Source organism: Heloderma suspectum, chromosome 2, assembly GCF_057233095.1.
Source record: "Heloderma suspectum isolate Gila_16-S chromosome 2, 16-S_ref, whole genome shotgun sequence".
In the NCBI taxonomy this organism is placed as follows: Eukaryota; Metazoa; Chordata; class Lepidosauria; order Squamata; family Helodermatidae; genus Heloderma; species Heloderma suspectum.
The window spans coordinates 213,536,602-213,822,793 of NC_139459.1; the positions used below are offsets into that span (position 1 = coordinate 213,536,602).

The 286,192-nt window shown below is 45.4% G+C and overlaps 7 protein-coding genes and 2 long non-coding RNA genes across 20 annotated transcripts; 4 read left to right on the forward strand and 5 right to left on the reverse strand.

The window, feature by feature from the left end:
• Positions 1-2,242: 2,242 nt before the first annotated feature.
• Positions 2,243-40,725, reverse strand: SLC26A11 (solute carrier family 26 member 11). Of its 4 annotated transcripts, XM_084837730.1 has the most exons (18): positions 40,085-40,725; positions 33,884-34,249; positions 31,379-31,571; positions 29,281-29,366; positions 26,673-26,752; positions 25,202-25,344; positions 24,273-24,448; positions 23,720-23,792; positions 22,970-23,020; positions 22,055-22,115; positions 20,985-21,040; positions 20,502-20,642; positions 17,383-17,510; positions 16,786-16,885; positions 15,895-16,028; positions 14,992-15,064; positions 13,990-14,118; positions 2,243-5,095 (listed from the first exon to the last, which is right to left on the reverse strand). In XM_084837730.1, the coding sequence occupies exons 2-17, from the start codon at positions 34,073-34,075 to the stop codon at positions 14,027-14,029; spliced, it is 1,779 nt and encodes a 592-aa protein (XP_084693856.1). In that variant the 5' UTR covers positions 34,076-34,249; positions 40,085-40,725; the 3' UTR covers positions 2,243-5,095; positions 13,990-14,026. The 4 variants fall into 4 exon arrangements, with proteins under 4 accessions (XP_084693856.1, XP_084693859.1, XP_084693860.1 ...); XM_084837732.1 differs by lacking the exons at positions 2,243-5,095; positions 20,985-21,040 and adding an exon at positions 12,478-12,508 and having other exon boundaries at positions 20,509-20,642; XM_084837733.1 differs by lacking the exons at positions 2,243-5,095; positions 20,985-21,040; positions 22,970-23,020 and adding an exon at positions 11,035-12,508 and having other exon boundaries at positions 14,031-14,118; positions 20,509-20,642.
• SGSH (N-sulfoglucosamine sulfohydrolase) lies at positions 40,371-48,029 on the forward strand. Of its 2 annotated transcripts, XM_084837736.1 has the most exons (9): positions 40,371-40,572; positions 41,726-41,886; positions 42,030-42,135; positions 43,505-43,655; positions 44,050-44,206; positions 44,474-44,555; positions 45,714-45,917; positions 46,441-46,598; positions 46,719-48,029. In XM_084837736.1, exons 1-9 carry the CDS (start codon positions 40,455-40,457, stop codon positions 46,998-47,000), a joined length of 1,419 nt encoding a protein of 472 aa, XP_084693862.1. In that variant the 5' UTR covers positions 40,371-40,454; the 3' UTR covers positions 47,001-48,029. The 2 variants fall into 2 exon arrangements, with proteins under 2 accessions (XP_084693862.1, XP_084693861.1); XM_084837735.1 differs by having other exon boundaries at positions 46,441-48,029.
• CARD14 (caspase recruitment domain family member 14) lies at positions 47,822-77,960 on the reverse strand. Its single transcript, XM_084837726.1, has 22 exons — positions 77,775-77,960; positions 72,703-72,937; positions 72,067-72,204; positions 71,082-71,407; positions 68,363-68,533; positions 67,683-67,802; positions 66,094-66,219; positions 65,231-65,374; positions 62,569-62,700; positions 62,148-62,275; positions 60,872-60,969; positions 58,888-58,933; positions 56,899-57,088; positions 55,552-55,678; positions 54,807-55,044; positions 54,232-54,295; positions 53,556-53,667; positions 51,306-51,479; positions 50,793-50,896; positions 50,524-50,639; positions 48,628-50,030; positions 47,822-48,514 (listed from the first exon to the last, which is right to left on the reverse strand). The coding sequence occupies exons 1-21, from the start codon at positions 77,814-77,816 to the stop codon at positions 49,823-49,825; spliced, it is 3,039 nt and encodes a 1,012-aa protein (XP_084693852.1). The 5' UTR covers positions 77,817-77,960; the 3' UTR covers positions 47,822-48,514; positions 48,628-49,822.
• A 103-nt stretch (positions 77,961-78,063) lies between these two features.
• On the reverse strand, positions 78,064-108,690 carry GAA (alpha glucosidase). Of its 4 annotated transcripts, XM_084837729.1 has the most exons (20): positions 108,597-108,690; positions 107,170-107,788; positions 105,838-105,983; positions 104,842-105,007; positions 103,515-103,611; positions 101,693-101,812; positions 99,553-99,671; positions 99,233-99,364; positions 96,598-96,708; positions 95,338-95,451; positions 95,091-95,175; positions 94,133-94,250; positions 93,053-93,186; positions 92,646-92,797; positions 90,468-90,616; positions 88,948-89,089; positions 88,022-88,120; positions 87,650-87,814; positions 85,474-85,626; positions 83,583-84,596 (listed from the first exon to the last, which is right to left on the reverse strand). In XM_084837729.1, exons 2-20 carry the CDS (start codon positions 107,725-107,727, stop codon positions 84,537-84,539), a joined length of 2,820 nt encoding a protein of 939 aa, XP_084693855.1. In that variant the 5' UTR covers positions 107,728-107,788; positions 108,597-108,690; the 3' UTR covers positions 83,583-84,536. The 4 variants fall into 4 exon arrangements, 3 of the variants coding, with proteins under 3 accessions (XP_084693853.1, XP_084693855.1, XP_084693854.1); XM_084837727.1 differs by lacking the exons at positions 83,583-84,596; positions 108,597-108,690 and adding an exon at positions 78,064-78,180 and having other exon boundaries at positions 107,170-107,946; XM_084837728.1 differs by lacking the exon at positions 108,597-108,690 and having other exon boundaries at positions 107,170-108,153.
• A 2,825-nt stretch (positions 108,691-111,515) lies between these two features.
• On the reverse strand, positions 111,516-155,325 carry CCDC40 (coiled-coil domain 40 molecular ruler complex subunit). Its single transcript, XM_084837725.1, has 21 exons — positions 155,213-155,325; positions 153,553-153,619; positions 148,952-149,011; positions 147,742-148,242; positions 145,364-145,508; positions 143,792-143,982; positions 141,368-141,451; positions 141,061-141,280; positions 140,252-140,409; positions 137,841-137,963; positions 136,442-136,563; positions 134,073-134,316; positions 133,775-133,957; positions 132,740-132,985; positions 130,069-130,282; positions 128,250-128,419; positions 127,321-127,412; positions 126,531-126,651; positions 125,533-125,721; positions 116,095-116,253; positions 111,516-112,775 (listed from the first exon to the last, which is right to left on the reverse strand). Exons 1-21 carry the CDS (start codon positions 155,227-155,229, stop codon positions 112,527-112,529), a joined length of 3,555 nt encoding a protein of 1,184 aa, XP_084693851.1. The 5' UTR covers positions 155,230-155,325; the 3' UTR covers positions 111,516-112,526.
• LOC146353929 (uncharacterized) lies at positions 118,603-144,871 on the forward strand. Of its 2 annotated transcripts, none has more exons than XR_014788237.1 (5): positions 118,603-118,988; positions 124,832-125,197; positions 136,397-136,536; positions 140,323-140,597; positions 141,082-143,046. It is a non-coding gene; the product is annotated as an uncharacterized LOC146353929 (long non-coding RNA). The 2 variants fall into 2 exon arrangements; XR_014788236.1 differs by lacking the exons at positions 118,603-118,988; positions 141,082-143,046 and adding exons at positions 119,768-120,655; positions 143,816-144,871.
• A 432-nt stretch (positions 155,326-155,757) lies between the features above and the next one.
• On the forward strand, positions 155,758-231,172 carry TBC1D16 (TBC1 domain family member 16). 4 transcript variants are annotated; one of them, XM_084837685.1, is made up of 13 exons: positions 158,497-158,623; positions 168,114-168,357; positions 172,646-173,273; positions 187,184-187,282; positions 211,350-211,547; positions 214,745-214,892; positions 216,557-216,724; positions 217,581-217,729; positions 219,006-219,140; positions 222,147-222,333; positions 222,851-223,030; positions 227,126-227,272; positions 227,713-231,166. In XM_084837685.1, the coding sequence occupies exons 2-13, from the start codon at positions 168,177-168,179 to the stop codon at positions 227,956-227,958; spliced, it is 2,466 nt and encodes an 821-aa protein (XP_084693811.1). In that variant the 5' UTR covers positions 158,497-158,623; positions 168,114-168,176; the 3' UTR covers positions 227,959-231,166. The 4 variants fall into 4 exon arrangements, with proteins under 4 accessions (XP_084693813.1, XP_084693811.1, XP_084693812.1 ...); XM_084837687.1 differs by lacking the exons at positions 158,497-158,623; positions 187,184-187,282 and adding an exon at positions 155,758-156,708; XM_084837686.1 differs by lacking the exon at positions 187,184-187,282 and having other exon boundaries at positions 227,713-231,172.
• Positions 155,788-156,210, forward strand: RMI2 (RecQ mediated genome instability 2). The gene has a single exon (XM_084837689.1). The coding sequence runs from the start codon at positions 155,788-155,790 to the stop codon at positions 156,208-156,210; it is 423 nt and encodes a 140-aa protein (XP_084693815.1).
• Positions 211,240-225,001, reverse strand: LOC146353932 (uncharacterized). The gene is made up of 4 exons (XR_014788234.1): positions 224,917-225,001; positions 216,565-216,689; positions 212,544-212,666; positions 211,240-211,807 (listed from the first exon to the last, which is right to left on the reverse strand). It is a non-coding gene; the product is annotated as an uncharacterized LOC146353932 (long non-coding RNA).
• Positions 231,173-286,192: the final 55,020 nt, after the last annotated feature.

A 286,192-nucleotide genomic window follows, 5' to 3' on the forward strand; every position in this document is an offset into this window, starting at 1 on the left:
CAAAAAGAATGCAAAATATAGCAGGGTATTTAATATGATGCCAGAAGATGAGCCCCTCAGGTCGGAAGGTGTCCAATATACTACTGGGGAAGAGCAGACGGTATTTCCAAGTAGCTCCAGAAAGAGTGAAACGGCTGGGCCAAAGCCGAAAGGACACTCAGCTGTGGATGTGTCTGGTGGTGAAAAGAAAATCCGATGCTGTAATGAACAATATTGTTTAGGAACCTGGAATGTCAGATCAATGAATCAAGGTAAGCTGGAGGTGGTCAAACATGAGATGGCAAGATTGAACATCGACATCTTGGGAATCAGTGAACTAAAATGGACAGGCATGGGCGAATTTAATTCAGGTGACCATCATATCTACTACTGTGGGCAAGAATCCCTTAGAAGAAATGGAGTAGCACTCATAGTCAACAAAACGGTGGGAAAAGCAGTACTGGGGTACAATCTTTCTCCCTTGCTTTTCGCTTCCCTTCTTTCCTCAGCTACTTGTAAAGCCTCATCAGACAGCCACTTGGCTTTCTTGCATTTCTTTTTCTTTGGGATGGATTTCGTTGCTGCCTCCTGAACAATGTTACGGACCTCCGTCCATAGTTCCTCAGGCACTCTGTCTATCAGGTCTAATCCCTGAAATCTATTCCTCACCTCCACTGTATATTTATAAGGGATATGATTTAGGTCATACCTGAATGGTTTAGTGGTTTTCCCTACATCCTTCAGTTTAAGCCAAAATTATCAGTCAGCTCCAGGTCTTGTTTTTACTGACAGTATAGAGCTTCTCCATCTTTGGCTGCAAAGTACATAATCAATCTGGTTTCGATATTGACCATCTGGTGATGTCCATGTGTAGAGTCGCCTCTTGTGTTGTTGGAAAAGGGTGTTTGATATGATCAGCATGTTCTCTTGGCAAAACTCGATTAGCCTTTGTCCTGCTTTGTTTTATACACCAAGGCCATGCTTGCCTGTTATCCCAGTGATTTCTTGACTTCCCGCTTTAGCATTCCAATCCCCTATGATGAAAAGGACATCTTTTTTTGGTGTTAGTTTTAGAAGGTGTTGTAGGTCTTCATAGAACCAATCAACCTCAGCTTCTTCGGCATCAGTGGTTGGGGCATAGACTTGAATTACTGTGATGTAGAATGGTTTGCCTTGGATTCGTACTGAGATCATTCTATCATTTTTGAGATTGTACCCCAGTACTGCTTTTCCCACCCTTTTATTGACTATGAGCGCTACTCCATTTCTTCTAAGGGATTCTTGCCCACAGTAGTAGATATAATGGTCACCTGAATTAAATTCGCCCATGCTTGTCCATTTTAGTTCGCTGATTCCCAAGATGTCGATGTTCAATCTTGCCATCTCATGTTTGACCACCTCCAGCTTACCTTGATTCATTGATCTTATACTCCAGGTTCCTAAACAACATTGTTGTTTACAGCATTGGACTTTCTTTTCACCACCAGACACATCCACAGCTGAGTGTCCTTTTGGCTTTGTCCCAACCGCTTCACTCTTTCTGGCGCTACCTGGAAATTCCCTCTGCTCTTCCCCAGTAGTATATTGGACATCTTCCGACCTGAGGGGTTCATCTTCCGGCGTCATCTCTTTTAGCCTTGTGATACGTTCCATGGGGTTTTCTTGGCAAGAATACTGGAGTGGGTTGCCATTTCCTTCTCCAGTGGACCACATTTTGTCAGAACTCTCTGCCATGACCTGTCTTGGGTGGCCCTGCATGGCATAGCTTATGGCTTCACTGAGTTACGCAAGCCCCTTCGCCACAACAAGGCAGTGATCCATGAAGGGGGAAGTATATATACCACTGTTCATAATAATGATAATGCCAATGACTGTTCAACAGATGCAGTACTCAGAGGTCTCATCAAGAAGACCCAAACGCCTGGGTGGAGAAGTAACCAACAACAAAGAGCTGCTGAAGATGCCTGATGCATCTTGGTGGGCAGGGAGTTCCATAGCAAAGGCGTCACACCCAAGAAGGCCCTTGCTGGGGTCACTGCTCCATGGGCATTGCCTGGCTGGTCCACACTGGGTTACCCAGAAAATCATAGGCTTGTTCCCAGGCCCAAGGGGCGCAGTTCCTTGCAGGGAGCTGCCATAAAAGCTGCCGTAAAAAACTGGCTTTTTTTGCTCTTATTAGAGAAGCACCAAGATGTACAGGGCATGCTGCCTGTTGTTTTTCCACCTACAGCAGGCAAAAGGAAAACAAGAAAGAGTGGTTCTACAGGAATGGCTTTTTTATTATTAAAACGAACATATTTTCATTGAACTATTTTTTCAAACTAAGATGACCGAGCACTCATAAGCCAACTTCCAAGCCCAACATGCTGTAAAGGTTGTCCCAAGTGATAAAGATATCTTGCCCAAGAACCATCTCTACTGATCACTGCCCAACCCATAACGGTAAAAATTTAACCCAACAGCTGTCACATCATGGACTCTGTTCCCAACATATACAGCTAAGGTAATGAGGAAATAAAGAGAGAGTGCAAAGGACACACATAAACTGATTTTCCCTGAATAATATATTCTGTTGTCGTCAGCCCTTGTGCTCACAACAATCTCTGGAGTATCCAATACATCCTGGTTCATTCACTTCCTAATTTAGGCTGCTTCTAGACCAGGGTGCAGGAGTAAAACCCATAATCAGAGGGAACAGTGGGGATTCCTCCCACGCCTCCTCTCCAACCCCCAGTAGGGGTGGGGCTTATAGAGGGGGTGGGGTTTACAGTGCAGGGACAGGGCCCTTGGAAGTGACGCAAGCCTCCATGGGCCGGGTGCAGCGCTCTCAGGGCTGGATTAGGCCTGCAAGCCAGAGGTTCTGCACCCCTGCTTTAGATTGAGGACTCCTAGAACTACCAAGCAAAAGACATTGTGGCCCTATTCTGTCTTTCCCTCCTTAATGTCTGTATTTTTGGTAAGAAAGAAGATAGAAGAAGTGGTGGGAGAACACAGGAAGATTACAAAGAGGGTATTTCAACATCTGGGCCCCCTGTAAAATTCTGTGACTAAGGCATCCCTGGCCTGCGCATAGTTCTGAGAAATTATGCAATATACCCTCCAGATTTGTTTTTTAGTACTTCTCCTTTTTGCCAGTGGCCCATATGGAGGAATGTCTAATACAGGAGCAGGCAGATTGGGCCCGAGGACACATGTGACCATTTTTTGCAGGGACGTTTGGGGACCCACCAGCCATTTTTTGATGCTCCCCCCTTCCAGGATCCCCCCTTTCCTTGTCCTTACTCCTCTCCTCCTCCTGCTCAGGGTTTCCTTCCCCTGCCACCTCTCCTTTCCCCCGCTACTTCTTTGTCCTTGTTCCCACCCCCACTGCCTCTGACCCCCACTGCTTTCTCACCCCCACTGCCACCACTTCTGCCTCCCACCACACTTACCTCAGCAACAAGAAAACAGGAATTCAGCAGACTGGGAAATCAGTCTCCCTGTCTGCTGACTTCTTGCCTCCTAGCTGCAGAGAATGGCAGGTGGCAAAAAGAGGCGGAGAGAATGAGTTGGGGGGACAGCAGTGGTCTGGTGGGCACACTTGGGGGTCCTGGTGGGCACCAGGTTGCCAACCCCTGGTCTAATAGATGCTAAGGCTTGATTCCATTGAACGGATTGGACTTGTCCACTGAAGAAGAGCTGCAGTTTGGTGGTAGAGCGCATGCTTTGTATGCACAAGGTCCCAGGTTCAATTCAATCCCTAGCATTTCCAGGGAGGTCTGGTACCGATGCCTGACTAAAACCCTGGAAAGCCAACTGTGGCTCTCCAGATGTTGTTGGACTCAAATTCCTATCAGTCCCAGACAGCCTGTCTTCCAGCTGTTGATACCAGACAGTGAGCTTGTCCTTGATAGTGAAACTATACTTTTGTGGCCTGAGGCAGCAGTTCTCATGAAAACTACTGGAGAATGCAAGGAAGGAAATGCACCTTCAACAAATAATGGAGAACGGTATTAAAATCCACCTTGGAGAGAATACACAGATTATCACTATTTTAAAAGCAATCTATAAGCATCAGTAGCATGGAATCTGGGGTGGGTGGGAAGGTCTCCAAGAGCAGAGCCATTTCATGTTTTAGAACAGCCTTCCCCAACCTGGTGCTCTCCAGATGTTTTGGACTTCAGAAAGGCTGAGAGTTGACCATTGCCCTTACTTGCTAGGGCTGATGGGAGCTGAAGTCCAGAACATCTGAAGGGCACCAGGGAAGGCTGTTTTAGGGAAAGGAGCACATGAGAACCCACTTCTAAAAGAGGGAGATACGGAAGGTTACATAGGGAAGCAAGCATCAGCACAAAAGCTAGCTATTTCCCTCCCTGCCTCACAGTTGGGGAAAGGAAGCACATGTAAAGGGAGTCTGTTGTGAACCTGCACTTAAAACTGAAGCAAAAAGCCCCGTTTTAAATGCAGGGTTTTAGGCTGGTGTAGAGATGAAAACTTCACAGCTTACTCTGAGCGGTCACCTCTTTATTCAAAGAAAACAAAAAGGAAGCATACTTGTGAGGAGATTCCTACAGAAATCTTGCAAGGAGGTTCTCCTCATTTACATTTCAAAGGAGGCTTTTGCACAATGAAAAAAAACTAGGCACAGTCATGGCTTATACTGATTGGATACAGAACACAACAGAAGCAGGATGAGTTGTATGATACTTCTGGTTGGTTAGTAACTTTTTAGTTTTTTAGAAACTAGAAAACTTTAGTTTTTTTAGTAACTAAAAAAAGCCACACAGCAAAACAATGAGTTTTAATTGAAAGTGCGATGAGCAGCTCTTACTGTCCTGGTTTTATCTGACTTTTCAGGTGGCATTGGAGCCTGGGGCATGGATTTTCCCCCTTTACCCCGACATTGCTTTTTACCCAGAATTTCATTCTGCATGCTTTGTTTACTCTCAGTTTGCTAAATGCAAGGTTAGTGAAATGCAGGGTCAGTGCATCAGTCTGATTAATGGCTCTTGGTATTTCCTTCCATAACACCTTCCTTCTCTCCCAAAGAAATCCACTCCAGATTTTTCTTCCTTCCCAGCAGCAGCTCTTCTTCAGAAGCCAGTCTTGTTAGTGTTGCTGTGTTTCCGATCTTAACCTGCAGAGGACAAAACAAAGGAGCTGGTCTTTTTTCCTCTCTTGCTGCTTCTGATGTGGAAAGAAGGGCTGAGAAGCCCTTTGAAAGTGGGGCAGAAAGGTGGAGGGAAGTAAAAGGGAGTTTTGAAATTGCCTCTGGCTTCTCTCATCCAGTCAGCTGATGAGTTTGCAGAGGAAACCTTCCTTTTCCTTTTTTAAAAATCTACCTGCATGTAGAATCAAGGGGCACAGGAGCTGCTTGAGTGGGAGACATTTAGATGGAATGTATTATCAGGGTTAGGGATGGAGGTTGGAGTTAGCTGCTGCTGAATTCCAGGAGATACTTGTACCAGGGAAGGGGAGCAAAAACCTGTCTTCTCTCTCCCAACAGAGAGAAACATCTCCCTGTCAGGAGCACCCTAGCGGCCTCTTTCAGTACACTCCAATAGCCAACTCAAGACATAGATGAAAGGATTCTTTTAAAGGCTTTAATCCTTTTACAACTTAATGACTCTTTCAGATGCTAATCACCAGCGACTAAGCAATGAACAGCAGAGTAGCCTATGCTCCGGGTAGGCAGTTGGTCCCTGTTTGAAGGAGAATCACTTGAAGACCCTGAACTTATGGGCTAGGGAGAGATCCTCCCTCTTTCCCTTGGGTCCACGGGATGTGGCCGTTGCTTGCGCGCCAAACGGGCGTGACGCCTCCTTTCCACGCCCTCCATCGCTCGTCGCTCCCTGTGTCTGCGTTGAGCATCTAGCAAGCCCCCCTCCCACATTCTCTCACTACCAGGGTCACTATCTATCTCAGGAATGCCGGCAGGTGCTGCTGTGCCTGTGAGGGATGAGCTGGCTCCTGTTCCACGGATTGCTGATCCTCCTCAGAATCAGAACTACTCTGGGGTTCTATCGGCTGTTTCCACCCTGACATTATCCCCGCTCCCATGAGGCCCCCCCTCATGCTCCTCCTCTGGGGCCGGGGGTTTGTGGGGATACAGCTGGTGGAAGCGCCTCAGCAGCAACGGAGCATGCACATTTTCTGCGGGTTCCCAGGTTCGCTCATCTGGCCTGTAGCCCTTCCAGTCCACTAGATATTGCAGGCGGCCGCGAGAAAGGCGGGAGTCCAGAATCTCCACGACCTCAAACTCCTCCTCCCCCTCCACCAGCACGGGCAGCGGGGGGGAACCGTCCAAGCAATGAGGGTCACCAGAAACCAGTGGGGACAGCAAGGACCGATGAAAAACAGGATGGATCTTCATGGAGGGAGGGAGAGCCAGGTGAAAAGCAACAGGGTTAATCTGGGCCGTAATCTGGAAAGGCCCCATGCGGCGAGGTGTAAGCTTCCTTGCGGGTGAGTGAGAGGTAGGGATGTCAGAGAATTCCGCCACGGATCTCGGGGAGGCCGAATGCCAGCGCATTCGGCCCCCCGAAATCTGTGGCGGAACGGCCTGCCCCCCCTGCGGATCCCCCCGGGACGAGACTTACCTGGGGAGGATCTTCCGGGTGGCGGCCGCCCCGGCGGTGGTTTGGTGGCTGCGGTGGCTGGTCTTCCGACCGGCCACCGCCGCCATTTGCATACACGCATGTGTGTTTTTTTAAAGTCAGACGTGATAGGCTATGTAAATCTTTAAGTAGCCTATCACGGCTGACTACAGGGACGCAAATGGCAGCGGCTACAGCCGCCGCCATTTGCGTCCCTGCTAGCCAGTGGCCGGATGTCTGGCTGCTGGCGGAGCCGGCCGGCGGCTCTGCAGAATCCCTGCGGAGCACAGCCGGCCGGCGAGGATTCCCCCCAGCGGAACCTGGCGGAGCCAGGAAAGGCCAATTTCGTACATCCCTAGGAGAGAGGAGGTATTGGGTGGACAACCAAACCCAGTCCTCCAGTTGCAGAGACGGTCCCAGCTGGCGCCGCTGGTCTGCAGAGGCCTCGTAGGCTGTCTTGGCTTGCTCGAGGGAGTCCCGTAAGAGGTGGTGTACCGCTCGCAACTCTTCTAAAAAGTCATGGGCCGCTGGCACAGAAGAGGGAGCTAAGGTAGACAGGAAAGCCTTGGGGTGGTAACCAGAATTGGCAAAAAAATGGAGTTTGGCGGGTGGAAGCATGGCAGGCATTGTTATAAGCAAATTCTGTGAGAGGAAGCAAGGAAAACCAGTCATCTTGCTGGTAATTGACATAACAGCGCAAATATTGCTCCAGAGTCGCATTGGTGCGCTCGGTCTGACCGTCCATCTGTGGATGGTGGGCGGAGGAAAGACAGAGCGTCACATGGAGAAGCCCAAGTAGCTCCCTCCAGAAATGGGCAGTGAATTGGGCCCCCCTATCCGAAATGAGACCCTTGGGCCATCCGTGGAGCCAGAAAACATGCGCCAAAAACAGCTCCGCTGTCTCCCTGGCTGTGGGCAACCCAGAGCAGGGGATGAAATGGGCCATCTTAGAAAACAAATCCACCACCACCACAATGGTGGTCTTACCCTGTGAGGGAGGCAAGTCAGTGATGAAGTCAAGGGAGAGCAGTTTCCAAGGTCCTGAGGGGGTAGGCAGGGGGTGAAGCAAGCCTGTGGGCTTGCCGGAGGGGGCCTTCGCCCGCTGGCAGGTTGGGCAGGAGGCGACATAGGTCTTGACGTCCCAACACACACGAGGCCACCAAAAATCCCGTGTCACTCCGTGCAGGGTCTTGATGAAGCCAAAATGCCCAGCTGTGGGGGAGTCATGGCACTGATGGAGGACCTTCTCACGGAGGGGTCTAAAAGGCACGTAGACCCGACCGGAATGGTAAAGCAGGCCACCTCACAAAGAGAAGGGGGTAGAGTGGTGGGGGGCAGAGGCTAGCCTAATTCCTCCACTTTTGTGCGAACAAAAGCATCCTGAGCCTGTGCAGAGTGAAGGAGCTCCTCCTAAGAGGAAAGTACCGCAGCTGCCGCCAGGCTCGGGGGGGGGGGGGAAGAATCAGAGGGGGGGATTTCCCTCACCCCCTGGCTGGAGGTCCGGCTTACGAGAAAGAGCATCTGCTTGTAGGTTGTCAGAGGCCTTCACATGGCAAATCTTAAGGCGGAACCGGGAAAAAAAACAACGACCACCTAATCTGCCTCTGGTTTAAGGCACGGGCTGTCTGAAGATGTTCCAGGTTGCGATGGTCGGTTCTAACTTCGACTGGGTGCTGTGCCCCCTCCAGCAGATGACGCCAGGTCTCCAAAGCGGACTTGATGGCCAACAGTTCCTTCTCCCAGATGGTATAATTCCTCTCTGTCATGTTCAGCTTCCTGGAGTGGTAGGTGCAGGGTTGCAACCCGCTGCCCACCCAATCTGGCTGAAAAAGCACCGCCCTCACCGCAAAGTCAGAGGCATCAGTTTGCACCACAAAAGGCTTCCTCGGGTCGGGATGTAACAGGATCGGCTCAGAACTAAAAAGCCTCTTAAGTTCCTTGAAAGCCTGTCGGGCAGATGCTGTCCAATGAAAAGGAGATTTCCTGCCCTTAAGGAGGTCTGTGAGAGGAGATGTCAGCCGAGCAAAGCTGGGCAGGAACTTTCTGTAGAAATTAGCAAAGCCCAGAAAACGTTGCAAGTCCTTCTTGGTGGATGGAGCCTGCCAGGAGAGGACAGCCTGGACCTTCTTTGCAGGATCCATCCTGATACCGTCAGCTGAGATAATGTAGCCAAGATAGTCCAAAGAGGTTAGGTCAAACGCACATTTCTCCAGTTTGGCATACAGATGGTTCTTGCGGAGGCGCTGGAGGACGGCGGAGACATGGTGCTGATGGGCGTGGGGGTCCTCAGAAAATATAAGTAAATCATCGAGATACACAATGAGGAAAGAGTCCAAATAGTCCTGGAAGATGGCATTCATAAAATGCAAAAACGTGGGGGGGGGCCACAGGCGAGCCCAAACGGCATCACTAGGTATTCATACACTCCGTACCGGGTGCCGAAACAGGTCTTCCACTCATCCCCCTCCTGGATGCGAATCAGATTGTAGGCGCCACGCAGGTCCAACTTTGTGAAAATCTTGGCTTGCCCCAGGTGCTCCAGCATCTCAGGAATCGGGGGAGGGGGTACTTGTCAGGGATCGAGACCGAATTGAGGGCTCTGTAGTTGTGCACCAGGCGGAATTCTCCAGATTTCTTGGCCACAAAGATGGTAGGGGCGCAGGCGTGGGAGGAGGAGGGGTGAATGCAGCCACGTCTGAGGTTTGTGTCCAAAAACTCCCGCAGAGCTCAAAGTTCTGGCTCCGACATTGAATACAGCTGGCCAGCGGGGATAGTCGCCCCCGGAATGAGGTTAATGGCACAGTCAAAAGGGTGGTGGAGGGGGAGCTGGTCGGCCTCCTTCTTGTCGAAAACGTCCCGAAAAGCCGCATACTTCTCCGGGAGGATCACGGTAGCTGAAGAACTGCCAGAAGCAGACGAGGAGGGGGAGGAAAGGGTTAAGGCCTGGACTGGGACTGGCGCCTCATTCGGGAGGCAATGCTCCTGGCAGTAGGGAGACGCAAACTCCACTTGCTGAAGCTCCCAAGAAATCTGAGGATTATGCTTAGGAAGCCAGGAAACACCCAGCACGATTGGGTATTGGGGAACCTTGGCCAAGTGAAACTGAATCTGCTCTACGTGGGACTGGGCGCGCAGAGTGAGTGGAGCTGTAATCCGGGTCACCGCGCCCGAAGAAAGAGGGCACCAATCGATGGTCTCCACTGGCAAGGGGGCAGGAAGAGGCAGGGTAGGAATCTTATGGAAGGGGGTGAAGGTTTAATCCATGAAACTGGTCATAGCCCCCGAGTCCACTACAGCAAGGGCCTCCACCCCACTGGGAGGAGTGGAGGTGAACATGCAATAGCAGACGGGAGGGGGGGGGTTGCGGAAGGCACCCATCTGGTGTGGAACCGACCCCCACACTGGAGACCCCCAACAGGCTTGGGGGGCAGCCTAGTCAGGCCTGGGGGCGAGGAGGACGAGGAAAGAGAGGAGAGGGAGGCAGAGGAGCTGCGGGTCTAGCGCAGCAGGTTTTGGCGAAATGTCCCAGCTTTCCACACCGAAAGCATCAGCACTCAGCGCGCCACCACTCTAGTTTCTCCGGGGGCAGTGGGGCTCGGATAGCTCCCAGCTGCATCAGGGTCTCCTCTGCCCCCACAGCAGGGGTGGGGGAGGGAGCAGGAAACGGGAGGGAATGGGAGGAGGGAAATCTTGGCCCCCAGAGCCCCGCTGGGTCTGCCGGTGCCCCTCCAGCTGAATATCTATCTGGAGGCAGGTCTGGATGAGGTCTTCCAAAGTAGGCGGGCTAGGCATGCGCGCCAACTTGTCCAAGATCTTGTCGTTCAAACCGTCCAAAAACTGAGCCACCAGCGTGGCATCATTCCACTGTAAATCCTGCATCAGCAAGAGAAAAGTTGTCGCATAGCTGGAAACTGAGTCCTTGCCCTGCCTGAGGCGGCAAATCTCCCGAGAAGCCGTCTGCGTGCGCAGGGGGTCACCGAAAAATCTGGCCATCGCTGTCATGAAACTGATAGTCCCCGAGCAGGGAGTCATTAGTGAGAAGAAGTCCCGAAGCCCATTTAGCTGCCACGCCTGAAAGTAGGTTAATGATGAAGCCCACATGAACCTGTTCCATCAGGAAATCCTCAGGTCGTAGGCACATGTACAGCTCCAATTGGGCCCAGAAAATCTGAAAAAGTCCTTTCTCACCAGAAAACTTCTCTGGCACAGCCACCGGGCACTTGCAGCAGGGGGGAATCGGAGGTGGTGGGGGCTGAACCACAGTTTGTAGATTCTGTACGGCAGTCGTCAATTGAGCCATTTGATCACGGAGAATCTGGTTCTCTTGCGCCAGAGCTTGCACCACCCTCCATTCAGCAGTAGGAGAAGAGAAAGAAGAAAAAAAAAAGAGGAACGGGGACCAAGCTGTCAAGAGCGCCCTAGCGGCCTCTTTCAGTACACTCCAATAGCCAACTCAAGACACAGATGAAAGGATTCTTTTCAAGGTTTTAATCCTTTTACAACTTAATGACTCTTTCAGATGCTAATCACCTGCGACTAAGCAATGAACAGCAGAGTAGCCTATGCTCCGGGTAGGCAGTTGGTCCCCGTTTGAAGGAGAATCACTTGAAGTCCCTGAACATATGGGCTAGAGAGAGATCCTCCCTCTTTCCCTTGGGTCCACGGGACACGGCCGTTGCTTGCGGGCCAAACGGGTGCTACGCCTCCTTTCCGCGCCCTCCATCGCTCATCGCTCCCTGCGTCTGCGTCGAGCGTCTAGCAAGCCCCCCTCCCACACTCTCTCACTACCAGGGTCACTATCTATCTCAGGAAAGCCGGCAGGAGGAATCTCTGCCAGCTGCTGTGCCTGTGAGGGATGAGCTGGCTCCTCTCCCACAGATTGCTGATCCTCCTCAGAATCAGAACTGCTCTGGGGTTCTATCGGCTCAGTTTCCACCCTGACACTCCCCCCACCTCCAATCCCTACCTTTTCCCAATAAAGTATTCCCAACCCATTTTTAAAGAAAATTTCGTCTCTAGTAATTTGCGTAAATCTGATCTCTTCCCCCACCCAGTCTAAATTTGCACAAATCGGAACATCACTGGGGGGGTCTTGCGCAAGTGTGCATGACTGCCCGTCTGCTGTTTAGCCTAGCAGAGCCATATCCCCATATCATCAATATCCTGCTTTATTTCATCCTCCACATTTGGCTCCCCCCATCCAAGCCCCGAATTGGTGCTTCCCTCCACTGCTAGCTGCTGCTGCTGACATTCTCCCTCATCCCATCAGTGCCCTCAGCCACCCTCTCCCAGCCTGTACATTTGCACAAATCTCTTCTCTGTTCACTGTGCAGGCTTTAAATGTCCATGTTCACCAATCCCCAACGCTGCTGTCTAACCCACATGTATTCGTGACAGCCAGCAATGGAAGGAAGCGACACGTACCAAGGCAGGGCCCCCCGAAAGCGGCTGGCGGAGGGGGGAAAAATAAAAAGGTGTCCAGTAGCAAGGGATGCGCCGAGTTATTGAGTTGATGGGTGGGAGATTCAGGACATATAAAAGGAAGCACTTCTTCACCCAGCACATAGTTAAACTGTGGAATTCGCTACCAGAGTATGCGGTGATGGCCACCAATTTGTATGGCTTTAAAAGGGGGTTGGACAAATTCCTGGAGGAAAAGGCTATCAGTGGCTACTAGTCCTGATGGCTATGTGCTCCCTCCAGTACCACAGGCAGTGAGCCCATGTACACCAGTTGCTGGGGAACATGAGCAGAAGGGTGCTGCTGCATTGATGTCCTGCTTGTGAGTTGCTGGTTGGCAGCTGGTAGGACACCGTGTGAACAGAATGCTGGACAAGATGGACCCTTGGTCTGATCCAGCAGGGCTCTTCTTATGTTCTTATTGATGCTGGGGCGGGGGGTGAGAGAAGGCGCTTTGGGGTGGTTATGCTTGCTTCAGCGTAACGTCAAGCAACCTTTAAAAATAAAAAGGTGTTCATTAGTGAGGAAAGCACTGAAGTGGAGGATAGAGGGATACGGTTACATTTGGCTAAATAGGAGACAGGCGCTCTAGCAAGGGCACAAGACACTGAGCAAAAAACAAACAAGAAGGCTTGTGACCGCATTCCCACCTTCGTAGGAGTACAGAAAGATATTTCGTTTTTGCCATCTGATGCGGGGGGCAGGGTTCCCTCATCAGCCAGCAACCACAGCGGACCAGTTGCTGAAACGGCACTTCGCTTGCCAGTGAATACCTTTTTTTAAAAAAAAAAAGGGGGGGGTCCTTCACGTTACACTGAAATAAGCTTTGTGCCTGAAACTAAACAGCTTCGTTGCTAGCTGTCAGATATACATGAGGGTTACAGAACAGTGAACAGGATTGCAAAAATGATGCAAAATTCATGGCAGAGGAGTAGAATGGAGGGGAAATTTGTGCAAAATTCCTAGTAGTGGTCATTCACTCCTGCACACTTGTGCAGGAGCGAAAATAAAAAATAATACTTTTGAATGTGTATGGGACACTGTCTGGTGTCTCTTCTTTAGGACTCCTACCAAAAAAAATCCATCCTAAGGCTGAAAAGGGATGAGGAAGAATAGCAGCAGGGTCTTCTTGCTGCTCTTGCCAGCCAGCTCTCTAGCTGTTCCAACAAGCCATGAAAATATTGCCCTTCCGGGTTCGGAGGACATGAAAACAAGCCACCCTAAGCAATCCTGCTTTAAGTCATGGCTTCTCATGGTGGCTTGTTGCGCAAAAATACCCATGATGGGGAAATCGTTCCAGGTTCAGACGTCATGCTAAGCCACTCCGCAACCACCCATGGTGACAACCCACTGTGGCTTAGCATGATATGCGAACCCAGTCAATGCGTCAAAGACATTGGATGTGTGAACTGCTATAGAAGTGGAAAAGTAATTTGGTTTTGGCCGAGATTGACAACCAAGTATGCTGTAAAATAAATGGTCTCAAACATTTCACTCCTTGAAAACTTACAGATTGTACAGTTGGAAACCATGTCTCAGCCAAGGCCCTGGATATATACCACTCAGACACATCTTGCTCATCCTGCCTTACTTGCATCATTTACTTTGAAAAGAGAGGTTTATTCTCTTAATTCCCTTTGAAGACTAGTCTTCCATTAGCAATGAATTTTAGAAATAACTTGGATAACCCTTCAAATAAGAACTGTTATCGCACAGCAATTCCACTCCTGCTTCCCCAAAGTCCTGAAACACTGGATGATTTTGTGCTAGGTGCAGCTTCAGATTTTTATGTCTGGAGGACATAAAGATTCTCATCTTTCCACTGAAGAGTCCCAGACTGTGCATGACTTCTGAATCCCAGTTGTAATGTTTAACAGTGCACACAAAACAGTACAGAGCATCTGCACCCTGTGTCCAAGCTCCATTATTTTGTTAAAGGGCCTAAAGCTTCAAGGTCAAGCCTAGGGTAGGACACCTATTGTTCTGGCACAGGCATTAACAGCTCTGCATCCTCACTGGATGATCCCAGACGTTGGCAGTATGCTGTCGCTGCCATCAAACAGGGCTTCACTGGCACAGCACAGTTCCTCTTCAAGACTCTTCTCTGCAGGAGAGACAACAGGAAAAAGAAAGGATAGCTCATGTTAAGACTGTGATACATTTTAAGTTTTTCGTGAGTCAAATCTCTGCTGTGCAAAAAAGGCAAATAAGGCACAGGCCTCTGTCAAGGCAAAGATGTCCCCCAAAGGCTGAATCCTCTTCTGGAACCATCAAATTCATCCTTCCCCAGCACCTTATGGGAAAATACAGAAGCAAGGCAGGGGGCGCTTTGGCCTCTGCCACTGGCCATAAAACCACTAGGAGGTGCCCCTCCCCCTTCCTCCCCGGAAGAATACCGTTCCAAGGGGAAGACGAGCTTAGCCTCATCCATCAGCCAAACATCAAGGAGCTGCAGGGAACCCAACTCCCTGCTAAGAAGAACTCTGCTCTAACGGCACACTGCCCTGTGACTGCAGAAGCAAGCCGAAGGTCATTCTGGCCTCTGCCAATGGCCACAAGACTGCAGGCCACCATGCAGTTCTACCATCTCTATTCCAGCAAGAACACCAACAACAAGGGAAGACCACTCTGGACCCCGCTAAACATCAATGCCTGCTGACAACTCTTCAGCTTGTGCTGGCATTGCACCTTTCCCCTCATGGGTCTGATCTTTTTAGTTTTTAAGCCTGTGGGTCAGCCACACATCTCATTTTCCTTTGTGTACACTGCCTGTCTCCGACACCATGCTGAATGTTTCACTAATGCGATCTACTTTCGGAAACCAGTTTTGTCTGAAAAGGGGGATGAAAATGTAGTAAACGAAACACGGAAGCTTAATGCAGCCACATTTTGCAGCATACGCGGTCTGCCCTGAACACACAGTAATGTCTCTCCAAAAATTAGGGGCCTGCTTTAGAGCCTTTCCACCATTACCCACCTGCATCCTTCAGGCTGGGAAAGTTACAGAAACCTTCCAGGTCAGCGGCCAGCAAGACTTGGAGAATATGAGCCTATGAGCAGGAAGGACAAGGGAGAATAGGTCAGTTACAGTCTAGCTTTTTCCACGTCCTTCAGGGGAGCCCTTAAAGACCTACAAGGCCTTACCAGAAGCCAAAGGACCCTGGGTGGATGGAGAGGGTCCACTGCTCAATGGCAGAGCATATCCTTTGCATGTTTAAGCTCTCAGGTGCAATCCCTTGGACTCCAACTCCCATCAGCCCTTGCCAGCATGGCCAATGGCAACAATGATGGGAGGTGTAGTCCAGCAACATCCCAAGGGCCACAGGTTCCCCATCCCGGGTTAAAAGGTGATCAGGCAGCAGTGCTAGGAAAGACCTCCACTTAGGTGTTGCGGAGTCCACTGCAGACAGAGTCGGCAGTACTGGGCTAGATGGACCAACCCAGGATAAGGCAACCCCTTATATCTTGAATGGGCTGGCTACATTCTAGAGGAAGGTTCTGAGTATTTCCTGTTCTTAGAAACTTTGCATTGTCGTGCTGTGCTTAATTTGGGAACATATAAAGCTGCCTTATGCAGAGCCAGACCACTGGTCCATCCAGCCAAGTATTGCCTACTCTGACCAGGAGCTGCTCTCTAAGGTCTCAGGCAGGGTATTTTCCGGACTCTCCTACTCAGATTCCTTTATTTTTATTCAAACTGGAGACGCCAGGGATTGAACCGAGGAACTTCTACCTGTACAGCATGTGGTCTACCAATGAGCGACAGCCCCCCTTTCCTAAACGAAAGTTGCTGGGTCTCAAGCCTCCCTGATTTGGTGCTTTTTTGAAACGTATCATGATCTGGCCACTGTGTGCGTCTGCTCCTCCCATTCTGACCCACCTGCAAGCCAATGAAGATCAGGGAGAGCCTCCTGTGCTGGAATTCCCAGAGCAGCTCAGACAGGCCCAAAACCACAGTGTAGTCAATGCTGCTGACATGGGTGCAGTCCAGGATGACGCTGCGCAGCCTAGACTCTGAAAGCAGACAACAAGTGGGGGTGCGCAAGGACAGACAAACACAGAGCAGGTATTCCTGCTAATGTAACTCTGGCTGATTAAAGCCTGACTGCTTAGTTTCAAGCCCTGGTCCATGAGGGAAAATGTGCACTAGTCTGTTCCACAGCCCACTGGTGAGTTCAAATGGACAATTTGGAAGTCACTGTGCTAGGAAGAAACAGGGCAGTTCTAAGACTCGCACTATTCCTCTTTCCCCAGCTGAGGACTGGAACTAGGGCTTTCTAGCACCACCAGCAGTAAAGCACCATTAACCGCCTCCTGCAGTAATATCTTGGCAGGTTGGTGTCCCCATGAACTCCTCTGAGGAGCTGGATTCCCACTGCGTACTAGTCTGCATGACTACTCTGATGTTCTGTTAGTTTGGCTCGAGGAGGTCCCAGCCAGAGCTCCCCCTCATTTGGTACATCGCATCCCCCCTTATGCACCATGGGCCTTTAATCAAGGTGCATGCTGGAGTGCACAGTGCTCGATTCCTGCTTGGAATTCATGGCAAGCCAAGCACAGGTGGGGCATTTGTTTCACAGGCACCTGAGAACAGGAAACAGATTATCATCTTCCCCAGTCAACACTGGGGGCCCCAAGGCATTGTTCTATGCGAATACTAGTGCCCCAGGTTAAAGGGGGGGGGGGGAGAGGTTCGTTTGTTTTCTTCTGGATCCAGTTCAATTCTTCACAGCTAGCACCATACCCCAGGGTGTCTAGTTACGCACTTTACCTGACAGAGCCTGTTTGTGTATAACATCCCGGAGGAACTCAATTGCTGGGAAATACAGACCACTGGCAGGCTGTATGAACAATGCTTCACGCTCCAAGACCTGCAGAAAAGGTTGGAAGAAAGTGTTGTGACGGAACACAAGATAAGATTTCTTACCACCTGGCTATTTCCATCCTCCCCTTCTTTGAAGGCAAAAGAAACATACCCAAAGACTGCTAACTGTCAGGGTGAAGGGTTGTGCGATATCTGTTCTCTATTTGAGACATCTCAGTCATGGTGAAAATTGAATTGGAGAGGAATGAAGGGATGTTAATGTATATGAAAAAATGTGTCCCTCCTCACTTTGCATTGCCTAGAAACCATTATCTCTTTCATGCCCAAGAGGGTCACAAACAGAGAGTAGCACGTGGAGACAAGACAGAATTGCAAGGGATAGGTTCTATAACCTGTGGTCCCTTGTGGTTGCCATCCATATGAGTTGTGAGACATGGGTTTCTCTTCTAAACAGTGACAAACCCAGTGAGACATGGGTTTCTCTTCTAAACAGTTTCTCTTCATCAACAATGTGCCTCCTAACTCAGCGAACTCAAAACAAACCTTTATCTGTGGCCTGGCAAGAGGGTAGAGCAGGAGAATACCAGAGACCAGCACCCCAGCCATGATGCCATACTGCATCTCCCAGAAGCACAGCAAGAATGTCACACACAGTGGCACCAGGTCCAGCCCTGAGAGGAGAATATATACAACAAAGTCACTGACTCATTCTTTCCTTCAACAAGATGGCTGCCACACAGCACAGGAAGAGGAACAAGAACAACAACAAAGAGAAGAGAAGCAGCACCTTCTTACCTACAGCGTTTTCATTAAGAGCTTGTAAGTCAGAAACGGTGGACTAAAGTGACTAGAACTGAAGGTCATAAAAGGCAATACTCACATAACAGGCATTCTCCCACCCCTACCCGCCAATTTCTCTAGGGGTTTCCTAAATCTTCCCTTCTGCTTGGATGCTGTACGAATTGAAAAATCAGCACCCACCCCATATCATAAGCCAATAATCTAGGGACGAGTAGGGAGAGTTGAATAGATGACCGCTGGTACGTGGAAGTGCCCCTTGACAAAGCTATGAAATTATCTCTGTATATAATCAGTGGCTGATTCCAATACAACTCCACTCAAAAACAACAACAGAGAGGCTAATGAAATAAAGGGAAGCCAGTAGTTGCAGGAGGACCCCAGGTTTGTCATGGGAAACAGAAGTGTGTAGCACTCACACACATCACAAATCAAGCATAAGCCAATGAAGTTATCTGAGGTAGGCAAACCTTTACACAAGATTAAAAGGGCAAAGTGGCATTTTTCATATTTAGTCATGACTGCCTAAAATTTCAAGTTTAGTAGTTTCCACAAAAAACAAAATTGCGTTTTCCCAACAACTTTGGAAGTGTTTGCAAATGGCCATGATGATGGATATGTTATGAAAGATCAAAATCAAGCTTTAATCAATTCTGCCTCGCTGACCGAGCTAGCTCAAGAGAAAGGAGGACTATAGGCTGTCAGAGTGGGAAATTGGGGTAGAAAATTGCATAAATTGCTTGAAGATGCTGCTGGACCAATGGAAACCCTATCACAGGTCATTCTCTGATGATGAAAAGCTGAACATGTTTCCTAAGTAAGCCATTTATGCTTGTTCTTGGAAACAGGCTTAGCTTTTTACCAACAGAAAGCTAACTCTGGTAATTTTTCATTTGTCCAGCAGGTGCCAGTATTCTTTCAGCTGCTTGTCTCCGATAACCATGGAGAACAGAGGGTATTTTTTAAAGCAAGAAAGGGCTATCAGAGAGATTTTTAAAACACATGAGCACCCCCATGTGAGGGGAGGGGGGAGTACAAGATTTCCCACATGTATCAAACAGGGCTCTCGGCTCCTGTTCACAGATATAGCTCCAGAAAAGTTGCAGAGATGGGTATCATTTATTTGGATTCCTGCATTGAGCAGGGGGTTGGACTCCATGGCCTTGTAGGCCCCTTCCAACCCTACTATTCTATGATTCTATGATTTATTTAATACTATTTTTAAACTGCCCTTCACTGTAATGGATACCAAAGCGGTATACAAAAGGCATGAACATGCTAAAACATACCACAAATACAATAAAATATTATAGTAACAATTAAAACAGGCATAAAAACAGCAGAGCAAGCTATATGTAAACCAAGACAACATGTTTCCTTTTTACTACTGTAAAGAAACTATCCATGAACTCTGAGCAGTACATTGGAAATGGCTCTAAGGGGCTCATCACATGGGGGCAGAAATCCATATCAATACCAGGGCTTTCTCCGTCCAGTTTCATCATGGGATTAGATCGGGCTGCTTTCACAGTTGTTTCTTTCTCATTATATTCTATTCCTTACCTTTTCAGGGGGTGGGTACTTTTCCACAAAAAGCCATTACATGCATTGGGGCATGGCAAAATTTCCTCCCTGGTTCTTGCCCCTTTCCCTCCCGTCGCAGATTACTGGTCGTTTGATTGTGACTGACAAGCAATGCAGGTGGACAGCAACCTCTACTGAACTGCCCGAATCCTGCCCCCACAGGCACAGGCTTTCCGGCGAATTGCTGGAATGCTGGCATGCTGGCAATTCTGAGTTGTAGAGTAAGCAGCCAAAGTCGGGAGCAAAAGTTGGTGCATTGCATTTACGCACAGCATGGTGGCAAGCTGGCAGGTCAGTATACCGACACACCCACCACCCTGACGTCACCACCGTTGTCATCAGGATCACACCCCCAACATACCAAAACAAGTGCCCACAGCCACATACACACAGCAGTTTCTTCACGCTATGGGAGAAAAACATGCGGAGGTCATGGCGCTCCTCTTGCAGTAACTTTTCAGCCCACACATTTTTCCTATTTGGGGATACTATGGGATAGGCAGGGGGAAATGATGGGAAGATCACTGGAGGATTACGACGTCATGTAATAGACCCGCAAACTTCCATGAACTTTGAAACTTGCCAATCATGAATGTGCAATAAACTGCAGGTGTAGAGATGCTCTTTGCCTTTGAAAAGTCTGAATAACAACTCAAAACTCCTTAGTTTTATGGAGTTCCAAATCTGCTGCCAGTCTCTTTCCATAAGAAAGAGTTTGGGTTTTTTTTTTTAGCAGACTTCCTGCATTCTGTTTACCTAGAATTTGCAGATGGGGGTTAAGAAATAAGAGAGCGGAGCAATCTAATTCCAGAAAGTTACACAGAAACCAAGCCAGCGCTGGGGGAAACTGCAGGGAAAGAGGATCACTCACATTCTGCCCTTTCCCCCACCCTCAACAACCACCTCTCCTGTTGTCCCCAGACCTGTAAAAATACAGACTTTCAGACCATGTTTTAAAGAACAATGACTGGGATCCAAAACAGACGTTACTTTAAATCCATACTAGCAACTACATTTCCCTTCCACCATTTTTCCTCTAGAGTAGGTGCAGGGCCCCAATATGGACTGGGACCCTAGCGTGGAGCGGGCGGCAGGGGGGCTTTTAAGATCTGAATTGGGCCCCCTGCACCTATGCTAGAATAAAAATGAAAAAGGCATAGCTGCTAGATAGCGCCTTAAAGGAATGTCTGCTTTGGCCCTAGATTTGGTATTCTCAGGGAAGCATTACAAGACCCCCTCACTTTTCAGCTTTGGAAGGCACAGGATATTCATGCTCATACTTTTAACCTGCCATAACGTGCGGAAGATCCTGGCATCGAACATAGGAGCAACAGCACAGATGATGACAGCTGCCAGCGCCGCCTTGGGAATGTAGTAGAAGAGGGAGGTGAGGTAGGCAAGAGACAGTAGCACCAGGGCCCCTGGCGGGAGGGGAAGAGAGAGGCAAAGTGAGTAAACACTGCACATGCTGTCTGGCAGGGCAGGATATTGCTGGGCCAAATGGTCGGAATGCATCATCATGCCAGGGAGTTGGGCTACAGAACATTGGACTACTGAACTCACATGGTAGTTAGACCAAGGACTAAAGAATGGCTGCATTTTGAGCACTGGACGGTTGTTCCATGGTCTCTTCCCAAGTTTTCATCCCCAAGGGGGTGACACGAACAGAGTTAATAATCTGTCAGCTCTACCTCCCAGCTCAGGAATCAGCCCCTAACAATGCCTCCAACGTGACCAGCACAAGGCACCCTTCGAGCCCCTACCTGTGATCAGTCCCCCTGCAGGCGTGCACACACCTGTCTGCGCATTGACTGCTGTCCTGCAACATGAACAAACTGTCAGCTACAGGATCAGGAAGCAGTTCCTTCATCTCCCTTGAACGGGCAGGCAGATTGAGGAGGCCTAGGGGCCATTTCATCCCCTGGACTGTCTCACTGGCCACACCCCTGCTGTTGCTACCCCACAAAATTTAATGGGGCGTTGGCAGCGAAAGAAACCAGAATGTGGTGGCAAACCACACAGGGCGGTATGTAGGTCAAATTTTGCTCATTCTCAAGCTAAATTTGACCTATGCAGTGCTCCATGGCGGTAAACAGTTGCTTTTTTGCCACCATGAATTTTGGCAGTGTGGCGATGGGTGGCACTGTGTCCCCCCCCCCCCCCCAGCCCTAGACGCATTTAAGGGAAGTGATCATCCTAAAGAGAACAAGATCCTAATCTTACTTACCAGGACTCACACAGTTATCAGGGGTTATGGGAATAGATTATCTGCTCAGGGAGCTGCTCTTTTCAGATGAGGGCCTCTTTCAGGAGGCGACCTATTATTTCCTGCTGCCACCAAGAGACCTGAAGGCCTGGGAGCAAAGCTTAGAACTGTCTCAAGTGCCACCTACTTCATGCACTCTACATTAATTAACCCAGGAGACTCATTTATGTACATTTTTATGCCCTGATTAAATCTGCCCCACTGGACTGCTGAAGTGGCTTGTAACACACATCCATAATAAAAATATAACGATACAGTAAAACCTAAAGAAAGCCCCCAAAAGTGACCCAGCCCAAGTTCTATATTCACTATCGCTAAAGTAGGTATGAATTCTCTCCTCTCCCATAAACGAGCACTAAAAAGTTTAAGAAAAAGCAAAGCTTTTCTCATCCCTGATTATGTGGATGACAAGATGATTATAAACAGTTTTAAGGAGTAATTAATCCATAGCACAGGAAGTTATTTTCACATATACGATTGCCGGACGCTTATATTTTCAAGCCACCTCATCCCCCTGTTAAGCCATATGAATGTAAGTATCAATCTTCCACAAAAGTATTTACTCACCGGCCAAAGCTACCTGTGACAGGATAGGATGAGATGAAGGAGCCTAGGAGGTTGGTGAAACCTAGAAGCACAAAGGAAGAGAGGTTAAGAAACTGAGACAGAATGCGTTGTGGACTCCTGCTGGTCTCAGCAAGGAACCAGAACCACTTTTTAAATGGGAGAGATTTGTTTTCTGCTGCCCCAGGGGACAGGACAAGATCTCATGGGTTTAAGTTACAGGAGGGTAGATTTTGGGTGAACATTAGGATCAATACTTAGTAAAAACAGTTTGGCAATGGAACCCAAATATCTTGGGTTGATGAGTGGGCTCTCCCTCACTGGCAATCTTCAAGCAGAGTCTGGACAGCCATTTGTTTTATTTATTTATTTTTATGTATTTATTATTACATTTATATCCCACCTTTTTCCTCTTGCAAGGAACCCAAGTGGCTTCCATGATCTTCCTCCTCTCCATTTTATTCTCACAACAGCCCTGTGAGGTAGGTTAGGCTGAGAGTCAGTGACTGGCCCAAAGTCACCCAGTGAGCTTCATGGCTGAGTGAGGACTAGAACCCGGATTTCCAGTCCAACACCCTAACCAATACACCACACTGGCTCTCTGCTGCCAATGCTCTAGGATCTGGATTTTTTGCACCAAGCAGGGGGTGGATCTAGATGGCCTAAATAGCCCCTTCCAATTCTATGATTCTGATGAAGTGCTAGAACTGGGGGTGATGGTCTGGGTGTAGTTTCACAAATTTATGCCTGTCCCCAAGGCCTCCTAATTTGGTCAACTGCCCTTGGCAGTCATTTTAGAAGTCCTTTCCATCGAGAGCAGCACTCTTCCCTCTCAGACTCATCCTCACTCCATCGGGGTGTCCTTCAAACAGAAGGCCCAGTCCTATCCAGTCAACCGCATCCATGCAAAATTCTTACCCATGGCTAGCAGCTCCTGGTTGGGGTCAATTTGGTAGTTATTTTGAGAGGCTAGAAGAAAAGGGAAATTTAGACACTGGTGAAACCAAGACCCACATATTTTTGCACTTTCCAGTAGGTAAGAGCTCCACAAGGCACTGCAGGCAGGCAGATGGGAAACAAGGAATATGGGGCTGAAACTGACTGTAGATCCATCTAGCAGAGCCGTCCCTAAGATGGCGCCCTCTAGATGTTTTGGAATTCAACTTCCAGCGAGCACAACTATTGGCCACGCTAGCTGGGGCTGGTGGGAACTGAAGTTCAAAACATCTGGAAGGCCCCAGCGTGGGGAAGGCTGCTTTAACTCGTGATTACAAAAGAAACTGTGCTCTCCTCCACACACATGCTGGTGCCACTTCCACATAGTGCAATCCCACAGTGCCTATGGGATACACCTAATGCAGTCAGTCCCACCAATTATTAACATGTGCACCTCTCTCTATGGGATTATGTCAGATGGAAACAGGCAGCTCCCATGCTGCTAGGTGGAAAGAAAACCATTATTGCCCAGGGAACAGGCAGGAAATGCAAAGCATCTGAAAGGGAAAGTTAGTTAAATTTAATAATTTAATCATCGTTCCCCCGTCCCCACAAATGCACTGTCCTCGGACAGCAGAAAATCCTACTTTCCCAAATGTAATTAGCTGTCAGGTGCATATGTCAGGACAGCTTCACCCCTCTCCCAGTGCTCAGGGAAGGTGAAGATCCTACCAAATGCTTTGGCGATAGCAACCGTCTCCAGCAGTCCCATGAGAGGCACCACAGCCAAGCCAGTTCCCATTGCCTGTAAAGGGGAAGAGGAGGGCTGTATTTCACTGCAGTGTGATTTATAAACAGAACTTCATGCACCAATGTAAGAAGATAATAGCGACTTGGCGTAAATCAGGGGTGGGGAACCTGTGACCTTCCAGATCATGTTGAATTACAAGTCCCAACATCCCTAATGGTTAGCCATGCTGGCTGGGCCTGATGGGAGGTGGAGTCCAGCGACATCAGGAGGGCCACAGGCTGCCCACCCCGGCGTAAATACTTCTTACCTCAATATCTTATCCATAAACACTACATCCATGCATCTTTTCATACCCTACTCAAAGGAATGTGTTTCAATTTTGCTGCTTATTTTTTAAAACAAGTTATAATGCTAACAACTAACTTGGCAGTCATTTTAATTGTAATTATTTCGACTGCTGTGAACAGACTTCTTGTTGTTATTTTTAAAAAGAAAGGTAATGCATAAGCCTTCAAAAGCAAATGAAATACCCACCTGCACCATCTCTCCAAAGGATACAGTCCCATTGGGTGTGATTTTGGAGAATGGTGGTGGTTGGAATGGCGGGAGTCCCTGGGGTGTGGTCCCTGTGAGGCTGAATGGCTGGGAGCCAGTCACTTGGAAGGAGTAGGCCACAAGACCAGCAAACAGGACCACAAGAGCATTACGGGCTGCGAAGAACAGAGGGGTTTTTTTTAGTAAAGCCCTACACTGCCACATGACGGTGCTGACGGACGTAGACGGCAGACACAAGGGAAGTTCAGACCATAAGCAAGGAGGACTCCCAAGCTAGGACTCCTGGCACAATATCTGCTGTAGCACCTAATCACAGACAGAGGATTTTGCATTAGATAGATACAAAGACCGCTGAGTCTGCATGGGCTATGGAGAAAGACTAAAGGAAACCGGCACTCCTGGCTGCTGCTCCCACTTCCACATTTTTAAATTATGGTGAGAATATTTTGTTATATAAATGTAAGAATGTTTGTTATATAAAAGGAAACTAGGGAAAGCTCAGTCTGCTCCAGGGAAAGCTCAGCCCGCTCTTGCCTCAATTCCCTTTCTGTCTTCTTTCCCCCTCTCTAAGCCTCCTTCTCCACCCAGTCTTCCTTAAGATTGCTCTCAGTGCACTGCCTATCCTTCCTTCAGCCTCCTTCTCTTTGATCTGTCACTGAGCCTATCTCCAGGACTAATTCCCAGTCCAGAGCCATTCCACAGGTGAGGTTTTAATCCCAGCCAAACATTCCCTTCCCTCACGGGACTTCAACCCACTTTGTTTCCTGAGCAACTGAGCTGACGCTGGCTTAGCTGAGAGGCTTCACCACCAAAAGAACAGTAGAATATAGGTAATTCAGCATAAATAACAGCACACAGCTGGGAAAGGAGAGCACTAAAAACTTGCCTATAGGACAGGACAGACAAACCTGTAGCTGCTGTCCAGACAATAACTCGGCTGATCCTGACAGTCCAACTTTCCATCCTGCAGGCCTTGGGGAAGCCCTTTTTCAGTCGTTGCAGGCCCAGAAGCGCTACCAGGCAGAACACCCCAAGGATGGCATCCTCAGCCCTGCATATCAATCATAACATTAGTAACTTGGTTGCAAGGGACTCTTACCCAAAAAGCATGGGATACCACCCCGCTCCCATTTTCCTTCTGAGCATGGTGGCTTTCTACTGAGCCACTCGATATATGCATGGGGGACTTAACAGCCACCTTAACACCCACACAAATGGGTTGTCAAGCCCAAAATGCTTTCCTCCTAGTTAATTGTGTTCTTAGTTAGCAAAGGGAAGGACATAAAGTTCAAGGGCCTGAAAAATTAAATCGAGCAGTTTCATCCATTCCGCCAAAAGGCATGTGCACACTGAGCATCATTGCTCATACACGTCTATATAGTCGATTCAGCTTTTGTAAGAACTGCAGGCTGAACTCTGCACACCCCGAAGGCAGCTCAGACAACCAGCGTAACAAGGGCCAAATTAGACGCAGAGGACCGGAGGGCAACATGCCAGGGGATCCTTCAACTGCTACAATTCAGGAGCACTAATCTCATCCTTCATTTTAAAAAATGCCTCTAGCCCTCAAGGATGACCCGCATTGCCCCTAACTCTGCTCTTTCTCCTTGGCATCCCAGCTCCCAGCTCCATCACAGGTTCCCACAACACACACATTGCCCAACAAAGCAGAATCAAAGGAGTATGGAAGTTCAGGGATCAGGGATGCTAGAAAATAAAATGTCTTAACTCCCTTTCTCTATATGACAATGGCTGCAAAGTTATTGTATGCACAAAAGTGGAAGAATGAAACAATACCAACTGTGAGCGAGTGGACCATGAAAATGATAGAGCTGGCAGAGATGGCAAAACTTACTATTATAATTAAAGAAGGATCAACAACTAAATTTATGTTAGATTGGAAACCTTTTATAGAATTTGTACAAGAAATAGAGAAAAATGATATCTATGTATGTGGATTTTGAACTTTGAGATGGCTAATTCTCTTTTGTTGTTGTTAAAATTAGGAGAGAAATGAGATAATGTTTGTGAACTTAGTGTATGATATACAACTAAGATAAGAACTAGAGAATAATAATGAGCATTTGTTGTGTAAGGGGAGCCAAAGGTAGATATCTTAAAATCTTAAGAGATATTTTAGTGTATGTGTATTGTGTGTTTATGCTGTTGTTGTGTTTTGTTTTTCTTTTCTTTTTTAAAAAATAAAAATTATTGTATCAAAAAAAGAAAAGAAAATGTCTTGGGCCTGGGAGAGTCCAGAAGGTGTTTCTTATTCCCAGCTATATCCCACATGCTGCTTCTACATTATCTTTGCCATGTTTGCAGGTAGAAGATCTTTTAAAGAATGAAAGAAGGGGACAAACAGAGACACCTACTCACCTTGTCTCGCCAATTCTGTGGAAGGTATAATAGACCTGCAGGATAAACTCTCGTGGGATGTTCTGCAGGCCCAGGAGTGTCTATGCAAACAAATAAACCCCCCCAACACAAATCGGGTTGGTGAAACAATTAGAACACACATCTGAAACAAGAGGAGCGTGTTAAACTTACGGGGAATCATAATGGAAGGCTCATCAATTTCCCCAGAATCTCCTGTTCATGGATGTCTGGGGCTTTCCAAGGGGCCCATGTTAAGGGAAAGTATAGGGTGTCCCTACTCACAAGCAGATGTATTTAGGCTGCAATCCTATGCATGCTGAGACATAAAAAAAAAAGTCCTAGAACTCCCAGCATTCCCCAGCCAGCCATGCCCTTGGTCTCATACTGAGATGAAATGTGGCCTAGATTTTCCCATTCACTTCCTTCCATCCTAATCCTATACACCAATTGTTATTAAAGTATAGGTTATCCTATACTTCCATCCTAATCCTATACACCATCCTATACACCTAATCCTATACACCAATTTAAATGTAACACCCAAACATGCTTAGAATGACAGCCTTCATCAGTATTTTATTACAAATGAATTGCTTCCAAAATGGTTACATATTTCACATACTGCCCATAAAATTTCATATACTTTAGGAAAAAAATCAGCTTTAAGTGATGGGCAGAGCTATCCTATGGTGGTAAAGGAGAGAGAACCCATGGCAGTCACCACCAGATGCAAAGCCCTGCTGAGCTTGCACCAGCCAGGACAGACAGTGGGGTCAGTGGCTTTTATTGTTGATACCTATTCCCTGTCACTTTTAAAACTACTTCATCAGCCATGGCCAACCTGTTTTTATTTCCTCTCATTGCTCCCAATGAGGGGGAAAATTACTACACTAGCTTCAAGGCTGGTATAGTTTTCCCCCCTCTTGTCAGGGGCATGTTGGGAAAACAGGAGGGCTTTGGACCAAGGCCTCCCCTGATCTTGCCCCCTTTTTATCAGAACTGCAAAGAAGGTAGAGCACGGGCGGCAGGGTTTTTTGCCGCCTGAACAAGGAGTTTTCCGACAGCAGACCTGCTCTTCCACCCAGAGAGAGGGACACTTGCAATATCCTACAGCCCAGGTATGATAGGATCGCACCCTAAAATAAGTAATTTTTAAAAAATACATCTTTACTTAAATCTCATTTTAAGTTTTAGTTCATACGTTTCCATTCTTAACACCTGCAAAGATATACCATGTACTTCATCTTGGGGCTTTTTTTTCATAAATGCATATCCATATATTCATCTAACATCCAGTTCGTGCAATTTCAAACATCACACTTAGATTTCCATTTTTTCCCTGTCAAAGTAGAATTGTATTTTTAATGCCCAGTAACACAAACCTCCAAGAGGGATATCTTGCCCTTCTCCTCTGCACCTTCTGCAAAAAGCTGAAGAGGTGCCTAGACAGCCTCTACTAGAATATTTCCTCCAGCAACAAGACCGAAGTCCTTCACCTGAGGAAGTTTCTTGCTCTTGCCTGTCTGAACTGTTTCAAAGCCTCACAAGTTACTGGAAGCTGAGGGATTCTTCTCGAAGGTACTTCTAGCAAATGACACTCATTTTAGGCTCAGGGAGTTATACCAGCGATTGCTATCAGATGCACACTGTGAATAGCTGATTGTGGTCAACCACAAAGGAAACATTAATGTTACAGCAGAATGAACAGCTTTTAAAAGATGACAGAAAGAAGGCCGAGGGCTCAATCACCCACTCATCCAAGGACAACACCGATGTCAGAAGGTGGAGTCCAGGGAATTATCCAGTGCTACAGATAATAATGGGAATTTCAGCATTATGGGAAGCCTCTTTGCTTCTCAGATCACCACAATGATTAGCCATGATCACAGCAAAGGTCGGTTAGGCCCCAATTAGTGTTTCAGACAACTCTGGGCTTTTTATTTTGGAGGTGGTTTGTGCAGCTGTACACTTGCCATACAGCTGAGAAGGCATGTCAGCAGGGCTGTTAGTGGGGGAAACACTATGGGGACCCAGGCTGGCTAAGACTGACAGATCTCTCTGCTGTTATACAGAATTCTTGGATTCCATACATCTGGTATCAAACTGGGAAAGAGGGAGCCTTGCAACCCTTGCTCCAGAAAGAAGGAGGGGGCCTTCACCCCATCAACACCTATGTAGACACTGCAAAACAGATGGAAAAGCACAGGCAAAACTGCCTCGCATGTACAATACAATGCCAGCTTCTCGCATGAATAGACAAATGAGAGTGTCCCAGCATGAAGACAGCGCCAAATTAAGGAGAATTTTCACAAATCTTATATAAACAAACAGCTGCAGAATTTTTGACGTTTGGCTCCATCCAGTCTATTTCCCACATAGCCAGCCCATTATAAGCCCCACAAAACCCTCCTTGAACTGCTCACCGGAGACCAGCCAAGTTTACTTAATAGGTAGGTCAGGCCTCTACCTCACTCTTACAGATTGGACAGGTGATTTTTTTTTTTTTACAGGTGAACATCATGGATAGCTTAATAAAACTGTGTTTGGTCACCAAACTACTTAATCTAGATTGCTAGATAAAGGCCAAATGAGGTAAAGAACTGCTTACCTTGACCTGGTTGAAGCCAATGGTGACTGCAGCAGCTGAAGTGAAGCCGTTAATGACAGGATAGGAGATAAAGTCCAAGAGGAAGCCTGCCAGGAATGAAGAATCCCTATTTAACCTTATGAAAACTAAGCCCAACATAGTTAATAGCACCTTACAGTTGCTAAACACAGCTGAAAGTTACCCTCTTGGCAATTCCACCATGCTTCAAGGTTGCCAAAGAGGCAGCCTCGGGCATCTTGGTGGCCTAAGTAAATACTAAAATAGTATTTCTCCCAGGGTTGCCACCTCCCACAGTATCTCTTTGCTTGGCTTGGGCTTCCAGGTTTCAATGGGTTGCTTGCTGCTCTTTGCCCCACCTGTGCTCCACACCAGATTTGGGCCTGCTAGATTTCTTTGTCCATTCCCCTGGCAGCCACTGGAATCTTTTGCCTGTCACATGATCTTTTCTTGGCTTCCTAAAGTCTCAGGTCCATTACTTCCTGCTATTCTTTGGCAATAAAAAAACTGAGGCAGCTGCAATGTTGCAAAGAGAAGGCCTGTCCCCATCTACTGCTGCATTAAAAATCCTGCCTCATGCATGAAGTACTATTCTAGGCAGAAACCTGTTTAATCAGTGTACCTACACATATGGAACTAAGCAAGAAAAAGAGAGATGATTTGAATATATAGTATTTTATAACATGTCAAGTATTTTATTCTGTGGGTTTAATCTATTTTAAGTATTACCAATCCCAATTCCTAGAAAAGGAGTAAGTTAAAAACTTAAATATACAAAATGAGCAGGTAAATCGCTCTTGTTGGGGCTGTTTGAATGTAATGACAGCTTTCAGTGGCAATTACTGTTGAGACACTTCCTGTTTTCAGTAACAACCCTCAAATGTGGCATTCAAGGCTTGTTACCCTGACCTCCGTACCCAGGAACTTGGGGTTGTTTGTAGGTTGAACAACCTCAAGTTAACCCATGGCTTGTTCTTGGGTTAATTTGGGGTTGTTTAACTCATGAACAACCCCAAGTTCCTGGCTTTAAATGTCACAGCGACAACCCTCAAATGCAGCATTCAAGGATGGTTACTGGACACGGGAAGTGGCTCATACGCAGTGCCCATCCCCACAATTCATAGGGTTAACTTCACCCACAAACTGCTGCCAAAAGCTGCCGTTACAAAAACATAGTCAGACAGTAACAGAGCTGGCCCAAAAGAATTTACAGAAGATAAGGTAGGGTTGCTGTCAGGAGCGCCCTGGCGGCCTCTTTCAGTAGACTCTAATAGCCAACTCAAGACACAGATGAAAGGATTCTTTTCAAGGCTTTAATCCTTTTACAACTTAATGACTCTTTCAGATGCTAATCACCAGCGACTAAGCAATGAACAGCAAAGTAGCCTATGCTCCGGGTAGGCAGTTGGTCCCCGTTTGAAGGAGAATCACTTGAAGTCCCTGAACTTATGGGCTAGGGAGAGATCCTCCCTCTTTCCCTTGGGTCCATGGGACGCGGCCGTTGCTTGTGCGCCAAACGGGCGCTACGCCTCCTTTCCGCGCCCTCCATTGCTCGTCGCTCCCTGCGTCTGCGTCGAGCGTCTAGCAAGCCCCGTTCCCACACCTTCTCACTGATAGGATCACTATCTACCTCAAAAATGCTGGCAGGAGGAATCTCTGCCAGCTGCTGTGCCTGTGAGGGATGAGCTCTCTCCTCTCTTGCTGATCCTCCTCAGAATCAGAACTGCTCTGGGGTTCTATCGGCTCAGTTTCCACCCTGACAGTTACAAATCACCATAGTTAAAAGAATGAGAGACTTAGGCTGCAATCTTATACTCTTAGTTGGGAGTAAACCCCTCTGAACTCAATGGGACTTACTTCTGAGTAGACACAAATAGGATTACATTGTAATTCATGGAGGACTACGGATGCAGCTTCATGTTTAGTGTTTTGCTCCAACTACCAGAATCTTGAAGTCAACACAACAGGTGGTGATTCACCTCTGTCCTGCCATCTCTCGAGTTCCATCTTCTATCTAAAGCATCCTACTTGGCTGTAAGCAACAGGACAGTTAGCTTGATGGACCGTTGACTTGGTCCAATATAGCATCAGCCAGACTTACCAAGATGCAATAGTCCCATAGCTAATTGGATGCAGCCTGAGAGAAAGGCAAGCAGGATGGCATAGGCAGGGTCATGGAATGCATAAGACGAGACCAACAGCGACATGATAGCTGTGGGGCCCAGTGTTACATCTTTTGAAGTCCCCAAAAGGCAGTAGATGAAAGAGCCCATGAAGGAGGAATAGAGGCCATACTATAAGGAAGAGGGAAAGAAGACAATCAGAGACTGATGGTAGTGGTCTAAGAATTTTAGAACACAATAAGGACACAAAGTCTGGGAATGGCCAAGAAAACCCAATACTTGAAGGTGTCCCATGGAGAACTTGATAAAACACTTTTAAAGGGAGTATGCCTAGGAATTTATCATCTTGTAATAGCACAAAGTAAAACTAGAACCAAAAGAATGTAAAGTATTTCAGGGACAGAGGTAATTCCTGCTCATCAACCTTGAATTAACCCTCAGTCACAGGGTGTTTCTACATTAAGCAAGGAACTCGCATCCTTCCTGGGGCTTCCTGCTTTTTTGCGGGATTAAGATGGGCTCCTTTACACAGCAGACACGTGGTTTGAATTGAGAGAGTGCCTCCCTCCCTGGCATGTGTGCAAAGGAGCAGGCGGGAGGGGGGAGTCTTGTTTTCCTCGCTTAACTTGTGCTGTACTGTTTCCTTGCAGCCCCATTTCTGAGTAGACATAAGATTGTGCTGTAAGTCTGCAACCCTCGGCACACTTACTTGGGAGTAAGCCCCCTTGAACTTAATGGGGTGCTCTGAATCAACAAAGGACGTTGATTCTGGGCTTGGTGGTGTGGGGGATCAGATGTGTCTACCTTCGTTGCAGGGAAGCATTTTACCCTCTTCTCCCTCTGATCGGCCTGCAATCGAGAAATGTGCTCAAGCATTTACATGGCAGACACATGGTTTGAACTGAGGAGAGTCCTTCCTCAGCAAGTTCATAGTGCTATGCCGGCATTACACACTGCCGATATGGTGCCATTAACTTTTATTACCAGCTTATCTCTGATCTTTTTGAAAACAGGAGAAAGGGGGAAATGTGCGGGAGACGTCCTGGAGGTTGATGATGTTGGGTAAAGGACCCGCAAACTTCTGTGAGTGACCAATCATGAGCGTGCAATAAATTGCTTGTGTGGAGACACCCACAGTCTGCTAGAGACACTCAAAGCTTATTAACTCTAAAAACCCCTGCTATTGGGCCTATATTTCATGCACAAAAAGGAAATGGATTTTTAAGCTACTACACTAGGGAGGGCAACGCAGGCAGATCAGAGGGCCATTTTTACTTCCCACTCCTCACAGGCCATCCTGAAAAAAAATATTTAGCAAGAAAATGGCATCCATAGCACTATGGACCGCCCAAAGTGTTAAAATTTAGCTTACTTGCAAGAAGCTCCCAGGGGCTGCATTCCAGCAGTGGGCAGTGCCAAAGGCAAAGGGAGCAGGGCCAAAATCCCCCAAAGCCCAGCACGTTTTAGCTTAAAGCTCTTCCTGCCAGTAACGAAGCCTTAGGAGAGGCGCTTCCACCTTTCAGAATGTGGGTAAAGCTGCACAAAAGCTGGGAAACCACTGAACAACGGGTGGAGCCAGGGGAATGGGGCATGGGCATCTAGGGGGCCCTGGAGACCCCAGAGTGGGACCCCAGGCAAGCTGGATTTGCCCCCCTGAGGTTCTTCACCCCTGCTCTACAGGAGTAGCAAGAGGGACAGAGCCCAGTGGCAGAGCACATGCTTTGCATGCAAAAGGTCTCAGGCCCCATCTCTGGTGCCTCCCAGTGTGGCTGGGAGGACTCCTGCCTGCAGCTCTGGAGAACCACGGCCAGTCAGCGAGTAAACAATACTGAACTTGGTGCAGCAGAAGTCTGACTTGGTCGAAGGCAGCTTCTTAATGTCCTAAGGGAGCAACCGTGTACATGTTAGACACAAAAGAGTCCTACAACACCCAGCATTCCCTAGCCAGTATGCTGGGAGTTGTAGGACTTTTTTTCTGTCTAACCATGCATAGGATTGCACCCTAAGAAGCTTCACATACATGCACCACGCTTCTCATTGCTCCAGGCTACTGTTCTAGCCCATGCCCACTCTGACTTGACTGGGCAGCTGGAAAAACAGAGTCCTGTGTATATGGCACACTGGGAGAAACATGAACGATATGCACACAGACACACTCTCGACAATGTCAAGTGAGAACAAGGGAGCAGTGAGTTTGTGTGAGTAGATGGGTGTACCATAGGTGCCCTCAGGGGTTTCCAGTCCATCAGTCTCCCTGACTAAAAACAGAATTGAATTAGACACATTTTGGACCACCTGAAAGCACGCGCCTTTTACTCTTCAACTAGATCCGAGGAAGAACTCCAGAACGAGGCAGAAGTAACTCTATAGGCAGCCAAACTCAACACCACACATACTGAGAGCCTGTATTTCCAAACAGCACAAATGCAGCAGTATGTTTATCAAAAGCCTATTAACAGAAGCTTCTGGATCAGCAACCTCACCTGCACTGGGAGACCAGCCACCGCAGCATAGGCAAGGGCTTGTGGCACGACAGTCAAGCCCACAGTCAGTCCGGCCACGAAATCAAACTGCAGCCACTGCAGAGAATACTTGGGAAGCCACTGGAGGACCGGCAGTCTCTTCTCAGCTATTCTGTAGCATCGCTGCTGGCACTCGCAGCTTCTCTCTGCCATGGCTGGAATTACAGTAGTTCAAGCCGGGAAACTGCCAGCCCAGCCTTGATCAAAACCTCTTGTGGCCACATTAACGTCATGGAGGAAGCCAAAGGGAGATGTCATCTCAGGTGGCTATGGCCAAGATGAATCAAAAAGGCTCCCAGACCGGCAATAAAACACATGCAGAGACCCCTGGAAAAAAGGAAACTCTTCCAGTCATGAGAAGTGGTTAAGATATTCCAGCAGTTCTCTGTATCAAATATTAAATGCACTTCCAAAACCTGGAGTGGCTGCGTTTGCCCAAAGGAAAGTAGTGCTATGGCACCTTCTAATTCATAGGTGTGATGTGGACCAAAATGTTTGTGTGCGCGCGCGCATGTGTATGCATGCACTCATCTACTGACGTGCTGCCATTACTGTTTTCCACTCTTGCTTTAGTGCCTTAGGGTACAATCCTAGGCATGTTTAGACAGAAATAAGATCTACAACTCCCAGCATTCCCCAGCCAACATTACTGGTATCCTGGGAGTTGTAGGACTTATTTCTGTCTAAACATGCCTAGGATTATGCCTTTAATGCTTTTGTAACTGATGCTTTTAAATTGCCAATCCATGGTTTTACTCTTAGTGTTAGCCATTTTAAGATTACTGTTTTTGAGGAACAGCAGAATATACATGTTTTTAATAAATAAGATGAGAACAAACAAAACACAGGAACACAAAACAAAAACACATCCTAATATAATAACTGGAGTGCCAATTATTAGTACAATACATATCCAAACAGGAAAGTATTATAAATGGGGAACAAAACATGACAGCTCTATGCCCCTAGGCCTGGCAAAACAGATTCAGAAACATCCCCCAAGATGCAGGCAAAACCTGCTTCTCTCATACCTCCTAAGGACGTTTTCACTTTGCCTCAATAAACAAAGCAGTAGAGCCGTCCCTAAATGTTTTACTGACCCACATAACGTGAGAGGTGCATCCCCAGATAACAGACAGGATGTCTGGGTCAAAGAGAAATATTCTTGCCCCAGCTTCAATGCCACCAGAATAACCAGATAGAACCAGAACAGCAGGAACTGTCTATCACACTGGCAACTAACACATATTGTTTTTCTATGTGGCAGTTACAAACCAATCAGAAGCGCCATGCAATTTGTTCCGCCCGTGTAGTGTTCTGTATCCAATCAGTGTTAGCCATAGCTGTGCCTTGTCATTCAAAGTATAAAAGCTTTGTTTTAACCATGTTCAGAGAGAACCTCCTTACAAGATGCTTGTAGGAATCTCCACATACCTATGCTTTCTTTCTTCTTTTGTTTTCTATCAATAAAGAAGTGAACGTTCATCATGCTGTTTAAGGTTTGTTGACAAACCTGGAGGTTCCACCAAGATAGCCTGGTAAGTGGAGCGGCTCATCCCAAACGGGGAGCTGCCTTCACGACACCGGATATGGCGCCTATTGAGGCGCCCTGAATCAGCACCTCTCCCTCATGTTTGCTCCGCTCAAGTAGCTGAGCTCATTGCTCTCTTACATGTGCCTGCTACATAGCTGAAGCCAAGATTGTCAGTATCTACACTGATTCCTGTTATGCTTTCAATGTTGTTCATGATTTTGGTCAACTGTAGAAACAACGTGAGGTTTGGTTGCTGTTTTTACTTTTTCTGGTTCAGTTAAAAAAATAAGTCCTTATGTTGCAGCTCTCTTGTATTTTGTTTTGTTTTGTTGCCTGCTTGCCTAGCCGTAATAAAATGTGAAGGCTAAAGCCTCCACCCTTGAAGCTAAAGGTAACTCACTTGCTACGCTTTCTGTTCCACAGCCCGAAGCATTTTTACATGCTCTAGTGGCTGACTTGCCTTTTGTTTTTTCTCAGTTAACCGTCCTTCAAGATTTGGCACCAAAACTTGAAAAGAACAAAAATGAGTCTCTGCAGGTTGCATTTGGCACTCTGACTCCCTCTGGCATTCCCAAGATGGCTGCTTAGTAGCCCTCAGAGCGTTATATTCATTAACAATTCGGAAACATTGATATGCCCCAAATTTTCTTGCCACAGCGGCCCACGTCTATACACTTTGCTCAACCTGCCAGACTTACAACATAAGGAAAGTTGTAAAGGTTGAACAAGGTTACAGAGGCCTCCCAGAAGGACCCTTCCTGCATTCGTCTTTGTTCAGATGCCAGAGCAGGCTGGCTATGAATACATATTGGTAATTGTTTGTTTTCTAGTTAGAGAAAAGCTCAGGAAATGTTGAAAGAGCAAACAGTGTTAAAAAAATAAAATTGCAAAGCTAAGTTCAGATACAGGACTTGGATAGATAAAAGTTCTTCCAATAGCCTTAATAGCGATGAGAGCCACCCCAAGCAAAAGACACGAACTGAGCCCTTATAAAGTCATTACAAGAAAACCAATGAGGATATTCACTGCACTGCCCATGGTACCAGATTTAAAATTAGCCCAAAGTGAAATGGTCAAATATTGTCAGGCATTGAAGCGTGCTGTCAGTAATTTTCATGCACAGGTTGCTCCGTAAATTGAGAAGATTTAGAAGTCTTTATCAGGGTAACTAATTCCCCTATATCTTCTGTTTTCAAAACTTTTGATGCAGGAGGTACGGGGGGAGTTGGCGGTGAAGCCATCCCCTTTCTTCTCCTCAGTGCATTCATGTTTCTCTCAAACAGATCTTACAGATCCTCAGATGTTCTCAGATGTTGTTAATAATTCTTAAATCATCCCACAGGAGTTGTTGATATATCTTGAAGCATATATTATTATGGAACACATCAGCCCTGTTTTCTCCTGTGAAATAGGAGTCTCATCACAGCTTTTTGCATTGGTAAAGCTCTGGGGAGATCATCCTGGAATCCAGCCCCCCCACTATCTCGAGGGGGTTACTTTTCTCCAAGACGTTGTCCAGATTCCACCTTGCCCCCCCTTTAATTCCAGGGTGGAGATGAAAAGGTTTTTCAACCTTTTAAAAAGCTGTTTGAGAAAGCTCCCACGGGAGAACCCGTCAGAAGCTGCCAGAGCAACATCAGTTTCAACCGGAAGTCTGAACTGGTAAGTGAGCAGTGTCACCCACTTCAGGCTGGAGACTGGGTCTATATAAAAAAGCACCAAAGAAAATTCGCTCTAGAAAGTAGAAAGGGCCATAACAGGTACTGCTTGTCTCCCACACCCCAGTCATGCTCACAGGAATCGACTCTTGGATACACGCTTCTCAGTGCAAACGCACGTCCACACCAAGGCCAGAACTAGCTGATCCAGCCCCGCAAGAGATGACCTCAAGGGACAGTGACAGCGCTCTCAAATGGAGCGACGCTGGCCCCCCAGCCCAGAAGCAGACGAAATTCAAGGCCAACTGGAGATCTTACGGTCCGGATCTGCAGGGCAGGTAAGGGCAATCCTACCCCAGAAGCAGATGACAGCCAGATGCAGACAGCTAATCCCAAGACTGTCAGATCAAGTAGAGCCCCAAAATACTTTTAAGTGAATTGCTGACTAAAGGTTACACTACTGAAGGAATTTGTAATAATGCGCTAATTGAACAAGCCAAAATTAGTCCAAAGTGTTCCTTCATCCAGCAATGCCATGAGACCTTGCATGAAGGACTCCCAAAAGGAGGGAGACCGTTTTGCTTATTTTTGTTTTGTTGTATTTCTGATATTGAGCATATTTGGAGCACAGGCTTATTTTAGTTCGCTTTAAGAAAATTCAAGGCTGACAGTTTTATAGAAGTTTGCTCCTAGGTGCTCAGTACATTTGTTCAGCTTAAACAGTGCAATCATGCATAGCTATTTTAGCAAAGTTGTACCAATTTTTGTGTGTGTGTCTCTATTTGTTCCGTATTCCCTCATCAGCTTTCACCAGAAACACCTTGGTGCAGTTTTCCCTCAGAGCAGCAAAACAGGTTTAAAAAGCGCTTCCAGACGTTCCTACAATACAGTATCACAACCCGCAGCCTGGAAATTGTGTCTACATCAAAGTCCACCAGAAGTCTTCCCTTGAGCCTCACTGGAACCCATCTGGTGCTGTTGACCACCCCCATCCCCACGGCACTGCAAGGACAGCCTACCTAGATCCTCACATCCCACTGCGAAAAGGTGCTGCCCACTGGAGACGATACACCCCAGAACCAGACAGTGCTCGATGGGCCTTAATGCAGAGTTCATCAGCCCTTTGGGTCATTTTGGACCCGAAAGAGAAGAACATCTCTGGTTGCCATCGTGGAGCTGGCTTCCTGCTGTCGTGTGTGGATTCCCTTAGACTTTTGGCACTTAAGCCCTCTCTGAGTAACAGGATGGGGAGAGAGCCAAGCGCCTGCTGGCAAGGTGAGCATAAGCCTAGCAGCGAGCCTAGTTCCTGTCAGTGAGAAAGTGTTGTCTCGGCCTCCACCAGAGGCACATTCTCACGGCGTGGCCCACCTACATCCTGCTCCTGCTGAGCACCTTTAGTTGCCTGAAAGCAAAGAACACCATCCTAAAAGTAGTGAACCAGACTCAAGTAGACTTAAACGTGTCCAGCTGCTAGATCTGCAGCCATGTGCCAGCCCATGAAGGTGTACCAATGATCCAAATCCCACTGAATCTGACTGAGAAGATTAAACCCTATTACCTAGATCTACCAGAAATGGCCACTGAGCAAGATGTGCTAAGCATAATTGCTTTTTAAAGCCCTGTGTTTTAAAGCCTAGGGGCCATCCCCAAGTTTTACCACTCCTATGACCTGTGGGTGATTTACATACACTCCCTAGCTATCACAGCACAGTGTAGTTTTGAGACCTTGGCTAGATTACCTCAATATGGAAACACCTGACAGAGTAAAGAGCAAAAAATGCACTAAAGGAATATAAGATAAGATTCAAGTAACATTTTTTCCAGTCACCAGTAGATCGACACAGGAGACACTCTTTTGCTGAAAAAATTCCGCAGACGTTTTTCTTTAGTAAATATGTATTTCTATGTTACTTTAGTAATAAAGTAGATTTTATATGGTTTTTAAAATAATGTTAGATACAGAAGCCCCTATGGCAGTCTGTATTTCAGTAATGTTTAAACTATGCGTTGTCCTATTTGTAAATTTTACTACCATTTATGTTACAGCCCCCTGAATTAGGCCTAATAAGGAAAGAGGCTGAAACGCGTTGGGCCACTTAACATAAGCAAGTATTAAGAAAGGTTGGCTTAACCCAGCCAACAGGGTTGCAGCTTATTTCAGGGGAACATTTTACTATGTTTGCTTAAACTGGTTCTAGTGGCAATCTGAAGTGGCAATCCTAGATACATTTCCATGGGAAATATGCACCTACAGTCTTGGACTGTAGTGCTGAATGCCACTTTGTGCGTTCTTTGAATAGAGAGCTGTACGTAGACATTTTTCCAGAGGTGGGCAACTTGTGGCCCTCCAGATGTTTGGGCCTACAACTCCCATTATCCATCACCACTGGTTGCAAAGGCAAGAGTCAAAGGGAATTGTAAGCTAAAACATCTGGAGGGCCACAAGTTGCTCACCCCTGAAGTAAACCCCCCCCCCATTTCTGGGTAAAACAGCTGAATATGATGTCCCTAATTTCAGTCCTCAACAATATTTCTGTCCCACCCTTAAAACAGACAACAGCTGCAGTACTATCATTAAAAAAAGATATATAGCTACTTTCAGTTGTTAAATGTTTAATTAAAGCATTGCAGCTCAAGCTTATCTGCCAGTCTCAACTTTCTGACCAAGAAAGTCCATTTCCCTAACTACAGAAACATGAGCTTTAGTTACTCAGTGATAAGGGAAATGCACTCTGTATATGCTCAGAGGAGTCTGCACTCTACTAAAAACTTCACACGTTCTTCAGCTAGCATCAAAAACAGGTTACGGGGTTGAACAGCTTCGCCGATTACGCGCTGGCAGTACTTCACACAGGTGCAGGAGCATCACAGGACCAGAAATAGCTTGGGACCCTTCAGCATGGAGACACAAGGGCAGGCAAGGATAGGCCCCAGTGTGGTTATATAAAACAAACAACAGAGGGAGCTTACCAGTACGTGCTGGTGAAAGGAGGTTGCTGGCTACGGTTCTGGCCATGCAGACGGGGGAGCCCCAGGGCTACCACTCCCCCCGCCCCCGATAACCTCTCCAAGGCCACCCGACGGCCCCTTCCCAGGGCGCTTCTGCTCCGCTCTCGGTCGCCGACTCAGCCGCCATCGACCGACGACGCCGGCAGTTCCACGGCAGCGCTCTCAATCTCGGATCCTCAGCAGCCGACTGACGCGTCTCATGTGATGCGGCCGAGAGGCGGAGCCGGACCTAGCCAGCGCCTGGCTCCTCTCCAGGGGCGTTAAGTTTTGGAAGGACCCGCTCCCTTTGCCCGGCGGGGAAGCGGCTTAGGAGGGCGCGGGGTCGCTAACTATGCGGTTTCCTGCGCAGAACCGGCTGGGGGCGCGCCTCCGCCTCCTCCTCCTCCTCCTGGGGCTCTGTTGTGCGAGGAAGGACCCGGGCAGATCCCGCAACGTGCTCCTGATTGTAGGTAAGCGAACCGTTCGGACGCCTGCTCGGTTGCTGCCGTCTAGGGATCTAAGCAGCAACACCCGGACGTCCCCCTCGCCGCCCCTGCATAGAAACCCACCCGGTGGGCTGCTCTGAAGAGGGGGTGGGACAGCCGTCCCCAACCTGGTGCCCTAGGTGTTGTTGACCTCAGTTTCCATCAGGCCTAGCCAGCCATCATGGCCAATGGTAAGGAATGCTGGGAGTTGTAGTCCCATACATCTGGAGGCCACCAGGTTGGGGCAGGCTGCACTGGGCCATTCCCGCAGCAACCATTCCCGCCACACACCTCTCTCTGCTCTGGGGTGGAAAGCTGCAGTATCTAATACACACAGTTCGGACTGTGTTGCCAGCTTTTTCTCAAATAGGGTGCTTGTGCAGTTCACAGCTATATGACACACAGTCAGCAGGTGCAGCCTTTCCCAGCACAGAGAAGCCGTGGTGGGGAAGGCTTTACCTGTTGATATTCCACCTGGTGTCATGCCGCTGTTGTAGGAATGAGTTCTGTTGGGAAAAGGTGCAACCCTGCATGTGGATGCTGATGAGCTAAGCAGGGGCTATCTAGCGATCTTGAAAATGGCACCCTCAGGTGCAAGCTGCCAGCTGTCACTAGTAGAAGTGTGAGCAAGTGTGCGGATGGTATTGGGGCGTAGAAGATTAGGCCCATGCCTACCAATGCTAATGGCTTTGGGGTGTGGGACCAGCATGAACAGGATTGTGTGAGATTGGTGGTACTGCGTCCTATGACCAGTACATTGTATAGTTCCTCCTATGTCCAGGTAGCTGGGGTGATGGAACCTCTGTGCCTGTGGAACCATTAGGTGACTCAGATTCCACAGCTGTCTTTCCAGTTCTGACTGCATGATTTCTTTTCTAGAGCTTCTGGGGACAATGCAGCTTACGCAGGATGACATGACTGGAGTTTGAGATCCAGCACATTTCAGGGGTTTAAACCTGGGGTCTTTGTTACAGAGCCATGTTTTGCTTGAGCTACAGAAATCAGTTCTGCTCGCTGGCTGGGGGATGCTGGGAGGTGGGCATGGCTGAGCTAGGAGGTCATAGCAAATGTTCGTAGGTGACAGAAGTGTTTCATGGGGGTTCTGATCTCAGAGCTTGACCTTTGACCCTTGTCACAGCTGACGATGGTGGTTTTGAGAGCGGCGTGTACAACAACACGGCCATCAACACCCCAAACCTCAATGCCTTGGCCCAGCGCAGCTTGACCTTCCGGAATGCCTTTAGCGCCGTCAGTAGCTGCTCTCCCAGCCGGGCCAGCATCCTGACGGGCCTGCCCCAGGTAACACTGGCCAGATGGGACTGCCGTGCCAGGAAAGTGCTTGGCCCTGTTCTGGAATTTTGGGACTCTTGTGCAGAGAATTTGTCCTGTCTGCCATTGTTCACCGTGTCCCACTCATGTTGTGAATGATTCTTTATCCGCAGCACCAGAATGGGATGTATGGGCTGCATCAGGATGTGCATCACTTCAACTCCTTTGATAGTGTTCAGAGCCTTCCTCTGTTGCTCAGCCAGGCAGGGATTCGGACAGGTAAGCTGGTGAGGAAAGCAGAATCCCCACCACACTCCAAAAATTAATCCGAAACTCAAGATGCAATTCTGTTCCACCCTGGGAGCCAGGAGGGATGGCCTGTGTACAGAAGGAAGTCCAGTTCCCCTACTTTGCAATCAAATAAAAAAATAATTCAAAGAGATTCCACTCTGCTCTAATTCCTTATTCATAACATGCCTTGATTAATGTTAGCCTCATTTAACTTAAGTTGCATAGTTGCATGGATGAGTAAAGGGGAGAGAAGATCTTTATAGAGCCTATCCATTTCGTGCACCGCTAACCCCTCTCCAGCATTTTTCAGCCATGGATGTGACAGCCATGGGAAGGGGAGCTGCTGTAGTCATCCCCGTTCTAGAGCATGCTCACCCCATAACAGAAAGCAGGTTGGGTATATACCATCCCTGAATGCTACTTCACTTAGAGGCCAGGTTCAGACGATCAGTGGGGAAAACAATGCAGCATTGGTTGTTTCCCCTGCCCCTGCATGACCGGGATTACCTTAATTATCTGCGCCGTGGGTTACCGTGTCTTCCAAACCCAGTGTGCAGTGTGGGTGTAGTGACTTTTCACCCACCCTACAACCCCTACTGCAAGCCATAGACTGTAGGGTGGGGGTGCGCGCCAGGTTCCGGCAACCCGGCATGTGCGGTGGAACAACCAACACTGTGTTGTTTCCCCTGCTAATCGCCCGAACCCAGCCAGTGAGTCTTCTCATGTTACATTTTGTATTCGGGAATATATAGATACCAAAGTACAAAATACAGTTGTACAGCGTCATGTGTGTACAAGTTGCCAATTCCACTTTAAAATCCATGGAAGCAAGGTGCTTATCATTTTCTTAGCACCATTTCCATGTATTCTAAAGGGGGAAGCAGGGATTGTAGCACCTTCTTCAGTATGTACGCATACGCATATACACACATGTATATTTGCATGTATGGATGTACAATTTATCCCAAGTACAAACTGTACTCAGTGTGAAATCAAAAGCCATCCTAAGTGGAATAGACTGGATTTAAAGCGGGGCTTAATCTGAGCCAAGTTTTGCTAGAATGTAGTCCCCAACCATGTTTTCCATGCCAGAGGCTTAGCTCTGGAACATGTGAAGTAACATTAAAGGACATAAATGCACTCTGGATATGCATAAAGGCAATTTCTCACCACTGAGTAACCAGTCAGTCCCCACACAAGTACTCATTCCCAGCTGAAATGGATCCTACGCGTATGCATTTTCCCCAGGGTGGTTGACCATGCCTAGATGCATCGAAGTTCTGGGAGAATATTATGTGCTCCATTAGCTTCCCCCCATTCTTGTCTTTGACTGGCTGTAACTGTTTGTCTGTTTCAGGGATCATTGGGAAGAAACATGTGGGACCAGAGGCTGTGTATCCCTTTGACTTTGCCTACACTGAGGAGAATGGCTCTGTCCTGCAGGTGGGGAGAAACATCACCCGCATCAAGCTGCTTGTTCGAAAATTTCTCCACAGCCAGGATGACACGTAAGATCCCATCACCTGGTGCTGGGATTACGGTACAGCATCACTTCCTTAAACACCTGCGTACCTTTGCCTGGGAGCTCTGACTGGACCGGGGCATCCAGGCACATATATGCAGCTGTTAAAGGATGCACATCGTTACGTGTTTGCTGCAGGGAAATCAATGCAAGCCTAAGGGACAAAAAGGAGAGATTGAGAAACAAAATATTTGAGTGGGAGCAGCAGAATAACTGAGGGGAGGAGGGCTTAGCAACTGTGGTTGGGAAAGAGGGACCTCAGCAAAACTAGAGGACACCCCAAGCACTGTTGTTAGGAGTGGTGGAGAGCATGTGCTGGCAGGACAACACAGAGATGAGTGGCCCTTGCTTGCATTCACACCTCCCTCCTCAACCTTTAGGCCTTTTTTCCTGTATGTCGCTTTCCATGATCCTCACCGCTGTGGCCACTCCCAGCCTCAGTATGGAGTCTTCTGTGAGAAGTTTGGCAATGGGCAGACTGGAATGGGCTGGATCCCGGACTGGAAACCTCAGCACTACAGCCCAGATCAAGTGCAGGTGAGGCCTGGGATCTGTTTCTCCCCCTATGGGCCCCAGGAGCACACGCATGCTGCCGAGAGCAACCTCCCCTAGCCTCCCCCATTGCCAGACGTGAAGTAATGCATCAGATTGCTTGTGCTGACTTGTAGGGGAGCTTGCCAGCCCCAGTATTCAGGACATTCCTGCAGCGGCTGCAATTTCTAGAGAGTGTTGTTGGCCTTTGTTCCCTTGGTTTCCTTCCTGCTGTAGCATCTAGTCACAGTTGCTGTTCCTTTCTGCCCTCAGGTCCCATTTTTTGTACAGGACACACCAGCTGCTCGTGCAGATTTGGCTGCTCAATACACAACCATAGGACGCATGGATCAAGGTAGTCAGTTACTGAATCAAAGTAGTCCCCCTTGCACGAGTGCAGGGAAAGGAATGGGTTACAGTGTTCTTGATGTCGAATGAGATCTTAGGAGTGTTTGGTGAGGGCCTGGGATATTTTTACACACTTGACATATGGTGTAGTATCTTTTAAGCTTAAGGACCTAAGGCAGTCATTCTGGACAAACATTGCTCTGAGGGAGCGGATGGAAATCAAGTTCTCTTCAGTACATGGGATGCATGTGGCCTTCAGGCACACACATGCACTCAGGTTATTCTTAGAATCCTAGGAATCTCAGTGTTGACTTTTTGAAAAGGTTTCTAGCCCTTATGGTTTTTATATACAACCACAATGACAGCAGTATGTTTTTGAGACATGGAAAGAAGGCAGCAAGTGAATCATTCACACACATCTGTGAATGAAGGCTTCATTATCTTCAGCATCTGTAAGCCATATTGAGGCTTGATTACCCTAACTATGTGAAGATCTTAACAGGGGAGAGATGGATCAGTTGATGCAGAATAGCTGGATGATCCTTTAAATTTGGCTGCTGGGTTTTTGGAGAAGCAAGCTCCATTCACTTCTAAGACAGGGATTATGAAGGTGTATCCTCACTCACATCTTTGGTTTTTGTTGTTTTTAAACATGTTGTATTTTTAGATCTTTACACTGCTTCTGGGTTTTATTTTGCTTTTATACTGTAGTTTTAAAGTTTTAACAATTTTTATATTATGTCGTATCATGTTGTTGTATTTTAAGGTTTTAATTTTTGTAAACTGCCCAGAGAGCTTCAGGTACTGTGTGGTATAGAAATGTAATTAATTAAGGGCACAATCCTGTGGGGATAGGCATCTGCCTCCGAAGTCGGAGGCGACTGCCTATCCAATGCAGGGCAGGAGAAGCACAGAGGCAGCACAGAATAGGGGTAAGTTGGTTCTCCAGGAACCGACCTCGGAGCACAGGCTCCAAGGTTGGTTCCCGGAAAACTACATATCCTGTGGCTGTTTAGCTGCTGACTAGCGGCCGTAGGATTGCTCCTTAATGTAATTAATTACGAAATAGATACCTACATTCATGTGAGTGTCCCTCTGAGCTGAGCATTGGTGCAGGCCACTTCTGTGCAGGCTACCATTAATTCTCTTTCTGTGGGGGACACAGGCATTGGCCTTATCTTGGAGGAACTTCACAGTGCTGGCTTCCACAACAGTACACTTGTGATCTACACTTCGGACAACGGTATCCCCTTCCCCAGTGGCAGAACTAACCTGTACTGGTCAGGCACGGCCGAACCCCTCCTCATCTCCTCCCCTGAGCATCCTGCACGCTGGGGCCAGGTCAGCAGTGCCTACGCCAGCCTGCTGGGTAAGAGCTGCTGAGAGGTGAACATGCGCCTTTACATGGGGGACAGGGTCTTGGATGTGGTGGAAACACATCAGGCTTCCCTGGCAAGTGTGGAATGGCTTCCCCCTCACACTCCTCTGTTCTGAGATCCCCAGCTACCCTTTTGTTTTGGAGGGAGAAACAGGCACTCCCTGTCCAACTTTGGGGAGGGAGAGGGAAGTGATACAAAGCATGGGGCCCGGGCACCTTCCTGCAGCCGCCACCACTAGCAGCTGCTTTGTGCTTCTCTGCTCGTTCCTCAGTATATCTTCAGTGAGGCATCCACGTTCCTAAGAGCCTCTCCAAACACACACTTTATACACAACACGTGGCAAAGGAGGGCCCCTGAACCAAGGGGTCTTCAGAGGGCGCAAGGGGCTTTCTGCGAGTCCTGGGGTTATCCAATTTAGCTCCTGGATTACCAGGACATGTCTGTGGGCAAGAGCGCCTCCTGCATCGGATGCACGCTTCATGCTTTTCCTGCCCCCCTCCTCTCTCTGTGCAGATGTCACCCCCACCGTTCTAGATTGGTTCTCTGTGCCATATCCCAGCTACAGCCTCTTTGGGAAGCGGATTGTGCAACTCACTGGGAAGTCCCTGCTGCCAGCCCTGTCACTGGAGCCACTGTGGGCAACTGTGTTTGCAAGCCAGAGCCTGCACGAGGTGACCATGCACTATCCCATGCGGGCCGTGCAGCGCGGCCCCCTGCACTTCATTCACAACCTGCAGAACCGCATGCCCTTCCCCATCGACCAAGACTTCTACGTTTCGCCCACATTCCAGGACCTGCTGAACAGGACCCAAGCAGGGCAGCCTACCCACTGGAACAAGACACTGCACAGCTACTACTACCGGGAGCGCTGGGAGCTGTATGATCACAGCGTTGACCCCACGGAGAGCCGCAACTTGGCTTCTGACCCCCGCTATGCACGGGCGCTTCAGGAGCTCCGAGGGCTGCTGCTGAAGTGGCAGTGGGAAACCGACGACCCCTGGGTTTGTGTGCCCGACGGGGTCCTGGAGGATAAGCCCAGCCCCCAGTGCCGGCCCCTTCATAATGAACTGTGATTTTCTTTTTCCTTCTCCATTGTGGTGGGTTTTACTTCCTCATTCAGAAGAGCAGCAACCAGAAAAGATCTGCTGCAGCCTGAGTGGGTTTTGATGTAACTTGGAAACGCTGCGGTGCGCAGAGCTCAATACCAGCGAGTGGGAAGTTGGGGGAGGAGCTGGAATCAAACTCAAGGGCATGAGTGCTGCACACAGAAGGGGAAGTCATGCCTGCTTTTAATGACTACACCAGCTTAGCCAACCCCTTTTCCAAAAAGGTTTGCTGCCAAAGGATTACCACAAGTGCCTAATGTCTCAGCAGCTGCTCTGGCTTGTGGTTCAATCAGAACAGAGGTGGGCTGGCCCCATCCACACTGTGGTTTGCATGTCAGAAATAGTGCCTTTCTGGGAACATGTATAGGAACAGATTCGGTTTGGAGCCAGTTCAAGATTTCAGATGCGTTCATGGCTCAGTCTTCTAGGATTGTGCCACCTCAGAGTACCCATGGGGGAGGCACTCAAGAGTGTCCCATTCCAAAATGTCCATGAGTGATGGAAAGCTAGTATGCAGGCAAGCAACCTTCTGCGTGCATTCTAGGGTGGTACAGGCCTATAAGACAGCAACATCATGTTAGAAACAGCAAGGCTGAACTGGCTATTAATGTGAGCCTTCCAGAATATGCAACAGCATGGCTAGAGCCACCTTTTGTGGAACAAGTAAAGAATTAAATAGTCTTGGTCCTGGTGTTGGTTTCTCTGGGTGGGAAGTGATGGCTTCATTGTGTTGATAGCCCCCTGTGGGCAATACTGCGCACGGTTCTGGGAGGCAGTACGCATGTATTGTAGGAAAGGTCAACAAGAATTTAATTTAGCACAGCCACAATTCAATCAGAGTCGTCTATCAACAGTCTGCTTTATAGAATGAAATAAAATCAGCCCTTGTTTTATAAGCATTACCTCTAAACAATAATTGATGAAAGAAAAGGGAAATGGAAAGGAACCAGATAAGAGACAATTTGATTGAATAAACAATATACAGTATCTACAGTCTCTGGCATTCCCACCTGTTATGTATTAATGGTACAAGGTTCTTGAGAGCAGGTGGTGAGAGACTGACAGAGTGATCTGGGATACCCAGTACAGTGAAGAAGAGACCATGTGGTCACATCCATGGGAGCGGGGGCTACATTACATGACCAGTGCAAATTATACAGACCACTACCCATCCATGCTTTATCGTCTATAGGGAGTGTTATATCTGTTGAGATTTTAGTGCAATTCTATACATGTCTACTCAGAAGTAAGCTCCACTGAGTTCAATGGGATTTACTCTCAGGTCCTGTGTATATAGGATAGTAGCCTAAGGGTGCAATCCTATGCATGTTTAGATAAAAACAAGTCCTACAACTCTCACCATTATCCAGGGAGCCATGCTGGGGAATGCTGGGAGTTTAGTACTTTTTTTCTGTCTACATAGGATGGCGCCCTAAAACATTGTCATTTCTCCATACCAGGGGTGGGCAATTTGTGGCCCTCTAGATGTTTTGGCCCCCAACTCCCATCAGCGCTAGCCAATGCTGAGGGTTCATGGAGTTGTAGGCCAAAACATCTGGAGGGCCACAAGTTGCCCACCGTTGATCTATACTACTTAAGTGGAATTTAGGATATATGTTATTGCTCTAGCCACGGAAATCAGCATGCTTATGTCCCATGAAAATCAATGACAGAAGCGTTTATGTTGAACAACGTACTGATTTTCAATGGAATAGAAGCATTCCTAATGTTATATGGACTGCACCCATTATATTTCTGAACGTGGATTTTAGATGCTGACAGAATAATGCTGCGGAAGGAACATTTGTCTGCCAAAACCTTGTCCAATTTGCCGGTTAGCAACATTTCAGCTGCTCAACATTTTAAAGAGAAATCACAAATGCAGCCTTCCTCTGACCTGAAAAGAAAGGAAGTGCGAAACTCTTTTGTAAGAATATGACATGAATTCTATCACTGTTCCCCCATCCTCCCTTCCCAATACACACTTGAGCTCATAACAGGGACCAATAGAAACCGTCTCCCCACTGGGCCTCCTGCAGATACAGTTCAACTCCTTGCCTTGGTTCATATTTGGGTTCTGTACTGTGCAGCCAGCCATCTTGAGTGGGGTGCAAGATAACTGCAAGGAGGCGAAACCTTGAGTCAACACTAGCATTGCTAACTCTTCACAGGGCAGTGGTGCTCATCCTGACTAGCCTCATTCCTGCACTCCTTCCTGACTTGGAGGGGAAGTGGGACTAGAGCCAGGCAGGTGAATGGGAGAAGGGAAAGTGGGGAAGTCGCGCATTCCTGGTTTAAAAATGAACCCTAACTATCCATTTATCTCAGGGGTGGGGAACCTGTGGCCCTACAATTCCCATCAGTCCCAGCCAACGTGGCCAGTGGGCAGGCACGATGGGAGTTGTAGTCCAGCAACATCTGGTAGGCCACAGGCGATTTACCTCAACCCACACATCTGATCCACAGGTGTATGAGGGGCTTTCAGTGCACTCACCTGACAAATATATGGGTGCTCTGTGATCAGGGTGTGTGGCAAAAGGTCGAGTACACTTGGAAGGGAGAGGCTGTCGAGTTCAGAAAGTCTGAGAAACAAGTTAATTGCTGTTTCCCTGTTCACTGAGTAAACATTAATCACTCATTCATCCTTCAGAGCTGGCAGGGTTCAAACATGCCCCCAAGTCCTCTTGAGCTTACTCCAGAATAAACAGTGGCGCCCTCAAGGCTTTCCGAGACTTGAGACAAATGGTTAACTCAGGGCGCACGCACACCCCTGCCCATCTCCAACGGGGTCATTGAGGCATTTGCTCCACCCACACCACCTTCTTCTGCTCATCAGCAACAGCCATGCGGACACAGCTGACAAGAGCATCGAGGTCGCTCCAGGCATCGGGGGTGATGGTGCCGTATAGGCAGGACACTGTCTCCAGCTGGGCCTCCTCTTTCCGGGCACTGTCCAAAAGTTGTTCTTCTGTTGCTCCTAGGCGCTGCAGGGCTTTCCTGAAATGCGAGCCATTTGGGTGTGGGAGTCAGCAAGTGAGAAGCTGGGACTTACCCTCTTCGCTCTATTTATGTTATATAGGCCAGCGAAGGGCAGAGGTCCTCATGGTCACAGGAGAAGGGGCAAATTTGCCCAAACAAGCTCTGCAAAAGGGATAGTGGCTGTAGTAGAAAGATTTGCCAATATCAGGGTGGGGGTGGGGGTGGTGGAAGCTAGCTAAGTGGGAGAAGAAATAAGTTTCCCTGCCTCTTTCAGTGACTGCCAAAACTATCTGCCAGTTCTCTTTCATGGGTGAGTGCAGTCACGTGATCATCTATAACTTCCACCTGCACCCTCATATACATAGAAGGTGACATATCCAACTTATACATTGGCATCTTGAACCCCAGTGGCTCCAAAGAGAAGACGCTGCCCTAGGGCTATATACCAAGGCTTTGTCCTTCTGGCTTCTGCGGAGTGGAAAAGAACCTCTCTGCCAGAGCAGCAGCTTACCTGAATTTCTTGCCATTCTTCTCACTGATAGTGACCAGGATAATGATGGGATAGATTTCCATAGCCAGAAGTTCTCGCACGGTCCCTAGGCCAAGGTCCAGCCAGCCATGCACATTCTAGAAGCGTTCAGAGTGATAGGTTCAAGTGCATGCATTACACTGGGCAATGTTGGCATCTCTTGTCCTGTGTGAGTGGGTCCCCCTGTAGAGATCACTGCACCTGCATCCCAGTGCCACATTTCCCCCCTCCTGCACCCCGATCCCTAATACCTTTTGCATTAGCCCCTCCAGAGCCCAACGAGGAACACAACAGGTGTTATTTGTTTCTCTCTTTTCAGGCGAGGTATCTCTGCTCTGTGTTTCGCTTTGGGGCTCTACAGAGGCAGGAAAGAAATGGGTCACACAGCACAGTTCTGAATTATTCCAATTTGGATCCCCTTGTCTCTTAGATCTTATTGGTGATGCAGCTGGGGTGACAGAGGAAAGAATGGCCAAATGTATGAAGGAGGTCAAGAAACGGTGGGTAATGTGTTCTAGGAGGTGGCAGTGGTTGCCACAGGAACTGGAGAAGTTTACCAGAGGATCAGTCACTACCACTACCACCCAATCCATCAGTTGAACTAGATACTTCCACTCGTTTCTTCCTTTCAGTGAATCCAAGACTAAAGGCCCGTGGGCTACAAAAGATGGCTCACTTGCCTGTGGCTCATCCAAAAATTCCCCTACAGTGGTTCACCTAACTTGGTTCACCTAACAACAGAGTGAGCGCTGGCCTAGACATACCTGCTGGACACTTCTCAAAGCCCTTGGACAGGCACAGCTTGTCAGCCAGGATCCGCCCCACAAGTGTAGGCACCAAGAGGATTGGACGTGGCCGGCCAGGTCTGCAAGGCCTGACCAAAGTGTATGGCATCAGACTGACACAACGGCTGGTCCGGAGGCTGCCTCGGGGGCTCACTAGATTATGGGAAAGTGAAGGGCAAACGTGTCAGGGAAGAAAAGGCTCAAGGATAATGCCAGCATCTCATCTGCTGCTTGGTCTTTTGAACCGGCACTGCATTTTTAAGAAGGGGTATTTGGGGCATTATCAAATTGTCCCACTTCACATTTTCCAGGTGGAGGAATCTGTCTCCCAATTCTTCAGTATCCCTGTCACAGGTATACAAACCTAGGGGCCCAATAACTACTGGGAGATGGGTTGCTGCAACCAGGTTTTTCTTCCTATCTGGTTTGGCTCTAGAAAATCTCACTAGCTCCTCAGTTTTCAAAAAATGTTTGCCCCTCAGCTATTAGATGAGATCTTTAAAATGGGAGCTTTAGGGACATTCGGTTTGGGACAGAAGGTTGCAGCAAACTGAAGTGGATACACAAAACGTTATGGCATTGTTTTGCCCATATGCCTGAGAATGTATTAGTACATACCTCGTTAGTTCTACACTTAGGCAAATGCCACATGAGAGCAACAGGAAATTGTGAGAGGAAGGCAGGAGTCAATGACCTGTGTTTTATTTGAGGAAACAGCTGCTCATCTGATACTGACCGCAGTTCTCTTACGTTTTGTGCATATATACATGGAAGAGGACCCAACTGCACTCCTGTTTAGTCCCAAGGGAAAAAGACAAGAGAAGGGACTGTAGTTCAGTGGTAGAGCACATGCTTTGGATGCTGGAGGTTCTAGGTTCAATTCCCAGCCTCTCCAGGTAGAGCAGGAAAAGCTCCACCCTGAAACCCTGGAGAGCTGCTGCCAGTCAGTATTGACAATACTGGGCTAGGTGGATAAAGGGCCTGACTCAGTATAAGGCAGCTTGTTATATTCCTATGTTCCATTCTGGGTAAGTAGGTAGGCTATGGAGGTGGTGATAACAAGGCTGTGGCAAAAAGAAAATCTTTAGAGTCGGGATAGGGAAACTGGAACCAGGGATGGAGAACCTGGCCCGTGGAGGCCCCTGGTGGAGTCTCCACTGTTATCTCTGATCTGTGATCAGAGATAACAAGCAGATACCCTTGCACGCCACTCCACCCTCAACCGAGAGGGTGAGCATTGTAGTGGAATTCCCCATTAATTCTCTGATCATACAGTAAATTGGAGATGACAGCAGGGATGTGGGTGACCATGAAACCAAGGACTCTGTTGGCACTGGGAGGAGCAGCTCTGCCCAGAACTGGCCAAGTCTTCCTTTCTGCACCTCATGCCATCCTTGGTGGGGATGGCAAGAGGCACACAAAGGAGGTGCCCAATTTGGCTAGCACTGGGAGAAATGGCTCTTCCCAGTAATGGCCGAGTCCCTTTCTGCATGCTGAGAGAGGCACAAAATGCCATAACTCTCTCAGCAGTGAGAAGGGCAAAATGGGCAAGGGGAGGGTCATGATGTCAGTAAGCATGGCCATGGCCACCAATGTCATCTGGCCTGCAGAGTGCCTGGTGGAGGGCAATCCCTTAAAGTAGTCCCCCACCCCTGCTTTAAAAGTAGGGCGTGGGGATTAGAGTGCTGGGAGCTTGGAAGGCCAGGGCAGGCAGAAAGCCATGAAAATTGTTATTGGAGGTTGACCTGGAGTTGGTGAAATTGCTTTGGGAAACTGCATGGTCCATATGAGGATGGAATCCTCTAAACAGCATCTAAATCAGGCATGGGAAACCATCAGCTTTGTTCCCGGGCCCTGCCCGCTCTTCCCAGGCAAGGAAAACCTCTTATCTCCAATCAATCAAGCTCCATCCCTTTACAGAGAGTTGCAGAGATGTAGTAAGGGCCAGAGAACAAAGCAGTGTGTCCCAGTTCCCTTTCATCCAGGTTATACAGCCCAGTCCAAGACAGGGAGAATGAAGTCAACATCAGTAATTAGCATGAGGGAGTCCCAACACAAGCACATGGAATAATACAAGCCCACACTCAGAGATTCCTCATTAACGTGGCATACACTGTTCTGGAGAAGACTAACCCCAGGTCAGTTCTCTTCCAGAATGGTGCATAGCTAAAGGACAGGGGTAGTTCCCTCCTTAGCGATGCAAATAATATTGCACTAGCCTGAGCTCACCATTTGGCTTGCTGGAGTCTGACAAACTACAGTCCATGGATGACCAGAGTGGGTTGATCTTGTTGTTATCTGTGCTCACAATACGCACCAACTTGGCTTGCACCCCAGAATTCTACAAGGCAGAAAAGAAGGTGTTACATTAGATCCCTGAGGATACAGATCTGGTCCAGGGATTACAGCAGCAGTGAATACCCAGCATTCTTTATACTGGGTTAATCAGACCAGTGTCCCCAAGTGGCCACAATGCCAAGCTTCCATTTCAGACAAATATGACCCAAATGTCCTGCCACATATTAAAAGCTGGAGGATCTATGTCATGGATATGTTTCATTCTCTCAATCCCTCTCTGTGCCATCTTCTCCAGCTTAAAAGGAAAATGGCATTTGTTCAGGCTTGTGAAAGTGCATGTTTTGTTATTGATTACTGCAGTTCATAACAAATGTTTGTCAGTTTAGTTTCAGGGACAATACATCATCCCTCCAAAGCAGGAAAAGGAGGAAGGAACAGCAGCAAGGTGACACTATGACTTACAGTGGCACAACCAGTCAGAACCAGTGGATAAAAGTGTTGGAAGAGTCTGCACAAGACAATTCCATGGTTGTTGACTGTTGGCTGTGTCAGCTATCATGACATAGTGATTCTTTGCTCAAGTTATGTCATAGGATCCCCCCATTACTTTGTGAGAAACCGTGCTCTTCTGGGCCAGCTCCTGGATCAGGGTGATGAGTTGCTGCTGTGCCCTAGAGGGAAGAGAAGGGGACAGGAAGGCATTAGGGAGAAGGGAGCTGATGTGAGGGAGATAAGGGGGGAAGTTGGGCCATTCCACTGGCCCTGCTGAAGACCACCACCATGAAGGCTCCTCCTCCCTCAGCTGTGACCCCCAGTGGCCATTCCAGCAGGCTGTAGTGAGGAAGAGGAGAGGCAGGGCCATTCCGCCAGCCCTGGTAAAAGATTACTTAATTTTTTACTCTCCCCTACCCATCCCCTTTGCCTTGTGTGTCATGTCTTTTTAGACTGTGGGCAGGGACTGCCTTGTTTTCCTGATTGCATGTAAGCTGCTCCAGGAGCCTTTTAATTTATTTTATTATTAATTACAATATTTTTATACTGCTTGATATATTAAAGTCCCTAAGCAATTCAGCCTTTTGGGCTGAGGAGCAGCATGAAAACACTTCCAATAAACCTTCATTGGCCACTGGGCATGAGTGCGCTTGCTACTTGCTACAGGCCTGTTCAAATGGCGATACTCACTGGCAGTAGTTGGGGATGGTGCCAGCGTCCATGTCCTTCATGGTGTAGGGGTTCACCTGGCAGGCACTCCACTGGGCTTGGCCCTCACGCACGGTGTCTGTGACATGCAGAATGTCATGGCAGCCCACTACGAGCTCCCCAGCTGCCCGCCTCTCAAGGCACAGGTTGGACCGAACATAGAAGGAGTCCCCGGATGTCACCAGTTTGGAGCTGAGGTCACTTAGGAGCTTCTTGTAACCTAGTGGAGCAGGAAGTATTGGCAATGGTGTGTTTGCGTGAGAGAGAGCGGCAGTAGGTGGGTTGAGAGGCAGTAGAGAGAGGGCGCTGCAGCAACAGCAACAACAGTTTCCCAGTCAGGAGTCCTGCAGACTCTGTCCCTGGCCAGTGAGATACCAAGGGTCAGCCCAGGACATTTTGATGCCTGAGGCAGAAAATCTAAATAGCATCTCCTCATTCATACTGATTAACACGGGGCACAAATCAACAAAAGGTTCTCCAGCACAGTCCTCATTGAAGTGCTCTTGCACAGTTTTCATCTGCTACAGCTGGGCTTGTGCAGGAGAACTTCCCAAGAGAAGTTCCATCAGTCTGTTTCGCAGGATGCCACTCTTAATGGTGCCCACAAATCTGCTGTTTGCCTTACTTCATGACAAGACCTCCTTGGAAGTCACCTAGCATACCTGAGGCTAATTCCTAGTGACCTTTTGCCCTTCCAACCAGCAGGCAGTCAAGCAGACTCCCTCACCTTCCATGTTGGGCCTGACAGACAGGCAGCAGAAGCCATTCACCCTCTCCAGGACTCCAAGAGCCTCCTCAAGCGTTGCATCCTCCAGCACAACCTTGAAACCCGGTTCCATGACGCCATAATCCACCTACAAATTCAAAGAGGTTCAAAGCTTGGGCAAAAGATCACTTGTGGACCAAAGCCATCTGGTGAAGGGCCTTAGACACAGATGACCAGATGGGTGGTCAGTCCATTGGACAACCTGCATAGAGGAGAGTCCTTTGCTATATTCAGGTCACAACAAGACCTTTGTGGGAAGTGCCTGATGACCTCATGGTTTGGCAGAGCAAGGGGACACTGAAGCCCCAGGAAGGACAGAAGAAGCTGAGCTGAATGCCTTGCACTAGGGCTGTACTCAGTAATGTGAAATGTATGGTTCACTGCCCAGAGCAATCTCCTCTGGTCAACTTTTCAGCTAGTTATTAGCCTTGGGGCAGTACATTCCTAACAAGTTGTGGAAATGTGTCACTCTGAAGGGAGCCCAGCAGGTTGTACCTATATATATCCCACACTGGGCAGCCTCTGCTCTTGTGGATGTCACCTTAGAACGTGTCGGGTTCAGTTCAGGGCTGTTCCAGAAGCTGTCATTCCTGCTGAACCATGACTAATTTCTTCATCATGAGTCAGACAAAATGTGCCCAGCAAGCACTTCAGATGCAGGGGAACTGCAGCTTCCCACTGCTCAAACTGCTAAACGGAACTGCTGGGGAATTACTAACACCACCAGCAGCCATTCAAGCAGGCTATGCTGAGGGAGATGAGAGGGGGAAGTAGAGCCATTCCATCAGGCCCGCTGAAAAACTTGTTTTTGCCCCTCTTCCCTCCCCATTCCTTTTTCCTTGTGTGTTGTATCTTTTTAGGTTGTAAGACTGTGAGCAGGGACCATCTTGTCTTAATGATAATATGTTAGCCGCTCTGGGAGCCTTTTTGGCTGAGAGGCAGGATAAAAATATTATAAATAAATACTTTAACCACAGAAAGCACAATTATCCTGTGTGTTAATGCTCTGGGCATAGCATTTGCACTAGCATCATTGTGCTTCTACTGGACGTAACTGCAAGGAGCACTGGAACTACCTTCCCTGCCCATCAAAATGCTTTTTCCATTTCATTTTCTCCCTTCCACACGGAATACCTGCCAGATGGTCATTCCTTGGGCTCTTCCATTACACAGAGATAAAGATGTCACTAGAATGAGTAAAGTGTTCAAAGGGAAGCATGTTATCTCCATGGGAAAAAGACATTGCTCCTTAGGGATGCAGAAGAGACCAGGAATGGGATTTGCAGTGCAGAGATATGTACATCTTACCAGCACAATCTGATGGCCTGGCGACAAGGACATCTCATCAGCAGCACAGCCAGGTTTGACCTGATGAATGAAGATGCCAGTCTGGTTGCCCCCAATGATGCTGATCTGTTCCAGCAAAGCATTGGCTTGGAAGGCAATGGTAGTGATGCGGCTGGGGAAGCGCTGTGCAAGCCGCCGGCGCATTGGCACACTGAGGAGAGGGAAATTAAGCTGTGAGGAGAGGTGAGTATTGGTTCCTCCCAGATATGCATCTCCCCGTTTCTTTCGCCCACTGCCACTTGGCTCCTGCCCTGGTCTCAACTGAGTGGCAATCACCTGTTCATAGTTTGGAGATCTCTCCATTTATTACAGAAAAGGATTTCAGGTCACAATATAACAACCAAAAGCAACTGGGGATCAAGGCAGAATATTATCACCCTGAAGTTTTAATCACCAGATACTGGCATTATGCAAAAAATATACCTGCAATCTCTGTTGGAGATGAACAGGCAAAAGGCAAGCGGCCAGTGGAGCAGCCTGCAGGCACGCTGTCTGAAACCTGCTAATTTGTCTGGAGAAAGGAGCAGCAATGGAGGCATAAACTGTTGGTGCAGGTGTATGGAAGACCTGGGCTGAATTCCCATCTCTGCCACAAACGTAGTCAAGTGCCTCATTTATACAATGGTGAGTCCTGCCTGTTAAAGTCCGTGCTCAGCTCTTACATGGATGGAGGCTTCGTGAAGTACCCAGGCAGATGAGCAGCAATAACATCTCTCTCAAAATACCAGTGCCAAAATAATGGCAGCATTGCCCAGGAAGGATTATTCTTGACCAGGGGGAATGCCAGAATGCACATACTGTCAGAAACACTGGGCCTGTGTGCGACCACATGGATGTGTATACACACATGGGCACTTGGCTTTTGATGACCCCTGCTAGGTATAATGACTTCCAGGGAAGCTTACAGTCCTTCACCTGAACAACAGGCTACCTGGCTTGCTACCCAAGTGTTGTTGCCTGTCCTACTTAAACTCTACACCTCTTTACCCATTTCTGCTGCTCTTTTACCTTCTTGTACCCACTTCACCTCTCGGCCGGCATCCTACTCCTTACACCTCCCTGCCATCTGCCTTCAGGTGGACTCCTTGGCTAATAATCTCAGTTTGCCCTGGATGCCAGAAGAGCCTTTCCTTCCAGATGGACCCCAGTTCATGACTGTCTCACCCCGGTCCTTGTCTTTTGTCCCTACCAGAGATGTCTCAGATGTTGAGGCAAGCCTCATCACTGTTGCTATTGACTGGGGCCTTGAGCCTGTGGATAAAGGTAAAGGTGTCCCCAGCCGGTCGTGTCCAACTCTAGGGTGTGGTGCTCATCTCCATTTCTAAGCCGAAGAGCCAGCGCTGTCCGAAGACGCTTCCGTGGTCATGTGGCCGGCATGACTGAACACCGAGGTGCATGGAACGCTGTTACCTTTCCCGCCAAAGCGTGACCTATTTATCTACTTGCAATTTCTTGCTTTCGAACTGCTAGGTTGGCAGAAGCTGGGACTGAAGACGGGAGCTCACTCCGTCACGCAGCACCGGGTCTCGAACTGCTGTCCTGCTGACCTTCCGGTCTGCAATTCAGCGTCTTAACCACTAAGCCACCATGGCCCCTCTAAGGAAAGTTTCCTCCTGTGCAAGCCCCAAGTCATTGCTGACTCCTACAGGGACGCTGCTTTCGCTGGCGTTTTCATGGCAGACTGTAGCGGGGTGATTTGCCATTGCCTTCCCCAGTTGTGACTACCTTTCCCCCAGCAAGCTGGGTACTCATTTTACCCACCTCAGAAGGATGGAAGGCTGAGTCAACCTGAGCCAGCTACCTGGGACCCAGCTTCTGCTGGGATCGAACTCAGGTCGTGGGGAGAGTTTCAGTTGCAATACTGCCACCTACCACTCTGCACCACATGAGGCTCTGAGCCTGTGGATACTTATGACCAAAACTGCCTGTAGTCTGGCACATGAGATTTACCTCTCTGAGATGCAGGGGTCCATGGGGAGCCACAGGGAGGCGCCATCTGTAAGGAAGAAATGTTTGAATAGATGAGAGCAAAGCGATCACTCGTTGATCTCTAGTGTCATCCACTAACTGGGCAAAGCTGCCCACCCAGGAATGGATAAGGGGCAATAATTTCTGTAGCAAGAGACCAGATGCATTGTATGCTACACAAATGCTTGGCTAGTGACTCTCAGGGTTTGCTCATTGTGTCTCCCTCACCGTGCTAGATGTGGGCACCCATATCTTTTCCCATTTGGGGGGAAAAGCAACTGGGGAGAGGCATCATTTTCAGAAGAAAAACTGCCAGAGTGGAAAGAGGCCCCCCGCTTCAGATTGTAGTGGAAAAGAACAAGGCTTCCAGGCAGCTTTTATTTGCTCTTTGGAAATTATATAATGTTTATTGTTCATTGTAAGTCTTGGAAGTGATCCAGCCAAAGTTCATTTCCCTTTTATTTCAGTTGGAAAGACATGCTCTCCCATTGAAACCAATGGGACTTAAAAGAGCTCATCTTTGACTGGCTCATGCTCAAGACTTTCCCAGAAGGGCACTACAGCTCTTTGGATATGGACAAAAAGGATAACCAGGAATTTCTGCATGCTGTTGGTATTGTTCCAGCAGCAGACTGAAGAACAGGAACCATTTTTATGTTGGTAGGTTTCCACTCACTTTTTACTTCTATCATGAAGCACTAGTATCAAAACCTGAAAAAGCACAAAAGGGAAAGGCCAATATTTTCATGGCCTGCTTATCAGCTTCCAGAGGTACTGGCTGTCCACTACTGGAATCAAATTGCTGAAGTAGAGGAAATTTGGCTGACGCAGAAAGGCAAGTCTGAACATCTGATGCTATTAATATAGGTTTCAGATTATTATTGTCATCATCATCATCATCATCATCACCAGTTTAATATAACCCATTAACAATAAGTTCTCTGGGCGGTATACAGAAAAAAGAGAGTTAGACACATAAAATATTAAAAAAATACAAAATGAAGATAAAATGAAAAACAAGTTAAAATAGCATCAACCAGCAACAGTACTGCTATGTTCTAAAGAGCAAAAAAACATGCTTTTAAAACTGAAAAACCTGGAGCAGGAAAAACTGTCTGAATTTTTAAAAATATTATATGACAGAGGTACTAGTATGTTTATAACTGCTTGTTTCTAAAAAAATTTCCTCAGTGAGTATTATATGACAGATTAACTACTGTTTTGTCAGTATTTACAATATTTAATTAATATTCTCTATCAAGCAAATATTTAGAAAACAGAATGGACCCAACAGCAAACAGTGCACATTTTATTGCTAACAGACTCTGTTAGGTCATGATTAAAAGTAGGGCTGTCCCAAAGCATTTTGCTGCCTGAGACAAAGGACAAGATGGGATCCCCTCCCATTCCATGTAAAAAAAAAAGCCAGCTGGACCAGCAGATGAATCTGTCTTCAACACTGAGGATGGGACAGCATCCTCCACCGCACCTGAAGGCAACAAACTAGCTTAGGGGGCACAGGGCAGGCCACATGGCACATAAGTCTGTCCTCCAATACCTTGCTGCCACCTCCCAGCATCTGCCACCTGAGGCAAATGCTTCACTCTGCCTAATGGTAGGGCCAGCTCTGATGATAAGCCACTACGCAGGAATTATAGCCTCTGTTTTTTATTTTCCACACAGATTTGAATCTGAAGTCTTAGTAATGTACTTTAAAAAAATTATAAATGTCATACTATTATATATATTATTGATTTGATCTATCCTCAAGTGAAGGGCCAACTTAGATTCTATGCCCTTTGGAGACCAGCCATTTTAAGTGAAGCTGCTATAGTCTTCCCTGAGCTAACTAGATAGGGTGAGGTAATTATACACATGACTTCCCAAGGGGAACAGTTCTCCCCTCCCCTTGCCCAGCAGGGTAGCAAATACAGGAAGAAGTTTGCTCCCTGTGGGGAAATCTTACCATCTTTTCCCAGCATCTCATACTCAAAAGGGGAATCCTCCATTTTCTCCTCAGAGATAAAAGCAAAATCCTCCTCCAGAAACTCCTGGGAACTGTTGCTGGAGAAGAAATACGTAAGGGGAAAATAAAAGAGTGTGAACTGAGACGATAACATCACACAGTGTCAAAGTAAAGCACTTCAGTCAAAGTAAAGTCACTTCAATCAACAGGTTCCTGAGGGGGTTGCCACTCTCCTACTTCCATTATCTATATATGTGTGTTATTCAACAAGGGAGCTCTGGTTCAGAGCAGTATTACCTTTGGTCTTGTTTTGTCTTTCCCTCATGTCCAGCCCCAGCACTAAATCTACCCTTCCTACTTTGTTTACAAGGAGCTCTAAGGAAGTTTAGTCCCTGACCAGACTTTTAATTCTGAAAAGGACTGGTACACAAGAACTGTGCATCAAGCAAGGATTTATCCTGGTGCTGTGATGTATCATCATGCTCTCTGCTGAGCTGCAGTCTCTGGAGGATAAAAGCCAGAGTAGTTCATTGGGTAAAGGGTTAGTCCTGGCTATGGGATAACTTCTCCTCCCAATCATGCCTCTCCCTGTGACATCTGCCACAGATCCACTGGGTGCTCTTGGGTAAGTCACTCCCTCTCAGCCATAGTTTCCTTTCTGTAAAATGGGACTAAGAGTAACCTGCCAGGGTGGTTGAGAGAGTAGAAAAAATTAAGATGTTTTATACATGTAAAAACACTCTATGAATTACAAATACCATGAACTATCCTTAAACACTCCTTCCTTATAGGTTCCTTCATTGGGACTAGAACAGACACATATTGCAGTGAAGCCAAACATCTGCATGGTTGGAGATTGTGGTGTGCTACACAGAATTTGGTGGTACATGAAGACATATGGGAGCAAGTTTCTAGCCCTCATGGCTGTAAAGAAAATATATGGGAAACATCTGATCAAGGCTTAGAAAGAATCCAGAAGAGTTGTTTATGGAACTTCCAGAATTAAGCAGGAAGGGATATCTGCATATCTCCATATAATTCCTAGTTGCTCCCAACCCCTTATTGAAATTTCGCAAAACAACTGGATGTTTTAAAACATCTGCAATACATTTGGGGGGGGAATCAATAGATTTGCCTGCTTTGCCAAAGTTCTGTATCAAAACGGTGATTAAAAAAACACAGTCCCAAAAACATACATATCACCCCGCCCCCCAAGTGTAGATGGGAACTGGCAGTAGACAGAAGTGCATGGTATGGGAAGCCCTGGTGTACTCACCTCCTGGAAAAAGAGCTCTCTTGCATGGCTCTCCTCTGCAGGGAATGCTTACAAGGTGGGACTGGGCTGCACGACCGAAAGCTCTCTGCTTGCTCTTGACTTGACCTGTGGCTTAAATCGGACCAAGACTGCAAAACAGAAGAAGGCTGTAAGAACACTCCAACATGGGTGGGCCCAAATCTCCCCCTCCCCCTCCCTGCTATTCAGGGCAAGGAATAAAGTAATGCTCTTGTACCCAGGTTGTCCATGTCCTAAAGAATGGAACCTTGTGAGACAGGCCACTGGGCTCTCACTAGAACTGAAAAGGACCAGTGAGAGACACTCTGGGTGGACAGTATCCTCCTATGCTCCCTGCCACTATCTTGCAATTGGAGAAAATATGAAGGGTTTGGGGTGGGAGGGATGGGAGTGAGCTATACACCTCAGACATGCTCAAAAAGCTGTCCTGGCTGTCATCCCGGGGGCAGATGGCATACATGCGCACCAGACGCTGCTTCTTCTTTGGACAATGTTCCCTGGGCTCGGAGCTGGCGGGCCCATTCCCCGGTACCTGCTAAAGAAGCACAAAGAAAGATAGAGAGGGAGGCAGTGGCGGGGAGAGAGAGCTCTCAGAAGACACCTGTCAGGGTGGACACTGAGCCCATAGAATCCCAGAGTAGTTCTGATTCGGAGGAAGAGCAGTCGCTCCTGGGAGAGGAGCGCGCCCCTTTTTCCCAAGGCCCGCAGCTGACGGAGATTCCTCCCACCAACATTCCTAGATTAGAAAGCAGTCCAGGGAGTGACCCAGCACCGATAGCAGACTGGTTGGATGCGCGGCGCAGACGCAGAGAGCGGCGCCAAATGGAGAGCGCGGAAAGGAGGCGTAGCGCCCAGTTGGCGCTCAAAGAACGGTTGCGCCCAGAGGACCTAAGAGAAAAGGGGAGGGATTCTCCCTAGTCCTTATATTCAGGGGTCTGCCAGTAATTGCCTTTCAAACGGGGACCAACTGTTCCAACTTCGGGCATAGGGATGCTGCTGCTCAGATCTAGTTGCTACCTGTAGAGTTGTAAGTTGTAAAAGAAGAATAAAGCTTTGAAAAGAATCCCTTTGTCTGCATCTGGACTTGGCTACTGGATTAGACTGAAAGAGCCCTCCAAGGAGCCCTTGACAACACCCTTGTCTCACAAGGTACAAAATGGCATCGTGCCTCCAGCGCAGATATAGGAGGGCGCAGCTCCATGGCTGCCGGCAGTGAAGGTTGCCGCTTCTCTCCTATCCTCTGTAGCAGTCATTTACAAAATTTATTTATTTATTTATTTATTTCATTTCATGTCTATACCGCCCAATAGCTGAAGCTCTCTGTATTTTGGAGGACACAGATCTATCACAAGAGAACTGCTAATATGCCATGAGAAATAAAAAAACTTTAAATCATCACTGGCTTCTGTGAGCCTGAAGGACCCATTCCTAAAGGGAGGCTGCATCCTGCATCTCTGAACAGGGCTGGCTCAAGAGGTTTGCTGCCTGAGGAAAAGGACAAAATTCCCCCCCCCACAGCCGCCCCCATTCCACATACAGAAGCTGACCCATCTGGCCGTTGAATCTTACTTCAACACTGGTGACAAGACAGCATCTGCCACCCCCCCTGGGGCCAGCAGGCTAACTTAGGGGATTCAGGGCAGGGCAAGCCATGTGGCCCACACAGCACTCTCCTACAACAGAGGGGAAACTGGGGAGGCTGCCGGTAATGTCTCCACACAGTATCTACTGCCTGAGGTGGCCACTACATTCTGCCTAATGGTAGGACTGGCCATCCTCCTTGGCATGATTTACTGTTCTGGGCATGCCTCCTTCCAATTAGCCTCTGTTGGAGGCAGGTCATTCTGTCCCTCTCTGCATCAGCTGTGATTGGGTCCTCCAATCACTCCCAATGCATCACACAACAGCGTGATCTGCCCTCCACGGAGGATGCCTGTTGTATCTCTGTATGAATCTCTGTGCTTGATCAAGAGGCATGGCCAGAAAAGGAACTCATGCAGAAAAGCAAGGGCTGGACTCCTCTGAGGGTGGGATAACGCTTATTATTACATGGTTTGAAAACAAACCTTTTCATGTGTAAGAATGAAGTGAACCTCCCATTTTAATCCAGAAGCAAAAAGAGTGCCTCAGCTGACAGAAGACTTCCCTGCCCTGTGGAAAGTAGCAGGGAACATATATAAAGAGCTGGTGTGTAGGAGAAATGAAACAGGGAGCCCTAATATATCACAGGCCAAGAGGGACTCCAGGCAAGGCCGGAGGAGAACTAATCAGTGAGACATAATAGAAGGCAATGCAAAGGTTTGTATAAGAAAGAACCAAGGGACAGAAACACTGGTTTAATTGTGAGTAAACAGAGGATGAACAGTGGAATCTGCATACAGAATACTGCTTCAAGGCATGAAACGGAGGTATAGTAGAGAGCAGCGTCAAGGTGCTGCACTAGCTAGAGTTGCCAGCTATGTTTGCTCACCCTGCACCAGTGCCTTTAAATTAAGAATGGCCTGACATACACAAAAATAGGTGAAGCATTCCCAGCATTGTATCTCCATGCCAGGAAAATAATCACCTCCTAAATCTCTGCTGTTAAATCCACAGGAGGGCCAGTAGAAGAAGGAAAATAAAATTGGAGTAGTTGGTAGCCCTAATGCAAACCCAGATCTATATCTTCTGCACTGCTGAATCTTACAAGGCAGTCTTTCAAAGACAGGGACTTAGAAGCTCAAATATTTTGGCCACCTAATGCGAAGAGAAAACTCCCTGGAAAAGACCCTGATGCTGGGAAAGACTGAAGGCAAAAGGAGAAGGGGACGGCAGAGGATGAGATGGCTAGATAGCATCACCAATGCAATGGATATGAACTTGAGCACACTCCGGGAGAAAGTGCAGGACAGGAAGGCCTGGCGTGCTGTGGTCCATGGGGTCACGAAGAGTCGGCCATGACTGAACGACTGAAGAAGAACAAGAAGCACCCAACTCTTTCCTACCACAAGGGGGATCAGCCTTATTATCCCTTACTCTCCTCTGCCATGCACATCCATGCAACTCATTCTCAATGCAAACCTCACCATCAAGGCTGAGCCACTCAGGCCCACCTGCTTCCTGAGTTCACAGATCTCATCAGTGAGTTCAAAGACTTTGCGCCGGAGCGAATCTTTCTCCAGGAGGCTCTGGGAAATTTCCAGCTGGGCAATGTCCCTGGCACTGTAGGCCTAGGGGAAGAGGAGAGAAACACACCCTCAACAAGGGCTTTGGGAGAAAACAAACAGAAAAAAACTATCTGCAACAACAGGGAGCAGTACAAAATGCACAGAGACATCAAAACTTCTCACAATTGTTTAAAAGGCTCCAGTGAGTAATTTACTGTGGGCTCTGAGCATCAACATAACGTTGGGGCATGTCCAGCAGAAAATGCCACAGTAATCACCACAATACTTTTTATTGGACTGGCTTCTGCTAAGGTTGATGCTTGTATGTTTTTGAATACCACAACTACATGTGGCCATTTCAACAAACAAAATGAAGAAGGCAGCTGATTTGGACAGGAAGACTTGTCACAACTGCTGATATATATTTAACCACCCACCAGAATAGGGGTGGGCAACTTGTGGCCCTCCAGATGTTTTGGCCTACAACTCCCATGGTCCCTCACCATTGGCTATAGTGGCCAGGGCTGATGGGAGTTGTAGGCCAAAACATCTGGAGAGCCACGTTGCCCACCCCTGTGCTATAACCTCACAGAGAGCAACAGGTGCCAAGTCCTGTTATTGGACATTCTGTGACAGCAAGTAATGGATGGAACATTTCTGTAGCAGCTGCAACATTCTGCAGTTTTAGGCAACTGGGAAGCCATCTCCTCCCTTATTTTGGGAAGCTTCCTGTCACCTGCTCTAAAAAGCTCCTTCTCCTTACTAGTCAGAGCTCCAGGTACCTGATCTCTTTCTTTCTGCAGGTCAGCCACTTGTGCCTGGAGGGCACTGATTTTCTCCTTGTAGATCTCACAGTCCACCTTCATCTTCCAGCACTCAATCAATGTGTGTTCCTTTTCTTCCCAGCACTGCATAAGCACACAAAGGTAGCAAGAGAATAGCCTCCAGTATTCATATCACAGTCCTCCCCTGACACCCCAAAGCTCTACACACATACATTATGTAGGTAATCTTTACAACAACAGTATCATGTGGCCTATATTTTTTTAACCTCATATTACAGACTAAGGTATGGGAATGAAGCTGAGGCTAGCAGCTTGCCTATGGCCACCCAATGAGTTCGAGGCTGAGATGAGATTTGCAGACTTTTAATTCCGGCTCTTAACTGCACTGCTACAACTGCTCCTTGAGACCAAGCCCAGAACTACAGAACATCAACCCTGCATTAGCTCTGTCAAATTAGATGACCTAACTGCCTCCATGCCATTGTTCTTCAGGCACTGAGGCATTGCTCTCACCACCTCATAACTGCAAGCAGTGGTGTAGCAGAGTCAGGGCTCACAGGGTCGAAGTGCTGAGATGTTTTATTCCTTTTCGATGCCATCTGCCACCCCTCCCTGTTCCCTCTGAGCTTACCAGCAATCCTCACAGTAGGTGGGGGGGAAAGGATTTCCCCAGCAACAATATATTGTTGCCAGCGATCTCTGTTGTAATGCCAAGTATTTTGGGGTGGCTAAGTCTTGAATGAGCAATTCAGACCCATTGGCTTTACAAAAGATCTACTCCTGATGGAGAGAAAAACTGCTAAAACTAGTTTGTTGACTTTGAGATGAAACATTTCTCCCTGGTGCTGGGAACTCACTATGCTATGACCGTCAGCTGGTCCACAAAACTAAATTGGGTTTTGTGCTCTGTACTGCTGCTCTTTGGGGTATGTGTGTGTATACACATATATGCGCACGCGCACACACACACACAGATTTTTCTTATTGTTGATTGTTTAACATCCTTTAGATATCTGTGTGTCTGTGTGTGTGTGCTGTGGGTTTATATGTTTGTGTGGAAATGGGTTTTTTTAATACTATGTACAGTGTATTTTAATGGTTTTTAATCTTTGTAAACCACCCAGAGAGCTTTGTGTATTGGGCAGTATAGAAACATAATAAATGAAATGAAATAGATACAGATCAACACAATGGTCTGCATTTTGGGACTCTCCTTGGGATGTGTGGCTGTGGGGATTGTCACGATGAGCGCCTGCACTTCAAAATTTACCATGGCACCACTAACTGCAAGAGGATTTGTTGAAATTAGAAGGTGGCAAATCTAGTGCTACCAGCTGGATTGGGGTCTAAAGCATGTGACTGCAAGATATGCACAGCAGACATGGCAATCTGGGGCTGCTTCTTGGTGCTCCCTTGTGTGGTGTAGCACTAGACTCACCTAATGGAAGACCCCAAAGAGAGTGAGACTTACTGCAGGTACATTAGCTGAACTCTCCTGACATCACTTATGGGCTGGAAAGAGACTTTACTTCTCTGTCTTGTGCAAAGGCACCCATGGCCAGCCCAGCCCAGCCCAGCCCTCTCACCTGCTTGCGCTGATTCTCTGCACGCACTGCCTGCTCCCTCAGCGAGTGGATACGGTTCAGCAGCTCCTGCTTGCCTTCCAGAGCATCATCAAGGTTCTGCTCTAGAATGTCTTTCTGCACCTGACCCAATGAGACAGGTTCATTAGAGAAGCTTCTCCACCCTCACCCCGGGCCCTGCCCAGAGAGGCATGGACAAGACAGCAACCCAGATGCGGAGGGTAGAGCTATGACGATCTGCCTCCCCTCCTCAAGCTAGGGCCACCGCAGCCAAACTGCAAATGTACAGGAACATCATGCAGTCAGAGGAGAGTTGTGCATTGCAAACCCATCCTCCATTTTGCTGAAACATGTGCAAACAATTTCCCTGACCCCAAATTGCACAAATGTCTCTGGTGTAAGTTTGTAAGAAGATGCTCTTGAGCAAACACTCTTCAGGCACATCTATACTGAGAGTCAGTATTGGTTCTCATGCACCAACTGACCTGTCCCAGCTTCTCCTGAAATTGTAGCCTGGTGAGGTCACTAAGAACTCTCTGTTAGAGACCTAGCCTGCCTCACTGAACTACAGTTCCTAGGATCACCTGGGCAAAGGAAATAAACTGTGGGATCAGTTTAGGTCTGCAGTGTAGGTGCAACTTATATGGATGTGTTTGTGGACATAGTTTGCAGATTTCTTTTACCACACTGAAGGTCTCCAGCTCCACTAGTGACTTGAGACGCTCATTCTCCTCTTTCAGCATCAAAAGCTCGTCCACTTGTGGCTGCAGGTCCCCAGTAGTTCTTGCGGTCCTCTCCCTTTCGCAGTATGAGGACACCTGGGCTCGCTGCAATTCCTGCTTCATCAGGTAGAGCTACCATGGGCAGGAATGCAGAAAGGAAGAAAAAGCAGTGATCAAGACCAAAATGCAAAACATCTACAAAATAGTTTGTGGCACTAACTCTGGAACATGGGATCATCTGACGGTTTGGTTTTAAGATCACTTGCTATTTTTATTTATTGCATTTATATCCCACCTTTTTCCCTCCAAAGGATGGATGATGGTATTATTTTGAGTTTTTATGGGGCCTCAAGGCTCTTTGAAGCACTGCTCCCATACAGCGCCCCTGGAAAAAACGTCTCCAAGCTCACAGTTTCATGTGGTGTTTCTGCCTTTCCCAGATAAAATGTTATTTATTACTACATTTGTACCTGCCTTTTTTCCTCTTGCCAGGCAGCCAAGGTGGCTTACATGGTCCTCCTTGCCTCCATTTTATCCTCACAACAACCCCGTGAGGCAGGTTAGGCTGAGAGTCAATGACTGGCCCAAAGACACCCGGTGAGCTTCATGGCTGAGTGGGGTCTCCCCTGTCCCAGTCCAATGCTCTAACCACTACACCAGACTGGCTTTCTTAAATTAACATGGTGAGTGCCAACATAAATTGAGCCAAAATGGGGAGACCAAGAAAGAGGAGGGTGGTATCAGAATGCTCCAGTTTTGTGGAAATACAAAACAAACAAACCCCAAACCTAAAACCTAAGGGGGCAAATCTAGTGCTACCAGCTGGACTGGGGTCTAAAGCATGTGACTGCAAGATATGCCCAGCAGACACAGCAATCTGGGGCTGCTTCTTGGTGCTCCCTTGTGTGGTGTAGCACTAGACTCACCTAATGGAAGACCCCAAAGAGGGTGAGACTTACTGCAGGCTGCTCCCCGCAAACAGCTGAAAGAGGATTGAGCATGCTTAGTAGCCACAGAATATGGAGTGTCCATTGAAAAAGATGAATAGAAAACTGGGAGGGGATGAGGGTGTGGAAAGCCCTGCTTGAGTTTTTTTTCCTGGAGGAGGGCATGGCTAGCTGGCAGAAACCCTGAACAGGAGCACTCCTACTAGGAGGTGAGAATACCTACAACAATTTATTGCAGGTCCCGCTTATAAGCACTAACTGTGAGCTGTCGTCTTCTACACTCCAGTCCTATGAACGTTCTGTAACATCACCAGTTAAACACAGCAAAGATAAGGCCAATCACAGCACAGGGGGAAAGAGAAAATGGTGTGCAATCCTAAAGACATCACAACTGCCCAATGGTTGTTTTAGCCCACTGCCCTGTCTCTAAAAGCCAATAATACCCAACACATAAGCTGATATGTGTAAGAAACCAGGCATTTTAGGAGTCATCCAACTTTTAGGAAACCCTACAATCTTCCAGCAGATGGATATTGAGGGATCTCCATTCTAAATTATATAGCATAATCACATAACATGCAAAGCCTCCACAGATTTGTATATTATATCAGCTTCAGCCAAATAAACAGATCAGTATGCATTACAAATTACACTCAGACCTTTCAAGGGCCAGATGGCCTCTCTTCAGTTTTCTGTTGGGTAGATGGGCTGTGTCTTTTGCTGAATCTGCAGCATAAATGGCTGTCTCCAGGAGACAGGATACTGAGCTGGACAGTTCTTGTAAGCGAATGCTTCCTACATTCTATACAGGGCCAGCCCAACCATTAGGCAGAATGAGATTTCCACCAGGTGACAGATGTTGGGGGAGGGGGAATGATGGGGAGATGTTGGAGGACAGAGCTGTGTGGGCCATACAGACTGCTACACACCCCCTAAGCTAGCCAGCTGCCCTCAGGAGGATGCTGTCCCAACACCAGTATGGGGGAAAAAAAATGCCAGTCAATCAGTTTTTGTCCTTAACCTCAGGCAGTAAAATGACTTGGTCTGGCTTTGATTCTATAACATTCAGTAGTAAAAGTGGGCCGGTGCAGATGGCCATAGATTACCAGCAAAAATGTTCTGGAGCTTTGGCTAGGCATTCTGTCCACATTAATCATTGAGTTTAGAGTACCAGGAAAAGACTCTGGGAATTTCACCAAGACAAGACATGTATCCGCACTCATCATCACTGATGGCAACCAGTCACTGCTAGCACAATCTAGGGTGGCCAGTGTGCATTGCCAAAAAAGAAGAAATGCATCACTGAAAAAGAGGACAAAAAGAGGACATGGATTTGCATGAAATGAGCATATCCTTGGACTCGATGGTCTTATTGGCCCCTTCCAACCCTACTATTCTATGATTCCCCCCCCTATATATATTGCAAATTTGGAAATAATTACTACAGTTTAACTAGAAATACAATAAACCACACCATAGTGGAGAAGACTGACCAGGCAACCTGTGTGCCTGCCTGCTCAGTCTGCTATCCAGGTGCTAACAACTACTGACGGGTAATTTCAAGCCCCCTGTTCTCCCTTCTTAGGGTCCTTTATATCTGAACCAGACTTGAACTGGACAGCCCTTCAACCAGAGGGCACCTTCAAAATAGAGGACCGTCCTCTGTAAAGTAGGACACCTTGCCACCCTCATACGATGTCACAAGCCCAGCTGAGCTCCACACCCTGCCACACCTCTTCCTGCAGGCTCTGGCAGCGGGTAACTGCCAGGTCCTTCTCTTGCAGGGCACTGCTGTAGCGTAAGGAGAGGCCATAAAGTTCATCTTTAAGCTTCAGTGCCTCATGGAAGTGGGCACTGAGCTCCCTCTTCATGCGGTTACACTCGGCCTCAATGCCCCGCAGACTTTCGGCTTGGGCCTCCAGGTGGGCAGTGTTCTCCTTCAGCTTGCGGCAATGCTGGAGGAGGGACAGCTTCTGTCGCTTCTCTTGACTCAGCTCTTCCTGCAGGCTGCTCACTGCCTTGGCCAAGCATTCTGTCAGCTGGGAGCTCTCAATCAGGTCTAGTGGTAAGGGAGAAAACATTTAGGCCTTTGTCCTGGTCCAGACCCAAGGCTTCTACCTCAGGTGCCAGAATTGTGACACCATTAAAAAGCAGCAAATAGTTATTTATTATATTTTTACTGCCAGGAGAGTGTATGGGGGAGCTGGGGTTGGGGTGGGAATTGGTGTGTATGGAAGAGACACCATTTTGCTAATCTGCCTCAGGTGCCAAAATATCTTGGGCCAGGCCAGATTCGCCTTTGTCAATCAACTGAGGACTTGCTACAGGGTCAGTACCATTAGGCAGAGTGAGGCAACCGCCTCAGGCAGCAGATGCTGGGGGGCAGTAGTGGCACTCCCTCCAGCCATTCCTCCTGAGCCCCCACCTCATAATTCCCCACTATTGGAGGGCAATCTCTCTTGCACCCCTGAAACTAGCTTGCTGCTTTCAGGTGTGATGGAGGATGCTGTCCTGTTGCTAGTGGTGAAGTAAGATTCAACTGCTAGTCTAGTCTGCTTCTGTATCTAGAATGGAGGGCGGCACCATTTTGTCCTTAGCCTCAGGCAGCAAATTGTCCTTGGGCCAACCCAGGTTATAACTCTGGGGCTGAAAATTTCCTCAATAGCCAGCTCCAAACGAGGAGCTCTGTAGTGGGGTGTGGGGATCAGAAAAGCTCACCACTAAAATGGTTGTGATCTATGGAAGGCTCCAAGCCAGTGATAAGCACATAAATATCAGGGTTGTGGAGCTTCAGGCTTTCCAGAAAAGCAAGTGCTCCATTCTTCCCACGGGATTTCAAGAGATCCAGCATGTGACCTGCAAGGTAATTAGAAAAAGCAGCAGTGTAAAGGGATGGGGAGCCCCATTGGAAAGGAGCCCAAAGACCCAGCCTGCCCAGACAGAGAAACATGGTGGATATGTTTCTCACTAGGGATGTAATAGCAGCCCAAAGATTTGTGTCAGTAGCTAGCCTTCCCTCCAGAGGTGACACAACCAATTTGCAGGCAAGGACAGCTGCAACTCTCCCTTTCCCTACAGGATGAGGTCATTCTCTTTTTCAGAGTACGCCACATCCCGTGCGTAAAGGCTAAGTTTGCCCCTAAAGTTGGCTGTCCTCCCCATCAACTTATAGGTGAGGATCAGTGTAACCTCGATGAGGTAGCTGGGTTCACAGAACCTACAAGCTTCCATGGGGCTATATTGCCTCCCTTCCCCATTCCATCCAGGAGCAATGAAGAAATATCTGTCTACCCCAGAAGCAGGTAGATGTGCCTTATTATGTCTCATCAACATTGCCACACCCAGGCTGCTCACCTACTCTCATGGCACTGTTTGTGAACTGAGGACTGTGCAACACCTCTTCCTCATCCAGTTGACCAAGCACCTTGGCCTGCCGTAAGTAGGGGGTAAGCCGGCTCGGGCAGACACCACGCACAATTCTGTAGCGATGGCCCTCCACCATCTCCCATAAACGGTCCTCATCCATGTCACGGAGTTCTTGGTCGACCAAGTTGGAGTCATCTGCTCCAGCCTCTGCCATAACGGGAACCTGGAAGGACAAGAGACATTTGATAGTTTTGGTGGACAGCAAATCAGAATGTTATTCATGAAGCTCTAAAGGTCTATGGTGTAGCCTTTCATTAGATACAGTTCCTGTTCCAAATTGATATATAGTATGGCAGAAACCAAATCCCAGCCTAGAGGCAGTATCAAAAACACCACATTTGATACTTGGTGCAGAATTCAGTCCTCTTGAGAATTATTTTTTCTTTCATTCTAGAAAGTTCCTAGCTCTTATGAATGCAAAACAATCCTTGAAATGGTGTAGACGATGACATCTCAAGAGCCAGTAGAGTGGCTGCATTAAAATTTCCAGTGGTAAGGGAGCAGTTTCTTAGTGCCTTGTTCCTCCCCATGACTAGCAGAAATAGAATATATGCAAATTGGTTCAATTTTTCATCATATATACAAGTCATATAATTTTAGTTCTTGTGGGTGTGCAGAATACACAGAACCCACATTACAGTGTGTCACAAGCAGAGCACAAGAAGGCATCGTGAAATGCCTACAAGTCTCAATCAATACATTTATTACAACCAGTCACATGGGCTAAGTGAACCTCAGAGGTAAATCTATTCAGAGAGTTACAACTTCTGGCAGACCTTTTCTTTAGACTGCTGACAACGGATTGCTTGTTAATGATCCAGAGTGAATGGCTGATGTTTCATCAATGGGAGCTAATGGTAAGGAGATGGTTTCCTGTTAGGTTGAGAATCTCTCTGTGTGTTTGGATGAGATATCCATATGAGTTACGAGAAGGTGACAACCCCACCAGCTGATGGGGAAGGGGCACAGAAACACCAGCTGACATTTTTCAAAGACAGAGCAGGAGTTAGCTGAAAATGGGGTGGGTGAGGGTGGGGTGCAACCTGCAGGACCATCCAAGTTGCTCTCTTGGGGATCTTCAGGGGTTGGACTCAGTGGCCTTGTAGGCCCCTTCCAACCCTTGTTGTTGTTGTTCAGTCGTTAAGTCGCGATTCTCCCTAGTGGGAATGCCTGTTTCCCTCCATTTAGGATCTGTTTGTATATCTGAGAACAAACATTACAAATATACCTTATGTCCCCAGTGCTCAAAGTGCTGCCTGTGAAACTTCTCACCACTGTGGGAAGTGTGTGTGTGTATATATTCATTTACATTTACAGTGTGAACTTCTGAAAGGTGCTGGATAGGCCCCTGAGCCACTTACCTCTAGATCAGAATTAATTTCCATGTCTACACCGGCCCTGTAGAACACTGCATTTGCATCTTGCATAGTCAAGGCTAGAACAGTTATAAAGGAGACTGTGTTACACTCAGGCACCCTGTCGGTGATGTATTTCTCACAGTGCCTTGCATATGGTTGGTGCTAATTAAAATATTAAGTAATAACAACAGCAGTAGGATCCTTTTACAGACCACAGTCACATACTAGCATACACCCCATATACCTAGAGGCAACAGAGGTAAGAAATTTCCACGGCAGGAATTTCCAACAGATAAATTTCCACTATTGAAGACAGGAAGGAGAACATTATCCTATTTTTTTAAGGACCTTTCTTCTCCTCCATGTTTCAACCAACCATATTTGTCTTCCTATCCGAAAGGAAGTGGCAGAGAGCAATATTGCAACTGGAAGAGCTGATGGGCTGACCAAACAGAGGAAAGTCCACTCAGTATGCACCTCCATTTTATACACATCAGTGCTTAGCCAGCAGGGGGGAAACCATAATATTGGAAAGGAACATTCAGGAGAATCTGAGGTGCCTGGTAGGGACAAAACCTATCAAGGCCTGGATAGAAATTGCCTTCCTTCCCTAAATCAAATGCAAACAACAACAAAACCCCAACAACATAACTAAGGGAGCAGGAAACCTCAGGATACTAGTTTCCTGCTCCCTTACTTGTTGTTGTTCAGTCGTTCAGTCGTGTCCGACTCTTCGTGACCCCATGGACCATAGCACGCCAGGCCTTCCTGTCCTCCGCTCTCTCCCGGAGCGTGCTCAAGTTCATATTCATTGCATCGGTGATGCTATCCAGCCATCTCATCCTCTGCCGTCCCCTTCTCCTTTTGCCTTCAGTCTTTCCCAGCATCAGGGTCTTTTCCAGAGAGTTTTCTCTTCGCATTAGGTGGCCAAAATATTTGAGCTTCAGCTTCAGTATCTGTCCTTCCAATGAGCAGTCAGGGTTGATTTCCTTTAGGATGGACTGATTTGACCTCCTTGCAGTCCAGGGGACTCGTAAGAGTCTTCTCCAGCACCACAGTTCGAAAGCATCAATTCTTCGGCGCTCAGCCTTCCTTATAGTCCAGCTCTCACAGCCATACATTACTACTGGGAAAACCATAGCTTTGATTAGACAGACCTTTGTCGGTGATGTCTCTGCTTCTTACTATGCTGTCTAGGTTTGCCACAGCTTTCCTCCCAAGGAGCAAGCGTCTTTTAATTTCATGGCTACAGTCACCGTCTGCGGTGATCTTGGAGCCCAAGAAAGTAAAATCTGTCACTGCTTCCATTTCTTCCCCTTCTATATGCCAGGAAGTGATAGGGCCAGATGCCATGATCTTCGTTTTTTTAATGTTGAGTTTCAAACCAGCTTTTGCACTCTCCTCTTTCACCCTCAACAAGAGGCTCTTTAGATCCTCTTCGCTTTCTGCCATTAGGGTGGTATCGTCTGCATATCGGAGGTTGTTGATAATTCTCCCAGCAATCTTAATTCCGACCTCTGATTCATCCAACCCGGCATTTCTCATGATGTACTCTGCATATAAGTTAAATAAGCAGGGTGACAATATGCAGCCTTGTCGTACTCCTTTCCCAATTTTGAACCACTCGGTTGTTCCATGTCTGGTTCTTACTGTTGCATCTTGACCCTCGTCCAGGTTTCTCAGGAGACAGGTAAGGTGGTCTGGTACTCCCATCTCTTTAAGAATTTGCCACAGTTTGTTGTGATCCACACAATCAAAGGCTTTAGCATAGTCAATGAAGCAGAAGTAGACGTTTTTCTGGAATTCTCTTGCTTTCTCCATGATGCAGCGAATGTTGGCGATTTGATCTCTAGTTCCTCTGCCTCTTCGAAACCCAGCTTGTACTTCTGGTAGTTCTCGGTTCGCATACTGCTGAAGCCTAGCTTGTAGGATTTTGAGCATCACCTTGCTGGCATGTGAAATGAGCGCAATTGTGCGGTAGTTTGAACACTCTTTGGCATTGCCCTTCTTTGGAATTGGAATGTAAACTGACCTTTTCCAGTCTTGCGGCCATTGTTGAGTGTTCCAAATTTGTTGGCATATTGAATGCAGCACTTTAACAGCATCATCTTTTAGGATTTTAAATAACTCAGCTGGAATTCTGTCATCTCCACTAGCTTTGTTGTTAGTAATGCTTCCTAAGGCCCACTTGACTTCACTCTCTAGGATGTCCGGCTCAAGTTCAGTGACCGCACTATCATGGCTATCAGGGACATTAAGATCTTTCCTGTATAGTTCTTCTACTATATATTCTCCCTTACTTATGTATTCATTAATATATACAGTATTGTAGATGTACATAGCACTGTGCAGAGGCAAGTCACTACTTATTATTTTTTATTATTATTATGTAGGTGCCTTATACTGAGATAGGCTATTGCTCCACTTAGCTCAGTATTGTCTACTCTGATTGGCAGACACTCCCCAAAGACACACAGGCAGAGAGGGGACAAAGTGTCCCTGGGTTGTTAATTACAGTGGGAGTAGGTGGGCAGCAGGTACCAGAAGGCCCGCTTCTTCCTGCTCATCTTCTCAGCAACCCAGTTTTTGTTAATTCTGGATTGTTATGATGTGCAAACTGAGCCATTACATTGCAGCTCTGTGTTTGGAGTTTTCACTGTAATTTGATATTTCTGAAAGCAGCCATAGCCTCAGTTGGGTTGGGGCCATGATGCAAGAGGGACAGGTGTCTAATTCTCTCCCCCCTCCCCTGACACACATACCCTATGCAGCAATCTTGATCCAGATTTCCCCCCTGGAGCTACTATTAACCATGGAAGGGAAAATTTACAGGCTCTGTATCAGCTCTGGGTAGGCGATCTGAATCTGGGCTGCAACACAAGGGAGAAGTGTAAGACCGCCCCCCCCCCCCATGCCTCTGCCTCAATCCATCTCTTACAAAAAGAGTATTACTTGCTTTTACAAATGGAAAATTACCTTAGGAGCTCCAAACATGAGCTCCACCATAACATGTAGTTTAGTCCACGGTTACACTGTATTTCTCAGACCACTGAACAATTGGGAATGCAGACTCACTGAATATGAAGATTATCTGACATTTTTCAAAACAGGAAGTGATATTTTGCAAGTTAAATGTGGAGAAAGGGAAGAACGAGAACTCTGGGGTTCCATTGTGGGAAAACAAAGGAATGAGAAAAATCACCATCTCCCCCCCCCCCCCCCCAGGATTCTAGTTCTTAACTAGTTTGGAAGTGGGGAACCTGTTGGGTAAGAGCAATGATGCAGTCAAGGAGCTATATCCTGTTCCCAAATGTTTTGTCTCTGAGTCCCCTATCCTTCTCTGTACAACGGAGCTTGCAGTGTGCCAGCGTCACTGTCCTTAAAGGCCTGCATTTGGGATGCCAAGGTAAATAGAAGAAGAGGAACAGGACGAGGAGACTTGAATCCAGACTACGGTCCTCCAAGTACAGAGCAACCTGCTTCATCCCCATCTCCTGAGCTCCTTTGCCTGGCCATGATACTAAATGACTGAGGCTAGGAACACTCTCATCAAAGTGGGAGCAGTGCTTCCCTCTTTCACAGGCCAGTCCATTCCCTGGTTGGAATAAATGAAAGCAAAATCAGAGACCCTGCTAGTCCTACCTGTTCCCAATGATCAACAGCCGTGAACGTTGTTACAGACATATTGGTGCTTGATGTCTTGGAGAGTGACTGATTTTTGAAGAGCAGCAAACAAACAGGTTTTTCAGGACAGCCAGCTCTGGCCTGCCAGGGAGATTTAATGTATCCAGCTGTAGCTCTTCCTCCTGGGCACAGTGCCAGGCTACAAGATGCATTAATCCATCAGGGGTGTATGGCTCTATTGCAGCACCACAAGGCATCTATGGTTACTCAGACTTCCTTCTGGTTCTAGCTGAAGAGTAATCAACATGGCTGAAGCTAAAGGATTAATGCTAGGGTGCCTGAGTTCAAATTGTCCCTTGACTCTTTGATAGTTTCATTGGTCTGACCTTCGGACAGTCACTATCTTCTCACATTGGTTTCTCACCTGTGAATGGAACAGTAAAACACAGAGATATCTACCTGATAATTTTGAATACCAATAATTATACACAATTATACAATATCTAAATGTACTTCCTTGGAAACTACATCTATTGAAATCAGTGGCATTCACTTCCAAGTAAATGCCTTTATTTGTTATATTTATATCCTGCTTTTCAGACATGCTTGGCTCCCAGAATGGTTTACAATTAAAATCCACACATAGATACACTGTGATGAGGGATATGTTTCAGGGGGCAGGGCAGTCTCTTCTGGGCCGTTTGATGAAACAGTTGATAAGACCGAGGAGCCAGGATACAGACGTACCCCCACAGAAATAATAAATAATAAAACAATAATAAATATAACAAAATATATGTTAAAATAATAAAAGGTAAAATTAATATTAGTAGAAAAACATCCTACTAATGTTGAGTGGATCAAAGATGCAACTCCCCTGTGAAACAGAAATACATGTATCAGAAACAATTCTAGTTCTGACGCCAAACTTCAGAAATATGTTTTCATTTGGTATCAGGTAAGGTGGAAGGATATAACATCTCTCACTCAGACACCAAATTTTGCATCTATGGGACTCACTTGTTTTGACAGCCTAGACACTATGCCCTAGAGTATGGAAATAATTCACTAACAGTGCAATCCTATACATGTATGTGCAGAAGGAAGTCCCATTGAGTTCAGTGTGGCTTGAGCCTAAGTAAGTGTATATGGGATTAAAGCCTAAGCATGACAATACGAGTGCTGTTTAAGGCTGCGATCCTACGCACACTTACGTAGGAGTAAGCCCCATTCAGCACAATGTGACTTACTTCCAATTGTGCTATAAATGTTACTTAATGTCGGTGGAAAGAGTGAAGGTATGTGAGGAATGATCTTCACTTAAAAAATCTGAGAACCCCAGGCGACTTATATTGATTGGCTGTAGATAGGCACCAGGTTGGGGAAGTGACTGCAATAGCCTTCCCCAACCTGGTGCCCTCCAGATGTTTTGGACATCAACTCCCATCAGCCCCAGACTTCATGGCCAATGGTCAGGAATGCTGAGAGTCGTAGTCTATGCTCAGCAGCAATATATCTCTAGGTACCAGGTGCTGGAGACTAACAAGAGGATTTAGCCATCACCCTCATGCTCTGCTCATGAGCTTCCCAAGGACTTTTGATGGCCACCGCTAGAGACAGAAAAACACCAAAGGGGGGGGGCAAGGGGGATGTTCAAACTGGAGCTGGGTGGCAAATCCCAAAAAGTACATTGGCTAAAGCATTGTATCAAAACGTTTCTCAAGGGCAATACCTATAAGATCTCCTGTTTAAAAAAGGTGCCTCCTCTGGAGTTCTAGTTCCTAGGGTATTGGTAGGCAAACTGGTACCTTCCAGACATTTTGGACTGCAACTCGTATAATCCCTGACCATTGGCTATGTTGGCTGGAGCTTATGGGAGTTGTATTCCAAATATCTAGAGGGCACCAGGTTTCCTACGCCTGTCCTAGAGAATGTGAAAACAGAACAATGGACTAGATGGACCTTTGGTCTAAATCTGCAAGGTAGTGATGTTCTTATGGACTGTATGTATGTCCTTGGAAGTGCAAAGAAATGCACACCCAGGAACTGCAGGTAAAAAAAATACACCCCCTTTCATCTGTGACGCAGACTGATATGACACATCTGTCAGCCATATGTTATTTATTTATTTATTGCATTTATACCCCGCCTTTTTTCCTCTTGCAAGGAACCCAAGGCGGCTTACATTATCCTCCTCCTCTCCATTTTATCCTCACAACAACAACCCTGTGAGGTGGGTTGGGCTGAGAGTGTGTGACTGGCCCAAAGTCACCCAGTGAGCTTCCATGGCCGAGTGGGGACTGAGTTGATTCTCAGTTATGTAGCAAACTGCAAAGCAATAGGCTAGCGAGGGCAGGCCAGCACAAATGAGTGATTTCTTGGGATTTATTGTACAATATCCCATCACAGTTTGGTATTCTGTTCTCTTTCCCACAATATCAGTTTGTTTATTTATTTACAATATTTATATACTGCTCCACAGCAAATGATTTCAGAGCAGTGAACAACAAAGATAAAATAATAAAACACTGTGTTAAAACAATTAAAACATTTTAAAAGAAACAAATTCTGAATTTAATAAACCACAGCTGGTCACTCAAAGAAGACCTCTCGAAATAACATGTCTTCAGGAGACACCGAAAGAAACACAACTTTGGCACCTGCCTGAACTTTGAAGGCAGGAAGTTCCACAGGAAGGGGGCCACCACACAGAAGGCTCTTTTCCTGGTGGACTCCAGGCGGGCCATGGGTCCATGTGGAACCACGAGGGAAATGCCCTCTGATGACCTTAGTGACTGGTCAGGTTGGTAACAAAGAAGGCGATATCCATTTAGCACTACATCACATAATCAGCAGCACAGGAATCAACTGTCTGGCCACAACCTTAATCTCAAAGAATTTATCAGCCATGAACTTGGTCTTTGCAGGTTTCAGCTGTGCAGGAAAACCAGAGAGAAGAGCCAGATGTGTAATGTGAAGAACCAGATATGTATTATGCTGGCCCTTAAGATTTGGTCATTAGCATAGGTAAGAAAGAACAGGCCTCCGCAGTAAGGAAGCTAGGAAAACAAACAAAGGAGATGAAAGAGGAGGAGCGGGAATAGTTTTAATCCTTGATATTTTTGTTAATTATTTCATTTATTTATATAGCACTATTAATATACATGGCACTTTACATAATATAAGGCAAAGAAAAAGAGGGGTTTGGTATATAAATTTTGACAGTGAGAAATAACCTCAAAGGGAGAGAGGGAAAAGGAGGCACAAGACAAGGGATGAAGCTGAGCCTTAGGGGAGAGCCCATTGTTGAGTAATTGAGCAAAGGCTTTGCATGCAGGAGGCCCCCAGCTTCAATCTCCACTTAAAAGCTGGGAAAGGCCCCTGCTCCAGACCTGGGAAAGCTGCAGCCGCTCAGTCCTGGGCCAGCTTGGACAATGGTCTTCTGAATCCGAATAGCAGCTTCAGGTGTTCATGGCCCGTTGCTCTCAACATGTAAAATACTTCATCTGTGTTTCACTGTAACCCTTCATGAGTGCAACAGATACAGATCTTTCTGTTGGGAAATTTTGCTTTGTTTGGAAGCAGTTAGCTCTATTAGGGAGGGAAGTGCCTCTCAACATACCTGCCAGCCCAGTCAGAAGCTCCGCCTAGCTTGGAGAGGAAGGGTGGGTTAAGTTACTGGAAACCCCATGCTTGCATAAGGAAAAGAGGGGGGGGGAGATGCAAGTGGGTGGCTCATACAGCATGATGGAGCCAGGGACAGTGAATGACAAGCAGAGGAGTTTCTCGACTCCCAAAACCAAACCCCAAAACAAAACAAAAACAGGCTTACCTAAGACAGTCCAGGGCAAAAGGATCGTTATGGACAATTTCAAAGGAGAGAAGGTTCCACTATCTGGTACATAATACCTCTTCAACCTGGAAATCCTGACCTCCATTTAAGGTGTGTGATCAGGGAAAGGAATTCTGGGCCTGCTCTGAGGCACCTGCTATTACTTCATATATTCCGGGATTGAATTCTGGTTTTAAAAACAGGTTCTGTGACTGAATCCTGGCTTTAGTTATTCCCTACAGGGCATCGTTAGAAAGAATACTGCACTATTCTTGGTTTTAAGATCCAGAGTTCTTGGTCTTAATAGGTATCTGTGGCCCAAAGATCACAGTAATAGTCATCTAAGCCAGGGGTAGGCAACTTGTGGCTCTCCAGAAGACACTCAAGTTGGGCTGGTTTGGAGTGTTTGCTCCCTTTGTTTTTAATTTCTACTTCAGCAAGCCTCAGGATTTCCCAGAGTATGCCAATACCTCCACTCTGGGTTCTCAGTGGCCGTTTTGGCTGCAATCCTGGAAGAACTCACCAACTGAGTTTGCTGTGAGGAGGAATTTTAAGAAAGAATAGGCCTCTCTGGTAATATATAGTATGTGTAGGATTTGGAGGTTCTCAAGGCATGGTTTAATCTGTGAACCTCTTGTCTCATCCTTCCCTATTACATAAATATGCATTTTAAAAAGCCAAGGTGATTTTTTGGGTATTTGATACTGAAGTAATTTTTTAGATCTTAAAAGTGCATACACACACCAAAAGGGACAAGGCTTCACTCTCGTTTTAGCCACTGTCCCTGGTATTATGTTCTTTTGCTATCTATGTATGGGGGAGTGCAAATGTCTGTTTCTCACCCTCTCTTTCTATTAAAGGAAATATCTGTGAGGGATTTCTCTGCAAGACATGTATGGGATATGGTCCGTTTTATTCCATCTTGTATCATATTTTAAATGCAGGGGTGGGGAATCTTTTTCTGCCTGAGAGCCAAAGTGACTCTGGGCAAGCATGCCAGCAGTGTGAGGGGCCACCCCAAGGTGCTTGCCCCGATTCCACTCTTGGACACACACGCCGCGGTGGCTTCACTAGCCCCTCATCTGTCATATCAGAAAAGGCAAGGGCTGAATGGGGCCATCAGGAGTGATTGCTCCACTGCACCAGGAGTGCCATGAAAAGGCAGGTCCCAGTTGGGAAAGATGAGGGACGAGCGAAGCTGACTGATTCGCTTCCTCAAGGAGTGCTCCTTGAGGTGGCGGCTCAGGTGGGAGCTGCTCTCCCGCCCGCTCCCTTCTCAGAGGGAAATGGGCTTCACTGCAGTCCTTCACCAGCTTGATGGGGAGGCCTAGGCAGCCAAATTCAGCCCACAGGCCAAAGGTTCCCAATCTCTGTTTTAATAAAATTGCGTTATCTTCCATGTCATGTGATTATATGGCTGTTTATTATTACTACTGTACCTTTCAGCTTCTTATCGAATACTTTATTTTCATGTCTGTGCCATTTGTTGGGTGAGATTCTATTAGAATGTCAGCTTTAGGCAACAACCACAACTTGGGTATCATCACAATCACTAAACATCTGGACCAACACGAGAATGATCAGAATATACCTGATGCAGATCCATCTCTAAGACTAAGCCAGTTTGGGCCTGGACAGTACCTGGATGGGAGAATACCAGGCCTGTTGTGAGGTCGCTGGAGAAAAACTAAGAGTGCAATCCTGTGCATGTTTAGGCAGAAAAAAGTCCTACAACTCCCAGCATGCCCCACCCAGCACCGCTGACTGGGGCATGCTGGGAGTTGTAGGACTTTTTTCTGCCTAAACATGCACTGGATTGCACTCTAGGTGTACTAAATAAGAAGTGGAAGGAGACAGTAAATGACAAAGGGAAGGTAAGATAGCAAAGAATTGGGGATTGTTGCTCTTCAAGTACCCCCACTTTCTATCAAAAAATTATCATCTTAAATCTTTTGCTAGCAATGCAATACCTTCAGGAAAAATGAAGCTATACACAATGTTTAAGAAAAGTATTTATTGGAAATGCAACACACACAACTCGTTTTAACCGATACTGAAAATGCACTGTACACTTCAAAGGCAAAGAAACTCCCTGCCCTCCCTGAGTTCCCAATTCAGTTGCCTTTTTCCACCTCGGATCCATCCCAATAAGTAGAAGGGGATGGAGCTTTTCGTTCTTGATAAGAACTGCTCTTTCAGCAGGCAACATGCTTCTACATCTTTCTCTCTCAGTACAGTCCTATAAAGAAGCTCCATTCTGGGGCAATAATGGCTGGCACTGAAAATACAAGTCCCACACATGCAGAAACCCCAGCCCTGCTAGCTGTACCAGCAGTACATTTTTGGCTGGGCTTCCATGATTCTGCACTGATTATATGAAAAAGAAAAAATATGTATTGGAATACACAACGCGATTGCCTTGCTTCCCTTCCATTCTGCTTAGTACATTTGGAGCTTTGTTCTGGATTGTTATAGCCAATGGGAGCCAATGGGACAACTGACTCCAAGGGAGCTGAGCCTGGCAGGTAATACAGCAGGTATCCACATGGCTTTTGTCTGCTTCTGTGCCTGCTTGAGCAGGCTTACTCCTGCATCTGGTAGTACCATTAGGAGAGGCTTAATCACAACAAACCAACAGCCAATCTTCCTTGTCATGAAAATTCTTTCAGAAGAAAATATATATGGACATTGCAATCATGCTAGCCATCAAAGAATTTTGTCATGATATTCAACAGCATCCAACCAAAACTGTAAAATATCTGCTTAAATGAATAACGTAGGAAGTCCCTGAAGACAAGAAACAGGAAACAGTTCTGTTCCTAAAAGGACATTTTCTGATGAATCACCAAAACTTTCTAGTGTTGATCACAGCAACATAATGTGCACCTGCTACCAGTTTTTCATCCCTCCTTGCAGTGCAGTGAAACCAGTGAGCTTTCCTGCTTTGCTCAGGACCAGGTGATGAGAAATTGCTCCCCCATCAGTAGAGAGAGTGGAATCTTAAGGATCTGAGGAAGCGACGTGGGGAGGTTAGTGACATTTGCTCAAAACAACATCTTGGAATCACAGTGAGGGTCAGCAGGCCAAGTTCAGATGCTGGGCCACACTATTGCCTCTGGGAGCTTGTGAGGCCATGAGCGGTCTCACAAAGCAGAGGGGAGGCCTTGGAGATACAGACAGTAGGAACTGTTGCCTCTCAGCAGGGCATATCTGTTTGGCTCCTGTGGTACGCACAACTAAATGGGGCTACCGTGAGCCACTGCATAGACCCCATGTAAGACACACCAATTAATGCAATCCACGTGAGCTCTGCTAGGTCGTGAACCTGCTAGTGGCCCCATGGGCAATTGTGTAGAATTGTGCCACCACACTTCTGAACAGGGTCAACAACATTTGTTTTGTGACCTACCAAGTCATGTAGTTTCCACATGCCAATGGTCCTAATATTCTATTTTAAAGGCATGGCTGGATAGACAGAGTATAAAGCCAAACAGAATGTTACAGCCAAATGTCTTAATAATTATGACAGTGCTCATACGTTCCCTTCATTTGCATTTTTATAGCACTTAGAATACTTGGGGAAGTTATTAGTTGGGTTGCACAGGAGGGGTTATAATGGTGGGACTAGTGCTGGGAATCCTGGGAGAGAAAAGGGAACTGAGGAAGACACTGGAGGCCCTTTCCCCAACCCCTGGAAGCCCTGTCCAAATCAGGTTCCATCTTCCAAATCATTACGAAAATACTGTATTTTATCTGTGCAACATGTTTATTGCTGAACGAGCTCACACCGTGTCCCCCAGAACTCCCTGCATGTTGGCCCCATGCAGATCCTTTCTGCAATACAAGCGGAGAGGCAGAGATTTCCGACCACATAGATAGCCTTACCTTGGTATCCATGCGGTAGGAGAAGTCTGAGATGGCAACACCATTTGCCAGAACAAGATGAGGGGGGCTGGGGACGCCTAAAGCCACCACCTCTTTCAGCAGCAGCCCATCAACCTGGCTGTTGAGTCGCACAATCTCATTAACCAGCACACCCTATAATAGGAAGAGAGGGGGAGGGGGATCAGACACCACCACAGTATAGATGCTACACCAAATTAACACCTCGGAGTTCAATATCACGGGGGTGGGGAGAGGATGGCATAGGTTCCTCTCTAACTTTCCTCTTCCCAAGTAATCAGGCAATGCAAGTGGAAGACCCACCGCCTGCAGCCACTTCAGAACTAGGGGTAGTTTCATCAAGGAATAAGTCAAGAGAAATCTTAGGATGGGGCAAGGGGGAAAGGAAAGAATCAAAAGTCCTATCAGGACCAAACTACCCAAGAAATGCAAGATTAAGCTTATTGATGTGAATGTCTTGCCCATGCTATCCCAGTAGCTTAAGGTAAGTTACAATATGTGGTTATCTCATGTTATCTTCACTGAAAAAAAAAAAGCTGGACATACAGACTGGCCACTTGGGGGTTACCTGGGAATGAACGGCACTTGCGAAAACATCTGTGGGGCAAAGTGTATTTTTGCATCAATATTTTGACCAGTGTCACCACCTGGAAGATGAAATCCCATTGCCTAGTCTTCTGGAAGAGGCATCAACACTTGGGAAAACTAAGATTGGAAACCTTTTATAGAATTTGTACAAGGAATAGAGAAAAATGATGTCTATGTATGCGGATTTTGAACTTTGAGATGGTCAGTCCTCCTTGTTGTTGTTGTTGTTAAAAATTAGGAGAGAAATGAGATAATGTCTCTGAACTCAATGTATAATATACAACTAAGATAAGAAGTAGAGAATAATAATAAGCAATTGTTGTGTAAGGGGAGCCAAAGGTAGATATCTTACAATCTTAAGAGATATTTTAGTGTATGTGTATTGTGTGTTTATGTTGTTGTTGATGTTGTTGTGTGTTTTTAAATAATATATATATATATATATATATATATATATATATATATAAAAAAATAAAAAAAAACACTTGGGAAAACTATAAGGCAAGGCCAGCAATAAATGCCCCTGCGCTGGAGGTCAGTTTGACTTGCTGCTCTCTTGTTGAAAGAGCTGAGTCAACAACGCATGGGACATGCTGTCCCCAAGGGAAGAACGTTTCCTGCTGCTAACAGAAGGCAGAATCATCCGATGTACTAGCAACACAGAGAGGAGCTAGTCTACCCTTGGGAAAGACTTAGTTTTACCAGCCATTTTTGCATTCAGCCATTATAGTTGTTAGGAACTGGTGGTGCCAAAAAGGGCTCACGCTGCCGTTTCAATGCCCGCTTGTGTTATCCAGAACTGAGCAGTGGGAGGGGTGCATGTCTTTCGGAAGGTGAGGCTGGAATGCCTGGCAGGCAACCAGTTCTCACATTCCACAAAGCAGCGGCCTGTCAATTCAAGACGACTTGGGGCGCCCGCAGGCACTTCTAGCATGTTGCGCCTTTGGTCCCTCCTACCCTCTGCTTTGTGATATCACTGTTCTTTAGCTGCTGATTGTTGTGCCGGATATTACTTTGGGGTGAGGCAGAGAGAGAAATGCCTTTGTATGCCTTTTCTGCACCTACAGCTCTACAGCATTCACAAGGCTGCACAGCAGTGCTTGAGGGTCCTGACAATGCCCTGCAAGAACAGCCCCGCCTCCCGTTTGACGAGGTGTGTAGAACCCCTTTCAGCCCAAGGGCTGGATTTCATTTCAGACAAGCTTTTGGGGGCTACGTTTCCATGGTGGGCAGGGCCCAAAACAAAAAAATACCAGCACGTTTTAGCTTAAAGCTCTTGCTGTCAGTAACTCAACCTTAGGAGAGGCATTTCAACTTTCTGGAATGGGGGGGAAACTGCAGAAAAGCTGGGAAATCACCAAAAGATTGGTGGTTGGGGGGATGGGGGTGAGGCCATCTGGTGGATCCTAGAGGGTTGGATTTGGGCCCCAGGCCTGAGTTCTGCACCCTTGTGTTGAACCTTGCCTTGTCCCAAAGGCTCAAGGCAGGTAACAACAGGTCAAAAGGCAAATGTGTCTTAGCCAATGCTGTTCAGCTTTTGGGATCCAATCTTTTTCTCCCTGACACTCACATTTGTTGCCAGAAAGAAGATCTGGGTGTAATCACTCTTCTCAAAGGTCAACAGACTTTCACCATCATCCCAGAACAGGTCACCTCTGGCCACCCCGTCCAGTGTCAAAGCCACCACAAGAGTCATCCCATTTTTGCGGGACACTGTGGTTGTGAAGGCAGGTTCCTGGGGAGAGGCAGTGTAGGAAGAAGATACATCACAGCATCAAAGCCTAGTTCCCTGCCTCCCCAGCACCTCCTCCCCACAACACTCTATTGAGAGAGAGAGTAAGAAATAAGCAGCACTTATCATTCTGCCTGAATTCTCTCAGAAAGAGCTATGTATTACTCCCTGTCAAAATGGGGCTGGGGGAAATTGGTGGAGGTGACTCACCTGTAAGGGTAGGATGTGACCTGCACGTACATGGACATTGATAGTGTCAAGGGGAGCTGGTAAGAGAATCCACTGTCCCTTGCTGTGTATGATAGATCCCTGAAGAGCCAAAGATACAGGAGTGATAATTAACTAAGAGCTTGAATTCCTGTGGATGACAAATAAACGGCTGAGGGCTCAGGTGAAGGTGGTCACAACTGGCTGGCGTTTGTCCTTATGTGTCTCTCTACCCTCTGAATGCTCCTTCCATTTTGCAGTGCTGCTGAAAGGGGCACACACTTGTCCCTTTGATTTTGTAGGTTACCAGGCTCTTATTTACAGGAGCTCAGCCAATATTGGACATTCAGAATAAATATGACAGCCCATTTCTGCCTAATTTTTTTAAAAAGTCTAATTCTACCTGTAAAACCAGGGTCATCTCTGGACCTTTCCATTTCTGGAAAGAAGCTTTTTCTCATCTACGCAGGATGATTTAGGTTATCATCACTTTAAAATGATTTGTTACTTAACAGTTTCATGTCATTTTCTTTCCTGCCCTCACCAAGCAGCAGCAGCAAAATTGATGTGAAAAATTACAACTGTCTGACCATCCTCACTGTCTGTGACCATGAGGATTTCTGGAACACATAAAAGTGGCCAAGCCTCAAGTGCAAGTCAGCTAGTAGACAACATGCAAAGAGAGAGTGGGCACAAGAAAATCACTAAGAGGCCATTGTGTCACTACTAGCCACTCGTACAAACTCAACTATGTGAGCATCCAAAGGAAAAATGTGCTTAAGGCGCAGGAGCTTTGACACCATGGGAAAAGCTGAACTCAGAATGGAAAGGGTCAGACAGGGAGCCAACACCAATCTCTGCCTGCTGCACTTCACTTCCCCTGGAGGATCACAGACACCCAATCTGCCAGCACAAGCAGCAACACTCACAGCCATAGGGTTGTACCATGTGCCAGAAGGGAAGTAGCCACTGACTTGAGTCTTCCCTGCCTCTAACACGGGAGTGATGAGAAGCCCTGAACCCCACATGAGCTGCCGGTCAATGTTCCATGTATTGGGGTCTTCTGGGAACCTGCAAAGAGGGCATTTGCAAAACACAGTCCGTCATATGGGTTCAAAGAAATAACCCATATGCTCAAGAAACACATTTCCTTGCCTCATACAAGCGGTCTTGCGCTCCCTTTCTCTCTCTCTCTCTCTCACACACACACACACACACACACACACCCTTTCTCCAACTGAGAGGGATTTTACTCCAGTCATCTTGCCTAAACTTCAGAGTTCCAGAACTTGCCTTTTAGGGACAATAGTAGACAATCCAAAGTTTGTTATTCTATCAGTCACATTTGTATCTAATTTTTCCTTCAAGGAGCTCAAGGCAATGAACCTACTTTCTTCCCCAATTAATGTTCACAACCAAGCTGTGAAGTAAGCTAGGCTGTGAGATAGTGGTTGGCCCAAGGTCAGTTAGGAAGCTTTGTTCCAGAACAGAGATTTGAACCCAGGTCCCCACAATTCAAAGCCAACATTCTATCCATCTGCCATGCAGGTCATGGACTGTAACAATAAATGATTGATTGACTGATTCTATCCATCTCTGTCTCTCTTTGTCTCTTAGTAAAGGTCCACTGGCGTAGACCATTTTTCAAGAGCTGGAAGCATATTCAATGGACTATGCATGCATTTCTGCATTTGTTCCCTAGCTGCCCTGCGTTCCCATCACCTCCATTTAGTGCAGTTGTAAACTGAGAGAGAACTGGGGGCAGATATTGACTTTACCATCCAAAGACTGTGTTTACCCCTAGTGGTTTCCAGCCCAGTTTGGGGAATGGGACTAAGACTGCCTCGATGACTCTAGCAGATGACCTCTGCAGGGAGATGGATGGGGAAGTATGTGGATTTTTTTGGGCTCCTCAGTAGCATTTGATACCATCAGCCATGGTATATTTTTGGGTCACCTGGAGCTAGTAGGCACTGTTTTACAGCAGTCCCAATCTTTCCTAGTGGGTAGGCCTCAGAAAGTAGTGCTGGGTGACTGCTACTCCAAGCCCAGGGCCATACATTTGCATTTACCTACCCAGACCCTAAGGTCATCCCAGGCCCTCTTCCAGGTGACCCTGCCAAATGAGGCAAGGTGGTGGCTACAAGAGGAATGCCCTCCCCAAAGAGGTTTGCCTGGTATAAAGCAAGGTATGAAATACTTTAAACGAATAAGTAAATGAAATACTGCCTCTCTGAAATGAAATTTGGCCCTTGGACTGAAAAAGGGTCCGCCGCCTCGACTTAGATGGAGCATCAGTCAGGCCACCCGGAGAGTGTGATACTCTATCCCCATCTAATGGCAGACCACACAAGTCCTAGATTCTATAGTAATTCAGCACCTTGGAGCAGCCAGGTGAGGTCCACTGCATCAACCCCTCCACTGCTGGCGCAGCAGTGCACTGACTTACTCCAAAAGAAGGGGCCGGGCAACAGTCTCCCCTGCAGAGTGGGCCTTGTGGAAGAGGGTGTAGAGATAGGGCAGCAGCGAGTAGCGCAGGAAAAGGGCTTTTCTCATGGCCCGCTGGGCATCTTGGCTGAAGGTATACGGTTCCTGGGGCTGTAAGGCAGAAAGGGAACCAACGAAGTGCATCATTTCATGGGGCTCCTACAGCAGAACAGGGCATCCCCCAAATCTGCCAAGGTCAGATTCAGACACATCTCCCTCCCATTCTTACCCCCACATACCCAATCATCATTCCTACTTTCAGCAGGATGTTCCCTCCTTCTCTGGGACATGTTGACACTCAAACAGGGATGGAAATGACAACAGCTAGGACAAAATGAATGCCTTCTAGGGCCTAATCCATCATTGTGCCAGAAGCAAAGCATGTGAGGCTGGGCACTTGTGCTGACCACAGAACATGTGACCGTAACAGTGTCAGCTCTGACTATCACACTGGGACAGGAGCGGCCAACGGCACCACTGCAAGGATCCCACCACCACTTTTGGCCCTGAAGTGGCACACACTGCCAGAGTGGTGTAACAGAGCGCGCGAGGGCAACACACAGGAAGGACTTCCTCCTCCCCCTAGCTGTGCAGTATCTTAAGGGCCATTGTGAAAGTGACCTACGCAGCCAGGCAGAACACAGCAGGGGAAGATAACTGGGGCTCACATAATAAGTGGAGGTAAATCCGTGCAATTGCAGTTTGGGGTGGAGATACTTGAACAGACACGATATACTATTAAACCATGATTAAGGCTGCAGTCCTAAATACACGTACTAGGGAATAAGCACCACTGAACAAAACAAGATTTATTTCTGAGTAGGAATGCATAGGATTACACTGTAAATGTACTCAAGGGCTGTGGGATCCAGTTAATGTATGCTTATGGGACTATGTAAAACAACAACAACCAGGGTCATGTATGCACTGCAATTTGCACTACAAAAGCAAGGAATGTGACAATAGAGAGACTTCTGTTTCCTTAGACACACATACACTCCAGCATGACAACTGTCTCTGAGAGCAATTTAGAATTAGACTTGCTTGCTTATAATCTTATTCCTGAGCTCTGCACCTAATGGTACTCTTTGTCACTGAATTAAGTTTTGCAGCATTGGTAAGATAACTGCAAATGAGCCCCCCCCCCCCCCGCCATTAAAAAAAAACTTTTCTGGCTATCTACTTATTTCATTTATTTCTTTCAGTTCTATACCAGCTGAAAGCTCTCTGGGCAGTTCACAACAATGCCTATGGATACAACTGGATCGAGTGAGCTTCTAATAGAGTTAGAATACGACTTCAATCTTTACTTTGTCTTGAACATTAGAGAGGGAGGGGAAAAGCCAAACAGCTACACACAAAACTGCGTCTGTTTGTTTGCAATGGCATGAAGCTAAAAGTTATTTTATTTTTGCTTTACAACCAGGGTGGGGAGCCTCTTTCAGCCTGAGGGCCAAATTCAATTTTGGAGAAGCTCTTGGGGGCCGCATTCCAGTGGTGGGAGGAGCCAAAGGCAAAAGGGGCAGGGCCAAAACCCCAGCATATTTTAGTTTAAGGCTCGTGCTGCCAGTAACTGAGCCTTAGGGGAGGCGTTTCTATCTTTTAAAATGGGTGCTGCACAAAAGCCAGAAACCCACCGAACAATCAGTGGTTGGGGGAAAGGGGGTGAGGCCAATGGAAGAAGGTGTGGCCATTTTGGAAACCCTGGAAGGTCTGGATTGGGATCTCTGGAGAGCCGGATTTCACCCCCAGCCCTGAGGTTGCCCACCCCTACTTTACAGCCATAATGATGACAACAGGAAGGACCATTGGCCCCTGCTGCAGGCTTCTCAGGAAGGGCCATAGTGAGTCAAAGCCTGTTCCAAAGACTCAGCTTCAACATATGGGCGTGGGATGGGATGGAGGCAGAGGTCCTTGACAAGCTGTCTTTATATTTGACACCTGACATTACAGAGACCAATAAAATCCAGATAGACGGTCTGCTACTCCTTATCCTGAGTGACACAGCTATACTCCTCTCAGAGCCACACAACTCCTATCTGAGGTTTCTAGTTCATTTCATCACTGCCCTCTTCCACACCCGATTCATATTACATTTTTTTAAAGGACGGAGAGGTCAATCTACTGCCGCCATGCTTACCTTGTTTCCACGGTCATTGTGGTTTCGCATGAAGGGATAGAAGGCACCCAGTTGGGTCCAGCGCACACAGAGCTCCTCCGACGTGCTGCCCACGAAGCCACAGATGTCAGCACCAACCAATGGCACACCATAGAGGTTAAAGAGCAGCACCGCTAGGGGCAAGGAAAGGGAGATACATGGAATGGACTAGGAAAGGCACTAAATGGCAAGGACAGGAGAAATGCTGCAGTTTTGTGAGGGAGAATTCTGGTGGTTACAGAGAATTCGCCACTGCTGGAGAATTTCTACCTTGGAGGCAAGACTTTTCCTCTCTCAGAGAGAAAGAGAGAGATGGAAGAACCCTAAGGTAGCACAGGTAGAACAGGAACTTGGAGAAGTGCCCTGGATTGGTTTCCAAACATCTGTACCTGGTATGGTGTAGTATAAATGCTCCCAGCTGCTCATGACATCCCCAGTCCAGTGACCAGCATAGTGACCGTGGCTGGCAAAGGTGGAACGTGAGATCACAAATGGGCGCTTCCCTCGCACTTTCACCAAAGCACTGAGAACAGGAGGGAGGGAAGTCAGTGGAGTGGAGGGGCAGAAAGTGACATCTGTGGATCTGGAACCTGGGACTTCCAAGCTCCGAAGTATACAGTGTTTGTGAAAGAACTGAAGTACTAGAACCCGTGAAATACTGCGTGATAAGATTTTGCTATACCAGGCCAAGTTATCTCAGCCAGAAATTGAGTTAGGGCACAGTCCTATGCATGTTTAGACAGAAAGCCCTAGGAGGAGGCTAGGAAGGGAGGACAGCATAATGGGGGCAGGGAGCAGAGAACAGGAAGATGGGGCTTGGGCGGGGTGGAGGAGGAGGAAAAAGAGCTCATGGGGGGCGGTAGAGAATGGGCAGATGGCACCTGGCAGGGAAGAATGGGACATGTGTGTGCGCACGCGCATACGCGCACGTGTACGTATTCCCTCCCTCTGGGTCTGTGTGTCAGTGTGTGTTTCCCCCCTCCCCGCTTCTCTCTGTGTGGGTGTCCTGGGAGAGAGGGAGAGAGAGAGAGAGAGAGAGAGAGCGGGGGGTAGGCGGTGAGCTGACTAGCAGATAGAGAAGGTGAGAAAGAAAGAGAGGGGAAGTTTGCCTTCTGTGAAATCAGTGTTTTGTTAGAGCAGAGAACTGGGTTCAAATAAGTGGTTTTGCACTTTGGGGCTCAGACCATTCTTCTGCCTGGTAATCAGTTTTGTAGGCAATTTGGTCATCTCTCAGGCTCCCCAATTTGCCTTCTGTGAAATGGGGATTTTGTGATTGGCTATGCCCACCACAGCAGCCATTTTGTGCTGGTGCCCATAACACTCTCTCAACATTCCAAATGGGCCCATAGGTTGGGATGCCTGCTCCAGAGTATTATTCCTCAACGCCTGTATCAAAGAGGCACTCCAGCTTTGGGGCAGGGTCCCAAAGGGACAACTACCCTGCCTGCAGCGCTCCGCATCATACTCACTCATGTGATGCGATGGCTTCAGTCAGCCCATACAGATTGTGCAGATTGTAGTGGGAGGACAGATATTGCTTGCTGGAGGCACAGAGCGTTCGTGACTTCAAAGATGCACCTAGCACACCTGTAAATGGAAGGCAAGGCGAAGTGTGAGGGCTAGGAAGGCATTGCGTGTGAATCAAAAGGCATGATCTATGGAGTAAACACCACTGAACACAGTGGGACTTAGTTGCTGTAATGAGCATTTTAGATGTCAGGCCCTTTGGATTATGAGTTCCCAGCAGCCATTGCTCTTGGGAGCACAAATAAAGGGGACAACCCTTTGAACACACATGTCTCAAGATTCACAGGAAGCAGGAAAACTGCTGCAGTAGGAGTGATATCTCAGAGAGTTGAGTCAGAAGACACTGTTATGCCTCCAGCCTCAGCATTTGGACTATGCCAAGAACATCCAACCAACCTTGACTTAGTTGCTCTTTGTTCTCATCAGCCAGGGCAGCCTTGGGCTGGGTGCCCTGCATAGCTGAATGAATTGGAAAAGCTTTCCAAAATACAAATTCAAAGATTGTAGTTGGTTGTCCAGAGGACTGCTGCATGTGTCAAAATCTGTTCCGGCAAGTTATCAGTGTTTGTTCTTTTCAGAGAAGTCATATATCAGCCATCAGTTATCATGCAATCATTTAAGAAGTTTAAATGCTTAAAATATACACAGTACCCATGTGGATACTTCTCAGGCATAAAATAAAAAAGCAAGTCAATGAATAAGTTACCAGTACACAGTCATAAAATGATAATATCTTTCATTGTATAAGAATTCCAGTTTTAAAAACCCTGTAAGATGCCCCATTTCTGTCCTAGCTTCAGCTTTTAATTTAGCAAAAAAATGTTAATGCTCAAGTAACTTGCAGATTTTTGTTAGAATTTCTGCTATTTTCTGTATTATTGGCAGTTGTTGTTTTTTTACCTGGTAGATAAGGTGGATTCTCAAGTTTGTTGTTGGGACAGTCTGCCAGGGAACCCTCCACAAAATTCGATGGCTCATTCATGTCCTAGAAGGAGGGGGGGAAATGAGAGTGTTTCTGAGCCTTGTTTCTAAGTCAGGGTCCCAGCAGGAACACAGGAATTCTTGAGATCTGTGTGTACAGCACTTCCTCCCTTCCACCAGTTGGGAATGGTTCCCAACAGCAACAAGTACTAGCGTAAGAACTCACAATCCACATGCCATCGAAGGGCACTTGGTCGTGGAAATCCTTGACCATGTCATACCACCACTGCAGAGTTTCTGGGTTGGTGAAGTCAGGGAAAGCCGTGGGGCCAGGCCAAACCTGGAAGATAAAATTTAGAGCTGTTAGAAGCAGCTGGGAAACCTTTGTGTGCCATGGTACTGTGTTAACATGGATTCATGGATCACCACTTGTAGCCCCATTCACCCAAAATCCCTTGAATGCAGATGGGATGAGAAAAAGACCAACCAATCAAGAAAAGGCATGACAAGTCCTGTTTGAGACAAGTGCCCAATAGAGACTGTCAGTTAAAGAGTGATGCTAAATGCAGTTGTTGGTGCATTCAGAGTGCACATTCCAGAGTCTGGCTTGCAATGCCACCAAAATGGAGGCTGGAGCCCAACATCAAAGGAAGACACAGTCTGTCCTATGTAAAACACAGAATGTATGCTTAGATAGGGGGTGGGGGGGACACATTGCCTGCCTCTCCTTGCTCCATTCAGCTCAAGCACTACTAGGACATAAATGATGGGCACCCCAGCTTAGAGCCATTGACTGGGTTCATACAACATGACAACCCATGCTCAAGGATGAATATGGGTTGAGTCTAGGTTGTCACTGACTAGGTTGTTGTGTTGTGTGAACCCAGCTACACTAACAAACCACGGTTTGTTAACCATGAACAACCCACAGTTCTCAACACAACAGCAAAGCATAGGTTCTCCTCATGGGTTATTCATGGTTAACAAACCATGGCTTGTTACTGCAACTGGGTTCATACAACAACCCACAGTTCAATGACAACCCACACTCAACCCAATCTCAACCCTGAGTAGGGGTTGTCAAGTTGCACACACTCAATGGCCGGTTCACATGATCACCACAGCCCACCATGGGTTAATTAAGCCACAATGAGCTGTGGTGTCCACAAGCACCAGATTATCTGTTCAGGCCCTGGCCACAGCTTGTTGTGTTGTCTGAAACCAGGCAGCAGGGGTTGATTACGGGTCAAACAATCCTCAACTAACTCACAGTCTGTTGTAAGGGTATTTGAGGGTTAACTCTCACCCAACCCCTGCTGCCCAGGTTTGGACTACATGACAAACCATGGCAACCCTCCACCAGGGGTTGAATTTTCAAAATGACCACCCACATGTGCTGCAAGCCACTGTGGCTGTGGCGATCATGTGAACCAGCCCAATATCTTTCATAATCTTCCAAGATTCATGACTTGGGCCCAGGACTCACCTTCCCAATCAGAGGCTGTCCTGTTGCATTTAAGATGAAGACCCCTCGCTTCAGGCCTTCATCATAAGGTTTGTAACTGCCAGAGGGGCTGGAACTGCTGATACCTGGATCCTGAAAAGGGAACAGAGGGAGAGACATGCTAGGACATAATGGAGCTGACGGGGCATGAAACGGTGTAGGCTCAAGGAAGGAACAGAACATACATGTTTCCCACTTTGGAACAAGTCCATATTTACTAGACAGATTGCCAACATGACACACAATGTAAAGCAGGTGGAGGCTGTTTTATCTAAGTGCTGGGAGTCCAGATTGTGGCATTCAAGCATTGCAAAAAACAGAACAAAACCTCACATCCTAGGATAAGCAAACAGCTTTTTTTTTTATCACACATTCCAAATGTAAGATATGGGTGAAACATTTAAGGTTTTCTCTCTCTCTCAGGGGGAAATTTTATTTATTTATTTATTTATTACGTTTATATCCCGCCTTTTTTCCTCTTGCAAGGAAATGGGGGGAGTACCCTGCCGCATGGGTCATGGAAGCTCACTCATACCATGTCTGTTTTCCTAACCTGTTAAGTGTATTAACATTTGACACTTCCCACATTTGAACGGGTGGTATATAGGCGCCACTTGCAAATGGATACTTACATGGATATTCGGTCTGCTTTAGTGGAAGTTGATGTATAATTCTTAGAAATATGTATTTTTATAGATATACATATACACACACTTCACATGCATACATTGAAACTGATATATTCAAATTTATGTAGCTACGATTTCCCCCCCTTTTTTGTTTTGTTGAAATTTTACAATAAAAAGTAATTAAAAAATTGAAGTTCACTTTTGCTGTCAGATCATTAGTCTACCTAAGCCAGCACTATCTACTCCAGCCAGGCAGTGGCTCTCCAGTGTCACAGGCAGAGGCCTCTTCCAGACCTACAGCCCACAATCCTATTTTCAAGAACTGAAGATGCCAGGGATTGAAACTGGGACCTTCTGCAAGCGAAGTACATGATTTTTTGTCAAACGGTGGGTCCTCCCCAGGGTGCTGTTGCACTCAAGTCTCGCTTGCGGGTTTCCTGTGGGCAGCTGGTTGGCCACTGTGTGAGCAGAATGCTGGACTAGTTGAACCCTTGGTCTGATCCAGCAGGGCTCTTCTTATGCTCTTACGGTCCTCACATTTCCAAACTTTTCTCTTCCGTATCAGTGAGGGCGAGAAATGAGAATTGCCACTCTCAGGAGTCCACGCATTCATCAGCGAGCTTCCGTGTGACTTGCAGATTTCACAAATCGTTTAAAAGCATGCAGTTGCATGACTTGTGAGACACAGGTATGTTGTATCTTGAAAGGAGGTGCATAGGTTCCTAATTACTTGCATTTTCCAGGTCAGACCAGCAATGCTGGAATCTCACACCTTGTCTCCAAGAGATGTATGGTCACACATAAGGAGGGTTCCCCAACAGGGGGTTTCCCAACAGACTTGGGGTGCACAACCTGCAGCCTGGGTTGTGCAGCTCCCACTCACTTTTCCCTGCAGCCCAGGTAAATCTGCTGGGCTGAAGGGAAAGGACTGCTTTCTATTAGCAGCACTGGGCTAGATCCAGACTGGAGCTTTCTTCAGTGCTAAGCAGGGAAACCGTGTTATCATCTCTGATCAGAGATCAGAGCAATTTAAAGGCATTTAAACTTTAAACGCCCTGCTCTTTCAATACCTTACATTTTAAAGGTATTGACTTGAGCAAAGTATTGAAAGAGCAGAGCATTTCAAACAGTTGCGCAAGGAGGTGCTGTGGAAATCAGAGGCGTGTGTTTTTAAAGGACAGGTCCCCCCACCCCCCATCATATTCTGTAGCCTACTTCTGAGCAAGCAGGCATAGAATTGGGCTGTGGTTCGCATGCTTGTTGGGGAAACTGTCCAAATTGGTAAGAATTACAGGTGTGTGTCTGTGTGTAACTACTATCCAGGCTTAGAAAGATTCAAGTTGTCTCTTATTGTAGGGAGATTAAATATTTTAATTATTCTCTTCTTACACCTGTTGGGTAGTTGTTGAACTGCTTCATGCTGCTACATTTCTCCATGAGATCACATATGTGGGCATACCATCAGCCCTTCTGTAATCATGGCTGCACTCCACCCAGGAGCCACTATAATGGAGCTACCTGCTAGTTCCCTGCATGTACCGCTTAGCACGTACTAGCCTTTCTCCAGCGATTGTATACATGCATATGTGGTCACACAAAGGAACCTAACAGGTGAGCTAGCCCTTAGCTTCCAAAATGGGCAGAATCAAAATTTCAAGGCAGAACATGACAGCCTAGCAATCTCACCTACTACAAACCAGGTATGGAAGCACATGGAGGGGAACACTGGAAGTCAACGATTTGGAAACAATGTCATCTGAATGTCCTTTAAAAAGTGAGTGAGCCAAGGATGGCAATTCCGGAGAAAAGAGCTAGTGGGGAAGCACCCCAAGTCACAGTCACACAGGGATGGGAACACCTATCTTGATCACTCCCCCTCTCCTATGCAGCTCCTAATGGTCCAGGAGAGCAGTGCCTTAGAGGACAGGGAAGGGTGCAGGCATTGTGAGGTGACCCATCAGTGGAGAATTCAGGCTTCATTAACTTACCACAATCATGACGTACCTCCGACCGCTGTGATGGAAATCGCTCACCATGTCGGGCATATCCCAGAAACCATTCTTGTTGAAGGTAAAGTCTCTCTTAGCATCTGCATAATCCAGGTCATTCCACTGCACATCCTGTGAAGTCCAGGAACGGTGAATTAGGGAGAGCACAGGCCACTCTCTTATTCCCCAGCCCCATCATTCCCCATGGACAGCTAGCTCCCACCTTGCTCAGCTGCCAACAAAGGCACAGCCGGCTCGACCGGCTCCCGCTGTGCCAGGGAGGAGCTTGGTCCTAGATGCGGCTCGGGGAAGCCACCTACCAGGGGGAACCGTGCGTCTGTCATGTTCCTCACCACTTCCCGGGTGACAGCAGTGGAAGTGTATCCCCAGCGACACAGGTGGAATCCGAGGGCCCAATATGGGGGCATGAATGGATACCCTGAGCGGAGGGGAGAAAAAACACTAAAAGGTCCTGCCACAAGCTACAGAAGTCCACAAATCTCTCATGCAAGTGAGTTTCCACCTGCAATGTGTCTCTGAAGAGCTGAACTTTCCCGTTGAATTTTTTGGCAAATTGGTAAAAACTAACTTAAATGTGTCCCTTAATATCTTTCTCTATATCTCTATCTAGACAGACAGATACGAAGCTATCAAAGATTGCCTCTTTTGGGCTGCAGCTGAGGAGAAGGGAGGGTCAAGAAGGCAGCCTCCCCCCCCCCCGCACATTCTTAGACCAATTCTGCTGGTCATGGTGAATGCATTGTAAGAAATAAAAATAGAAGTGTGGCCCACAAAGTTCTCCAAAACATGGAATATCAGGGTAGGAGAGCTGCCTATTTTAGGGAGTGTGGTTCAGGGCTGCTTCATAGGTTATTTTTTAAAATTTGTTTTAATAAACCAAGTACATCCATGTCGGGTAAAATGTGAAACCCATGTGCAGATCATCATATGACTGCAGCAGGATGAGCATCGGCACCTGGCACCCCTCAGGCATCTGCTGGGACCCCAGCAGGGCCTACCACTGATGGATGATCTCGAACCCCACTTAGTAAAAACACCGAGTGAACACTGCAGACAGCATTGGGCGGCTGCACCTAGCCACCTTTTTAATTTCTCACAATGCCCAGGGCTACTATGTTGGAAGCTGTGTGGAAAAGTAAAATGGTGGCAAGATACAGCCACCAAGCAGTACTGGGTGCAGTGCTGCCTGCCACTGCCAGGTAAGCCTGACAGGGCTCAACGATGGATGAGGTGGGGGACCTCTAGGGGGCACTTGTGCCCATGGCTCTCTCAAACCTGGCCCTGGCCCAAGGTCCCATTCATGAAAAGCGTACCAGTTTCATGCCTTTCCCAACACTGAAGCACTTCTATGTGGGAAACACACAATACATGGAGCGCCCCTCAGCCTAAATGAAAAGCAATCATTGTTCACATTCATTAAGCACTTGAAAAATACAGTTTTCATTAAGATAGTTTGAAGCCTTTCAGGCCACCCTAGAGTTCAGTGATGAAAAATTTATCTTTCATCCCTTGCTACTCCACAATTATGAACTTAGGAGACAGGCGAGGCAGCATCCAGTGTGGGTCTCTGAGGCAGCCTTAAGAATTGCAGGACTTGGCAGGGCCTGAGGGAGGGGCCGTGGCTCTGTGACAAAGCACCTGCTTTGCATGCAGAAGGTCAGTTTCGATCTCAGTATCTCCAAGTACGGCTGGAAAAAACCCTGCCTGAAACCCCGGAGAGTAGTGTCTACAATACGAGGCTAGATGGACCAAGGGTCTGAATCAGCAGGCCAGACTGCACAATCAAACAAGCCTCCATGGCTTAAATAAGCCATGGTGGCTTGTTTAAATCGGCAACATGTGCCAGCATGTGCTGGGCATGCTTAGCCTAATTACCCGCCTGGGCACGGCTTCTTGTGTCATCCACCCCCAGGCGGCACGGCTTGTTTGAGAGGGAAACAACCCTCAAATAACCCACCAACAAGCTATGGGCTATTTGAGGGTTCCTTCCCCCTCAAACAAACTGGACTGCATGGTTTCAGACTGCCTGGGTAATTAGGCTAATGGCGCCCAGCATGCACCACCAGTTTGAACAAGCCATGGCGGCTTGTTTTGATTGTGCACACCAGGTCAGTGTAAGGCAGCTTCCTATGAAACAGGAATGTGTGGTGGGAAGCCCCTTGCTTCTCCTATCACTGAGGGCTTGTCCATTTGGATCACTTTCTAGCACCAGCAGTGCACTGAAGCATAAATTATGCCAAAGTAGCTATCTAGAGAAAGAAGAGGTGTGGGCAGCAGGACTTCTTGCCAGCACAGCACTGGGCACGGTGCTGGCCCTGCTGCACTATGGACACAGCTGGCAGTTGTCCAGAGAGGTTCATTGGGCCCACAGTAGATAACCAAGAAGGCCCTTCATCAATCCTGAGCTACCTTCTCATAAGTAAAAACACAAGTGCTTACCAATGACGTCCATATACTGGCGCACCACACTCTTTGGGTCTGGGCCCAGGAAGATATAGAAGTCCAGAATACCTCCAGTTGTTCTCCATGTTAGGGCTGGACTGGGCTGAAGTATCACATCTAGAATTGAGCGTCACGGAAATGGTGGTGTTAGAAGGATGTGACAGGTCAAATGTACATCCTGATTTGGAGCCCAGATACAGTAGCAGGATTTTACCTTCACGACCCACGTGCAACAATCATGTTTCACCATCCTCACTCCTTGTCTGACGGTCACTTTTTCCTATAATTATGCCAACAATATCAGCTAGCTGTTGCCCACTCACTATATTAGGCAGGAAGAAATGCACAATATTCTGGATTGTTACACTCAACACATTCCTAAATCTTGAGGGAAAAAAATATTGGAAGAAAAAAAGCATAAGCTGTATCTGTTAGGCTGCAATCTTAAACACACTTAACAGTAAGTTCCACTGAATACAATCAGTCTTACTTCTGAGTAAACATGCATAGGATTGCACTGTTAGATAAGGAACTAAATCACCACAACCATAAGAGCCCCAAAGCATCTCACCACTCCTATTATAGCATGCATTTAAAATGCATATTAAATATATATAACTGTGCAGCGTTTTGAAACCTTTCAAGGCAATAAAAAAGCAAATGATTTTAAATAAATGAATATTAAATAACCTAAGTAAATACAGATATAAACTTGCATCATATATTCTGAGAACACCCTTTTTTAATGGGAGAGAGTTTAGGTCCACTTTGGTGGAAACGGCCTTTGTCTGCATCTAATAGCCATGATGTAGCGCTTGGGCTGCTAGACTAGCCACAACTTAATGGAAGGCTGGGGAACCTCTGGCCTACAGGGCAAATTCAGCCTCCCCATTTGGCCCACTAAGACCTCCGCTGAGGTCCCTCTGACTCCCCAAAGGCCCATCCTCTCCGGGAAGGGAGAGGGGAGCCAGCTCCTTTGGGAGCCGTTTTGAAGTGGAGGTTCCCAAGCCTCAACTTGCCCCTTAGCTTTCCTCTCAGAAAAAATGAGGGCCAAGCGAAGCTGGCTCCCACCTGTACCACCACTTCAGGGCACTCCCAGCCCCCTGAAGCAGTGGCTGTCAGTCAGCTTTGCTTGCCTCTTGCCTTTCCTGTCAGGAAAGATGAGTGCTGAGCAAAGCCGGCTTAGTGGGGAGTAACCACCTCAAGGCACTGGGGGTGCCTTGAGGCGGCAGGTCCATGGAGCTGAGCAGCATGGTTGTGGGGAGATTACAATCTCCCCCACTCTCTGCTGCCCAGGCTGGGTGTGAGTGATGGGGATGTATGAATGTGGGTGTAAATTCTACTGCATGATCTAGTGATAGAGCATTTGGGGTCTCCAAAGTGGTGCCACAAGGCTCCCTGCCCCTCCTGATTTTTATTTTATTTCTTAATATTTTCTTGATTTTTTTTTTAACTGGGAGGCTGGTTTACTGCAAAGCAAAGTGCTGCCCTCCAATGCCAACTTTATTTGGGTTCAAAAGAGTGGCTTTGTGTTTTGGAGCTCAGTCTCCACCTTTGCCTTGTGCTTAGGTTCTTGGCCAAGTTACTTTGCTTTTAGTCCCACCAGTTTGGCTTCTGGGAATTGCATGGTCTATGACCAGCCATATCCACCAAGGCAATCATTTTATGAATGGACAAGCTGCCCCCATGGCAGTCATTTTGTGAGAGTGCTTACAACTCTCACAAAATTCCAAATGTGCACACTGACCCAAAAAACTTGGGGACCTATCACATACAAACTAGCTTATCATATAAGAGCACACTCTAATGAGATACCTACCCATCGCATTGCTGTTCAGCAAAAAGACTCCATGGGCCAAGCCACCTTCTTCCAATGCCAGATAGAAGGGGTGTGAGCCATACAAATTGACAGAGGGCTAAACATACAGAAATAGTGCACAGGGTTAACATCACACTACACAACTAAACTAGGATTAGTTGATAGGAACACTAGAACAGTGGATCCACGCTTTGTACATTAGCTGAGCATTTCAGAACCTCATTCCCAGACTAGGTCAAGAAAATGATCCTTCTAGCACAGGGCCAATTCTCAGTCAAGTGCCATCATAAGTCAATGAGGACCGAAAAGGTTCATCTGGCAGCTAAATCTAGCAAAGTATTTGACTATGGCCATTCCCCAGACTTCCAGACACAGAGGGCCTGTAAACACTACAAATTTATATTTAATTTATACCAGTTTAATTGCCATGGTTTCTGCCAAGGAACCCTGGGTATTGTAATAAGGCAAAGTGCTGAGAATTGTCTGTCAGAGATCCCGAGCCCCTTACAAAGGATTATACATCCCTTGGTTCTCTGGGAAGAGGGAAATTACAGGTTTAAACTGGTTCAGTAGTAGAGTGGATAAATGGGACCTGCAACAAATTGTTGCGGTGTGGAGCACTCCTGTTCAGGGTTCCAGACAACCAGCCAGAATACTCCATTCCATTTCATTCACCTCCTCCAGTTTTCTGTTCTCCCCACTCCAACACAAACTGAGCCATGTGTGACCACTGACAATGCTCAGTCCTCACTGGGCTGTTTTTTTTTTTGTGAGGAGGTTCTTTAATATTTTTGTAGTTCTGCAAATCTTACCAAACCTTCCCTCTTGTGTGTGGATGGTGGAAGGACTGGAACCCAGAGATTATGTTCGCTATTACTATAGAGGATATGCCTGAAGAGAACTCAGGGAATTTACTTCCAAATGGATATGGAAGGATTGCACTGTGAAACACTGATTTGGGTAGGTGGATAGGCAGGTAGGGATTTTATGGAATAGCAACAGCCAGGTCACATTGCAACAAACACTGAAATAGTTCCTTTGAAATCTGGATGTATTTATTTAATGAGAGTTTGGACTTCATCAAAGATTGATTTAACAACTGATGATGACTGCATCCTTATTAAAATACTTGGAGCAGGGGTATGCAACCCAGTGCCCTCCAGATAGTTTGGATGATACCTCCCATAATCCCTGTCCATTGGTCATGCTGACTGGTGCTGATGGGAGTTGTAGTCCAAACTATCTGGAGGGCACCAGGCTCCCTACCCCTGATGTAGGGTCCCAGCCCTTCCAGATGAACACCATACTGCCCTTCTCCATGACGTACCACAGGCGGTATGTCCCGATTCCACAGGGTAACTTTGGTCCAATTGACGTCAAGGGTGAGTGAGGTCAAGTGCTCACCCAATCCGGAGATGAAACGTGATGGCAGGGAGGTGGAGATCTGCAGGAACTGGTCTGCGTAGAAAAGGGGAGCCACTGTGGTGTTGATCCTGTTGGGGAGAATGTGGACAATTCCAGCAGGCTGCTTGGAATTCATCCTTCCTTTTGGTATCCTTTATCTTGCCTTGTTCCACTGATGACTCTCAAAGTCTACACACACATACACATACACCCCCCCTTCAATAGATTTGTTGACCGCATGGCTTGGCCATGTGGCCTTGAGGGTATGTCAGCTGCCCTCAAGAGGTTCTTGGTTGTCTGGATTCACCTTAAAGTCCAAACAAAAAGAAGCCCCTGAATAGAGAGATCTATTTCACTTTAGTTCCTACTACTGTCTTACACCTCTGAATAATATAACTATTCACCTTGGATGTAGGAAAGTACCATCAAGCCCTTTCTCATCAGGAAAGAAGAAGGCCAAAAGAATTTTATTATAAATACTGCAGATAGCAAAATATGGAATGGAACTTGGGTCCTCAGAATTGCAGGCTAGAGCCTTGACCACTAGAGGCTGCTTCTCATATTATGTTTATGTACATCACCCCCACCCCCAATGTTAAGTGTGCAAATGACACAAATGCATGTTTGCAAACATGCGTATCATGCAGATACACTTATCAGAGAGCCAGTACTGCCTGCAGCACCTTGGCAGGTAAATGCTTGGGTGCATACCTTGAATTGCTGTATGCAACATGTAAAAGGGCCCTTTGACAGCCAGAATATATATTAACTAGAAACACAAGTGTCATGGGACAATTGTCTTCATCCCCAGACACTCTTATTCCTCTCTCTGTTATCTTCACACAGCATCCTCAACGCTCTTGGAAGATGAATACACAGAGGGAAAATATTTGCATGTAGAAAATCAGGAGCTACTTACAGAACCTGCCCACTGGATTTCCGAAGAATAATGAGGCCAAAGGGATCAGCAGAGAACTGCACAGAGTAGAGCGTTGAGGATGCTTGGTTGTGCATTTTGGGAGTTTCTAAAGGAACCTCATAACGCTTTTGAGCTGGATCTTTGAACTGTGGGGGAAAGGCCATAGAAGCAGTATTACAGGGTTGAATTAACCCTATGGGAGAAGAGCTTCATGGTTCAGAAAGAGAGGCTGCAGATCAGAGAATTTGAGCCAGGGACTCAGCATCTATAGCAAAACTACTCAAGAGAAATAGAAAAAGGAGATCATTTATGAACTTTGGGTTCACATCGTAGCCAGGGCTCAAGCTGTCTGGGCCAAAGGAACTAATGCTTTTGTGTGGACATTAGTGAAATGCAGGACTTGGTACAACATATTGCTTCTTATATCCTAATGGCTGTTTATAAAGCAGCAACCTATGAGCAGGGCTGTAAGTAACTGATGCAAACCAAGATTAAGACTGCAGTCCTATATGCACATACCTGGGAATAAATCCCATTGAACTCAACGGTGCTTAATTCTGAGTAGGCATGCATAGGATTGCGCTCTTAATTTTTGTGCCTAGAAAAGCTGACCTGCAAACAATATGCACATTTAGGATATTTGCACCTTTTATTCTGCAGTGTTTACTGTTTGCATAATTTAGCTTGGTTTTGTTAGTTATGGGGAATGGCAGCATTGCCCCAATGACCAGAAATTTGATTTAGTCATCTCTTTGGCTTCTGAGGTTTCAGCAGCATTTGTTTGTTTGTTTATTGCTATGTTCATATCCTGCCTTTAGTCCAAGGAGCCCAAGGCAGAGTACATGAGCATCCTCCTCTTCTATTTTTCTTTAAAGAAACTTTAAAAAAAGAAAAGAATGCTGAGTAAAGAATTGCAGAGCTTGACCTAGGAGCAATCTCTATTCAGTGTGAAAATTATTTAAGCTAGGCCAGGCTTACTGGATATGGCCCACTCCAGATGCTTTGGACTACAACTCCCACAATCCCCAATTATTGTCTATGCTGGCTGGAGCTGATGGGAATTGCAGTCCAAAACATCTGGAGGGCACCACATCGTAGAAGATTGAGCTAGGCTTTCTACAGCAGGGGTGTGCAACTTGTGGCCCTCCAGATGTTTGGGCGTACAACTCCCATCAGGCTTAACCAGCATAGCCAATGGTGAGGGATGATAGGAGCTGCACGCCAAAACATCTGGAGGACACAAATTGCCCACCCCTGCTCTACAGGGAATCTCCCATGTCACTGTAATGGCAGACTGTCTCAGGCCCCTTTCCAGACACAGTTCTTACTCACTGTGAAATGAAGCCTGCCCTCCGTCTCGAAGATCACATCCAGCTGCATGCTCATTATGTTATCTGGGATGAAAGTGGGCACATCACGGGTCAAGCGGGCAGCATAGCCCATGCCTGTAGTCGTCAGGTTCACCATCTTGTAACTAGGATAGCCAGGAGGGAAGAAGCACCACGGCTGCCACAGGGCAGGGCCCTTGGAGAAGACCGGGACATAGCAGCAGCCCCGAGCGTGACATTCTTCCTGAGAGAGCAGCTTTTCTGGGGCACAGTCAAAGCGGCTGTCCAGAGAGATATCACATGACATAGGCTGCAAGGTGGCGCCTCTGAAGGATTCGGGCTGCTCCACAGGTCTCCGTTGTATCTCTGCTTCTCTGCATGTGCGCTCACCCCAGCAAGCACTCTCTACTTCTGAAGTAGCTACAGGCCTCACGGCAGCCACAGCTGCTTCACAGACCCCAGAGACACTGAACACAGTAGTCACAGCAGCGGTAACAGAAACCCACAGAAACGGGCAGAGTCCCTTCCGCTCCATCTTCTCAGTCACTGCCACTGCAGCCATGAGGTAGACTGACAGGTGTGCACTCCTCCGCAGCAGGCAGAGGGCTCGCCAATGCACCCAGCTGCAGGGGAAATGCAGAGGTGGACCCATACTGTACAGAAGACTTCCATGAGTGTGCATTGCCCAAGGGATGTATTGCTAAGACGAGGCTATCCCCGTTCTCCACTGCCCCACACTGCTGCTCAGGAATGATTATTTTTCTGAACGGAGGACCCATCATAGGAGTCCTGTCTGATAGTATACCCAGAATTCATTCCCCCATCCTCTGTGCCTAATGCTGTTTCCTATCAGTTTAATACTTCTTATCATTGACTCTCCTCACAAGCCCCTAGGCACCCCTTTCTGGGATTCTCAAGGGCTGATTTGGATTAAAATGGAGCAGTCGTCCACTCTAGCCTGGCACTCCGCATCCTTCTTTCTCCACCCGCCTCTGCTCTGAAGAGGGGAAGCGTGGCCCCCAGCAGGGGCCAATCACAGCTCCAAACCTTGGGGCTGTGTTATTGGTCTCATGTCTCGGCTCCTGGGCTTTGAAGAGCTCTACGGCAGAAAGGGGACACTTTCCCTGTCATGGAGCTGTTAAAGGTAAATAATCCTGCATCCCTCCAACTTGTAACGAGCCAACCCTACCCCCCCTTGCCTGTCCCGAGGGTAAGCTTCTAAGGGAGGCTTCCCCAACCTGGTGTGCCCGACATGTTGGACAACAACTCCCAGCATCCCTCAGCCAACACAGCTGAGGGGACGCTGGGAGCTGTAGTCAACACGTCTGGAGAGCACCAGGTTGGGGAAGGCTGCTCTAAGTGAAAGCCTCTCCGTGCCAGCAAAACCCATCCAAAGATGCCCTGTCCTATATGGAAACTTTGCACACTCACCCTCAGCTCAAAGGCTCCCTCAAGCAGGTGTTGTTGCCAGGCAAGTTTGGGGAGTTCTCAACTATCATGTGACCAGTGGTCACATGACTTTCCTTTCCTTTCCCTTCCTCTCCCCCCCCCCCCCGCCTCTATCCCAAAGCTGCGTCCACCGACCATATAAATGCAGGCTGGATTGAGCAAGTTTCAGCTGGATGGCTTGTCGCATCCGGTCCTCTATCAAGAGTTACATATACATGGCTCTCATAATATTAATCTGATGGCATCGTCCTCACTGCTTAAATGATAGCATTATTTTAGGTTTTATGGGACCTCAAGGCTCTTTGAAGCACTACTCCCATACAGTGCCCATGGAAAAGGCTCCCCAGTTCTCAAAATTTAATGTGGTGTTCCTGCCTTTCCCACAGAAAATATTTATTTATTACATTTATATCCCACCTTTTTTCCTGTTGCGAGGAGCCCAAGGTGGCTTACATAGTACTCCTGGACTCCATTTCATCCTCAATAGCCCTGTGAAGTCGGTTAGGCTGAGAAACTGTGACTGGCCCAAAGTCACCCAGTGAGCTTCATGGCTGAGTGGGGACTAGAACCTGGATCTCCCAAGTCCAGCTCTCTAACCACTGCACCACATTGGCTCTCAAATATGGGATTCCTATATTCTATGAAATAAATCAACTATCTCCTTCCCCCAACACACACACAGCCGCCCTAACAACAACAAAACCACATAAAACTCTCTAGGCCATTCCTGAACATTGGTGGCTCTTGTAGCTGGGTGATGTGCTTTTGGAACAGTTGTAATAATGCAGGACAGTTGGTAAAGGCTGGGCTATAGGATAGTTGTCCTAGCCTCTTCCTCGTTACTTATTAAAGAGATGTATAAAACTTCCTGCTGTTGGGCAAATCTTGGGATTCCAACCATAAAAGCATGAGAATCTTAGCTACATTTTCTAGTTGTGCTGCACTTGTCCCTTTCTCTTTATATGTGTGCTTCTTACTGCTGGTTTTCTTCTAAATTATTGGATGAAGGCGTGTTCTCAGAACTTCTTGCACAATTCTGTCTAAATAAGAAGGCAGTTTCATACAGCACATTTTTGTACTCAGGAATGGATTGCTAGGTACAAAACACACAGGAAAACTTTCTTAGAACAGTGGAGTTCATTGGTCTAGTGTCATTTTGCATCAGTTCCAAATATAAAGCATAATGTTCAAATACTATGTTTTGGGATGATTTGCATGGGTGATCTACATATGAAAATACTTTGTTAAAATGGGCTATCCATGCAAACTGCTCAGAAGTAATCGTGAACTAAACAGCAAAACAGCACGTATTGTGCATTCTAATTTGGGGGGGGAAGCTTTTCATAGAATAGTCATAGAATTGTAGGGTTGGAAGGGGCCTATAAGACCATTGAGTCCAAAGTTTTGCAGAACTTTGCAGTTAAACTTATTTACTAATATTTATTTATTTAAAGAATTCAGACTGCTCCTTCATCCATCAAGGATTCCAGGGCACTACACATAAAATTATAAAACTAATGTAATATTGTTACACAGCAAGTCAACAAAATGACTCCAAAAGAAAAGTCAATCAGTAAAGCTCAGTCATTTGAAAAAAGTTCTAGATGCTGAGAAATGGGGTAGTTCCTTTATCTTTTTTGCTGCTACAAACTTGCAGCGTTAGCACTGGCTGGGGGAAACCCCAGAAAAGACAAGTGCATTCTCTTTTACATTCTCTTCCATGTGCTCTGCTGCAGTATGTCTCCACTATTTAATATCAACACTGAAACTGCTGGGTTTTAAATTTATCAGAGGAAGCAATCCTATGGGGAGAGGCGGCTGCAAAGCACAGAGGGGATCTTCTGCTCCACGCCCCAGCTGCCCTGCATTTGCGGTTAGATGGACGATTTCGGCTGTCTAGCTGCAGCGCTTCGGAGCGGGGTTAGGGTTAGGTTGTTGGGAATGCAGGACAGGGCCTTCCGAGGTCCCCTCCCACCCAGGAACACCCCCTTTCCTCCCACTCTGCACTGTTCTTATGAATGCGGAGCCTGGGATGATCCGTGCCAACTACGAGGCAGCGGGGGAGAGAGCGGGGAGGTGGGAACCAACCTCAGAGCATGGGCTCTGAGGTTGGTTCCTGAGAACCAAATAATCCTATGGCCATCCAGCCGCTGTCTAGCGGCCATAGGATTGCACCCTTAAAGTTATATCCTTTGGGCAGTATCCAATGCTGCCTGTGTGCTAGTGAGACCTACTGCTAATGCAATGAGAAGCTAGCAGATCCTTAAGCAAATGAAACAAGACAAAACATTCATTTTCCGAACAGGGCAGATCAGCTCTGCTGATCTGTCTTGTTTGAGAAACTAGCATTTCCTGGGTTGCTTTAGGAAGCACTAGCATCCTGTTGTGTTAGTGGTGGGTCCCGCTGGCACAATAGAAGCAGTGGGAACACAGTGGCAATATATGATACTGCCCATGGATCTGAAAGTCCTTCCCTGAATTCTTAGCTGATGTGTGCATGTATATGTACTCAAAAGTGAGCAACTCCACACTTAATATGGCGAATGTGTTTGCTGCATATGCACCACTTTTACATGGGTGTTTCCTGCAATAAACAAAGTGTGGATGATGGAATGTATGTACAAGTGACTTTAAACACCTGTGTACAATTGGGAACCTGGACCAACAGGGGTTCACAGACATGTATACACAACTTTGAAAAGGCACATGTTTGTTGTGGGAAATACTATGTATACATATAGTAAATATATTTGCTGCACGAAGTGTGGATCTGCCTGTTTAAGCCTTTTTCATAACATGGGAATACAACACAAGCAATATCCAGTTTTTGATGGGTTTTGATAAGTCGTTTGAAATAACCAGCTAACCATTCATCCAATCATACAAGTGAAAACTGTTTCCGGTTCTGGTGTTCAGCTTAATTAAACAACAACAACAACAACAACTGTAAAACAGAAGAGCTAGAAGGATCATTAAAGGCCTAGACACCATATAGAAAACTTACTATCTGAAGAGAGGGAATCAAAACAAAAACATATGCCTAGGTATTATAAATTAGGAAGAATATTTTTTATAGTGTAACTAACCACTGTTAGAAACTGGCAAAGTGCAGTCTTCATGACTTGCGGTTTTTCCATCCTGAACATGTGCTTATCAAAGGACTGGTTGTACCTAACCCATTCACTATCCTAAACTGCAGAGAAACTATGGATATCCAGCTCTGCAACACTCCTTTAGGTCACAGTCCTACGCATGCTTAGACAGAAAAAAGCCCTTCAAGCCCCAGCACTCCCCAGCCAGCATGACTTGTAGGACTTCTTTCTGTTTAAGCATGCATAGGATTGTGTACTAAGTGCTAGAGGGTAATAAATAAAAGTGAACAGTATCTGATAAGCATGAATATGGTAGCTAACTATGAACTACCAGTTTTTCTATTCTATTGGGGAGTGTGAGGTGGGACACCTCATAAATTCTTTGTGAAAGGGAAACAACAGAATACTAGACCCTAAAGCATAAAGTATGAACAGTCTCAGAAGGGGGCTTGGTGCTAACTGTGGAAAATAACTTCAGCATTCCCTCCAACAAAGCATGAGAATTCAAAGTCAGCTAAGTCCCTAGATTAATGACAGAACTTTGGCCTTGTTCTTCTCTAAATCAATGTACAATAAATTAGTCTTTCTGTTTCAGTACAGAAAGAAAAGTCAGAGGTAACAGCAAACATTAGAATTAAAAGCATACCCACTTCTGCTCAAGGCCTTGTCACCTAGTTCATCCCTACACCTCCCTTCTCTTTCCTGTTTTACTCTCCACTGAGCAAATGTCAGGCAACAATGTTCCGTTCATTCTCAAATATGTATTTATTTGTGGAATGTCTAAAATGCCAGTGTTTCAGTTCTGGCTTCCAGCTGCCTGTTACTGTGCTGCTTGTGCGTCCAGCCTGTTGCTTAGGATTTGGATGGGCCTCTGCAATGTCCTGTGGTGATCAGGATACTCCTGCTGAATCTGATGGAGAATGACGTTAATGGCATGCAGTCGCTCCTCCAGCTTCTGCCATTCAACGCGTATCATTATCTCACTACGGCATATTGGATTGTATCTCCCTTCCTTCACCGCCTGCATGTGCTTCAGACGTGCCTGATTGGCCACAATATCTGAAAGGTTCTTTGAAAAGCAACATTGAATACATTATTAGAGACAAAAGGCTGCAGGCAAGGCAACAAAGAACAAGGACTTCCATTACATCTTGAGGAGGAAAGAGCTGTGTAGCAAAAATCTGTTCTGTCCAATAGTCAAAGACTGATTTTTACTAGACAACGTCCCAGATGGAAAAAAGCAAAATAATATAATGGGGGCTCCTAGGAAGTTCCAAACCTGAAATTCGATAGTAGTATAACTGCACCGGGCCAATGTATTCTGATGGACAGAATGTTGGGTTTAGATGCAATAAGCCCTGGTTCAAATCCCTGTTCAGTCATGCAGCCCACTTGAATATGCATGCATACATGTATGACAAGGAACACGGATTTAAGGAGGCCTTTAACCAGAGGTGTGGTGCACACACAGCAGATATAAACACTATAATGAAATAGGAAATAGTTTAAAAATGGGGAAATGGGAATGTTTGTTCAAAATCCCCAAAGTATAGATTTTATTTTTTACGGATTTTGTTCTGGACACACACATGCATACTCATTACAGTGGAGAAAAACAGCTTGGTTCATATACCAAACCTTTTTATTCTCTCAGGCATTTTAATCCTTCATTTTGTTGTTTTTAGATCTGTTATTGTATTTTTAGATCTTTATGCTGCTGTTGGTATTTGCTGTGGGGTTTTTTACTGTAGTTTTAAACTTTAAAAGTTTTACATTATGTTTTATCTATTTTATGGTTCACTCTTGTGAACCGCCCAGAGAGCTTTGGCCACTGGAGGTGTAGAAATGTAATATATAACAAATAAATAAAATAAATACATTAAGCTGAACTAAACTTGCAGTTATGTGTTATTAATTGGCTAGAGAGTGTGAGGAGAAGCACAAGGCCTTTTTGTTTTCAAATAGATTCCTCTTAGTTTTACTGAGGGTGCTTCCAGACTAGCATCCTGGCATCAAGAGGCCTTGGGCAGCTATTCCATCTTTCCCTCCTTAATGTTTTTTGGGTGGTAAGAAAAAAGATGGAAGAAGCAGGGTTAGAAATGGAAGCTCTGCTTCCAGTAAAATTCTATGAATGAGACAGAATGATTGCACAATAAAAGTAATCTGGAAGCACTCTTAAAAAGCATATTGGTTGATTGACTGAAACAGGGCTCTCAAGGCAATGTACAAACCAAATATTAAAACAATTTAAACAATAACAAAGATTAAAAGCAGACCAATAAAACCTCCAAAAGAATAAAACCAGCAATCAACCACTTATTAAAAACCATCAAATGCTGACTGGAACAAAAATGACTTCATTGTCTGCCAAAAACTGAGCAATGAGGGGCTAATCTAACTTCTACAGGGAGAGAATTCCACAATCAGGGTGCTGCCACAGAAAAGGCCCTGTCCTGCATTCTCAACAACCTAACCTCTTTTGGTGGTGGGACATAAAACAGGCCTCAGACAAAGATAATAAACTATGAATGAGCCCAATTAATGTACAACCAGGACACGTAGTCAATAGACATATATTTCCACATTGCAAAGACTTAAGAAGAAAGAATATTTAAGATACATCAAAATCAGTAGAACTCAAGAGTCCAAGACATGGACTTCAGAGAAACACCTGTGTGCAGCACACCACCTGCTTCTGAGTATGCAACCTGGTGTTACAGGCCTCAGGCCTGTAACCAAGTCACCTGTAGTTTTACAGGGGTCTAGAGATCCATAATGCTTTGCTTTGGTTCATTATTAAGTGCAATTTCCTTGCTAGTGGGCCTCTGACCTTGTAAGATAAGTCAAAGGTCGATATTGCTGCCTCAGCACATTCCATGCTAATGAGCTACTATCTTATCAGGGCCTAGGAAGTGCCTGAGAAGTGAGGCTCTGTTTACAGGTGTCTGTGGTGAGAAAGTTCTGATTGTCTCCCTGCTGATGTGGGGCTGTTAGCCTATGCTGGGAAAGTTGCAGATGAACGCTAATTAACGCTTGCTGCTGTCATGCTGCCTCACTGCTGACATGCATGGTATAAAACCCATTTTACCCCTTGGCTCTGGGTTCAGAGAAGCTGTCTGATCCAACCATTGGGTGCGCCTGTGTGCTGTAAGTACTCAATAAAGTCTTCTTGTAAGCAAACCTGGATCTGGCTTATCACTATCTCGGCACCTCCAAACCTTAGCAGCCCACGGCTAGGGCATACACCTGGTCAGCCACAAAGCTCTGTTGCTCCAACATTGGTAACTATCTGAACGAATGTGACAAATGTGAATAGACTAAACTTAACTGCATTTTATCTAAAGAAAGGTGTTCTAGATATTGCATTTGGGGTTTGACTCTCTGTCTGTATCTCACTCCGTAATCCCAGCTAGTTGTAACACTGGATCAGCCTGTCTACTGAACATCATGACCTCTGTCTTGTCAGGACTGAGCCTCAACAGCCCACATCCAACCCATTACAGCATCTAGGCAATAGTTCAAGATTTCCACAGCATCCTTGGCATCAGTTGAAAAACAGAGGTAGAGCTGAATGTCATCAGCATAATGATGAGACCCAGCTGCCGAATTACCTCTCCTAATGGCTTCACGTAGATGTTAAAAAGCAAAGGGGATAGAATAGAGCCTTGAGGAGGCCTATAGGGCAGTCAACAACGAAGGGGTTGAGCAATAATCCCCCAGCACCACCTTCTGGGAGCGTTCAGCCAGCTAGGACTGGAGGCAACACAAAGTGGTTCCTCCTATACAAGTCAAACACCCCAGAAGGATGCCATGGTCAATGGTATCAAATGCTGCTGAGAGGTCGAGCAGAACCAACAGGAATGCACTGCTCATGTCCAGTTCCCGGTGTAAGTCATCCACCGAGGTGGCCAAGGCTGTTTCAATCGCAAAACTGGATCTGAATCCAGACTGGAAAAGATCGAAATAATCAGTTTCATCCAAGAAAACCTGGAGTTGCATTGCCAACAAGCACTTTAGGCCCTTACTCAAAAAAAGGAAGATTGCAGACCAGCCAATAAATATTCAGAAGATGGGATCTACCAATGGCATCTTCAATAATGGGCTTACAACTACCTCTTTTAGGGAAGTCTGTTGTTAATGTGGAGTCCTAGTCAGACTAGATCTGAGTAATTTTATCAGCAAAATGTTTTGCAAACCCATCATAGTAGATTGCTGGGGGTTCCCTTTCATTCCTCTGGGGTCCAGAAAGTAACAACCCCTTCACACAATGATGAAGCTACTACCAACTCAACCTAGGGGTAGATAGTTATGGCCAAACAGAGAGGATGTGTAAACCAGCCACTAAAGAATATGGAACATGAGCTGCAAAGAAGCCCAACCCTACACACCTGCCATTTCTTTGTCTGCAACTGATCCAGTTCTAGTTCAAGCTCATCCACATCAACATTCAAGAGGGAGATTTGTTTCTGCTTCTCCAGAAGTGCATTACTGATGTTCCTCTGTGAATTCTTCAGTTGAGTTATGGTTTTGTTGCACTCTTCAGCATTCTAAGGGAGGAGAAGAAAAACAACAACACTCAGCCTTTCAGTACCAGCTCTCGCCAGATGGTCTAGTGAGAGAACCACTTCTTCCCTTGGGGCAGCATCACACATTACATTTTTCCTAAACAGTGATGATCCTCCATGTAGGAAAATGCATGTACAGTGGTATGTGTTCAACACAAATGTTTTATTTTGCCATAAATGCACAGACTGGATAGCTGCTGTTCATGTCCCTTGCAGCAAACCGATGCCATGATTCCTATGTAATGATGCATATATTTTTCCCTGGAGCTGGGCTGAAACACACCATTGATGTTCAGCTCTGCCTTTACTTACAGTATGTAAGCAATGAAAATTGCATTTTCCTTCCAAAGAAGTCCTAGTTGTGCTTCGAGCTACTTCCCAGTCTCTTGTTGTTTCCATACTAGCAGTTTAGTCTAGAATTGCTATTTTTTGTTCACTAATTTTTTAAAATGGAGAATCCAGATTATGAATCCAGAAACCAATTAATTAAGGGGCAATTTAGACACTACTCATCAGTAATGTTGTTGTTGTGCTGAACAGGAAGCAGAAGCCACAAGGAGGAAGCTTCTAAATAAAGTTGCACAAGACATTTCCTGAATAGGACTTACTTCTGGAGTAAACATTATAGAAGGATCTTGACTGTGGGCATTGCTGGATAATATAGTATTACATTAAGTGCTGTGTGGAAGCATGATTTTAGTTCCACTTCTAGCTGATTACAATGCAATGCCTCAGCAGCAGTAGAGGCCCCTAGTGTGGAAGCAACCTCTGTTTCAAATTATGACTACCATGGTCTTAAGGGGCTTTTAAATCAGGTTATGTTCCAATATTCTGTATTTGTGGTGCTGGCAAAGCTGAGATAGCTCTTAAGCATTTTCTATTCTGCTCCCTTTATATTAACTTACAAAGGTGATGTTGCTTCCTATTCAGACTAGCATTTCATTTGATAAGATTTTTTCTGAATGGCAGGAACAAGGCAAAGCTTCCCTGTCAAGTGATAATATCAGAAAGAACTTACTGTGCTGCCAGGATAACTCATAATATATAATGAATTTAGGCTTAGTCTACAACCAACATATAATGATCTATGCAATACAGTCTTCCTTCCAAATACGGTTTGCTTTTCAATATAAAGCTAAATATTACATATAAACAACTGTGTGCCTGAATACTGTTGATAGAGAGATCTTAAATATCACAGCTTTAAATGTTGGCAGAGATATGGGGCACATATACATGAGCTATTTACTCCAGGGCTGCAGTGATTTGAGGTTCTTCAGGACATATGACATAGTGGCCACTTCACAGCCAAACCAGGGTCTTCACCCAGAAAATATGGATTTCCAAAGAGGCATTTTGCTACAAATGTTTTTGGTTTGCTGCAGGTTTCCCGCGGTTGCAAGCTGTCTGTCCCTTCCCCAAACTGACTTTGCATTTTGTGGTGGGCATGTGGTAGGCGTGCCTAGTGCTTGTGTCACTCTGTGACGCCCCTTCACTCCTCCCTGTTCCTTCACGGCTGCACAGTTACAGAGGCACGGAGAAGCGTGCTAATTTCTTCAACCACATCTTCGCATACTTTTGCAATGGCTGCTTTGGAGTCAGTGGCCAAGGGCTGGTGTGTGTGTGTGTGTGTGTGTGTGGGGGGGAGCAGAAGGTCCAGGACCAACTTCGCTCCAGCCACCATTTTGGAATGATGGGTAGGCATGTACCTCTCATGGGCACATGCCTTGACGTGTGCAAACTATCGCAAGAGTCTCGGGCTGGAGAACTGCCAAACAGTTGGCATGGTAACAAAGGAGCAGACCACCCACATTTTACCTAACAAGGAACGGACAGACCCAAAAGAATCCCTAAAATACAAAACAGCCACTAAAACCTGAAGTATCGCACCCCCACCCTTATGTGCCTGTGCAGCTGTGCATTTAAATATAATGGTTAAAAAAAAAAAGAGCAGCACGACTGCCGCAGTTTACTTTGCTTCAACGGCTATGTGTCAGTGTAGCAGCCATATTGGGGGTCAGACTAAGTAGCCTCATTCAGTCTCATGCTTCATGTTCTTGCTGAGCTCTTTCTCCCTTGAATATATTGTTGTAAGCTGACGAGACACAGGAATTCCTTATCTTGTCAAAGGTCATACAGTTGTATATCTTGTTCTCTGCTGTTCTCTTCTGTTCTCTCCTTATCATGGCTACCCTATAACCCAGTTCTTGTATTATAAACAATAGTGCTAGGAGAAAAAATGTTGAGGACTGCAACCCCACGTGGGAGGGAGAGGAGGAGCCGTTTCATATGTGTCACAATGTCTATAAAAACAATGTGCTGATGTATTTCGGGGCTTCTGGCTCTTTGGAAATGATTCCAGCCTTAAGCCCGCGCGTTAAATAAAGAATCTCTTTTTCCTTCACTCCGTGGTCTCTCTGACTCTTGGTTCTGCAACATAAATGGTGCCGTGACTCGGATGTGGCAGGCTCTGAGCCAGACAGGTGGCAGTTGCCTGCTCTTGATCGCCGCACCAGGAGGACGAGCTCGGCGCATGCCTCCCTTTCTTGGCGCCACCGACCTTTTTGTCGAGTGAATGGGAGAAAGCCTGCACCGGGATCGCCCAAACGGCAGCGAGCAGCAAGAGAACCTTGGGAAGCGGAGGAAGGAACTTGAGCGCTGCCTGTATCACAGCTGCAATTGAGTTGAAACCCACATTGGAAGCCTTCAGGAGAAAGGCAAGTATATGGGAAAAAGAGGGCCCCGCCTTTAGGGAGAAAGGCCACTGGGCAGAAAAAAAGAGGGCCCCGCCTTATGAAGAAGGTCAGTGTTGGTGGTATACGTATACAAAAGAACCTACTCCTTGCGAGTAGAAGGGGGGCCTGATCACACCCCCGAGTGGGCGCCAGTACCCAGCACGCCAGTACTCAGTAGGAAGCTGAGGAAGCTGGGGAAGCCGTTTTCCGCTCTGGTAAAAAGTGGGAAAAGTGGGTGGCTGGGACATATGGATGTAGTGGAGAGATGGATGATTGTGTGAGTGGCTACTGCGGTTTCTGACGCATACCGTTGACCGTCCGGGTGCCCAGGCCAGTAGCGAAGTGCGTGGTGTATAAAATCCTCTTGTGTCGGCCAGTGAGACCCCTTACTCACTGACCAATTCCCATTCCCTAATTGTGTCTGTCTTCAATTTAGGAGGGAGGCTATGGGTGGTGGGGGAAGCAAACCTTGCACTCCCTTGAGATGTATGTCAAACAAAGAAGGAAAAAGGTTTTTTTTAAAAAAAGATTCAGAATAGAGAGAGAAAACAGCAAAAAGCTCAAGGTCGAGCTGAGAGGAAAAAAAGAACAAGATCTGAGGCTGTTTATTAGAAAAATGTTGCAGGACAGTCTGGCTTTTAACAAAGCGTGGGAGCGTGAGAGTGTAAGGCCGAAGAAGTAGCTGTTAGCCTAGCGCGCCGAGGGGGGGGGGGGCAGGAAAATTGCCCACAACGTTCTGAGTTGTGCAACATCATCACCTCGCCTAATTGAGATGAAATCCCTAAGAAATGGAAACTGAAAATGAAGACCCAGAAGATGAAGGCAAAATAAAAAATAAAGGTGAAGAATCAGCCCCCAGAGCACAGGCTAGACCCCTCTTCGAGTGAAAAGTGTGCCATAAGACTGTCCCAAAGCAGAATGAAGCGGAAAGACCACGTTGAAGATCTCTGTCAAGGTAACCGTGTTTAGCTTTGAACTGTGTTAAAATTGCATAGAGCCTGTAGCTACTGACCATCAGCTATATGATTTCTGAAGAGCGTAACCATTAAGCTTTTGCCATGGGATTCCCTGCAATGAAGAAATCTCACTGATTCGAGTGTCCAGTGTTACACTGCCTAAGTGTGTGTGCTAAAGAGACCGAGAAACCAGACAGCATGTTCCTGGCCAAGCCAAAATCACGCTACTGCCATGCTCCTGGAAGCTGCAATAAACTGTGTAAGCTGGGAGACCCAACCTGATTGAGAAGAAAAAAAGATATTGGAACAACTGTCTTAAAAAACAATGAGATCTGTGTAGCTGGCTGGCTGACGCTGTCAGTGATGTTACAACTTTAAATTAAGACTGTTTTCCTGTTTGAGACCCCAGCGAAGAAAGCTGACCTGAGTTATTTGTTGCCGGTGCCAAAGCAAGAATTTGGCTGTCCTGTACCTCATCATGTCCTGTTTTAAGCTTGGGATTTACAAATACAAACAAACTGAGAAGCTTGCCTTTAAAGTCCTGCAAATCACCCCACCGCCTCCCCGAAGATTAATGGCTGCCTGAAAAATGCAAGTATAAGGCGATGCCCATCACCCCCCAGCGTCCTGAGTTTCGGCACTCAGTGTTTCAGTGCTTTCGTGTACCAGGTTGGAAGAGAAAAAAAAAAAAGAGTAAGTTTTTAAAATGTCTGTGAGAACCTGACAGAAGTAGAATAAAATTTACAGAAGAGTTGCCCAGGTTAAAGTGTCATGGCTAGAGAGCTGAGCTGTGCCGCTCTGTTTAGACAGAGGCCTTGCTAAAAAGTTAAAGGCCCTTGTCTGTCAGAAGGGGTGTAGGGCCACACTTTCCCTTTTTAAACTGATGCAAAAGTAGAGAGCCTTTGCTAGAAACATCGCATCTTCATTGCCCAGAGCCGTCTCTGTTTGCTTCCATCAATGTCTGGGCTTTTTAGAGACACTCTGCACATGGACTAAAATTTTAAATTGTCAAAGACTTGCCATGGACAGTGCTATGAAGCTTTTGATAAACTTGAACTCTCATCGCTGTGGACCGTGTGTCTATGTTTGTAGTCAGCTCAGTGTACAGCAGGCTGAGTTTGATCTATAACTTTTAAATTTCCTTCTGCCAGAACTCATGCAGCATAGAGTTGCCAATGCAAAAATGGTGACCTAGAACTCTGCGTGTGTGGGTATGCCCGTCCCTTAATTTTAATAGGCCCTGAGCTTTCAGCCAGAAGAGCAGTATGATTGCTGGATCTGCTCCATCATGCCTTACCATGCAAAAAGTGTTTTCCATTCATTGTGTTAAATTGCAGAAAAAGTTTGTTGTATATATTTTATGATTTCTTAGATATCATAAAGTATATGTGATATTTGCAGATTAGTGTTAGTTGCAACTCCAAATGATACTAAGTGTGGTTCCCGATGGATGACAAAGAAAAAAGACAAAGGCAAAAAAAAAAGAAAGAAATAGAAAAAGTAGAAGACAGATAGAGAAAAAAGAAAAAAGAAAAGGCAAGAGGCAAAGAGAAAAAACATTTGAAAAAAAGAATCGTGGCCACAGTTGCCCCCAGGGTAAATTAAAAGCAGCTGATTGTGCCTGAAGCTTATTACCTGGGGTAAAGTAGCCACAATAATATAATAGTTCTTTAAGATAAAGAAAATGTAACTAGAAGGAGAAGAAGAGCCTATCCCAAATGTGTGTCATTGGGACTAGTGTAAGGCAGAAAGGTTTAAGTAAGTGAGTTTAACTTAAAAAAGATAAATAAAGAGACAAAGCTGGTGCATGGATCAGAAAGTTTTATATAAAAAGTTTGAAACATGATCTGCAATACAGGCAGATCAGCAAAAAAAAAAGAAAGCAAAAGAAAGAGAAAAAATTTGTCTTCCCATACTAATAAATAAAAGTGTTATCAAGCACTTTAAGAAGCGAAGTTGTTTACAGGAAGCTGTGCCTGAGAACCAAACACTTCTAGCCTATGCTAAAAATGCTTGCTAGTGTTGTGTTGCCTCATGAGTAACATGTATGGTATAAAACCCATTTAGCCCAATAGCTCGTGGTTCAGAGAAGCTGTCTGATCCAACCATTAAGTACGCCTGTGTGCTGTAAGTTACCCAATAAAGCCTCCTTGTAAATACCCCCCCCCCCCCGCTGGAATCCCAAAACACAAGTGAGGCTAGAGCGCCTCACTCAGTATCAAACCCTGCTGTTAAAAGCCGTAAAGGCAGGTATAAAGAAGTCAATTAATATGACCAAAGTGTTTAAAGTGCTGCAAGGTGCCACCGAGGCCCCAGAGCGTGCTTGGAGCGTCTTTCAAATGCCTATTGCCAGTATACCCCCCTCCCTCAACCCAGAGGCCCAAGAAGATGTGGACGAAAGAAAAAAAAAGAAGACCCGGCAGAGGCAAAAGATTCTTAAAAAAGAACCAGTGTGCCCAGTGTGGACAAGATGGACATTAGTGGCATGAATGCCCAAATAAAATAAATCAAATACACAAAGGAAAAAACCAAAGGGGCCAGAATGGGCGAAGAGGGAGACAGCTTGAGAAGGGCCGTGACATTGACTGTGAGGGGCCGTGACATTGACTTCATAATTGACACTGGAGCAGCATCAAAAGCAAGCAAACATTAGCCTTAAACAAGAAGTTCAAACACTGAGCAAAGTTCTTCAAGCCCAGCGTCGCTTTGTCTTAAAAAAATAAGCCATTCCCATCACAGAAGCTCATCCTTTCCAACCAAGAGTTAAAGTATAAGTTAAAAAGGGAAAAATAACCCTTTGACTCCCAGATAGAGAGGACTGAAAACTGGCATACTTTCCACCCCCGCAGCTATGAAAGCAGCTAGAATTAAACCCTGGATTTAATTCAAGTCAAGAGAGCGAGAGAAGGAAAGTAGACTATAAACAGAAATCCTAAAAATCCTTTAAAAATCATTCTAAAAAAGCAGTAAGAAGACTCAGGCTAGACCTTACTGTGGACACACCGGGAAACTGTCCCCCTGCGTATGGTCAGACCTGCAACTAAAGAATTGAAGAAGGGGACTAGACCCTACTGCAGCTTGCCAGATGAATAGCTGCCCAGCGTACGGTCAGATCCCAAAGAAGATCAAACATGCGTATTGTAGTGTTGTAGTGTTAGTAGTGTTGCATTGTGTTTCCTTAATAAGGTGCAAAAAGGGGGGTCTGCCCCTAGAAAAAAAAGTTTGTCCCAGTGATTTGCTGATAATTACTGGCTTCACCTAGCTAACATCACGAGAATAAAACATTTTTGTTTGCCAAGAGGTATACCTGCAAACAGGCTTATTAGCTCTTGCCTAATACCTGTCTGTAGACATCCTGAGAAAATTCAAAAAGATACCATGTTAAGAGTTTATAGTGTAAGTTTAACTTATTCCCAAAATGCTAATTGGGGCGTGGTTGCAAAGATCCTACCCCCTACAGAGTTCACTCTATGCACCCCCATCGTTGCTGAAACAAATGCTATGTGTGCACGAATGCTTAATTGTCAAAAATTTTCCAGAAAATATAAAGCTATCCCTGGCCCCCTTCCACTGTAATAAAATTCAAAACATATCTTTTAATAATGCCCACATACTTTTGCCTCATGGATGGTTTTAGACATGTAGTTCCCGCACTTGGTCATTCATTCCTGCCAACTTGTCTAATAACCACCCATGTTGCCTCAGCCGCCAATTAAATTGGTGCCAATTCTTCCCCTGTAGCCCGAGAAATCCGTCGACGGCAGCCTCGAGCACTCCAACTAACTAAAAATTGTAATAGTCATGTGCAGTTATATTTTGACTCAGAAAAATTGGCCTTAGCAATGTCACTGGTTAAGGTTCCAGGTTTAGCCTTGGCTGATGGTCTAGAAATCAACCGGTTAGCTTGCAGCTTAGCCAAAAGCATAAATGCCACCTCACAAGCATTGTCATTATTAAATAAAGAGTTGCGTGATCTAAGAGGTGCAGTTCTAAAAAACAGAGCTGGTACAGATTACCTCTTCCTTCTTCATCATTTAAGTTGTGAGACACACCAAAAGCTCTGTTGTTTTAACTTAACTGATAATGGCAATGCTGTAGATAAACAGATCAACAAGCTGCACAATATAGTAGCTAACAAAACAATAAGACAAAACAATTAGCTAAATTAGTTAACCCCTTGGCTTCCAGATCTTAGCTAGCTTAAAAGCATTGTTCATCCTAATTCTACCAGTGTTGTTCATAAAAGTTCTGTTATGTCTCTGCGTTCCTTGTCTTATGCGCTGTTTAACCAATCTGTTTTATGTCTCAGCTAGTAAAACTGCTGCCCTCTACGCTCTAATAGCCCAACAAGAGGCTAAGTAATATGTATGTCACAAAAAGCTTTGTATAGTTATCAGAAATGCTATAATTGTAATGAAATTATGCATTTAAGTGGAGAATGTAGCAGCCATATCGGGGGTCAGACTAAGTAGCCTCATGCAGTCTCATGCTTCATGTTCTTGCTGAGCTCTTTCTCCCTTGAATATATTGTTGTAAGCTGACGAGACACAGGAATTCCTTATCTTGTCAAAGGTCATACAGTTGTATATCTTGTTCTCTGCTGTTCTCTTCTGTTCTCTCCTTATCATGGCTACCCTATAACCCAGTTCTTGTATTATAAACAATAGTGCTAGGGAAAAAAATGTTAAGGACTGCAACCCCACGTGGGAGGGAGAGGAGGAGCCGTTTCATATGTGTCACAATGTCTATAAAAACAATGTGCTAATATAAATCAGGGCTTCTGGCTCTTTAGAAATGATTCCAGCCTTAAGCCCGCGCGTTAAATAAAGAATCTCTTTTTCCTTCACTCCATGGTCTCTCTGACTCTAGGTTCTGCAACATCAGGGCACAGTGGATTTTCCTGCTGGAGAAGTCCATGGTAAATTGCGCGTGTACCACCACAGAATCTAATTTGCAACTGCAATGCTGCGCAGTTACGACAGAGTGAAGGTTGAAAGCAGTGCTGTGTAGATGGCCCCCTGGCAATGTGACCAAGTAACTCCAGCTACTGCTGCTACCTGTGCAAGTGAGCTGCTCCTGCTACCTTCCAAATCTTGTTGGCTCTGGAAAACTTCTTGCTGATTCTGTGTCTGTGGAGTCCCTGTTCCCAGTCTTGGTGCACAGGAGAAGCTGGAGGCCAGCATTCTCTGACATTACATCCAGGACAGCACAAGAACCCCACTAGAAAAACAGCAGGTAATGGTAGTGGCCATGAATAAGGATCTTCTGCAACATGGGACATTAAAACATTAGTACCTCTTTAATAAGGCACTAACTCTCATGCTAGGAAGCCTGGAAGGGGGGCACTAATAAGAAAGAGGGCACAGGATAAAGTGGAGACTGAACCAGCTCTTTATGATATTTCAGGGAAACATTGTACAAAAATGAACTGGAAATATAGCCTTAGTGAGGTGTGTGTCTGTGTATTTGTGACGTTCCTTAGCGGGCCATAAAGCAAAACTGGTAAAAAGGATCTCTCTTATAGTTACATGGCCCTACTGAACTACTGCTACCCCTTTTTACTTGCTGACCTTCTGAGTCTCTTTGATCTTTTTCATTAGCTCCAGCTTCTTGTAGTGGAAATCACCCTTGGTGAGCACTTGCTTATTCAATTTACTCTGGCCCTCTCCACGAATCACAATGGTCTCTCTGCGGGCAACAGCTGCCTCCATATCCCGCATTAGCTTCTCTTGCTGCTTCATCAGCTGCTGGTACCTTACCTACAATGCAAAGGGGAGGCAAACAGCCTGAATACACCTAGAAATTCAGAGATGAGGCAGATGTCACTCTTCTGTGCATTACATTTTAGCTATTCAGACAAGAAACAATGGACACATGAGCATCAGCCACCTAAAGCTTTGGGCAACAGGATTCTGTAGATCTGAGAAACTGGGTAGCTGTGTTGATTTGTGCATTTTGCAACAGGCTTTGAACAGTTACAGAAGTTGACAGTTTTCACAGAATCCTTGCAGAATCTTGCTAGTCGCTGCAGAATGTCATGTATCAGGACCTAGCAACATCCTCTGGAATGATATGTAGGTGCCCCTGCAAGGTCTCTCTGTGCCTCCAATATCCCAATGCTACCTGTTGCCTGCAAGTCCTTTATAAAATGTTTCTAAATACAAGGAAAATCAAAGTCAGCAGCCATAAAGCTATTCATTTAACACCTCTGAAAATACATTCACTTGCACATTAATATCCTAGTTGAAGAATCTGTATCCTAGAATCCCAGAAACTGCCTATTCTTGTTACAGATTTTGGAACTTTCTGGTGCAAATTCTATCAGGCCCCACATATTTACCATATGCAACCTTTTCTTCTACAGCTATCACAAATATTAGATACATCAGTGGAACAGGAAAGGAACAACAGCAGAGTACCATGTAGGTGGAAAGCAAGTGTTGCTTGGGCTGAAAAACCCGTTGACTCAGCACCTTAGGCTCATGTTCTGCCAGCTCTCAGATGTTTCTGATGCTTTTGGCAGTCTAGGTAATAAACAGATTTGTCTGCCTAAAACTTCCTACCTCACCTGCATCCTATGAATTTCAGTCTTCATGGCTCGGATCTCCCCCTGCCCAGTCTCTGAGTCCACTGCAGCACGCATCTCTTTAGCCAACTGTATCTTCTTCTCCCATTGCATCATCTGACACCTGAAAGAACAGAAGGGAAGGGAAAGTTTTTATATAGAACAGGAAATAGGTTTCCTTGGCTTTGACCTATCTGTGTAGTCAAGCCAATCTCAATTAATTTTAAAAGGTCACAAAATGGTGTTGGTATGTATGGGAGCAGGAAGTGTGATACACATCACTACTAATGTCACTAGCCAATAGGAGACTGGGGCACTCATGCAAACCACATTCCATACAGCACTAGCAGAAGACGCATGCATTTTAAAAAAAATGCCAGGGAGGTGTTGACATTGGTAGACAGGATTTCATTTTCCCAGCAACAAAGCAACTGTGGTTTGAGTGGCATGAAAATGTGATCTTCCCACAACAGAAGTGCTACAGGAGAACATGTGGATCTCACAGAAACACTGAGAAGAAGTGCAGAATTATTGCATTAAAAACATAACCAGAAAGACCCTCCACAATATGGTGCCAGTGAACAAATGGCCTGCAATTTATTCTGGGTGTGGAGGCTGCTCTGAACTCAGCTCTGAGGCTGGACTAAGGAGAACATCTGACTTACAGTCCTCGTGACTGACATATTGATTTTTCATCCTTCCAAAAGTGGAAACATGTGATCACAAAGAAGCATGTATATTTACCAGCTGCACTAGGTAAGAGTTGGATGCCACATTACAAAACAGGACTCACTCTGCCTCCGCTAGGCTGTTAAGGAGTCTCTCTTTTTCCTCCTGGAGTCGGTCCAGTTTTTCTTGCATCTCAATTGATTCTCTCTCCGATACCTAGAGCCAGGGAGACATTCATCACTTGGAGAAAAAACAAACGAACAAAAATAAGAATAGCTTTATTTGTTTTATACTAGGCTAGCAGGACCCTTGCTAAATGTTCTTCTGAGGCCCCATTCCTTCTCAGGAAAGTGTACTGAGTGTACTGTTTGTCAAAGCTGAAGTGGCCTCTTCCATGTTTGAGGCTTGGGACAATTGTCCCCATTGCCCACCCCACACAAAGGACCTGGAGGCTTGCTGTCAAGAGCTCCCCTTCTCTGTAGCTCTAGCTCAAGGATGGAGAACTCCTGGTCTGTGGGCAGTCCCCATCTGGCCCCTGCCCTTATCTCCAATCAGCATTTCCCCTCCTCCCTGCCAAGCTGCAAGTGAGGCTTTTAAAAGAACCTCCACTTGTGCCGATGGAGGCTTTAAAAAAGCCTAACTGGGGGGGGGGGGGTCTGCTGGGAAGGGAAGGGCCAACCCTCCCCAATGCTGCAACCTCCCCTCCCCGCAAAATTGCCTCCCTCTCCCATTGTCACCAATGGAAACTTTTAAATGCCTGATTGCAGTCGGGGAGGAGTGATGTGTGTATGTGAATGAGCATGTGTGAGTGTGTGAGAGTGAGTGTGAGTGTGTGAGTGAGAGAGGGAGGGAGGGAGGGGATGAGGTTGTTGGGGCTGCTTCCCAGCAGTGGAGTGGCCTTGCCCACTTTGGGGTGATGCCCTGCCCACTGCTATCATGCAGCCATCAACATGCCCCTTGGGCTGAAAAAGGTTCCCTACCCGTTTTAGCAAAAGAGAACAGGATCTCATCCAGATTATTTGTAGGGAATGCATCCGGGGAGCCAAGGGATACCTTGAGAGAGCGCACAAATTCATTCTCCATGATGGTGTTGCCCTGCTGCAACTCTGTAGAATTCTCACTGTTCTTATTGATCAATAAATGTAACTTCACCAAGTCATTAGCCATATTCTTCATGTGACGCTCAATGTCCTTCAGTTCATTTTTCTCCTGCTGGATTTCATCTGGAGGGGAACAGTCAGCAAATAACAATGCTCTAAAATATAATATGTACAATCCTAACATCATTGGTGCAAACAATATGCAGGACAGATGGTGTAGTGGTGAAATGTGCTGAACAAATACAGAAGCCTGGGCTAACAGCATCCTACTGATGTTGCTAAGTCTATGCTGCACTGAAAGACACTTGATATCAGTGACTGTCTTCTCAGTCGCTGTATACCCCTCTTGATTACTACATCCAGTGAACTGGTGGTTTACTCTGGTCAGCAGCAGGATCACAAGAGCCTTTACATATCCCTCTTTTGAGAGCGGTATAGCTGGTGGTTGAGTTTCAAAAGCAAAATGTCCTCTACGCAGTTTCCTGTGAGTTTCTGCACCCAAGAATTCCAAATTCTCTCCAAAAGAAAATCTAAATGTGGTAAATAGAAAAGCAAATTACTGCATACAGGAATATCTTCTGGCTTCAGAGGACATGTCATTTTGCTGTGAAATGTGAGTTTTATGGATTCAGTGAATAGCGGGCAGCAAATGAACAACCTGGTGCAGTAGCATATATCTGAGAGCTTGACAACAGATTACTTAAGGAGATCCAAGAAAAGAATCAGTGAGTTCGCACAACACGACATCCCACCATGGGCAGCCAGCCCATGTTGGAAAGGTGAAGTGATGAAAAGGTGGAGGTCACCAAGAAGTGTCAGTTCAACACTGAAAAGTGAGAGGATTACATTGCCAAGGGGGAGATATTGTCCCCGCCCACACACTTTTGGTGCACTTACTCTGTTCGCCTTTCCCCCGCCCCCGCCCCAATGTTGGTGCTTCTGAATTGCGCTACTGGGTCCCACCCCTCTCTTATGATTATTTCTGCCCTGGTCCTTCACAACTATGTGCAAATTAGCCTATATGCAGCCTCGCCTTGTCAGTTTCCTTGTATGTTACCTACTCCACTCCAGTGTTCCCTTTGACAACTGCAATATACAACAACATTTACAAGGCAAAACTACACATATCAGACAAGCAAAAGTACACTCTTGGGGATTTGTGAAAGAACGGGGAAAAATTAATGTTAAAAAATGATGAACACATTTGTGTGCTTGCGAAGCACCAAAAAACCAGTGGTGAACAAAAAAGGGTAGCAATCAGAGCAGGAAGGGGACACGTGCCAAAGCCATCTGGAGGACCGAGGGGGAAGGAGGTGGAGAACAAGCCATGGCAAGCTGATTGTCTGTCAGGTGTACTGTGGATGTTCAGTGAACAACTCACCATGACTTAGTCACAGGTTGGCTTAGCATGATGTGCGAACCTGTCCCGTAACTCATACATCATACCTGACCTTCCCCAAAGAAGCACACAGTTACTAAGTGCTGTTGAGACCCCAAGGGCAGTTAGCATTCACCCAAATTATTATTTCACATTTGTAGATGCCTGAAAAGGTCTTTGTTGGAAGACCCTGTCACTGTGCCACTGAAAGAGAGCCATGTCTTTTCCTCCACCCCCCACCATTAGTTCTGTATTCAGCAATCATTGGCTAGCAGTCATTGGCTTTGATTTCACCCCTTGTTCACTATGGCTATTTTCAAATAGACTTGAAAACCATACAGTCAAAGCTGTGGTGAAATACCTATTAACAACCTTCCAGGAGGATCACACTTACTCTCTGTGCGCACTTTCTTTTGCTCCTTGATTGTGATCTCTTTCTTTACCATATCCAAGGAAAGCAGCTGCTCTTCTCGCTCCTGGGTAAGCTTCACTAACTCCCTCTGCTGTTTCAACCAGTGCCTCTGCAGCTTCACCACCTCCAGGTCAATCTCATCTATCTGTTTGCCAAGTCTCCTGATTTCAATTTCCAAGGGCCCCAGTTCTTGTCCCTGGAATCAGGATCATATGAATGCTTTTGTTTTATTTGCAGTGCATTAGGTTTGCCTACCTACACCCCTTTAGTTGCCTACACCCTATGCAGAGTTGTTGGAAACACATGATTTGGTGGCTCACGCTTCTAATCTTTTTTTTTTTTTATAAGGCTAGAATAATCTAAGGGAGTTCCAGAATTCTGGACTGAAAAAACATATATCAAATTCTGATAGCAGAATGAATAATTCTAATGAGCCCTGAGTAAATTTATTTAATTTATTTCAATTGTGATTTTAATTATTTCTGTGTGTCACACATCAGTGAGGTAGGAGCAAAAGGAATGGGAGGGGGCACTGAAATCAATAGGAATGTAGTGGGAGGGTGTTGAGGTAGTTAGTGGATACATCAGCCAGACTCTGTTTGAACCCATCTCTGATTTCTAGTCCTTTAGCAGCCAGTGAGCAATATCCAAAGTTGCACATGTGCGGAGGTTTCTCATGTTTTACTATGAATTGAAGTGCTTAGTGCAAGTATGGAGATTCCCTCATTAAAGGGGAGAAGTGCTACATATGCACTGGAGTAATTGGATTGTGCTTACTGTCTAAGAATAATGTTCTTAAGAATCATTTTCCTGTTAGCACACCAAGAGATAAATTTGCACACTCTGATAAATGAAAACAAGCTTTCTTAGCAATTTGGAAAAATTAGGCAAAAACAAAAACATTTTTATACATTGCCCATAATCCCACCTATATAGTTTTCCGGTCAGCTTGTTTAATGTCTTGTGGCTAATGTCATGTACAAGAGAAGCATAAGTAATACAAGGAATTGTGCAGGATTATCTACATCCCATCGTTACTTCACCCACATTATTAGCCAAGGGTCTAATACAGATGTAATTCATTACCCGCACACACATTGTTATATGCCCATTACTCAGTTCTAGTCCATTATAAAATAGCAACACACGCATAACAAAAAACAAGAATGATGTGGTATAAGACGCCCAAGCAACTCACACACTTAAACAAGGGTACTTTTGACATTTTATGTTTGTCATTGTCTTTGTTCTACAGCTACTGAGGCTCAGCATATAACACTCAAAATACAGTGAGCAACTATGTAGGATAACTTCTGATTAAAGTGACTTTGTGTCAGTCAGTACCTCTCAGCCTAACCTGCCTCACAGGGTTATTACAAGGACAAAATGAGGGCGTGGGGGACCATGTATGCTGCCTTGAGTTCCTTAGAGGAAAGGAAGGATATAAATAATAATAAATGTACATAGTAATAATTTTTAAAAGACAAAGACCACAACCCAGAGAACCACACAACTAGCTCCATACTCTGAATGAGCTTTTCTTGAATATAAGCCCCCCTGTGCTGCATCGTAAACTGATTTTGAATCTTAGAAACTTCTCAAATGCAGTCTGTACGATGGGGATCTAGTTTTAAACAGTAAAAAAATCCCCCTGGGCAACCACAAGCAATGGGGTGGTCATAAAGTAGTACTTTGTACCTGAGCCGAAGTACATTGTGAGCACCATGGACAAAAACTGGTTTGCTGTAGCATGACTATTTGCACACAACAGCCTACTTTATCAGATGAATGTTGTGGATCTGAAGTTACTGTGTCTCAGCTTTCTCACCTCAAAACAGCTTATGGGTTTAGATGCAATCACAGATGGTTTTTGGAGGGAGGGGGAGTGGGAAAGGGAGAGGGTTTGAGAAGAGCACTGGGAAGCTGGAATGTTTGCATGTTCTGACCAGCAGATTGAATTGATAAAATGTCACATTCCAGATGTTTTGTGTATCTGGAATAGACTGTACTGTTGACTAAGAAGTAGCTCTTCCAAATCCTGTCTGTATTAGAGATAATGGCTGGGATTCAGATACAAATACAGCAGGTCCAAGGGTACAACTGCCTCGTGTGGCGTAGAGTGGTAGGCAGCAGTATTGCAACCGAAACTCTCCCCACGACCTGAGTTCGATTCCAGCAGAAGCCAGGTCTCAGGTAGCCGGCTCAGGTCGACTCAGCCTTCCATCCTTCCGAGGTCCATAAAATGAGTACCCAGCTTGCTGGGGGAAAGGTAGCCACGACTGGGGAAGGCAATGGAAAACCACCCTGCTATAGTCTGCCATGAAAACGCCAGCAAAAGCAGCGTCGCTCTAGGGGTCAGTAATGACCCGGTGCTTGTACAGGAGGAACCTTTCCTTTCCTTTCTAAGGGTACACCGGACTTTTATTATCAGACCATTTCTCTTCAGGTGCTCCTGCTAAATCCCCAAACCATTTTTAAAACACCTTTAAAAAGTGGTCTGTGGTTTAGCATAAAGATGTTACAGCCCAATAAACCTTGACTGAATGGCTGCCAACATTTTGAGTTTTGATGCCAGGAATGGGATGGCAGATTCCAGTGATGCTCTGAGCCAGGAGGCTCAGACTTCAGACTGTTAAAGTAAAAAGGAACATACCCCCAGTTGAGAAATCATCATTTCCAATTTTTTGTTGTACAGGTTGATGATCCCCTGTTTGCGCCCAATGGTGAGATTACGCTTAGCAATCTCAGTCTCACTATGACTGATCTGGTTGTTTAGGTCATCCATTTCCTTGTCCAGTTCTGAGAGGTTCTTCTCAAGTATATTCAGCTTGCAGTTGGTGTTTGTTATATCCAGTGAGGTTTGGGCTGTGTCATTCTCAAGTTTGGTGAGTTGTATGTCCTAGGGATAACAAGAAAACATGGGTGGGGAACAAATTGTTTATGGATATTGTAAACAAGTATATGATGCTGAAATGGAAGGCCTGGCTAAGTTGATCACAGATTTGGTATAGGTCTATTGTTTAACAGGGATCAAGCTTTGGGTCCCATTATCAACTGTTGTCAAATGAATTAAGGTGCTTGTGCGAATGAGGATCTCTCCTCCTCTCTCTCTTACTCTTTATGACTTCTTCCCCATTGTTTGAACAATGTGAAATATTCATCTCCCTAATGCTCACGGTAGTAGCCAATGTTTTATTTATTTACAAAATGTATATGCTGCTTTTCTACTATAAAAGCACTCAAGGCAGCTTACATATATAAAACAAATGATAAGCATCGAAAATCTCTAACAATAAAGAACCAAAAGATAAAGTAGTCAAATATACATAAAACACCAAGAAGGACAACAGTTTTTTCAACTAAGGTGGGCTGCAGCATGTGCTGGTGGCTGTTTTGAATATTCAGGTAGTGGCTGGTCATGTTGTCGAAACCGAGCAGAGGACTTGAGTGGGAGCCTGAAGTGCAGCCAGCAAAAGATACTGCTCTCTACCTAGGCAAAAGCAGAAGGCCAGGCTCCTGCTGTTTGTATCAGCCTTGGCAAGCAGGTGAAGATGCTTTTTTATCCTTATGTGTCTATGAAATGGGAGCAGTTCTTCAATCTGAAAACCATGTGAACATACAAAAGTCCATGTACTGTCCATGCACCCTGGTACCTACACAGTCCCATGTGTGCAGGTGCTATACATACCAAAGTCGTCAATCTGTTTTGAAGCTTAGCAGCTATTTGTAAATAGTATTTTGCTGCTTTGTTAGATATCAGCTGCTCCTGCAGCTTGGACAGGATCTCATTCTCTAGTTCTTGCTTGGTTTGTGATCCCCTTTCTATCTCTCTGCGAAGAACCACCAACTCGTTCATGCGAGCAGCTCGATCCTGGGAAAGAAAGATATGGGGCTGTTAGAAAGTGCACATAATTGTCAACAGAGCAGGGCTGTGGGTGACCTGTTGGGAGGGAAACAAGTAGCGAGGCCTGACCCCAGGTCCTCACCACGTTGGCTCGATTGAGGGCTTCCTCTGTCTCATGAAGGGTACGAGTGTAGGTGCCAAATTCCACTTTCATGGCATCCTGTTTAGACAAGCTCTGGGCTATCAGCTTTCTGGTAGTGTTTGCATCATTCTCTGAGCGGTTCAGAATAGAAGCCAACAGCTCATTTCTCTCCTCCTCCTTGATGATGGACTTCTTGTAGACTTCAATCTCAACCTCTAAAGACTTGAGCTTGTGTCTGGATTCTCTGCGGGAGCAAAAAGAGAAAGGGCAAGGGCAAGATAGTTACCTCTGCTTTCAAATAAACTGTTATGGAGATAACAGAGGATCACGCTGGCTCATTCAGCACCAGGGGCCATCTGCCTTCCTTGCTATCAGTAAGGACTTTTCCCGATATTTGTTTCTTTGCAAGACTGGCATGCAGGCATCACTTTTTTGTTGCTTTTAAGACAGACATCTGATATTGCAAAGATTGCACAGTTTTCCAGGACTCAAAGTAGACAACTATAGAGTTGGAAAGGGTCTTGTATGCCATCAAGCCCAACCCCCTGCTAAAGGCAGGAAATCCAGACTAGAGCAGCCTCAACAGATCGCTGTCCAGCTCTGCTTGAAGACCTCCAGCAGGGAAACAGCCCATCACCTTCCTAAATAATAGGTTCCATTCTCACACTGCTCTTACTGTCAACAAGTTTCTCCTAATCTTCAGCCAAAACATGGGTTAGCAGAGAACAAGTCTTTGCCCTCTTTGGTGTGACAGCCATTCAGGTATTGTAAGACTGGTATCATGTCCTCCTGCACTCTCTTGGTCTTCTCTTCTGCAAGCTAAACATACCCAGTTTTTCTAACCTTGCCTCATAGGACTTGTTTTTTTATACCCCAGACTATCTTTGTTGCCCTCCTCTGAAGCCATTCCAAAATGACTATATCCTTCTGAAAATGAGGCACCCAGAACTGGACACAGTACTCCAGATGAGGTCTGACTACAGCAGAAAAGATTGGAACTATTATTCCTGTGACTTGAAAATATATTACTGCTGAGTAAATGTGATTCCATCCCCCCCAAATCTAGTGCTATCATTGCTAATGTGATTACCATGTGGATGGCAGTGGCAAAAATGTCATGAACACAGACATCCCCATCAAAATCCTCACAATCTACAAACTCTGAAGCTGTTTAGATGCAGAAGTTGCAAGTCTGCAGGGAATATATGAAATGTGCCATCTTGCTGTCACTTCACATATTTGTGAAGAACAAACGTCTTACATCATATTTATCTTAGTACATCAGCTGAGAGAACTTCCATGCTGCAACTGGGTTTCAGCGTTGGCGAGCCATATATCTAATTGCCAGCCTAGATGGATGAAGCTTCAGGATAGAACAGGATCCAAATTTAAATAATAGAGTGAAAAAACAGGGGGATGAAAAAAATTCCCTTTCCATCCTGATGCAGAGACTAAAATGAAAGGGGACAGCTGTCAGCATCTTTGTCAGCAGAACTCCAAGAAGATGGACCGCAGTATCAGACAATGGATTTCTCATCTCACTTTTCCGACACAGGTACACATTTGGGCAAAGAGCCATGGAAAGAATGAACATTTCCTTTGGTTGAGATCTCCAGTATAATGGATTTGTACCATGAATGCCTAACTGCCAATTATCTGGTCAAATCCTTTCTAGCATCGAATGGCATTTTGCCTGAGTTTGACCAAAGTTTCATCTAAAACGCCAAAAGCAAAGGGGTAGACAAAAATGATGTTTTATTCAATGAAGGAAATAGTTCCAACGTGTTTTGGACCACAAGCAGGTCCTTCTTCAGGGCAATTTAGTGTAATGCAACAAGTGTTTGCCAGTTTAGCCATGAAGGAATGCGGCCCTCTGGCTGAAAAAGTTTCCCCATCCCTGTTCTTTAGGGAACACACCCTCAACAGCAAAACAGATTAAAAGGAAAATGTGTGAAACAAATAGTTTGGAAAGAAGGACATTATGTGAATGGAGATATCCTCTGCAAGAGATATAATATTGGTTTGGGACTTAAATAGTATAAATCCTAGAGGGCGAAAGAGATAAGAGCAGTTTATTTGCTTGATATGTCTGGCGGGTGGAAGGAGCATCCCTTTTGGGGCACTGTATTCCCAGCAATGCCTCTAACTTGCAGATAACCTTTTTATGTGTGTTCTCTGCCTAATTTTCTCCAACTGGGGAAGAAGAGCTAGACAACAGCCATGTTTTAGCTGCCAGTCTGGACATGTTCTAAGTGGCTTTGTGAATTATGATGATCTCCATCTGACTCAACAACTACAATCACTTTGCTTTTTTTTCTCTCTAGGAAAAATTCCCACCCGAAGAATCTCTGCTTATGCGGCACAACTACCTTAGCGCTTCCTGCATGGCAGCATACGCCTCATCACGGCGCTTCATCCCAGTCAAGCTGACAGTCCATTGGTGCAAAAGCTGCTTTTTCTCCAGGTTAATTGCTTGTATCTCTATACTTGCCTGCAAAGACAGTGTGGTGAAATACAACACTGCATGGTGCAATGGGAATCAAGTCCTCTTTCTGTCACTCATCACCTTTTCCTTTTCTGCACAGCCCAGTACCAGTGTTATGAATTCTAATCATTAACCTACATCTCCTTGGTCCTATTTATTTTTATATTTCGGGAGAGGCTGAAATGAAAACATATCTGACACAAGAGAGTCAACTATACTGAAAAAGCTATAATTTTTATGAAAAGACTAGGGGGTATTAAAAAAGGCCTATAATCCTAAAGCACAGTGCTGTCTGCTGCTTATGTGCAGGAGTTGTTCAGTCGTTCAGTTGTGTCCGACTCTTCGTGACCCCATGGACCATAGCACGCCAGGCCTTCCTGTCCTGCGCTCTCTCCTGGAGCGCGCTCAAGTTCATTATGTGCAGGAGACCGAGCAGCAAATTACACGTTACACACAAACAATTGGTGGCACCTCTGCTCTCCTGCCCTGTTACTCTGCCACTGAAAATCACATCTCCCAAAACTGCTGTCCAATTTTAAAAACTGGCTATCAGGGCTTCCTTATATTTATTAGTTATTTATTACAATTACTTATATGTTTTCAGGATACAAATCCTACCAAGGCGGCTTACAAGTACAATTATATGCCTTGTAACACGTGGTTTTCCCCCAGAATGTTGTGTGTGCGTATGTATCTATGGTATATGTACACACACATATACATAAGCATACACGGACACACCCTTTGAACATTTTAATGGAAAGGCAGGGTATAAATGCATTAAATACTTTGACAGATACAGGACCATTCTATTGTCTCATTGGGACAATTGCTCAAGATGGGGATCAGTATCTCTGTCTCAGGGGTTAATGATATAATCCCATGTATGTCTCCTCAGAAGTAAGCCCTATTGAGTTCAATGGGATTGACTCCCAGGTAAGGAGTGTATAGGACTGCAGCCTTAAACAGCATTATTATTATCATCATCATCACTTTATTATTATTATTTATTACATTTCTATACCACCCCATAGCCGAAGCTCTCTGGGTGGTTTACAGAAGTCTCTCTGCCTCTCTCCAAGGCAGAGACTCTAAATACATAAGATAAAAAGTTAAAGCATATCATAGTACATGCTCAAACTAATAAAATATATATATATATTTCAAGACAGGTTAGTTAAGTTTACAAATGCAATGTGTGCATATCCTTTTAGAGCAGTGGTTGCAAATCCTCCTTTCCTGAAAAGATATTGTCCACACAAAGAAATGCTATCACCTCTTACCTCTCCTACTTCTTGTCGAGTGATTCTGGTGTCTTCAGCCTGGGCCATATGCTGAGCTTCATAGAGAGCAATCTGCTCCTGCAGTTCATCGACCCTCCTCGTTAAGCAGTCTACATGAAGGTCCTGTGAAAGTAGAAAACCATGAGAATAGTACAAGTCCACTCCGTGCTCTCACCCTGTGCGCTCAGTTTGGATAATCTGAGAATAAAAGAAGCAGCTGTTTTAAACTGGGTTTTCTCCATGTTCTCTCTGGACAAGATGGGATGAAAACCACTGCAGTCGCCATGGAGTATCTCAGTTTCTTCTTCTTTTGTAGCTCTTTGCTCAGTTTTCATGTTTATAAACATGAGTAAGCTTTACAAGTAAAGGGTTCATCTTCATGCTCAACAAGCTGCTATCTGTTATCAGTGGTCATAACTACAGTTTCTGGGAGGTTCAGCAGAGTCTAGAGAAACTCACCACTTCTAAATCATTTTTTGTGACTTTTACATTTTCTTTTTTTATTTTCTTGTTATCATTTTTAATGTTCACCACTTGGGGGCTTATTAATTAAAAAAGCAATCCATATAATATTTTTTAAAAATGCATTCTAGAGGCCATATCCACTGGCTTCAACATGGGTAGAGGAATCCCAGCTGCCAGAGGCCAGCTGAGGGAGGTTATGATGGGTCAGAAGTGCTCCTCTCCTGGCAGAGAGGAGCTCCGACAGTGTGGCAGCACTGGAGGCCCCAGTAAACCTGTGGAAAGCTCAGCAGGCGCAGAAGTACCACTGGCAGTGTTCCTACCCTTATTGTTCTCATGGGCCATTTGAAGGGTGTCTTGGGACATACCAGGGCTGACCTTGCAACCGCTGAACCTAAAAACCCCTCACCTCCTTGAAACAGCCTGGGATTGGGCCACTAATCTATGCCTGCCTTGAGCCGATGTAGTATTTTCCCTCCTACTGAAACCAACAGGAGGGAAAACTTAAAAATCCAGAACTGCCAGGACACAAAAAGCAACCCCCCTCCCCTGCCCCACACACAAAACCTCTCCTGGCTGCAACAAGTTGGCAGGGGTTTGAAGTGGCATTTAATTGTCTGCCATTTAACTCTGCACTCCACTTACGATCGCTCTGTAAATGGTTTTATGAGCCAAACTAGACATGAACGTGGAGATCTATGATTACCCTGTGGTTTGTGTTTTACTGATTAGCAGAGCCATGGGGCTTCTTTGAAGTTTAGGGAAGCAGTGCTCTTGGGAAAGGGTATGGGCAAAAAGGTTCAATGCCTTCTTCCAGTGTGCCATTTCCCTGTTCTTCAGTGTGGCCTCAGGGAGCTGCTAATAAATCAAACAAAAGCCACAGGAGATACTAATGATGGCTCTCATACCTCACATCTAGTTCGGCCACAAGAAGTGGGGCAACTACAGCATCTCATCCCATGTGGGACAGGAGATGCAGTGATGGAGCAAGACTTGGAAGAACTCAGTTCATCCCTGTCTTAGACACAGACTTTCTTAGCAGCCTAGGGAAGTCACACACTCTCAACTTCTCTAAGGATGGATGAGATAAGGATTGTAAAATACACAGGCCATTTAAAAGTGTGACATGGATAATTAACATAATAACAACCTATTCATTTCTGTTTGACTCGGGCAGTGTGAGAGGCATAAACCACAAAGCGTAGATTTGCACATGCCGCAGAATGAAGCAGTAGAGGCCTGAGGTGGCGGAATGGATTGTATCACTTCAGCATATAGGTGTGTTTGGGGGGTGGGGTGGGGATCATATTTCTGAATGCTTCCCTATATATATAAAAAAGCTCTGCAAGTATAAAAAACATATCAGGGAAAGGCATGAGCTTGAACATTTCTCCCCAATGCACTAATTTTCTATTTACAGGGAACTTTTTACTTGGGGAGCATTCAAAAATGGTAACTTAGTGCTGTCTGATGTGGTACTGTCCAGTCTACCACCTCAGGACTCTATCACCTTGTTCTGCTGCATGTATAGATACAGCCTAAGGGTAGAAGCATCACAAAACTGCTGAAAGACAGCTGAGGAAGGACTTTCCTGTCCCTGCCCATTCTCAAAAAGCTTACCCAGATTACAAAATCTGTTAGTAATCAAATTACTAAGTCAAGAGGGGGCAATCAAGTGGCAATGGAAGTGCAGGTATGATGAGACTTGGGTTCAATAAAGCCCACTGAAGAAGCAAACCTTTCTGTAGAGAGGCAAGTGAGCTGGCAAATAGTGATAGGAATAGGGAGCATCATGGCAGATGAGATTGGAAAGAGACAAAGCAGCCAACAGGAGCTGAGTTTTGGCAGGTTACAGGGAGCAAAAAGCAATGTTCAGGAGGAAGGCATTGGTGGTGAGGAGGTGGAGAGGATCACTTACAATGTCAGAAAGGTCCACAACTGCCAGGTACCTGTTTTTGCTTTTCCACCTCAGCACGGATCCTCTCCATTTCAGCCTTCTTCACTGTTCTCTTCATCACAGCAATATCATCGCGGACATCTTGGTCCATGTTTTGCATGTAGAACAGGCGCAGGGACAGACTTTCCATCTCTGCCTGCATGGAGGAAACTAAGGAAACGAGCAAAGAAAACGAGTTTTTCTCCAGATTGGGCCAAAACCACCACTAAAGGTATAAAGGACTGGGGAAAGCAACAAGCCATGCAAACCAGATGAATTTCTCTGTTTGTGAAAGGACATCAGTCCCTAGATTCCAGCCTGAAAGCAGAAGCTGCCTAGAAGACTGAAATACGTATTCGGTAAGTGAAGTATCACCTTGAAAAAAACAAAAAGGTTTGCATCCCCAATGAAGAAACTTCATCTTACAGGTGGCTACACAGATAAACTCTGGCCAGATGTTTCAAGCTGTCTTACTAGCAAAGGATCTGCATTTTTGCCAGTGTCCCAACAACCTATTAATATACTCAGCACACTTTTCCAAGCAAATTTTGGTAGCAAACTTCAGCTTGTTTTCCCTTAGCACAAGGGAAAATCTGCTCTTTCTGGCTGCCTTGCTGTGGAAATTTGGTGGCAAATTCAGTGGCAGAGGTGGCGGGGGGTTAAAAAAGGTCAGGGGGGCTGCCCATCCTGTCATAACAGATCATTCAGGTAACATACCATCCCTGAATACTTGAGCAAAAGTTGCAAAGATAGCATGCAATATGTTTAACTGCACAATGTGAAAAGAATGAGGAACAACCTAGCTGTAAAGGAGTAGGTCACCTCTTTTGCGTTCCTCCTCAGTGCTCTGGCAAGTCTTCTTGTATGTGCCCCTGAGGTCGTGCAGTTCTTCCTCCAGCTGCCGGCGTGCCATGGCAATCTGAGAATGGCAATTGTGGTTCTTCTCCAGTTCCATCTGCAGCCGGGCCAACTGCTGCTGGACCCCATACAGGATCACACCAAGTTCCTCTCTCTGCACCTTCCCATTCTTTGTGCCCACTGTCTGCAGTCATGAAAGAGGGGAAATGAGCCTGCACACTTTGATAGGGATAGATAAAACAGAGAGAAATTCCAAGCAAAGTTACTGTACCAGCTCCCGAAGCTCATCGGTCAGCTTTCCTATCTGCTTATTGAGGTAGGTCTTTAGAGCAGTTTGGAATCTTTTCATCAAGGGCTACAGAAAGAAGCAAGAGTGTGTTAACACCATCACATTACCTGAGTAAACAACATCTGTCCTTCAATAACTGCTACAATTTTCACTCTGGATACTTTGAGTAAATAAAAAAGTTCTATCAGTTTGGAATGTGGGGATAGCTTGCTTCCATAATAAAAGAAAAACCAGACTGGAAACATGTCATAATTCCACCAAAGGACCACGGTGTGCACCTAACCCTCCCCTTCAACTTTTTGCTTAGGACAAACCGGCAGAGGTGCCTTCAAGAAGTACCCTTGGGTCACAAAATGTCTCTTGCAAAACAGTAAAACTGAAAGAAAGGAAATGGTATCTGAATAAGAAGCTTTAGAATCATTTTGCTTGCAGGCCAGAATAGTTCAACCAGCAGGAAGGAGAGGAAACAATAGAAAGTGGAAGGCGAGGAAGCAGAGGCACAGCTGAGATTGAGACGATGAAGAAAGGAAAACTGAGGTCAAGGTGGGGATCTGGAACTGTAGAAAGCAAATGAGAAAGAGGAGTGGATCATAGGCATACAGGCACCCTAGTGGGACAGTTGGGAGGCTGGTGAATTTTCAAGATGGAACTTGGGGTAGTGGTTACAGTGTTGGACTGAGACTCCGGAGACCTGGGTTCTAGCCCCCACTCAGTCATGAAGCTCAGTGGGTGACTTTGGGCCAGTCACTGACTCTCAGCCTAACCTGCCTCACAGGGTTGTTGTGAGGGTAAAATGGAGAGGAGGATTATGTATGCTGCCTTTGGCTCCTTGGAGGAAAGGCAGGATATAAATTTAACAAATAAATAAATAAATAAAAAGAAATAGCAAGTGTGCAGGATGTTAGAAAAAAAGGTATACATTTGATAAAAGATGGGTGTTCCCTACAATATTTAAAACTCCCAAACACATGTAATTTCAGGATCCAGATCAAATGTAAGTAACACTGGCGGAGCTATGCAAAGAACTCTTAGAAGCCAGAATCTGGCCAGAAAAGTAAAAGCAAAGTTGTTATAACAGACAGTCTTGATTTATCTCAAGGAGCGCCTCCAGCAACACCAGATAGGCTGCTCAACAAGATCAGCCTTGGATGGCATTCTCTCTGTCCCATCAGCCAGGACAGCTAGACTGGTGGGGACGAGGGAGAGGGTTTTCTCTGTGATGGTCCCCACTCTGTGGAACTCCCTCCTTAGGGAACTCCGCCATGCCCCCTCTTTAATGAGCTTCCGCCGTGCATTAAAAACATGGTTGTTCAAGCAGGCATTTGGGGTGGGTTAGGGTAATTTTAGAAATGTGATGTTTTTAATGTTGAATTTTATTGTTTTGAACTTTTTATTGTTGTACATTGCCCAGAATGGCTGGGTGACCAGCCTGATGGGCAATTAATAAATTTAATAAATAAATGAATTATCACTGTGTGAGCAAATCTGCTGAAAGGAGTTGGTTGCTTTGCTACAACCCAACAGTATTACGACAGTTTTATTTACTGGTTTGTTTAATCAATCAATCTATATCTTGCTTACCATATCTAAAAAATATCTCTGAACAGTTTACAAAATCAAAAATTAAAAGACATCATAATAAATACAAAAACTTATCAGTTAAAATGTTTAAGATTTTAATCCTATGCATGTTTAGACAAAAAAAGTCCTACAACCCAGTAGTTTTTCTACCTCAATGTGCATAAGATCGTATCCTAAAATATTGAAAACCACAGCTAAAAACACCATGACCAGGTTTACATGATCACCATGGTTCATCTTGGCTTATTTAAGCCATGATGAGTCATGGTGCCTGTGGGTGCCATGCTAAATATTCAAGCTGCAACCATGCCTTGTTGTGTCATTTGAACCCAAGGACCGTGGATTATGCGATGTTTAAACAATCCTCACAGTATCCATGGCCGGTTTTAGGGTTATGAGAGCGTTGTTTAACCCTCAAATAACCCACAGTCCCCAGGTTCAGACAACACAACAAGCTGTGGCTTGAATTTTCATAATGGCCACTTTCCCACGCCGCAACTCACTATGTCTTAAGCCATGGTGGGCTGTTTGATCATGCAAACTGGCCCAATAAATACTAAACAAACTAATTCCCATAATTTTCCTCCTATAGTCCTTCTTGTGAAATCACACCAGTGCCACAGGCTGTTTTCAGAAGTGAAATGTTTCCAATTTGAATAATGTGTTGTAAAAAAGAAAAGGAATTGCTTACTGTGAAAATATGACAGCCTATCTATATTAACTTCAATCCACTTTAACATACAGCTAACTTATAGCACAGTTTGCTTTCCAGTTTGTATCCATCTACCAACACCACAGCTATCTTAAGCTTTGATCTTCCCTTACATGCTCTGGGTCCAACACAACCAGCTGGGTTTCCTCCTCTGCCTCATCACCGCCAAGCTCCCTCTCAGAAAAATGCAACACAGCTTCTTCGTTATTCTGCTCTACCATGTGGTCAAAGCTACTGAGTTGCAGAGACAAAGGCTGAAGAGCAGAGTCAGTATAGGGAGGGAAGATGACTGATCTGGTGGCACCTGTATTTCAAGGAGATGGCATCAGAGACAGAAAATGCAAGGCAAGTGAGCGTACAGAAAATGTGTCCAAGGGATTTTACTTCCTATAACGACACAAGATCACATAACAATTACAACATTACATGAAATACAACTCATAATAAAAGAGAAGGAAACTAAAAAAGGCAACCGGAAACAAACACCTAAGGGCATGTCATTATTCAAAGCATGCCCTTAGTGGTTATTCTTTCCATATCTTACATCTTAACAACAAACTTTGAAGGGGAGAGGAGGGAGTCAGTTGTGAATCCACTTAACCTGGTGAGAAGATCCCACACCCAAGATCCCAAGCCGTATGGCTGCTTTAGCCATAGGCTGCCGTAGCCCCTTGGAATGCTGAAAGACCAGCACTAGAAGCGCTGTTAATTTTGATCTTGCTTTTGTATTAGATTGTTACATATTAACTAAGTGTGGTTTGTGGATTATGTAATTTAATTTTAATAATGAATTTATGCTATACATTTATTGAATTGGTGGCTTTGTTTAATGGAATGTGTGGGCGCACTTTGTACCTTTCTTTCAAATTCTGTTTTTAAGAAGCATAATTTTAATATGGTGTTTTAATTTTTTTATGCTTTTCCTATTTTACCTTTTATGTTCACCACTCCAGCACCAAAGCTAAAAGACTAGAATGCTAAAATGCCTGGGAGAATAAAAAGGTCCTCACCTGGTGCCAGTGAAGCTATTTTATCTGGCTTTTAGATCTCTTTATGTTCTTGCTATCCAGTTTTGATTATATTGTAGTTCTTATGTGTTGATTGTTTTTTCTAAAACTTTATATGACCTGCTTTGAGCAGCCAAACCTGAAAAGTGGTATACAAGTACTATAAATAAAGTTGTTGTGTCCATTATCTAATCTTAGTTATCCAAAGTTCCTAGTTATCTAATTCTCCTCCTCCATGTGTATAGTTATGTAAAAATGTCATTGCCGTTAATCCTTATTGGTTTTTATCTATTTGTTGGCTTCTATATGGAGCATTCATAGTGCCATCCATCAGAAGGTATTGTCTTTCTGTCTTTTTTTAATGGATTTTCCACTAAGAAAAAAAAAGACAGAAGTGGTGGGAAAACACAGAAGAGCTACAAACTGAAGACAATGATATCTGAACCCCACTTAAAATTCTGTGAATGAAACAAGGTGATGGCATGATAAAGGCCTTGTCTGGAATGCCCAAAGCACATTCAAATAACTGAGGCAGTCCTCTAATAACTACGAGGCAGAAAACTACAGTGAAAAGTTAGCATTGGCATCAAGCAGTTTAAATGCAATAATTTTCATCACCAATTGGATTAAAAAATGCATCAATAGGAAAGTCATCTTCAACAAGGCAGTGGTCGATACCTGATACCACACGATGCTCTGACAGTAATTCAGATCTCAGGCTGCTGGTTCCTGATGATAGAGGAGAGATCACTGTATCACTGTACAGTCTAGAAGGAATGCTGTCCAGTTCAGTCCCCTCTGAGAAAACAGCAGAAGGCTTTTCCTGAAAAAAAAAAAAAGAAGCTACTGTCAGAAGATGATTGCCAAAAAGGGTGTCCATATTAAGGAAGGCTGCTGTTAAACAATTCTGTCTGCATTTGTCATTGCAAAATATGAAGGAAGGTAACTGGCTTCTGGACACTGGAAAGTAGTTTAAAGAAGATAACTGGGGTGGACAACCTCTGAGGCACTTCTGTGCAGATTCTTGTTGGAGTTTGGGGAGAGTTTTCATTTTTAAAAATATGCTTCTAGCTCCAGTGTCTGCAAAGTAAAGGATAGAAACACATTACTAGTACAGGCTTGTAAATAACTAGTCAAGAGGTGGAGGGACCAAAGCTCTGTGGCAGATTGCATGTGCTGCATTCAGAAGGTCCCCGCTTCATTCCCTGACATCTCCAGCTAAAAAGGACCCAGCAGGAGGTGATGAGAAAGAGCTCTGCCTGAAACCCCATAAAGCTGCTGCCAGTCAGAGTAGGCAATCCTGGACTAGATGGACCAATAGTCTGATGCATTATAAGGCAGCTTCCTATGCTCCCACCAGTACTGGAAAGAGGGAACAAGGATGGGCAGTTCCTACAGCAGTGTTCGGTGTTTCCACAGCACAGTGCTAATACAACTGCTCTTGCCATTTCTTCTCTGCGTTCCAGCCTCAAAGACAGAAGAGGGAGATGGGATGTGCCATTGTACTACTAGTGTACTCTTAAAACATGGTCTCTGTTCTAGCCTTAAAGAGTCAATAGCTCTTTAAGGCTAGAAGGTAGAAGGAGAGTTGCATCTGCAGCATTCATAAGGGTGTTCTGCATTAAAGAGGACATTGTGATGGAGGCTGCATCTGTAGCTCTATCATCGTTGCTAGCAAGCATAAATAAGGTTACCAGTTGTTGTTAAGGAGGAACCACACTTATACATACATGGTCACAGGGCTACTGTATAGGACATACAGCTTGCCTGGCTTTATATTAGGATTACATGATTTATTACATTTCTTTACCACCCAATAGTTGAAGCTCTCTGGGCAGTTCACAACAACTAAAATAATAAAATACAACATAAGATACAATATAAAAGTTTAAAACTACAGTATAAAATAAAAGTAAAACCCAACATAAAATGTAGCAGCAATGCAAAGATTTAAAATACAGTAACAGATTTAAAACAGACACTAAAAGACTAAAATGCCTGGGAAAAAAGTTCTTCACCTGTTGCCAAAAAGAGCACAATGTAGATGCCAGGTGAGCCTCTCTGGGAAGCTCATTCCACAACCAGGGTGCCACAACAGAAAAGGCCCTCTTCTTAGTCGCAATCCAGCTCACTTCCTTTGGCAGGGGCTTCCAGAGAAGGACTGCTGAGGACAATCTTAGGGTCCAAGCAGGTATGTATGGGAGGAGACGATCTTTCAGGTAACCTGGCCACAATATTCTGTGATGTTATATTCCTCATACCTCAAGGAGGTTTAATCTAGAATAGTGGGACATATAGGATTCTTTAAGGGTGCAATCCTTTGCATGTTTAGGCAAAATAAATCCTACAGGGGATGCTAGGAACTGTAGGACTTGTTTCTTTCTAAACATGCATAGGCTTGGGCCCTAAGGGATTATTTTCCTCTTTACCAATATCTTCAGTATATAGACCAAATGGAGTTGTGCCCATGTATATATGTTTGGTTCATTCCTAACAACTGGTAATGTGATTTAGGTACTACATCTATCAAAAAAAATTATATACTAATTTTTATGGTTTTATAATAGATTGTTGGGAAAGTCTTATGTTTTTAAAATGATATATATTTTTCCATTGAAGAAGACATTGAGGTTGAAATGTGTTTGGGTTATTGATACTTCTCAATTTTTAAATATTATATTGTTACATTAACAGGTTCATTCAACAGGTGCTATCTACTGCTTGTTGATTACTAACAGGCATTCCAGCTCAGTCTATATATTTGGTTCATTTAAATTAAATATAATATTGTATATTCCCCCCTTAACATTTATGTTTATCTTATTTCCTAGTTTGGAATGGGCAAGACCATGTGTTGTACTTTTTTGGGGGTGGTGAGAGGGTTCAGAGAATGGTAAGCCATGAACCTGCTCAAACCTCAGGCTCGAACGCTTCCCCCTCCTCCTTGGTGAAGCTGCTAGAAGAAGACTGGAACTATGATTTAGTGTTACATCCAGATTGAACCAATATGTGTCACTGGGAATAAGCTCCTATGGATCGCACTCAGTGTCGCTTACCTGCATAAAGGAGGACACTTTCTGCTCAGGAATGCCTTGTCCTGTTGCACTGGGTACAGACAGCTTTGCTGAGGGTCTCTCTTCCAAGACTGCTGTAGGAGCACCACCTGCCCCTTCCTCCATGGGCCTTGTAGGAGTGCCTTCTGTCCCTTCCTCCATGGCTGCCGTAGGAGCACCTCCTGCCCCTTCCTCCATGGCCGCTGCAGGAGCCTGTCCTGCCCCCTCCTCCATCGCCCCTGTAGGAGCCTGTCCTTCTCCTTCCTCCATGGGCCTTGTAGGAGTGCCTTCTGCCCTTTCCTCCATGGCTGCCATAGGAGCACCTCCTGCCCCTTCCTCCATGGCCGCTGCAGGAGCCTGTCCTGCCCCCTCCTCCATGGCCCCTGTAGGAGCCTGTCCTTCTCCTTCCTCCATGGGCCTTGTAGGAGTGCCTTCTGCCCTTTCCTCCATGGCTGCCGTAGGAGCACCTCCTGCCCCTTCCTCCATGGCATTAATGTCTTCTGGCTGCAATAAGCACAATAAATCAAAATCTAAACAATAGAAAGGAATGTTAAGATAGCCCATGTTTCATCCTAGTGCTGGACTGGGAGTCCGGAGATCTGGGTTCTAGTCCCCACTCAGCCATGGAAGCTCACTGGGTGACTTTGGGCCAGTCACGGACTCTCATCCCAGCCTACCTCACAGGGTTGTTGTTATGAGGCTAAAATGGAGGAGGAGGAGGACAACTATGTATGCCGCCTTGGGTTCCTTAAGGAGGAAAAAAGGCGGGATATAAATGTAATTAATAATAATAACAGAACTGGGTCCCAATTCAGCTAAATATTAATGATTAAAGGACATATTTAACTTAAATTGCATTTGTCTTTTTGACTTGAGTGTAAAATTTTGGGAATTCAAAGTTTAAGAAGAGACAGAAATATAAGTTAATGCCATATTTCTTTCTGCTGACATAGCATGACCTTGGATAAAGGCTCTGCAGTATCTCCCTTCATCTAACCATGCCCGCACTTGAGAAAATAGGAGTTATATGGGGGAAAGGGAAAGCACTGCACTGGAGACAGCAAAGTATTGATTGTGCTTGAATGGAATCAAAGCAACTTGTCTGCTGAATCCTACAAATAGGAAGGCATCAGATTATTCTTAAACTTCTATTAAGACAATTATCTGCAAATTTACAGGACTGTTTCCCTACTGACAAGTCATAAAAACTTACCTCTGCAACTGTTGCTGTGGCTACTCCATCCTCTTGATTTGAGTCATTTGTACCTTTCAGCTGCTCAGTTTATTCAATAATATAAATAGAAGAAGAAATATTATACATGGCAGAAAATAACATTCTAAGTGAATAGCCATAATTCAATCTCTCCTTGAAGGCCTACTGCACTTTATTAATGCCACATCCTCACCACTTACAATATAACATATGAAAATACCTCTATTTGCCTACTGTGATATTGCAATTATTGCTGAAAGGATTAAAAAAAAACCTCACTACTTTTCAGGATGTAATGTACCATTAAAGGGCTTAGTTTAACAAAAAACATTCAAAACAAATAAATACCTGTTAATTAAGTAAGCCGCTTCAGGATGTAACAGTGTAATCCTAAATGGGATCAGGGAGGAGTGAAGTGGCATATCTGTTGCCTCATTCCACACCCTGCCTTTTACGCCCTGCCAGCTCAGGCTGGCCAGGCCTGAAAGTATGTGTGTGTGTGTGTGTATTGCTGGGCTTTTCAGCTTGGCAGATCCTTTTATATTAAATCTCCCCCACCCCCCTGCACCATCCTCACATAGGAAGCAGGGTGGGAGAATTAGCTGGTTCAGCTTCAGACTGGCATAGCTGAGGAGTTGAATCTCAGCACCTGTACTATGATCCACCCCACTCTGCCCTGTCTTGAGGCCTTACATTTGCTACTGCCGGTGGAGCTTTCCATAGGTAGAACTGGGCTGCTGGTACAGATAGACCCCCTGCCCCGTCCTGGACAGAGGCGTCCTCCCATCAGTGGGAGGGCGCCTCTAACCCATCCTAACCACCCCCCGGCCAGCAGACCTGGAGTTTAAGATTGATCTATCTGAGGGACAGAAAACTCCAAATCTATAAAACCTATAAGCTCATAGTAAAATATAAAATAAGCATGGCAATGAAAAGCATATACTTTCTCTAGAATATATAAGATACTGTTGCAATGTGAATGCGAAATGGAATAAGTCAATATTTTAAGGTATATTGGGCTCAAAATATTGGTGACAACATTCTCAAGCTAGTTTGAATATATTTATGGGAAACAAACTGTAACTTTTCCACTGGATGTAGATGTCTGAAGAAAATTGTTGCTTAATGATGGTAGGTGGTACATAATCGTGATCAGGACACATAAAATCAATAACACTTATAGCAGTTCTATTGGAAATGCCAACTTAGGTCAAGGGATTCATTCCACTTGCTTAGAGATATTGAAGGAAAATAAAGACCTTAATGGAAAAGATTCTACATTATTCTAGTAAATTGCATCCATTACTTTTTCTCCTAATTTATACCCAAGAGATAATACAAAAACAGCATAATGAATTAGCTAATTACATGATAGTGTCTGCCAGAGTTCTACATGCTAAATATTGGGAGAATGTCAACAGCCCAATCCTATGCATGTCAACTCAGAAGTCAGTCTTGAATTCAGTGGGATTTACCTCCAGGTAAGGGTGCACACGAACGCAACCTAAGTCACCAAATCTAAATGAGTAGATGTAAAAAATGAGGGACTTTGCTCCAATGGCAAAATTAACTGGGTATACAAGAGTAACAGAAAATAAACAGAGTTGGGGCTGTTTTATGCTTAACTGGTATCCATTTACTAATTTTTAGAAACTGAATCCTTTATGTCCACATCTGCACTTCTGTCTTAATATGCCACAAACTCTTAATCTCGTGATTGCCTTATAATATTTTATAATATTATTGCCTTATACTATATTTTATATAATATAAATATATAATATCATATATTATAATATATGATATATATTTTATATTATTTTATCATATTTTATCATATTATTGCCTTATCGCTTTCTATCATCTCTTTTGGCCCCAAAGCCACTGCGGGGGCTGGCCAGCCACTGCTGCAGCCTTCTGCTGGGGCCGGGAAGTGCTTGGCTTGAGCAGAAGGACTTCATAGAGACGGCTCCAGGGACAACCACAACGGCAGCATCTTTACTTGGGTTGGGAGCTTCCTGACTGAGCCCAAGGGATGCAGAGGTGGCAGCAGGTAGCGGCTCTCCCTGGAACAGAGTCAGCAGAGCCAAACCAGGAGGAAAGATGCCACAGCTGTTCTGCTTACGCCAGGTGCTAGTTCAGAAGGGCTGCAGAAGCAGTTGCATTTGCTCTGCCTCCCCCACCCCGCCCACAACACATGCCGCCAGCCTGCCCCACTGCAGTTCGAAAGACCACATGGAGGGAGTTGACGTGGAAAAGGCACTCCCTCAGGAATGCATTCTCCAAGCCCAATTCCCCCTCTCCTATAGGCCTCTTTAAACTGCAAGGAAGGGTGCCCCTTCACAGTTCAAAGCAGGGGTACGCAGCCTGGTGCTCTCCAGAAGTCGCCTACCCCTGGTTGAAGGGATCATGGTGGAAGAATTGGCTTCAGAGAACACAGGTTCTCTAGCAGCGGTCAGCAACAGGTTATTCTCCCCCAGGGCTACCTCCCCAAGTCCAGACACAAGAGGCCACACATAAATTTTCAATTACCCTCATTACATTTTGGGGGTGCAATCCTATCAGTTTTGCCTTCAATGGTCAGAAGCCTTGAACTCGGAGGCTTTGGATCACCCAATGCAGGGTGGGAGGAGCAGTGGAGGCAATATTCACCTCCCCATCTTCCCACCCTGCATTTTGCCCATTTAGTTGGGGTGCTTTTGAGGGGAAGGGAAGCAGGCTGAGAGGCTTCAGGATAACACATATCCTGGCTTATCTAGACTTCTCCCCTCCCCCACCAAAATGCCACCTTCTCCCCCTCTCCGAGGTTGCTTTTCTGACCTTGGGGAGCAGCTGGCACAGTTCTTTCCATGCCAGCTGCGAGGGGGTGGGGGCAAGGGGGTGTTCTCTCACTCCCCCTTCCGAGGTCAAAGAGATGTCTCCGACTTTGAAGGGGAAATATGAACAATCCTATGGTCCCTCAGACAATGTCTAGGGGCCATAGGATTGCTCCCTCCATAATAAAAGAAACTTAATACTACTACTACTACTAATAATAATAGTAATAAATCTTTGACACAAGGAAGATATGGGAAGGACCTTCAGAGTGAAAAGACTTTGCACACTTAATGCACTACATAAATAATAATATCCTCATCCATTATTATTATTATTATATTTACACCCCGCCTTTTTCCCAATACTGGGACTCAAGGCGGCCTTTATCTGCTCCTTTGTTGAATTGCGTACCACCTATCAATAGGGCTGTGCAGAGTCCCCTGACCCATTTCAGAGGGCAATTTGGAGCTTCCGAATTGGCCCTGACCCGCCTCTGCCCAACTGCTTTGGCCTCCAGATCTGAAGCAAGATCCAGATAGCCAAATCACCCCCCTACCCAGTTGCGCAAGCCCTGCGCCCATCCCCCACCCAGCCACGATAGCCCCCTACTCCTCCTTACCTTGTCCTGTAGAGAACACCTGAAGCTGTCGCCGTCTTAGAGGCGACTCTTCTTCTTCCGGTAATTAAATGTTGTGTAGATTGTGGCCGTAAAGGGGCCATCTATGCAACATTACAGATGTAAATGGGCCATTTATGCCTGTAACGTTGCATAGATGACCCCTTTACAGCTGCAATCCATGCAACATTTAATTACTGGAAGAAGAATGGTCACCATTTAAAAAAAAAAAAGGCAACTCCCTACAAGATGGTGACTGCTGTGGGCGCTCCCCACAGGTCCAGGTAAGGAGGAGCAGGGGGCTCGCGTGGCTAAGCAGACAGCTGTCCAGATCGATCCGAAGCGCTTCGGATCGATCCAACCCACTTCAGGGTGCTTCGGCCTGACCTCGACCCACTCCTGAACCAGACCACTTCGGTCTGAATCATCCTGATCCACTTGGGAATTGAATGGAAGCGGTACACCGTCCTACTTATCAACATCACTGTGAAGGGCACACCCAACACAACCCTTCCAGGCAGGCTGCTTGCCATGCTTCTTCTTTATTAACCGCAGCCACTACCTCTCTATTCTCCCTAGCAATGGTGGAAAGTGACCCCCAAACCGTCAATCTAGGAGGGGGTCTGCAGCCAGCTAAGCAATTAAGCTACTGATGAACAAATTTCAGTCTGTTTCCCCTCTCCATGAACCAGCATGTAACATGGAAGTGAAGACTGCTTGTGGGGGAAAACAATCCTTAGGATGTCAAAACACGTAGGCAAGCCCCAGGTTCCTAGTTTATAAGATTTATTAAGCTCAGGAATGAGGGAGAATCAGAAAAATGGTCTAAAAAGAAATAAACAATTAGTTTATATATAGCCTACACTTAGGCCCAGTTTGTACGTGATGAGAAGCCACCATGGGTGAATTTCCCTGTGAGGCTTTTTGTTGCAGCAGAGGCCATCATTTGGATATTTAGGCAAGCAGCAGGGGTGTGCCGTAGCTTCTCATTATATGCAAACCCAGTGAAGGTAGGGTGTTGGGCTGGTTGACAAGCCACCCACAACCTTAAAACATCCCATGGGTTCTGGTGGCTTCAAATGTGTGCAATAAGTTCAAACTTATCTGGTTCAATTTCTATATAATTTAATTCTCTGGCACATCAAAATCCTGGCATTTACAACATTACCTCTTCAACTTTTGAAAGCAGCTCTTTATTCTCATCTTCTGCAATCTGTCCATGTTCCGATTCAGCACTTTCAGTTTGAATTAAAGAAAATGATATTCTTTTAACACCATTACAAGCATATGTTTAGATTTTGGGGTGTGTGTGTGTGTGTGTGTGTGTGGTGAGGCATGTTCATACAAACAAACAAACAAACAAGAATGCCAATTTGCAAGACAGAGCACCAATATGCAGTGACAACAGCAGAAGTTTGCGTCTGTCTCATTTCAGCAAAATCAATGTGGTATCTAAGAGTTACAGATTTATCCTGAAGTCTAAGAGTCCCTGAGAGACAAGAGGTGAATGAATAATCCAACTGATGCAAATGACAAGCCTAATGATGACTTTCATAGAGAGTTTCAGGCACAAATGTGAAGCTTAGTTCACAGGAACAGATGACAAGTTGGGAGGTAGGAGCTATGCTTTGACTAATGCATGTGCTCTGAATGAATTTAAGTGGGAGTTGAAGAGTGGAGATTCTAGCACTGGATCCAGAGAAGTGGGTGGATGGGTGTGGGATAGGGAACGGAACATGGATTATAATAAGGTGATGGAACAATAACAATGGCAGCTACCTGAGATTTGAGAAGAGGGATAAATGCACAATGCAGCTGACTGGGAGGAAGTTATGAGGAAGGGGTTTAAATGCTTGCACAGGCAGGGATGAAAATGGGCAGGAAGTTGTGGAAAGGAAACTAGCATGTTAAAAAATAGCATGAGGAAAGATGAAGTGAGGGGATGCACAGAACTGATGGAAATAACAAAGGAGGCATCTGGGTTTGTATGGGGGTGGGTGAGGGGGAGGAGGGGCTCTTAGTCTTGCTTGAGCCAAATATGAGACTGAAGGAAGAGCTGCACAAATTAATACGTGACACAGATACTGAAAAGCTCCTCACCTTGAGTGAAAGCATAGGAGAGGAGTGATGTGCAAGGTCACTAGATACATATTTACTCAGAAGTTTAATGGGGCTTACTCTCAAATAAGATTGCATAGGATTGCAGCTTTACAAAGGAAGAGGAGAGGTTTGGGAGATCCTAAGGGCTAGTGACATGGGTCAGAGGAGAAAAGTGGAGGGGAGCAGAGTTGGCGGTGTCTTAGTAAAATGCCTTATGGTGGCTGTATGGGATGGGGTGTTTCTGGACTTTCAGTGGAGAATAAGGTCATGGCATTGTAAGAGCTCTGTTTTATAGCACTTTTTTTTCACTGCTTCCCACCAACGAGTGAATATAAATGCCCATTTCCCTAAATGCCAAGCTTCCTATACATAACAAGATATGTTAGCACTGCAGCAATGCATCTGTGGGCTAGAGTAGTTGCATTTGAGAAATGTTGCTTAAAATACAGCCATAGGATAATGTTGCCAGGCTTTCCTCTAGACCGTATAATCTACAACCATGAGGTCTAGAAATTCCATTATTATAAAATGACAGCTTTGTTTCTTCAAGCAACGAGTTACATTATTTGAATTAATGCTATACTCCGACGGGTAATTACATTATTTCCTTCAATTTAAACAGTCTGTTGGGGGGAGAATCCCCCCGCCCCCATCCCAATGAGCCCCTGTGTCTACCCCAACTCTTGTTCCTTAAATTGGTCCGAACCCCACTCCCTGATATCGCTCACCCGCTGCTTGGATCCATCTTTTCTTCCGTTGCTAGGCGACGCTATCAACATCCAGCAGCCTGCCTTCCTGTTCTTTTCGCTCTCTACCCCGCCCCGGCTTCGTTTCGGATGATACCAATTGCGGGGGGTGGGATGCACACCTGGACCGAGCCACGTCTTGGGAGATAGAGGAGGAGCCCGTCGAATTTAAGCAAGGCATAGATAGGCTGGCATTCGGTGACAAAGACATAGAGATAGAAAATTTAGAGTGACACAAGGTCTGAACCCACCTTTAAAACCCTGACAGCCACCATTGGCTGTGATTTTCTATGGAGGGAGAAGTTGTGCCAGGACTTAGAATTTGTAAAGTGAAACCCAAGATACATTGCAGTGAAAGTTAGGGTGGAATACTAGCGCAGTTCGAGGTTACCCCAAATACGAACTATGTGACTCTAACATTATTCTCTCTGTGGTCAGGTAATAGAGGTCCCTCCCCAACTCTCGCGATATTACTGCGACGCTCGCAATTACCGAAGAGCTTTCCAGACCCGTGAGCCTTTGCGCCCGGCGAAAACTGGCGGGGAAGCGGCGGCGCCATGTCGGAGGGCGCTCGTTCTTTACAGCCGCCGCCGGTGAAAGTTCTGGCTGCGCAGCTGAGGCGGTGCCGTCGGTCCTCTGGTGGCCCGTGGATGTTGGATCGGGAGGAGTACGGACGCCCCGCGGTAGCGGTTCCCCTGGTGTGGATGCAGGGCACGGTGCAGGCCGTGGAGCAGGGGGGCTCGACTGCGCGGCTGCGCGACGAAAGCGGCTCTTTCGTGGCTCAGGGCGTCGAGAAGGTCCCCAAGGGGCGGCCTTGCCTCAGCCCCGGGAAGTACGTGATGGTGATGGGCCTGGTGCAGTCATGCAGCCCAGAACCTACCCTTCGAGCCGTGAAGATGACAGGACTTTCTGGCAATCCCCTGCACAAGAGCATGTGGGGGTTGGAAGTGGAGGATTTGCACAGAAACAGTATTTTGTGATGGAGACTCTGCGTGTGCTCACTTTCCAAAGACACTTGAAGAGCTGAAGAACCTTTCGATTTTGCCATTTAAAATGTTGATTAACTAGCAACGCTTAGCTTCTGGGTTCTCTTACTGCAGGTGCTGTGGCAGAACAGGGAAGATGGAAATGCCTGCATTATTTTTTTTTAAAGGGGCTCATTATTTCCAAATGAGTCAACTTTGGATGAAATAATACTAGTTCATACAATGGAGGATTCAGGGATGGTTACTAGGATAAATATTCACAGTCAAAACGGTATCCATTAGCAGAGATTTGTGCTTTCTTCAGCCTGAGCTTTCTGTTTTATAAAGAACGCATCTAATGCTGAGCTGCAGATTTCACTACCAGTTATTCTTCAGACATCTGACTTTAGATATAGCGATACATGAAGCCCATGATGCTTTAAAATACCGTTCTTTTTTCAGGAAAGATTTGTATCAACAAGACAAATCTAATTTGACTGGAAATGGACTATGGTAATGTGAAAAGCTATTTTTAATGCAATGTTTAATATTTCAATTGAAATGGAGTTTCTGGACAACTTAACACACCTTTGGTTTGAAACTTGCTTCAGGGATGCAGTTGCAAGATGGAGCAAGGCTTTAATAAAGCTTCAGCCTGTTATAAACTTGGGTATCCATGTCTGGTGTGTTCTGATGGCAGCTAATGAGGTTCTTAATGCTCATGTTTCATGGAATCCAATGCTTCATGGTTTATGCATTATTAAGAAAGTACCTGTTGTGAGATCTTGCATTACCTTCTAATGTGTGGTTATTCTGAGATGTGAAGGTAGCTATATCAAATAATTTACCAGCTATTCCTGATTTCCAAGAGGTAGCTTATAATCACAGTAGGAATGTAGGGTGGCCACTCATGGATGCTGAACTTTTCATTGAAAACCGATACTTCAGCATAATGCAAGAACAAAGTATTTTTACTTTGGCCAAGTATTGGATAACCCTTCGCTAGATCTAGTTATGTATAGTCCTGCTGGTCTGATGTGGCATATATTAGTATATTTTGAGGCTGAGGAGTTCTCTGGCTTCTAACGTTTAAACCAAAAAGTAGACAATATAAACTTGGTTGGTAGTGTCCAGCGATGGTTGGAGGGTACTACTCACATTTCTACAGATATTCTAATTTATTAGGTACAAATGTTTAAAGATACATAGATCTAAATAATGGCCTAGATTCACAACACAACCTTATTCATGTCTACTCTGAAGTAAGTTCAACTGAGTTCAATGGGATTTACTCTTCAGTAAGTGCATAGGATTGCAGCCTAATATCTTCAGACGGTTCAAATCATTATTTTTGGAAGAATTCTGAAATAGGCCAATTGCAATATGAGTCCTGACTCACTTGAAACAAATGCATGTATTCCCATAAAAATATACCCCAAATTCATAAAATGAAATCCAGCTAGGCTTAAAATGAATGTCATTCATAATTTCTGGGTGTTGCAGCCACACTTTAGTTCAAATACATGTATGTAGAACTATTTTCTTTACCACAAGTGGTGGCTAAAGCAAGTCACTGAACAGTAACATTTTCTTTTTGGCTTGACACTGTCACTATGAGTAATAATACTACAGAAGGGGAAGAGTAAATACCTCGACAGGGCAACTTATGTAGCAGGTTTACAAAAGTTTTCATGTTGAAAATTCTTTAATGTTGTGTAGCTTAAGATGGAATTTGATAGTGCGTGTATCTCAAATGCAACTTTAAATATGTAAGAAATATAATACTGAAAAATCAAATTTGTCAGTCTGAGCAGCTGGTGGCACTTCATATCCAATTATGGTTTGTTTTTCAGCTAATTTCTGTTTAGTTACACTGTAGCCCAGTATTTGCAGCTTAAAACTGGCTGGAGGAATAAAAACTAGGTTCCAGTAGTAGAAGGAAGCCATTTTAGCGGTGCAAATTTTGGCACCAGTGCGCTCTTAAAGGCGCTGCCTGGTCTTCCAGCGTCGTCCGTGCAGAAAGGTGGAGAGTTGGAAGTCGGGGAACGAAGATTTCTGTTATCTTTCAGCAAAACCACGATGCGAACCTAGCGCCTGGTAGAACAGAGATCCACACGACTCCCCGCAGCGGGACTAGGAGCTTTGCCGACCTGTGCGTCCTCCCTCGCTCCGTCCCCAAATCCGGAGTGGGTCCGGGAGGAGAGGAGTATGGGCTGGGTTAGGCAGATAGCGTGGGTGTGGCTACGGGCGGCCGCGCCCACTTTCCCCGCAGATCCTCCTCTTCTCGCGCGGCGCGGATCTAGGGGGGGAGGAGGCGGCGGCGGGCGGCGGCGGCGGCGGCGGCCTCTGGCTGAGAACGTGCCCTGCTGGGCATTGGGGGGCGTGGGTGAGGCTGCTCTCGCGGTCTGTGCCCGAGGTGTCTGCTCAGGTACATCAGTATATCGTGAAGAAAAGAACAGAAAAGAGGTGGAGGGCTGTAGTCGGTGTGGAGCTGGTTGGATCTTGGGGTGGGGTCTTCCTTGAGGCCCTGTGGCGGGTGAGGGGGTGCTTCTTTCCGCGGGGTGCATCGAACGTGTGGCTGCTCTGGAGAAGGCGAGGTTGCAGTGGGCTAGGTCCCTTTACTTAGCGGGTTCCATCTCGTTGTAGGCTACCTGCTCGGGGTGTGCTTGGGCATCGCTGGGGATAGCGACATGGTGTTGGGGGGTTTGCAGCCCAGGTGTTTAGGGTGGGGGCTGGTCCTGGCAGTATTTGGGGTCGTCCGCGCACCGTGGTGAGTTCTGGCACCAGTCAGAGTAGGTGAAGGAAGATGGGGGTGGGGGGAGGGTTGGAAAGTGATTATTAACAGAAGGAAGCCTGGTGTCGTGGGAGAGCAGGGTATTTGAAGTATCGAGTATTTGAAAGCTGCAGTCCCTACTGATCTTGACAACATAAATGTAGTCTGGAGAGGAAAGAGAGGAATATGTATGTCACTCCCCTAGGTGGGGAATACTGCACAAGGAGCGGTGCTTTCCCTGGGGTAGTTCTCCTTAGGTACCCCATTATATGTTCTGTGGTTCTTGTGTCTTCTGTGCAGGGTGTTAAGGCACATCCTAACTATTACGTGCCTGCCAGAATGCATTAAGAAATATTGTCCCTCTTCAGTTGCACTAGATTTCCCTGGCTTAGTATTTGGTATTCTTTCATTAACTAAACCCTTAGAAATAATCCAGCTTGGCAGGGAAAGGCTGGGGAATGACACACAATACAAGGGTGTTTTGTTACTGAAAAGCTGTGAGTTAGACATGATTCCCCCACCCCACCCCACCCCACCCCACCCCACCCCTGGAATATAGTGGTAAAATTGGAACCTTCACTCCCTTCCCAGTTTGTTGGCAAGATGAAGGAGGAATTGGTTTTGAAAAAAAGTGTACTGAGGTTAAGATCCTGCTCGTTTTATTAGGTGATCCTGATGTTTTGAATTCTGCTTATTTTAAAAGCTTATTTTAATTGTTAAGTCAATATTGAAAAAAACATGATGGTTGCGAAAAAAAATGAGCCTGGCAGTGCAATAAGAGCCAATTAATCCTGTGCACAGTTGGGTGTGTCTAAACCCACTAATCCTATGCGTATTTAACTCAGAATAGGATCAGGCTGTTAATGAGCAGTTTGCTCTGCTCACTTTTTAATTTATAGAGATGCTGCCAGCAGTGAAGAGGTTGTGCCTTTCCTCTCCCCCACTCCACCTGAATACAATGAATAATTCATATTAGCTCTGGAAGCCATAAAGTATGGATCTCATAACATATGGGGTCAGTGCTTTGAACTCCTACTGATGTGCACTTAAGTCCCTGGGCTCAGAAAGTAATAGGCTACAAGCAAAATAAACATGTAATCTCCCATTCTTTCTACCTGGTATTTCAATTACATTATGTTCATTTTTTGTTTTGTTATTTGTCTTCCGCATATCGTAATTTTTTTCTCTCCAAAATGTCTCTGTTTAAATGGCAAAGTGAGTGAGGCATTTCAGGGCATTGTTCCTGACGCTGCTGATCTAGTTCCAGTGATGTGTGTCTACCGGCAAATGGTATTTTAGCCATGTTTGTATTCTCTTGAAAGGTAATTCCCTTTGAGAAAGCATGTCCATAAGGAACAGATCTAGCTCATTCATACTGTACATACATTTCATAGTGTGTCTCAGTAGAAACTTGGAATCAAAATGGGTCCATCTGCAGAGTTACACAAACTTAAAGTAATAACTTCTATGAAAGCTATTACTTTAGGAAGTCTTAAAGCACATCAATACAGAGGGATGGTGATACTTTCAGTTGATGGTGGGAAGGGTTTTGAAGGATACACTGCCTCTTCCTGATACTAAGATCCACATATGAGAGTGGTTCTGGGCCAACTCTAGGGAAGTTGTCTGAAAGGGATGATATGTTTCTAGAGTTACAGGAAAGGAAGCAAGGCTTAGGCAAAGTTCTGAAAGGCTTTAAAAACGAGTGTGGCAAGTTTGAGCTGAAAGTAATGCTATATGAAGTTGGGTGGATGAAAACCATTTGGCTCATATGTTAAAAGAAAAGGATTAGCATCCTTTTGGGTGATGGCAAAAAAGAAGAGGCATTTCAGGAAGGAAAGGTGCAAAATTGGAAGAGGACTTCAGTTGAGGTGGAACCATGGCTTCATTTTTGAGAATGACAGGGCTATTGTGTAGTATGTGGCTTTGGAACACTAGAGAGCTGGTTGGTCCTGAGCAGAGGAGCTTGGGCCTAGGATTGCACCTCTAAGGGTGCAATCCTATGCGCTGGCTGGGGCATGCTGAGAGTTGTAGGCCTTTTCTCTGTCTAAACATGCATAGGATTGTGCCCTAAATGTCATGGGCTGAGGATGTAGCGTTGATTAGTGCTTAAGGTACAAGTTATAGAAACTTGTATTGGTTTGCCCACAGGCCAGTGTTTGGGAGATCAAAGCGGGATTAGTGGTTAGAAGATGAGCAAAAGCTTGTAGCATGGAAGATAAAGAAGTGGTGCTATGCATTCTGGCAAGCCACAAGCCACTTTCAAGTAGAGGAAGAGGTCAGTGCTATCAAGAGTTGGGAGTGAAGTTCAGACATTGGGGAAAGTGTGCAGCAGAGCTCAGGTGAGCTGCAGTTACAGGGCAGGAGCCAGACAGAAACTACAGTGCACATGCATGTACGTGCGTGCGTGCACACACACAGAGGGTTCCAGGATAGCTTGCCCAGTGCCAGTTACAGGACAAATGGAAGGAACTTTCTCTTACCACTTTTTGACAGATGAAAAGGTTTCAGTGAGTTCTGGAGGTCTGGGAGAGTGGAACCACCAGGCAGAAGTAAGCAAGCCATTAGGAAACATCATGGAGGGATCACAGGAGCCGGAACCAAGAGTTAATCAGGTGCAGCCTTCCCTGACCTGGTGCCTGTTAGATGTGTTGAGCTACAGCCCCCACCATCCTGCATGGAAAAGGGCCATGCTGTGTTAGGGATGGTTGGAGTTGTAGTCCCACATATCTGGAGGGCATCAGGTTGGGGAAGGCTAACCTAGTGCTTGGATATGAATTGAAAGGTGATTTGGCAGCAATAGGTAGCCAGAGTCAGCTGGAGCCAAAGGGCAGAGCGCAGTAGGTGGATGGGGGCTTGGTTGAAGGTTGCAAACTGGTTATTCAGACTGTTGTCGTCAAGCTGAGAATACGGTGGCAAGGAAGACAGTCCCCAGTGTTCAGGCTGCAAGACTGTTGGGTCCTAACAGTTACATGCCACATAGAACCAATCGTGGAACAGCAACTTATTTAAAAATGGAACTTTGGTTTATATCTCTAGCAGCTTTGCAAATGTAAGCACGTGAACTTTGCAGCACTGACTATTCTACAGTAGTTGTTTTTTTTTAACATTTTTATCTTTAGGAAAGTCATTCCAAATCAGTGTTTCAGCTGAGGAGCCCCTGGGCATTTGCCAGAGAGGGAACCACTGTGTATATTGGTCAGGATGTTAGAACATACTCAGTTTGTGCAGGGTGGGCGGGTGGTGGCAACTTACTAGATTTATTGGGTCTTGCCAATGTCCTGAGTGGGTGGGTGCCTTGGAATGTGCCCACAACTCCTTTACAGCTGCACATTGTAGGGAAAGTAGTAATAATGGATAAGCTGCCATTTAGGGAAGCTTGTTCAATTGCTGATAAGCTTCCAAGTGTCTCTAGATTCCCTGGAAGACAGTTTGAAAAACACTATGCAAAGGGATGTCAAGTGGTGTCGTGGCATTGTGTGAGCTGGATAACAAGAGCTGAGTTGGGGAGAAGTGCGGTGTTGATTCTGTTGTGTAAGAGGTCTGACCTTAAGAGGAAGTGTGCTTAGCAGAGCAAAAGTTGATAAATTCTTTCCTTAAGACATGATTGAATAGGCTTCAGTAAGGTCATTTTGTAATGACTTGCTCATTTCCTTGAGTCATTTTTTTGGTATAAGGTTTTTTTGCAAGCTTTGTGAGATGCTTTTCACTGTGAGGTGGTCATGCTGTGGGCATTTCCTGTCTGAGTGGTTGAGAAGCACATATACTCCTAAGGATGTATTCCTGAGAAGTAGAACCCCCTCTGGGAGTATCTGAAGCACATGTGTATCCTTGTGTCAAACATTCTGGCACTAAGTTCTGGGTTCTCTTACCTGTTTCTTGAACAGTGCGTCGTGAGAACTTCCAAAGGACTAGTGGATATCTGTTATACGAAGTCATTTTTAGTAGACAGGTTAAAATGGTTTTATCCTCCCAAATTTTGGGCAAGTAATAATTTGATTTATCTTTTGTGATTCTGTTGATTGGTTACACCACTGCTGTATGTTCTGTTTAGTCTTTTGTGTATTTGCTGCTTTAAGTTATGTGGGTTTTATGCTTTTAGATGTCTAGAAGACCTTCTGATGGAAAGGCAAGTTATGAATGCGTTAAATAAAAGAAAGGAGGATGTGTGCTTTAAGTTAGGTTTTACGTTCTTCATTTTCTAGCACATAGTCCTAGAGGAAGTGTTGGCTGCTTTCGTCGCAATGACACCAAGAACTGAAAGTTCTTGTCTAGAACTCACCAAGTCTCACTCCCCTCCCATAGCTGGCAGTGAAACCCGGGCATTCTGCTTCCTGCTATTTTGATACCGGGCCAGTCTTCGCCAAATTTGTCTTGGAGTAAAGCACACTCAAATACAACTCTCCCTTCAGAATATACATTTATCTTAAGCTATGGCGCAGGAGATCTCTGCACTGGTATGGTAATTTCTATTGTGCAGCTTTAATGGTGTAGCCTAGCCCATTTTGCCTTGTTGGTTTGATCTGCCATCCATTGTTTATTCTCTCTGCCTTAGTGCTTTGTCCTCATAGCCCTTTGTTATCTTTGTCTCTGATACTTTAATTAATAAGCTTTTTTTAATGCGTGTTTGTTCCTAGGGGAGAGTTCTGTGCATATCTGTTCTGAAGTGTATTTGCCCTCCCACCCTATTTGTGATTTGCTCCTGCTTAGCTCAGGTTGTGTGTCCAGCCCTTTGCAGTAAGGAGCTAGCTGCCTTCCATGCCTTTAAAACATTCCCGGATCCTTGTAGCTATGCCAAGCCTTCAATAAGAAATCCATGCTCTAAGCCAAAGCATTACCAGGAGCCATTCCTCTTCAGTTCTCTGTGATAAAGAAAAAAATGTCCAGTTCGAGCAAGCATGGGTCAGTTGTGGGAAACCTGCCAACAGGATCTTGCCCTCTGGCCAGTTGTTTGAAAGGATAGGGCCTGGAAGAAAGAGGCCAACTGTTTGTGCCGTCTAAGGCACTTTGGTGCTGATGAGAAAGTTGGGGGATTAGCCAGCCGCTGTCTGCCTCTTGGGTTCTACGCTGACGGAGCAGTCTTGGGCACTGTCCGTGAGAACAGCCAATAGCTGAACAGAACGCCTGGCTGGCTGCAGTACAGGTGTTCAGTAGCAGCAGCTGATGTGTGGGAGGAAATAAATAGGGTGTGAGCAATCTTTTTTTTAAAGGAGCTTTTTTAGTCAAGCAGGATTACGTTTTGACATGCTGGAAGGGGCAGGAAAGGCTGTAGCTCAGTCAGCTTGGGTTACCATGGGGTGCCAGCTGCTTCCGTGCTGGAGGAATTGTGCTCCAGATCTGGGATTTTAGCAGTATATGATTCAGAGCACAAATCTGATGGTATGTCCTCAGAATGCCACAGTTGTAGGCTCCCCTCACTGAGGAGACTCCAGTCTCAGCCAAGTCCTTACAACCATGTTTAAGAACATAAGAAGAGCCAGGCTGGACCAAACCAAGGCTCCCTCTAGGCCAGCATTCCTTTCACACAGTGTCCAACCCAGCTGCTTGTGGGTAACGAGAAAGGCCATACCTCAGTAGCAGAGCGCCTGCTTTGCATGCAGGTTCCCAGGTTCACTTCCAAGTATCTCCAGACAGGGCTGGAAAACCTCCAGCCTGAATCCCGGGAGAGCCGCTGTCAACGATATTGGGCTAGATGGAGTCGATGGACCAGTGGTCTGGTTTGGTGTAAGGCAGCTTCGTATATTCCTAACCCACAAGCAGGATCTGAGTGCAATAGCATCCTCCCACTCATGTTCTCCAGCAACAGGTGTACGTAGGTGTACTGCCTCTGATACCAGAGGTGCCGTATAGCCATCGGGACTAGTAGTCATATCGACCGCGTTATCCTCCGTCCGTTTGTCTTGAGGAGGATGTTCCATGGGCGCCTGTAGGTTGTTTACAACTGTAGTCTGGATTCAAGCCTGTGATGTAGTGGTGCTTGACACATTTACCTGATGTGGTGTGGTTGCTTCCATTCTCCTCTGGTAATTCATATCGCTTCCACCCACATGCTCCAGGCTTACCGCATGTTTTCATTGAGGCCGTGTTATGTGCCTCCCAGAGGGGCAGACGTTGCTACTGTGTTATATAAACATGCAGCACACCTGAGCGATTATACATCATGGAATGCCCTCGGAGTCACCATAGGAGCAGTGGCAACCATGCTGTGCCAAGTAAGGTGAGCATAGACACATAGGCAGCTGCCCGGTGTGGAGTCAGGCCACTGGTGTGTCTGGCTTGGTACTGTCTACCTATGCTAACTGGCAGCAGCTCTCCAGGGTTTCAGGCAAGAGTCCCTCCCCAGCCCTACCTCGAGACGTCAGGGTTTGAATCTAAGACTTTCCTCACACTGAGCTGTGTCCCTATTGACTTGGAGACCACAGAACCGCTCTTCTTCTTCCAGGCTTCTGAGTCTCACATTCCCTAAAATGTAGTACCGTATACCAGCTTGGGTATCCTATGGGACTGGAGCAGTATAATTATTCTGCGACTCTTTCCTGTTGGACAACACTCTTAGTGTCTAGCAATGCTCAGTATAGGTTCATATATTTGTTACATTTATATCTTGCCGTTTCCTCCAAAGGAACCCAAGGTGGTATACATGGTTCTCTTCCTCTTCATTTTAGCCTCACAACAACCATATGAGGTAGGCTAGGCTGTGAGTCAGATTCATCCAGTGAGCTTCATGGCTGAGTGGGGACTTGAACCCAGGTCTCCCCAGCCCAACATTCTAACCATTGTACCACACTGGCATGTTCGCTCTCTCCGTTTCTCGGTTTCTCTTTCCCTCTCTCTTTTACATCCCCCCTTCCTCGTTCTGGGAAAAACCTTTTGATCTTCAGCTGCTGCTTTGTTTCTGAGCTAAGCCAAAGCTGATGATATGTGGTGGCTGCCTTTCATTGCATAAGGGGCTCAAGGTTGATGCTGCTTCCAGCCCCTGGAGAAAATAACTGGGAGACACATGAGTTTGTGCCTGAACAAGCTGGGTCCCTCCCCCACCCACCTTTTTCTTCCAAAGAAAATGCTTCGCTTGTATTGTTCCTACAGATGCATTTGCTGCATCCTGGCTTTCTGTTAAAATTTTGAACCTTTCTTCAGAAGCGTGAGCATCTCGGTTGTCTGCCATCTTTAGTGACATGAGAGCTGTGCTTGAGTTAGAAATTCAGAGCTTGGTCTGACTCAGGAAAGCACGTGACATTTCAAAAACATCTCATGAAATCAAGCCAAGCTTGCATGGCTCAAGGGTAGCTGAGGGTCACCCTATCAGAATGTTTGGGATTTGACTCCCTTATGGGTGGCTGGGACGCTGGCATGTGTGTTCTGACAACCAAAATCTCAAGGGCTGACCCCAGGCACTTGCACTTAAGTGTGCACAGCACCTTACCTTGCTTACTCACTTGAGTAGCAGTGATGAGATGCTGTGGTCACTACAGTACCAGATGGAGCAGGCTCTAAATACTGGAGGAAAGGTGTGTCTTGCTGCCTCTTCTGCAGTTGTGCAAACCCTCTGCTGCAGCAGCAGCGGCAGCTGGGAATGTCCATCCCCACTAGGTGATGAGGGAGAGAAAAGGGCAGATGTTCTGGGAGGAAGAAGGAATGAGTGGGCATGGCTAAAAGAATAGATGCACAAATATTTGTCTATATACATAGCGTCTTCATTTTTATTTGCATGATTTTGGGGAACCATTGGTGGTGGTGCATCTGCCTTTCTTTGTTCCCTCCTTCCTTCTCTCCTATGTGCATGATTTCCCCTGTGTCTGCACGTGTTGGGTTATGCATGCATTTTCTCTGGCCTGCTTTCTTGTGAATAATTTAGGGGGGTGGGCATGCAATAAGGCTTAATCTGGGCTTTCTTCCCAGTATTTCTCTCTCTCTCTCTCTCTCTCTCTCTCTCTCTCTCTCATTTTCTGCCTGTATCTTCTGCTCGCCATGCATAGACTAGGAAGCCCTTGCTGCTGGCCTTGGCTGGTATCTGCAGGTATTGCAGGTGCACAGTGGGAACTAGGACAGGTTGGACTGACCCTGGGAACAAAGGGTATTGAACAAGAAGGAACGGATCTATGCCTTGGGGAGGTTTTGAGGAAGAAGCAGCTTTCCCTTCCTATCTGATGGGGTTGATGGCTGGAGTCTTGTTGTTGTTCCAGCCCCATTTGCAAGAGGAGTCAAAGGCTATGTTTACAAAGGCTTGTCGCTATGCTGTAGAAGGAACAATAGGCATGGCAGATTCCTAGATTGCACCCCTGTGCCAAACACTTGAGGATGGTCAAGTGTTTGGCACAAACTTTGAAATAGTTTGAAAATGTTTCAAACTATTTCAAAGTTCTTTCCCAACAGCATTCAAGAGAGAATCAAAGGAAACAAGTAACAGATGGACACATGGTGTATTTATTTATTAATGATATTTCTGTACCTCTTAATGTAATATCTCTAAGTGGTTTGTTGACAATACCTAGTGCATTGTGAGCTAAATTGAACTCTTCATCAGTGGATATTTATTTCAGAGAATGCTCTTCTGTTTCTGTATATTGAGTTTTTCGGGGGCAGGGGCGTTATGTTTTTCCTGGATTTTGCTGTTTTTCTGGGCCTTTACATCCTTCACTTGGACTGCAGACAACAAGCCTAGTGTTGACAACAACACCAAAATCTGTGACTAAAGCTGTGAATTAAGTGGCAAATGCCATCCCATTTAGTACCTCCTGAGTGAGTAAAGAGAAACTCATTATTGTAGGTTCCAGAAGAGTAGTAGTTCTGGTCCGTCGCAAAAAAGCTAACAAGGAATCTTGTGGCACCACAAAGGCTAATAAATCTATTGTGGTGACATAAGCTTTTGTTAGCCAGAGCTTATTTTGTCAGGTGCATAAACTGGTCACCCAAAGTAGCTACGTAGGTATATAGGAAGTGGGTGTGTTTGTGAAGACTCACTTTGCTTTTTTCTGTTGTGTTCCCCTGCCCCCAAGTGTTGTTATTTTTATTAACACTAGGAGACTGGGACAATTTCTTAAACATTGCAGGTTACTCCTTTTGGCTGAAGGCAGGGAGTACATCCCTTTCTGTAGGTGCTTTTTTGTTGCGTTTACTCAGACAACTTCTTTCCTTTTCTTGGCAGACCTTACTAATTGAATTGGGTGCTTGACTGAAGCTGACAGAGAATGGAAACACTCCCTTGGCAATGTCTCTGGGAAGACTCCTCCGACGTGCCTCTTCCAAAGCATCTGACCTCCTGACATTAAATGCCAGCAGCAGCGGTGGCGGCTCGTCTTCCATCTTGGATGGAGAAATTATTTACTCCAAGAACAATGTTTGTGTCCACCCACCTGAGATGCTGCAAGGCATTGTGGAACATCACCCAGGTGAGGGCAGGCAGCAAATGTTGAGGAAAATTCCGTGGGATTATGTTACGTGTGTAGCAGAGTCTCTTAAGTCGGGGTGGGGAACGTGTGGCCCTCCAGGTGTTTTGGCCTGCAACTCCCATTGGCCCTAGCCAACATAGCCAATGGTGAGGGCTTATGGGAGTTGTAGGCCAAAACATCTGGAGAGCCACATGTTGCCCACCCCTGCTCTGACTTAATGTTATTTGCTTAACTTCCCCAAGTTAGTTATTTCAGTTCTCAGCTTGTGTACCTTGAATTGGAAATGTACAATACTCCACGGTCAATTGGAAGTGACTACGTCTTGCTAGCAGGACAAATATACGCCAGTGTTTGGGGACAATATAGCTTAGCTGGAACTGTTCCATGAACACCTTCCACCAAATGTCTTGCTTATCATCTCTAGTCCAGTTTCAAAGTTTCTCCAATAGTTCCATTTAGTGTTTCCTGTCCTTCCTTTCACTTTTTCTAGTGTTTTTTTTTTATCTTAAATGTTTGAGTGGCTGGTGACGCTGTGTACTATTCTAAAACTTTCCCCTGCTCTTTTAGAAAAACACCCTCATGTTAGGGCTAAACTGCAGTTGATGCAGAAGATCCAAGATTGGATCTCCCAGCGTGTGTTTGTTTGTTAACTTGAAAGCAGAGGAGTGAGATTTAACCCTTTTCCATCTGCACCTTTTCCCCCTAAGGAAGTTGCTTCTCCTTTGAAAAGTTGCTGCTAATTGTGCTATGGTGGGAAGACAGTATAATACAGGTGCCAATTCTCCCCCTCCCACCACTAAACATCCCCCATCCCCGCAGCTTTAGGAGGAGTAGGATTAAGCATCCGCTCCCTCAGCCAGCCAGCTCGTGCCAAAAGGTGTTGGATCTCCGTGCATCATGTGTAGTGTGTCCTTTAGTGTGGTGCGGTCCACTGCTAAAGTTCTGCCCCTTTTCGGAAAACAAGTGCTGTAATTGGCTTGCTGCAAAATGGGCACCATTCAGATGTAGCACAAGCTTTTCAAGTGGAGGATTTCAGCAACTTGTACCTCTGCATCGTGTGTGTGTGTGTGTGTGTGTGTGTGTGTGCGCGTGCGTTGTGATTAGTAGTTCTCATACTGCAGCAGGTCCTTAGAACCAACCAGGCCACCTGTCATACCAGTGTGGCATAAAACCTGTTATCTAGTATCCAGTAGCCTTTGCAAATTGTATCTTGCTTTTCTTCATTCCCATTTTTCAGCTATCCAGTTCATCTGGAGGCTGATTTCTCCCTGCCACCTTTGCCTCCAAATAAGTTTGGAACATAGACCTGTCTATTTATTGTTGGTCAGCACAATTCGTGTTTTTCCCAGAAGACTTGGCATCAGGACTCTGTTCCAAATGCCACTACGTAACAGTGACTGAGCACTTGTTTCTGGCTCATGTAAACAAGGGCAAGCAATTTCCCAGTGTATCAGGTAAGGGGGAGCCTGCTCCTCTTTCGTAATTTCTGCTATAAGAAACTTGTGATGTGATGGTGCTGCATTCATTATTTTATTTATGTATTTATTACATTTCTATACCGCCCAATAGCTGAAGCTCTTTGGGCGGTTCACAACCATTAAAACCATAAAATATAACACAATACGATATAGTCTAAAAGTTTAAAATTACAGTATAAAATAAAAATAATAACCAGATAAAACCTAGCAGCAGTGCAAAGATTTAAAATACAGTAACAGATTTAAAACAACAGAAACTGAGAGACTCCAATGCCTGGGAAAATAAAAAGGTCTTCACCTGGCACTGGAAAGAGCGCAACGTAGGCAGGCAAGCCTCTCTGGGAAGCTCATTCCACAACCGAGGTGCCACAACAAAAAAGGCCCTCTTCTTGGTAGCCACCCACCTAACTACCTTTGGTGGCGGCTCCCAGACAAGGACTGCTGAAGATGATCTTAGGGTCTGGGCAGGTGTATATGGGAGGAGACCATCCTTCAGGATTATTTTCCCACTCCAGCTCCAATTTGCTGACTGCCTCTTGCAAGGGGCAGAGAAATGCTGAATGCAATGACTTTCTACATTTTATTTATTTATTTATTTATTTATTTATTTATTAAATTTATTAATCACCCATCTGGCTGGTTACCCAGCCACTCTGGGCGATGTACAACATATAATAAAGCAGTTTAAAACAATAAAATTCTACAATAAAAACATTTTCTAAAATACCCTAACCCACCCCAAGTGCCTGCCTGAACAACCACGTTTTTAATGCACAGCGGAAGCTCATTAAAGAGGGAGCATGGCGGAGTTCACATCTTCCTTTTATTAGACATTACCCACAGATCAGTTGCAGCAAAACGTCTTCTGTAATGTCTGTTTAGGCCTAGAGAGAATGCTCTTATCAGTTCACCAGTCACTTCCAGAACCTTTGAAATGGGATTAATAGTGCACATGTTTCAGATGTATTTTGCATTTGGGTTATTGACATAATTTTATGATGGATTTTGATGAAGTCTTTAGTATCTGGCTTTGCTTTAGACCAAATACCTGCAATGCTACTATGGGCTTCTCCTCATGGGGCGTTTATCCTGCTATTGAGATTGGTTACTCACGGACGTTTACAGATCTTTTACATGACGTTGTCAACCTCCAGGGCACCTCCCACTCTAAATGAGCTTTATCCCATTTTTTAAAAGATTGGAAATAATGAGCTATCAGTTTAGAGCATGTTGAGTTCCCTCATGAAAAGAGGAAATCCCGCAATAAGAGGAGCTAGACTACAGTGCCATCTAATGGCTGTATAATGAAATATATAGAACAAAGTAGATAAGGGGGAAAAGAGTGGGGGAAGGGAACCATGTGTAAAGGGAGCTCAGTGTGATCCTGCATTTAAAACAGAAGCAGAAAGCTCTGGTAAAGTTGAGGGATTTTAGCCTGGTGTAGGAATGCTCTATATCTCTAAACTGGAATCAAAAGGTGTTGAACACCCTGCATAGCATGCTTGTGCTTCACTGGTTTTGTATGGCCCAGGCTATTGCTGAGTTCCTCATCACAGTGGGTTAAGCTCCCCTCTACATTTGTGTAGTCAAGCAGTGGCCATCAGCCTAAGAGTGAGCAAATCTCCAAGTAATGTAATCTTCAAGAAATGTCATCAAAGGACTCACTTCTTAGCCATTGTGCTGCCTAGAATGTCATAACGAAGCACAAAATGTAATCCTATTCCCAAGAACACAATGCAAAAATTCACCTCCTTTGCTAGATGTGAAGTTGTTCAAACTAGGTTGCTATGACTCTTCAACCTGTAGTGGATTTAGATTTTGCCCATTTGCAAAGCTGATTTGCAGATAACAACAGAGGGGAGAAGGACAAAGATGGAAGTCTGTACAAATTTCCCTAAATTCAACTAGATTGAAGCCTGTCATCTTACAAAATATAAAAACATCAAAACCACAACAATCAGTCATAGAGCAATCCTATCTAGATAGGAACTCAGAGGCAACCGTCTATCCAAAGCAGGGCAGGAGAAACACAGAGGGGATCGTTCCCTCCGCGCTTCTCCTGCCCTCCGCGCTTCTCCTGCCCTGCTTGTTCGGCTAGACAGCCGATTGCGGCTGTCTAGCTGCAGGAGGACGGAGTGGGGAAGGAGGCTGCTGTACCATACATAGGATGTGTCGTACAGGCAATTATGCTCTTCCCCACCCCATAATGCCCCCAGCCATGCCCCTTTCTGGCCACTCCGCACTCCTCTTGTGAGCGTGGAGGACAGGGCTGTTCCACACCTCCACGGAAGTGCGGGGAGGTCAGTTCTCGGGGAACCGACCTTGGAGCACAGGCTCTGAGGTCGGTTTCTGGAAAACAGCATATCCTATGGCCATCTAGCCGCTGTCTAGTGGCCACAGGATTGCTCCCTGCAACACATTTAGAACGAGCTAAATGGAACAGCAAAGGCAAAAACACAAAGAGCCAAGGCTAAAAAGACCAATCTGATGCTGGATTCCAAACCAGGTTGTCATGGATGCTAGTTGGACAATAGAAAGCAACCTCAAGAGACAAGATCAGTCAGCCAAGTAGTTGCTGGAATGAATAAAGCTGTGAGGAGTTGTCTGTGGCCTGGTGGGGAGGGGAAGGGGAAAAGAAGTTGGAGCTTTCACAAGATCGGGTCAAGAGGTAGGTGAGTGATGGAAGGAGGTCCAGGCACTAGCAGGAAATTGGGGGGCCAGGCACCCTTGCAGGACATCTGAAGTCTGGCAAGCTGAGGGGTGTGGGGGGGGGGTTGGCTGTAATTCTGAGGCACTGTGTTTTTTTGTAGGCTATCTGTGCCTGTACATGGAGAAAGATGAGCTGCTTGGAACCACCCTTATCCTGGCCTGGGTTCCAAATTCCCGTATTCAGAGACAGGACGAGGAGGCCCTCCGTTACATCACGCCAGAAAGCTCCCCCGTTCGTAAGGCCCCCTGCAAGCGTAACCGCCACACTCAGGGTTTTGGCGCCCCTATGCAGGCTTCCCCCTCTGAGCAGAAACGAGCTGTGACCCCAAAGGTTGAGGAGGACATTTTGACCATGTCACAGCTGGTTAGGGATGTGGCTCACATCAGCTCCCCTTCTGAAGAAGGGGAGAAGCTGCCCCAAGGTTGCTTGGCAACAGACAGCATCCACAGCTCTGCTCAGCCTGCCCACAGTGACTCAGGAATCTTATCGACAATCAGTTCTCAGGATGAGCAGAACCGGTTGGAGGAGTCAGTGGAGGAAGAAGGGCTGGAGGACCACCTGGAGACAGGAGAAGACGAAGGCTCTTTGGAGTTGTCTGCCGATGATGTTAGCAGAGACAGCACGTTTGACTCAGACTCTGATGCCTTCTCTTCTCCGTTTTGTCTCTCACCCATAAGTGAAGCACTCGTGGAAAATGTCAGCTCTGTGTTCCTGGTGAATGAAAACAGGTGAGTTCATGTTCTTGTGTTCCTTTACAGGGCAACAGCCAAAGTAAAAAGGGGGAAATCCAAGAGCAAAACCACCTGGTAGTAGAACCATTTGCTCAGAGTTCTCAGTTGAGGGGCACAGGGGTGGTGCCAATCAGAGGGCAGGGTGTGCACTGCTCTGCCACTGCCAACCCCTCCCATCTTTTTTAAAAATAAAACCTCTGTGGCACAGCACACACCAGCTTCTTCAATTGCACCACCTTTTTCTATCCTGCTGGTGGCTGCTGCGCTCCTGCTGCAGGCCCAGGAAGGATCTCCTGGTCCTGGCGACAGTGGCATTTCATAACTATGTTAGTTGGCGCACGTGCGCAAATCCTTTCCCCTGTAAGGAAAGGCTTCCTGGAGGGTGCGTTCCCTTGGACAAGGGACTTTAAAAAAATGCTGCTTGGCTGGGAGTCCTAGCCTAAATCAGCCAGTGACAGGCTGCCCCTTCCTTTCCAAGGCAGGGGGGCCATTCTGGGCGATGTTGAGGGGCCCAGCATCCAGCGCAAATGCAGTAGCTTTCCTTTACTCTACCTTTGCTCAGTTTGCTGGCTGGTACACATGGGATAATTGGCTGAACCAAGCCAGCCAATCTGTGATCTGGTAGGCAGTCACAGAGCCGACCCGTTGTATTGTTTTTCTCTGGCAGAGCAGCAGGGGGCGAGCTGGAGGCTAGAGCAGCAGCAGCTTCACTGTGTGTGTGTTTTTCTTTGTTTGTTCCTTAGTTTGATGACATCATCAATTTTATTACTGGTATGTTGTTGATTACTGCTTCTGTTACCTCTATTGCTTTGCCTTACCTGGATCGTCATGTATTTATTTAATAAGGCTGCAAAACAATCCTGTACACACTTACCTGGCTGGGGGTAAGCCCCATTGAACTCAGTGAAGCTTACTTCTGAGTAGACATCGGATTGCACTGAGAATTATTTATGGAGTCCCTCATTGGGAGGACAGGAGATTTCCCTCTTTGTAGGTAGGCTTCCTTAATGGCATGTGGCTGGGGCATATGAAAAGCAAGAGGATGCTTTTCGAGTGTTGAATGTTTAATATGGTATGTGTATGTGTGTGTCCTGTTTGGCTGTTGGCTCTAAATGAGCCTCTGGACTGGCTCACATGGTCAAAATAAAGCACCGTGGCTTATTTAAATAGTGATATGTACAGGGTACGATTTTCATAATTACTGCTTGTTGTGTCATCAGAACGTTGGCGGCTTGGCTTATTAGAGGGGGAAACAACCTTCCAAGAACTCTACAACAGCCCATGGGTTATTGGAGGGTTTTTTGTTGGATCTTGGTAGTTTATAGTTAATTTTAAAACCGTTTTAAATTTTTGCTTGTTAAAGGGTTTATGTTATATTTTATCATGCTATGAACCACACAGAAAGCTTTGACTACTGGGTTGTATAGAAATGTGATGAATGAATTAATCTTAGGCATGTTTACTCAGAAGTAAATGCTATTGACTTCAGTGGGACTTACTCCCATGGAAGTATAGGATTGTGTATCCATATGTAGGACTGCAGGCTAAGGATACAATCATATGCATGTTTAGACAGAAAAAAGTCGTACAACTCCCAGTGTTCCCCAGCCATTCCCCTGCAGGCTGGGGAATGCTGGGAATTGTAGGACTCTTTCCTGTCTCAGCATGCATAGGATTGCACCCAAAGTCTATCTTGTTGAGGTGGAAATCCTGAATCTCACTAGCCATTCAGCTCTAGTGACAGCCTTAAATATTCTTCTGTTGGCAATAGCCACTAGAAAGGAGATCACATTTGGTCACCTGTAGACTCTGCTTGTTCTGGGGTACCCTCTGCTATGCAGGTGTCGTTACAAAGGTATTGCTTAAATATGTATCTTAATGCAGCTGCATCTCAAACATGTTTCACCGGTGTCATGGGGGGAACAATTTCTAGCTGTTGATCTTAATTCAGTTTGGGGGTATTTGGGGGTATGTATGATGCCCTTTGTATCCGGGGTAACCTCTGCCTGCCTGAAAGAGGAATGAAAGGACATGCTAACAGTCTGTTTCAATACTCAGGATAAGTTCTCATAGTTTAGGTTTATGTATGTGATTTAGGCTGCCAGGTTTATAAACTGCTTAGCTGAAGTCTCTCTGCTTTCCAGTCCTCAGCTGTTGTGCAGTGGCTTGGCACTGAAATCTACTTCTAATATAATTTGCCGTACGGTGATGAACTGAAAATCTGCTTTTCTAGGGGGAAGATTTATGCTTTATCAGTAGAATGTGACTGAAGCCACAATTCTCCAATTTAGCGCAGTGGGACGCATTAGCCTGCTTGTGTGTCATTCACGTTCATGGTGAGGGGAGGGTGCCCTCATGTGGCCTTTACGTTATACTGCAAAATAGCTTATAGGGAAGAATGTACAACTAGGGAAAACTGTTTGAAAAAAAAAACCTGTTACCACCTGGAATTTTTCTGAGATCTCGTATGCTTTTAGGTGCTTATTTGGCAACAGAGAGCATCCACAGCCCGTGGGTTGTGGTTTATTGGATAATAGGGTTTCAAGTGTCAAGGATTTATCTTGTCGCAGTCCACTGCATGCTTGCTTGGAAACGATTAAAATCAGTGGGTCATACTTCTTAGTAAACATGTTTAAGAGCAGGGTGTTTAGAGGAATATGCTGAGGTCTTGCTAACTATGGGATGGGGAGGTTGGGAGAGCTATTTTATTTACTTAAAACAGTTCTGGGCCTCTTTTCTAAAGTATACAAAGTGGTTTCAGAACTTAAGAGCTGCGCTGGATCAGACCAAAGGCCCATCTAGTCCAGCATTCTGTTCCCACAGTGTCCAGCCAGATGTCTGTGGGAAGCCCACAATCAGGACATGAACACAATAGGACCGTCCCCTTGTGTTCCCGAACAGCAGTTATTCAGAAGCATATTACCTCCGATGCTACAGGAAACAGATAACCATTGTGATTAGTAACCATTGATAGTCTTATCCTTCCATAAAATAATTAATAAAACAAAGTAAAATAGCATAATTGCTTTACAAAGCCAATAAACCTACCAGAGAAATTGGCTGCATTGAAAGCCCTAATGGCCTACGTGTAAGGCTCTCCAACTATTTTTCAATAGAGGGTGTCAACAGAAATGCAGACTCCTTTCAAGCTGTATAGCTGTCTGCATATTTGCAAGAAGGGGCAGGTCAGAATAGAAGATAAGACTCTTGCATGTGTTAAGGGTTCCATGACTTTTTTTGCTTTGCACAATGGTTGCAGAGGTCATTGCACCTTTCAGGGTGCAATGTCAAATTCCAGATCTAATGTGTCTAATATTTGCTTTTATTTCTGTTTCAAGAGTGTTAAGAATTTTTTTTTTAAGGACACAAAAATAATGAGCAGTATCTAATGCTGTTGGGGTCACGAAGAGTCGGACACGACTGAAGGACTGAACAACAACAACAAATCTAATGCTGCCCCCATGCTAGCAGGATCCACCACTAGTGCGACAGGAAGCTAGTGGTTGCGGAAGCAAGCGGAAAGAGCGGAAATATTGTTTCTGGAATGGGGCAAATCCGTGGAGCTCGCAGAAGGGAGTGTCACTGACCTGTCCTATTCCAGGAATAAGTGTTCCCGGGATTGCTTTAAGAAGTGCTTGTTCCTGTTGCGCTAATGGTAGGTTCTGCAAGCGTAGTGGAACTAGCAGGGGTGTAACAGCTGTAGTGGATGCTGCCCATACAGATGAATTCTGGATTGTTCTCTTGCAAGTTGGCACAGGTTCTCAACATTTTGTGATTGTTTGGGCCTTGAATATGACATATGGGAACTCCAGTAAAGTTGGGCAGGATGATTATCCTTGTAGTTTAAAATTCAGCCAAGGGAGGGTCCTGCCCGACATACTGAGGAGCATCTTCAATATATCTAGAAGTGAAATATCATTTTAATTGTTGTGTGTTATTGTTTAAATTATTGTGAACTGCCCAGAGAGCTTCGGCTTTTGCGCGGTATAAAAATGCAATAAATAAATAATACATAAATAAGTGGCTTCCTCCCCCCATCTGCCCTTTGTGCATCAGTTCCTGATTGGCAAGGAAGCTGGCATATTGATCAAACAGTCATCGTCCAATTGAATTTCTGAGAATCCCCATCTTTGGGACTGTAGTGTTGGCACTGCACAGGAACCAGTATAGAAAATGCAAACAAATCAAGCCAGAATTAGAGACCTCTTTTCATTGCAGTTGTTTGAAGTGCTCCCACCCTTCCCCTCCAGTCTAATAGAGGGGGAAAGATGGAAGTTCATATAATTTCAAACCTAGAACCTCTTGTGCTGAAAGAGCTCCCAATAACCCCTCCCCCCAGCATGCGCATGCAAGCTGTTGCCGGTATTAATTTCTCATGTGAAGCTGCGGAATAGTTCTATTATGGAGGCTGAAGCTGGTGGTGTTGGCTGATTTGTTTTTAAATTGTCCCGCAAATGATTCCTAGGTTAGGAAAGGGGAAATCTACTTTTATTTTTAACTTTGTTCGATGGGTTTTACTGCTTTAAAGAGCCAATATATAATATATGGGAATATATTTGTGTGTAATATGTATCATGATAATGGAAATGTGTATATATGTATATGTGTGTGACTAACGGGAGCTATTTACCCATTCAATTCTCCTCAGGTCCCAGCATTTACTAGCATGGGGAGCTTGTACTAAAGTGTACTTGTATTTTAGTTCATTTAAATGTAAATGTACTGAAAATTGCAGCAGCAAGATTTATGCATATTCATAAAGCAGGCTTTGAGAAATGTCATTTACTAGGCCTTTTAAAAATTAAACACAATGACTCAGCCATAGGTCTCCACTACAGTATTAAGTACGCTTATGCTCCCCTCCACTTACAAGGCTTCCTTTGCCTGGAATTGGACAAATTCTGTTGTCTGCTGCTGGCAAACCTCACAGGAACAGGCGTTCTGGATGTCTAGTGTAACACATGCCTCAGGCAGACTGCAGATAAATCTTGTTCCATTTGCCACTTCAACCACCATCCAACAATCCAGTAGCCTCTTGGCAGGAAGACATGTGTTCCTACCCCACATGTGGTGGCTTCTTCCTTGCTCAAAGAGGAGCTGGAAGTGAGGGGCTGTGTATTTGTCTTGTTTCTCCCCTACCCCTGTTTCTTTAGTGCTGATTACTTAGCGCTCCAGAGTCCCCAGAGGAGGCCGCTGCTGCGTGCCTAATCTTTAATTCAGTGCGTGCTTCCTCCTTTTGTTTTGCCACTGAGTGAGCCCCCTAGTGGCTAACCAAGGGTTCAGCTGCAAAATATGGTTCAGGGGCCTGTCAAAAATTCACCGTGTGCTCCAGCAAGGTTTTACTTGCCTTCCCCAGACTTGTAGGGCCATTTATGGTTTCTTGGGCTCTACCAGTTGCAGCAACTGATCTGCCACCTTTATAATCTGCCGTGTGTTAATATAGTTAAATCCCAAGCCTTCCTGAGCCGTGTTTCCACGACAATGGAAAGAGAAGCAAATGAAGGAGTACCGGATTTTTTCAAAGGAATCAGCTTTGCTGTGAGCACAGCTCCATGAGCAGATTCTCCAGACCAGCAAAAATTGCTTCACAGAACATACTTCCTGGTTTGGGGGTGGGATGCTGGAGTGAATGTCATCTGACTGCAAGGGCTGCTCAACCAGTAAGAGGCTTCCTCCCCTCTCCCCCCCTTTCTCCTTTCCCCTGAAAGTCCAGATGCACCTGCATTTCAGGAGCAAGCCTGATTGAGCACAGTGGGAGTTACTTCCGAGTAGACACACATACGTTTGTGCTGGGAAAGGTTGGGGTGGGGGAGAGAACACAAAAACAGAAACCAGCCTCATTGCCCACAATGGGAGTTACTTCTGAGGAGACACTAATGGGTTTATTGTGGGGAAAAAATGAAAACTAGCCCCCATTTTAACACACAGGATCTCTATAAGGAAGCTGTGGTTACTTCCTATGACAATGAATCGGAGCCTCGAGATCACGCTTAATAGCACTTAAGGAATTGGCCTTTAAAATGTGCCATTTCAGTTGAGGGGGATCTCTGTAATTTCTGTGGTCATTCAGAGGGCAAACCTCATTCAGCACAATGGGAGGAAACGCCCCTTGCCTGGGGTCATGGTGAAAGGCACACCCCTGAGCAGAGCTAGCATACCCAAGCTAAATGCGGGGGTTGGGGCATACAACAACTATACTGGGGAGAACCCAACTTAAGGAAAAGAATCGGACTTTAAGCAGACTCAGGAAATCTGGTTTTTCCCTGATAAGCTTCGGGGTGGCCACTGGATGGCCACGACATCATCTATCCCTAACAACCTCATCATGCAGCCGGCTCAGAGTAAATTGCTGGTGGAAATACACCCCAGGTGAGATGAGCCACACATTTGAAAATATAAAAAAGGGTATTGCTGTGTTACTGACATGAAGCCTTCAAAATGGCTTCTGTCAAGAAGGGTGTTTATTCAGCAGAAGACTCTGTTCCTGCTATATTTGGGTAATTTGCAATATAAAGAAAACATGAAATAATGGCCTCATTCAGATTATCATGTCTGCTTACTGAGTCAAGATACGAACAAGCCCTTTGCCCACACACGCAGCCCCTTTCCTCCTCCCTTCATGGCTGGCTGCAATTAAATCTCTCATTAAACTTAATCTCCCAGCTCACCTAAAGTAGGCAACTATAGTTACCAATTCCCGAACAATTTATTTATTTATTTATTTATTTCATTTCATTTCTATACTGCCCAATAGCCGAACCTCTCTGGGCGGTTCACAAAAATTAAAACCAAACAACACACAATAAAACAATTTAAAATATATAGAACATTAAAACCACAATATAACAATACAACCACAATAAAACCTAGCAGCAGTACAGGAGTTTAAAATACAGATTTAAAACAGCAAAGATAAAAATTTAGAAAGCTAAAATGCCTGGGAAAATAAAAAGGTCTTTACCTGGCGCTGAATGGAATACAATGTAGGCGCCAGGCGAACCTCACTAGGGAGCTCATTCCAGAGCCGGGGTGCCACAGCAGAAAAAGCCCTCCTCCTAGTAGCCTTCCTCACTTCCTTTGGCAGGGGCTCACGGAGAAGGGCCACTGAGGATGATCTTAAGGTCCGGGCAGGCACATATGGGAGGAGGCGATCCTTCAGGTAACCTGGCCTCAAGCCGTTAAGGGCTTTGAATGTTAACACCAGCACTTTGGTGCCGGAAATGGACTGACAGCCAGTGCAGCTGGAAGAGTACTGGCGTAATATGAGCTCGCAGGCCAGTCCCTGTTAACAATCTTGCTGCCCTATTTTGGACCAGCTGAAGTTTCCGGACCGTTTTCAAAGGCAACCCCACGTATAACGCATTGCAGTAATCCAGACGAGAAGTTATCAGAGCATGGATAACTGTAGCTAGGCTATCTCTGTCCAGATAAGGGCGTAGTTGGTATACCAGCCTAAGCTGATAAAAAGTGCTCCGTGCCACTGAGTTCACCTGTGCCTCAAGTGACAGTTCTGGATCCAAGAGCACCCCCAAACTACGAACCTGATCCTTTAGGGGGAGTGCAACCCCCTCCAGAACAGGTTGAATATCACCTAGCCGGGCAGACGAACCACCCACTAACAGTACCTCCGTCTTGTCTGGATTGAGTTTCAGTTTATTAGCCCTCATCCAGTCCATTACCGTGCCCAGGCACTGATTCAGAACAGCCACTGCCTCACCTGGTTTTGATGAGAAAGAGAGGTAGAGCTGGGTGTCATCTGCATATTGATGGCACCTCAGCCCACACCTCCGGATAACCTCCCCCAGCGGTTTCATGTAGATGTTAAACAGCATGGGGGATAAAATAGAGCCCTGCGGAACCCCATGGCACAATTGCCATGGCACAGAGCAATAATCCCCCAGCACCACCTTCTGGAATCGGCCATCCAAGTAGGAGCGGAACCACTGTAGTGCAGTACCTCCAACTCCCAACCCAGACAACCTATCCATTAGGATACCATGGTCGATGGTATCGAAAGCCGCTGAGAGATCCAGGAGAATCAACAGGGTCGCACTCCCCCTGTCCCTCTCAAGCCAGGATCTTAAACCAACTTCAAACCACAGCTTAAGATGGCTTGTTCTAAAGTTGGTAACCATAGTTTCCTAGTTCAGGTGAGCTGGGAAACTATAATTAATGAAAGATTTCCTGGGTTTAATTGTGGCTCACCGTGGAGGTGCTATATGTGTGGACAAAAGGCATTTGTTATATTTTTAGTCCACCCAATAATAAAAGTTCTCTGGACAGATAAGAGAGTCTGAACTGGGCCAATGTGTAAGGTTCAAAGATGTATAAGATTCAAGATGCAAAAAAGTGCATAAACAGTATTTGTGCTTGTGTTATACCTCCTAATGATAGGAACGTCATCAGCACATCCATGCCCTCCTCCATTGGGAGGGGGGCATAAGTATTTAGAACCTCGATACATTTAATTGTGTGACAATAGTCGCTCAGTGTGTAGAATCAGTGAGTTGGCACAAATAAAGGTTCTCTCAGGATATCTCTCCTTCCTTTGCCCTGGTGCATATACTCCAAATAATCCTGTGTAGAGAGATGACCTCGCTGCAGTCACATGGAGGAATTGAAAGTATGAGCTGGGCACTCCATGCAGCCCCCAGTCATGTGGCTGCCCCATGTGCATGATCCCTCCCTGCTCTTTTGGATAGTGGGTGCGGAGAAATGACTCATTCCAGGTCTCCACACGTGGACCATCCCGCTCATACATTGCTTTTTTCATGCATCAGCCGTGATGGAACTCCTCTGCATGGGAAAGTTCTAAATGTATGGACCAAGGCATTGTTTTCTAGTCATATTTGTCTTGATTCTAGGACTGTATTAGGAAATTTCAGGATGAAGGAGGGCTTTACCGCCACAGGGAATGTAAGGCTCACTGGGAGACCATTGTCCTTCCCCTCTGTGACCTTCATTGTGGGAAGCAGCTCCTGTTTTCTGTTTGTACATCATCCTTGTCCCATCATGTTTAGGTTGATCCTTTTCTTGTCAGCATGGTCCCCCCCCCCTTTTGGGGGGCCTCCCTCCCCCTCACTGGCTGCATCACCACTTTTGGGCAATACCTAACAAATCTATGGCATTAATTGAAATTGAAAGAAAAGGGCTCACCTTCTCAGTGCTTAGTGCTGACCTGGCCTGCTGTTCAATCTGCTAGGCAAGCACTGGTGTGTGTGTATGTGTGTTTGCAATGTTAATCTTTGCTATGATCTGGTCTATGTGTATATGATATAATCTTGAGGTGCTTTTCTTGTGTGGCGCTATGTGCACATGGTTTGGTTTTCTGGTTCATCTCCTGATGCTGCCTGGCCGTCTGGTTTGCGTACATTGTAATTGCATGCAAAGCACTTGTCTGCAGTAACAGGATGCAGCTGTGAAAAGACTTGGATCTTCAATGGGTAATTGTATTCACACAAGCAAAACAGAATGCTGAAAGTTCTGTGCATGTAGAAGGGCTCAGTCTTTGCACATACAAAACATGTATGTACAGCAGAAGGCAGCAGGCTTTGTCTCTGCTGTATGTGGATCCACAGGCATGTCTGCTCCATGCAGCTGGGAATCCTGGCAAAACAGGAACCTGCTTGCTTGTGGATAGCTCACAAATGTGCATATGACAGGGAGCCGAAGCTCATTCCTTCTACTGTATGCCTGGAGGCTAAGCTCTGTTATGTAATGTAATCGTGGGGTGCTTTTTGTGTGTGGTGCTGTGACCACACCCTTTGATTTTTTTCGTTCTCCACCTGATGCTACTTGGCCCTCTGGTTTGTTGCATGAACAAGTGTTCCACTTTACAGAATGTGGAATACAGAAATATACAAAACCAAATAGCAGCAACAGCCATGGAGTTGGGTTCAAAAGAACCTACCTCTCTATCTTTAACAAGTTGGTCTGCGATGTGTAATTGGTTTTAAGAATACCCAACTCAAAAACTTCTCGTCTGGATTACTGCAATGCGTTATACATGGGGCTGCCTTTGAAAATGGTCCGGAAACTTCAGCTGGTCCAAAATAGGGCAGCAAGACTGTTAACAGGGACTGGCCAATGAGCTCATATTATGCCAGTACTCTTCCAGCTGCACTGGCTGCCAGTCCATTTCCGGGCCCGATTCAAAGTGCTGGTGTTAACATTCAGAGCCCTTAACGGCTCGGAGCCAGGTTATCTGAAGGATCGCCTCCTCCCATATGTGCCTGCCCGGACCTTAAGATCATCCTCAGCGGCCCTTCTCCGTGAGCCCCTGCCAAAGGAAGTGAGGCGGGTGGCTACTAGGAGGAGGGCTTTCTCTGCTGTGGCATCCTAACTGTGGAATGAGCTCCCTAGTGAGGTTCACCTGGCACCTACATTGTATTCTTTCCAGCGCCAGGTGAAGACTTTTTTTTATTTTCCTAGGCATTTTAACATTTTAGCTATTTAGACTTTTAGCTCTGCTGTTTTAAATCTGTATTTTTAAATCCCTGCATTGCTGCTAGGTTTTATTCTGGTTTTATTCTGGTTGTATTGTTTACTGTGGTTTTGATGTTTTATATATTTTGTATTGTTTTATTGTGTGCTCTTTGGTTTTAAATTTTGTGAACCGCCCAGAGAGCTCCAGCCATTGGGCGGTATAGAAATGAAATGAATGAATGAATAAATAAATAAATAAAACGTTGACCCATGCTGATTTTAGACAGCTGATTTTGTTTTAAAATTATTACATCTAAAGTATTTTGAATAAAAGTACTTAAGAACTGCAAGTGGCATTTTAGAGGCATTGACTGGGTTCAGACGACACACCACAGCTTGTTGTGGATTATTGAACCCATGATGAGCTGTGGTGCTTGCAGCCACCAGTTTGGATGTGCAACCCTCACTTGCGGGTTGTCGTGTTGTATGAACCTGGCGAACGTGGGTTACGAGAGGATTAAACAATACTTGTGTAACTCCTGCTTGCCAGGGTCACAGGACACGACAAGCCCTGAGTGGAGGTTGCCTATTCAAAATGGTGGCCGCATGGGTTAAATGTCTTGTCGTGTGAACAGCCCCATTTTCTGATACAAAAATTGGTTCCAGCCACAAAGCATGCTTCTTTCTAATGTTGTTTGCATATTGAGTTGTGTATATTTAGCAAACTGTCCAATTGAAGCTCCTATGATGATCTAAGACTAGTTTGAGTGACAGTCCTAGTAATATGTGTTTTCCTTTCTAGAAAAGCAATGGCATGAGCTCAGAAACCAAAGCTTTGGGGTGTACAGAAAAAAGTGCTGTCCTCGAGAGGCAGCTTCTCTAGGGCTTAGCTTGATGCAACACTTGCATATTTCTTGCCTTTTCTATTAAATGTCTTCCTAGGGAGTTGGTTATTAAATTGCTTTCTTGTTCAGCAATTATAGGGAGTATGCAAGTGTCTGAGGGGTGGCACTGGCTTCAAAGCTGGCTGTAACGGGGTAAAGGATGTTGCATCATGTTGTTGTGCCAATTCACCTGAGAGGCTGGCACCGTCTTAGATCTGTACAGAAAAAGCAGGAGATGAAATTACTGGCAAGAGCGGTCATGAGCCAAAGGCATGCATTGGATGGAGTAGCATGGGGGCAGGACATTCCAGCTCATTGGGCTTTGCTTCTGCTGCGTAACGGTAGCATGGGATTTACTTTTTTGTTTTGTTTTATATTTAAAATTTGTCCCACTTTATAACATTCAAAGCAGCTTGCACCTGAAGCCTCCTACAATCTAATGTAAACCTTTTTCTGGTGTTCTTCCATGGTGTAAAACAAGATACATATGTAATTGTGTTATCTGCTGTGTTTTGGCATCTGTTCAGCCACCATATTAATTGATAAAAAATGAATTACATTTCCAGAAAGTTATCTGTGTTGGTCTCTTGTAGCAAAAACAGCCCTGTGGCATCTAAAAGACTATACTTGGCATCCTAAGTTGTAAATGAAGTCTAAGCATAAGACCTGTCCAGAGACTGTATTTTAAGTCTTTTTGGCTCCCATCCTTGGTATGTGGCCCAAAATGAGAAGTTTTTTTTTTAAAAAAACAGAACCCATGGATTGAGGTCTGCATAAAAGTTTTGATCTTTCTATAGTATATCTTTACCAGGCAGATTCGGTGAGTGTCTCCTTGTCCTCCTTTGTCCAAAGCTTGTCGTACATACTATAAGTTAAATATTATTTTGTATGGTAGAATAGTGGAAAAGTTCAATGCGAGCAGATAGGCTTATTTCATTCAGATTATAGAGGTATATCAGAAACAGGGAAGGTGAGCCTTCATGATGCTCTACTTGCAGGACAAAGAATAATCCAGTAAGGAGATAAAGCTAAGTAATTGTGCTTCCTCCTCCCAACATAGGGAAGTGATAAAACCCAAGGTCAACCACTAGTCTAACAAAGGGAAATTCCTTACTGATCACAACTAAGACAATCAGGAAACATGACAGCAAAATCATCCTCACTCACTCTTTATATGGTTTCACTATATTAGTGCAAATGCAGTCCCTCTCCAGTCTTCTCTCCTCTACTCCATCTCCAGTTAAGGTGCATTTATGAGGTATCAAGAAGATGGACTTTATAGGACATAGCGTGTACCTGGCTTTTTATTGTGTTGATGCTTTTAGTATTGCCTCTATTGTGTCTAAGTATCTGTATATGGTTTTGGGAGTGCTAGAATTTTTTTTTATTGTGTTTTTTGTCGTCTACTTTGGCAGAGAGCTGTGAAAGAAAAGTAGCTTTGTAGAAAGGAGGCAGTGATGCCTTAAGCAACCACTTCAAGGAGCTGGGATCAGAAGAGGAAATGTCAGAGATATGAGCTGCCTGGCATTGTGTAAATGTTTAAACAGCAGGGGGATTATTTTAGGTAGGCTCTGTTTCATATGGGTTCTTCTCTATTCTCCAAGGCAAGAGAGCAGTGATGGCTTTTGACAGATTGTTGGCATAGGTTGCGAGTTAGTTTATGAATGGGAAGTGATTGATTTCTCTCTTTTTCTCCCAAGTTGGGAAATATCTGGAGTAAACCTGTGTAAGAAATGGAGGTGAAGTCAAATTATGAAGGGTCACAGGTTTCCCTTCAGTGTAGCCCACTTCCACAAATATGGTTAGGGCTTCTGGAACTGAGTGGGACTGTGGAATGAGCTGTCTGGATGCATGGTGATCCCTCTCCTGTTCCCCTGCTTCCCCTCTGTCTTCCTTGCTTAATGTACCCATGTGGCACACTAGCTCCCCCCCCCATCCATGGTCCTGTATAGCCCAGTAGAATTTTGTAGCCCTCCACAGATCAGGGATGCTGGGCCTATGTACACATACCTATTAAAGAAAGGGAAGAGGAGGAAAGCTTGTCCAAATAGAAGGGGCAGAAAACTTTGCCTTGAGATGATGCATCCCGTACTGCAGCCTTCCCCAAGCACATCTGGAGGGCATCCTGCTGGGAGTTGTAGTCACACACATCTGGAGGGCACCAGCTTGGGGAAGTTTGCCTGTGAATACTTTTAAGAACTGTTATAAAATGTGGTGATTGTATCTATTATCTCTGGAGGATGTTTCATTTTGTACAACTGTAGCAGAGAGATGTGGGATTTTTTTCCAGAAATAATTTGAGGGATTTGGTAGCATTTTCCTGTTGGAATTGTAGAGGTTTATCATAGTGTTCAGAGTCTTAATCCCACACATTTATATTTTTATTACTGTCGTGACCATTCATGGTTTACAAACTATGGCTTTTGCAACATGCGTATTCTGTGTTTTTTTATGGCTCATGGTATCTGCAGACTTCATAACCCAGTTTGAATGTATTAGACTTAAGAGGTAACATTTCAGAAGATGAGGGTACAAGGTACACACTGCATGTTTTCACTGCTGAAGTGATGTTAACCATGGGTTTCCTTGTCTCACAAGGCATTTTCCCTTTGCGGTAATGGTGAGGTTAAGGAACTCACCTTGCCTGGAATTACTTCCTGTGGCCTCAAGAGAAAACGGGAGAACTTTCAACAATAGGTGAGAAATAATATGGTCAAGTTTATTTATATACCCCTTGTCTGCAGTTACTGCACTCAGAATGATTCCACAACCAATACAAATACAATATTCTGTAACTATCAAATTGTTACAAAAATGAATACTCAAAACTAAGCATCTCGAAACAAACCATCCATTTCAATAAACAATACAACACTCGATCCCTGACGATTTTTTAAACTAGAATAAACACCATCACTATAGTGACAGTGTTAACTAAACAAATCACAGTTAATTATATGGTGGTGTCATTGGGCCTTCTAATGGGTAAGTATAAGACTAAATTCCTTAGAGTTCTCTGTTCATTTCTCTCAATCTCTGTCTCACTGTGCCAGCATACAGCGTCTTTTGTCCCATACATATCCCCATGTCTCTGCTTCTTTCCCTTATTGGTGTGTCACCGAGCCAAATGAAAAATTAGTTAGCAAAACAGCCTAAACCAGCCTTGTCCAACCTGGTGCCCTTAGATGTTTTGGACTACAACTCCCAGCATTCCTGACCATTGGCCATGCTGGCTGAGGCTGGTGGAAGTTGAAGTCCAAAACAACTGCAGGGCACCAGGATGGGAAAGGCTGCCCTAAACACTTGCATACATAAATTAAGTGCGTACACGTGAATTTGCCTGATTTGTATGAATTACTAGAACATGCTGGTTTCAGGCTTAATTTAGCCTCAAATTCTTTCCTGCCCCACAGGCTCTTTCCTCAGAGTGCCTGGGCGAGGACTGGAAATCTCCCAGTCTGCTCAAGGACCAGGCCTTTTCACTCAGCTCTCCATAGATCTGGCAGTATTATCTGAAACGAAGCACGGTCTGCTGTGTTTCCAAATACCAGGGTACAAACCAACATGGTTCCAAGAAGTTGCTGGCTAGTCGTGTGCTAGCCCATCCCATGGCTGAAGTTGTGTTGCTCATCCCTGTTCTCTGCTGGCCTCTTGATTTGTGAAGATTAAGGGGGTGATTTCCCCCTCCCCCAGGCCATATCAGTTTTTTTCTTTTGGCCGTGCCCTTGAAAGAACTAGCAACAAGAGGTCATCTGTTTATGTGTCCAGTAGATGGCACACTTTTCTCAGCACAGTTATGGGCAGCCAAAGGAAGACTAGGCAACTAAATCTAAATGGCAGGGAACTAGAGGGTTTTCCAACCTTCTGCTATTCTTCAGAAGGATCCATTGGTTCCCAGTCCAATGGATCCAGCGGATACTAACGATGATGCTTTTCTTGCTGTCATCTGGACTAATGGCTAAACAGTGTTTGTTGCCTGCCTTTCATTTTGGCAGATACAGTTGCTGATGTCCCTTCTTGCCTTCTAGGTGCACGTCATTGTGCTTCTACTTGTAAGTAACCCATCTCGATACCTGTGCCCTTCAGTTTCCCTCAGGAAGGTTGCATGGACAGACTGGCTTTTTGGTGATTAAACGAATTGCTGAACCGAGTGCCTTCTGCAGCGCTGTGATTGGCTAACATATTCTCCTCTAGGGACATGGCCTCTGACCTCCTGTCCTCAGAGAGACAATGATTGAGAGAGCTGGAGTGTGTGTATGCCTTCAAATAGAGGACAATGCAAAATCCACTGGTTTCCTTTTCTCCCATAGGATGCTATGGAAGGCTGGATAATAGATGGCCTTTACATGAAGGCTTTAAAAGAGTGATGTATGTGCATTTTAATGGTAAGTTGTTGCAAGGGGTCTAGAAATTTGCATGCCATTGATTTGTGTAGTGCAAAATTTAGTCGCTGCCTCAGACTCCTCTGCCACCCTTACTGTTCATTCATCAGAAAGACACAAGTTTCTAGCCCTTAAGGCTGCAGGAAAAAAAAAAATATTTGAAAATGTGTGCAGCATTTTCTAATTGCTGGGAAAGCAAATGGGATCTTGCTGGGGCATAAAGGCCAGTACACATAAATTGCAGATCATGTGGTAAACCAGATTGCAGTTGTATAAGAAAGGGATTGACACATGGAAGAATATTCCCCTATGCTGAAGAATACCTGCATGTAGAAAACTAACATGCCGAGGTGAAGGGGATAGGTAACATGATTCATCCAATTACTTACACCCCCAGAAGGAAACTCATTCAGTACTTGGGAACTGGGCATTTGTGCCAGATTTCTTTCCTGTGGTTGTTCCTCCATGTACTGCCCAATTCTCTAGTATCCAACTCTGGTTCCGTTGCAAGATCTTACAAGAAGTCATCACACCAGACATTTGTGCCTGGAGGATCGGACACAGGTGCAGTTTTGTTCAGAGTAGTAGTATATGATGTCACCTGAATGATTTGAGAAGTACTTGATGGGGTTATTGGAACTATTATTTATTTGCCTTTTAAGATGGATGTCTTATTTTCTTGAGTTTCTTACAGCTAGCTTTGTAAAAGAGCTTTAATCAAATCAAAATATATTAGCTCTCCCCTTTCCTTCTCATCTGATAATCCTGGCTATCCACATTCACTCTTTTGGTGTAAACCTTTCAATGTAACCTTGTGTTAGTTTTGATCTGGCTCCCCCCCCCCCCTTCAGAATATGGATACCCTCCAGGCCATTTCTACACAGGGCTCTTGGGGAGGGAGAAGTGGATGTACGTGTTTGGCTCTTCTGATATAAGTAAGCTGTGTGTGCCCCCAGACAATGGGTGACACAAAGATGTCCACTTACCACAGTGTGCATTGTTACTGTGTGTCCTCCTTCACACGTGTACACGAATTGGCATGCATACATGTGTCACAACAACTGAGCATTACAAAAACCAAGCTATGGAAGACAGCTGGGCAGATGTATGTGGAACAAAATGTATCACAAGGGGTACCCAGGAATTTATTTTATCAGTTCATCTGTCACACGGTGGGGATGTTTTAGGATTGGACCATGTTTCATGCCAAGGCTCTGAATTAGCTACTCTAAGGTACCATTGAGGGTTATCTGGCTGGAGGGTGGGGGGTGTGTGACCTAGAACTCAAGCATTTGCATGGGAGTAACTCCTTTACATTTAATCAGTAATGTTAATTTAATCACATATAGACCTGGTTCACATGTTCACTGTGGCTTAAATTAGCCACGGTGGGTTGCAGCATGTGCTAGATGGCTTTTGAATTTGCCAGGCAGCTTGTCTTGTCATCCAAACATGGTGGTGATGGATTGTGCAAGGGTTAAACAAGCCATGTTGGGCTGTTTGATCTTGCAAACCGGCCCATAGACAATTAGGTACTCTTCCACCCCACCCCACTCCCATACAAGGCATTTTTGATACAAGGTGTTTTTGTTCGTCGAAGCCTTCAAACCTCTTGCTGCCTTTTCCAGAGCAAAATGGATTCTTTAGCCAAGGTGATGCCAACCAAAAATACAAAACGCGTCATACATGTACAGAAAGCTGCCGTGGCTAAGCTTCTCTCTAACAGCATGTAACTACTTGGTATATTGTCCATCTGTGTTGCTCTGGCCAGTGGTGGAGATAACTGTACCATGCTTCTGCACATCATCAGAAATTTTGGGGAGCACATGAGTGGTAAAGTTCTCCTTTCCACCCGACAGGGTAATACAGAGAGCTTGCTTACCAAGTGAATGTATGCACATGCTCTGGTAAGGGACCATGTTGAAGCAGTAAAGGGTTAATGTTTTCTTAAGGAAAGTGAAACTGAAAGTAATATAATGTTGTTTGGTAGTGGTAATTGGGCATCCTTCTCAATCAGTTGTATCAGCAGAAATTAGGCTCTGTTTCGTCTTTGCTTAAATTTGATTTTAAAAGAAAGGGGGGGGGGAAATCCCCAGAATCCTCATTTTAGAGAAACATTTCTCTGGGGATCTGATCTGCAAAATGTTGGTGCTGAAGCCCTGGAAGAACTACACATAGTCGTGAACATATGGTCTAGGGACTATAGAAGCAAGCAAGCTCCCAGAGAGTAGGCAATCAGAGTGATTGCACAGGGAGAACAAACCAGAGTTGGCCAGGGGAGTTCAGCAGGGGAGGTCAAGGGGGAGGCCCCTAACGTTAAAAAACAACAACACATTTTTTTTTAATTTATTTTTCTTGTCACACATACTTCTATACCAGTGGGACTCTGTTTCAACCGCCAGTGAGCAGAGGACCAAGCACAGGCTATTCCAGTACAATCAGAAAGCTAGAAACATAAAGGGAATAGAAACTATGGAAGGAAAAGACTCTCTAGTGGTGGTGACCTGCAGCGTCTGTGCTATGTTTGTTTTCTTGCCTGAGAACAACATGGCCTACACATGCAACAAGTGCAAGTTGATCCCACTACTGGAAGAAGAAGTAAGAGGACTGGAGCAGCGAGTGTCAGTCCTCCAGGGAATAAGAGAACACGAACAGTTCTTGGACAGAACGGTGGAACTACAGCAGCAAAGTGAAGAACAGAAGCTTGAAGAGCAACAGCAAGCTGAGGCAGAAGAGGAAAATGCTGAGGTGAGGAAAAATACAGTAGAGGATACTCCTTGGAAAGGGTGACAGTTAGGAGCAGAAGAACTAGAAGCCACTCTGCACCAGTGGAAGCAGTGGAGCTATGGAACCGTTTCCAGGTACTTGAGGATGAGACTGGAGGACAGCCTGCAGAGGAAGAATTACAGGGGAACCTGCATGAGAGCGAGCAAAAGGCTGAAGGTCAGTCAAGCAGAGGCAATGAAACCAAGGCCTACAACAAGGAGAAGAGAAGAGTAGTAGTAGTGGGAGACTCCTTGCTGCATGGGATCGAAACCCAAGTATGTTGTGAAGACCCGTGGACTCACCAGGTATGCTGTCTCCTGGGGGGATGGATTAGAGACGTGACTGCACTCATAAAGCCCACTGACAGGTATCCCTTTCTTCTCATCCATGTGGGAACAAATGATACCGCCAAGCGGAGCTACAAAGAAATCACGTCAGATTTTGAAGCTTTGTGGGGGGGAACTCAAGAACTTTGAGGCCCAGATAGTTTTCTCATCCATCCTTCCAGTAGTTAGAAGAGGGATAGAAAGGGAAAGAAAAATACTCCGGGTGAATGACTGGCTACGAAGGTGGTGCTGACGAGAGAGATTTGGATTCTGAGACCACGGGCTATACTTTCTGGAGGATGGACTGTTGGCAAGGGACGGTTGCACCTCACAAAGGCTGGGAAGAATGTGTTTGGCCACAGCATGAAGAACTTTATCAGGAGGGCTTTAAACTGAATCCTACGGGGAAGGGAGACGTAAAGTTGGGGGTAACAATGGATGAAGGCTCATGCACCACAATGGAGAGAACAGCTCTAATAGCACCCAATAATAGTCTTCAGAAACATGTAGGAAGACAACCAGACTATGAAGCACATGGTCTTTGATGTCTGTATACTTCTCATGCCCAGAGTATGGGAAACAAACAGAACGAACTTGAACTTGAATACGGGAGGGAAATTATGACTTGATAGGTGCAACTGAGACTTGGTGGGATGACTCCCATGACTGGAATACAGCAATTGAAGGATATAACTTGTTCAAAAAGAACAGGAGGAACAGACAGGGAGGTGGGGTTGCACTATATGTCAAAAATACATATCTCTGCACAGAAATACAGGAAGATGAGCTTGGTAGCCCTATCGAGAGCATCTGGGTTAAAATAAATGGAGCAAAGAATAAAAGGAACCTGGTGGTTGGAGTCTACTACTGGCCACCCAATCAAGGAGAAGACAAGGATGACACTTTTGAAAAGCAAATTGCCAATGTTTCAAGGAAGCATGATGTAGTAGTAATGGGGGACTTCAATTTCCCCGATATTTGTTGGGAGACAAATTCTGCAAAACATGGCCCCTCCAAGAAATTCCTGACTTGTGTTGCAGATAACTTCCTCCTACAGAAAGTGGAGGAAGGAACTAGAGGATTGGCTATCTTTTACTTGTTCCTAACCAAGAGACATGACTTAGTGGATCAAGTAGCAGTTACAGGAACTCTGGGGGAAAGAGACCATGTTATACTTGAGTTCCTGGTTCTAAGGGAAGCAAAAGCTGAGTGTAGCCAAACTCATAGACTGGATTTATGAAAGCCGATTTTAATAAACTCAGAACAATGATAAGTAAGGTCCCATGGCAAGCTAACAAGAAAAGGAGTCCAAGATGGGTGGGAGTTTTTAAAAAAGGAAATTCTAAAGGCACAATTACAAACAATTCCAGCAAGAAAAAATGGTGGAAGACAACAGAAGAAGCCAATGTGGCTTCACAACAAGCTTAGAGATGACCTGAAAACAAAAAAGAACACATGTAGGAAGTGGATGGAAAGCAAAACTACAAAGGAAGAGTACAGGTAGGTAGCACAGAATTGCAAGGATGGCGTCAGGAAGGCTAAAGCTGAGAATGGGCTGAGGTTAGTGAGGGATGCTAAAAGTAACAAAAAGGCTTTCTTCAGATACATGCATAGTAAAAGACAGAGGAAAGAAATGTTGGTTCAACTATTAAATCAGGATGGCAAAATGATAACAGATGACAAAGAAAAAGAAAAAACGCTCAATTCCTACTTTGGCTCAGTCTTCTCCCAAAAGAGGGTCTATGAGCCCCCTGGCAAAGGCAAAGTACAGGCTGAAGGGGCAGGATTGCAGCTTGAGATTGATAGGCATACGGTCAAGGAACACCTCATTACTTTGAATGAGTTCAGATCTCCAGAGCCAGATGAACTGCATCCTAGAGTAATAAGGGAACTGGCAGAAGAGCTCTCAGAATCGCTGTCGATTATCTTTGAGAAATCATGGAGGACGGGGGAAGTGCCAGATGATTGGAGGAGGGCTAGTGTTGTCCCTATTTTCAAAAAGGAGGAACCTGGGAACTATAGACCAGTCAGTCTGACATCAATCCCTGGGAAAATTCTGGAGCATATGATAAAGCAATCCATCTGGAAGCACCTTGAAAACAATGCAGTGATTACACGAAGCCAACATGGATTTGTCAAGTACAAATCTTGCCAGACAAATCTGATCTCATTTTTGGATCAGGTAACCTCCCTTGTGGACTGTGGGAATGCTGTGGACATCATATTTATTTATTTATTTATTTATTACATTTATATCCCGCCTTTTTTCCTCCAAGGAACTCAAGGCGGTGTACATACTCCTCCTCCTCTCCATTTTATCCTCACAACAACAACCCTGTGAGGTGGGTTGGGCTGAGAGTGTGTGACTGGCCCAAAGTCACCCAGTGAGCTTCCATGGCCGAGTGGGGACCAGAACCCGGATCTCCCGACTCCCAGTCCAGCACTCTAGCCACTATACCACACTGGCCTCGATTTCAGCAAAGCTTTCGACAAAGTGCCCCATGATCTCCTGATGAGCAAACTAGCTCAAAGTGGGCTAGATGCAACAACGATCTGGTGCATCCACAGTTGGCTACAGAACTGGACTCAAAGAATGCTTTCTCAAACTGGGGAGAGATAATGAGTGGGGTACTGCAGGGCTCAGTCCTGGGCCCAGTGCTCTTCAACATTTTTATTAATGACTTGGAAGAGGAGGTGCAGGGAATGCTGATCAAATTTGCAGATGACTCAAAATTGGGCAGGATAGCTAATACCATGGAAGACAGAAACAAATTCAAAGTGATCTTGATAGACTGGAGCGCTGGGCAGAAAACAACAGAATGACATTTAATAGGGATAATGCCAAGTTCTGCACCTAGGAAAAAGAAACCAAATGCATAGTTACAAGATGGGGGATACTTGGCTCAACAACACTACAAGTGAGAAGGATCTTGGAATTGTTGTCGATCACAAGCTGAATATGAGCCAACAATGTGATGTGGCTGCAAAAAAAGGCAAATGCTATTTTGGGCTGCATTAATAGAAGCATAACTTGAGCACGCTCCGGGAGAGAGCGCAGGACAGGAAGGCCTGGCGTGCTATGGTCCATGGGGTCACGAAGAGTCGGACACGACTGAACGACTGAACAATAGAAGCATAGCTTCCAAATCCCGGGAAGTACTAGTTCCCCTCTACTCAGCACTGGTTAGGCCTCATCTGGAGTCCTGTGTCCAGTTCTGGGCACCGCACTTTAAGAAGGATGCAGACAAGCTGGAAAGGGGTCAGAGGAGGGCAACAAAGATGATCAGGGGACTGGAAACAAAGCCCTATGAAGAGAGACTGAAAGAACTGGGTATGTTTAGCCTTGAGAAGAGAAGACCGAGAGGAGATAAGAAAGCGCTGTTCAAGTACTTGAAAGGTTGTCACAGAGAAGAAGGCCAGGATCTCTTCTCAATCATCCCAGAGAGCAGGACATGGAATAATGGTTCAAGTTACAGGAAACCAGATTCCGGCTGAACATCAGGAAAAACATCCTGACTGTTAGAGCAATACGGGAACCAATCACCTAGGGAGGTAGTGCGCTCTTCCACACTGGAGGCCTTCAAGATGAGGCTGGACAGCCATCTGTCGGGGATGCTCTGACTTGGATTCCTGCATTGAGCAGGGGGTTGGACTGGATGGTCTTATAGGCTCCTTCCAACCCTACTATTCTATGATTCTATGATAATGGCAAAGGCACTGGAGAGACTGTAGTGCAAACAGGCTGCAATTAGAACACAAAACTAAACTGTTGCCAAAAAAACCAGAATGTGAAATAAACCTGATGCAGTTATATTTCTGCTTGAAGAAAGTTTGAGTCAGTTCTCAGCAAAGGAAGAGAGTCTATATGAGCTTGATCACGGCATTAAAGTTACAGTAACTGAGCTGGATGACTTTGAGAAAGAGGTTGAGGCAACAGCAGAGAATTATAAGGATCATATCATCACATGGAAGACTTGTGTGACAAGAGTGACTCATGAAAAGGCAGAAAGTGACTCCTCATCTTCAGGAACAAGAGAGGCCCCTCGATCCCTGATGGTTAAACTAAAATTGATAATTGAGAGATTTTATGGAGATACCAGCTGCTGGCCAGGGTTTTGGAGCCAATTTGCAACCTCAATTCATGAGCATATCAGACTTAACAAAGATGTTGTTGTTTATTCGGTCAGTCACTTCCGACTCTTCGTGACGTCATGGACCAGCCCACGCCAGAGCTTTCTGTCGGCCGTCGCCACCCCCAGCTCCCCCAAGGTTGAGTCCATCACCTCCAGAATATCATCCATCCATCTTGCCCTTGGTCAGCCCCTCTTCCTTTTGCCTTCCACTTTCCTTAGCATCAGCCTCTTCTCCAGGGTATCCTGTCTTCTCATTATGTGGCCAAAGTACTTCAGTTTTGCCTTTAATATCCTTCCCTCAAGTGAGCAGTCTGGCTTTATTTCCTGGAGTATGGACAGGTTTGATCTTCTTGCAGTCCAAGGCACTCTCAGAATTTTCCTCCAGCACCACAGTTCAAAAGCATCTATCTTCCTTCGCTCAGCCTTCCTTATGGTCCAGCTCTCGCAGCCATAGGTTACTATGGGGAATACCATTGCTTGAACTATGCGGACCTTTGTTGTCAGTGTGATGTCTCTGCTCTTAACTATTTTATCAAGATTTGTTATTGCTCTCCTCCCAAGAAGTAAACGTCTTCTGATTTCCTGGCTGCAGTCAGCATCTGCAGTAATCTTTGCGCCTAGAAAGACAAAGCCTGTCACTGCCTCCACGTTTTCTCTCTCTCTATTTGCCAGTTATCAATCAAGCTGGTTGCCATAATCTTGGTTTTTTTGAGGTTTAACTGCAACCCAGCTTTTGCACTTTCTTCTTTCACCTTCGTCATAAGGTTCCTCAGCTGCTCCTCGCTTTCAGCCATCAAAGTGGTATCATCTGCATATTTGAGATTGTTAATGTTTCTTCCAGCAATTTTAACTCCAGCCTTGGCTTCATCAAGCCCAGCACGTCGCATGATGTGTTCTGCGTACAGGTTGAATAGGTAGGGTGAGAGTATACAACCCTGCTGTACTCCTTTCCCAATCTTAAACCAGTCCGTTGTTCCGTGGTCTGTTCTTACGGTTGCTACTTGGTCGTTATACAGATTCCTCAGGAGGCAGACAAGATGACTTGGTATCCCCATACCACCAAGAACTTGCCACAATTTGTGATGATCCACACAGTCAAAGGCTTTAGCATAGTCAATAAAACAGAAATAGATGTTTTTCTGAAACTCCCTGGCTTTCTCCATTATCCAGCGGATATTGGCAATTTGGTCTCTAGTTCCTCTGCCTTTTCTAAACCCAGCTTGTACATCTGGCAGTTCTCGTTCCATGAATTGCTGGAGTCTACCTTGCAAGATCTTGAGCATTACCTTACTGGCATGTGAAATAAGTGCCACTGTTCCATAGTTTGAACATTCTTTGGTGCTTCCCTTTTTTGGTATGGGGATATAAGTTGATTTTTTCCAATCTGTTGGCCATTCTTGTGTTTTCCAAATTTGCTGGCATATGGCATGCATCACCTTGACAGCATCATTTTCAAGATTTTAAACAGTTCAGCTGGGATACCGTCATCTCCTGCTGCCTTGTTATTAGCAATGCTTCTTAAGGCCCATTCAACCTCACACTCCAGGATGTCTGGCTCTAGCTCACTGACCACACCATCAAATCTATCCCCGATATAACAAAGATAGATAAATTTTAATTTCTTACCTGGATGGAGCCAGCAGCCAGTGCAGTGGCAGGACTCCCAGTATCAGAAACAAATGATGATACAACAGTGAAGATTTTGAAGGACAGATTAGGGAGGCAGGACTTGGTTACCAGTGCCCACATGAACACTGCTAAGCCTGAACACAGTTAAAAGATCAACTAACATCGCTGCACTACATCAGTTGTGTAATGCCTGTGAAATTCAAGTATGCAGTTTGGAGGCTGCAGGTGTCGTATCAGATACCCACAGCAGTCTTTTGTGTCAAATACTGATGAAGATGATCCCTGAAGTTATAGATCTAGAATTTACCCACAGCATAAATGCCATTGATGTATGGAAGGGACCAGAGCTCAGGAGATTCCTCCAAAGGGAAGTTGAGAGTTGAGAATAGATGGTGATAGTTCACCAACAGGCACACTAACACTGGCACAACAATGCTTAAAACGGAAGAAAGGCTGTGCTCCTACCTATCTGCAGCACCACTGATTCCAGTAGCTCCAGAAACAACCTGTATATACTGTGAAGACTAATTACAAAGCAGAGGATTGTTGCGCACTGACTCTTTCAGAAAGAAAGGAGAAGCTGAAGAAACAAGGCAGATGTTTCATGTGACCAGGTTTAAGGCATATTGCCAAATTCAGCAAAACAAGGGGAGTGGTCTGTTCCAGTTGTGAACAATGTCACCGCAAATATGTTTCCCCCCAAGAACCTAACCAGAATTCTACTTTGAGAAAACTACAGAGGGTAAATAATTCATTATCACTCAGAGAGCCAGTGTAGTGTAGTGGTGAGAGTGATGGACTGGGTGCCGGGAGATCTGGGTTCTAGTCCCCACTTGGCCATGGAAGCTCACTGGGTGACTTTGGGCCAGTCACAGACTCTCAGCCCAACCTACCTCACAGGGCTGTTGTTGTGAGGATACAACGGAGAGGAGGAGGATAATGTAAGCCGCCTTGGGTTCCTTGCAAAAGGAAAAAAGGTGGGATATAAATGCAATAATAAATAAAAAATAAAATAAATTATGTCTTCAGTAGCCCCATGCGAGACAGGCCCAAGACTACAGAGCTCAGTGCTTTTGCAAACAGGCCAAGCTTCAGCACAACGGGCAGCCAGGGCTCAAGAGATGGGTTGTCTGCTAGATGGGGGCAGTCACAGAACCTTATACGAGAGGACATCTCAAAGGCACCGAAACTCCCTCTGGTCAGAGAGACTGACCATTCATGCCTGTTCTGAACCCTAGTAGAGAGCCAGTGTGGTGTAGTGGCGAGAGTGTTGGACTGGGAGCTGCGAGATCCGGGTTCTAGTCCCCACTCGGCCATGGAAGCTCACTGGGTGACTTTGGGCCAGTCACACACTCTCAGCCCAACCCACCTCCCAGGGTTGTTCTTGTGAGGATAAAATGGAGAGGAGGAGGATAATGTAAGCCGCCTTGGGTTCCTTGTAAGAGGAAAAAAGGCGGAGTATAAATGCAATAAATAAATAAATAAAATAGTATGCCAATAACAAAAACACGATGATGATGCATAAGCTATACTTACACTAGGCCTGCTAACGCTCACTGTGCATTATTTCTTCAAAGGTCACATAGGTGTACAGTACACACCAGTGCTGAAATGAGGGAATGCCATGTTACATTTTAATTAAAAAAAAAAATTAGAACAAAAGTGGTGTATGAGATATAGAAGAGCTGGGTTTGTGACTGACTCTAAGGGTGCAACCTCAGATCCCAGGGAAGGGAAGACCGTTCAGGCTGCAGCAGCACCCCCCATACACACATCCATCGCACTGGTATTTCTGGTCCTTGTAGGAGTGGTAAAACTGGAAGAGCCTCCCATCCTTTCAACTACTGAGGTGAAATTGACAAAGGACTCCAGAGGAGAACAGGAGGGGGATGGCAAAGCTTAGTGTCAGAGGGGCAGGCAGGTAATAAAGAGGGGTATGGATTACACACAGTTGCGAGTCCCATCAAGAATGCCACCTCCAAACCTGGTGAGACAATAGCACTATACTAGTTCATACCTGAAAGGACTGTGCTGCAGTTGCGATGGAAGCTCAAAAACTGCTATAAACCAGCGCTTTAAAAAAAATCCTGGAACGATGCCTAGGTAAAATCAGGAATGTAACAGTTTGGGAGAAATCTTGTGAGAGTTATCAGGAATCAGTGAGTGAATGAACAGTGTGGAACCAGAGAGAGGGGCTGACATTGATGGAAGCACCTCTTTCTCATGTAAGTTGTTGGGTCATTCAGTTGGTTTGCTTTCTTTTGATGACATGATTCCATCACGAGATCCTTGTTTCCATCTCCTACCTGGACTAGCATCCATTGTGCCTTTTCTCTTTCATATGCCCAAAGCACCACAATCTGTCTTTATCTCTTGCAATGTTACTTTCAGTTAATACAGTTCTATATTGCTGTTTTGCAATGGCTAAAACAATAAAACAGAACTGATTATCACTATTTTTTAATTCTTTCTACCTCACATTAATCTGGCCTTGTAGATTAACAAAATTTGACAAAAATTACTAGTCAGCAACAATATTTAATGGTATGATTGCCTTTGCTTACCACTGTAAGTCATTTTGGCTCTTCCAATCTGCAAAAAAAAAAAAAATCCTGGCTTGGTTTCCTGGAGGCAGCTCCTACTCGCTCTAGGAGTGGTTGTTTTACAAACCAGCCTTAATCCCAACGTTCATTGGTAGCATGTTCTTCTATGCCATTTTAAGATCAACCCTTCTTTGTTGACTTCTTTCACAATGCGTTATCGCCTATATTTATCCAGGAACCTCCTTTCTTGTCCAGCCTGCATACTCCCTATATAGGCAGAGTAGGCAATATATTCCATATTATTTTGTTAAGAAGAGAGACACTCTCTGCACTTTCAGTGCATGCCATGAAAACTACCTGCTTGGCTCCATAATCCCACTCCTTGAAATAACAATGCTAAACACTCTTGGTAACCTTTAGCTTGGTGCGCCCCATTCTCGCCCCCTCTCTGGTTGGGGAATGCCGTGCCATACTTTTGTGGGTTTGAATAGTGGTGCTAATCTCTTTGGGTGGTTTTGGCTGAGCAAGTGGTGGGAGTCTTGGCAGAATACAAGTTGGTATGTGCGTGCGCTTTAATCTGCCAGGCAAAAGAGACCCTCTGAGATTCTCTGCTCGCTGCTAAATGCCAAGAGTCTAAGAACAAGACAGATCTTCAGGGGTTTCCAGCAACTTGGGTTTTTGATGGCTTGATTGTAATTAGCATAATGAGCTCTGACTTTTATTTTTGCCTGGGCGGATGGGGAGGAGGGCAGCGGGGAAAGCATAGCAAAATGACCCATTGATTCTTTAAAAAAAATAAAAAATAAGCACTGCTAAGAAAGCTCTCCTTTTTCAGGCTGGACCAGCTGGAAGGTAAACATTTATCTTCATGCTGTGCTAAGAAATCACATTTTCCATCTCTAGGATTTGGGTGGGGGTGGAGGGAGTGTTACATTTCAATTGATTTATTAACAAGCTGAAGCCCAGGCGTAAAGGACCCCCTCTTCTGTACAAAATGTAAAGACGTATCATTTGGCTTTTGCAATACTTGCCTTGTTTTAAAAGGAAGGTCAGGTTCATGTCCACGCCTGCCTCTCAATGGTTAGCTGTGTTAAGCTGCACAGGGGTGTGTGAGTGTGTTTATTCATAAGTGTCAGACGACTAGACCTGCCACCACTAAGCAACTGTAACAACAAAAATGTTGAGGAAAATCCTTTCCTTGGATTTACCAAAGCACGCCTCAGCTGTTAAGCAAGTATATTTTTTAAAAATTGGAGAATGAGCACATACATACATATATGAATGTGCATCTTGCATCTGAGTGGATAAAGCAGATTAAACCATACAGATTATTTTTCAGCAAACCGCTAACAGCTTCTTTTGCATTCATTTTTTAAAGTAAGCTGTTTATCCTCTTGGCATCTGTTATATTAGCTAGCAAACCTTTTCAGTGGGTGAGTCAGTAAACCTTTTTAGTGGGGTTAGTGTGGCCATGTTTCCATAAACTAGAAGACTCCAAAGCTTGCAAATATTAAAAACTGTTATTGCCTAAAATATCAGGAGGTATTGTATAGAATAAATGGTGCAAATTAGCTACGTTTGCATCCATTTCACTGAACGAATATTCCTGTTGGGCCAGTCAGTTAGAAAGCATATTGGGCTTGGTGGGTGGGTGGGCAGGAGACAGTGACAAAATGGAAGGGGGGTGAGGGATGTGCAAAATGGAGACTTCTTCCCTGCTAAAGGCCCATACAATTCCCTCTGATTTCTGTATCAGTAGCGGATACTGCCCTTATTTTAAGAATTGTTCATGACTAATGAGGACTTGCATTTTCTCTCTCTAAATTAAAAAAGGGCTGTAAGACTGAGTATTACAACACACTGACCCAGTTTGGATGTCATGACTATCCAGAGTATTTTATAAACCCTGAGTAGTCATGAATGAACTGGAGCAAGCTTGCTGGCTCCCGGCTGCCTGATCACTCCTGCTGAGCTAAACAGCCCAGAGACTGTCTGTCCCTGGGTTGTTTAACATGATGTCTGAACATGGAACTCTGGGTTGTTGGGGGAGAGACAACCCAGATGTTGAACCCATGTTTTTTTTCTTGGGTTGCAACTCTGGGTTGTTTCTCCCCCAACAACCCAGAATTCTGCATTTAGGCATCATTTAGGAGTCCCTGGGTTGTTGAGCTCTGCCCAGCTGCAGCGGGAGCCATCGGGCAGTGAGAACCAGCACACGTGCTCATGCTTGCTCTCTCCTGCTTCTGTCACTACACCCCAGGGTTTAAAAAAAAACCTGAGTTGTGACATCCAAACTGGACCAGTGTGTGCTAATTAACAGATTCCATGTTGTATAGGAGCCTTCCCCAACCTGGTGTCCTCTGGATGTATTGGACTACAGCTCCCATCATTCCTAGCCAGCATGTCAATTGGTAGTCCAACACATTGGTCGTGTACCAGATTGGGAAAGGCTGCTGTATAGTGTGACCATTGGAATGGCCAGAAGGATGCAGAGAAGTCTAACCTTCACCCCAGACAGCATGGCCATCCCTGTAAAATTCTCATCTAAAATCGGGCTTCCTCTCCCTTTCTTTTCCCTCCTTATAATCTATTAGGAAATGAATTGGGGTTCTACAAAGTCCCCACAGGCATTTTTTTGCATAGCTGTGTCCTAGTGTTGAGTCAGAGCAGGAGAAGGGAGCTCTCCTTCAATGCAGCGGAATGAATTATAATCCTAGTCTTTTTTTTAAGTGCCCCACTGAAGGACTGTGTTGAATACAGAGCTCCAGACGCTGAATGTGTTTGAAGACAGAGAATCCTGAAATGCTTGATCTTGGATTAACATGCCAGGCAAAACCATCTGTCTGCCCCACAAAAGTCGACTCCTGTTCATTACCCCTGTGTGCGTATGTGCGTGAGCATGTTCGTGCACATGCAGTTTTGGGTTCTCAGAGGAATAAAGGTTTGATGCAACCCTTCTCATGCAGCACCTGGGATTCAGAAATGACTGACACTGCTGCAAATATCAGAGGGCTTTTATTTTCTATTTCTCCCCTATTTGATGGGGAGCAGATGCCAACAGAGACAAAATATAAACAGTCTGGGCACTGAACATCTTTGCAATCCATTTTTAAGATGAATTCTTGGCTTAGATATAGACTGTTGAATCTGCTTTCTAGCATTATATAGGAATTACTTGTAAGCATTTTTTTTGCTCTCTTTCTCTCCTATTGTGCATAGCTAGGTAAATTTGTCCATGGCAGGAGTCTTCCTAATTTAGTCCCCAGTGACCTCTGTGGATGTGATTGGCAGGCCGCTGTCAAGGTAGGACTTGTGCCTTGATGGTGGGAAGGAGCAGAACAAATGCCAGAGGACAGCTCTAGCTCCCTTGGGGGAGTGGGCTAAAAAGGTGAAAGAAACGCAATTACAGGAGGTTTTCTAGCAGAGAAAGTTAATTAGCTACTTAAATAGTGTTTAGTGTCACTTGCTAGGGGGAAACGGACACATAGCAAAAGTGTGTGTGTGAGTGAGAGACAGACAGACAGACAGACATGCTGGCTTTCTAGCATCTTGGGCTGTAATATTTCCAGAAATCTCTTACTAAGAGTAATGGGGTATATTGGGGTTGGGGAAGGAGAGAATTTAATATTGTCTTGGCTATAGCTTTACATGAAGAATAGGAGATGCATCTCCATTCATTTTTACTTAAATGATTGCACTGAGTGCATATAGCCTTTGTTACCCTTGCTTCTTAGGGTGCAATCCTAGTGTGCCCAAGATGGCTGGGGTACGGTGGGAGTTGTATGAGTTTTTTCTGTCTAAACATGCACAGGATTGCACCTTTAGTCTCTCACCAACACCTAAATCTTTGGGGCAGGGTCCAGTGTCTGTTGTTACTATAGAAAGTGCATGTACCACTATAAAGCTAATGGTGCTTTATAAAAAGCCTTGTCTTTGATACTGAAACAGTTGATCAGCAAACTTGTCTTCTCAAAGGGTTTTGCTTCTGTTCCAGAGTTGTTACCCAATTGCTTATTCTGGAGGGTTTTCTAGTTGTAGTAGAAATGCTTAACACCCCAATAACCACAGCACAATAGATTAAAAACAGGGATAAACAAGGTGGTGCCTTCCAGATGTTTTGGACTACAAATCCCACAATCCCTCACAGTTGGCCATGCTGGCTGTAGCTTGTGGGAGTTGACATCTCAAACATCTAGGGGGCACCACGTTGCCTAACCCAGATTTTAAACAAAGATAACACAGCAAAGCACAGGAGTCCAATCCAGAATTTAAATGGATATATTTGTTCTAGCAGAACAAATAGGCAGAATATATGAAAGTTGTTTATTCTTCTTTTAATGAGTTACCAGTTTCAGGGGCATTATGACCTGTGCTCCGGATTAGTGCCAATAGATTATAAATACTTTTCGTTGCCAAAGTGAGAGTCACATAAGAATACCAGTTAAGTAAAAACCAGTTGTTTTCCTGGCCAAATTCAAGCTGTTGGTTTTGACCTTTAAAACCCTATATGGTTCCGGCCCAGCCTATCTTAAGGAGTGCCTCCAGCAACACCAGACAGGCCGCTTAACAAGATCAGCCTTGGATGGCCTTCTCTCTGTCCTATCAGCCAGGACAGCTAGGCTGGTGAGGACGAGGGAGAGGGCCTTCTCTGTGGTGGACCCCACTTTGTGGAACTCCCTCCCTAGGGAACTCCGCCATGCCCCCTCTTTAATGTGCTTCCGCCACGCATTAAAAACTTGGTTGTTCAGGCAGGTATTTGGGGTGGGTTAGGGTATATTTTTAGAAATATGTTTTACTGTAGCATTTTATTGTTTTAAACTGTTCTTTTATACACTCTGTACATCGCCCAGAGTGGCTGGGTGACCAGCCAGATGGGTGATTAATAAATTAAATAAATAAATAAATACCTGCCTGGTTGGAAGGAAATATAGCATCCTCTGGTCAGCCCTCAGCCTAATTGGATATACTTGTAATTGTGTCCTGCTCTGATTGGGTGTAACCAAATTACTAAATTGTTTGTTGCGTGATGATGTAAGCGCTATGCTTGATATAAGGATTGTCAAAACTGTTGAGGAACTACATTCATATCTTCCTTTGAAGACACCCTGCGAGTACAACAACAACCGTAATGATAATAGTATAATAATAATAATAATAATAATAATAATAATAATACCACCTCCAGTGGGTCATTGGCCAGCAGGGATGACTTCAGAATAGCGCATCAGCTACATGGAATATTGAATCGTTATAAACTGAGAAAATTAGCTTAATTGGTCTAGCAATGCAATCTACCTCTTATGTGGGTTAATTGCCACTCTCCACCCACACCGTATGCTGGTCACGCTCAGAAAATTGTGCTATTGTTTTGGAAGAGAGCAGGCCAGGAAAAGAGTCGTTTGGACAGTTGGGCCCTGTCCTTGAAATACATTTTTGGGAAAAGCAACACCAGTCCTCTCCAAGTTCCCACTTTCATTACCGTTCCCCCCTCACTCCACCTAGACGACTGCCAGATTTCCTTCTCCTGGCTCCTCAGAGGAGGGGAACAAATAAGTTCTGGATTTTGACTCCTGCGCATGCCACGGTCACAATAGCTTCTTTTCAACAGTTTTGCTGGGTTCTCTGAAGATGTAGGCCCTGACAATGTCTTCCCTTTATCTGACCCCTTCAGTTCTTCTGACAGAGGCCACCAGCTGTTCAGTTATTACCTAGCGAAACAGAATATTAAGTAAGTTTTTGCTTGCTTGGATCAAATTACTTCTCCTTCCAGTATATGCAACATGCTCATCTTCACAACTCCTTTGAGTGTCAGGACTGTGATCCCTGTAGTACACATTAGGAATTGACATTTCAGTGGTAATTTTAAGCAAAATTGCACGGGGAGTCTGCAACCAAGGAGAAGCCCTTGATACCAAATCAGCCTTCTTTCCATGATGTTTTAAGTTGACCTGCTTCACGTGTCACAGTGGCAAATTGTGGGATTTGTGTTAAAGGTTTGCATAAACAAACTACGAATACCCCCATGTATAGGTTGTTAGTGTGACTTCCAAACTGTGACACTCAGCAGGTTCGCACATCACACTAAGCCACTCTGAGAATAAGCCACCATGGGTTGGTTGTTCGCTCGCTAACCCGACAGACGATCAAGTGCTCTGTGGCTTGCCATGGCTTGTTTCCTCCCTCAGTCTTCCTGCCAGCTCCGTCATGTATCACAGGTGCCTTTTCAGCAGAACTCCTTGTTTCCTCAGTCCCTACGTCAGCACCGTTTCTGCAGTTGATCCTCTGGGGTTGTTGGCTCTTGAGGGAAACTCCCACCCCTCACATCAGATGGAATTTCCACACCAAATGGAATTAATTTTCTGAGCCCTTATGAACGCCATAATGTGTTCACAAACTTTCCCCCCCCAGGAAATTGTGCTCCTACACAAGAGCACAAGACTGAGGATCCAGTATTTAGCCCAGCATGCCAATATCCCTCTCTTGTCAATGTCCTTTTCATCCTCCATTTTGGTGCCTCCCTTGCTAGCAAACACCATATTACATTAATGTAAGGAACCCCCCCACACACACACACACCAAAAGTGCCTTCTCTCCTGCTGCCACCAGCGCTTTTGGCTCCCCATATCCCACTGCACCATATCACAAAAATAAAATAATTTTCGAAGCCCTTATGAAGGTGGGGGCGCGTTCACAAGCTTTTATTTTCAGGGACTTGCACTCTTGCATAAGAGCACAAGACCGCCTCTCCAATATTTAGCTAAGCATACCCATATCCCCCTCTTGTCAGTGTCTTCCACTTCGGAGCTTCCCTTACTAGTGAACACTTTTTTTTAAAGGCTGCTTTATGTTACACTGTAAGAACACCAGCCCCTAAAGCACCTTCGTCCTTGCAGCAGCCAGCCTCTTTCAGCTCCCCCAACCTTCGTAGTTGTTGCTACCCTCTGTTGCTAGCTGTCACATATACATATGGGTTACAGAGCAGTTACGGAACGGGATAGCTAAACATACACAAATGTTATGGCAAAGCAGTAAAGCATTAAAAAAAAAAAATAGGTGAAAGCGTTCAGGATACTTTCTAGTGTCTTCTCTATTTTTAAGAGCCTGGGGTGGAGGACACTGAGAAGGGATGAGGGAGGATGGCAGTGGCACCAGCAAAAGTGTGAGGAGCAGCACAGGTATTCACTGCTCTCGCCTCTGGCTGTCTCTCTTCCAAAAATACTATTGAAATATTTCTATATACTAATGCCGTGCATTTTGGACCAAATGGGGTGATCTCTTAGGAGAGTAGGAAGTGGGATGTAAACTTCTCTTTGGGTTGAATTCCCTTGCCTGGGTTTACTGTGGTTAAATATTGTTGCCAACCACTTAAAAAACCCGCTAGGGTCCCTGCTTAACCAGGATTCTTAACTCAGGTTTGACGATGATCGCTAACTTCTTAAGTGAGAACCTCGTGAGCCTTAACCATGGTTAACATTGCCACTGGTATAACACTTGTTAGTGTGTTATAACACGCAATTCGCACACAACACAACCTAGGGTTTTTGTTTTGTTTTTGAGCACTTGAACCATGGTGACTAGCATGCTGTTTTAATCGTGACAACCCAGTTTTTTTTTAACCAACAGGCTAGTCACTGTGGCTTAAGTGCACCCACTTGACTCCTCCTGCCAGCGGGAGTGGCTAGACAGCCCAGGGGCAAACCCAGAACTCTGGCTACTATGCCGTAAGCCTAGCATTGCAGAAGTCTTGTTTACATCATCTAAGATATTAGCCCAGTTCACACATAACAAGAAGGCACCATGGATGGATTTCCCTGCAGAGCTTCTCATCATGGTGGCGGCTGCTATTTTCAATATTTGGGGTGCAGCGGGGGGCAGGACGCTGTAGCTTCTTATTATGTGCGAACTCACCCTCACCAGGTTTGCACCTAACGGCAAGCTATGGTGTGCCCCCGCCGTGGCTTGAATATTCAAAATGGTGGCTGCTGCCACAACAAGTGGGGAATTTAACCCACAGTGGCTTCTTTTTATATACGAACCAGGTCATTGAATCTGTGTTAAAGGTTAATTCAAAGTGGCTGTTCCAAATCAGTGACATTATAGTCTACATTTCTTTACATGTTCGGTATGTTCTGGAGTATGTTACTGAGTATGTTACTGAGATAATTCCTAAATTTCTTTCAGGATGTGTCTTATTTTGGGGGATATTCAGAACTAAATAAAGCTAGAGTTAAGTTTCCAGAAATATTGAGGATTTGGGTGGGTGGGTTGCTTTTGCAGGGGCAACCATTATGTTAATCCCTTCCCCCACTCTTAACTATTATTGGTTGAGCTGCTGTCGCAGAACGTTCACAAATCATTTTGCTTTTGTCAGTCACAATATCTTGATAATAGGTACAGTTTCTGTGAGGTAGAAATTGTTTTGGATAAGGGGAAAACTTTTTACAGGGCAGAAGGACAGGGGAGGTTTTGTGGTGGTTGTGGGAAGTAAGCAGAGAGGCAGGGGGCCTATGGAGCAAGGAGCTAAAAAGGCTGTGAATTCCTTCTTGGTGAACACTAAGCATATGGCAAAGAACTGAGAGCAAATTTGGAGTTGATTAGAGCATTTATTTTGGTTTTAAAGAGCTAGCATGTATTTAAATTTGAGGTGTGCTGGGAAGTAGATGGTTAGGTCCACACTGTGTGTGTGGTGTGTGTGCGTGTGTGCACACACATAGACCCGTCTCAAGCTGTATTGCTGAACTTGGTCTTCTCCCTGGGGCTCTGTTAACAATGCAGCCCTCAGCCTGGATATCTAGGGAATGTGTATTGGAATGCAATGACCCAGACCACTGGTGAATGCTAAAAATAAGGCTCTTCCAATGGCCTAGTGTGGCCCAAGTTTCTGGGGCACTGTTGTCAGGATAGGAAAGCTTGCTGATGGGGGTGTTCTGCACAGGCATGCTGAGTGTGTGATTTCTTCAGCGTTCAGTGCCTACATTGTTCAATAAGCGGATTAGAAAACACTGCATAAAGTGGCTTTTCAGGGAGCTGCTTTTATACCTGCTCCTTGCCTTGTTTTGCAAACCATGATTTCACAGTAGGGCCTATTCAGGCTGTTCAAATAGATTGGCCTTTTCAAGATCCTAAAGGTCACAGTTTCAGATTCACTTATTTCTCAGAGCACTTGCTGTTTTTCTTGTGGAGGGAGGGTATTTTGCAGGGGAGGGAATGAATTAATGTCTGAAATCTAAACTCTGGACTCTGTTTTTGGAGGAGCAAGAGATCTCCTCTGAGTTGAGTTGCTTAATCTGTTGAAAAGCACTGTCTGGTTTTTGGTGGTTGAACAGCTGTGCTGCCACTTCTCCTGTCCAAAAATGCGATGTTAACCAGAGGAAGGTCTCTGTGTGGTATCCTATATTAAATTTCTCTTATAAGGGTGTTACAACCACGATGCCTGGTGGTGCATCTGTAGGAAATAGCGTGTCTTCAGATGTGCATATATTTAAATTAGAGATGTGTTTGGGAAGGAGATGTGTTTTTGCTGCAGAATGGGTGAACACAGTCTGTGGAAATTATTTTTATTTCCTGTTTTTGAAAGAGAATATAACCAGTGCGCCCCCCTGCACCCCCCCCGCACCTATAGTCAACACTGCTGCCAAATTTTCCTCTGTGCTTATAAGGGCCCCAAAGCGTTTTCCTTTCCTTGATATACCCTGTGGACAACAATGCAATTTGTCTGGTAGCTCAGCCATTTTCGGCCTCTGGAATAGCAGAGGAGGCATTGGAAAGAGTTTTAGTGTGAGAGAGAGAGAGAGAGAGAGAGAGAGAGTTTTAATTCACCCCTTTGGTGCCTTTTACAACAGAGAATGTAGCTAAGAAACGCCTTAAGCAAGTATGTGGTGGTAACGATAAGCATCCCTTTGCTTTCCAGCGTGCTTGTGCGAAACGGAAAGTGGGGAAACTTCCTTTGGAAAGGGAGGTTCCACAGTGGCGGAGCATATACTTTGCATGCAAGAAGTCCCAGGTTCCATCCCAAGCAGCTCCAGTAATGAAGGGTGTTGTGTAGCAGGATTGGGGAAAACTTCTGCCTGAGATTTTGAAGGGCTGCTGCCATTCAGAGCAGTCAGTACTGAGCTAGGTGGCGCCAGTTGTCTGATTCAGGTTAAGGCAGGTTCCTGTGTTCACATGTTCGTTGCCATAGCAACCATGTGGAAAGGTAGGTAGGTAGCATTTCTGTACAAAGCACGTTGCAATATTCGTCTGTGAGAGGCTGCTGCTTCAGGTTTACAAATGGGGGCTGTGGCTGAGACAGGGGCTTACCGAAGGCTGAGTCTCTGGGAGAAACAGAACTTGCCCTCTGGTTTTCGCAGCCTGTCCATAACACTAGGACCACACTGCCTTTAATCTGCCTCCACCGTTGCAAATGCACTTGAAACTTCCCGTTTTTAATCTCGTTCTCTCTTTCTTCACTGTGAGGAAAGTGGCTGCCCCATACCTCATCCTATCTAGATTCGGGACATTCATTTAAGTGAGTTTTTGCCAATAAGTGTTGCCTGCTGAATTATTTGGGTTTGGCAGCTGACAGGTGAGAGATGGGGGATAAAGAGTTTGCTTGTGGGATTAGGATTACCGAGACCCAAAAGCAATGCACCAATTTGGACATTTCTGGATATGCCACTTTGCAGCCTGGGGAAGGCTGCACCTAGTGACAGTGAAATAAATGAATACATATATTTCTGTGTGTTGACACTTCCAGCTTGCTTTTCTTTTTGTTCAGAGCATTTTATCCTTGCAGCAGCCCTGTGGCAATAAGGTTAGGCTGAAATGATGGCATGCCAAGGCCACACAGCGGGCTCCATAGCTGAGCAGGGTTGAATCTGGTTTTTCCCACATCAAACCCAAACCCTCCAGCTGCCGTATCACGCTGGTGCTTGCAGTTACTAATTCTCAGTTTCCTGCCTCTTGTCTTTCTTGTATGTGTGTGTGCTGTTCGCATTTTGGTGTAGAGATCCATGCGAAAACCACATGACTCGCTCAACCAGCTCCAATTCAAGCCTTGATCCTAACTCCCAGTTCCAGGAGAATAATGGGCAGGTGCAGACTTCCAGGTGGGATGAGCAGCAGAAGGTGTTTGCCTTGGAACAGATCTGTGGGGTCTTCAGAGTTGACCTGGGACAGATGAGGTCTCTTCGCCTTTTTTTCAGGTAAGAAGATACATTTGGAGATGTTCTGCCTTGGCTGTCTTTGCTCTGTTACCTAAGCGAGTGACTTCACAGCAAAACCAGAATGAGTTTCCATCCTTGAGCGTGTTCTAGGTAGAAGCCTGCCTAGAAGATTCGCATAGTATTGGGTAATATTTTCAGATGGTGCTGGGCCCCTCAGCCTGTATCTTTCAGACAGCATGCTGCCTGCAAATCAGTGACCCAAGACTCACTATTTTTGGTTGTGACGGAATTCTACTGAACTGGCAAAAAAAAGAGAGAGAAAAGAAATTTGGAAGTAGGCCAGTTTCTGTGAATTCACACATAACTGGCTCTTCTTACCCAGCTTGGAATCTGCAACCTGCATAAAACCTGACTTCCTGAAGCTGGGACTACACATTACCTCAGCAAACATGGGTGTCTGCCAAGGTAATATGTAATTCCAGCCTGAGAATTGCTGCTGCTGCTGCGTTTTCTCTTCTCTCCCCTGCTGTCCCCCCATCCCCCACGGCCTGTGTTTAGATTCCCGTGGTCTCAGAGAAGACCTTGAGAAGTACAGGCAGTGAAGGCATTATGAATCTGCCACCACCTAACATGCTCTTGGAAGTGGCAGAAACCACCCAAACCAACACAGGGTCTCAATCTTTCTGTGTGGTTGAAGGTCACACTAGTGTTTCTTTTCTGGCCCAGTAGCTCTGGAGTCCTGGGAAAACAGAGTGAGCAGAGGGACATGTCCGCACTCATAGACAACCCAGTGTCTATCAGCCTGAACTGTTCAGTTCCCCAAACTGCTTAGGTGAGCTGGAAGCATTTAAGAGTGTGAACCAAGAGGGAAGGCCATCTCTGCTGCAGACTCTTGTGTCAAAAGGCAACATGCATATAACTTGGAACAAATATTTGCTTCGAACTGTAAGTCATAAGGTAGTCTTGTTATAATAAAATAAAGGAAAGCATCAAAACAAATAGGAACACAGGAAGCTCCCTTTTATACAGTCATACCATTGGTCCATGTAGTTCAGTATCGTCTGCAATGCTGACTGGCAGCAGGTCTCCAAGGTTTCTGGCTGGGGTCTCTCCCAGCCCTACCTGGAGATGCCAGGAAAGCATATTGTCCTTGGCACTCTGGAAGATAAGTGAGAACCAGCTGTTATCTGCCCAATATTGCCAGGCACAAAGGATGAGTCAATCTGTATGTCCTAGCAGTGGGAGGAGCTCCTTGCCCATCTGTCTCTTGCACTTGCATCTCCTCTATATTTATAGCTCTGCCTGTGTTAATTGCTGCTTCGCCCATCATCCTCTTTTCTCTTTGCTTTGACTTCGAGTATGTTGAGTATATAAGGCTTTTCTAGGGTCTGGGCTGAATAAACAAGAAGCATGTACTTCTGTTCCATAAAATTTAGGTTCCTTGCAAGCTACAGGGGGGTACAAGATGAAGTCTCGTCATTTAGAACTGGGGAGAGCTGAAGGGCTATGGCTAGCTATCCTGTTAAAAAAGGTAAAGGTAAAGGTGTCCCTAGCCGGTCATGTCCAACTCTAGGGGGTGGTGCTCATCTCCATTTCTAAGCCAGCGCTGTCCGAAGAGCCAGCGCTGTCCGAAGACGCTTCCGTAGTCATGTGGCTGGCATGACTGAACACCGAGGTCCACGGAACGCTGTTACCTTTCCTGCCAAAGCGGTACCTATTCATCTACTTGCAATTTCTTGCTTTCGAACTGCTAGGTTGGCAGGAGCTGGGACTGAAGACGGGAGCTCACTCCGTCACGTGGCACTCGGGTCTCAAACTGCTGTCCTGCCGACCTTCTGGTCTGCAGTTCAGCATCTTAACCACTAAGCCACCGTGGTTCCTAATTTACCAGAGACTAACTATCCTGTTAGTCTCTAGTAAATTAACAGATTTTTCATACAGTTTTCATGAGCATGAGAGATGTTAACTTTCATTCCACAGTGTTCTTTTTCTGCTGTTGTTGCCCACAAATACATGTACAATAAATACCCAGATCAGATATGGAACAATATTGATATGTGAATTCAAAAATCATAAAACTTGGAGAACGCATCAAGCAAGCTTTTGTTTGTTTCCTCCTTTTCAATCCTTGAGCTGCAACTATTATTTTTCACTTACTATTTTACTATCACAATTTCAGGGGGTGACTTGGTAACCATGAGGACTAGAAACCTTTCTTTACAAAAGAAAGCTGGGATTCCTGAGGGTCTGATGAGCCAATGGTCACCCTCAACTGCCTCAGGCCTCTGTGTTATTCATCCCTACCATAAGGGGGTTTTAGGTTAAAAGGGGAAATTATGTGTCTAATAATCCATCACATCCACCTGTTGTCTGTCTAGTATGGTGATTATTTATGCCATACAGCTTATTTGAGAAGCAAACTGATCTTGGCAGCTGGCTCCTCAGCTACTTTGCTCAGATACATATCCATAGGACCTACTCTGGACAGCACGGTTCCACCTGATACTCTTTTTGTTTGTACAGTGCCTAGCATACCGGGGCTCTGGTTGATTACCATAAACAACCTGATAAGTACTACCAGATGTAGGCAAAGCTCCTTTTGGGGTACAGAGAAGAGCGTGGCATGCTCTGATTCTGAGAGGCCTCACAAGCACCAATTGGGCTATGAAACTTCATAATCAGAGCAGCGTGTGCTTTGCAGGGTGGGGGGGAATGAAACTGAAAAGCAACCTCTACACCCCAGGGGGGTGGGGTGGGGAAGCAAAGTATGTGCTTGGAATATATTATGCAAAGTAAGGCCAGAGGGTTGGTATAATTCATTTTGATTGCAGTTCAGCGTTTCCAGAGAACTTACCATTTCAGTCCTTGCTGACCCATTCAGGGGGGAAGGAGGGAGGGACTTGTTGGAGAGGGGCCCAGAAAAGGTGGGGGAAATAGGGAGCTCTATGCAGGGCACAGATGCCTGTTCTCTGGAAAGTCCAACTAGATCATTTTGGTTTCTGCAGCTTTTGCCAGCATTGCCCTTCATGCATCATCAGAACCACATTCTCTTGTGTACCTTTATTTGGAGGAGTGCTGATCACGTTGCAGCTCAGCCATGCCCCCCTGCACATGGGATCGGCAGACATTGCTTGTGCTGCCTCTGTTAGAGGATGCCCCGCCCCTAGGCATTCTGGCTAGTAAATTCCGCACTTGACTCTCTATTCCCTTTTCTCTCCCCACCCATTTTCCTTTAGTGATGAGGCATGTACCAGTGGGCAGCTGGTTGTTGCTAGCAGGGAGAGTCAATATAAGATTTTCCACTTTCACCATGGTGGCCTGGATAAACTTTCTGAAGTGTTTCAGCAATGGAAATACTGCACAGAGACCCATCTCAAAGACCAGGTAAGGGGTGAAGAGCGGAGCAGAGTACCAAAAACAGGCCACGGCTTTGTAGCTGGTGATGAGATGGAGAGAAGGACATTTGAGCAGCGTCTTGTTTCTGACATGTCTGGATAATGGCCAGGGCTTGCAAACTGATGCACTTACCTTGGTTGGTTCTTTTTTGTGCTGGAAAAGGAGATACAGCACTGCTTTGCTTCCTTACTTAGCTGAATGGGATTTGGGGTGGGAGGCTTCCTAAGTATTCATTTAATCTAAGATCAGGATTAACAGGGCATAGGTTTACATAGGGTTATTTAAGCACAAGCACCTGGCAGGAAGATGCTGCATTTGGTTAAAGAGTTTTATCCAAACAGGAGATTCAAAGGCTGGAGGGTTTGTTCTAGAATGCTTTATCGGGCAGAGTAATAAGTTCAGTGAGTCTTAATTGTTACAACCATAAGTCACAATGGAAGAATAACCAAACCAATAAATAGAAGGAGTATAATTACTGCAAAACAAAATATTCACAACCACAATAAAATATTGAACTTATTTGTTATACAGCTGGAAAATTAGAAAATTGGCTGAAGGTTTAGAAGATGGCAAGGCAAAACATGCCACTGCCAATAAGGTCACACTATTGTAAGAAGCCAGTAGAAAGCATTTAAGATACGTACTGGCTTCTATAGCCTCTTCTGTAGCTAAGATTTAGGCCTACTTTTATTTCTTTTGTTTCTTGGTGCCCTCAACAGACCTGTAACGTAGGCCAGTTGTTATAAAAATTTGGAAACTGCAGGACAAAGAGTGGATTCTTTCAAGGTTTATTTATATGTATACTTTCCTTCTTGTTTGGTGTGAAGAGGAGTGAATGCTGTGAGTATATAGAAGGGGCTGGGTTTGAACTTCCAGTCCAGGAAGATGCACTGTCTTGACTGGCCCATATTATCTCTGTGATTAAGCTTATACTGACGGAGTTCATTCTGTGACTCCTAGCAGTCTATTCAAATGGTGTTTTGACAAGGCCGTATTGCTGTATCTTGCTTCAATCTGCACAAAGGCCTTGTAAAGGCGTTAATTATATGTTTAAAGATACTAGAGATGCTTGTTAGAAACAGTGATTTCTAAATTCCCTTCATTCCCGCCAACCCCCTCCCCCACTTTTCCTCCTGCTGCGTTCCTCTCATTATGGTACCGTGGGGGCTTGCATCTGTGTGGAGCAACCTTTTGATTTTTAAATTAAATGTCAGCTTGCAGTTTTCACCCCGGAATGGAATGGCAAGCGTCCTCTGAGAGCCTGGCACTGCTACCTCTCTCTTGCCTAACAGCAATCCTTTTGTATGTGGCCAATCACATGTAATTTATTGTGTGCATTCCTGGGCAGACTCAAGATATTGCTGCAAGCTGTGTTAATTCTGATCTAAGATAGGGAAGGGTGGGAAAGGAAGGAAATGTAATGAAGCAGTTTGGTGTTGCCCTGATCCTTAATTACTCCTACTATATTTGCTGGCTTGGGCCAGAAGTCTTCCCAAACCTCCAGGGCTTAGTGGTTCTCCCAGGAAAGTCAAGACAAGATCTTCCATTTCACTGTGTTGGGGGCCTTGATAAGATGTCTGAGCGATGGAAATGGAGGTAAGGGTCCTGCAGCGATTGCACCGGCCCTCTCTCCTATTTTGTCTCCCAATTAGCAGCTCACCGATGTGAAGACCTGCATGCAGTTCTCCATCCGCCGGCCCAAGCTGCCTTCCTCAGAGACCCATCCGGAGGAGAATGCTTACAAGCGCTTAGATGTCTCTGCGTGGCTCCATCACCTGAATGAGACTGGACAGGTGGAAGAAGAATACAAGCTGAGGAAGGTGAGGGAGAAATCACAATGGCTCGTTCTGCTCCACTCGTTTCGACAGAAGAAAGTCTCCGTGTGGAACGTGGAGCAAGTCGAGCTCATTTTTGTCAGGAACCCTTACATTGTGCCACTGGTTCTTTCAATGAGGGTGTAACCAAGTCAGCTAAACGAAGAATAATATAGCATCTCTCGCTCAGCTGGATTGTGTGCAGCCGCTCTTTGGGACATGAAGACCAGTGGACATTTCCAGGGGTGCTTGTGCAGGATGTCAAGCCAGTGTGGTGTAGTGGCTAGAGTGCTGGACTGGGAGTCGGGAGATCCGGGTTCTAGTCCCCACTCGGCCATGGAAGCTCACTGGGTGACTTTGGGCCAGTCACAGACTCTCAGCCCAACCCACCTCACAGGGTTGTTGTTGTGAGGATAAAATGGAGGAAGGAGGAGGATCATGTACGCTGCCTTGAGTTCCTTGGAGGAAAAAAGGCGGGATATAAATGCAATAAATAAATAAAATAATAAATGTCAAGCCCAAAGAAAGCTCCTGAGGCAGTCTGGCTTAAAATAATTAAGGGTCAGGGGATGCATGCAAGGCTGGGTCCAAGTGTGAAGTTTCCAAGATTAGGGATGAAGTTGTGATGTGAGAATGATGCATCAATTGTGTAGGCACTCCAGGGGGGTTATTGACATTGAAATGAGCTTGATTTGTGTCTCCCCTGGGAAAAGGGGGGGCACTGCTTTCCCTCTAAGCATGTGTAGATTGTGGGCTCCTGAATCAAGGCATCACTTGTCAGGTAGAGCAAAAGAGATTCAGTTTCAGAAACTGCAACACTTTTCTCTGTTGCAGCTTCTTATTCTTCTCCCCTCCTTCCCAGGCTATTTTCTTTGGTGGGATCGATGTCTCCATCCGTGGCGAGGTCTGGCCTTTCCTGTTGCACTACTATAGCTATGAATCCACTTCAGAGGAGAGGGAGGCGCTCCGAGTGCAGAAGAGAGAGGAATACTTTGAGATCCAGCAGAAAAGGTAATAACGAGGGGTGCCGAGGGGTCCTGCTCTACTCCTTTGAGGTCTGTCTACATCAGCCTTCCCTAACCTGGTGCCTTCCAGATGAGCTGGACTATGTCTCCCAGGGGATGCTGGGAATTGTAGTTGAACCCATCTCGAGGACGGCAAGTTCGGGAAGGCTGGTTTACATATTGTCTTTTTAAATGGCTTTTATAAGCAGTGATGCTAAAATGACACTGAGATTTAGACCTTACTCTATCCTTCCCCCTCCCCTCAGATAACTCCCACCTGAAAAAGTCCCTGGTAGCCATGATGATGAGAAGGTAACTAAGGCTGTGTACAGACAATTATTTCTCTGGAGTGGTGAGAGCAACTTACGCTTTATTGCCACTGGGGCAGTAGCCCTGATCCAGTATCTGCAACTTGATAACTGTATGAACATCACGGAGAAGGGAAACGTCTGTTATGTGCCATTTTTCCTAATTCGTACTTTCAACTGCTTCCTCTAAACCTGTGTAAGTCAGTGGAGTGCTGCAACTGAGCTAAACCAGATCAGAATCGGCACAGTCATTCAGACCATGGAAACTTTTTTATATTCCCCTCCCCCCAACACTCCGTTATTAAAGGGCTACACAAGCACATACATGGATGTGTATCTGACCTTTCACATTAAGAAAGCAACTTTAAACTCTGTTCCAAAAACGCTCTAGCCATTTGGGGGAAGGGAGTGTGCTGCTTTTCACGCTCACTATCTAACAGGTGTGCCCACAATAGTCACACCAAAATGGGCACATGTCTTGGTGCAGAAGTGCTTTTCATGCTCCTGGGATCTTGTTTAGGCATTTCCAGGCAGAGGCTGAAGCACTTCAAAAACCCGCCAAGCTGGTGGGGAATATTAAAATGGTCACGTGCACCACTGATGAGGACAGTTATCCATCTCTCTGAAAAGTGGTCCTCTATGCACAGCCTGAAGCCCATTAGCATGCCCAGCTGTGTGTGTTAGTGCACATATCGGCATCATTTTGCTTGTTGAAACTCTAACATTTTTTCAACAAAGCTCATTTCAGGTAGTTGCAAGTCACAGCTGTGTGAAGGTAGCTGGTCAGCCGTTCCTCATCAGCATGAGTCTATTTGAGGGGAGACTGATCAAAGAGGAAGGTAACCACTTGGTCTGCAAAAGTGCCCCAGTTCTCTTTTATTTTGGCCCTAATCTGAAAGGATCCCCAGGACCCTCTCCACCAGATTCAGCAGCAGTTGATTTTGGGCTGTATTCTCATTGTTATGTGATCCTCAGGCTCTCCCTGACTCCAGAGGAGCAGAAGGCATTCTGGCGGAATGTGCAGTTCACAGTTGACAAAGATGTGGTGAGGACTGACCGCAGTAACCAGTTCTTCCGAGGAGAGAACAACCCCAATGTGGAAACCATGAGGTGACTATTTTACCCCACTGGTGCCAAAGAGTGCACTGAGAACTTTGCACCCAAATGAAAAAGCCAGATGCTTAGAGACCAGCCTTCGAGGCACCATGCTTCTAGGTAAACCATGAAAGATATATTGGCCTTTAGCCTGAAGGAAATAAATAAATAAATAAATAAATAAATAAATAAATAATAATTGTTGTTGTGTAGCACTTTTGAGTGCTTCTCATGAATTATCTAGTTGTAATCCTTACCCCAAACCCTCTAAGTCAGTATTACTATTCCTCAATATTGCAGGTGGAGGGACTGAGGTTGAAAGAGAGCCGGTTGTCTAAGGCTACCTACTAAGTTCATGACAGAGATGAAATTTGAACCAAGGGCTTCCTAATTCATGGCTTTGTTGCTTTGCTCTTGGCATCCTCTCATTTTTGCAGAAGGCCTAAGTCAACTTCCTGTTCGAAGGAATGGCAGCTGCTCCATATTTTGGGAGGCTCACCTTCTCTCATTCACTCTTGACCGACATGTACTCTTAGACCAGAGCCTGGGGGACATCATATTCCAACTGCATATTGTACTCTTTGAGTGGCTTACAGGAAAAATGAAGGAGTTTGCAGCTGCCGGAGCCTGACATGAAGCTGAGATGTCACAGTGCCAGACTGAGTTGAGCGCATCATCTTGCTCAAGGCTATAGTAGCAGAGAGCAATGTTACTGTTCATAAGGGGCATTTGGAAATATATTATGGACTGGAAGACTATTCTGGGGATGTGTAGCTAGTCTGTTTATTTTATACTAGCTGTACCCATCGCAAAAAAATTTGCAACCGTATGTAACTTATCATTCAGTAACTTTGTTAATCAGCTATCTTACTCATTTTTATATATATATATCACGCTGTCAAAGATTTCATAATGGAAGTGTGAAAAGAATTCAGAGTGCTAATTCAAGTACTAAATGTTGATTTTATTATTATTTATTTATTTCTAAACATCTTTGCCATCCCACACCTTCAATTAGTAAATTACATGGCTGAGCTGCTTCTCATATACTACTCCATGATATGATTGATATCTTCAAAACTAGTGGCACCAACAACCTGTAGTAATAGCAATCTAAGAAAATAGCTTTCTGTATCTGAAGGAGATGCACCATACGTTCTCCCTAGACAGGGACAGCCCAAGGCACTGGGGATTGCATACATCAGGGATGCAGAATCCCAGCCCTGGGGGCCCAATCCAGACTGCTTGGGGTCCCAATCCAGACTTTCCAGGTTCCTCAGGTGCCCCCCCTTTCCCCCAATCTCTGATTTTTTGGTGGCTTCCCAGCTTTTGTGCAGTTTTCTCCTCATTCTAAATGGTTGAAATGCTTCTCCTAAGGCTCACTGACTGGCAGCTAAGAGCTTTAAGCTACAATAGGCCAGTAGTTTTGCTGTTTTGGCTTCATCCCTTTTGCCTTTGGCCCCACCCACCACTGGAATGCAGCCCCCAAGAGCTTCTCCAAAATGGAATTCAGTCCTCAGGCTGAAAGAGGTTCAACACCCCTGGCATGCATCCTATAAAACGCAGTAGAGTTAGGGATGCAGAACCTCTGGTCCATGGGCCAAATATGGACCTCCAGGCCTACCAGTCCAGATCTCCAGGCTCTTCTAAGGCCAAGCCCCTTCATTGGCCCCACTCCAGGTTCCTGATATTTACTCCAACTGCAGTTATTGATTCCTTCCAACTGTAAAGCTGGACTCACGCACACTGGGGAAGGAGAATGCCTGGATGCACATGTCTCTCCCCCCCCCCCCCCGTTGCTCACTGGACAAAACTAAGAGTCACTTCTGTAGCTCCACCCATTTTTGCTCTGGCAACAAAGACAAAGCTAGCAAGGAAACAGACAAAAGTTTTCAGGAAGATGGTGGATTCCAAGGCCTGATAGTTGGGATGTGGCATCTTATTCTGTAAAGATGCATGATGAAACCAAAAAACTTTGAAGTCTCATTGATTTGACTGGCTTAGTTCTCCTGTTCTAAGTCTATGTGTGTCTATTCAGAAGTATGTTTCATTGAGGTCTATGGGACTTACTTCCAGGTAAGTGTGTATAGTAAATTGCTTGACTGTACTGTGCCCTAATTGTGGAAAGATCCACCCTTGTAAAGTATTGAAATCTAAAGATCGTGTTTTAAAGCCGCAACGCCTGTAAATTCTGACTTGTAAACTCATTTTAGCCGTTCCATACGCTAGTCCCATTACATGTTCATGTGTGAGGTTTTCAACCATGAGAGCTGAGGACTTTTATGCCCCTGGGGTCTTGCTAAAGTGGCTGGAAAGGTGGCCGTGGGCTTCCCTTCCATTTGACTCCTACAAGATGCGCTTTGTGGTGGTGCTCGGGAGAGAATCCTTCTAAGCATTTGGCCCAGGGATGCCAAGGTTGAGACTTTCTCTCACTGGGGAAGTTACTTGAATAGAAGAGCTGTTGGTCTCTTAGCAGCTCAGAGGGCTTGGGTCACGTGTGTTCACTTGCCCCTTACACATGCCCATTATCGTTATCTGTAAAAATATATTCAAATGTGGGAAAACTTTAACATTTTCTGGTGTCCAATATTGAAGCATAGAGTTGGAAGGTAAAAGATCCTGTCCTGAGGCTGATCTGGTTTTTAAAGCTGGCCAAATCAGCAACCCTACAAAAATGTTTTGGGGTGGTGATATTTTCACATATGCCACCCCAATTAGCTTGGTTTAGACCTGGGCTCTACTGAAATAGCCACATGGTCCTCATAAGTGAGTTAAAAGGCCCTTTTGGAGCAACAAAATTGTTTGTATAGAAGACAAAATGTTTCCCTCGCTAATGTTGCAAACAGCTACAATTGTCCTGGAAGCTACGTGTGTTCTGTGTCAAGGTAGTCCTTTTCTTCCACATTTTGGTTTCTTAAAGAACTCCTTACCGATATTTCTCTGGCGCAAGAAGAGCAGGACTGCTTGCAGACTTCACCCTCCTGGCCTGACCTTCTGGTATTTTGGCTGTCCTCTTCCTAGGCGCATCTTGCTGAACTACGCGATGTACAACCCTGCCATTGGCTACTCCCAGGGGATGTCTGACCTCGTTGCCCCTGTCCTCGCTGAGGTGCTGGACGAATCAGATACTTTCTGGTGCTTTGTGGGTCTGATGCAGAACACCATCTTTATCAGCTCCCCTCGTGACGAGGATATGGAGAAGCAGCTGGTGAGGATTTGGGGCTGGAGCTCTCCTTCCCTGCCCCCGCATGCTGCCTTCCCCCCCCCAGCTTCCAAACAAACCAGAAACATGAGCCGCTAGTGACTCTGTGCATCTGACTGGAGAAATGAGCTGGTGTGAGCTGTCCGGGTAGCCTCAGACAGGCATCCCTGGTCAGGCTCAGCAAGCAGGTGCTCTGGGAGTGCGGAAATTCACCCTCCTGGAACCTGCCTCTGCAACTAGTAGGCGGCTCATGTGAGCAATTCTGCATGCCAGTGGGTTTGCTGGGGCTGAAGGGCTTGGGGCGGGCAGCTTCCCCAGCCTGGTACCCTCCAGGTGTTTCAGACTACCACTCCCATAATTCCTGACCATTGGCCGTCCTGCCGGGAAGTATGAGAGTTGTAGTCCAGCACAGGGGAAATAGAATAGACAGTGTCTGGAAAAAGTAGCCGAGTCTCCCCCCCCCCCCCCCCCCGGCCAGGAGAAACAGGCCGTGGCTCAGCTGAGCGGCCCTTTCTTTTTGCAGATGTATCTGCGGGAACTGCTACGGCTGATGCATGTGCGCTTCTACCACCACTTGGCCTCCCTTGGGGAGGACGGCCTTCAGATGCTGTTCTGCCACCGCTGGATCCTCCTTTGCTTTAAGCGGGAGTTCCCAGATGCAGAGGCTCTGCGCATTTGGGAAGCCTGCTGGGCTCACTACCAGGTAAGGCCTTGGGGGCAGAGATGTCCCCTTTGTTGGGGGCTCTTGCCTTGCCCTCTGGGAGGATGCTGGGCAGGAGCATTGCCAGTTGCAGCGGCTGCTTTCCAGCCCCCTCCCCTCCCCTGCCTGGATTGTGATGAGCTGAACAAGTGTCCCCGTCTTCCCGTCTTGGCGATCTGCTGGTCTTCTCCCCCACTGCTTGCCTCTGACATCGCACAAACCAATGCGAGTTTCACCCGGACGGCTCATTATGGAACTCCTGCGCTGCTGCTCTTGCTGCTGTCGCAGCCTGTCAGCCTGAACGGCCTTCCGCCTGCCTTGCAGTTGTCACTGCAACCCGGCTGCCTGGCTTTCTCCGAGTGGTAAACGTTGCTCTGAAGGACATTCAGAGGCTAATTTCCTTCTTCCCTATGTGGTTAGGCCCAGGACCGAGCAGCAGGAAAGAGCATACGGTTTCTGTCTGACCTGGTCTTGTCTGAAAGAGGAGGCCTCTACCAAACTGTGTTAGCCATATGCTGCTTGCTGACATTTCTCTTTGCTAAATAGTTGCTCCCTGGTGGTGGTCCGGAGGGGGAGGGGAGCGAGTGCCTGGAGGGAACTTGCCTAGAAGGAGCAACATGGAGGGGCCACTCTTCCTAGCAGTGGCTTCACAACGCTCAGTCAGGTGGTCCAGCTGGCAGGATCTACATTAGGAGGTTGGGTTTTTTTTACTAGAACCCCAAGATTGATCAACCAGAGCCCGGTGCAAGAGACATACACTTGGAATGAAAAAGGTCTGAGCCCAGGAATTTGTTTTGAGTACCAGAACTGAATGGAGCCCATGGTCCTTCCACACACACAAATCCAGGTTACACCATCCTCTTCATCTCAGCAGGGTCATTTAGGGCTGGGGGCAGGAGGGAGTCACTTGTTGCTTCCATGGTTAAACAACTGGCAGTCAGAAATCATTGCAGATCTACTGCAAATCATCCAGAGATTTGCAAATAGATCCAGATCTATTTTCTGCCTATGCTTAGTCTGGACAGCTGTGGTGATAAAACCCAGAATGTTAAGCAAGTAGAAGAACTTAGTCCTGTGACCAGAATAATTCAAAATGGAACATTTGAGAAATTATGCATTAATATGGCTTATCAAGTACCTAATTTGCTTGTTGCTGAATTTCAAATATTTTGGTAGAAATAAAATCCTTTCACTCTTTAAAAAAAAAAAATGATAGCTTTGTGGTCAAAATCTTACATACAAGATTTTGTACACTCAGGCTGTAAATTTTTCATGCTATAAACATGTAACACGTTCTCTTGAATACATCTAAGTTTTGTGCGGATTTGCAGTCTGATCTACCCATTTTGACTTCCTCTCTTTCCACGGCCGTCATTTTGAAAGTGTTCTCTAAGAATCCCATCATTTATGGCAGGCGTAGGCAACATGCAGCCCCCACAGCCCCCCCCTTGTGAGCCCCGCACCACTCTGAAATTTTTTTTGGGGGGACATTTCATTTTTACCCCCCCCCTTTTTCAGCACCCATGGGGGGGGTGGACCTCCCAAAGTTGCCCACCCCTGCTGCATGGAGTTTTGGTCTAAGGTCTATGCAGGCATTTGCCTGTAACATGATGCCAGGGCTCCCCTTGTGACCTGGACCCCCTGAGCAGCTCCTTAAGGATCTCTTGCCTCCTTAAGAGTCCCACCTTTCTTCTTTTAACTTCCCCTTCCCAGTAACATGGGGCTTAGGCTGTAGGCGTGGGGTGACACTAGACACAGGGTTTAACCACAACAGTTTACTAGAAGATTTAAAGCAAACAAATTACAGCTAAAGGTGTTTACACAATAGAGCTGAGTGATACAAAAGGCATCAAGAGAAAATAAAAGTTGCAAAAGGCAAGTTCCCTTACCCTAGCTGTACTTAAGACTTCTTCCTGCTCCCTCTTCCTGACTCTGCTCTTCCTGCGCCGGTGTTTCTCACTCTCTCTTTATATACCTTCCTCCCTCAAAACCAAAAGTACTGTTTCAAACCTGAAGAAGTGAAATTGATCTAAGGAAATGAAACTGAAACTTAACTGGGGAAATGAAACTACTCCTCTCAGGGCAGCCCCTCCCAACAAAAACTCCAAGCCTCTAGGCCTGATTTTTTTCTTTTCCTTGCTTCTGTAGACCTCAAGCCTTCACACATGAGTAGACCAAAACTGAGGAGGGGGTGTGGGTGCCTATGGAAGCCCCACCCCCAATGTCTCTGCATGCCTATCTGCTTTATGGGCATGCAGGGACGTTGGGGGTGGAGCTTTTAGCATGAAGACCTGAAACAGGTTCTGTAAGTGCATTTGACTGAACGCACTTGCAAAACTTCCACATCCGGGAACCCTGACTTACCGGGGTACCTGATCATGGGAGCTTTTTAAGTGCATTCAGCCGAACGCCCTTACTGAACCCTTTTCAGATCCTTGTGCTCAATGCACAGAGATCTATAAGGCAGTCAGGAACATGGGGATGTTGAAGCGCAAGGCTTATATGTGCATCCATGTCGCCTCCTCAGTTCTGGTCTACTTACGTTGCACACAAATGCCTGTGCAGGCCTCTAATTACTCAGATACTGTTAAATGCATGATTTTTTGTGCTATGTAGCTTTGGAAGCATTTGGCTTTGACTGGTTTACCATACAGCAGAGGGCAGCATAGGAGTCTTCTGAAATTAGAATGCACCCTCCTCCTAATACCACTTTCATTTTTATTTGGAACCTATAGATTAAGCTTTGGGAAACACGTGACATAGAATTAGAATAATAATTCTATACTGGTCAGTGTCTTCTGCTGATTGTGGCCAGACAGATAGCCCAAGGAAGTTTGAAAGCAGTACAGGCTGGTCGTATATGTTGCCCGTTGTTAGTGGTATGCTGCCTTGGGCCTGTCAGAATGTCAATCTTCATTTCCCCCCATCACTGCTAGGTATGACTATCTTTTGGGTATTCTTCTAATGTTCTGTAATCTGACATACAGGATAGCCTATACATTTACTCCCAGGTAAATGTAGAGGATTGCAGTCTTATTTCACATTGCTACAAGAGATGGGCTGATTTAGACGTGACTTGCATATGGGCAGCATGAGGTTTAAGCGCATTGACTGTGCAGCCTCTAGTGCAGGGTGGGGAACCTCAAGACTGAGGGCCAAATCTAGCACTCCTAGGACCCCAATCTAGCCCTCCAGGGCTCCCCAAATGGCCACGCCCCCTTCCCCTGAGTCCACCCCATTTCCCCAACTACCAGTCGTTTCCCAACTTTTGTACAGTTTTTCCCCCATTATAAAAGTTTGAAATGCCTCTCCTAAGGCTTGGTTACCACCAGTAAGAGCTTTAAGCTAAAAGATGCTGGTAATGTTTTTGCATTTTGGGCTCCTTTGCCTTCAGTCCCATCCACCACTGGAGTGCAGCCCCTGAGAGCGTCTCTGAAATAGAATTCAGCGCTTGAGCAGAAAAAGGTTGCCTAGTGTGTGTAATTTCTGCCTTGTGGAAGCAGTGCTCAAATGTGGCACATCCTGCAGACTGCATACCTGGTAAAGAGCTTTTAAATGTTTGTTCTTCCTGTGTGCACCATCAGCACAAGTCAAGGCTGGCCAGGGCCTGCACTGGACAGTGGTAATCGGTGTCTGCATTGCAAATGAGTCCTCTCGATTTATCTGATTCGTGGCTGAGTGGGGGTTTGAGTCTGGGTCTCCCCAGTCCTAGTCCAAAACTCTAACCCAGCCTTCCCCAACCTAGATGTGTTAGACTACAACTCCCATCACCTCCAGCCAGCATGCCCAGTGGGGGCGATAGATGTTGTAGTACAACACATCTGAAGGGCACCCGGTTGGGGAAGCTTGCCCTGACCACAACACCCCAACCGCTGTGTGTTGTGTGCAGCATTTCCTTTTGTTTTGAAGCTGCTGCCTAATCATTTCACTGGGTGAGAGAGAGTGAATAACGTTTCCTCTCCATCTCGCCACACCATTCTTTCATGCCCCCACTCATTGGCTGTTTCTTCCTAAGTCTCAAAGCCCCTTAAAAAGTGATCTTGGTACTAACCTGCCGTCTTGATCGTTCGGCTTCTCTGTTGTTGTTTGCCGCTGCAGACTGACTATTTCCATCTCTTCATTTGCGTGGCTATTGTGGTGATCTATGGAGATGATGTCATCGAACAGCAACTGGCTACTGATCAGATGCTGCTGCACTTTGGGAACCTGGCTATGCACATGAATGGGGAGCTCATACTCAGGAAGGTAAATAAAATCCCAGTGTTCAGTGAATTAAAAAACCCGCCTTTGCGGTTCTGTCTGCTTCCAAACAGTGTATGGAGGTCTTTGCAGAATGTGTGGGTGCTCCTTGGTAGATGGTGATGGATCTTCATTATGATTTGAGATATGTATATTTTGGACAAGTTCAGCTATTCCTCAGGGGAGGGACGGTAGCTCACTGGTGCAGCACATGCTTGGCATGCTGAAGGGCCCAGGTTCAATCCCTGGCATCTCCAGGTAGGGCTAGGAAGGAATCCTGTCTGCAGTGCTGGAGAGCCATTACTGCGGTCAGGGAGTAGACAGTGCTGAACTAGGTGGACCAACGGTCTGACCCAGTATAAGACAGCTTCCTGTGTTGCCGCATACCTGTTCTTTGTGCTTCTCTCTCCCCGAGTGTCTTGACATTTCTACCGTCTCTCTTCTAGGCTAGGAGTTTGCTCTATCAGTTCCGCCTGCTGCCCCGGATCCCCTGCAGCCTGCATGATCTCTGTAAACTGTGTGGAACAGGCATGTGGGACAGTGGCTACATCCCTGCTGTAGAATGTACTGGGAATCACCCCGACTCCGATAGCTGCCCTTATGGGGGCACGGTGGATGAACCTTCTCCCAAGCCAGGGAACGAAGGCAGGAGGGGACTGAAAACGCGAGAGGTCTTTGCTTTCCGGAAATGACAGCTCTGGGTTATGGGTATGTGAGGACTGCAAAAGAAATGGGCACAAAGAACATGGAACATTCGAGGCATTGAAAGAAAAGAGGACAGGGATGTTTCTGTTTACGTTCCAAGAGCTGGAGGGGAATATAGGTGATGCATAACAGAAGCGATCAAAGCTGGATCTCGACTTAATATGTGTCATAGCAGGAAAGGTGTTGATCTGACTGTCATGACTGTGTTGTTGCTTTACAGTTCAGTACATTTGAAGGGAGTGCACAAGGCTGAGCTGACGAATTGGAGTCACAAGTGACAAAGGGTTCCCAGCCATAGGGGAACGTAGCCTGCATAAGAAGATGAGTCCACAGCCAGCAACATGGAAGGTGGGTGAAGGAGGCTGGTTCAGCATGGCCCCTTCGTCCCAAACACACTGATGCACCTGCGCACACCCATGTTGCTTTAACCAAAACATACAGCTCACTGGCTTCTGTATAAAGCCATGATGATCACTTGGAGTATAGTCTGCCAAAAACAATAATACAAATTGCAAACTTTTGGGTTCCCAAGGGGAATATTTCAGTGTGTGTTTGTGTGTCCAAAGCTTGATCACTCTGTTTAAAAAGCCCTTGTTTTTATTCTTTTCATATACACAAAAAGCTTGTTTCTTGTAAGTTGAAAATCAAACTTTTATGAAACTCAAAATCTACAAATTCACTGTGAATATAATAAATTATGCAAAATCACACATCATGCATTTTTTATTATTTGAACTAACCAAGCTAATTTGAATATACAGGGAGAGTACCCTCCCAACATCACCAGTAACGTTAACACTTTGAGACATGTGTCATTAGATACTTTTGACATCTAATTAGGACAGTTTTAGACAGAGGAATGGGGATATGCCTGCCCTATATTTCAAGGGCCTGCCAAGTGCTTGGCAACCCCAGCTTTACAGCCTCAGACATGTGGCAAAAGCAAGTGGTTGTTTAATTTCTGGGGGGCTTGAACACAAGTTGTGTTTGCCTGCCCTTTTAAAGAACAGCAGCCTCACAAATTCATCTGAGGGGTAGTCTGTTGACTGGATCATAAAACCCTTGAAGGGGGAAGGTTCAAATCATTTCTTTTTCTAGACTTCTAAGGTTTTCTATTTGACATTCATACAATGGGGGAAAATGATCACTTCCTACCTTCTGATATTTGGGGTCAATGGATGCAGGTGTTAAGTGTGTGTGTGTGTGTGTGTATGATATAGACTTGCAATTAACTTCTATGCTTTATTCAGTTGCCCTCTACCTGCTGCTACATCCACCTAATGCAGAAGGGAGATGCTAATCTGCTGATTCAAGGACTGAACTTGCACCTAAGCCATTCCAGCCCAATACTCCTCAATGAACTCCAGTGATGGAAGAAGTGCTATCACACCCAGGATCTTACTAACAAAGGTCTTGATGACACACACACACACACACACACACACACCCCAGTTCAAGTTTTCCTGTGCTGGTGAGGCTAGAGGCCAAACTACACCATTCATGAGAAAGAGGCATTAGCTGACTTGGGGTAAGCCCGAGCTTTGGATATGCAAAATATTCAGAAGAAATCCCTAAGTGGGCCAAAAATCCCCCAAACAGCCCCATTATAACTCAATGGCACAGAATACTGACTGAAGTCCTATTTGGACATTTAACTTGCCAGTTAAGCAAACATGCAAGCCAGGAATGGGACCTCTTTGTGTACAGCTGTACATAGGGAGGCTCCCTCTCTGCAAGTGTTTGCACTCTACACATGGATGCCACTGGGAAGGGTCACGTGACATGCGTGATGTTCAGGTTGCAGCTGCATGGCATGGTTCCACTTTGTGTGTTGAACACCCAGAAAGGGCTGAGGAGGTAAAAATTGATAACTGCCTGGGAGGTGGGGGTAGGAGGGAGCAGAATGGATATATACTGTATGTGTGTGAGTGCGTGCGCATAATACTATCTAAAATATGCTAGGACCATCTCATTTTGTGTAGATCACTTCCTGGATCTTTGGAAGAAGTAAGGGAGGGAAAATCTTCCAAGTGTCTTAAGAGTTTTCCCCTTGATAAAGACCCATGTCAAAACGTGTTGGGAATTCAATTGGTGCAGCTGTTCCTTTTTTGATGTTAGTCACTTCCTGGTTCACACTGACGACCTATTTTTAAATGTCCCCAGAGATGAATGAGAGCTGTGTAGACTTCAATAGAGAAAGTAAATAATTTAGTGTAGCTGGGATTGGGGGAAAGTGTGAGCACCGCAGCCACCTCCAAACAAAACCCTCAAAGGGAAAAGGAAGAGTTCCTGGTCTAACTCAGTTATTTTCTGTGAACCGTTTTAAAAGCCCTGCTAATGCAAATTCTAAAGCAACTGCGACACAGTTCATTGTCCCCAAAGTGCATGCTGGAAGGGGCTGTTGTAGGAAGAGAATGACTGATAACAGCCCTGCAATGTAATTCACATTGGATACTGCAAGTCAGTCTCTGAGTTGTTTACAACAACCCTGCTGTGTTGTCTGGAGATATTAAAAGCCTATTGCAGGTTAGGGATTGGTCTGAAGCTGAGAGAATAGCTCGCATCAATAACCCCACCAGGTTATCCATCGCTTTTATCCCTACATTGCAGGCTGGGCTGAGAGAGTACCGTACAACAGGGACTTGAACCAAAAACATTAATGAACCTTTTATTTTTTCCTCCACCAGAACAGAACCTGCAGATCTCTGTTGAACCTGAACTGGAGCAGAACTGGGAACAAAAAAATCAGGTTATTGGTTCAGAATAGGGTTCAACCAAAAAAAAAAGCAAAACACCTGATTTTGGCTCCACCAGAATGAGCACATAAAATAAAACCAAGGTCTGGGAGGGTTTATATATATTGGGTTTGTACAGGCTTTTATATTTTTTTATAGTCTGCCTTGTTCAAGGGCTCAGTTTAGGAAGCATTAGGCAGGAACTGGAGTCGTGCTTCCCTTTTGTCATGGGTTTGGTCAACAAAACAAGTTACATGGAGATCCATCTGTTTAAGGTTGATAAATCTCATCATTTTATTAAATCGGTCAAAAATATATTTAATGAAGTTAAGTAATCAGTTTTGTGCTTATTTACTGAGTCATTTCCTTCCTCTTTAAAAATGATTTGGTTGCTTCTTTACCTATTACACATGTGTCTGGTTCTACAATTAAAATCGAACAGTATTAATAAAATCATTTATTTGTTAAGTACTTCAAATTATTATTTTATTTTAGTTCATGGATGTTTCATAGTACTTATTGGTGATAGTTGCAACAATTTTAGACCTACTAGTTGCTCTGCTCCACTGTGTAAATGACCCTTATATGTGCCATATATTTAATTTTTCTCATGTGAACCAGAACTGAACCACTTTGTTATGTGTGTCGAACCCATTACTGAAACTTTATTGGCCTGAACCAAACCAAAACAACTTCAGTTGCAGCTGAACTGGAACTGAAACAAAACATTTAATCATTTCACACACACGCACACCCTTGCACTAACCCTGCAGTATAGTTCATTGTTATACCCCTATTGCAGGTACAAGGGCTGCGCTGAGAGAGTGTAGCTTAACAGCAGCCATGCAGCGTAGTTGACGGTTAACATTAGAGGTCAGAGGTGGAGCTTACTTAAATCGCCCCCTCAGACCTACTCTCCCTAGGCCAAATCAAGCCCATGGACAAGCTTTATGCTCCATTAATATACTTGCAGACTGGGTGTGCTTTTTAAATGATGAAAAATGAAAATAAAAAAAGTTTGCACACGTTTGCATAGGTTTGCATAAGTAAGACCTATGTTAGGTTAGGCATTACCTGTCTTTGGTTCTGACTTCTGTTTTTTCTGCCCCCTTAGCCACAAGATCAGGTGCCTGCCTGCCTCTCCCTCTCCCTCTCCCTCTCCCTCTCCCTCTCTCTCTCACACACACACACACACACACACACACACGGGATATACTGCAACATTTTGCTTGTGCAAATCCTTTTTGTTGCAGTTTGAACCCATTATTTCGTCTCTTGCCCATGGCAGATGGTAACTGATCAACATCCTCCTCAAGCTACTTTTTATTTATCTGAAGTCCTGTTACTGTTACCCCTCTCAAGTTGTCTCTCCTGCAAGCAAGCCCAGCTCAAGTCAGACAGCTCATCATTTTGGTTCCTCTTTGGATTGTACTTGCATATATAACCAGACCTGGTGGGTAATGAGCGCTTCAGAATTCGTGCCAGGAGGAGAAAGCCCCAGCAGGAAACCGCCAGTTTAATTCCAGTTCAGCTAGGCTGTATGAGCAATGAGATGGCTGTGAGAGATAAATTTATGTAGGAACAGTGTTCTGTTCCCTCGCATTTGATAGGGAATATATTGCCCGTTAGGCTTGGCAGTTGGCATCTTCCAGAGGTCACAGGAATAGAGCACCACCTGCTGTCTGTAATCTCAATTGCTGTGTGTTGTTCCAGTCTGAGCTCAACCTCCATCTGGCTGCTGGTGCTAGGTACAATGTGAGCCGATCCAATGTTGGGTATTCCGAGCATTTTTAAAGTCTGTCGTGTTTACTCCACGAACGCTCTCTGCGAAAGTAGAAGGTGTTGGAGGATGCGGCTAAAAACGAAGGACAAATATATTTCATCAGGAATTGTCCTCAACAAAAGCCATTGGAAAGAAACAAAGAGAACTGGGGTGGGGGAGTGAGTTCTTCTCATTCTAGCATTAATCGGTCACATGGCTGTGGAAGCCATTTGGCTTTGTGTGTTTAAATGTTGTGCAATAAAATAACCAGGAGCATAGGGGGAGCTTTGTTTTGTTTTCTAGAGTGACCTCTATTCATGTGGGCACATCTCTCAACCCTTTCAGGCATGTATGTGTTTCTGTGTGTCACGTTGCTGAACTGATCAGGCCCACCCCAGGCTTCTTTGAAGGGTTGGGCTAGGGACTGTGTTCAATTGTCTCATTTTTGTTGAGGTATCAAAAATACCAATGAGTGAAGAGCACATCCGGATAGTGAGCCCAAAGAGGAAGCCCTTCATAATGTATCACAGACCACATATTAATACATACACTGTGTGTGTGTGTGTGTGTGTGTGTGTGTGTGAGTGAGAGAGAGAGAGAGAGAGAGAGAGAGAGAGAGAGATTATATATATGCATACTAGGTCAAAATGTCCCCAAAATCTACTGTAATACAGGGATAAGGAACTTCTGGCCTACAGCCCAAATATAGCTTGCAGGAGATCCTTATTCAGCCCCTGCCCTTATATCAAATCAGAGATGGGCGATAACGGATTTCCCCTACGCCCTTCCACTCTGCAAGAGAGGCTTTGAAAAAGCATCCAATGAGGATAATGTAGGCTTTTAAAGACCTGATTACAGTATGGAGAGGGGCATTTTCAGGGGGGCATTGCCTCCTGAGGAGGAAAGGGCAAACCCACTCCTCCCCAACCCTGCCACACACCCCACCCCAAGTGAGTGAGTATGTGCATATAAGTGAATGTGGTGTGTGTTTGTGTGTACGAGTGAGTGAATGAGTGAAAGGGGTCTGGGGTAGAATGCTAGCAGTAGGGTAGCCTCCCCCCACTTTGTGGTAGAGCCATACCCACTGCTGGTATGCGGCTCCTGACATGTTTGCCTAGAACCACAGAGAGAAAAAGGCTCCCCACCCCTGCCATCATGGTATGGTATGTTTTGATGAGACTGTATCAGGCTTATGGAGATAAGCTGCAGATAAAGAACTGAACTCTAACGGCACAATCCTATACATGTCTATTCAGAAGTAAGTCCCATTGAGTTGAACAGAGCTTACTTTCTAGTAAGTGTATTTAAGATTGCAGCCAAAGTAACTTATTGGCAGGCTTGTCTCTACAAATTCTATCAGGTAAAGCTGTCCTTAATAAGATGAGCTCCAAATTGGTGCCAGTCTCCTCCCACTCTGCCATTGTTTTAATCCAGAATGTCTTAAACTGTGGGCTCCAGCGTGTTCCTGGGTGGGTTGCACAATGTGGAGCTTTCCCCGCATTTCCAAGGACTTTTCTTGTTTTACCAGATCCCAGCAGCACAGCATTATTTTAAGAAACAGGCTCGCTTCCTCCGTCAACCTTAACAGGGTGCTTTATAGAGCAAAGATGTGCACGCCTAATGCTACTGTGGCATACAGTCCAATAAGCAAATTACCAGAATGACATCTCAAGCCAGGCAAATCTCCTCAACTGAATTGCATATATATTTCCTATCTTAAATTTCTGAAGAATTAAGAAATTTAATTCAAAATATAATTAGAATTAATGCTATCTATGGATTCATGTCGAAGTGGTTATATAAAGCACCTGGGTTGAATCCAGATCCCTCGGTCTGACAGTGGAAGGACACCGCTTGTGGAATGGAAGTTCCACGTCCTCTCTCCTCCCCTGCAGCCCACCCTGGGGACTGTCCAGAGCAGATTTGGAGGGTGCATGGGGGGGGGGGCTGCAGGGGGGAGGAGAGGATGCAGAAGTCTTGTTCCGCAAGCAGTGTCCACCTGCTGGCGGAACAAGGGATCTGGATCCAACCATCGTGAAGACCTCCATGCCTCTCTTTTAACCATATAAAAAGGTAAAAGGATGGAAGAGTTATAATCTTAAGAACATTACTATAAGTTATATTTACTACATGTCCTAAGGCCTTAATCATATGACTCCACATTACTTCTGGGACTTTATTGAAGGACAATGTTCCTATTCAAATATTTCTAAAATGTGCTCAATTATGCATTAAAAACTACATGTTATAAAAAAAAAAAAAGCCACAGACTCATATGAACATACAAACTGTGGAGGCTTACAGATTTATTTGGGGGAACAAAGGTTGGTGACAGACCATAGCTCTTAAGGGAGTTGAAACTGAAAGTGGTTTGAGAGGCTTTGTTTGTTGTTGTTGTTGTTCAGTCGTTCAGTCGTGTCCGACTCTTCGTGACCCCATGGACCATAGCACGCCAGGCCTTCCTGTCCTGCGCTCTCTCCCGGAGCGTGCTCAAGTTCATATTCATTGCATCCGTGATGCTATCTAGCCATCTCATCCTCTGCCGTCCCCTTCTCCTTTTGCCTTCAGTCTTTCCCAGCATCAGGGTCTTTTCCAGGGAGTTTTCTCTTTGCATTAGGTGGCCAAAATATTGGAGCTTCAGCTTCATTATCTGTCCTTCCAATGAGCACTCAGGGTTGATTTCCTTTAGGATGGACTGATTTGACCTCCTTGCAGTCCAGGGGACTCGTAAGAGTCTTCTCCAGCACCACAGTTCGAAAGCATCCATTCTTCGGCGCTCAGCCTTCCTTATAGTCCAGCTCTCACAGCCATACATTACTACTGGGAAAACCATAGCTTTGATTAGACGGACCTTTGTCGGCAAGGTGATGTCTCTGCTTCTTACTATGCTGTCTAGGTTGGCCATAGCTTTCCTCCCAAGGAGCAAGCGTCTTTTAATTTCAGGGCTACAGTCACCGTCTGCGGTGATCTTGGAGCCCAAGAAAGTAAAATCTGTCACTGCTTCCATTTCTTCCCCTTCTATATGCCATGAAGTGATGGGGCCGGATGCCATGATCTTAGTTTTTTTAATGTTGAGTTTCAAACCAGCTTTTGCACTCTCCTCTTTCACCCTCAACAAGAGGCTCTTGAGATCCTCTTCGCTTTCTGCTATTAGGGTGGTATCATCTGCGTATCTGAGGTTGTTGATAATTCTCCCAGCAATCTTAATTCCGACCTGTGATTCATCCAACCCGGCATTTCTCATGATGTACTCTGCATATAAGTAAAATAAGCAGGGTGACAATATGCAGCCTTGTCATACTCCTTTCCCAATTTTGAATCAATCGGTTGTTCCATGTCCGGTTCTTACTGTTGCTTCTTGACCCTTGTACAGGTTTCTCAGGAGACAGGTAAGGTGGTCTGGTACTCCCATCACTTTAAGAATTTGCCACAGTTTGTTGTGATCCACACAATCAAAGGCTTTAGCGTAGTCAATGAAGCAGAAATAGACGTTTTTCTGGAATTGTCTTGCTTTCTCCATGATGCAGCGAATGTTGGCGATTTGATCTCTAGTTCCTCTGCCTCTTCTAAACCCAGCTTGTACTTCCGGTAGTTCTCGGTTCGCATACTGCTGAAGCCTAGCTTGTAGGATTTTGAGCATCACCTTGCTGGCATGTGAAATGAGCGCAATTGTGCGGTAGTTTGAACACTCTTTGGCGTTGCCCTTCTTTGGAATTGGAATGTAAACTGACCTTTTCCAGTCTTGTGGCCACTGTTGAGTGTTCCAGATTTGTTGGCATATTGAATGCAGCACTTTAACAGCATCATCTTTTAGGATTTTAAATAGCTCGGCTGGAAGACTGTCATCTCCGCTAGCTTTGTTGTTACTAATGCTTCCTAAGGCCCACTTGACTTCACTCTCGAGGATGTCCGGCTCAAGTTCAGTGACCGCACTATCATGGCTATCAGGGACATTCAGATCTTTCCTGTATAGTTCTTCTGTGTATTCTTGCCACCTCTTCTTAATCTCATCTGCTTCTGTTAGGTCCCTGCCTTCTTTGTCCTTTATCATGCCTGTCTTTGCACAAAACGTTCCCTTGAGATCTCCAATTTTCTTGAAGAGATCTCTAGTCTTTCCCATTCTGTTGTTTTCCTCGATTTTTTTGCATTGTTCATTTAAGAAGGCCTTCTTGTTTCTCCTTGCTATTCTCTGGAACTCTGCATTCAGTTGGGTATATCTTCCCCTTTCTCCCTTGCTTTTCGCTTCCTTTCTTTCGTGAGCTACTTGTAAAGCCTCATCAGACAGCCACTTTGCTTTCTTGCATTTCTTTTTCTTTGGGATGGATTTCGTTGCTGCCTCCTGAACAATGTTACAGACCTCTGTCCATAGTTCCTCAGGCACTCTGTCTATCAGGTCTAATCCCTGAAATCTATTCCTCACCTCCACTGTATATTCATAAGGGATATGATTTAGGTCATACCTGAACGGTTTAGTGGTTTTCCCAACGTTCTTCAATTTCAGCCGAAATTTTGCAAGAAGCAGCTCATGATCTGAGCCACAGTCAGCTCCAGGTCTTGTTTTGACTGACTGTATGGAGCTTCTCCATCTTTGGCTGCAAAGGACATAATCAATCTGATTTCGATATTGACCATCTGGTGACGTCCATGTGTAGAGTCGCCTCTTGTGCTGTTGGAAAAGAGTGTTTGCTATGATCAGCGTGTTCTCTTGGCAAAACTCTATTAGCTTTTGTCCTGCTTCATTTTGTACACCAAGGCCATGCCTGCCTGTTATCCCGGTGATTTCTTGACTTCCTACTTTAGCATTCCAATCCCCTATGATGAAGAGGACATCTTTTTTTGGTGTTAGTTCTAGAAGGTGTTGTAGGTCTTCATAGAACCGATCAACCTCAGCTTCTTCGGCCTCAGTGGTTGGCGCATAGACTTGAATTACTGTGATGTTGAATGGTTTGCCTTGGATTCGTACTGAGATCATTCTATCGTTTTTAAGATTGTACCCCAGTACTGCTTTTCCCACCCTTTTGTTGACTATGAGTGCTACTCCATTTCTTCTAAGGGATTCTTGCCCACAATAGTAGATATGATGGTCACCTGAATTAAATTCGCCCATGCCTGTCCATTTTAGTTCACTGATTCCCAAGATGTCGATGTTCAATCTTGCCATCTCATGTTTGACCACCTCCAGCTTACCTTGATTCATTGATCTGACATTCCAGGTTCCTAAACAATATTGTTCTTTACAGCATCGGATTTTCTTTTCACCACCAGACACATCCACAGCTGAGTGTCCTTTCGGCTTTGGCCCAGCCGCTTCACTCTTTCTGGCGCTACTTGGAAATACCCTCTGCTCTTCCCCAGTAGCATATTGGACACCTTCCGACCTGAGGGGCTCATCTTCCGGCGTCATCTCTTTTAGCCTTGTGATACGTTCCATGGGGTTTTCTTGGCAAGAATACTGGAGTGGGTTGCCATTTCCTTCTCCAGTGGACCACATTTTGTCAGAACTCTCTGCCATGACCTGTCCGTCTTGGGTGGCCCTGCACGGCATAGCTTATGGCTTCACTGAGTTACGCAAGCCCCTTCGCCACAACAAGGCAGTGATCCATGAAGGGGAGGCTTTGTTTACCCTGTATAAAATTTCTTCTGACCGATTGTGACCTCTGGACCTGGTCAAGCAGGTCTCTGAAATGATAAAAAAACAACAACAACCCTGTTTACCAGAAGTGAAAATAGGATGGGTGTACACACCACAGGCAGCCATCCCACTTTCACATGGCTTTCAACTTTTTCTGAGGGGGAACAGGGAATATTATTGTCTGCTTCTATTGCCTCTGCCCAAATGTTACACTGGCTAACAAATCTGAGTCAACATGATTTTACAGTATATGATGCTATACTCTGGTATAATGCTGGTTCTACTAATGGGCTACAAATTTAAAAGCTGGGAAGTAAACGTATTCCTTTACTTAGAACTACAGAGGTTTGCTTATTGAAGCTGTAGAGTTTACCTACATGCAAATATGCAAGTTATAGCTTATGTCTCAGAGCAGCCAGAAATCTCTTTTCAGACCTTTGCTACCCTGGCCTTTACTCTATGGAGGACCATAAGAGTTCCTGTCTGAAGCCCAGAACACTTCGTGGAGGTCTATGGGAAGAATTAAAGTAAGAAGACTATTTCTGTAGTATAGGGATGGGTAACTATGGGGAGGCCGTGGAGGCACTTTCACCCCAATGGACATCCACCCCCCACCCGTGCAGGGCACACTCTAGCTGCCATTGTGCTGCCAAATTTGGTGGTGGGAGCAGCAAAAAGACTGGCAGTTTGATGCCAAATTTCAGCAGCAAACCACTATATAGAAGCAAAAAGGCCACATTTAGCTTCTCAAGGCAAATTTGGCCTTTTTAGCACTCTGCAGCAGTTTCTCACCACCACGTATTTCAGTGGGTGTTGGGGGCTGCACCAGGTGATAGGTGGAAGTCGCAGGCGCCTGCTATAGTGTGCGTGACACAACAAAAGTTGAGCAGCCCATCTCAGTTCCTCACCTCTTAATGAGCACACAGAAGTTTTCTTAATTAAACAAATGTTTTGCCAAGGTTTAAGGTAAGTGGCATAACAAGATGTGCAAGAGAACACATTCAAAGTAATGAAGTGACTCTGCTCTGTACTACTACTGTATGCTTCCTTCTGGGATGTTGAGCTTTTATGTTTTTATGGCTAATTCTTCATCTATTATCTGTGCTGCTTCAAGAGGGCATTGAATCACTTAAGTGTCATAGCTTTTACACACACACACACACACACACACACACACGTGTTCCCACTTTGTTCCGTAGTGGAGGATATTTTCACCATCAGACTGCTTATGTCATTGTAAGGCTGGCTTTTTCTACATTAGTTCCAATAAGCACTCCAGCCTGGATGGATCATTAGCTTTTGAGCTGGAATGGTCAGGCAGGCAGGGAGGTTTTTTGGCTGAAGAAGGAGGTAAGAGGATGATGGCTACATTATGGGGAACCCTTAAGGCCTCCCAAGACATCACAGTTGGTTCTTGTTATGCATTCCTCTGCCATATTGAAGAGCCCTTTCATGTGTGTTTTTTCTGTCTGTTAAGGTACATAAACACTAAAAACAAGTCCTCTGTCGGGCAACCCTTGAGAGCATTTCCAGCTCTCAAAAAACAACACCTCTTCAACAGCCTTCCATTTGCAGCTTAGCTGAGGGTTGGCCTTGTTTACCAACAATCATTCAGGTATCACACTGCAGGAGTTGGTTCATCTTTTTCCATCCTGCAAATATTCCCATTGCCCAGCAAGAACCTATATAGGCACTTGGAAGGAGGATGAATCTTCCTTGACCAGCTTAAGGATATCAGAGACAGTGTGTGTGTGTAAATCAAGTACTGTACTGGATATGGCCTAAAGCAGCAATTCTATGGGAAAATTCTCATGCCTGATTTTGGCATGATCCCTGTTGGATATGCTGACTGCTAGTGAGGGCTGCTATTCAGTGTGTGTGTGTTTGTGTGTGTGTGTGTGTGTGTGTGTGAGAGAGAGAGAGAGAGAGAAGACTGATGCCTCACAGAGAACTTTGTAGCGTGATTTTTCTCCACTCCATTTCAAGTGCTCATAAAACTGCTGTTACACTTGTGCTCACAGTGAAGGTGCTGGCCCTTTACACAGCCCCCTCTCAGCATGTGGCATGTAGGGCTGGAAGTCAGCATGTGGAGGTAGATGCACCCCAGATGTGGTGTGGATGTATACACTGAGAAGGATTCAAATATTTTTGGGCTAGCTTAATGAGAAGATGGCAATGTTAACCAAGGTGGGAGTTTTCAGGAAGGGCTTGAATGTTATCAAGCTTGTGTGGTGTATATTTATTTATGTATTTATTTGTACCCTGCCTTTCTAGCAAAAAAAATAGCACTCAAGGCCATTTAAGGAGAAAATATATCTTTTAGATACCTAAAAGATAGCAAAGAGCATTTTATTTATTTATTTATTTACCACAGTTCCATACCACCCAATAGCTGAAGCTCTCTGGGAGGTTCACACAATGGAGAAATAGTCTAAATCCTCCTTAAACTTTGCTTTGAGCTGATCCCTCACTCATTCTGTGGTTATAAGGGGGGTGAGGGAAGAATATGAGACCGCAGAGCTCCTGAAATCATTAGCTTCATAACGGCAGCTGAGAACACGATCTCGCTGTATTGGAAAGGTGAAGCACAGCAGAGCGGTATGTTCCGTGCAGATCGCTATCTCCTAGCAATACAAGTGAACGTGCTGTGCTAGCTTGAGTCCTGTGCTTCTGCGAATGACTGCTTTAATTGTGGAGTCCTCTTGAATGAGGAAAATGTAAGTCCTGTGTCATCCAAGTACTGCAGGAGGGGCTGTGAAGTTTGCACAACTTGGATGGTCACTGCAACACCTTCTTCCACTGATCGCCCTTGAACTCATTTTGTTTGGTTCTTTTATGGCAGCAGGACCACACATGAGAGAACACGAGTGTCTAAGGTTTCCTTGCTGGAGCTGACCAAAGATCCATTGAGTCCAGTATTCTGCTTCCAATGAGAGGCCAGCCAGATGTCCTGGGAAGCTCCCAGGAAGACAGGATGTGATATACAATCAGGGCTAAAAATATTGGAACAAGGATAACTGTTTTGGCAGTTGGCCTCTGTACACCACCACATTGAAGTTGAAAGGAAACACACCCAGATGGGAGTGAAGTCAGGACTTTCAGCTGTAATTCAAGGGGTTTGACAAGAGTGGGGCACTAACCATTCAGGAAGGACAGCCAGTGGCATACACACACACCCATCGTTGGTGGCTCATACGTAATGGAACAAACCAACATCATCTCAAACTTAAGGATCGCCTTTAATACCTGGATGAAAATCCTTTGCAGTCAATGACTGCCTGAAGTCTGGAAGCCACGCGCATGACCCAGTGCTGAGTTTCCTCCCTTGAGATGCTTTGCCAGGCCTTTACTGCAGCTGCCTTCAGCTGCTGCTTGTTTGTGGGTCTTTCTGGCTTCAGTCTGGTCTTCAGTAAGTGAAAAGCATGCTCTGTTGGGTTGAGATCAGGTGACTGACTTGGCCATTGAAGAACAGCCCACTTCTTTGCCTGGAGAAACTCTTGGGTAGCTTTTGCTGTATGTTTTGGGTCATTATCCATCTGCAATATGAAGTGGCGTCCTATCAGTTTGGCAGCATTCAGTCAGGTCATCAATAAACACCAGTGACCCAGTTCCATTGGCAGCCATACATGCCCATACCATAACACTGCCTCCACCATGTTTGACAGATGATGTGATATATTTTGGATCATGAGCTGTTCCTTTCCTTCTCCATACTTTTCCCATCATTGTGGTACAAGTTAATCTTGGTTTCATCAGTCCAAAGAATCTTATTCCAGAACTGGGCAGGCTTTTTTAGGTGTTTGCTGGCAAAGGCTAATCTGGCCTGTCTGTTCTTGAGCGTTACCAGTGGTTTGCACCTTGTTGTGAAGCCTCTGTATTTATATTCATAAAGCTGTCTCTTGACTGTAGATGTTGACAATGACATGCCTGCCTCCTCAGGAGCATTCTTGACGTGGCTAGATGTTGTGAAAGGGTTCTTCTTCACCATGAGCAGAATTCTGCAGTCATCCACTTTAGTTGTCTTCCGTGGTCTTCCAGGCCTTTTGCTGTTGCTGAGCTTGCCAGTTAATTCCTTCTTTTTCAAGATGTTCCAAACTGTTGTGTTCACCACTCCCACTGTTTTTGCTATCTCTTTCGGTGGGTTTATGTTGTTTCCTCAGGCTAATGATGGCCTCCTTCACTCGCATAGACACCTCTTCGGACCTCATGTTGGGAGTTCCAGTGAACAGCTACCAAATGCAAATGTAACACTCAGAACCACCTCCAAGCCTTTTATCTGCTTGATTGGTCATGGAAACAGGCCACACCTGGCCATGCAGCTGCTTGTCAGCCATTCGTTCCATTAATTATGAGCCACCAATGACGGGTGTGTGTGTGTATGCCACTGGCTGTACTTCCTGAATGGTTAGCGCCTCACTTTTGTCACACCCCTTGAATTACAGCTGAAAGTCCCGACTTTGCTCCCATCTGGGTGTGTTTCCTTTTAACTTCAATGTGGTGGTGTATGGAAGCCAACTGCCAAAACAGTTACCCTTGTTCCAATATTTCTGGTCCTGACTGTAATACTGATAGCCTGTTTACCCACAGCCCAGGAATCAGAGGCGTACTGCCTCAACTTATGGAGTATCTATTTCAGGCTTCCCCAACCTGGTGCCCACCAGATGTTTTAGATTACAACTCACATCAGCCCCAGCCTGTATGACCAGTGGCCAAGGATGATGGGAGTGGTGGTCCAAAACAACTGGAGGGCACCAGGTTGGGGAAGGCTGCTTTGTTTAGTTTCTCTCTCTCCCCATTTCATACCAGGTGGCTTCATCCTTAACAAAAGTGTGCTGGGATGACTCTGATTATTTTAATGGTAAAGGAAAGACATGCTGTCATCACCAAACAGCCTGCTGTTGCTCCAGACAAAACACAGTGCCTTTCTGCAGGACCAAAGAAAGCATATCCCAGCCACATCTTCCCCTTTGTGTGAAACTGTCAGCATCCCTGATCCACCAATGGCATGAAGTCTCATCCTCACGTAATGAGCTGATGGGGTGGGAGATTGCACTACTCACTCACACCCTTGCTTTCAAAAGCTGGGCAGATGAAAGTTCATAGTTGCTGAGATTATATGTATACGCACACACACACACAGTGTATGGAGAAGGGATGTGTGTTGCTAATTGCTAATGTGTGGTAAGAGACAATATCCGGTATGTTGCCAAAAGACTCTCACATGATTGTGCTCTACACAGCTTCCACAATAGCCGCAATGGTTTGTGTTATCAGTGGGAGAAGAAAGTGTCATTTTTTTTCCTTACCTCTAAACAATGGCCTTTGGCAGCTGGGGGAAATGTATTATCCCAGCAACAGAAGCCTAACTTTGTGGGAGGAAGGGTGGGCTGTACATAACAATTAAATAACAAATGTGTTTTCATTACTCAATGAGACTGGTTGCATGCGGAAGCCTTCCTTCTGGACTGCTATGTGATAGGTTCAGGTTCTAAGACAGGCACCCCCAACCTGGTGCTCTCCAGATGTTTTGGACTTCAACTCCCATCAGCCCCAGCCAGCACATCCAGGGGTCAGGAATGTTGGGACTCGTAGTTCAAAACATCTGGAAGGCACCAGGTTGGGGAAGGCTATTTTAGGACCTGACATCAGTTTCTGAAACAGATTCCAGTAACCAACACTAGGGAATCCCCAGCTCAAATGAAGCCCTTGAGTTTTTTCTTCTAGTGTTTTTTTAAAAAACAATTTTATTTATTTATTTATTCATTCATTCATTATTTTGCTATGACAGCGGAAACTCCCAGTAGATAAACAAAGGAAAACATTTCATTTTACACTGACTCATAAATACAAATGATAACAAAGAAGAGTTATAAACATAAACTCATGCCAGCTAAATTGCTTTTTCATCTCTTGTTTTAGCTATATGGATGGCACTATATATTTATCCTAGACCCTATATATTTATCCTAGAGCAGTAGTCTTCAGCCTTGTCAAAGCCAGCATCTACCTTCTAAGCCCAAAGTGTAACATGGGGCTCATTTGAACTATTTATTGCATATTTCTCTTTATAGGATGAACGCATGCAAAGAAAGATGGCAAAGCTTCTGCAATTTTAATAGTTGTGTAGAAGAAGGATTTTTTAAGCAGGTGCAGCTTGCTATGCAGGGACAAGAAAAGCATGAAGTCATAGAATCATAGTGTTTGAAGGGCCCTGAAATGCAGGCTCTCTCTGCCAAAATCATCTCTACTGCACAGCTATTAGAAGTATAGCCCCCCTTGTATCTGGCCATTGTCCTTATCTCTGTTTTCTTTTTGTAAGCTAAACAGCAAAAAGGGTATGGTGGGGGTGTCACTGATGCAGCCCACCTTCAGTCAGATTCAAAATGTACTTGTGAGTCCTGACTTACCAGAGGAATACCCGTGGCCTAGGAGTTGTTTGTTCGTTTAAGATATTTCTATACTGCTCTTCGTAAAATTATCCTAGAGATGTTCTAAAAACGGTTAGCAGGACAATCCTACACATATCTACTCAGAAATAAGCTCCACAGAGATCAATGTGGCTTACTCCCAAGTAAGTGAGTAGTGTAGCCAAAATCAACTATAACAAGATCTATAACAACATTGTTGTTGTTGTTCAGTCGTTCAGTCGTGTCCGACTCTTCGTGACCCCATGGACCATAGCACGCCAGGCCTTCCTGTCCTGCGCTCTCTCCCGGAGCGTGCTCAAGTTCATATTCATTGCATCCGTGATGCTATCTAGCCATCTCATCCTCTGCCGTCCCCTTCTCCTTTTGCCTTCAGTCTTTCCCAGCATCAGGGTCTTTTCCAGAGAGTTTTCTCTTCGCATTAGGTGGCCAAAATATTGGAGCTTCAGCTTCATTATCTGTCCTTCCAATGAGCACTCAGGGTTGATTTCCTTTAGGATTGACTGATTTGACCTCCTTGCAGTCCAGGGGACTCGTAAGAGTCTTCTCCAGCACCACAGTTCGAAAGCATCCATTCTTCGGCGCTCAGCCTTCCTTATAGTCCAGCTCTCACAGCCATACATTACTACTGGGAAAACCATAGCTTTGATTAGACGGACCTTTGTCGGCAAGGTGATGTCTCTGCTTCTTACTATGCTGTCTAGGTTGGCCATAGCTTTCCTCCCAAGGAGCAAGCGTCTTTTAATTTCATGGCTACAGTCACCGTCTGCGGTGATCTTGGAGCCCAAGAAAGTAAAATCTGTCACTGCTTCCATTTCTTCCCCTTCTAAATGCCAGGAAGTGATGGGGCCAGATGCCATGATCTTCGTTTTTTTAATGTTGAGTTTCAAACCAGCTTTTGCACTCTCCTCTTTCACCCTCAACAAGAGGCTCTTTAGATCCTCTTCGCTTTCTGCCATTAGGGTGGTATCGTCTGCATATCGGAGGTTGTTGATAATTCTCCCAGCAATCTTAATTCCGACCTCTGATTCATCCAACCCGGCATTTCTCATGATGTACTCTGCATATAAGTTAAATAAGCAGGGTGACAATATGCAGCCTTGTCGTACTCCTTTCCCAATTTTGAACCAATTGGTTGTTCCATGTCTGGTTCTTACTGTTGCTTCTTGACCCTCGTACAGGTTTCTCAGGAGACAGGTAAGGTGGTCTGGTACTCCCATCACTTTAAGAATTTGCCACAGTTTGTTGTGATCCACACAATCAAAGGCTTTAGCGTAGTCAATGAAGCAGAAATAGACGTTTTTCTGGAATTCTCTTGCTTTCTCCATGATGCAGCGAATGTTGGCGATTTGATCTCTAGTTCCTCTGCCTCTTCGAAACCCAGCTTGTACTTCCGGTAGTTCTCGGTTCGCATACTGCTGAAGCCTAGCTTGTAGGATTTTGAGCATCACCTTGCTGGCATGTGAAATGAGCGCAATTGTGCGGTAGTTTGAACACTCTTTGGCGTTGCCCTTCTTTGGAATTGGAATGTAAACTGACCTTTTCCAGTCTTGTGGCCACTGTTGAGTGTTCCAGATTTGTTGGCATATTGAATGCAGCACTTTAACAGCATCATCTTCTAGGATTTTAAATAGCTCGGCTGGAAGACTGTCATCTCCGCTAGCTTTGTTGTTACTAATGCTTCCTAAGGCCCACTTGACTTCACTCTCGAGGATGTCCGGCTCAAGTTCAGTGACCGCAATATCATGGCTATCAGGGACATTCAGATCTTTCCTGTATAGTTCTTCTGTGTATTCTTGCCACCTCTTCTTAATCTCATCTGCTTCTGTTAGGTCCCTGCCTTCTTTGTCCTTTATCATGCCCGTCTTTGCACAAAACGTTCCCTTGAGATCTCCAATTTTCTTGAAGAGATCTCTAGTCTTTCCCATTCTGTTGTTTTCCTCGATTTCTTTGCATTGTTCATTTAAGAAGGCCTTCTTGTCTCTCCTTGCTATTCTCTGGAACTCTGCATTCAGTTGGGTATGTCTTCCCTTTTCTCCCTTGCTTTTCGCTTCCCTTCTTTCCTCAGCTACTTGTAAAGCCTCATCAGACAGCCACTTTGCTTTCTTGCAGTTCTTTTTCTTTGGGATGGATTTCGTTGCTGCCTCCTGAACAATGTTACGGACCTCCGTCCATAGTTCCTCAGGCACTCTGTCTATCAGGTCTAATCCCTGAAATCTATTCCTCACCTCCACTGTATATTCATCAGGGATATGATTTAGGTCATACCTGAACGGTTTAGTGGTTTTCCCGACGTTCTTCAATTTAAGCCGAAATTTTGCAAGAAGCAGCTCATGATCTGAGCCACAGTCAGCTCCAGGTCTTGTTTTGACTGACTGTATGGAGCTTCTCCATCTTTGGCTGCAAAGGACATAATCAATCTGATTTCGATACTGACCATCTGGTGATGTCCATGTGTAGAGTCGCCTCTTGTGCTGTTGGAAAAGAGTGTTTGCTATGATCAGCATGTTCTCTTGGCAAAACTCTATTAGCTTTTGTCCTGCTTCATTTTGTACACCAAGGCCATGCCTGCCTGTTATCCCGGTGATTTCTTGACTTCCTACTTTAGCATTCCAATCCCCTATGATGAAGAGGACATCTTTTTTTGGTGTTATTTCTAGAAGGTGTTGTAGGTCTTCATAGAACCGATCAACCTCAGCTTCTTCGGCCTCCGTGGTTGGGGCATAGACTTGAATTACTGTGATGTTGAATGGTTTGCCTTGGATTCGTACTGAGATCATTCTATCATTTTTAAGATTGTACCCCAGTACTGCTTTTCCCACCCTTTTGTTGACTATGAGTGCTACTCCATTTCTTCTAAGGGATTCTTGCCCACAATAGTAGATATGATAGTCACCTGAATTAAATTCGCCCATGCCTGTCCATTTTTGTTCGCTGATTCCCAAGATGTCGATGTTCAATCTTGCCATCTCATGTTTGACCACCTCCAGCTTACCTTGATTCATTGATCTGACATTCCAGGTTCCTAAACAATATTGTTCTTTACAGCATCGGATTTTCTTTTCACCACCAGCAGACACATCCACAGCTGAGTGTCCTTTCGGGTTTGGCCCAGCTGCTTCACTCTTTCTGGCGCTACTTGGAAATACCCTCTGCTCTTCCCCAGTAGCATATTGGACACCTTCCGACCTGAGGGGCTCATCTTCCGGCGTCATCTCTTTTAGCCTTGTGATACGTTCCATGGGGTTTTCTTGGCAAGAATACTGGAGTGGGTTGCCATTTCCTTCTCCAGTGGACCACATTTTGTCAGAACTCTCTGCCATGACCTGTCCGTCTTGGGTGGCCCTGCACGGCATAGCTTATGACTTCACTGAGTTACGCAAGCCCCTTCGCCACAACAAGGCAGTGATCCATGAAGGGGTATAACAACATAATTGCCATCAATAAGAAATACACATTCAAAACTCAGTTTAAAAGAGTCTCATCATTAAGATGATGATCCAACAGCAGAGTGCTTAAAGTACGGTTTGCCTCTTTCTTTAAGAACTACTAAAAATGCCTGCAGGAAAGAAAGAAAGAAAAAAAACATCTTAAGCTGGCACCTAAACTACAACAGAATGAGCACTAGATGTGCTCCCCTGGAGAAGAGAGTTCCACAGCCCGGCATTACTGCTGAAAATGCTGTCTCCCCCGTTGCCATCCACTTAATGTGGCACTCCACATTAAGTGGATGGCAGATCTTAGCACCTGAGCACATTGATATGGAAGAAGGCTGGCCTTGAGGTAGCTGGATCCCAAGCTGTGAAGGGTTTTAAAGATTTAAACCAACACCTTGAATTGGACTCAGAAACAAATTGGCAACCAGTCGTGATTTCTCAATATTGGTGAGATCTGTTCCCAGTGCACCATGCCCATTAGAATCCTGGCCAGTGTCTTTAGAACTAATGGAAGTTTCCAAACCATTTTAAGGGTAGCCCCATGTACAATGCATTGCAGTAGTCAAAGCGCGATGTTACCAAAGCATGGGTCTCTGCTGCCAGACTCTCGCTGTTGCAGTTGGCATACCAGGTCAAGCTGGTTGAAAGCAGCTCTCGCCACTGAGGATGCTTGTGTCTCAAGCGATAAACGGTATCGAGGAGGATCTCTAAACTGTGACATTTGAACCTTATCCTTCCGAGGGAGCGCAACTGCTTCCTGAACCAGAGAACCATCTACCCACAATGCCTCCATCTTGTTGGGATCGAGCTTTAGCTGGCTGTCATCCAGCCCATTACCAAGTCCAGCCAGCCAGCACTTCTACTGCCCCATCTAATGTAGATGTTACAGAGACATAGAATAGTCATCTGCATATTGTTGATACCCAACTTCAAACCCTTTGATGCTTCAGAAAGGCATTTGAAAACCCATGTAGTGTCACATAGATATCAAAGAGCATTGGGGGGGGGGAACATGGAACCCTATGGGACTCCACAGCACAGCCTCTCCAAGGGGCATGCATCTGAACAATTGTCCTCCCAAACTACCCTCTGGTACTTGCCATGCAAACAGGAGTAGAACCACTGCATCACTATTTCCAGTTCACACAGCTGGTCCATGAAGATTCCATGTTTGATGGTATCAAAAGCCAGTGAGAGGTCTGGGGGGGGGGGCAGTCTTCATGAGCAATTGAGTGCAAAGTCAGAGCAGTTCGAGTTCCTTTGTGACAAATGACGTCGTCACCAATCCACTGCCAACCAGCCACTTCCCTCTTGAAAAGCCGCATTTTCTGAAACTTCTTTTACTCCGACTTTTTTTTACTGAAAGCAGCTCCCTGGCGGTTTTACCACAACGTGCCATGTCCTCCCTGCATTAAATTCTGGGTGTGCTCTGTGACCCGGCAGTGACTTGGTCAAGGGGATGAGATGCCCCATTCCCTCTTGTTTCCCCAGTGGAAGTAGTTTTTCCCATTCCCACTGAGAAAATCCCCAGAAGCGCAGCAGTCACCCCTCACATTACTGCAGTAGTGGGGACACTCAATCACCTTAGGTAGCCTGCTTTTAATCTTTAACATATCTCCCCATTCTGCGCATGTTTGCACAGAAGTAAAAAATAAATCTCACCCTGCAGTGAAAGGGTTAAAGGCTATCTTTAGTAACTCGCCCTAAAGTGCTCTTTGCTTCTCGGATTCTCTCTTAAATATCTATGTGATGTTACACTTCTTTGATGTTCTGTGGTTTCTCTGTTATGTAAAGTCCCTTCTCCGCTTTATCGCTTTATCTTCGCTTTATCACTTTATTGCAGTAAAGATCTTTCAGTTTACGGGAGCGTCTCATTGTGAGCAGGGAGAAGAAGAAAGGGAGAAAGGCGATTGGAAGCAATAGGCAAAAGTACACACATGGGGAGAAATAGGGTGGGAGCAATAACTCCACAGCACATTGCTGGGATGCGGTGAAGTTGGGGTGGAGGAAGCTCTCAGGAGCCTTCAGATGCTGCACTGGAGAACTGGGGATTTTGGCTTCTTCAGGAAATCTGCACACGCTGGGAAAATTAGTTGCCCTCCATTCATAATGTAGGGGCAGCGGGGAGCCTGGTCAGGGGTGGGAAACAAGGCTCTCTCATTGGTTGAGCAGCCCACGCCACTTTGATGACATTCAGTTCTACTCCCCGCCACCCTACCCGGAAGTATGTCCTTTCAAATGCTGAAAACCGGATTTTAAAGGTATGCTACATCTGGCTTATTTTGCTTCCTGTGTCCCTGACAGACCAAAGCCAATTCCATGAAAATCTGGACACAGCTCCTTAAGCGCATCCCTCTGGCTCTATAAAGAGATGACACTTTGCAAAGACCATCTGAGGAGTCTGAACTGGCAATTCATCTGAGGCCATCCAATATTGAAGTCAGGGCTGGCCCTGTGACAGATAGTGCCCTGGGAGTGGTGTGCTTTTGATGTCCCCCCACCCCCGAGAGAGTTGTGCAGTGTTGGCCTTATCAAACCTAGCAAAACCTAGCAAAGTAAAGCTGTGTTACACTGTTTTTATCTAGAACAAATGACATCACACTGGAAATGAGGGTGGTGGGGCAGAGGGGGGAATATTTTAAACCAAATTGATGAAAATTAATTTTTGTAGTTAGAACCCAAACAACCCGTACAACTTTAGAAAAACATTAAAGACACTTGGGGCTAAATCCTACAGGACCGACACCCACTAGATAGAAGACTCTAATCTCCATCTGCTTTCCATCAAGATCTAGGCAGGGTGGGAGAAGCAACAGAGGCTTTTACAGCCTCTCCATCCCCTGTTTTGGCATCTTGAGCTAGACAGGCCTCTGAGCCTGCCCAGTTCACCTACCTGACTGGGATGGGGACAGGAACTGAGACCTGTGGATCTGGCAATGTCCTCTCTCCTCCCTGCCCACAGTCCTGCCTTCAAAACACACGTTCCCCCCTCCCAAGGTCGTGACTCCACCCTCAGGAGAGGAAGTTAGTGTGGAGCTTTCCTCAGCAGATGGAAGCGGGGTGTGTGTGTGTGGAGTCCAAGCAAGGATTCCTTTCCCCCAGAGATCGTAACTCTGTTTAGGTTCTCCGTGGGATAAATCCCTAGTATCTTGTGGCCTCTCCAACAACATCTAGGGACCACAGGATTGCTCCCTTAGTGCTTTTTTCCCCACCCTAGCTCACTATAGGGGACGGTACACTCAGCAAACCCTGAGCTTAGCTTGGCACCCCCTTCAGCTTGGAGCCCAGGGCAAGTGCCTAGCTTGCCCACCCCTAAGGCTGGCCCTGGACCATATCCAAGAGTCCAGCCCCTGCACACAGGACCAAACTATGGCAAGGTGCAAGCACTGGACTGTACATGAAGGGCACTTCCGGTGCGTTGCATACTGGCCTCACTAAGTGCCTGGTCCTGTAGAGGCCATGCCTTTCGGAATACGGAAGAATAAAAGAGCACAAAGAAGTGTTTGCCTTGCATTTCCCATAGTGTGCAGCTCGTGGGCCGCAATTTCAGAGGCTTTTTATGTACTGCTTTTATTGCTGGCTAGCAGATCTGTAACGAATTATGCTCCAGCAGCTGGTGCCCCTAATAAGGAACAGAGGGATGTTTGTCCAGGTTACAACTGCCAGGAGGCTCGTCTTTTTTCCCCAAAGATACCAATGGGCCGATCAGTCCTAGGGCAATCAGTCGCCACTTCTGTTGATTCATTGGAACTCTGCATTTGAATGTAGCAGTGCAGGAGCTGGCAGTCTGAGCGCACATTACGACTTGCCCTGAAGTATCAGAGGAGCCCACCACTTGTGCCACCATTGTCAGGGGTGGAGAGGAGCCTCAGAGTCCTGCTGCTGGATTTTGCATGTCTTTGAAGTATTTTCTTCTTGCCCCTTTTGCAGAATACAAAATGGAAACTTAACTGGAAGAGCAGAGAGGACCTGTGATCATAGAGATTACCACCTAGCCCATGGGAATAGGAAACATCATGGGTTTGGTGACTTGGAGCATCTCTCCACCAGCCTAAAATCCCGCATTTAAAATGGGGATTTCTACTTCCGTTTTGAATGCTGGATCACGACAGGCTCCCTTTACACGTACTTACTTTCTCCACCCTTTCTTCCCTTATCTGGATCTTCCATATGTTTCATTATACAGCCACTAGATGGCACTGTGATCTAGCTCCTCTTATTTCGGCTTTTCCTCTTTTCAAGAGGGAACTCAAACGGAACTCAAGAGCTGTAATTTGATAGCTCATTATCTCTGATCTTTTAAAAATGGAATAAAGGTCATTTAGTGCAGGAGACACCGTGGGGGTTGATGATGTCATTAAAAAGACCCGCAAACCTCCATGAGTAACCAATCTCAATAGCAGGATAAAAGCTCTGTGTGAAGAAGCCTTTGCTCTTGGGTGGACAGCTCACTGCAGAATCCATTAACCATGGAAACAAATGTATTTGTAGCACTTATTCCCATGAGCCCAACTGATGGGTCACTCTTGCTATACAGCAGGGTTGGAGGATGTGTGGCCCTCCATATGTTGGTTGACTGCAACTCCCATCAGCCTTAGCCAGCATAGCCAATGGGTGATGAATGATGGGACTTGCAGTCCAACAACATCTGGAGGACCATATCCCTGCTCCTTTCAGTTGCCTGCTCCTTCCCCATCCTTGTTCCTTTTAGTTCAGTGGGGCTTGTATGACTTCACTAAACAAGTCCCTCTGACATCACAAGAGAAGTACATGGCAGAATGATGGCAATCACTGATATGGTTTGTGGATATTTAGTATGGCATCTGCTTTCCATGTTGAGTGTATATATTGAATAACCATGTCAATTAGCAGATGTCCAAATGCCAACTAAGTGACTAAAACGATGACTGGTATAATCCTGCAGAACTCTGAAGTAATCACTCAAACCCATCCGCCCACTGATTGTCATTTTGTCACATTTGCCATGTGAGTGAAGCAACATGGATGTTTGGGTGCACATGAGAAGGTCTTTGCTGATTTGAACCAGGGGCTGAGCTTTGAGTATAATATTCTGCTGGTGTCATCAGTGTGTCATCACTCTGAAATGTTCTCTTTTGTTTTACTTTGGATGACCCAAGCAATATGTTCCTTAAGTTTAAGCTAAACTTAAGCTAAACTTAAATTTAAAACTAAATTTAAGATAAAACTAGCTCAGATTATAGATACTCAACTAGGTTGAGGACTGAGCTGTACAAGACTTGCGATATGTGTTTCACTCAAATTGTCAACAACTATGGCAATGAGGGCTTAAAACTATGAGATATCTTTAAAGGAGTGCTGTTATGTCTTAGTGTTTTATTTAAAATACCCAGGTAGACTGGCAAAGTGAGCTATATAGGTCACTGGTTATGATATTAGTTTGATATAGGCTCCCCACGGGGGTTCCTCAATATCCTTAAGTCACCTCATGAACTGTGAAAGAAACAGTGTGCCAAAGGGCTCCCACTCAGAGCACTAGGTTTGCTTCCTACATGAAGTGAACATGGGACTAAAACGATGATAGGAAGAGGCTATCAATGGTAGTCCCAGATTCAATCCCCAGCATCTGCAGTTAAAGCAGAGATAAGCAATGTGGTACCCACAGGCACCAATATGTCCCTGGACACCTTTCTTGGTGCCCACCAAGGGGCCCTACCCCTCCCCTTTTTTCTTTTCAGTTAACACATTTTCTTAATGGCAGCTGGAATTGCTATGGAATAGATTTCTGTTGGTGCTGAAAACTGGGTTCAAAGGAACTGTTGAATGTGTTGGGGCTGAGATCCAACCTCTGCTTTGTACTCAGACCTTGGGCAGGTTCCTTGACTTTTGCCATGGTAGTCATGTTGTTTTGGTGTCCAGACTCCAGAACAGTTTCTCAAATTGCCAAATGTGCTAATGGACCCAAAAAAGTTGCCTACCCCTGAATTAAGGATCTTAGGTAGCGGGGCTAGGGAAAACCATGGTCCAAGGCTTTTGAAGAGCCACCAACAGCCAGGGTAGATAGACAGACCAATGATCTGATTCAGTAAAAGTTGACTTCCTATGTTCAGTGAATGGAAAGTCAACACAGTTTTTACTACCAAATGCTTAGTTGTACATCTACCCACATTACGATCTAAGACAGGGGTGGCCATTTTTGCTACCTTATATTGAGTCAGATGACCACCGGTCTCCATCTAGCTCAGTTTTATCTGAATCCTTGCTGCCTATATTTGACATCCGGTGATATGTGGTTGCAATATTTGAATGGCATTTATATGTAATGCCATATGTAATGGCATATCATGGTGGCTTTCAAACGTTTTACCTTCACATCAACCTCTGACAAGGGACTTCAAAGAAACATCTTCTTCAGTGTCCCTAACGAAGAGCTCAAAGTGTTGGGCTTAATAAAATACCCTCCTAAGGAGCTTCTTGTTCAAGACACAAAACGTTTGCAAGTTGCTAAGAATTCTGGGGCATGGTCTATATGATGCACACTCAGTCCATACAAGCAGTATTGGGCCTGACCATTGCCCAATGTGAACTCAGAGCATGCCCTAGAAAATTCCCCTGTGGGTGTGCGTTGCAGAGAAAGATCAATAGCAGTGGTTAAACTGTTTTACACCTCTCTTTTTTCATTGGGGGGCCCTTAATAAGCTTCCGACAGAGTTCCCCAAAAGAGAGTTTGCAAACCACTGTTGTATCATATTTGGCAGCATTTGATGGCTGACATGTAATAGCATTTGATATTACATACTGTTTGATAGTTGACAGGGATATTTTGTGATCTTACAACGTTTGATAGGTAACATGCAATAGTATTAATATTTGAGAGTTGATAGTTTATGAGATTTCATATCTGATGCCTGCCAAAGTCAAAACAATTGGTAGGTGACAACAAGTTGAAAGCAAGTTTTGAAGTCTTAGGTACAAATGTCACATTGAAGATGCAAATCTGAATCTTACTTTAACATTTCTCATTAAAAAATGTGAATGGCAACATTGGGAAATTCACTCAATTTCATACGTTTGTGAATATTCATTTCAGCTCTCATGTGTTCCAGTGCAATCTTCACAACAGCTTTCTGATGACAGTCAAAGGGCCAGAAGATAGCCCAAAATGCATTGTCCAAGAACAGCACTAGAAATAGTATAACACCAGTGATAATTTATTTAATTTTTTGTAGGTTTCTACCCATTCCTTCTAAGGCTGACCATCACTCAGGGAAGCCATGACGGGTGGCATGTGAAGATATTTGGATATGGAAGTGCTTTCCCACGCACCACATTAATTATAACAACTACTGCTAATAACTCAGGTAGCGCTTGATTATACATGTGGTTACTCCCAACAGGACATCATTGGAATGCCATAGCTATGTTACCATAACTATGGTAAAGAAAATGGCTTTGCATTTGAGATCCCAGGATGGGTAGCTCAGATGTAGCTGATAAATATACTGCAGGCTATGAGTCAAAAGCAGTAATTTCTTTTGTGCTGAAAGCCTTCTTGCTTTCACTGTTTACTGTCTAGGCAGATGGATGCTTGTGTAGCATGTTTCCTGTGAGTGTTTCTTTTCAAAGAGATTTTCTATTTTAGGAGGTACCTACCTACACAATACTGTGGTTCCGCCTGTTCCATCCTGTCATCTAAGAATATTTCCTGACCTCCACACAGCCGCAGTTCTCACATGGGTGCCTACTGGTTTCGAATGGGGAAATATTTTACAACTGTTGTCATGAAACGAGTTTTACAGCTCCAACCTGTGGGCTGATTTGTGTTTTGTTTTGATGTGGAATGCCTTAGTGTGCTAGGAATTCACCTTGGTTGACTTGTAAAGAGCGGTTTCAGAAGGGTGGCCTGTCCAATGAGTATGGAAGGCAAGATACTGGACCATGAACGTACACTGCATATTTACTAGTATGTAAGTTCCATTATGTTCAATGGGGCTTACTTCCTACTAAGTATGTTCAAGATTGCAGCCTTAATCAGCTTGCCAATGTTCATTCACAGCGTCATTGGCTCAAAATATTGAGGAGGAGGAGAGTCTATTTCTCTTAGCCTGAATTTACCACTCTGTTATGACCATGAGTACAAGAACACATGTACACATACAACACACTTACACATTCTGCATCCAGAATGTGGAGGATCACTAGTAGTAATGATCCTTTGTCTTTAAATGTGTTGTGAGAATCAGCCTTTAGCGATCAATGAGCTTTTCTACGTAAGGCTGTTAACAAGCATCTACTTTGGTTTTGTTGCAGAATTGAGATCCAAGTACTACATGAAAAGCATTTTTTCCCCTGCTTTTCTACTACATAAACTCTAGATAGCATTGTGGTATAGCAGACTAGCACAAGTGGAAAAAGCGTCTTCTTTCACTTTCACACAAATAATATCGAATTTTCCCTGCTCTAAGGATGCAATCCTATGGCCACTAGTCAGTGGCTAGACAGCCATAGGATAGGTTGGTTCCCAGGAACCAACCTTGGAGCCCGTGCTCTGCGGTCGGTTCCCTGAGAACAGACCTCCACCCCCTCGTAGGCAGTGAAGATCGGCTGCGTGCTCTGCGCTCATAAGAGAAGAGCAGAGTGGCGAAAATGGGGAGTTCCTGGGGGCAGGCCAGGGCAGGGAGGGCAGAAGTGCATTCCAACACTTCCTATGCGTTGGTCCATTTCTCCCCCCCCCCCCAGCTCCGACTTCCCATGGCTAGACAGCTGAAATAGCTGTCTAGCCACAAATGCAGGGTGGCTGAAGTGCAGAGGGGACAATCCCCTTCGTGCTACTCCTGCCCTGCATTGGATAGGCGGTCACCTCCGAGTTCAGAGGTGGCCGCCTATGCCGATAGGATTGCGTCCTAAAAAAATCTTGCCAAAAGTGTTGTTTAAAAACATAAGCAAAACTGGAGGGCCACAACATCGTCTAAAGGAACCATAAGCAACCATGACTTGGGAATGACAACCACACAATAAATGCCTCACGTGGAAAAGCTTTTTCAGTCTTATGTAATTGTCCTCTTGCACTATTGTCCTCACAAGCAATCCTTTTCCTAAACATGCTTACTAGAAGTAGGTTCCATTGATTTCAAGTGCGATTTAAGCTTTAAAGCAGGGGTGGGGAATTTTACAGAGGTCAGATTGCCACCCTTCCCCAGCCCATCTACGAGCAGAAGGAAGCCCTTGCACACTGAATCTTCCCCAGCTGAGGCTCTGGGTGTGCAGGACACAGGGCAGGCAAAACACTTAGACTGCTGCTTCCATTCCCAATTGGGAGGGGTAATAGCATGTTAAGTAAAGGTAGTACCCCTGTTATTTCTAATCAGCGACTGGAGATAACAGCTTTGATTCCCCTGCATCTCACTCCCCCTGTCAACTGGAAGTGGGAGCAGACCCTCCCCCCCAAGTCCTTGGTAGCCTCAAGGGTGTGGGGGCTTGGTATGGAAAGGGTGTGTGGTTTGCAGAAGAAGTCCAAGCCTCCGTGGGTGGGATTAGGCCCAAGGGCTGGAGTTTCCCCATCCCTGCTTTAAAAGCTTCCGCCAACAGAAGATAAATGGAATAAAATATATTTTAATTAGACTGTATTTTTAAAAGAAATATAATAGACTATTAGAGACTGGCAATTTGATTTCTTGTAGGCAGCAGTATTTAAATGGAAATTCTGAAGCAGGCCTATCAAATTCTTATGCTTTTAAAAGTTGGTATTAATTCAGAGAAGAGCTGTGTTGGAGGCAGAGTTAAACTAACCCCTGAACCTGTTTCCAGTACCAGGATTCAGATCTGAAACCTAAGAAATAAAATAGTGAGTGTGTGCTGTTCCTTACCACCAGGGCTGGCTCAAGACATATTGCAGTCTGAGGCAAAGGACAAGATGGCACCCCCCCACACACACACACGCCATTCCACTTACAGAAGTCAGTTGGACTGATAGTTGAATCTTACTTCAACAGTGCTAATGGGACAGTATCCTTTACCACATGTGAGGGCAGTAGGCTAATTAAGGGGGCACAGGGCAGCTTGCCACCCCACTCTGCCTAAAGGTAGGGCTGTTCCTCCTTACCACTGAGAAACCACGGCCAGGAAGTGCTGGATTGGTGCCTGGAGGTGGTAATAAATTAGATGAGGGCTAATAAACTTAGACTGAATCCTGATAAGATGGCGTTCCTGTGGGTGGTTCTCAGGTCCAGCAGGGTGGGGTGGGATCTTCATGACAATGGAATGAGAAAAGCACGTTGGAGTATTATCCAGATTTTCATGGAATTGGCTTTGGTCCATCAGGGATACATGAAGCAAGAAAAGCATAGTGTATCATACCTTAAAAATATGCTTTTCATGGGTCACATAGTGCTTGAAAGGAACATACTTCTGGGTGGGGTGGCAGGAGTAGAACTGAATGTCATCAACCTGGCAGGGGCTGTTCAACCAATGAGAGAGCCTTGTTTCTCGCCCCGTCCAGACTCCCCCTTTTTACATGAAGAAACTGAAATCACCAATTCTCCAATGCAGCATCTGAAGGCTCCCCCTGAGAGCAGCCCCCCCCATTTCTCCCCATTCCAGCAAACTGTCATGGAGTTATAGCTTCCACACACACTCTTTCTCCTTCTCTGGGCACTTTCTCCCTGCTCATAATGACAGGCTCCCTTGATCCCAAGATCTCACCAAATCACTACTGCAATAAAGCTCTTTTGCATCAGAGAAGCAACTTTACACAATATTGGGGAAGCAATTTCACACGACATCGGGGAAGCGAAGTAATGCAAACATCAGAGAAGTGGAGCATCACAGAGGCTAATTAGTCCCACTGGCTAAAAGGGAGTGCAGGGCAATTCTGAAGGCTCGAAAGAGCGCTCTAGGGGTTTGATGTGTTGGTAGGTGAGTTACTTTACTTACCTAGGTTACTGAGGGCAGGGCCAGGTAAAAGACACCCCCCCAGGAGTGCCCTGATCATACCAAATTTAAAGCAGAGGGATGGGCACACAGCACCTGAACCACAGGGGAGCCGAATTAAAGAAAAACAATGGAGTAAAAGTACTCTGCAAAAATGCGCCTTCCCCACAGGTAAACTCTGGGGTGGCTGCAGAGCGGCCATGGCGTCATGTGTCCCTAACAACTTTAAGCCACAGTAGCATTGGAGGAAACCTCCCATGTAGACGGGCCCTAGGAATTGGGTAGCTGGCCTGTTCTGGATGGGGCAGCACTCCCCCTGAAAGAGCAGGCATGTCATCTGTGGCGTGCTCCTTCATCCTGCTTCCTCACTAGAGGCCCAGCTGTCCTCAGTGGCACAGAGTGCCCTTGCTCTGCTATGGATGGTGTCCCAGTTACAGCCATTCTGGACAGAGATAGCTTAACCACAGTGACTCGTTCTCAGGTAACCTTGTTTATGGATTATTGTAACACAATTTTTGTGGGGCTGCCCTTGAAGGTGATCCAGAAGTTACAGTTGTTCCAAAATGCAGTGGCCAGGATGCTGACATGGACAGGGATCATAGAACACCCATCCTGCAGGAGCTAGATTGGTTGCCTATCTGTTTCTGGGCCAAATTCAAAATGCCGGTGCTGATCCTACAAAGCTCTATGGGGACCCAGGCATCTGAAGGAATACCTCTCCCTGAACTAGCCTGCCTCTGCTCTTAGATTTACTGGGGAGACCTATCTCGGCATCCCATCCCTGGGGGAAGTATGCCAAGTGGTGATACGAGATAGTGGTAGCAGCCTTCTCCTATAATTTTGGCACTATTTATTCACCTGGGTGTTTAAGTGTGCTTAGCTCTGCCGCTGACTACTTGGTTTTATTAGAGTTTTATCAGAGTGTTATCATTTAAAAAACTATTTTACTATTGGATGTTTTAACCCACGCTGGGATTATTTTTTTTTTTATGAAGGGTGGGATATAAATTGAACGAATTGATCAATAAATAAGTCAGAGAAGCTTGACTTCCAGGCATGTTTGAATCCTGGGACCTTTTTAGGGCGCAATCCTATGCATGTTTAGACAGCAGTAAGTCCTACAACTCCCAGCATTCCCCAGCCAGCAGAGCTGGCTGGAGAATGCTGGGAGTTGTAGGACTTATCGCTGCCTAAACATGCATAGGATTGCGCCCTTAATTTTTAAAATTATTTTTACAAAATTAAGCCTTCCTGAGGGAGAAGTGTGGGTAGGGGCAAACAAAGACAGTTCTTTTTCTCTAACAAACTGCTGCGTTTTGTTCCTAGCTGGCTGCCTCTGTGGGAAGCATCTCTGCTAATGAGTTTTACTAAAATCATTACCTTCTTGCTGAAGTGATTGCTGCTGCCTTCATTTTAGCATGCAAGCAGCAAACGGCACACACCATCAAACCGCATCTCCTCTGTTGTTTGCTGAACTGGATGGTTGCTATGTTCGCTTGCTTGACGACTGCACTGTGCATAGAAAGCCTCAGTGGCTCCTTCTAAAACCACTGTTAAATTTAGGACTCTCCACGCAATCCTATGCATGTTTACTCAGAAGTAAGCCCTACTATGTCCAATAGAGCTTACTCCCAGGAAATGGGCATAGAATTGCAGCCTATGTCGCACAGTTGCTACCTCAGACCATGGTGGCATGGTTAGAATACAGGGGCTAATTTAAAAACATAACAGTGACCACACAGGCCGAGGAGGCTGTGGGACCAGGCCTAAGAAAGCATGGCCTTTTGATCCCAGCAAACTGAGAACCAGTTTACTGGCAGCCTTTCCTACACAGAGACCATTTAGGTTTTCAAACATGGTGTCTGTTTGCTGCCACTCCCCCGCCAACCCCCTCCCTACCCTGCCTTCTTACTAATCTAATAGCATCAGGTGTGCGTCAAGTGAATATTAATAACCACAGCAAAAAAAGTCAAGCTGATGAAAAGGACACAGGCCAAGATGGAAACATTTATGAGCAATTTATTTTTTCTAACCAAACCTGAGCTCTCATTCTGCAACACCATGGCCAGCAGGCAAATGCTTGAAAGGTCTGGTGATGTGACTATGAGCTGTGAACTTCACCACAGAGCAATGTCTATTATTATTACTACTACTACTACTATTATTATTATATTGTTACCATAATTATTAGCATTTATAAACTGCCTTTCCGTCTTAAAAATATTCCCATTTTTTTAGCCCTGTTCTGAACTGACAGCCAGATATTAGAAATGGAAGCATATCTGACTAGAAAGGGCATACTGTGCTTTTTTATATCGCCTCTTTCACAAGCCAGCACTTTTCTGACGGAAATTATCCCATGAATCTGTTCTGTAATAATCATCCTTGCATGACTTCAAAGGTGCCCATTACCAAGCTTGTGGGCGTCTTCCTACCAGAATGTGAGTCCCTCCTAGAAGGCATTCCATTTATTAGGTGCTATTAATAAACCACTTAAGCACTTTACACACATGAGCCAACACCCTGGAATCCAGGTGCTGCCTGCTTCTACTTTATGGGCGGAGACCTGAGAGAGGGTGGTGTTGCATGTGCAATGTTCAGCTTCCCCCCTACACCTCAGCCCCACAGACACGCAAAGAGAGGTGCATGTGCAGAGGACGATACTACTATTCCATTATTATTGTTATAACCAGTGTGTTTACATTTATGGCAGTGGCAAAAACTCAGTTGTAAGGCCACATTTACTCATGTATCATGTAGAGCCATGTTGATAAAAATAGTTTGGGTATCTTGCTTCCCATGTGAGGCTCTCTGTATGGTCTTCCCCCTGTGTTTTTAATGAGGATTTTAGTATGATGGTTTTATACTTTACTGCAGGGGTGGGCAACACACAGCCCATGGGCAGCATGAGCCCCTCACTGCCCCTGAATTTATTTTAATTTTTTAAAAAACTCATGGCACTCCATAGCTGCTACAGAGCGGTAAAAGGGTTAAATGTAGCTTGGAAACATGCTACGTTTAACCTTTGTTGTACTCTGTGGAGTGGTTTGCTGCCAAATTTTGGCAGCAAACCACAATTTTTCTCTCATTTTAAAAATGTTTCAGGGGGCACTCCATAAGCTGGGGGCGCTCCATGGAGTTAGGCTTGTGACAGGCTTCCACAGGGTGGAAGCAGCCACCAGATCTCCCGCAGTAGCCCACCCCTGCTATACTTATGTCATCTTGAGCACCTAGCAACTGGAAACATGACTGCAATTCTGTATAAATAAATAATTATTTTTAAACCTACCCTGAGGCTAGTTATTTAAGACAACGCTAAGATTTCCACTGCCATCCTCTCCACCCCCTGGCAGGGCTCATCTGCCTTTAACAGCTGCATGCCATCCAAGTTTGCAATTTTGTTTTCTTGCACAGATGCACGACAAGCAGAAATTCAGCAGCTGCAGCTTTTTCTTGCAATGAAGATAGGGAAAGCTTTGCCTCCTGAATTTTTGCCTGTGATGCACTTATACAAGAAAATATAGGAGAGTGTAGGAGTGCGAGAAAACAAAAATGCAACCTTGGATTGCTCTAATCGTTGGTTATGATGCAAAGAAGGGATATGAAAGAGCTGCTTGACACAATGCCCCAAGGGACAAAGCACAGCTGGCTCAAGCTTCTTTTTCCTGGTCTTGTCCAAAAAGGGGGACACACATTCTGAATCTGCAGTAAGAGTACACCTGTCTCCCACGCTGAATGAGAGCGTACCATCTGGAGAGGAAGCATGAGTAAGTGGTCCTCACTTCCTTGCTGTGTGTTTAGAATGTCCAAAGAGGCTCAGAGTGCACAGTGCAATCCTATGCATACTTACCTGGGAGTCAGCCCCATTAAATACATTAAATAAGCATAGGATTATATTGTCAGTTACCCCCTCTTCCACTGTCTCCCTTGGTGACTAAAGGCTTATTCAGATGGCTCTCACCTGGGCATCAGGAGCATTTTTAAAAACCAGATTTTTGTTTGTTTGTTTGTTTGTTTATGGAACTTTACCTCCAACACAACATGTCCCATTAATCCACAGTCCAGATCTACAGGTGCTCTTGTCTATTCCAGTCCCTGCAAAGCTGCCAGGAAGTTATGCCAGAAGTTATCTATAACAAATAAATTGGAAGGTGGTAGGGAAGGCTCACTCTCTGTTGATGTCAGGATATTTCCTGTGGTATAAGAATGGATAGGCTGATGGAAGCCAATGGTAACAAGAGTTGAAGCATAAGATTCTGTGGCAACTGCAGAGTGGCCAAATGTGGATAGTAGGCACGAGCAAGACCAGTTTTATCATATAGGCACACTAGATAGCCATCCGAGTGGCATAATTGTGTTATGCTACTCCGCGCACCCACCAGGAATGTTGCTAGGTACGTAAAAGATTGGGGGCCCAGGCCCATAGGACACAAATCTGCATAAAATTTACATTTGTTGATTTATATCTATATATGCAAATGCAGAAATAATTGCTAGCATTAAATTTCACAGGAGGCAAAGTCAGCAAATTAATTTCTTGTCCAAATAATTTCAAATAAAATACATTCTTCAATTAATTTGCACCATCCCAAACCAATGGGAAATGTTTTTTCTAAGCCAGCTGCAACCCTCCTTGGAAATAACTCCCTGCATGACAATTAAGCTAAGAAAAAGCCTTCCATTGGCTCCAATGGACACACAGGGCTCTGGGGAATAGATTTGGGGCCAGAGTCCCATGGGCCCAGGTGTCCATTGGACACACAGGGCTCTGGGGAATAGATTTGGGGCCAGAGTCCCATGGGCCCAGGGCCCAACACCCCTGGCACCCACCATGCTGGAGGAAGCACATGGTTCTAGGTGCGTGAACTTTCCTGTATGATTGGTTCTTCATACAAAACAAGAACCCTCTGTAACATCACAGAAGATTTGGGGTATGTGAGGAACAGTCTCTTTGAATAAGGATGCCCCTGTCTTGGGCACAAAAAATGTTGGGATGGCCCTGGTTGTGGAATGTGGACAGGACACTGAGCTTGCTTCTGGTAATTAGGGTGGGAAGCAGCAAGGCACAGGTAAATTATGGCTAGAGAGGAGATAAATGTAGGTTGCAACAGGAACCAATCCCTTATTTTATTTTTGTGCTGTTGTGAGCTATGATCTAAAGACTACAGAAGAAGCAAGGGCCCATACTTGGTAGCACAAATGTCTCAGTGCTCTTGGGGTAACATCCCATCCCATGATGGCAGTAATAATAAACACTTCTGTGGGTTCAACTAGTCAGAGATAAACAACTAGTTTCTGTTCTTGTCTACTCCCTGTCCAATGGCACATATAATAAAGGTAAAGGTAAAGGTGTCCCCAACCAGTCATGTCCGACTCTAGGGTGTGGTGCTCATCTCCATTTCTAAGCCAAAGAGCCAGCACTGTCCGAAGACGCTTCCGTGGTCATGTGGCCGGCATGACTGAACACCGAGGTGCACGGAACGCTGTTAACTTTCCCGCCGAAGCAGTACCTATTTATCTACTTGCAATTTCTTGCTTTCGAACTGCTAGGTTGGCAGGAGCTGGGACTGAAGACGGGAGCTCACTCCGTCACGCGGCACTCGGGTCTTGAACTGCTGTCCTGCCGGCCTTCCGGTCTGCAGTTCAGCATCTTAACCACTAAGCCACCGCGGCCCTATAATACATATAATACAAATACATATATTTGTATTATATGGCACATATAATACAAATGGTTATTACCTTGATATTATATGTTTCTTACAAAAATTGTGCTTCACAGGTTTCCAGTGTCAGTTCTTTCCTTCCTTCTCTCCTCACCCCTTGTATAGTGTTTCCCATCTGCAGCACCTAAGCACACAGGACCAAGGAATTTAGGAAGGCAGGGTGGAGTGTGTGTGGGGAGTTGGTTGATTTATTTAAAATAAAAAAATATGCTTCCTCCCCACCCCACTCTCAAGTTGATCTTGGTATTATTCTTTCCTCCTTTCTAATCTAGCTAAATGTGTCCATTCCACAGGGAAACACATTGCATCAGTTAGTGACTTCATGGCTAATAATGGCTACCCCTAGTGTTTTGTCTCAAAGAACAAAGCTGGGGTAAAGCCACTTATGAAATCATTAACTCTCCCTCATTTTTCTATGCATGTTTCAATAAACACATTTTGTTAGGTGGATCACAGAGAATATGAAAGCCTCCTGGCTATTTTCTTAGCCCCCTTTTAACTCCCCAAATATTGACCTTGCCAAAATATTTATATTGCCCAACTGGGAAGTGTTTCCTCACTTCTCTCCCCCTCTCACCCCAAACTCAATACAGATACTTGTTCTGAGTTCCTGCAGTCTTTTTCACAACCCTTCTGCTTCCCCCTAAGATCCCCTGGAGCTGGATAGGATCTCAAAAGATAATTAACCCAAGTCTGCAAGGCCCACTTCACTCATCTAAACCATCTCTGGGAAAGTATTGCTGATGTAGTCTGAGCACACATGTTTTATAGCCTACAGGATACTGGACAGTGTTCAGTGATATTACAAGCCAACTGTTAGGCTTGTAATAAATATCTCCGGCCTGGTAGCCTTTGGGAAGTGAACATTTTCTCCAGGCAACTAGGTAGGGATGGATTGGTAAATGGAGAGAGAGCTCGTGCTTCCTCCCTCCCTCCTTCCCTCCCCCTCTCTCTCTTTGTTCATGTCGCCACTACACATCAGATAATTTATATGTATGGGCTGGTAAAAAAAAAAAAAGTGACAGCTAGTAACTTTCTTCATAGGCTTATCTGCAAGTTGGCAACCAAGGTTTTAGTGATGCATCCTGCACCATATCCAATTCTTATTGATTCTCCTAAGTTCTCAAAGCCCTTGGGGGAAAAGGGCTTCCAAACTTCTCTTCCAATATCCCAGTGGACCTTCTAGTTAAAAAGAATGGCCTCAAACCTAACTTGAATGTGATTCTTTGCTTCTCAGAAAAGATGCACATTTCCAAGATAACACAGTTCCCCAGGAGATACCAATTACAATGTAACCATCAGCTGCTGCAGAGAGAGAGAGAGAGAGAGAGAGAGAGAGAGAGTTTGTAGAGCAGCACAGTCAAATCCATCACTTCCGGTACTGGGTCCAGAGTGGTGTTGACAGGGGTCCATCCTGGGCCTCGCAGTTCCTCCTTGACAAGCAGTGATATGCATGGCACAGATATGCCACCTCCTGCCATGTTGAAGTCAGGGCCAGCGTCAGCACCTAGCATCACTGGGCAGCTGCCAGGGCTCCAGCATCTTGGCAGGGCCCACTGCTGAGGCCCTCCAGACCCCTCCTTAATTTCTTTTTCCTGGCCCTGCACTCTAAGCAACGCCAGGTGGCTGGATTTAGCCATGCTTTTAATTCCCCACAATGCTGCTGACCTAGCACTGCTATGAGTCAGTGTGGGGAATTAAAAGGGTGGCAGAGCCAACCACCTCGTGGTGCTTCTTGGAGTGCTGCCACCACAGCCAGATAAGCCCACCAGGGCCCAGAGACAGAGGTGGGGACCCATCAGAGGACCCTTCTTCCCAGGGCACCATCAAACCGGGAGCCAGGCAGCCGGCCAGCCCTGGAGGAGGTGGCAGGAGTTTGACGTACAGTTGCAGCATATTAACATATCTCTTCTTGTCCCACCCTCAGCAGCGAGGGAGAGCAAGCATGACAGTCCCTTAAATATGTGACGCCTGTCCTCATGTCCCTACCCTTAATTGTCTTTTCTCTAAGATGAGCCATAACCAGTTCTTCGGTCTTTTCTTGTTTGTCAGACTGTCATGGCTTGTGACCCCCTGATCCCTGTGTGAAGCAGAAGCCATTTTCTCAATTTTTTTGGAGGATGGGGGCTTTGAGGGGGCCTCCTGAACTGCCATAGGCAATGGCCCAGTGGCTCTCTGGTTCCTTGGGAATGTTGATTTAATTCCCTTTACAGTTGCTGTTGCAATATCTTCCAGGTCTTTCTAGTGACATGAGTAGTGGAGGAGCCATGTTTTGACATTAATAGAGAAACATCTCTGTTCTTGTGGAGAGGTAACTAATGGCTCCCACTGGGACTTCATGATCATTGCATACTAATCACAGCGAGCAAGGACAGCCTTGGAGAGTCTGGGCTGTCAGCAGGTGACACAAACACTCACAATACATCCCGGGCTTCTAGTCTAAATGCTGATGGTATTAACACTTCTGCAGCAGTACACAGAGCTACTTCAGCTGATGCAAGATCCACAATTCATTGCACAGATCTTGTAGTTATCTTGGTTCTCTTTAATAGGGTCTCTCTGTATTCTGTGACTCTGTGCTTTGACCATGCAGTTACAAAAACTGAAACAGGATGCAGACAATTCTGCATCCCGAGAATCCCAATTTCCTGGTTTGGGATTTGTTTTTGTTCTAACCCTTATGGCTTGAACATGTCTTGGAAGTGCTTGGTTAAATCTTAGCACTGGGGAGAAACATTTCAGTACCATGCATATTTCTAAGCACTAGTTCTTTGGGAATCATAATGAATTATGCAAAATAAGCAATTGCATGCAATTTTGCAGCGTGCACTCAAACTTTTAGCATCCAGCTTTTCTTGCTGTTTCCTTGGACAGAATTTTGATTTTATTTTAAAGGTATGGCATACACACAGCCTTGCCATGAATTAAGTACTTGCTGAACAAGGCTGTCCCTGATAGTTCCTGTCCTGACCAAGGAAATCCCTCAAAGTATTAAGATGGAAAGCTTTGACTATAATATTGGACCTAGCAGATGTGTACCCCTTAGAATTCTGTCATTAGTTGCCAAAAATATGCCATTATTTATGGGGCTGAAGCATATTCTTAACATCCTTTCCTCCTAACAATGCTGTCAATGCGTTTTATATATTCTCACATCCAGCACCACCCATCACGCATCCAATATTCATCAGTTCTCTTTATCCCTGTACACACACATGCATGTACACATACAGGCATAGATATTTGCAGATTTGGGGGGCGGGGGCGGAGTTAGGGTTGCATGATTTGCTTTGGGCCAATTTCCCAGCACTCCATTATGGAGAACCAGAATTATGCATAAAACAGTAAAGATGATTCTGAACAACTGCACTCAAAATGTGAACAGACTTACTCGTTATACTTAGTAAAATTGGTACTGTAGTAGCTGTTGCAAACATATATACTGAAAAGAGAACTCACTGTACTCTGTCATTATGGTTATGTTATATTGTTTATAAATTTGTCAAAACAGATAAGAATATATTTGGAGAAAACACACAGCAAAGATGGATTAGGCTCAGTGTTTACTTGGCATTTCATATTGACTACAGCACCTTAGTACAGAACCTGTGTTCCTATGGCTGTACTAGATGTGTACCTAATGTTTATTTATTTATTTATTTTGAGCATTTTTACCCCATTCTTCAGCTGAAAAAGGCTCCCAGAGTGGCTTATAAAGGCTAATATTAAGACAGCCCCTGCCCTCAGGCTTACAATCTAAAAGACACGACACAGAAGGAAAAGGGATTGGGAGAGAGGAGGGGAAAGAAAGCAAATACATTGCTAATAATGCTGACCTATAAAGCCTGAAAATCAGATAGCACTCTGCAAAAAATGTGTTGATGACCCTAGGTATTCAAGCTTGAGTTATCAATACTCTTCATATAGCTTTCCAATGGATGAGGGTTTTTTGAGGGGGAGTATATGATCAAATGTGAAAATCATTCATTACGTTGTACAAAATAGTATATTTTCAAGTCAACATTTCATATTGGGGGGAGGGGTTACCCTTTTTGATTATGTCAGTATAACTTCCTAGCTTTTCCTTTCTTACCTAAAGTAGCATGTATACAGTGTTGATTTGTTACGAGTTTGTTATTCAAGAGCAGAATTCATGTTTAGCTCACCCATTGTGTATGGAGGTCCAACAGAAGCTTTATAAACTTTCTGGTTTTGCTGTCCACCTCGGACTGCAAAAAAAAGAAAACGAAGTGGGATTGATGAGCGCTTGAAAAGCCAAAAGTACATGGTGAGGAGGCTGTGTTCAGCTCAGAGAAAGACACCAGTTGTGCAGGTCTGCTCTAAAACCTCAGGTACCACACCACACCCATCATTTGTCATTTCATCTGTCCCCCAGTGCTCACATTACAGAGGGACCAGAGGGCATCCCCCCTTACTTATTGTGATGATGGCCCCCTTAGGTACTGTATTTTAGAAGGCTATAGATGAGCAGGATTTCGCTAAATTAAGGGGGAGTCACAGGGTAGTGTTTGAGGAATTCATTGCCCAACCCCTCCTCTCCCCCCATAATTTGAGTACTGCTGCCCCCTTGGCCAGCAACACTCAAAATACCCAGCTGCTACAGTCTACCAGATTCACCATCTCCATACACACTTTCCTTGTGCTAAAAATGCATGGGAAATTCAGGAAGTAGTCCCATATAACTTTTCCCATTTAAAAATAACAATTAGCCACACACTTATAGTGAGTGACCTACAGAATATTTATTCTCTGGAGGGAAATGGTGGATGGAATCCCAAATATCAGATTTAGAAGGAATGGGCAGTTGATGGGCCTGTGACCTCACCCCAAACAGCCCTGGTTACACGGGTTAAGATCTAGATATCATTAACAGAGGAGGAGAGCCTCTTCAACAGAATTCTGCTGCAAGGATGAGGCAATCCAGCCCTCATTTTACTTCATGATGGAGCCTAGTAAAATGCCTCTCCTTGTCCCCGCTCCCCCCGTCCCTCCCCCTCCCATGTTGTGCTGAGCTGCGCTCTGCTCTGAGGGGCGGCCAAGAGCCCTGAGAGACATTTGGTTGCTATGGGAGTTCTGAGGCAGCAGTTTGCTGGATGTGGCAGGAAGGATCTGTGTGTTGCAGGGCCTGCTTTTTCGACTAATTGTTAAGCCAGGAAGAGGAGCGAGAGGAAGGGATAGCTGGCAGAAAGCCAGGCTGGAGGTGGAGGTGTCTGCACTGGGACTCTCAGGTGCTCTGCTCACAGTGACGCAACAGCCGACACAGGGCTACAGGTGTTGCGTGAGTAGGTGTGCTCTAATGAAGGAATGACTGCAGCGTGGGGGAGGGGGGAGTGCTGCCTGCTTTTTAGCCATGTAGGGAAGTGTATCTCAAAAAGGATATTTTGCAGAGCTGGAAAAGGTGCAGGAAAGGATGCCCCAAATGAGCAAAGGCCTGGAGCAACTCCCCTACAAGGAAAGCTTAAAATGCTCGGGGCTATTTAGTTTAGAAAAAAGACGAGCAGCAGGGGGACATGATAAAGATGTAGAAAATTATGCATGGTGGTGAAGAAAGGGGATGGAGATACTTTTCTCCCTCTCTCACAATACTAGAACCCAGGGTCCTCCCATGGTGACAGTTTCAGGACAGATGAAAAGAAGGACTCCCTCGCACAGGGCATAGCCAAATGATGGAATTCACTGCCGCAAGATGAGGTGATGGCCACCAACTTAGATGGCTTTCAAAGGGGATTAGAACAACTCATGGAGAAGAAGGCTATCGATGGCTACTAGTCCTGATGGCTGTATATGTTACCTCCAGGCAGCATGTCTCTCGATACCAGGGGCCAGAGAACAACAGTGGGAGAGAGCCATTGCTCTCATGTCCTGCTTGTGAGAAACAGGATGCTTGCCAGGACAGGCCTTTGGTGTGAACCATTAAGGCTCTTCATATCTATGAATCCTACATGCATATATATCACGCAGTGCACATACATGCAATATCAGTGGCCACTTCACATGTATCTTGTTTTTCCAACCCTGGTTTTAATATCCCTATTGGGCATACAGTGTTCCAGGTGAAATGAAAATGAGATGCAAATGCTCATTTGCTCCCAGTATACATACTGAGAAACAGATACACACATTGGCTGGGTTTGGATAATCGTGGGGGTGAAAGAAGCCGTCATGGCTTCTCACTTTACATAATTACCCGCAATGCAACAGGAGTTGGCGTGTTGTCTGAACCCGGCACGTGGTACGGTGGGGGTGGCTTCATATCCACTCTACAACCCACAACATGCAGTGGATGCCATGCCTGTGGGGTTGGGGGGAGAAGCCATGATGGCTTCTTTTAGCCCCACTATTGTCTGAACCCAGCCACTGTGTCCTGAACAGCTTATCAGGATTAAGACAGGCATTACTAAGGTCATTGCAACATGACGTTTTCCAGTTCATTTTCTTCCCAATAAATGGTTGTGTCACCTTTCTTTTCAGACAGCTGCAGTTTACTCCCATATTAGCTTCAGCAGCAACATATGATTAAACTGGTATGAAATCCATACACGCTTTGTAGTATAGGGCTTTCCCTTTAAGTAGACCTCACTGCACAAAAGTTTCCCCTCAGTGGAGCTTAAACAATTATTGTACACTGCAAACCCCCACAACCACACATTGCTGTGCAGGTCAGCTCCTGAGAGTGGCACGTTTGGGTATTTGTCATGGGCTCCAAGACTGGCAAAGGACCCCTCGCCCCTGCAGTAGAGCCGTTTTCCATGGAGCACCCGGAAACAGTGTGGGAGAATTTCCAAAGTGAGGTTTCCATGCCTCTTCCTGCTTAAGTAGATCCACTGAAGGTACTGTGCCCAAAGCCCTCCCTGCAAATGCTGGAGCCAGCACTGCCCCTGTGTGAGACAGACCACAGGAATAATTCCAGAACTCATTTGTCACTCTTTAACGTGCAAGAGGTGTGAAGGCAGCTCCTTACTCCTGCTAAGAGCCAGCTGGCGGCTTCTTAATGTAGCTCTGTTGCCCCCTCAGCCTAGGCTTCTGGAGCCCAAGTTCCCAGGATTTGGTCTGGATTTTTTTGTGTCTGAAAGATCCCCAGCAGCATCTGGAAACCTTGGCAACTACCTAAAGGCTTGCCTGGACTCTGGGCCTCATGCCAAAGTTAATAAATCTGCCTCATTTCTAGTTGCCTTGTGCTATTGAGGCCTGCTTCTGCAAGGTCTAGCATGACTGACAACTAAGGGGCTGGAAGCCCAGGAGACGCGACTGTGTTACAAGGTCCCAAGCTCTGAGCGTGAATATAAAAACTAGGTTTCTTGGCTGGCCCTTATTTTACTGGCCCCGTTCTAACAAGTGCCTCAAAGCTCCGTAGACCAGGCAAAGTGCCTAATTGGTATGGCCCATCAGGTGTTCTGAAAATCTGCATAACACCTGTGATTGCAGAGCGCAATAGCAGCCTTCCCCAAACTGGTGCCCTTCAGATTTTTGGACTTCAGCTCCCATCAGCCCCAGCCAGCATAGGTGATGGTCAGGAATTCTGGGAGTTGTAGTCCAAAATATCTGGAGGGCACCAGGTTGGGAAGGCTGAGCTATCGAGTACAGAATCCTCTAGAGAGACCGTATAGTGGGAACAAAATCCGAAGATCTTGGTGCCATGGGTCCACAGTTTGTTCTGGGTGGCAGAAAACACTTGTCACTCTGCATAGGAAGCTACCTTATACTGAGTCAGAGCATTGGTCCATTTAGCCCAGTGTTGCCAGCAGCGCTCCAGGGTTTGAGACAGAGGTCTCCAGCCCTACCTGGAGATGCTGGGGATCAAACCTGGGATCTTTTGCATGCAAAGCAGGTGCTCTGCCACTGAGCCATGATCCCTCCCTCAGTACTGCTCTGTCAGGACTAGTAACACTTATGAGCAAGACAAGACCAACATGAATTCATACTCCTAAACTGGGAAGTTAACAGCACACCACCACTTCATTTGCAACCCGGGGAATAAGTTTATCACAGCCAGTCAAGAGTCTGACTAATGCAGGGCTTTCCAGTACACTCCTTTCCTCTTTCAGTCAGGCCGCTTTCTAACTAATTGTATTTCTTTCCATTGTATTATTTTCAGCCTTGGCACAATGGCACATGGCACCCCAACCCCCCAAACAACCATTTAACAAATGTATTAATTATATTTTTAAAAATGGACCAAAAATGCCTGTATATCAAAATGAACACAGTGCACGTATGTGGTAGATACATGCAGTTTCCTACATGGAAGCAACATTCATGTAGGGAATTTGTCATGTGTGAAGCAACTCTCAGCTGGAAAAACTAGGCAGCAGTATACATCCATAGAAAGATACTGCTGCATGCAGAAAAAGATGTCATGACCTTGAGTGAAGAGCCCGTCCTTTTCAACGGGTGAATTACTGAAGTATGGTGACATTACTAAACCACATGGGTTAAGTGACTGTCTGCAATTTAACAATAAATTGACCAAATGCTAGGGGAGGGGTTGGTTTAGGGAAGGAATATTAGCTACAGTCCAACATAGAGTTAAGAGTGTCTAAGTCCTTTGATTTCAGTGGGACATCTATGTTGGATTGTGGCCATGGCATTTTCGAAATCATGTTAGCACAGTCAACCAGAGCCAGCACATTTAACAAGAATGGTCAGATTCTAGTTCAAAGGGGAAAGTAAAGAACACACTTCAGTAAATTTCAAAAAAGGACAGAAAAGTCTGGACAACAGAATGCTTGATCTTAAGTATGTTTTCCATTCAAGGCACCATTTTTCTCTACAGTCAGTTTAATTATTTTAGAAGTATACATTTCTTTCCTTCCTTGCAGAAAGAAAAAGTGTGTGTGTGTAATATATATCTGCAGACAGGTCAGAAAAGTAAAGGCTTCCATGGTTAAACAGTGTTTGTTTATGAGAGATTGTGGGGCTGCAGCCTGCCTGGAAATGACACCTTCTGACCTGGGAGCCCTTCCTGTTAATCCTAGATATGGGAGAGCATGCTGTGATTACTTAGCAGGGAAGGGGAAACACTCTGTACATGCTCAGAGTCTTCAGACTTGATTTATTATTATTATCTCACATATTTACATATTGTACATTTGAGCATTCAAAATAGGTTCTGGGGCAAAGCATTGACTCAAATAAATTTAACTCTGGCTGGAGAGTAGGATTTCAACACTCGCATTCCCATTTGACCTCCTGGTGTCCCATGCATCCCTTGTGGAACCTGTCAAGGAAGTCATAATATTGCTAACTCTGGAATTTTCCAGTGGCGCAAATTAACCCAATTTTAGTAATGTATTTTTTGTCTGGGATTGCAGAATATGGAATTTTCTACATGCAGATATCAGGGGAAATAATCTGTGTTTGTTTGATTTTCTTTTCTTTTGTTTTGCTCACTTTGCCTTTTTAAATCAGGTCCTGGGATTTCTTATTGTTGATTGTTAAAATTGTTTAGATGTATGTGCATGTGCGTGCTCTGGCTGTTTATATGCTTGTATGTGAATTGTTTCTATATTATGTACAATATTGTATTTTTAAGGGGTTTTTTGATCTTTGTAAACCGCCCAGAGAGCTTTGGCTATTGGGCGGTATAGAAATGTAATAAATGAAATGAAAAATGAACGAACAGCACCAGCGACAGCATTGCATGCAGCTCAGTTTGCAGAGGCCAGGCCAGTGGGGGTTACAGCTTTTCTTTGCATTATGGCCCCAGGCAACTAAAGTTAGCCACACTGCCAGCCAGTGTGGTGTAGTGGATCATCTAGTGTTGGACCTAGATGGGGACAGCCTACCTCACGGAGTTCTTGTGAGGATAACATGTGTGAGGGAAGTACTGTGTATAATGTGAATCGGTGTGTGATGAAATGGACTGGCTGTGTGGACTACTAAACTGAAACTTAGTCCAGACAGGACCGAAGTGCCCTCGGTCAGGAGGATTGTTGACTCAGTGACAGGCTTTCAGCTTGTTTTGAATGGGGTTTGTCCTCCCCTTGAAAAATCAGGCTTGCAGTTTGGGAGCACTCTTTGACCTGGTCACAATTCTGGATTCCTGGGTGGCATCTGTGGCCAGGAGTGCTTTGCCCACCTTCAAGAGCGCTCCTGGTCGAATGCATTCATTTCTGGGGAAGAAGGACCTGGCCATGGTCACGGAGGCCTTGGTTATATTGAAACTGGACTACCGTAATGAACCCTGTGTGGAGCTGTGTCATAAACCTGGGGCCTGATCCACTCAGGGCCCATACTAAACAGATCTGAGGGTGCCAGTATGACTCAAGTCCACTTGTGTGAAAGAATGATATACAGTTTCTTGATGGAAAGTGGGTGCAGACAATCAAAGCAAAGATAAGCTTACGCACAAGTGGACTGGAGTCAGATTGGTACCCTTGAATCTGTTTAGTGTGGGTCGGAGTGGATCAGGCCCCAGGTTTAAGACAGGCTGCCATCTGTCATCTTCAACAGAATGCAGTAGCTATGCTGTGGACTTGGGCCAGGTTTTTTGGAGCACTTGACTCCTCTTTTACATCAGTTGCAGTAGCCGGTTTGTTTCCTGAATGATGCAAAATGCGGGTTCTTATCTTTAAAGCTCTCAAGCCACCCAGTTGCTTATGGGGGCTTGGCTATCAAAGCATAGAACACCATTTCTGTACCACCTGTCCTGATTACCAGTTCATTGCCAGACCCAATTCAAAGAGCTGGTGATTACCATTAAAGTCCTAAGCTTGGGGCCAGGTTATTTGAAGGCCCATCTGCAGCCATACGAACCTGTCCAGGCCCTAAGGTCAGCCACAGAGGCTCTGCTGTTGTGCCCACTGTAAGATCTGTGTGGTTGCAGGCACAAGGGACAGGGCCTTTTCTTTGGTGACCCCATCCATACTGAATGTCTTTCCACAGGAAGTATGCCTGGCTCCCTTATTGACTATTTTAAAACAGGCCTTAAAGACTTGGATGTTTCAGTCTGCTTTGAACTGAAGCTGGCCTATAGTTTATATTTTACATGTTACGATTTTAATTGTCACTGATTTTTTGTTTTGTTTTTTAGTAGTGGAATGTATGTATGTATGTATATATTAATTTATTTATTGCGTTGTGTCTGATGGGGGTTGGGTTCTGCAAACCCAGTGAGTGTGGGTTATGCAAGGGTTAAACAACCCTCATATAACCATAAAACAGACCATGGGTTATGTGAGGGTTGTTTCACCATCACATAACCCACACTCGCCAGGTTCACACAACACGACAACCCCCAAGTGGGTGTTGCATATTCAAAATGGTGGCTGCACATGCCACAGCCTCACAGTGGGTTAAATAACCCATGGTGGGCTGTCATGTGAACAGACATATTGTCTCTCAAGAACTATTAATCCCAGTGTTCCTTGTGCATAGACAGGAGGGAGGGACAGCTATTGGAACAGATAAATCACCATAATAATCAGGGAGGGACATTGATCCCAGGGACAGTGGGAGCCAGTACTATTGATTTATTTTACAGTCCCAAAATATTTGTGAGTACATGTTTACTTCATGTACACACAAATCAGGGAGGCAGAAATGTAAGGAGATTAAACAAAGGGAACTTAAAGAAGCAAAAAGACACCAATAAATCCTCCAATTTTTCAAAACAGAAGGCTTTTCAGCAGTCTGACTCAGGCAATACACTGACTATGACCAGCCAAAAATTAACAAAATAGTCAGCAAGTTTTGCAGGACTCTTCTTCAAGCTGGATGTGATGTTGAACAAAAAATAGCAGAAGGGGGTAAGGTGGGGACAAGTTAGAAAAGCTCCAATGTATGCCATGGTGTAATTCCAGAATGTAGAAAATGTGATTTCAGAATTAAAATAGAAACATTTATTAAATGACTCATGATAATGTATTTATGGGATGGGATCTCTGTGGGAGGGAGTTTGCATTCCAGGTTTGTATTGGGCCCTCCCAAAATGATGTGTGGGCCTTAACTAGATACTTAGACCCTCTCCTGCAGTATGATCCTACTCATCTGATAAGGTCATTGGAACAGGATCTCTTATTTGTCACACCCCCATCTGAAGCATCGTTGGTAGAAATGCATGAGATGGTTTTCTCAGTTACAGTATTCACTCGTGGGGACTCCCTGCCTTAGGAAATCTGTTTGGCCCTCAATCTGATGGTATTCTGCTACTGTCTGAAAAGAAAACTTTTTTGTTTTGGCAGATCTTTCACCTGAAAGTTGGTTGATCTTTTCCTTTTCTTATAGTTCTTGATTTAGTTTTTATAATTGTATTTGCCACCTTTTTTGCTTGTGTTTTTATTATGCCTTTATGATTTTGTTTTCAATTTCCTTATTATAGCAACCTTGAAAAGTTAAGTTCTGAACTTAATCTCACTTTTCAGTGACCTGGTTCACATATAACACTAACCCATGGTTTATTTAATCCATGGATTGTTGAATTCTGGGTTGTTGTGATGTGTGAACCCAGCTGCACTAACAAACCATGGTTTGTTAATCATGAACCTCCCGGAAAGAGAACCCATGGTTTATGGTTGGACTGTGAACTCTGGGTTGTTTAAACCACAGGTTGTCCTTATGTGTGAACCCAGAACCATGGGTTGTTCACAGATTGTTTTCTCAGGCTACAGAGGCCGTGGGCAACAGTGGTTAAAAAAAACCTCACAGGCATGCTACATGCCAGTACTACAGCACCACAGAGACTTTTCAGATACAGTAAGGGAGTGGGCAAAGGAGGAGGGAAACAATTCAGAGATTGAGAAAACAAACCACAGTTTGATTATCTGCCAGACAAACCCTAGATAGGGCAACAAACCATGGGTCAACCATGAGTTAAATAAACCATGAGTTAGCATTATGTGCTAACCAGGCCTATAAGTACTCTTAATAAATAAAAGCAATAAAGAAACATTTGCCATTCTGTGCTTCTTAGAGTAAGAGTGGGATAAATCACATCCACAGAGTGGTGTCCCAGGAGGCTGTTCCAAGTGGTCTGGAGCCTGGTCGGTCCAGTTGCTCCGGAACCGCTGGAGCATTCTAAGGTGTCCTGTGAGGACTTGGCAAGGCATTTTGCAGATAAAATTGATCAGATTAGGAGTGTTATTCCATGCACCATGGATACAGTTAGCAAGCAAGAGGTGGTCTGTGGCAAACCAGTTTTGTGGGATCGGTTCCAGCTTCTTCCTCCTGTTGAAGTGGACAAGGTGCTTTCATCTGTAAGGCCAACCACCTGCTTACTTGATCCTTGCCCATCTTGGCTCATTATGAGCTGCAGAGAGAGGCTGGGTGAGGAGATCAGAGTGGTGGTGAATGCCTCCCTTGAGGAGGGAGTGATGCCATCAGCCCTCAAGGAAGCAGTGATAAGACCGCTTTTTAAAAAGTCCTCCTTGGATCCCCAAGTTCTGAACAACTTTTGCCCAGTTTCGAATCTGCCTTCTTTGGGCAAGGTGATTGAGCGGGTGGTGGCAATGCAGTTGAAGGCACCCTTGGAAGATTATCTAGATCCATTTCAATCGGGCTTCAAGCCTGGGCATGGGACAGAAACGGCCTTGGTTGCCTTGGTGGATGATATGAGGAGGGCTTTGGATAGCGGCGAATGCTCCTTCCTTGTTCTCCTCGACCTCTCAGCGGCTTTTGATACCGTTGACCATGGTATCCTCCTGAACCGCTTGGAGGGGTTGGGCATTGGAGACCCCATATTATGGTGGTTTGGGCCCTTCCTCTCTGGCAGGTACCAGAGTGTAGCACTGGGAGAGGAGGTTTCGGACCCGTGCCCGCTCACTTGTGGGGTGCCACAGGGTTCCATCCTCTCCCCGATGCTATTTAGCATCTATGTGAAGACACTGGGGGCTATCATCAGGAGGTTTGGGGTGCGGTGTCATCAGTATGCGGATGATACACAGCCCTACTTCTTGTTTAAATCTTCACCAAGGCTGGCCGTAGAATCCCTGTCCAAATGACTGGAGACGGTGAGTGGCTGGATGGGGAGGAATAAGCTGAAGCTAAACCCTGACAAGACCGAGGTACTTTTGGTGGGAGACAAGAGGAGGTTGGGGGATGTTGACCTGGTGTTGAATGGGGTACGGCTACCCTTGAAAGACCAGGTCCGCAACCTGGGGGTCATTTTAGACTCCCAGCTGTCCATGGAGGCTCAGGTGTCAGACGTGAGCTGGACAGCACTGTACCAACTCCATCTGATACGGCGGCTGTGCCCCTACCTTCCTGACCATCTACTCCCATCAGTAGTACATGCCCTGGTCTCCTTTCCTCTAGACTACTGTAATGTGCTCTACGTGGGGTTATCCTTGAAGACGGTTCAGAAGCTGCAGCTGGTGCAGGATGTGGTGGCTTGCCTGATTAAAGGCAGCTGCCGGCATGATCAAATTACACCAGTGCTGAAGGAGTTGCACTGGTTACCAGTTGTTTTCCGGGCCAAATTCAAGGTGTTGGTTTTGACCTTTAAAACCCTATATGGTTCTGGCCCAGTCTGTCTTAAGGAGCGCCTCCAGCAACACCGGAGAGGCTGCTTAACAAGATCAGCCTTGGATGGCCTTTTCTCTGTCCTATCAGCCAGGACAGCTAGGCTGATGAGGATGAGGGAGAGGGCCTTCTCTGTGGTGACCCCCACTCTGTGGAACTCCCTCCCTAGGGAACTCCGCCATGCCCACTCTTTAATGAGCTTCCACCACACATTAAAAACGTGGTTGTTTGGGCAGGCATTTGGGGTAGGTTAAGGTATTTTTAGAAATATGATGTTTTAATGTAGAATTTTATTGTTTTAAAACTGTCTGTATTGTTGTACATCGCCCAGAGTGGCCAGGTGACCGGCCAGATGGGCGATTAAGAAATTTAATAAATAAATACATAATAAATAAAATGTTATATATATAATTTCAGATTAGTGTTGAGTTGAAGCTGATAGTATTGACCTGAAGCAGCTACCCTGAATACCTCTGGGACTAGGTGTAGATACTCACAGGAGCAGTTTGCGTGGCTGAGGTTTAATCAGTCTGAAGACGGGAAGAATGACAGAAAATGTGTGGAGATAGATTTTCACCCAAACATAAAGGAATCTTGGACACTGATTCCATTTTTTCATGCAAACCTCTCTTTTGTTTTTGTTTTGGGAAGCAGTGCAATGCTAAATGGAGTTTTGGTGACCTTCTTCTTGCCAAGCATTATAATTCTAGAACAACTATACCAATTATATCCGAACATGTACCTGGCCATTGGGAAGATTAATGCCAGATGTCATTATGGGTCAAAGGTGACACCCTCCCACAAAGGCAAGGTGACCTATTGTTCCCATGATGTGGATGCTGTACAATTCAGGAGAAAGTGGTGTTTTTATTGCACGATTGATCTGTTTTTCCAACCCCTACAAAAAGTATTAAAAATTGTCCAGTGTAAACTTTTTAAACAGATGTTTGTAAGTCATTCAAAGTTTTCCATAGAGGATATGTATATCACACACACATACACACACAATGAATTGGTCTGATTAATCAGAAGGATATTCATCAGACTGTTTATCGGGGGGGAAAGTTAAATTTTGCCATTTCATTTTTTACTGGGATCAAATAAATATGGAAATGTTTTTCAACGTTTGCAGCCCAGGTTTTCAGGATTTCAATATCTGTGACCTGATGAGGCAGGTTTAGGAGTTCTTATATCAGTCTCAGCCCAAACCCCCATCTTGTTTTGCCCCTTACCCTCTTGCTCTACTTTTTATACATCTATTGGCCCTGGAAGTCATTCACGATCTTGATCATTCTTGCCATTTAATTGGCCAGTTCTTCAGCTAGAGCACAGTTATTGTAATCAAACGTGTCCTGAATGGTTGTAAATGTCCTCAGACCGGCCCTCCCGCCACATATCCCCCACTATTTTCTGTCATAAGAACACTCTGGGGCACACCATACCTGCTACTAATGACAGGCATCATGAAGATAATAAAAGTGTAGTGAACAGTGTATGTCGCCCCAGCCTCCTGCTGTAGGGGAAGAAAATTGATTAGACCTGGATGTGCTGACCTTTTTGTACTTGAAAAATTGCTCTTGAGTGATTTGGGCAATAAAATTAAATTGATTCAGAACAAAACAGGGATGAAATTTGTGTCTCACAGAGAGCGGGGGGGGGGAATGGAGAATGGGAGAGATGTAGGTTGAAATTGCTAACTGTAAACCTGTGTTGTTGTCATAAGTGCCTCTAGGCAAAAGGATATAGGTGAAGGATGTGGTTATTGTAAGACAGAGAAAGCAAAATCCTAGGGAACAAGGTGAAAGCAACCCACCATAATATTTTGAACTGGGGATTAACAAGAAACAGTTTGATGAGGAGCAGATGTGTCTAAGGAGTGTTGCCTAATTTTGAACAGAGGTACCACAACATGGTAATCATTTTGGATTTGGGTTTCTAAGGGAATGATGAAAATTGAAGGAAGGTTCTGGGGGCTGTTTGCTTCTATGTCTTCTTATAACTTTGTATAGAGGTAAATCAGGAGTGGAATTTAGGGTGTGAAAGGGCAAGCCCAACTTGTCTAGTTGTTTTAAAGAGTGGGCCCAGCCTATGTAGTTATTATTATTTTGGAGTCTCAGTATTTGACCCTTTACTTGTGTTAAATTAACAGAAAACAATAGAAATATTTAGAACATTAAATGTAAAGGGTTTTTTCCATTTAATTTTTTTCTATCTTTTAAAATATATTTAATGGTTAAATTGACTACAGTAGGCTCCAGAATGCCTCATATTTTTGTTGCATGTTTGTTCAGCCTGCATCTTGGCCTGGGTGCTTAATGCTGAATAATGGCCCATGAGAAGCCACAATTTGAAATCATGCATTGGGTTAATTTTCTGAATTGGAGGTTTGTTCACTGATGAAGAGTAAGCAAGCAAGTCATTTAATGACAAGGGAAGAATGTTTTATGATATTATCATCTGTGGGGGCATACCATCTAGCTGGGCAAAAGCGCATATGGATTTGTTTAGCTGGGCAGACAAGGAATACAAGGTCTTTGTAGATTACTTTTCAAATTTGGGGGAGATACACTACTTATCAGATTTCTCTGTTGGAACAGTCATATGTAAGATAAAAGCACATTTTGCATGATATGGGATACCAGACACGGTGTGTTCAGATAATGTGCTCCAGTTTGTTGCAGCTGAATTCCAGAAATTCAGCAAAGTCTGGGATTTTGAACACTCCCCTTCATCACCTGGATATTCTCAAAGTAATGCAAAGTAGAATCCACAGTAAAAATAACTAAGAAACTCTTGAGAAAAGCAAAAGTGGCAGGTGCAGAGCCATATCTAGCATTTCTAGATAATCAAAACACTCCATCCCAAGGCCTGAACTCAAGTCCAGCACAGAAGTTAATAAGCTGAAGAACAAAGACACTTTTGCCAACAAGGGGGAGGCTATTAGAGCCAGGGCTTACAGGAGCATCCCTTGGTGAACTGAAGAGACAGCAGCAACAGAGGCAGGCCTTGTATTACACCTGATGAACCAGAGATAATCCAGGCCTAGAGCCAGGATACACAGTGAGAGTCCGACCCTTAACAAAGCAGGACAGAGTCTGGCACAAGGCAACCATAATTCAGCATGATAGCCCATGATCATATAAGGGTACAGATGGACAGTGGATGAATACTGAGACTGAATACTGAAGATATCTAAGGAAAACATCAGAAGAACTGGGTGATGCAATGAATTTGAATGAGGGACAAGCATGTAACCAGTGGAGGATCCTGGAGGATGAGACAGGGAGGGAATCCTTGCCATGTGCTGACCATGGCAGAGACACACCTGAGGATAATACAGGGGAGATGAAGAGACTGCAGAAGAGACTGCAGCAAAGACACACCCTGAGTCTACAGGGGAGCAGAATAAAGGATGCAGCTGAAGGATGTCATCACTGAACCAAGACACACTTGAAGTGGGTGAGTTATTAAGAGACCTGCTCGCCTGAAAGACTATGTGTACAGTTCCAGTTTATTTTTTATCAAAAGAGAAGGGATGTAACAATATGAAAGTAGTACTGAATTCAGTCTGAGTGGGTTGTGCCTCCTGGGAGGAACCAGGAAGTGGTTGAAGGTAACACCTGCTGCTTCTGGCCTGAGGAGAGAGAGGTCACTGTCTGAGAGAACTCAGTGGAAAGGTTTTGTTTAAATAAAACTTAGGTTTGTTTGGAAGGCAGAGTCTGTGGGAGCAGTCCACCAACTTTGAAACAAGGTAGATGGGTACTTTCTTGTACCCAAGTCAGCAAGAACTGGTCTCAGGGGCACTAGATTTTGTGGGGACTTGAGCAGTAGTGCCCCCTGCCCCGCCCCGCCCTGCCCCCCGCAATCTGGGAGAAAAGTGCTTGGGAGGAGAGCTGGATCTCATTGTGGAAATCACACTGGGCTCCAAAGGCTCTCAGAAGCAGCTAGAACCCTCACTGGTTTTGAGTGCCTCTGAAGTTCAGCCAGCATAAGGGATGAGACCATCCCCTTCTCCCAAGTCTGGAATTCAGAAGTGTGTGTGTTTGTGTGTGTGTTGGGGGTGTGTGTGTTCCTGAATGTGAGCTGGGCTTTGGAGGCACTCAGAAACAGAGAAACATTTCATTGCTTCCAAGTGCCTCTGAAGCCCAGCAGGAGGAGCCTGACAAGCTCTAGTTGGCAGCGGGACCCCTCCTGCAGCACGGACCTTAGGAGATGCCCAACCATTCCAACCACTGATTCTTCTGGGCCTGGGCCTGGCATGAGGAATTAGTCCTAATCCATGCACCTCACTCCACCCCCTGGACACTCACACAAAAACAACTGTAGGGACGTCAGCAGAAGCTCATGCTTCTTAGTGTGTTTAGTATCTGACTCAGAAGCTGCTTAGTGCTTAGAGAATAGCAAAAGGCCCATTTCTTTGCTGAATCACTTAGCACAGCAATTGCTCCTGCCCTTTAAAGCAGCCCTTTTGTTAAGTCAGAGCTTATGGAAATATAATGGGAGAATCAACAAACTATTGTTAAAGGGCTTAATTTAGCTGGCTAGCCATTCAGGCACGGAAGTAAACAGTGCACCATGGTGCGTAAGCAAAGGCCAAGGAAAGAGATGAATCAGCTGCATTAGGCCTCAGCAGAATCTGGAGAGGCTGAGCTGGCAAAGAAGACAGGTATGCCAACCTGTAATTTGCTCACATATGAGCAAATGGGTTGGAAAATGACAGCTATTTATTAAATGCCAGGAGGGAGCAATTAGCCAGGAACTGGCTTGGGCAAACCAGTATTTTATCTGGGCTAAACTAGAGATAGTAACTTTTATTTTTATAAACTCTATAGACGTTTGCATATTAACATGCAGATTTCTCTAGCTGAGTGATTCCCACACTTTATTTATCACATTTATATTCCTCATTTATTCCATGGACCTTGGAGCACTATATGTGGGGTGATCCCATATTATTGGTACAACAACTGTGTAAGGTAGATCAGACTAATGGAGAGTGACTAGCCCAAAGTCACCCAGTGAGCTTTAGGAATATGAACCCAGGTCTCTATAGCCCAAATTGAAGATTCTGTGCTTTACACCACTCTGGCTCTTTTTCAGCCATTAATGGAGATGAATGAATGGTAACTTACTTGTCTAAGCCACCATTTTCCCCATTACATTTCCCTTTATTTATTTATTTGTATTTATTTAAGATATTTATACAAGCTGCTTTTCAAAAAAACAAATATTTCCTCAAAGCCATGTGCACGATGTAATAAAATCATATTAAAACAAGTAAACATGTAAACAATGACAATAATAAACAAATAGAACAATACAAATTAATTTCATTTCAAGTCAGCAACATACAACAGCAAAACCACTAACTTGCACTTATAATTTAAAGTAGTCTGAAATAAAAATATGTTTAGGGCCTGCCTAGAAGAAAATAGGGAGGGAGCTAAACATATCTCTTGAGGGAGGGAGTTCCACAAATATGGGACGACAGATGAGAAGACCCTGTCTTTTGTGTCCAGAGCTGTTGGACTACACCTCTGGAGGGCACCAGGTTGGGGAAGGCTGGTAGAGATGATCCTTTAATAACTTGGTCAAATGTTGCATGGCTCTCAGCACACAATGGGGCAGCATGACTGTTCTTCCTTGCAACATCTGTAAGTCATTGGTTCAAACTGTAGTGTAGACCATTCCCATTGTTTGGGTATTGTATTGTACATGAAATTTCATCTTTTGCCTTCATTAGTGAAATAACATGCAGCTAGTGGGGTGGGGAAGGAAAAGTACCTTCTTACCCTTGTGGTTCAGCAGTAGACCGAAAGCATGGATGGAAGAAGCTCCAGAAAAAAAAGGAGGAACCATGTGGCATGGAAGAACCTCTGTGGCAACACCACTGCTTGGGTGGTAGAGATGCGATGGCACCACAACTGGAGGCCTCTGTAGTGTTTGTAGGCAGTGGGCGAGCACCACTGTATGTAGGTTGCAGGGATCCAAGGTGCTGGAAGATCATAGCCAGTCCTCCACTACTACCACCCCACAAAACAAAACCCTGTCCAGATGTACTCTTTGTTAAAACACGGTCAGAAACACAATGAGAACCAGATGTGCCTCTAAACCAGATTCATGGGTGGTCATTCTAAATTTGGGTTCACTTTTTTTTTAAGCAAAGGAAACAGCTGTTTTCATTGGGAACAGATTTTCTGGATACTAAGAAATCAATCATAATGATTTAGGATTGGGCCATTTATCTAGCCATGGAACTCTGTGGGTCAAGCTCTATTCCTAGCCTCCCTTCAGACCACTCTCACATCCAGGAACACCAGCACTGAAATGGCTGAGAACTACCCCTAATCATACAGGTGTAGTTACCGTCAAATAACACTAGATGTCCTCTATCTGTATTTTGTCCTAGATACAAGGCCTTTCCACTTACTTACAAGCACAGATTTCCCCCTTAGTCTAGGTGGGACATGTGCCACAATTCAGCACCAGTTGCACGATAGCCCATCCCCATAGTATAAATAGAGGAAGCCTTGTCGTAGTGGAGAGCTGTACTTGTGTTCCCTGGGAAAAGAATTAGGGAAGATAATGAGCTACCATACTGGAGTGGAGGAGCACACCGCAATTTTAAAAACTGACAGCACACTCCCATATGTGTCTACTCAGAATAAGTCTCACCTTCAACCGGACTTTCTCCCATTTAAGTGTGCGTAGGATTCCTGCCTAAATGAAAAAGGAAATGAGAACATGAATGAACTGAAAGGTCCCCAAAATGGAAAGGCACTGCTACCACAGAGTAAGTAGCTTTATAAATGTTCTGCACTTAATAACAAAAAAAATTGTGGGCTACCTAAGTGCTTCAGCTCAGCCATGCAAAACTGCCCCAGTGGTAATTTCAGCATAGGGTACTGAAATGTTTTTTTGACAGGGCTTCCAAACTTACAATGGAGTTTTGGCACTGACTTTGGGAGTTGATTGGTAAATATTGGTTTGCCCTATAACACCTTACCTGTCTTTTCAGCATTACTGAAAGAGTCTTTATTTATGATTATGAATACGTATATCCTGTTTTTCCATGAATCGTGCCCAACAATAGTAAATACAAAAAACCCAACACACTA

Excerpts from the sequence above, each read along its gene's own strand:
- SLC26A11 (XM_084837730.1), bottom strand. The coding sequence starts at position 34,075 with ATGGCAGAGAGAAGCTGCGAGTGCCAGCAGCGATGCTACAGAATAGCT. Across the intron at positions 29,367-31,378 it reads TATGGGACTATTGCATCTTG|GCTTCCTCTTGGACTTTATC; the intron begins GTAAGTCTGGCT and ends CATTCCTGGCAG. Across the intron at positions 21,041-22,054 it reads GTCACAGGTAGCTTTGGCCG|GACAGCAGTCAATGCGCAGA; the intron begins GTGAGTAAATAC and ends TTCATGTTGCAG.
- SGSH (XM_084837735.1), top strand. The coding sequence starts at position 40,455 with ATGCGGTTTCCTGCGCAGAACCGGCTGGGGGCGCGCCTCCGCCTCCTC. Across the intron at positions 40,573-41,725 it reads CAACGTGCTCCTGATTGTAG|CTGACGATGGTGGTTTTGAG; the intron begins GTAAGCGAACCG and ends CCCTTGTCACAG. Across the intron at positions 41,887-42,029 it reads TCCTGACGGGCCTGCCCCAG|CACCAGAATGGGATGTATGG; the intron begins GTAACACTGGCC and ends CTTTATCCGCAG.
- CARD14 (XM_084837726.1), bottom strand. The coding sequence starts at position 77,816 with ATGTCTGTAACAACGTTCACGGCTGTTGATCATTGGGAACAG. Across the intron at positions 72,938-77,774 it reads CTGTTGATCATTGGGAACAG|GTTCCCGTTATGGCAGAGGC; the intron begins GTAGGACTAGCA and ends TTGTCCTTCCAG. Across the intron at positions 65,375-66,093 it reads TGCAGAAAGAAAGAGATCAG|GCCTACAGTGCCAGGGACAT; the intron begins GTACCTGGAGCT and ends CTCTTCCCCTAG.
- GAA (XM_084837728.1), bottom strand. The coding sequence starts at position 107,847 with ATGCACACTCATGGAAGTCTTCTGTACAGTATGGGTCCACCTCTGCAT. Across the intron at positions 95,176-95,337 it reads CCTTCGATGGCATGTGGATT|GACATGAATGAGCCATCGAA; the intron begins GTGAGTTCTTAC and ends CCCTCCTTCTAG. Across the intron at positions 93,187-94,132 it reads GAAGCCATCGCATCACATGA|TGCTTTGGTGAAAGTGCGAG; the intron begins GTGAGTATGATG and ends TCCTGTTCTCAG.
- CCDC40 (XM_084837725.1), bottom strand. Across the intron at positions 149,012-153,552 it reads TGCTTTCAAAAGTTGAAGAG|CTGAAAGGTACAAATGACTC; the intron begins GTAATGTTGTAA and ends TAAACTGAGCAG. Across the intron at positions 141,281-141,367 it reads CCGATGAGCTTCGGGAGCTG|ACAGTGGGCACAAAGAATGG; the intron begins GTACAGTAACTT and ends TCATGACTGCAG.
- RMI2 (XM_084837689.1), top strand. The coding sequence starts at position 155,788 with ATGTCGGAGGGCGCTCGTTCTTTACAGCCGCCGCCGGTGAAAGTTCTG.
- TBC1D16 (XM_084837685.1), top strand. The coding sequence starts at position 168,177 with ATGTCTCTGGGAAGACTCCTCCGACGTGCCTCTTCCAAAGCATCTGAC. Across the intron at positions 168,358-172,645 it reads CATTGTGGAACATCACCCAG|GCTATCTGTGCCTGTACATG; the intron begins GTGAGGGCAGGC and ends GTTTTTTTGTAG. Across the intron at positions 219,141-222,146 it reads CCCAATGTGGAAACCATGAG|GCGCATCTTGCTGAACTACG; the intron begins GTGACTATTTTA and ends TCCTCTTCCTAG.